The sequence below is a fragment of the Triturus cristatus genome, chromosome 7 (genome assembly GCF_964204655.1).
Source record: "Triturus cristatus chromosome 7, aTriCri1.1, whole genome shotgun sequence".
In the NCBI taxonomy this organism is placed as follows: domain Eukaryota; kingdom Metazoa; phylum Chordata; class Amphibia; order Caudata; family Salamandridae; genus Triturus; species Triturus cristatus.
In genome coordinates, this window is record NC_140590.1 from 90,292,190 (window position 1) to 90,580,547 (window position 288,358).

Here is a 288,358-nt window from a genome sequence, read left to right on the forward strand (position 1 = left end):
TCTATAGTGTATGTTATTCCAATGCACAGAGCCTATCAGGGATATAGGAACTACACTACACTAGTATGCATGTCATGTGACTCCTACACCTTGTAGTCCTTTGTCTTATGAAACATTTCCTATACAGAGATTTATACACATATGATTGGTTGTCTCTGTATAATGAGTGTGATGTAAAGTGCTCTGACATCCTACACTGGTATCAGTGGTGTTGTAAATCAAGTTAAATTTATCTGAGCGAGAGTATGGTTTTGGAGACTTGAGGGGCACTGTTAAAGTCTGTCTATGGTTGCATGGTCATATAATCAGAATATAATGCCCTTTATGGGTTGTTTTTATGATTGCACTTGACTGGTTTAAAAGTCTATAACAAGCATTGCACATGCAATCCGTCTCGCAATTGGTTGAGTTAAAGCTATTGGCGCTGTAAATGACAATGTGTTTTACCCATGTGTTATGGAGTGTATGTATGTATGTAGTGTGTAGTAGGATTATGTGGGTTGGATTGGAATTGATAGTTGTGGAATTGTGTGCCGTGCAATTGTGGGGTGTAGAGTGGGCTTGTGTAGTGGAATTATGTGGCTAGTAATTATGTGGCATTAAGTGTACTGAAATTATGTGGAGTGGGATTGTGTGTTACGGAGTGTATATATATAGATTGTTTTTAGTGTTGTGGAGCGGCATGTAATGGAGTTTAATTATGTGGTGTGCTGCGGAATTTTGTGGCATGATGTGGAATTTTGTGGTGGGGATTTGATGTATGTGCTGTGTTGTGTAATTGTGTTGTTGAGTTGAATTGTGATTTGGTGTTTTTGTCCATTGGTAAATGTATTGTTTTGCCAGTGATTAATACTTGTTTTTGGTTGTAAATTTTAGTTTGGTGAGCAGTTGTTCCATATAAGTTACTGACACTTTGTGTGCCAATAACCAAAGTAAATGAACATAAAATGCAGTCTAGAGCTGGTGCATGGCGATCTATAGTTTTGACATCAATCAATCAAATGCTCTCTACCTCTAAGTATGTTGCCCACACAAGAGGCAATCGGAATGCGTCCATCAGTCATTTCATTCCAATAGCTCATTTGCTGTTTCACCGGATGCCAACAGCATCCATTGATAATGTGTGACATGGCCCTTGTTATTGTCATTGCCTTCCCACATACTAGTAGTAACCAAATAAATAGCTTTAGGTACAAAGTCCCGAAAATACAAAGGCATGTAGATTTTAATGCCATAAGCATTAAAATCTCAAATTGATCTCTACTACAGCGGAAAAAAATGTCAGTGGTGCTTTCCCAGGGTATCATTTTTAATCACTTGAAATAACCAGGGCCCCAGTACTGAGACACGTAAAATTGAGGCCTCGGTGGATGCTGGAGTTCACTTTAAAATTTCGGCAAATACTTCTTGTGGAAAATGAGTTGCCATATAAACATTGATCATGTTAAAGTTACAGCACAGATGTGGAACAGCTGCTTGAAGATGCAGAGTGTGCTACTTTGGCAGCATTTTTTAATTTTTGAGAAATTAAATTACATGTTTGTAGTAGACGCCTATCCAGATTATGACTCAGGATATGGTAAATGTCTCTGGGAATTCAATTGCAGATTAAGTTTTCTAGCTGTTAAAAGTATGCTTTAATTTTTTTTTGAAAGGGACAATGACATGAACGCAGTTGCATCGTGTAAAGACATAATTTGGAACATATATCTTCTACAAAGCTTTATTTTAGTTTGACATCACCCCTAACGAACCCATCCCTTTTAAACACGATTAGATAGGTCAAGAGTGAGCTGCTGCGTTAGACCTGATTAATAGTCGTCGGCCCCAATCCAACTTTTATAAATGTTTAATCTGAGACGCACAGAATAAGCGAATAACAACTTTTATTTTAAAGCAAAGGCATCTTTCGATTTGTGGTCTGTGCAACAGACGCCAAGTAGAAGGCTTAGTGGGTCGAGCACCCACTGGGCAAATAGGTGTAGAACCTGAAGCTAACAGGTTCAACCCCAAGCAGGGCCTGCTCAGCCTTTCATCGTTGTGAGGTATAAATACAACACGAATATCATCATTAATTGCGTAAGAACCCTAATTATACTCGGAGCAGTAAACAATTTAGTTTGTGGTGTGTACTTTATAAACGGTTAATTAGAACTATCTCTATTAATTTTGAAAATTCTATCCTCCTCCCCCCTCCTTCCCCCAGACGGGCAGTTTGATTTTTAGGGTGATATTCGATGCATGCATTTTCCCGTTGCTCTTTCAAGATATATGTAAGAGAAAGAGAAAAGGGGAGAAGAAAAGTGCAGCGTAGTGAGGGTTTTGTCTGCGCCTGTGTGACAAGTTGCAATTTAGCCCTCAGAGTGGGGTCTTACTTGCATCATTTTCTGCTCTTCTACGTCATTTGAAATGTTCTCTGCAATTCTGGAAATCTGCCAAAATGTGAAATCGCTTGAGACTTAATGTTGCCCCCAAACACACACAGGCATACACTGGAAAAGATAAGGAAAAACCGGTGGGAACATGTCAGAGGTGTAGCGGCATACAGCCTATATGTGCTGAGACAGGGGCGGATGACATCAGAGGCTCCAAAACGAAACAAGGATGGATTATCGATACCCCAAGTCTGCTCTGTTTCCCTCTCGATTGCTGGCAGTATTGGTGTTGGTATCGCAGATGCACAGGAAGTCCCTTCCTTACTTTGACTCTCATGGAGTGACATCGGGCTGGTAGCTCAGTAGCTCATTGATCCATCCTCACCGCCCTATGCCCTCCTTGAGAAGAAGCCAATACTCCTTCAGAGTCGACGGCCTTGATAACTCCTGGAAACACGACCTGCTGCAGAATCCGCGCTTCAATCTGTCCGAGGCTGGCCTGCAGGGAGAGGCGGTTGTCTCTCAGCATGTGGGGCGTGGGAGGAGGCATTCTTAAACGTAGGCACTGTACCGGGCCTGCTAAATATATACCACTTTGCACTGATGGAGCTAACTCTGTCTGAACAGGACAGCACAAAAACACTGGAATAAATTTGTGCGAGCAGCTGAGGCCGCGACAACAGCTTACAAAACAAGATAAACGCACACCCTAAAGGCACGCTTCATATGCCGCGTTTGTAGGCTTGCTGCATTTCTTCTCTTAATAGAGCGCAGCTGCAGGGTGATTGTGTGCCTTTGTTAACGTTTTCATGTTAATGGCAGCGCCCTCATGACCTGCAATTAACATGAAAATTTAAAAAAAGGCACACAATCACCCGGCAGCCCAGCTCTATTAAGAGAAGAAATGCAGCAAGTCTAGAAACACAGATTGTGCTTTAAGGTGATTCTAAAAGCACACTCTGTGTTTGGTGCTGTATTTCTTTAGTTTTCTAGAGTGTGTCTGCAGACAGATTGTGTGCTTTTGTTTAAAGCATTCATGTTAATTGCAGCTCCTGACGGGCTCTGCAATTAACACGAATACTTAAACAAAAGCAAACAAGGAGCCCCACAGTCACACTCTAGAAAACAAAAGAAATTTCGCAAGTGCTCCCTCCTTCGGAGGGAGCACTTGCTAAATTCCTCTTCCTCTGCAAGTTTGAAATGCCCATTTTTCGCACTGCAGCGGCGGCGCCAATGCTCTCGGGGATGTGTGTGCTTGGCACACACACAGCACTGCGCGCTTGGGGGCACCGAGGTGCGCGCACCTTCGAGGGAACACTGCCCCCAATTCAACTGTGAAATTAGGAGGAGGTGGGACGGAGGAAAACTATATTTAAATCTAATCAGCTATGGTGTTGAAACTACACACAGGCAAGGGGAAATAGAGTAGGAAACAAAGAAATAAAGTGGTCCCCCAGAGAACAGACAAAGAACTGTAGTGTGATGAGACAGTACTTAGTCCCTGCTGCAAGGGAGGAACGGAAGAGAGAAAGGAGGGTCAAAGAGGCAGGACTGACCACTGGCAAGCAAGGATTTATGAAGGACACTGAAACAAACAAATCAAAAGCTGGGGGATGACTTTAACCCAACATAAGAAATTACAATAGGTCTCGAATGCTCGACCTAATAACCACGAAGAGGGAGGCATTGCAAAAGAAGTACCCCAATACAACTGTGGAATTAGGAGGAGGTGGGAGGGATGAACACTATATTTAAATGTAATCAGCTATGGTGCTGAAACTACACACAGGCAAACAGAATTAGAGCAGGAAACAAAGAAATAAAGTAGTCTTCCAGAGAACAGACAAATAACTATAGTGTGATGAAACAGTACTGAGTCCCAGCTGCATGAGAGGGACGGAACAGAGAAAGGAGGGACAAAGAGGCAGGACTGACCACTGGCAAGCAAGGATTTTGAAGGACACTGAAATAAACAAATCAAAAGCTGGGGGATGGCTTTAACCCAACATAAGAAATTACAATAGGTCTCAAATGCGCGACCTAAAAATGCATGCATAATGCGAGAAAAAAGATTTCAAACAAAGACAAAGCCACTTTCTCCATGCTATTTTTTGTGGATACCCAGTGAATGTGTCTATAGTGACACACTTTATTTTTAGGTCGAGCATGTAGACAGCATGCAAGCACTGTCATTATGATAACGATCTATTGTGTTTAAAAAAATAAAAGTCAGAAGGGGCTTTTAGCCCGCCTACACTCACCGTTGCTCAATAGTATAATCACTCTCATTTGCTGCATTCTAATTTGGCAAAAGTCACAATACGACAATTCCTGTGGCTTGTGTGGAGCACCACTCAACTACAGATTGATTAAACTTAATTAGAGTCCCTCCACTGCAAGTGCTGTGATTGAGGTACTATTTTTACTTTGTTTGTGTTCTGCAGCCCATCCTTCAATGTGTCAGGAACACACTTTTAATAACATACAGGTTGTTTCTTGGGCCACACATCTCATGTAAGATTTAAAATATATCAGCAATAATCGTAACTTCTTGAGTGTATGTTTTTAATGTCACACTGGTTACACACCAGTGATTGGTGACTAAAAGAATCGTTTAAAGTTGTTACAATAATGAATTAGCTACACTTTTCAACAAACGAGTCGTGTCCTTTTTTATTCTTCAGCAGCTTTTTTTTATTTTAACATTTCAACAGATGCAGGCATAAAACATGCTTTTATTAATCACTTGCCGGGGCGTAGTTAGCAACAGCTCATCAAGTGCAATGCAAATGGCCCAAAGATGTAAGGGGCCCCTCCATCTCACCTATGGCTGCCTTCTAAAATGCAGCATGATATTTTGAGTGTTGGAGGACAGAGACATTTTTCTTTCTTGTATTAGGGTCCATGGTCATTTTTATGAGTCTCGGGATGGTTTTGTTTTCTGTGAGCTATAATATTGAATCCGAGTAGTGTCATTAACTTCCATGTTGCTTGGTGTTTTTTTGTACTTTGCGACTTGAGTTACCATATCACTCAATGTCATGAAAACCATATGTTCCAGTCCTTGACTTGCCTTTTGCATCCCATTTTTCTCATGTGTGGCCTGTCAATGTGTTTAATTGAACAACTAAACCACAACTACAAGACCCACAATGCACTTGTGCGGTAAACAAAAACCTAAAATTGGAAAAGAATTGTTCTTGTGGCATGTACAGTAGCCCCTTTTTTCCGACTCAGAAACCCCTTTTACAGGTCTTGGTTTTGTACTGTTAAGTTTTGAGCGCCAAGATCATCTACTTTACTACGAAAAGCGAAGACACTGCAAGTCTAAACGCATTTTATTGGAGCCCCCAAAATTTCTATGTCCGTAAATGAGTAGGTCATTTAGTCAAGGTTATTGCTTTGCATTCTGAAAATTGTAGTTATGATTATATAATAGGCAAAACTGGACTACAAGCCCCATAAAGCAAAGCTAAAACCTAGACTAATCATGCACTGCCTCAAAAAACGTAAGAGCTCTGTTTGACACGTAGGCTTTTAACATTCTCTGATCTGCCCTGCATTTTTTCTTGTGGACTCTACAATCTGTTAGTATGCTGGAGGAACCAAATGGCTTTTCTGGGAAGCCTATCTGTTTCTAGGGGGTGTACCCAAGGCTTACAAAAGGGTTAGCATCCACTGATGGTTGTTGCCAGCTAGTCCTAGGCCTTTTTAGATTGAGCCTGGGCAGCGCATGTGCTGCTTGGTGAGGCATGCTATATTCAAGTATTGACTTGATGCTCCGCCCACTCTCTGCATCCACTTTTCACTGGTTTTTGTTTCATTGTCCTTTGTAAATGCTGGCTTCTGAGCCGCTAATCTGCTTGTTATTTCCACCTAAGTACCGCCTTTTCTTCATTTGTAACCTCCCATGAGGTACTGGCCCTTTTACTTCTGTTGTTACACGGTATGTCTCATTTAGTTTGTAAGTACTATTTTCTTTAATGAGTTTTTCCAACTGCAGGCACAACATACTTTCCTGCAATATTCAGTGCTCCATGTGCTCTTTCACTTTCCAAGCAGACCAGGACAATAGCGGCCTCTTCTTTCAAATTAAATAGGTCTCGCATTTACAAGAGTTTGAGCTGTTGGCATTGTAAATGACAATGCCTTTTATTTATGTATTAATTATCAAAACAAAGAAATAATTGGCATTGTCATTTACACAGCCAACAGCTTAAACTCTTTCAAATACGAGACCTAGTGCATTGTAAATGCTTGTTTTTACTGTTTATGAACTATCAGCTCATTTAACGAAGCTCTATAGAGATTTACATATAGACATAATCAGAGGCTACCTTGCGAGCTTGGAGAGTTTTTGGTATTTGTTTCGGTTTTGAGCATTTCTGTTGTTTGTCTCTGTACCCAGGTTAGTTAGATGCGGTTACGTGTCGGGGGTTGGCCCAATATATACTAACCGTTATCATTCCTTTTGCCAGTTGCTGTGTGCCTGACCTGCTGCCAGTCATTCGATCGGTCTGAGGGGACCACAATCTTTGCCCGTTGTTATGCCTGCCTGCTCCATCTGTCCTCACGGCACAAAGGGACTACACTTCCCAGCATTTCTCTGTGAGGTGCACTGCTACGTGCGTCACAAGGAAGCGCCTTGAGGCGCCACAAAAGCGGTCGCGGGATCCCGCTCCTCGGGTCCCGTTATATTTCCTTTTGCCAGTCGCTGTGTGCCTGACCTGCTGCCAGTCATTCGATCGGTCCGAGGGGACCACAATGTTTGCCCGTTGTTGAGCCTGCCTGCTCCATCTGTCCTTGCGGCACAAAGGGACTACACTTCCCAGCATTCCCCAGTGAGGCGCACTGCTACGTGCGTCACGAGGAAGCGCCAGGAGGCGCCACAAAAGCCGTCGCGGACTCCCGCACCTCAGGTCCCGTTATCTTTCCTTTTGCCAGTTGCTGTGTGCCTGATCTGCTGCCAGTCATTCGATTGGTCCGAGGGGACCGCAACGTTTGCCTGTTGTTGTGCCTGCCTGCTCCATCTGTCCTCGCGGCACAAAGGGACTACACTTCCCAGCATTTCCCCGTGAGGCGCACTGCTACGTGCATCACAAGGAAGCACCAGGAGGCACCACAAAAGCCGTCACGGGCTCCCTGGTGTAATGGCTATACGGAGTATAATCCAGCCTACTTCCAGACGTCACTTCCGCTGCAAGGCAGGCACCATCAACCAACTACAGTGTTGTTACCCTTCAAGGCTGCATCTGTTTTGTTTTGGGATTACTTCACTTATCGTCATGGCACCTGGTACATCCTTGCCCCTGAACCAGTTTGAGCTGGACTATGCACAGGGACACCAAATGTACCCCCAGTGCAGGACTTTAAGTCACTCTCAGAGTGCACCCACCCAGCCCCAATACACTAAAGCCTGTCTGGGAGGTGGTGACACCTCCCTGTGACAGGAAACCTATTGTCCAAGCCTCCCCTGCCAGTGTTTTGGTCAGAGGCAGGAGGCCAGACTCGTGTCTGTGGTTGCAGCATCCATTTTGTGATGCCAGGGCTCTTTTAAGTTGGTACCGGGTATACCGGTGCTGTCATGTCTCTCCCTCTAGAAGGGTGGGATCATACTCCCACACCAGTTACTGGTGTGGGGGTATGATGCCAAGGTGTTTGACACCAAACACGACATGTTTCTGTGCAGCCAGTCCAAAGTTAGCATTTACCGCTTGGTTATAATGCACTTAAGAGTATATGGTCAGGCTGCATCACAGACAACCCCGGAGAAGAGATTCCGAAGGCTGCAGAGGGGCTCAGCTCATGCCTGGGCACCCTCTCACGCAAAACCAAGCACCCTACCTTCAGGATTGATAAGGCCTGCCATAGGGGTGACTGATAGGTTTCTATGTGCAGTGATAGGTGAGATATAGTGAACCTATATCTCAGTAAGGGGTGCATGCACCACCTTACCCAGGCTGCAGTAGCAGACCTGTGGTGTCATTTTGGAGGGCTTTCCAGGGGTGGCATAATACATGCTTCAGCCCTTGGTAGGCCTCTGGGGTACCTATGCCTTAGGTACATAGTATACCATATACTAGGGACTTATAAGGGCACCTCAGAATACAATCTGTTATGTACCTAGGGTACATGGAATCAATTTAGAGAGGAAGCAGCTAGGCTGGGGTCCTGAATAGCAGGGCCCCAGCCAGACTAAGTCAAAAACCATCAAAACACCAGGAAAGAAGTGGGGGCAACCATGTAGTCAGATTCCACCTTCCTACACTGCACCCTTTCCTTAAGACATAATATAGGAATTCCGCTACTATGTGGCTCAAGGAACCAGCTCAGGCCTTTTTACCTTCATTGATGGAATTTATTTTTTATCATCACAAAGGCTACAAAATCTTCAAACGCTCGAGCTTGTTTCTTAAGCCTCATAGTAATGGCATTCCTATGTTATGTCTTAAGGAAAGGGTGCAGTACCACAGGCTGTTACTAAGTGTCCCAGGGGCACCTAGTAACAGCCTGTGGTACTGCAACCTTTCCTTAAGACCTTATATAGGAATTTCATTACCACAAGCCTTAAGGAACAAGCGTGAGCATTTCTGTGCATTTTTTTTAGGCTTTTGTTGCCTTTGTAGTAAGAACAGAAATTCCACTTCAAAAAGGAAAAAAAAACTTGTACCAGTTCCTTAAGCCTCATGGTCATAGAATACCTATATTAGGTCTTAAGGAAAGGTTGTAGCACCACACGTTGTTACTAGGTGTCCCTAGTAACAGCCTGTGGGACTGCACCCTTTCCTTACGCGCTCGTTTCTTAAGGCTCATGGTAATGGAATTCCTATATTATGTCTTTAGAAAATGGTGCAGTTCCAAAGGCTGTTACTAGGAGTCCCAGACACCTAGTAACAGCCAGTGGTACTGCACCCTTTCCTTCATGTCGAATTTCTTACTTTTGTTTTATTTTTTATCTTCTTTATTAAGTTTCGTAAACCAGTTCACATAAATGCACGGTATAAGATAAACAATGCACATGAGTCAGTCGGCTAGTCGGCCACAACTATTAGCATATTGCACAGTAGTGATGGTTCTTCACTTCAAGTACAGGCAAATCATTAAAGACACAAAAACAAAGGGGGACGTCTTGATGCAGCAGCCTGTGGAACCTGTCAACCTCGTTACAACCAGAAGTCACATTTGGTAAACAACTGATGTGTTCAAAGTTGATGCAATGAATATATTGAGTATGTTATCTAGGGGACCAGAGTCACAGCATTCTACTATTCATTATCTGTGTTTTTGGCTTGTTTAGATGCTAGGTAGTGCGTGTATAGACCCCAGAAACATTTTTGTCAACTTTGGGGAGGGGAGGGCAACAGCTCGTTATAGACCTCTGACTGAGTATTGCAGTAGAGCATATCCTGCTCCCATTTTGTTACCGTGGGTATGGGACCTCTCATCCAACGCATCGCTATCCTGCGCTTACCCAATAATAATCCCATGGAGACTAGTTCCCTGATACCCTTATTGAGAGGCTTTGGGTATCCCAGGAGTGCTAGTAGAGGGTCTGGGGACAGTGATTGTTTGGTGATAGCAGCTAGGGTGTGGAAGATCTGTTTCCAAAAGTCAGCTACTGTGGGGCACAACCATGCCACATGCAAGAAGCCTGCCTCCATCTCCCCACATCGTTCACAACAGTTGGCGTCCCTATGCCCATAGTGAAATAGTCTCTTCAGGGTGTAGTAATTTATTACTGATTATATACGCTGCTGCTGGCATAATTTTAAATAAATAAAAAAAATTACATTTGCAACACCAATAGCTCACATTTTCACGAATGCGAGACCTATTGCATTGCAAATGCTTGTTTTTTTATTTAACCAGCGAGGCACAGCTCAATGGCGGACGCGATTTTCTTTTATTTATTGTGCACTGCGATCCCCAAAATGGCCACATGTGCTTGGTTTCGGTCAGTTTCCCCTAGTATATTGCACTTGTTCTCCAAGTCGCCTATGGCAACACAGGTTTCTGAATTATGATGCTTCATAACAGAGTGGCTCTTGGATGTTGTCGTGTCTGATGCATCTCGCCTGTAAGTCGCGTCCTTGCAGCCTCGTTTTACAGCAGTGTGGCTGCCTGTGGGTGAAACTGAATTCCCGCAGTATTCGTGCAAAAGTGTACAGGATACTGAAAGGATAGCACCCCCCAGCTGACCGACTGCAAATCCTGGCAGCTTGTACTAACAGATGTCTCTGTACAGAAACACGATGTGGTTTGTTAAAAGTCCCCATGAATTCACCAATAAGCAGGACCTAAATATTTTTATGTTTAAAACGTTTTATTGAGACAAAAACAAACCATGGGGGAGGGGGATAGGAGGTCAGGATACATAGAATACAATCAAAGAAAAAGGGGTGCAACTCCAGAGGGTTGGCAATAGGTAGCGCAGTAAGTCAGGGGGAAAAACACGATAAATGAAGGCTAGAAATGCAAGCTATGGAATCCCCGCCCGCGTATCCAACACCCCAAATCTAAGCAATGAAAGCCATCAGCAACTCAACAGGACACAGTCCCCCCCCCCATCCCCCATCCTCCCAGTAACGAAACCCCCCCCCCCACCCCCCCCCCCGTCCTATGGTCCCGCACCAGAGAAATCCGCACCAGGAAGCCCCGCACCCCCCCCCCCGGAGGTCCCCGCCTCACATGTAAACTAGTCCGCCGGGGTCACCGGCGGCGTCAGCCTGAGAAGCCTAAGATACCTCGGGCAGGTGAGCTCCCGGAATTCAGTGGACAGCAGCGCTAGAAAGGGTTGCCACAGCTCTTCAAATTGGTCTATCTCCCCCGCAACCGTAAGCGACAGCTTCTCCATCCCCAGCACATGCCAAAGCCTATGCAACCAACCGGTGATGGAGGGGACGGTGGCTGTGCGCCAGTGAATTAGAATGTTCTGAACCGCAGACCCCAGCGTAATTGCGATCTGCCTACCCCTACGGGACTTCAGTGGGTACATTAGGTCATTGGGGAGGCCCAACAGGACATACGCCGGGAGTCGCGGCAGCTCTATCCCAAAGTGCTTATCCACCTCGTCCAGAACTTCCTTCCAGTAGGCGGTCAGCACTGGGCAATCCCAAAGAATGTGTGAAAGGGTACCTTCCTGCCCGCAGCTCCGCCAGCACCCCCTGTCAGTGTGTTTATGCATTTCATACAGTCTCTCCGGGGTGTAGTACCAGTATGTGGACACCTTAGTAAAGGTCTCCGTAAGGCCCGTGTGATATGCAGAGTGCCGCGCCCGATACGCAATTTTGTCCCATTCCTTGTGGCTGAGTGTCCTACCCAATTCCCTGTGCCAGCGCTCCCTCCCCGGGTTGTAATAGTGAGACGGCGGGGGTTGTAGGTATTTGTACAGATCGGTAATTAGCTTGGCGTCGGAGGTCCGAGTAGCCAGCCACCTCTCATACAGTGTAATGGGGCGGGCGGCGGTGGCACGCACCTGGGGCTGGAGGGCCCAATGCCGAACCTGCATGTAGCGCAATCTGTCCAGCTCCGTCAGGCCGAACTCCTGGCGGAGTTGCTGAAAAGAAACCACTCCTTCCGGGCCATAGATCTGGAAGAGTGCCCTGCAGCCCGCCTGCACCCAGTGAGAGAAAACCCCCGGCTCCATCCCTGGGGAGAAGTCCGGGTTGCCCACAATGGGCGTGAGCGGCGAAGGGAAGGTGGTAAGGCCCCGGGCCTCACAGACCGCGTCCCACACACGCAAGGGGACCCGCGTAACAAAGGAAGCGTAAAGATTAGGGGGACGATGCGCGCGGCGCAGGAATGGAACCTCTTGTAAGGTGCGGCCCGCCACTGCCTGGTCTTGAAAGAGCCAATGTTTGTCGGACTCCCACCTGCTCCACTCCACCAGATAGCGTAGCTGAGCCGCCTGAAAGTACTTACGGAGGTCCGGAATGCCGAGACCCCCCGCCTCCGGAGCCAGCGTGGAGAGGACCCTCTTCATGCGTGGCCTGCGGCCCTGCCAGACAAAGCGGGAGATGTCAGCCTGCATTTGTCGTATCCAGCCCACTGGGGGTTGGAGCGGGAGGGCCCGGAAAAGATATAGTATCTGGGGCAACACCGTCATCTTGACCGCCGCGATTCGCCCCAGCCAGGACAGCAGGCCTTTGTTCCAGCGGCCAAGCTCATCCTTGATCTTCCTGCTGAGGGAGGCATAATTGGCCGTAACCATCTCCGGTAATGTAGGCGCCAGTAGGATCCCCAGGTACGGCACCGTGGACGAGGACCACTGCATGGGGAAGAGCCGCTGAAGATCCCTCCTGGTATCCACAGCCAGGGACACGTCTAACGCCATCGACTTGCTCATATTCATTTTGAAGCCAGCCACCCCCGCAAAGGCGTCCAGCTCCCGGAGGCAAGCAGGCAGCGACCTCCTAGGGTCATCCAAGGTCAACAGGACATCATCCGCGTAGAGACTGATGGTGTGGACGTACTGGCCCATCCGGACCCCGACAGCATCCGGATTGTTACGAATCCTCTGAGCAAACGGCTCCATGTAGAGGGCAAACAAGAGTGGCGAAAGAGGGCAGCCCTGCCGCGTGCCGCGCTCGATGGCAAAGCCACCGGAGCTACACCCGTTGACCCGCACCGACGCTGAAGGATGCTTATAGCAGTTGAATACCATGGTGCGGAACTTATCGCCGATTCCCAATTTCTTGAGGACCAGCTCAAGATACGGCCAGTGGACTCTGTCGAAGGCCTTCTCCGCATCGACGGACAGCAACATCCGCTCCCCCGAGATCCTTGAGGCCTTCTCCAGAACATGCGTCACCCTCTTGGTGTTGTCAACCGTCTGTCTGCCGGGCACAAAACCAGCCTGGTCCGCCTCCACCAAACCGGGGAGGTGTGGACTCAGCCTGGACGCGAGAATCCCCGTGTACAACTTGAGGTCGACATTTAAAAGCGAGATGGGTCGGTACGAGCCGCAGAGGGCCCGGTCCTTCCCAGGTTTCGGGATTACCGCGACCGTCGCCCTCAGGAGATCCGGAGGGATGGCTCCCGGTTCGGAGAAAGAATTAAATAGCCGAGTAAGGACAGGGGCTACAGCCGTGCAAAAAGTCTTGTAAAATAGCGACGTGTACCCGTCCGGGCCCGGGGCCTTGCCATGTTTCAGCCGCGCGATAGCGGAAATCACTTCCTCAACATGGATGTCCCGCTCCAGGTGGTCCGCCTGAGCCGGATCCAGTACCGGGAGGGTCACCGACTCCAAATAGCCGTCGGCATCCCGTGGCGAGGAGGGCTCCTCAGCATACAGCGCCTCGTAGAAGCCGCGGAAAGATTCCGCTACCTCCGCGTCCCCGGAGACAACCCCCCCGTCCGTGCCCACCAATTCTTTCACAACGCTACGCTGTTGCGCGACCCGGAGCCGGTGTGCTAGGAGCTTGCCACATCTGTCCCCCCCCAGTGTAGTAGGCATGTTTCAAGCGCAGGGCGGCATACTCCGCCCTGTCAAGATCCAGCGCCGACAGGAGCTTCCTCGCTGCCTTCAACTGCCTCCACACCCTCGGCGCCCCCGTGCGGCGGTGGACCTGCTCAAGCTCCCGGACCTGAGCTGTCAGCTCATCCCTCTTCAATTGCCGCTCCTTATTTTCAGCTGCAGAGATAGAGATAAATTCCCCCCGGAGGACTGCCTTCAATGCCGCCCACTGTGTCGCTTGCGAGGTGTCAGTGTTGCTATTGTGGGTGAGATAGTCCCGTATGACCTCCCCGATGCGTTGCACCACCGACTTCTTGTGTAGAAGGGTATCCCGGAGGCGCCACACCCCCCGAGAGGGGGAAGCCGCCGGCCACTGGAAAACGCCGGTGACTGGGGAGTGGTCAGACAAGGTCAAGACCCCGATGTCCGCCGCCGAGGCAGCGGCACGCATCGGTCCACTCACCAGGAGGTAGTCCAGCCGTGAGTAGGTTCGGTGTGCGTGCGAGAAATAAGAGTAGTCCCTATCCGTGGGGTGCATGGAGCGCCAGAGGTCGTGCAAATCCATTTCCGCAATCCGGGCCCTCCCAGCTTGGGACAGCTCCCCCGTCTGCGGGAAGCGCTGCGCCGATCTGTCCACCACAGAATCGAAGACTATGTTAAGGTCCCCCCCCAAGATAATGTGGCGGTCGGGGGAAGCAGTGACATCCACCAACGCGGAGTCTAGGAAGCGCTCTTGGTGATCATTTGGGCTATAAACGGAGCCGACCGTAAATGCTATGCCTCCCAGGCGCATGCGATACGCAAGGAGCCTCCCCTTCTGTTCAGCACACTTATGCAAAACCTCCCCCCGAAAGGAGCTCGCTAGGAGAATGGCCACCCCCGCCGTCTTGTTCGCTGCCGAGGAAAAGAACTGGGTGGGGAACTTGGCAGAACGCATCCTATGGCAATCTCGGGGCAATAAGTGTGTCTCCTGCAAAAGGCAAATGTCCGCCTGCGTCCCCTCCAGCAACGATAGGATCGCTCTGCGCTTCACCGGGTTATTCAGACCCTGAACATTAAGGGTCACTACCTTTAGGCCCGGCATTCCTCGCGGGGATCGGGAGCGCCATGCAATGGGCAGGGAGTCAGCGGGTGGGGCGCGCGGGGCCGCCGCGCAGGACAAGCTAAAACAAAGCGGGCATAGACAACATCGGACGGGACCTTCCCAACCCCAAAACAACCCCCTCCCCCACCCCAAACACAACCCTGGCAACTAGCCACCCACAAACTCAAACACCCCATTGTCTCAGTCAAGCCCTAAGACGGGCAAGTCCGTAGAAAGAAACGAAATGGACGTCCAGCCACTCACCTCCGTCCGCCCCCCCCCCAACCCCCCCCGCCCCGTACCAAGCATGTAGAGAAGCTAAAGACATCTCCCCCCGGAGTGTGTGTTAGGCCGTCAAGGCCATGCCAGAGGAGCCGGTCGAGTCCCCGGCCGCCGCCCTCAGAGCGTCGGCCATGTCCGCCCTGATGGTAGGGGAGTCCGGACGCCCCACGCTGGCCGTTGAGCGCCGCCTCGTTGACCTCCGCCGGTTCCGTCTCTCCGAGGACCTCCACGACGGCGTAGCTCCTTCTTCCTCCGCCGCCGTGAGCCCCAGGACACCACAAATGTCTTGCAAGGAGCGTAGCTGGTGTAACACCCCATTCCACCGAAAAATCAGGCGGAAGGGGTGACCCCAAGAGTACGGTGTCTCGTGCTCGCGCAAAAAGTCAGTGGCAATCCTAAAGGACCTGCGTTTCTGCAGCGTGATGGCGGAGAGGTCCTGGTAAAGCGCCACCGGCCGATCCCGGAAAGTCAGGGGCTGTTTCCTGCGGGCCTCAGCCATGATGCGTTCCTTCAGTGGAAAGTCGGGCAGGAAGGCCAGAATGTCCGGTGGGGGTGCCGATGACTGGCGCTGCCGGCCGACCCTATGCGCCCTATCAATGCTGATGGGAAAGTCCGCAGCTTCCCCCAGGATCTCTCGGAACAGGGCCTGCAGGTAGCCCCTCAGATCGGACCCCTCATCCGCAGTCGGCACACCACGCACTCGGATGTTGTTTCTCCGAGATCTGTTCTCAAGGTCCTCAGAGTGGGCCTGGAGCTCCACACACTGCTCACGGAGGCGGAGAACGTCCTGCTGTAGGTGGACTATCTCCTCCGCTCGATGTTGGCCCTCCGTCTCCACCGCTTCAACACGTTCGCCTAGGCCCTCCACCTCCCTGCGCACTTCTCGGACCTCGCTGGCCACCTCCCGCTTCAGTGTCTGGAAGTCCTCCCTGAGGGAGCTAAACAGTTCCTCCATAAAGGCCCTCGTGACGGGTGGTTCCCCCCCAGTCACATCTGCCGGAGCCCGGGAGGACCCCGGCGAGGGCTGCGTCCTGTCCCGCAATTGCTGGGCCCTGCCAAGCATGTCCGGCAGGGTACGGTCCCCTTTCTTCGGGCCGCCTCTTCCAGACATCGTTAGCTCCGCAGTCGAGCACAGATCCAGGCGCCCCAGGGGTGCTCAGCCGCCGGCAGGCCCTCGACGTGGGTATCCCCCACGAGCGAAGTCGCTGCGTCACAGGTGACAAGATGGCGGCCCAGTCCGGTCACCGTCAGCCGCGGGAGCCCGTGCGTGACAACCAAGGGGGCCGCAGCGGGGGGGTCCCATCAGCACATCCCTCCGAGAGTCAGCCCAGCAGCAGCGGGGGCACCTGCATCCAGCTGCCAGGACTCCGGCGAAGGCTGCCACCACTGCTCCTTCGGGGACAAAATGGCGGCAGGGCGGAGCAGGCCAAAATGACCAGGCCCGACGACACCGCCGGGGCCCCTGAAGCACCCCACAGTCAAACAAGTTCCACCACCGGCCCCAGTCCGTCACGCACAGGGCCCAAATGGTCCAACCCCGTCAGGGAGTCCGCTGTACCTCGGCTAGGAGTTAGGGCCCCCCGCAGTACGAGGTATCGCCGTCCCAAGTCTGAGTGCCGGGGCGCCCGTCTCAAGCCTTCCGCACCATCGGGTCCTCTCCCGCAAGGCTCCTTCAATCTCCGTCGAGCGGCGGGCCAGATCCCCTCCAAATCGCAACTTTCAGCACCAGGCCCAACCGCGGTGTCCGGACAGCACTCCAATGCGCTCCGCCCCTCGGGCTCGCTGTCGTCCCTTGAACTCGATCGAACTTTTGGGGGGGTTCCCCCGAGGCGATCTGAACCAAAACAACACCAATATGCACCCCTGGTGCTCCGCCACTCTCCTCTCCCGCGCTGAGCCTCAGCAGGGGGAGAAAAGCGTAAGAAAAGGGCTCAAGCTTGGCCGGGCCGGAGGAGCCACGGGAGGAAGCGTCCGCTCACCCCGCCATCTTGGCCACGCCCCCCACCTAAATATTTTTAAATTGACAATTTTACCATGCCTTGGGGATGTCTCTCGTGCTGCAGTTGATTGAATTTGGGGAGCAGACAATCAATAGCATAAACAATACTACATTGCTTTTCACCTTTTTTTTTATTAGGTCTCGCCTGACCCAGCGCTTGCGCTGGTCTGGCGAGACTTAAAGTAAGGGCTTAAAAAAATGCTACCGCCGGCCACAGCTTGCAGTGCATGTGCGCGGGCGCGCTGGAGCAGAGGCGCCATATGGTGTGATTACTGCTGCGCGCACACCACTCGCGCACATGCACTGCAATCTGTGGCCGGCGGTAGCGCTTGCTTTTTTTTTCTCTGTTTATTACTTCTATGTAGTAATTGCGCGACCCGTGCTTTAGCTTAAACATCTTAGGCTAAAGTCGGGTGCTGAGATTGCTTCAAAATTAAAGAAATAGACAATTCTTTACTTTTGAAGCAATCTCGGCACCCAACTTTAGCTTAAGGTGTTTAAGCTAAAGCATGGGTGTCGCCATTACTACAGAGCAGTAATAAACAGAAACAAGCATTGGCATAGCCAATAGGTCTCGCTTTTGAGACCTTACAAGTATTTAGTTATGCAATTGTTGCATGGCTAAACACTTATAAGGTCCCAAAGGCGAGACCTATTGGCTATGCCAATGCTTTTTTTTATTAAGTTGCCTGTTTTCTATTATCGAGCTGTTGCCACAGGCTGCATGCACTCCAGGGAGCAGCACCAGCCCTACGCATCATGTTTTGCAATGTGACAAGGCTGCGCCTCTCTGACTCTTCGCACACACGGCCACTGTAAGTTAGAAGCATCAATGAATGTTATGGTGCAGAGCGTAGTTTTTTTACACTGTTTTTAAAAAATGTGTTTCCCATTGCTGCTTTTAAAAGTAATGCTTACAATTGTGATTTCCTCTTCGTGCAATCCAGCCTTTTTGGAGGAAGTGCCAACGTTGTAAACAAGCATTGCTGCAGCTAATAAATCTGATTATTTTACACAGGTTTCTTCAATGGTAACTTTGCTGCATCTGAGAGAAGGCACAGACTCTTTCAGGGGCATAATAATATATCCTTCAGTGTATAGACGGACTTATTGTGCCTCACACTTCACCTAATGATTAACTTCCTGGTGCACATTACCTAACGCCTGAACACTTTCTCAATCTCTTTTTGGAACACACCGGCACCAACCCCATCATGACATTTAGTTGCCCTTTTTAGGTCTCGCCTAACCCAGCGCATGCGCTTGTCTGGCGAGACTTATTGAGAGGGCTCCAAAAAGTGCTACCAGGCCAGCCTAGAGCTACAGTGCATGTGTGCGGGCGCGCGCCGCGCTTTACCGCGATTACTTTTACTTTTGCGGCCGTATGGCCGCTTTGATGTTTGATTGTGGCTGCTTGGCATAGCCAATAGGTCTCGCTTTTGGGACCTTATAAGTATTTAGTTATGCAACTGTTACATTGCTAAACACTTATAAGGTCCCAAAGGCGAGACCTATTGGCTATGCCAATGCTTGTTCCTTCTTATGTGCATTATTGCCAATCTTTTGTGGTTCACCCTTCCTTCGCGCTCTTCCCTTTTTTCTGCCAGGCACACCTAGCCTCCTCTTCTTCCAGTTTACGTTCACACCATCCCTCTATTCCACACTCCTGGGTTTACCTTCCTTACTCTTGCACACCCTTCTTTCCTAATGCATCGAGGCCCCCAAACCCTCATGGTAGATGCCTTTTTAGGTCTCGCCTACGCAGCGCGCAAGCGCTACTTAGGAAAAAGACCCAAGCTATTGCTTTGGTTTTTGACCCAAAAACGTGCACGTGTTCCATTGCCTTCAATGGCAACGCGTGCACGTTTGGCGATTCCCTTGCGGGTAATTAACTTACAAACACATGGTGCCCCTGGCTTCCTTCCGCAAGGGAAACGCGTTGTGTGCTGTTGGCCGCACTCCCCTCAACCCCTCCCACTTTTAGCGTGAGGCGCGCGCACTTGTTTCTTCTGCTACTGAAACCGTTTTTTTGTTGCCTAAAGGACTCGTGTTAACAAGGGTTAACATTTTTGAATCTCAAACAAGTAGAGGAAAAAGGGGGGCTTAACAATAATAAAATATCTTATTATTATTGCAGGTCCAGCATACATGCCCATCAATCAGTGAAAACAAAGAGGTATGCAGTTCCTAAAGTTAATGCAATGTGTGTTAGAATCACTAAAGGTACCAGGGTGATACTGTGAAATTGATGAAATGGGAAGGAGTGGAGGTTACTCCTTCTGGAAAAGAAGACCCTCACACACCCAACAAGCGGGTGTCTTGCTTCATCATCGGGTCTTTGCTCCTTATCGGGCCGGTGGTGCAATGCCCGATCAGGCACCCAATGGGGCCTTCCTATCGGAGATCTTTATTTCCAACGCCGATGAGTGAGGTGTGTGGGGGGGGAAAGTAAGTTATAAGAATTGGTGTAGGTGCATGTGAGGTGGAAGATAAGTGTACTAAAACAGGGATAGGTGATCCACTTCAAACAATTTTAATAAAGCATGGTCACCATCCTGATTAAAATCAAAATAATCCGCACATATCTCACCTTTAGGTGTGTGAGTAAACGTGCTAAAAGGATCAAAGGGTCGACATGTTTCTTGCCTTGTATTATATTAAATGGCAATTCTTCAGGACCAATAAACAAAAATATACGGCTACCTGCACCTTTTTGGTGGTGGCCACAACCTCTAAGAGGTATCAATGGTGGACACACGTACAGCACCCTAAAAATGTGTGGTACCGTGAGTAAAGAGAACACACAACCCTCATAGGCTGTGTAGAATATGAGGCCAGGGTAGGAGAGCACTAAATTTGAGTGTTGATTCCGTATTAGAGGAACTGCCGTGTACCTTGAACCTCGCCAGCCACTGCAGTCTAGTCTGGTTCTTATAACTAACTTTCCCCCCCCCACACACCTCACTCATTGGCGTTGGAAAAGATCTCCGATAGGAAGGCCCCATTGGGTGCCTGATCGGGCATTGCACCGCCGGCCCATTTCATCAATTTCATCAATTTCACAGTATCACCCTGGTACCTTTAGTGATTCTAACACACATTGCGTTAATTTTAGGAACTGCATACCTCTTTGTTTTCACTAACATTTTTGAATGACTATCCTCACCAGTTACTTAATAGGCACTTTTAATTGTAAACCAAACCTTTTGCCATTGACAATGCTTATTCTTTATTAACATCCTAAAATGTGAGTCCTAGCAAATGACTACAAATGTTCCTAATCAGTGCAAAATTGGGGTATGGGGACAGGGTGTGGTGAATGGGTGTGGAGGGAAGGGCTCTTGAGGCATGCTGCTCCCAGCCTTCATGTCTGCAAAACCTCGGGCTTGCTGATGTTGTTTCTGTTCTCATCTATGATATCATAATGCTACTTGAAATGTCATCATTGATATTATTTGAGATGACATAAATCATAACATATGGGGAGATCACAGTAGTACATGGTAGATGCAGGACTTATCAATGCCAGGTTCATAATATTATCCGTTTTCATGCATTTGAATACTTGTTAATTGTATTTATACAGCGCTTTCTCGCATAATTTCATTATAAATACAATCCTGCATGTCCCCGAAATAAATGGAAAAAACCCAGTCTCAGCAACATGGTTTTGCTTGTGAGAAACTGTCTCTAGAATTCACACGTGAGTTTCCAGGCGTCACATGCAGGCAGACTGCACACTGAGACCTGTCACACACATGCCAACAGCAGACTTGGCCGCTGCTGCTGCTGACGTCCCCCGGGGCCCCCACCCTCAGTACTACCCTCACTCTCGGCGACCTGGCCCCCCGGACCCCTGCCCCGCACCTGAAGTCCTTGTCACTGGAGCCCATCTTCCCCAGGAGGCCACAGAACTGGTAGGACGTGCCCCTCATATTGAGGCCATAGCGGGGAGCCGAGGCGCGGGGCTGGGACCGAGAGGCCGCTTTGGAGCCTCGCACTGTCCGGGTTACATGTAGGGCAGGCGCCCATCAGCAGCGACCCCGTCCTGCAGGAAGATCTGCGCATGCGCGCCGCAGACACCGGCACCACCACTCGGCTGCTCCGACCGCACGCATCCAGGAGGCCTGCCAAGCACCGTTAATTTACATTTTTAGATGATTAGTTAGTGAGAGTTTATATCCTTGTATAGGGCAAGCTAGCTACAGCTGTCACGAGCGCACATCTGGTTCTGCCCTGATGTGCGTTACAATATATACGTCTTCATTGGCATGACTAATAAGGTAGTGTTCCGCTATGTTATTTAATAATCCATAGAGGCATTCACTTGGAAAAAAACACGACGCTATAGCCTATACAAAATAATCTAATCAGTGGCGGCTGGTGTTAAGGGGTGTAGGGGGCGTTGCCTCACCTAGCAGCATCGTAGCATCGTAGAAAACTAATGGGAGAGAAATTGAATGAACACCAGTGGAGCAGTTTAAAGCAGTGCTCACTGCTTGGTGCTCCCCCGTAAAACTTTAAGTTAAACTATGTAAAATAATAATAATATATTTTTACTTACTTTAACTTTGTCCCGGAGTCTTCCTGCGCAATGTGCGCATGTGCAAAAGCTGGGCGAGAACTATTCCTCGCCCTCGAGGCACAAGTGAGGAGCGAGGAGGCGGGTGACATCAGCCTTGTGGGAGTGACTGAAAAAAGCAGCAGTAAATAGGTTTCAAATGGGGCGATAATGAATTGGCCCAGGGCGCGGTCAGTGGAGCGCCATTCAGAGTAATGGGAAGGTGCAGGGCTGGCTCACAGTGCACTGAGTGGAGGGGGTGGTAACAATTACAGCACTCCTTTTGCCTCCGTAAATGAGGCTTTCTCATTGGGTAAGGCCGAGGCGACCGGGAGTGGCTATCCATTTAGTTTCAGTTTGGCAGGCAGGCAGCTTCTATTTCCGGGAGGGGTGTATTTGTTGCTGGAAAAAGGCGCCTGCAGCCGTGGTTTCAAACGACACGACACGACACATGTGCAGCCAGGTAAGCTTTTTTCCTGAACTCCCTAGTAGTTATACGTCTTGTCACCGTCCTCTACCATGTTACCTGTAATGTCTGAGCTAATGTACTTCGCTCTAAAGCGCTCCGACACCTCTGGGTAAAGTACGCGTGAACGAAAAGCAGCCCTGACAAACAAAACCAGCCACACTCCCTTCGCGTTTACTCCTCTTTTCTCCCACTCTGAACGTGTTATTTCTATCCTCTCTTGAAGCCTTCCAATCAGTGTCTGCTTCAGTTTATGTTTGGGGGCTGGATGAACAGAGGCTCCAGGTGCGGCTCTGGGCTTTTAAAACCGGCCCCCGGCACACTGGGAAATACGGGGTTGAATAAAGGGGCCCGCCTTCCCTTAAAATATCGAATCTTGTTTTTTCACCATCTTTGAATGCACCTGCGCACATTGGTTCTGGTTCACTTACTTATTGCTCGATTTGTGTCGGAGGACCTACCTGCCATTCTTTCACACGCAACGTAGAGAAGTACATCCGGTGCAGATTTTTTGTTTTGGCTTGGCTTTCTGGGGCGCGCAGTCCTATTTGTTCCAATGTTTAATGTGGACTTCAAGTCCCAGAATGCAAAGCACCATTACAATATGAGTTACTCACGCCTGGACTATGTAGTTAACTGCTGCTATGAATTCCCCATGCTATTCATTTATTCCACAATGGAATATCTGTATCATATGTTTATTGTGTTTACCCGCGTGGTTCTCCAGCGCCTCATGGCGCAGCAGCGCTATAAAAGCGTTAAACTGAGATGAATTTTACACGTGCGCTTTGAAGAAACAAACACTTCTTGAACGTCCTTCCAGTGAGACACAATAAGGAGGAGGGGTGAGTGTCGGGACTCAGATTCAAGCTAGGGCCGCACACAGACATGAAGGCTCACTGCTGAGGAGGCAGGAAAGAGCAGACCCGGACAGGCAGACGGTAAAGCACCTTTCTCTCAGGAAAAGGTGGAAACACAGACCCTCTTCAGAAAGACGAGCGCGTCAGAGAAAGCACCCTTCGGAACCAGCAGAATACAACCCCTTAGAGCTCAGTCAGCAGAAGAAGTCCACACAGTAAGTATTGAGCAGGACTTGAATGTGTGCGTTTTTACAATACTATCGACTACTGAGGGAGTCCTGTTCTGTGACGACGGGGAGGGTAGGGATCTGCTCAGGCACGCCGAGGGCCCACTCCTATCCCAATTTTTCAAACCCCTGCTCCCAGCATTTAGAGAGGGGGTAACAAACAACTGGATTAACTGAGACCTCAATGTTTCTGGAGTGCTCGCCTTAGACCACTTGGTTTCATTTTTTTAGAAGATGAGCTTCGATCCTTTTGAAGGGTGGACTGCGTGTTTGAGGTCACCCGCGCTCCTAATGTGCACCACAGTACTCTTTTTAAGAGTGGTGCGGTGAGCAGTTTAAGGACGCCAAATTACTCGACTCCTTCACTTTTACAGACTGCAAAAAGTGACCCCGGGTTCTGAATGTATAAAGTGTGATACATAGCACATATTATGAGTTTTTAACAGTGAAATTAGGACACATGTTAGTGTCTTGCTTATTAAAAATCTGCATGTGCTGGTATGTTCCAAACCGCTTCATGAGGGAAAACATATTTATCAACGCAAAACTCAGAAATACATATTCTTTTTCCCTATTTAAAAGCAGGTCATTCAATGCCGTGCCCGCCATGTTTATGCCAGCTGGGGCGAGGGGAGTCAAAGAGGGTTGGAAAAAGTTTCCCAGGTGCTGGGAGAAAACTATTTTTCTTCAAAAAGAGAGCCGCGCTTTGGTAGTTTGCCTTTGGGAAATAAGTAATGTCACAGGCCTGTCAAGCAACTCTGAGCCATGGGCAACATTGCATCATTTTCCCAAGCGCACTCAAGCCATGTGGGCTGAAGCACTGTAAATGGGACAGGTCCCACAGGAAACTGATCATATGCATTTTTATGTTCAAACTACTTCCCGACCATATACTCAAAGCTGTTCCTAACCGGATTGGAGGCCCCCTAAATATGTTTGGCCCAGGGCCCCCAAAATCCTTAAGATGTTCCAGTTTGCTCACTATTTTTTTTTTAAATGTCTGGGGGGGGGGGGGGGAGGGAGAACCACCCCGAACCCCCCCTTAGGTTGTTCAGACTCGCTCGCTGCTGTGCACTCCCACACAAATTTTACGCCCTACCACTTTCAAATGCCACCAGCCGCCTCTGAATCTAATTACACCGTGCTTGTAAGCAGAAAGGGTCGACACATGCTAGATGGTCGAAAAACATGAATTCATACATTTGTCTTGATAATAAAGTATCATTAACACTTTTATATTTAGACTTTTTTTAAAAAGTACCTACTACATAGAACATTTCAATAGGCTGGCCTCGCACCAGAAGTTACAAGGCTTTCTTACAACTCCGAATGCTATAAGGTTGTAATGTTTTAAAATCTTCCTCGGTACTAAAGTGCAGGGCACAAGTCTTAAACAAGCATTGGCATAGCCAATAGGTCTCGCCTTTGGGACCTTATAAGTATTTAATTATGCAACACAACAGGCCCTGTTCTAGAGGGTGGGCCGGGTGGGCCAGGCCCACCCAAACATGAGACTGGCCCACCCAAGCATGAGCCTTGGCCCTTGCAGTGAATCTGCCACCGATGTATAACAACAATACAAAAATCAGATAACTAGTTATTTATTATCCTGCTGCAGAGCAACCATTTGTCTGTTGGTAGTTTTTAAATGCTGATAAACTGAATTTTATGGGAATAGCTCAGTGGGTTACCTCCTTTGTCACAGATATCCTTGTGTTACTTGCAGTTCAGAAGTTACTGTCCTAACATAGGACAGTGGCCTATGAACTGCCATCAAAGAGCTGCATACAAACTTCGCTTTTTTGTGTTGTGATATAGTTAGAACATCTCCAGTCTTTCATTATTCTAATGTTGCTAAAAAGAGTTTGTTTGGCAGTTATACATTTTTATCAGTACAGACAACCTCCAACCACCTGAGTACTCTTTATTTCCTGAGTTTGTGCTTCTCCAGACCAAACCCTCGTAAAATATATTGCCCACTAGTATGGATGACATTTTATTACTACACCTTGTCATCCTCATTGGCTTATGTGACATTCCCCGTAGACTGATTTATTGTCTCTGTATAACGTGTGCTGTTATGTAAAGTACTGTGACACCCTACACTGATTTGAGTAGCGCTATACAACAAATGAAATGGATATGAGAGAGAGGCAACAGAGAGATTGATGAGTACAGGCCCCAGCTAGGCCCCCAGAATACAAGGGTTCGCTCTCCTGTAACAAAAGCTAGAAGGAAGTTGGCACGGAAACTGCAAATACAAAGACAGAGTTTATTAACCCTTAAGGGTGGTCCTACAACCTACACAACACTCTTCAGTATTGCATAGAGTAGCACAAAGAACTTGCGTACACGGTCCCCTTTTATACACAACAGAGGGGCTCATAAGTGGGTGGATACAACATAGAGCAAAATTCATTACCATTTATGGACATTTTCGATACAGGATCAATATGTGGGCGGAGTTAACAATTTCCTGAGCCCGCGAAAACATGGTCAAACAAGGACTAACTGATAACAGATGTGATCAAGTCTGGGCATGCGCCAGACGGACAAAGGAGCTATTTATAGACTGTTACTAGGCAGATATAAAGAGCAACTAGCGAAAAGGTAGGACTCTTCTCGTGCAAAGCACGTGGAGACATGACAATACAAAATGGAGTCCAGACATTAGTCAACATAAGACAAGAAACACACTTTAACTGGAGAGAATTCATGTCTTTAGTGAATGCTTAATCATATCGCTGCTTTAGTTTTCAACAGACGACCCTTTCAGCATTTACTGAAGACATTCGGCTTGGTGGGATAATCATCATATATGTCAATTTTCATCATCTCTTCCACCTCTTTGTTTAAATGTCTCTGATAGGTGATATTGGCAATAGCTTTCTTATCAGGAATACAAAATGACACACATAAAGAACAGAGTAAAGGACCACACTGAACACAGATGCAACAGGAAAACAGTGCTGCTACAATAATACAGAAACCAGTTAAAACTTTCCATCCCCATGTAGTAATCAATGCCCAAAACCATCCAGAAAAGGTCCAAGTGCCATTTTCTGTATGGATCTCAGCTGCGATTTTATGCAATTTATTAATAGCGTTATAGACTGATGGCGTGTGGTCAGGAATGAATACACAACAGCTACTTCCAATAATCCTACATGCTCCACCTCTGTCTGCTAACATAACATCTAATACCATACGATTCTGTAACGCAACAATTCTAGTGATTTGTAATTCTTCCGTAAGATTCCCAAGAGCAGCAGCAGCAGCTTGATTCGTTACAGCCTCTACAACTCTCGTTAATCGTCGAACCTTCCTACTATTTAGGGCAGCTCCAACAAAGAAAAACAATCCTAAGTTAAAATCAACATACTGCTGTAAGCTCGTGTCAGTTTGGTCAACATCATCAATAGATAGAGTACGTTTATACCTATTTACAGTTACATTGTTCAATAACTTCAAATCTTTATGATAGGATGCAGGTGCTAAGAATACAGGGGGTAATAAGAACGCTACATAACATACTCCGGACCAGCCGGCTGGTAAGCGATAATAACCCTTATTCCCACATACGATGTACGTATTATGAGAAGCTAAGAAAGTACTATTATTTAATCCATCTATATTCAAAACAATAATACAGTCACTAACACCAACAGGAATATGACCCACACTCTGAACACACAGGTCCGCTTGAGATTGTGCCACTTGAATCACAAATTGTTCATTTCCAGCAGTGTCTCTGGTATTCGTGAAGATGTTAGGGATCGATTCATTATCTGGTCGATATTCTTCCCACTCCCATATTGTCCCATTCGCTTGTGGATAGCCTTCTTTATCTTGATGACATTCCCTATTAAGTCTAAAAAGTAGTCGTCCCACTGTAGGTTTCCGTGTGGCAAAAAGCAAAGTGTACCGTGCTCTACAAGAGCCATTGTGAGAGAAAGGAAGAGGTATGAACGGCGTTCCTCCTTTCTTCTGATAAGCTGGCATCATACCACATATCCAACAATTCGTAGCATTTGTAGCAACATGGGTATGATGCAACATCTGGATGAAAGTATTATTCAAATAAGACTGACGATGCTTTAATTCTTGATACGGAAGGGTGTAAAAGTAGTGCTCCTCAGGCACTGGAGTAGTCAAAACAAGTAACTCACGGGCAGGAGTCACATCCTCAACAAACCACGTGGTTATACCAACAATAGCTACAATGATAATAAAGCTTGTCGCACAAAAAATCTTCTTCTTCTCCATCTTGTAGTAAAAGTCAATATCTTCCTGAAACTAAAAGGTTGTCAGAACTCTTCCCCTTCGGCAGCCGTTGATTTCTTCACCAGCGGGCCAAGACGGGTGTCACTACACTAATGCAGGGCTGATCCCCCCCCCTTGCCTCATTGGCTCTCCGTTTCACTAACCTAAGGGCCTTTCTGACAACGTATCTGGATACAGAAAAAATCACTTCCTCGGTCTGAGATGATATCTTCCTCCTCCAGGAATCGCTTGGTCCGGGAAGAGCTCCTCAGTGTTGTTCGGTTCCACAGCACGGCCTTTCTCTGCGGTCAGGACTTCTCGATGGTCAGTCAATACAGCAGGCTCCACTAATCCAGGCGGCACTTTACGACAGTGCAAGGAGTGGATCCAGTTCTTCCGATTGGAAACTCGCACAGCTGTCCTCGTTGCGAGCAAGACTTGCTCAGGACCAACCCATCTCGGCTCCAGACTGTTCGTCCTTTCAAACACCTTGACCATAACATGGTCTCCAGGCCGGAGGTTATGTCCTTCACCTGTGGACCGATCAGGGAGCGCTTCTCGAACCTGTTGATGAATAGAAACCAAATTATCCGTTAACTGTGCCAGATAATCATTCATCATTACACAAGGTACATCATACACTGACTTCGGTTTCGGTGGACCCCAAATATTCATTGGGCGTCCAAACACGATCTCATAGGGTGTGAGACCGGTCCGAGAATGCGGTATCGATCTAATTGACAATAATGCCAGCGGTAAAGCGTCTGGCCAAGTCAAAGAAGTCGAAGCTTGGATCTTAGCGATCTTAAGCTTCAAAGTACCGTTATATTTCTCAACCAATCCCGCAGACTGAGGGTGAAACACTGCATGAAACTTCTGGGTAATTCCTAGTCCTTTCAGGACATACTTGATAACGTCTGCTATAAAATGAGGTCCGTTATCACTCCACAACAATCTACAAACACCATATCGAGGGAAGAACTCCTTCAATAGCATCTTGGCTGTAGTCATTGCAGTATTGTCTTTCGTAGGGTATGCCTCAACCCATTTACTGAAGGCACAAACCACTACTAGGACATACTTCAGATTGTTACAGCGCTCAAGCTGAATGTAATCCATCTGCAAAACCTCAAAGGGTGCAGTGGGTGTTGCAAATCCTCCTGCTGGAGTTCGTGTACCCTTTCCTGGGTTATACCTCAGGCAAATCATGCAGGTCTGCACTACCCTCTTTTCCGTACTAGCGATCTCCGGATGCTCCCAAACTCATGTGAGTAATTTGACAATTGCGGAAGCTCCGACATGCGCTAGTCCATGTGCCATCTGAACCATAGGTTGTACGAAAGCTGTGGGTAACTTCCATTTATCCATCTGCTTACTTCTCCAACACCCTTCGTCATCTAATTCTCCATCATTGGATCACTGCTCCCGTTCCTTATCGGAAGCGGTCCTCTGTATCTCCAGCACTTCTCTCCTAGCATCGTGCCATATTTCTGCCTGTGATTTCACAACATACATTGCAGTAGAGCCAGGCTGCATCGCCGTCTCTCGTGCTACCCGGTCTGCCAAAGCATTCCCTTCTCCAACTTTATCAACCACCTTTTTATGGGCACTACATTTAACTATAGCAATCTTCTTTGGATATGTTAATGCAGTCAAAAGGTTGTGAACTAACTCTCCATACATTATCTGTGCTCCATGTGACGTTAGAAACCCTCTCTCCTTCCAGAGTAGGCCGAAATCGTGCGCTACTCCGAAAGCATAGCGGCTATCTGTATAAACATTCACACACAATCCTGTACTGAGCTCACATGCTCGTGTTAATGCTATCAGTTCCGCTGCTTGAGCTGATTTCTGCGGTATGCGTGCTGTCTCCACTACTGTTCGTATCGTGGTGATTGCATACGCTGCTGAAGTCGTACCATCTGGTAGCTTCAGGCATGATCCGTCCACCCACAGTTCTCCATCTACATCTGTAAAGGGCGTATCCTGGAGATCAATACGACCCTTTGTCTGTTCCTCAGTCACAAGAATGCAGTCATGTTCTTTTCGCGCTTCGGACTGAGTTTCCGGGAATGGCAACAATGTGGCTGGATTTAACGTTGCACACCTCTTTAACGTAATATGAGGAGCCAAAAGCGTCAACTCACATCCCGTTAAACGAGCACTGGTCAAATGCTGCGTCTTTGTCTGATTAAGCAGGGCATCAACAGCATGGGGGACTAATACCAACAACGTATGAGATAACACAATTCCTTCGCTTTGGCGTATTGACACAGCTGTCGCCGCAACCGAGCGAAAACAACCAGGCAATGCTCGGGCAACAGGATCAAGTACAGCCGAAAAATATGCACAAGGGCGCTGCTTGTCGCCGTGCATCTGCACTAAAACTGATAGTGCACATCCATCTTTCTCATGCACATACAGTGAAAAAGGCTTCGTATAATCAGGGGTACCTAACACTGGTGCTGAACAAAGGGCTTGTCATAATTGCTGAAAAGCAATTTCACACTCATTTGACCAAGGAAGAGGGATTGGGGTGTCTTTTGTCAAAAGTGCTAACAATGGCTGAGCTATGTATGAAAACCCCAATATCCATTGCCTACAGAAAGAAGCAAGACCCAAAAATGCACGCACATCCTTCTGTGTGGAAGGTACTGGCGTGTCCAAAATTGCTTGAATACGATCTGGTGTGAGTGCACGCCCCTCCTTAGACAAAAGGTGACCCAAATAATTCACCTTTGGTCTACAGAATTGCAATTTCTTCCTCGACACTTTGTGATTCTGAGATGCCAAAAAGGAAAGCAAGGATAACGTACACTTCTCACACAGCTCAGGAGTGACGGCCGCCAACAAGATGTCATCGACATATTGTATAAGTGCGACACCATCAGGCAGATCAAAGGAATCCAATTGTCTTTTCAATGCTTGACTGTAAATACTAGGACTCTCTGTATAACCCTGAGGGACTCTACAAAATCTATAAGACCTATTATTCAAAGTAAAGCCGAAGAGGTACCGGCTATCAGGATGAATAGGAATCGAAAAGAAAGCATTTTTCAAATCGATAACTGAAAATGTGGTCGCCGTTGGTGGGACCAGAGTAAGTAACGTCGTGATATCAGAAACCACTGGATACTGAGGGATCACTATCTTATTCACTTCCCTTAAGTCAATGATAAAACGATAAACCCTAGTATCGGTATCTTTCTTCAAAATGGGTAAAATAGGACTGTTGCAGACGTTGTAGGGAACTTCCTCCACTACTCCCACCTTAATCAAATCCTGCACAATCTGTATGAGTGCCTCCTCCCCCTCCTGGGAAATACGATACTGAGGGAGGCGTGGTAATACCACACCCTCCTGGACGCTAATGTGGACAGGCGGGATCACCATCTGTCCCACATCAGTATCCGAAGTGGCCCACAAAGTATGCGGGAGAGAAGCTAATACAGTATCCTCCGCAACCACACACATCCGTTCTGCCATAGGGTGATTATCGTTTAATATCACACGTACTCCAGTAGGGGAGCAGCGAATCGTACCTCTGAAGTGCTTAAGCATATCAAGACCCATAATGTTGTCAGGCGTGTTCGGGGCAAGCAAAAACAGACAAGGTGCAGAAAGGTGTTCAACACGAAATACAAGGGGTCGGGATAGAGGGCTTCGAGAGAGTGTACCATCAAACCCTACCGATGTAACCATTAAGCCAGATGGGGGAGCCCTCGGAACCAATTGTTTGGACAGCGCACTGCGAGTAGCTCCTGTATCAACTAGGAACCGATCAGTAGAACCCAGAACATTTGCTGAAACATAAGGACCCTTCTGATCAACCGGCACTTCAACTGATTCAAACCCCCACCCAACGCAATCCTATGCATGCTGCGAATCATGGTACCCAGGGCGATCGTTCCCAGACAGTTGATACTGATTTTGCCGATCGAATACATTAGGTCTATCTTGTTGCTGCACGTTAGGCTCAAAACGAGCACGATCATTGAAATTCCCTCTAAAATTCGAAAAGCCCCCTCTACCTCTCGACGGTCCCTGACCACGTCCCTGACGGGGTGCATAAAGTACCGGACAATCCCTGGCCCAATGACCCAGCTGTTTACAATACGCACATTGATTTCTATTAACATCTGACCGACCCGAAGGGGGACCATAGAATCCTCCTCTACCTCTTTCGACACCCCGACGAGGCGGACCATACCCTTGTGCTAGCATCACCTTAGTTTTCAAATCTTTCGATTTCTTCTCCTCATTCCCCTTCGCTTCTTGTTCCTGACGCTCATAATACTGAGCCATAGTCAGGAGGGATGCCGGAGACGAGGTGGACCAAGAACTTTCACTCGCCTTCAATCGAGCTGCTATTCCCGGTAATAAATTCGCCACATATTTATCAACAAAAAGGTGTCGACCCGTATCATCCGTAAGCGACTGACCACTAAAATCATGAAATGTTTCCTCAAAGCGCGTAAAGAAGTCTGAAACTGATTCATCCTTCTGTTTACATGAGGCTAACATGTTCCAGTCAATCTTTTTAGGGGGGATAATTGTTTTCAACTTAGTCAAGATAGCGGCAGGAAGATCTAAAATAAGCTGGGGCGGTTTTTTGCACGGGTTTCCTCTCCCTATCCTCATCCTCAATCTCAGACCACCTAGCCTTAAAAGCGGCTGGATCATCCACCTTCCGCACAGATCGCCACATATCCGGTGGTAAAATGAGCCCAAAGAACAGATCTATATCTGCTAAAGTCATAGTACAAGAATTCAAGGCCCCTTCGACCTCTTCGTAAAAGGCCGCTGGATTCTTGCGGGGGTCAGGCAATGCATTCTTTAATGCCATAACATCAGTCCTATGCCAGGGAGTATAAACCCAATTATACACGAAATATCCCCTAGCATCGGCAGAAGACTTGTCTGAACTAGTTCCTGTTCCTTTAGGAGGAACATACAAAGGTGCCGCCTCTCGCATCGGTTTAGCATGCACTAGTTCGCTCTTATCTGAATGGGAGATAGATGATTGTTTGCCGCCGATGTGTGGATCCGATTGCTCCTTCTCCCCTGTCTTTAGGCGCGCTCTCTCTTTAAGTTCAAATGCCGCGTCCCGCAATGCAAACAGCCGTCGGACCGCATCGGGTACCTTAGAGGGAGAAAAAACACCATTACGTAATGCTTTAGCATCTGATACTACAGCATCAAGCTCGAAAACATCAGAATATTTCCGAAAGGCAGTAATCACTTCATCAGAAAAAGTTTCAACAAAATACAGCTTCTCTCTATCCTGCCAATTTTCCAAAAATTCCAATAATTCAGTAAGAGATAGCTTGCCTTTAAGCGCACGAAGAGAAATTTTCCGAAGCTCACCCATACGCTCAGTTGATAACATGGACCGCGTGTCTACCTTATCCGAAACCGATCCAGAATCCTGTGACCTCGGGGCAGACGCGCCAACATAAGGGGGCGGAGAGCGATCTAATAAATGAAAATCATCTTCAAAATTAGTAAGGACAGGATAAAGTGGCTGGCGGACAGCATATTGACCCGATACTTGCAACCTACGCTCTTTCTCTTGTCTCTCCGCCAGTTCTCTTTCCTCCCGACGCTTCGCTTCCTGCGCTCTCACATGATCATTTTTCCGTTGCTCCTTATCAATCAACGCTTTCTCACGTTTCTCTCGCTCACGCACTTCCTTCACCCATAACCGAACACATTCAAACATGTCTTGCCGAGCACGCCGTTTAGACATACACTGTTCCACATACTCAATCTTACGCATATCAAACGATCCATACAAAGGCCATCGTAACTCAGGATCCTTTTTGGTGTATTTCCTCCACACTGTGCTGTACATTATAGAGGAAAGACCATGCTTCACATACATATCCCTATTAGGAGTCCCCTCTGGGGGGGCTGGAGCAGATTCCTCGAGATTTAACCGGTTTCCAAAGCAGCAGCACCACTTACGGAGTGCGCTAAAAGCAGGCATGCTCAAAAATAATGCGAAATATGCAGTATTATCAAAAAAATGGCACTTAAACTGTGCGCCGTTCAGATTGAAACAACTCCAGAGAAATATCTCCACATTACCTGCCTATATGTGTTGCAACGCATATATTCTCACAGTAATCAATACAAAATATGACCGGTCATCACAAATCAAACTCAAATAGCCAACCCAGGCTTCAAAACTCGGAGCAAGTACCGTACAACGGTTCTTACCAATCAAGAGTGTCCAGATTCCAACTGCCAAGTTCCAAAATTTGCCCAAACGGCTGTCACGGCAGACCGACAGAAGAGGTCTCAGTCGAGGACCGGCGCCACCCAGATGGTCAGCTCGGAAGGGAAGGAAGAAAACCTCGGAATGCCAGGACTAAAAGACGCCGCTGGCAGTGATCACATCCCCGGCCAAATTCCTCACCTTCGTCACGACCAGTCCTTCGAGCATCCGAGTCGCCGATGAGCCCCACGTGACGGGCGCCAATTGATGAGTACAGGCCCCAGCTAGGCCCGCAGAATACAAGGGTTCGCTCTCCTGTAACAAAAGCTAGAAGGAAGTTGGCACGGAAACTGCAAATACAAAGACAGAGTTTATTAACCCTTAAGGGTGGTCCTACAACCTACACAACACTCTTCAGTATTGCATAGAGTAGCACAAAGAACTTGCGTACACGGTCCCCTTTTATACACAACAGAGGGGCTCATAAGTGGGTGGATACAACATAGAGCAAAATTCATTACCATTTATGGACATTTTCAATACAGGATCAATATGTGGGCGGAGTGAACAATTTCCTGAGCCCGCGAAAACATGGTCAAACAAGGACTAACTGATAACAGATGTGGTCAAGTCTGGGCATGCGCCAGACGGACAAAGGAGCTATTTATAGACTGTTACTAGGCAGATATAAAGAGCAACTAGCGAAAAGGTAGGACTCTTCTCGTGCAAAGCACGTGGAGACATGACAATACAAAATGGAGTCCAGACATTAGTCAACATAAGACAAGAAACACACTTTAACTGGAGAGAATTCATGTCTTTAGTGAATGCTTAATCATATCGCTGCTTTAGTTTTCAACAAGATGAGCACTGGTGGAGGGTGGCAGTGAGGAAATCCGAGGAGGCGGTCAAGGGGATGGGGGGAGCTACGGAGAGATGAGGGGTGCTGTTGGAGGGTGGCAGTGAGGGAATCCGAGGAGGAGGTCACGGGGTGGGGGTGTAGCTACGGAGAGATGAGGGGCACTAGTGGAGGGTGGCAGTGAGGGAGTAGGAGGAGGAGGTCACAGGGTGGGGGGGAACTACAGAGAGATGAGGAGCCCTGGTGGAGGGTGGCAGTGAGGGAGTCGGAGGAGGAGGTCATGGGGTGGGGGTACTACAGAGGGATGAGGGGCACTGGTGGAGGGTGGCAGTGAGGGAGTCGGAGGAGGAGGTCATGGGGTGGGGGTACTACAGAGGGATGAGGGGCACTGGTGGAGGGTGGCAGTGAGGGAATCTGAGGAGGAGGTCATGGGGTGGGGGGAGGCTATGGAGAGATGAGGGGCGCTGGTGGTGGGTGGCAGTGAGGGAATCTGAGGGGGAGGGGGTGGTGGGACTACAGAGAGATGAGGGGCACTGGTGGAGAATGACAGTGAGGGAAGCCAAGGAGATGGTCATGGCATGGGGGGAACTACAGAGAGATGAGGGGCACTAGTGGAGGGTGGTAGTGAGGGAATCTGATGAGAGGGTCATGGGGTGGGGGGGAACTACAGAGAGATGAGGGGCACTGGTGGAGGGTGGCAGTGAGGGAATCTGAGGAGGAGGCCATGAGGGGGAGGGGCTACGGAGAGATGAAGGGCAATGTTGGAGGGTGGTAGTTAAGTTATCTACAGAGAAAGAGGACATTGGTGGGGCGCCAAAAAAGATGATTAGATGATTAGGACAACTGTGGAGCATACTTTAAAGTGCGTGCTAATTACATTTACTGCTATATTCAATGATTTAAGTTTGAAGGTGATTTTACTATTGTTTTCTACTGGGAATAATGAAAGTGGAACTGAATGGTGGCTGATATTGGGCTGGGGCCCAAGGTCAGCTGTGAGATAAGGTGCAATGGAGAGGGGTGGTAGAAAAGTGGATAATCAAGCCTGTAAAGGAGCGCGCTGCAGAATCAGGGGTCAGGTTGAGGTAGTAATGAAGAGGATTTCTGCCTGAAGACTCACACAGAGGGAACCCGAGTAGTGTCACTTGCCTGATACGCCACCCAGTCCTGGTAGAACGGGGTAGGTGTACACGAGACACGGACTCGGCGTGTCAAACGCGAGGAACTCCTTGCGTTATCTACCAGGAACTGCAGTGGACTATCCTTTGGATTTCTTAGGGTAGACCGAGCTGCAGGTAACACTATAACTATGACTAAGAATGCTCACTGTCAATTAAGATATTACGATGAATTTTAGATGTAGATAGAGAACATCTTTTGGTCCTGAGGAATCGCCAGAGTATTTCTCTAACGGAGCGAGAAACATGTCGACCTGATTGAGGCAGTGTACATAACCTAGTCTATAATCCTAAGTTAGTAACACTCAACCTCATAGTTTTTTAATTAGGGGAGAAGGCTTCCTAATAAATTGGTTGAGTAAGCACTTCGACCCCTATTTTTAACAATCAACACCCTTCATCTACATCACCCTAGAGCCCCACACACCCATGCAACCACCGGCTTCATTGGATAAAAAGATCTCCATAAAAGTGCTCCTTAAACAAGAGCCCGTCGGGTATTGCACCAGCCCGATGATGACGCGATACATCCGAAGGGGTACGTGAATCACGACACCCTATAGGTTGTGTGAGGGCCTCAATATCCAATATTTCAACTGTCCGTGAACACAACTTTTTTCCCCCTCCCCCTCCCTTATCTTTCCACTTACAGGAACAGCTCTGTCATTCTTTTTGTACACTCCCACCTTAGAAGCCTCCTCTTCCCATCAAAGGGACATTACATGGAATAAAACACTTTTTGAGAGTGATAACATTTAGAAAGAGACTTGGAAAAGTCTGCGTTTTACTGGGCCTTGCAAGACTAAGGAGAGATAAAAGAAGGCCCAGAAGCAGGCCTGGCTAGATATATAAGCGATAAATCGGGCCAGCAGTGGCCCACCCGAATGCGCCCTTGGCCCACCCAAATAAAATTCCTGGAGCCGGGCCTGCAACACAATATCCTTGGTGCAATGTTAACCGTTGCATGGCTAAACACTTATAATGTCCCAAAGGCGAGACCTATTGGCTATGCCAATGCTTGTTTACATTATGCAATGAGCGAGCATATAATCAGTCTACATGGAACTGCCATCGGTGACCGAATGACAAATGGTGCACTGTGCAGTGGACCCAGCGTTGGGCACATGTCTCTCTTTTGGAAGTCTGTCTGCTTGTGCAAAATCCTGGCACTTCATCAGCTCTCCATTAATATGGTCAAATACCGAAGCACTTTGTATATTTCAACAGTCTCCTTGCTCTCAGCAGGTGAGTCCTTTTAGTAGCAGCTGATTGTTCCCTCAGAGATGTTATGTTATTCTTGCAGTCCATTCTCCGTAATAACAAGCATTTGCAATGCAACACCTCTCGCATTTGCAAGAGTTTTAGCTATTAGCATTGTAAATATAATGCCTTTTATGTATATGTTTTGTAAACCTGCAAGCGGTGCGTAAACACGCACTTTGTACTTATAGCACTAACATATTTATTTATTTTATAGTCCTTGCTTGCGGAAGGCTGTCAGTAAAAGAGGCGCAGTTACTACCACCCTTGCTTCTCGTAAGCAACGACTATCAGTACAACGTGCATGTTTACGCACCCTCTGCAGATTTTCAAAACACATAAATAAAAGGCATTGCCATTTACAATGCCAATTGCTCTTGCAAATGCGAGCCCTATACTTTGCAAATGCTTGTTTACTGAGGCATCACTCAGTGTGGTATATATCATAAATGAATTTTCATTTGGCCATGTTTGAGCATGTGATATGTATACACGTTCCTACAACGTTTCAAACTCCGAATCTCGTATACACAATTCCTGTGACAGAGACTGAGACTGTGCCGCTATGCATCCCATCGCACATTTCATCCCTCTACTGTACATCTATGATGAATATTACAACCCCAACCGATGCGGTCGTGGCCGACGGTAAGTTCGACACCGCGAAAGACAATACAGTAGAAATCAGGGGCGCAACTAGAGTCAAATTTTGGGGGCGGTGTCTAATACTTTCAGCAATATCTCCTTGTATAATTTAACTGATGCTCATGCAAAGTGCCTCAATACCTTTGTGTGGAGTTCAAACTGTATAAAACTGCAAAAAAACAAAGCCTAAGGTTACTTATCAGGAAATGCATTCTCACACTGTGGCATCAAAAGTAATTTGCAGCTTTAACGAATAGGCAGAGTAGAGATTCAGGGGCTCCAGGAACCGGTGAAAAAAACAACAAAGCCCGTCATCAAGTAAATGGTCTTTTAAAGACCTGTGAAATACCAGAGGGCGACTGTGATAAGACGCCAGACCATCAAGCCCACAACAGCTCAAGAACTGTGTGTGTGCCCGGGAAGCTGTCACAGTCCAGCCTGACACACACGGCAGTGGGGGGGCTGAAGCCATTTGAGCGTTATTGGAGTTGCGTGCATGGTAGGGGGGTACATAGGGAGGGCAAGAAGCAGCCCTGAAAGCTTGTCAGGTCCATGCGTGATGTGCTTCTCCAGTCCAGGGTTTTTCCTTTGATCTCTGGGACTTGGAAACTTGTTTATTGCATTATAGAACTGGAGTACAAGTCCTAGAACTCAAAACCCAAACTGTGAACTGGAGCAACACATTATGCATGCATCTGGGAAACTTGGCAGCTGTGAAGAAGGTATAAGCAGGAGTGGCTGCATTGCTCAGAGTCTGGGGCCATGCTGTTAGTACAGTGCGGAGCTTGGAGGCCTAGGGCACCATGAAATCATATGGGGTTCACACTAGTTGTACAGCCTGAGTCCCTGAGAGCCCAGAGCTACCCTCCAGAGGTGTAGGGCAGCCCTGGTAGTATTGTGAGGGCCTCTGAAAGGTAGGGTATCATGACGGTATGTGGGTGTCACACTGATATAGATTAGGCCTTTGAGAGACAGGGTATCATGAAGACATGTGGGGTCGCACAGGCGTACCATAGGTCTCTGAGAGACAGGGTACCATGTAGATATGTGGGGGGTCCAACTAGTATAGTTTAGGCCTGTGGTGGTTCACCGTGGTGAAGCTTTGGTGGAGTACCATGAAGACGTTTGGGGGTTCACACTGGTGTAGCTTAGGTCTCGGAGAGACAGGGTACTATGAAGACATGTGGGGCTCACTTGTATAGCTTTGGCCTCTGAGACCAGGTACCATGAAGACGTGTGGGGATTCACAATGGTATAGCTTTGGCCTATGAGAGATGGGGTACCATGAAGAAGGTCGGGACACATTTGTATAGTTTAGACCTCTGAAAGACAGGGTACCATGAAGATGTGTGGGGTTCAAACTGATATAGCTTCGGCCTCTGAGAAGTGGGGTACCATTAAGATCTGTGGGGTTCACACTGGTATCGCTCTGGCCTCTGAGAGAAGGAGTACCATGTAGACTGCTATAGACACACTGGTATAGCATAGCTTAGGCCTTTGAGACACGGGGTACCATGAAGACGGTCAGGGACACACTTGATTCGTTTAGACCTCTGAGAGACAGGGTGCTATGAAGACGTGTGGACGTTCACACTGGTATAGCTCTGGCCTCAGAGATGCAGGGTACCATGAAGACGTGGGGGGCACACTAATATAGCTTAGGCCTGTGGTGATTCACCCTGGTGAAGCTTTGGCCTCTGTGAGGCGGGGTACCATGAAGACGTTTGGGGGTTCACACTGGTATAGCTCTGGCCTCTCAGAAAAGGGGTACCCTGAAGACATGTAGGTGTTCACACTGGTATAGCTTAGGGCTGTGGGGGTTTACACTGGTATAGCTTAAGCCTCTGAGAGGCGGGGTACCATGCTGAGCTCTATGAGCGTTGCATGCCTGGTAGAAAGTGTTACCTAAAGGCTCGGGTTGGGAAGACAGGCAAATGGGCTTGGGCCGATGGGCTGGTGCTTCAAGGTCACCTGTGGGCCCGTTATGTTGGGCCTCTTGTGAACAGGCCCAAGAGACGGACTTTCTTCACCAGTCCCTGTCAGGCCACTTAAATGTGATGCCAGTATCTTGGTTGCTCCCCTGACGCACTGCAAATTGAGTCTGGGAGCCAGCCTTTGGGGCATACTCACCTTGGCGCCCTGCCTCGTGTGCCCTGTCAGAAGCAGTGTCATCTCCCCCGCTGGGCCATCACTTTTAGGTCATGGCATCACTTTTAGGTCATGGCAGGTGGGTATATGCATGTGCCTCACAGGACGGTAAGTTTTACTGGGCCATTCAAACCTACCCCTCAACCCTTGATCAGCAGCAGTGTGTTGTTTCGACACCTCCCTTGCCAGGTAAATGCACAGAGGCTATAATGCAGGGATGATCAGGTAATGTGGCCCGCTTTCTTTTAGAGTGCTCAAACCTAATAGTGATCCCCATCCGACCCTGGTTCTGTAGCATGTTGTGTATTTCAAATGAGGGAATGTCATCATTAGGTAGGTCACTCAGCCTGCAAAATACCGAGAAACACACATTTTACTTTGGAACAGGAATGCCCATAGCCACATAGATGTATGTTTTATTAAATGAATGGATGAGTAGACCACAGCACACAACGAAACATTACAGGGCAACATAACTTCAATGTACACACAAATGTATGTCTACAGACCCATATGCCCTGGCACCAGCCAACAGCAGCATGCATTAGTTCCCCAGGAAAAACACAAACCTTTGAAACACAGACATAGACAACACCTCATGTTCTAGGAAGTCACATTGCAGGAAGTGACACCATTTGTCCTAATTACCTTGCCATTTTCAAAACACCATAGCAAGAAGCACATTATTTACTCTGGATAGCTTCTAAATAAATTACAACATGCATAAATCACACAGGAGAGTGAAGTCAATACATCTACCCAATCAGATGGGAAACCTAGGCCTAGCTTGTTCACTCTCTCACACATCACTTTACCTGATGCAACAATTGTTGCCTGATCAATAAATGTCTCTAACAAATTGACTCCTACTGTCCAACCTGGCCTGCCACTCCCTCGTCAGCCCAATCAAACAGCCCCACATCCTGTGTCCTCATGAGTACAACAGTGTCTGAGCAGGTATCCAACAAAGCCTATATGCACCATTATCTCAGTCTCCCTGCATGGCACATAGCCAGGTCATCATAGGAAGACACAACCAGAATGGTATGTTGGAAGTGGCAGGAATAATAACATGGAAGGATCCTACACAGACACAGAGCAGGGCTCAGGCAAATGAATCACTTACATATCATCCCTACCATGTACACAGGTCTGATAGCATGCACATCACACTCAAATACATTGGAACACAACAATCTTGGGGCCCCATATGCTTTGCCAGGCCACGTTCCCACCCCCTGGTGGACCTGTGCCATTCACCCACCGCGTTTCACTCAGGCCAGCCAGCAGGGCGTGGGATAGGATACATACTTGTACAGTCAGGACAGCGCATCAAAATGTCCCACTTGGAGTCGCAGCACTCCAAAAAGGGACAAAGTAATAACAGTCCACAAGGAGCAGGAATGAAATCTGCAGGTAGACAAAGGATGGTTCATCATCCAAAACCTTGGAAGAGGGAAGACACATCTCCCAAAAAGACAATTTCTCACATACAAAAGACAGACACAGGGAAATGCGTTTGCCCGCATATGGCACAGTGAATGTCCCTGCACACAGGTCACAAGACATTTACACATCCAAACCAAAACCTCACTATCAGCTCACTAGCATGTCCTGGTCACAAATTGGGATGGATAGTAAATCATCTCTCGTTATTTAAGAAATGCAGATCTGGTCAGATGGGCAGAACAAACATTCAGTAATGAGTCGAGCATTCCACAACAGGAACATATGGAACAAAATTGAACAACAAGATAAACATAAGATAGAACAGCACAGAGGGATCATGTGCATTTAAAAGGTCAACAACACACATGCATCACAGGCCACGCATGGTGGGTTAGACTGGGGCCTCTAATACAATAGCCATTGTCAACAGTTGACATTGTAGCATATGTGTACCCTAAAAGACTCCCTATATGTGAACTAATGAGGAAATGTCATGCAGACAGTCTGCCTCAAATGACAGAGCAGCTGCCTCATCTAGCCATGTCCGGAACACCTCTCATAAGTCCATGACCACGTGTCTCTGACCCTCCCCCCTACAAAGTCCTACACCCATCCAGTGGCTCTTCATGTAAGAAATTGTCCCACAGCTTAGCTATTGCAATCCTCTGGTGGGGCACAACTCACTCCCTGCGCTATGCAGTAGCCTCAGCTTTACACCTTTGGCAAATTGTTGTGCACAAGTGTCGCAGTGTTGTGAATGCAGAGGCCTAACAATGCAAGCAAATGGCCTGGAGAATGATGAGCATTTACAAATCCATGCTTTCATTGGATAACTTCAAAAACATCATCCCCAGGAATATCCCTCTCCGCATCCACTCCAATGGAAGGAGGTTGAACCAACCCTTCACTGAGCCAAGTACATATGTAACTGAGCAACACAGGTTAGCCATCCCAGAACATATGTATCAATGATAAAATAACTACATTATGCCATGTGCACAGATGGAAGGACACACACCTTTGTGGTCGGACAGATGAGGTGCGACATGTCCTGTGGCAAATTTCAACTTGAATGCAACGGAGTATTCCATCATGACATACTGTACATCGGTAGTGTCTAGTCCATTCTCACTCCTCACCCATGGGGGACTCACAAAATATCAGTGTCCCATAGTTAGCGAGCAGGTGACAGTGGGCCATTCTTAATGTGTCCAACCACATGAAGAAATAAGATCACCAGTCTCAAAACTCCACCCATGACGTGCAGGCTGTGGGTTAGTGGCCAATGTGCAGAATCAGTTTGTCACTCTACACATGTGTCCCATCTCAGCCATGAGTGTGTCATGTGGCAAGAAATGGACACATGCAATGCCAGGATCTCCTTGCAACTAGACAAAGGTAATGTGCTCCTGGAACCTCCATCCTGCGTCTCTCCATGCTGTCAGTACTTCCCAATAATGCCTCCATGGAAAACTGCTTGGAAGTGCACAATAACAGATGGAGAGTACAGACCATGCCCCTCAGTAGCCAGAGGCCCCCTGTTCCCAAAAACACACTTCATCAGGTTGTCAGCTCCGCAATCCCGTGTGCTCTGCATTATGAGAACATGCTCACTTTGTACGACTGCCTACCAAACAAAGTTAAGACTGGCCATTGCAGTCGTACAGCCACATAACATTCCTTCTAAAATGCACAGCCTGGACAGCATTTGCTTTGCCAGATGCAGCCCACACAGAGCCACACTTATCATGCCACTATTGCAGATTAACCCTCACAGCATGGTGTCAAACTCCCTGGAGGTGGAACCAGGCACAGCCACTGTATGGTGATGCCAAAAACATAAGATGCACGGGAGCAGTCTCTCCTCAGGAAGTGAAATACAGCCTTGGCCTGTAACAGGAAGAGTGGTTCCCTATGCCACTGGGCCATCTGGGTGCATTGTCTGTACTGACTATTAGTAATGTACATCTTAAGAGTTTAGTCAACACTGTGTACTATTCTGTCTAGACTGCAGAAGTCTACATTTGTAGAATCCATGTCTGAATGTCACTCACATTTTTCCTATTGTTCCCACATTGTACAGCTTTTGTTTTACAACTCATTTTGTTTAATGACTTCAAAATGATGCCCCTGTGACATCAATGAATCGAACAGTGATGCATCTAACGTATGTTCTCAAAGCCATCAAGAATGAATAGTCTAGAGCATTTATACACATAGGAAGCGTGAATGTGAATCTAATATCATACCTTACACTTCCAGCCCTTTTTTCCACCAGCGAACAACTTTGTCTGCCACAGATTAGCATGTGTCGCCACCATTACAGAATCCAACGCATGGACTCATTCTTTGGAATACAGTGTTGTGTAGTTCCTTTATGACCTATGCAGGATCTGCACGTTTGAATAACATGAACTGTGGGATTGGTGGCAGACTGATTCTGTGCACCCCCACTGGGTATGTTAGCCTTGTCTGTATCAGAAAGCTCACAGTAGCACTATAATCTACTCTTATCAAGGAGAAAATAGATTCTGGCAACCTCAGAACATGACAACCCTGATCCCTCAGAATTGTGGAAACAATATACTACCTTTCGCTCAGTTACTCGTGCTCACTTAGTTTGTCTCAGAGAGATACACAGAATAAACAGGCTGGGCGTTTTCAATAAACATTAATTGAACAGTTGTTATTCTAGTGTAGAATAGATGAGCTGCAACAACCATTAGACAGTAACAGAGATATATGATTAGAAGTACTACGAAAGTAAAGGGATGGTATAGCTCTACCATCTTGCAATAATTATGAATACATACAAGTAAATAAAACACAATATAGAAAGTGCGTACTCCTATGATGTCTCCCTAACTAGATGTACCTAAATGCACCTAGTGTCTGTGTAGGTGTTATGCCAAGAATCCCTCTAGGATCTAGTCAACCCCATTACCTGAGAATGAGAGAATATGGGACCCCGTCCTGGTCTCAAGTTGGACACCTCGCGAGAGATGTTAGACCACTGCGAGCTGGAGCATCTGCATGCAGGAACCTCAGCCTCTCTTGTCAGTGTGTCAGCTGGGAAGTGTCAGTCTCCTCTGTCCTTCTAAGCAAGATGTGATGTATATATACCCATAGGTCTCCCCAGGGGTCCTACCTTGCTGTGTTACTGTGTCAGCCTAAAGGATGACGTCGGGCCTGACATATAGGAGATGTTAGTCTTGCTGTTAGTCCTGCTGTGCTTCCAAGAAGCCTCATGCATAATGTATGAGATTCGAACTAGGGAAAAACCTGTGTTCTGAATGCAGTGTCGTATCTGGGTAAACAGTCAGTCCCTAAGAACCATCATGTATGTAATGTAGGGAAGAATATAGCTGAAAGGTTGCAATGTTACCTGCGCCTATCTAGGGTACCAATATGGAATATAACAACAGAAAATTGAATTTTACCCCCAATCATGTGAAAGTTGAGTGTGACAGGTGACCTGAGTTACCAAACCTGTAACTATCCCATGGGATACATTGATTTCCACTTTGCACCATGGTTGAGACCCAACATTGGCACACTGACCAATCAGAACACACCAAGCCCTCAACATAGACATCACCTGCTACAGGGATGTATAGCATGGGCTTTTTACACTTTAGTGCTCTAACAACAACATACTGACGATTTTGTGTGATCACACAGAGAACAGTTCACACATTAGTCAATGTGATGACACATGTTGAGCAATCACATTATTTCAGAAGGTTATCTCTATGTATATGTAATTTTTTCAGATCGCATGAGGATGGCACTATTGTCACTACCATGAACACATTTTACTTACATGTCCAGTATTAAAGGGGCATAACCAGGCCTCTACTTATCCTTGTGCATATGCATCTTTTGACACTGAACAGTGGTTTGAGGTGTCCCACAACCTGTCAAACGTCCAGCAGGCAAAGACACCTCAAAATGCATGGTTTAAAAAGTTGTGCAAAAAACCACATACTCTCCTCTTCCTTGCTGCTGTGTGGCTTTCAACTTCCCATGCAAGTCAGGGAAGGTCACCGCTAGGATGCGTTGGAAGTGGGGGGTCAGGGTTTGGCATGCACCCCTCTTGCCTGGTAGTGATGGGCCCAGCTGGACTTCAGCAATCTTCTTTGTACATCCTCTCAGGTCCTGCCTTCATTTGCGGCAATGATGGGTGCACCAATTGGTGACCTCCACGGAGCGCACCTTCTGGGCGATGGTCTTCTACCACTTGTCCTTCTGACGGGAGTTGACCTGTAAGGATGACATAGTGATGAGCCTTAGTTAACATGCAACATGTTAGTGAGTTAAAACACTAGTACACATGGGTCATGGTCAGAATGGCAACAATGTCGGAGGGGTAGACAAGTGGCATGATGTGCAGATCTCCTGTGCTCAATTTTGACTCCATCCAATGAGAACAGTGGTAAGATGTTTACACCAGTACATACACTTCTTCAGCAGTGTACTTGCCCAGAACAGTCATCTACACACTTTAAAACTTTCAAAGAAACAGTTTACATGCTTGTATTTGAGATTCCTAATACCAGTAGTGCATGGTTATTGCCCATGTTAAATAAGAATGCAGTGTGATCATCACTCACCTGCTCCTCTAGTTTGCCATACAACTGCCTGTACAGAGGCAGGAGGGTGACCAGCAGCACCTGGTTTTGTTACTGGGTGAAGGCTCAGGCTCTGCCCTCTGTCCGTGCCATAGTAGCTCCCAGAGAATGTGGACACAGCAGCAGAGATGAATAATGCAGGTAGTGCAGGCAAATGAAGTCTCTATGGCTTCTATCTAAACAGTAGAGACAGTCTTCACTGCCTGCGGGCAAAGAGATAGGTTCATTCCTTCGCATTTTCTGAATTTGTCCAATAGATGACATTGCTTGCAGACATCACACCTACCGCGCGGTTCAAAATAATATTATCGAACCGCGAGTGACTTTGATATATTGGCAGTGGGAGGTAACAGAGTCAGTTTCCATGAGATGCAAACAGAATCCTAAACCTGCGTCTGTCACCATGACAACTAACAGCCAATGGCTGTGTCTGAATTGGTTATATTGCGCCTACCACGTCCTTTGAATATACACACGCGTTGGTCATCATAACATCTGCCATCCTATGGCTGTGTCCGAATCAGGTATGTTGCGCCTACCACGTCCTGTGAGTAATCGATCTGCAGGGCAGACACTTCATCAATTGTTGTATTTTTGTGCTAATTCATGGCTGGTGGCCGCATTTTTCCTGGAGAAATGGACAGCTAACTGAATCGCTCACACTTCCATGAAGACTAAGGGTGGGCGGAATTTGCGAAAGTCACTTTCGCAAATTGCGCAAAATCTCCCCGAGCATGCAAAACTTTCACGAAAATGCGGAGACTGTTTTTTCTGCCCGTTCGCGATGTGTTTTTGCGTGCTCGCGGGGAAATATATCTCCAACTTGCACATGCGGTTGCTAATGGACGTGGCAATCTTGCTCGCGATGCTTATTTCCTGTTCGTGATCGCAATGACGTGTTTGCGATCGCAAACTCTCACGGGATAGCGCGACTGGCTACCAACAATCCAACATCTTGTGGCGAGCGCAAAGGGACAGGAAAACTCATCGGCTAACGCAGGGGCCCGGTAAGTCGCGATCGCGCTCGCGAGAATGCATTTTTAAAGCGCGAACAAGAAAAATACTTCTGTTTCGCGGCAGGTTGCGAACGTTTTGACATTTTCACTCTCTCTGCGGAATGCAAAAATGTCAAAATATCGCAAATTCCGCGAGCGGAACGAAATTTGCCGCCCAGGTCTAATGAAGACCTCACCTTGAGGGGCACATGACACACCGATTGGGAGGCTAATAACTGGGAAACCAACAACTCCATTTAGCCTCTTAGGCTTGGTCACAGTCACAATGCGTTTTTAGGGCAATACAAGTACAGTCTTTATCTAGTCACTGGATTACGGACAGCGTGACCCTGTGTGCAATCTGTGTGATGTGAGACTGGGAATGTGGTGTGTTTTCCAAGTCATGGATACTGCATTTACCAAGGAATGACTACATCATGACATTAAGCAGACACATAAGCTTAGGTTTGATATGTGATTTACTAGTACATCTTTGTGTACCACACTTAAGTGGACAACCACGTTATGTGCAACTCTTACATAGTTAATGGTTAGTGTATGTGATTGTATGTGTAATGCAGACAAGACAACATTACATTGTTCACCCTGTGACATTAGTGTGCATAATTTACATTGTGAGACGCTGTGTGTATGTGGTGTCCCACATATCTAGAATTACATGATCCTTTTGTGGGTACATTTGAACCATGTGATTGTTCTCATAAACCTATATTTTGGCTTATTTGGTGGTGAGTTTTTGAGTATGTCATGTTAGCTTTACATGAACTGTGACAGACACTAGTGGATCTTACACTACTGCACTCTAATTGCTGTGTCACCATACCTTGGCAACATATTGAGCAAGGGTCATAATACTGTGATATGTATCTAAGGTCGACCTCATTCAGTGAAATATTTATTTCCATTATCAACTAGTTTTAGGTGTGCTCCAATTTTATGGTGGGTTTGTCGTAATGCATGTTGGTTTGTACATTGTGAACTAACAGCAACTGTGTTTACCCTCTACACAAAGGTATTGCTGTTGACCTCCAGTGTACAGGCCCTTTCCAGACATACAAACCATGGAAAAAGGGGACCACATCTGGAAAATACAGTTTCACAAGTGCAATGATAGAAGAGTTGTACCAGCAGTTGTCACCTAATTTTCAGCCGAGTCGCACATATCCAAAAGCACTGACCCCCAAGGTGAAGGTGATGACAGCATTGCATTTCTTTGCCACTGGATCATTCCAAAATAGAGTGGCAACATCGGGTGGAATGTCCCAGGCCATGTTCAGCAATTTCCTTCAGGATGTGTTGCAGGCATTGCTCCATTACCTGGACCACTACATCCAGTTTCTGAAACAGGGAGAGTTGTCTGAAATCAATGGTGTATTCTATGCCTTGGGATGGATACCCCATGTCATTGGCTCTATTGATGGCACACATGTTGCATTGGTCAATGAACAGGTATATTGCAACCGTAAACTTTAGCACTCTATCAATGTACAGATGGTGTGTTTGGTATGTATGTCCATCTCATATATCTGCGCCGTTTTCCTGGTTCGGTACATGACGCATACATCATGCGAAACAGTGTCATCCCTCATTTGACGTCTCATCTGCAACCGGACCGGGCCTGGAATGTTGGTAGGTGATGTTGTATGTTGCAGTTTGTGTTGGTTGTATCTCAGATAGTGATCTGTTGTCAGACAACTCACGTATTTTCTGTGTTCAATGCAGGTGACTCTGGATATCCCAACCAGCTATGGTTACTGACACCACTGCGCAACCCAGGCACCCCAGCAAAAGTGCGCTTTAATGAAGCCCATGGTAGGACCAGGCGAGTTGTGGAGCGGACTTTTGGTCTACTGAAAACAAGGTTTTGCTGTCTGGATCAGATGGGTGGAGCCCTCCAATGTGCACCATTGAAGGTGTGCCAGATCATCGCAGCTTGCTGCATGTTACACAACATGGCAATACGGAAGGGTATACCTCTCATACTGGACGACAGAGACCAGCAAGTGCCAGCGAGGGAGGATCCAGGACTGGGCCATGATGACAGTGGTGACGATGATGATGGCTTGGATTTGAGACGCCAGCTTATCCACAGCTTTTTCACATGACTGTAAGTATGCAATGAGAGGAGGTGACTAACCCCAATATTTTGTGGTTTTGTTGCTGTTGTAAATGTGTATGTATGCTTTTGTCTGATATTTGGCTTGAGTTTTGAATTTTTCTGGTTAACATGTACAGTGCTACCCGTAAGCCTAGCTAGTGTTCACACTGACAATTGTTTTGCTTTAGAGTACATAGTTTGCTGAATTGTGCTACCTTATTCCTGATTTCCTGACTCTGTTCTGTTTCTCCTTACCAAGGTACTTTGCCATGTTATCGACATAGTAGACTTCAAAGTTGTGACCTAACCAGACACATGATGCTGTGGCACACTCCGACATTGAACTGTTGCTGTAGCCCCTGGCATGCACTTCCTTCAGACTTTATAGTCAATGTAATTATTTTTTTGTGCCTTTTGTTACTCTGTGGTGTGATTTTACTTTGTGTTCAGGCACCAGGTTGTATCTGGAGAATAAACCTGTGTTCCCTTCCGAGGTGTGCCTTCTCTGTTATCACACATCCAAAGAGATTTCTAATCAAAGCTTTACCATGCAGAACTAGTTTGCTCACACAATTGTTGATTATACAGGTAAATAGTGATAGTTTTTTAGACAATTGACTTCCAGTGAATATGCACCCTGTACTATGGGTTTGTGATGACCTGGTTGTTACTCACGAGCCCTTAGTTTACTTTTTGGTATTGATTTGTTCCCAATGTTGTTGACACTTTCTTCTTTGTGTTTTGCAGGTCATAACAATATGTACTTTTGGAATTCAAAGTCACGACATGAACATGTATTTTCGTGTTAAGTGTTTTATTTTTTGTGCATGAAGTGATGAAATAAAGCCGCACATTGGTGGTGTGCTTAGAAAGAAAAAACACAGAGCGTTGAGATACGAGTTGACGGTGTTTGTAGATGAAATTCTTCAAGCTTAAGCCACAGTTATTTAAGTATAAAGTCCAACTTTGACCCTCTATCCAATGTGGGACAGTTCTTGACGACAGTCAACAAAGTGAATGCCTGGCACACAATGGAGGATATCGGTGGCACATTGTCACTTCCTGGGGGTGGTGCATTGCCATCTGACTCTCAGGGATTATTCCTCGGATGACCCTTCCCACGTTTTGCTTGGGACCCTCAGCTGCAGGCTCCTGGGGTACTGGGGACTCTTTGCCAGACTCCATGACCCTCCCTGTGGATTGGGGAAATGTTGACGCACCAGATTTTGTGGGCAGACAGGGAGATGTGGTCAGGTGAGTTGCTATTTGGTGGAGGCTGGTACCAATGTCCAGCAGCACCCCAGTCATATTGTCCATTTGCTTCTGCCCTGCCTGTGGCTGTTCCAGGTTGTATAGGATCCCTATAACCTGGCCCATGTCTCCCTGGTAAGCTTTGATCATCCAGGAGAAGTTTGGGTGATCTTTCTTGGCAGCACCAGCTGCATGACGGCATAGATCCCCACAGCGCCTCCCACCACCCCTACCCACCCAAGCAGGCCCAGTTGCTCTGTGCTGAGGGTGGTGTCCTGGCCTGCTGTATCGGTCAGGGTAGGGGTCAGCTGGGTGTTGTCAATTGAGGCGGAAGTGGTCGCAGTGGATCCTGCTGTAGCTGCTACTGGTGCTGTGGGCCGAACCAAACCTGATGGGCCAGGTTGGTCCTCGTCGTCCAAGGATGGTTCAGATTCGTCAATGTCAGAGAGCTCCTGGTCGGCCAGAGCCTGGGACTGGCTGTCCTCCTTTGCTCCGGTGGTGCTTCCAGCTCACCCTGTGGGAACAGAAATGACACAATTATTGATGTGAATGTCCACTGCACCTCAAATCATACCCATTACATAGATGACTGAACCTAAGAATAAGTTAATGAAGCTAGATTGGCCTCTTTCATCCAATGATGCTTGCCTATATTTTTGGAGAACAATGCAATTCTGACAAGATGGGGGATTAGTGAACATGTCCTCCTATGTGCAAAAATAGGCATGTTGTGTTTAGTTCTTATTACATGTCCACATACATTGACTGGTAACTGTCACTCTGTGGATGACACAGGTGGGTTGGTGTTGTCCACATCTGTACTTTCACGTTGACATACGTGCTCTTTAGTTCCCATTGTTGGCATTTGTCAGGCCTGTGTACTGGTCTTAGTCTGTATTTCAGCAGTCACATAGGTGTGTCTGCCTACACACTCAGTCTAATTCTTGACCCTGAATTTTGTGGTGATGGTGTGAGTGCGGTCCTTATTGTATATATTTTATGACACACACGTGAATGCATGTAAGGAGCCAAATGTGTGACTGCTTAGCTTTGTGCCTACACAGATCATGTATTTTATAAAATAATTCCATAGTCAAATGAGATGTCAAACTCCGCTTTCTGCTATTTTTATCTAACTAATTTCATGAGGTTTGAGCGCTGATGGTCTATTTGTGAAACGTAGACTCCTTTCACCCCACCCAGCCCATCTAGGCCACCAGGAAGAGTATTGTCCAGACAATGATGGGGAGTGTTAGAATCCGGGTTCTCTGGTTGGCACAGGTAGGTACTTGTGACAAGCAGGGAACCTTTCCTCTAGTCAGGGAAAGGGGTTACACTACTAAAACAACCCCTGCTCACCCTCTGCGAGCAGACAAGGCTTATCTCAGAGCGTTATAGGTTAAGCATTTGTTAGCACATACAGTAACCAAGTGACAACACTACAAATGGACACCACACAGGTATTTATATTAAAAATAAGAATTCTTTATATAGGATTATCACAAGACCATTAAACGATTAAAAATACACAATACGGTTGCTTAGTTGGTAGAAGATTGCTTAGTTTCTCTTAAGTTCTCAAATGCGACACTTTAAGTCAATGTACCTTAGATGCGACACGCAGGGCAACGAAAGTGTTGCAGCGATGCAGATGCGTTGAAGTTCTTGGTGCAAAAGAAATAAAGACGGGATCTTCTAGATGCGTTACGCTTCTCCAATGTTGCGAGAAGACTCGACTCGATGCGTCAGCTACAGCGGCGTCACCCTTGACGAGATGCGACGACAGCGGCCTTGGCAGCGGCACTCTTCTCCGACGTTGCGAGACGCTTCCGCTCGATGCGATGCTGCAGCGGCGACACCCCTTTCTGCGAGAAGCGACGACAGCGGCTCCGACGGCGGCACGCTTCTCCGTGGATGCAAGGCGCTTTTCTGGATGCGGTGCAATGCGACAACTACGATGGCTGAGATGGCGACACGCTTCCTCCTCGATGCGAGACTCTTCTCTCGATGCGGTGCAATGCGACAGCTACAATGGCTGCGATGGCGACACGCTTCTTCGAGGTTGCGAGACACTTCCAGAATGATGCGAGACGCTTCCGCTCGATGCGATGCTGCAGGGGCAAAACTCTCTGCGAGATGCGACGGCAACAGCTCCGACGGCGGCACGCTTCTCTTCCTTGCGTCGCGCTTCCAGCTCCTTGCGACACGCAGTCCCTCAGAAGGCCCAACAACAGCAGCAGGCACTTCCAAAAGACTATGGGGAGCTGGGGGTGAAGTCCACTGGTCCTGGGACTTCGTTCAGGGGGCAAGCTCAGTTCAAGCCCTTGGAGATCTTTTTAAAGCACAAGTTGAAGCAAAGTCTTTAGTAGTCTTTCTCCTCTCCTTCAGCAGCAAGGCAACCACTGCAGGCCAATCCCCCAGGTCAGGGACAGTACTCCTCCTACAGCTTTCCCAGTTCCTTTTCCTCTGGCAGAGGTTCTTCTTGTTTCAGCAGGATCTAATTTCTTAGGAGCAGGGTCCCAATACTTATACCCCTAATTCCTTTGTTCCTCTGGGGTAGAGGGGCCTTTGCCCAGTCCAAACCATTTCTTGTGCTCTCTGACTTTCTATTCAGGGTGCAGGGCAGAGACATCAGCCGCTCCGCAGGAGGTGGAGCCAGCATTGTGGTAGCAGAGCACAACCCTATTCAGAGCCCAGGTGTACTCCTCCCACCCATCTGACTGCCAATCTTCCTATTCACCACCAGGCTATCTAGCCCTGCCCCTCTGGGATTCCCCAGCCCTGTCACTCACACAACCAGACAGGCAGATACACATCATAGCAGAGGCGGGCTGAAATGGTCAGGCAAGCAAATACCAACTTTCTAAAAGTGGTATTTGCAAACACGGAATATTAAAATAAACTTTACTAAAAGATGTATTTTATTATTCTGAGTTCAGGCATACTAAACTCGAATTTTTACCATGTTCCCTGGGTCTGTTAGGATCATAGACTGTAACAATTCTAGCAGCCCATTGTGGCCTATGGAGAACAGGTAGCCTTACAATAGTGAAAAACGAAAATGGCTGTAATTCACTATTAGGACATGCCACACACATCAGGGCTTGTCCTACCTTATGCTTACAATGCACCCAGCCCTTGGGCCTACCATAAGGGTGACTGATATGAAGTTAAGGGAAGGTTTAGGGACTGGCAAGTGGGTGCACTTGCCCAGTCAGCATGACAGTACCAGACTGCATGCAGGTTCTGCAATGGCAGACCTAAGACACATTTTACTAGGCCGCTTCTGTGGGTGGCACAACCAGTACTGCAAGCCCACCAGCAGCATTTGTATTTACAAGCCCTGGCACTTCTGGTGCACTTTACTGGGGTCTGACAGTAAACCAAATAAGCCAATCATGGAATCCAACCAACATATACATTTTAAATAGGGAGCACTTGCACTGTGGCACTGGTTGGCAGTGGCACAGTGCTCTGAGCAGCCAACACCAGCAAAACACATGAGGCACAGCGACAAAAAGTGGAAGGGAGACTCATGGCAAGGTGCCAGGTCTAACAGGAAGTGTACTTGCAACATGGTTGTCACTGGTGGCTGGATCACAAAAGCAAATTTGATAGTTGTGATAGGGTCAGACTGCAGTCCTCACTGTCAGACATTTTGATAGTACACCTCCTCTCACTGTTAGGTAGCCATAGGCCCAGATTAAGTGGTTGTGCTGTATGTGTGGAGGAGAGCTTGCTGTTACTCCAACTCCCATTAGGCTCGGTCCTCCATACACCTTCCCAACCAGCCTACCTGGAACTATGCTTTACTGACAGTGAGTGGAAATGTAGTAGCAAAATGGCTGACACTGGGGGATGGTGTTTGGCTTGCAAGGTCATGATGGGAGCTGTGAACAAAACACACCAATCATTAGTATCAGACATCTTGCTTGTACATTCCCACTCACTGTCAGGAAAGCAGAGTTACAGGTAGGCTTTTGGTGCTGAGTGGAAAGGTGTGTGTAGGACAGGGCCTGATGGGAGTTACAGCCATTGCAAATACTCCTTTTCCCACCCAGATTACTTCTCGGTTCTGTGCCTACGTCACAATAGGTGGCAATATACTGGCAAGATGTCTGACACGGGTGCCTGGTGTCTCACTTGACACCAACTCCCATCAGGGCATTGTCCTCCTCACAACAGTCCCCAGTGTCAGCCATCTTGCCAGTACATTTCCACTCACTCTCAGGAAAGTGGAGTTACAGGGTGGTGCTACTTGTGCTAGGTGGGAGGAGGAGTGTTTGCACTGACTCGATCTCCCATAAGGCTCTGTGCTACACACACCTTCCCACCCATCCCAACTAGCCTACCTGGGACTCTGCTTTCCTGGTAGTGAGTGGCAATGTACTGGCAAGATGGCTGATACTGGGGTCTGTTTTGACTACAACTCCCAACAGGCCCTTGTGCTCCAGACACCGGTCCCCAGTGTCAGTCATCTTGCTAGTCCATTTCCACTCACTGTCAGGTAAGCATAGTTCCATGCGTGCTGGTGGTGTTGTTTGAGAGGAGGAGTGTTTGCACTGACTCCATCTCCCATCAGGCCCTGGCCTAAACACACCTTCCCACGCAGACCAGCCACCCCCCCTGAAAGTCTGCTTTCCTGACCGTGAGTGGGATTGTTATATCAAGATGGCTGACACTGGGAACTGGTGTTTTGCGCACAAGTCCTTGATGTGAGTTGGGGACAGGTGAAACACCATTCACCATTGTCAGCCATCCTGCTAGTGGATTTGGAACCATTGTGAGGAAAGCATAGTTCCTGATGGGCTGTTTGGGCTGGGTGAGAAGAGTGTGTGGGTCAGGCTCTGCAGAAAGTTGTGGCCACACTACACACCATTCCCAGGGTGTCAGCCATCTTACAAGCACATTTCAACTCACTGTCAGGTAAGCATAGTTCCAGGCTGACCTATTGGTCTGTTTTGCGTAAGTAGTGCTTGCAGTGACTACATATCCCTTCAGGCCCTATACTACACACACCTTCCCACCCGGCCCAAACAGACCACCTGGAAGTATGCATACCTGACAGTGAATGGAAATGTACCAGCAAGATGTCTGACACTTGTACATGGTGTGAGGAGCACAAAGCCATGATGGGAGTTGTGGTCAAGTCAGACAGCAGGCACCACTGACAGACATCTTGACAGCATATTTTCACTCACTCTCTGGAAAGTTGAGTCCCAGGTGGGCTGGTTGAGATGGGTGGGAAGGTGTGTGAGTGCCCAGGCATGAATGGAGTTGTAGTGACAGCAAATAATCCTTCTCTAACCAGCACTGCTAACTCCTCAGGACCTACGCCTACCTCGCAGTGAGGGGAAGTGGATTAGCAATTTACATGACACTGCTACATGGTGTTGAAGCTGAAGCCAACTCCTATTAAGGCCATGTGCTCCACACAACATGCACCAGTGTCAGACATATTGCTGGTACATTTCCACTCACTTTCATGAAAACAGAATCACAAGGGTGCTGTTTGGGATGGGTGGGATGAGATTACGTATGGCATTGCCTGATGGGATTTGAAGTAATGACAACCACTTCCCCCCCAGCACAACCACTTCATCTGGGCCTATGGCTAATTGACAGTGAGTGGAGAATGTACACGCAAGATGGCAGACACTGGGGATAGTAGTTGTGGTCAATTCAGACACCAGGAATCACTGTGAGCCATCTTGATGGTACACATCACCTTCCTGTCGGGTACCCATAGGCCCAGATGATATGTTTGAGTTGGATGGGAGAAGGAGTGTTTGCACTGACTACATGTCCCATTAGGCCCTGTCCTAAACCCACCTTCACACCGAGCCCAAACAGCACACCTGGAACTATGCTGTTCCTGATAGTGAGTGGAAGTGTACTTCCAAGATATCTGACAGTGGTACCTGTGGTCGGAGTCAACCACAACTCCCATCAGGACCTTGTGCGCCAAAGACCAGTCCCCAGTGTCAGTCATCTTGCCAGTACATTTCCACTGACCATCAGGAAAGCATAGTTCCAGGAGGGCTGGGTGAGGGGAGGGGTGTTTGCAATGACTATATCTCCCATTAGTCCCTGTCCTACATACACCTTCCCATCCAGCCCAGCCATGCCACCAGGAAGAGGGTTGTTCAGGAAAGGAGGGAAAGTGTACTTCCAAGATGGCTGAAAGTGGTGCCTAGTGTCTGAGTCGACCATAACTCCCATACAGGCCTTGTACTATGACCACCAGTCCCTAGTGTCAGACATTTTGGCAGTACAACTCCACTCACTATCAGGTAGGCATAGGCCCAGATGAACCGGTTGTGCTGAATGTGAGGAGGAGTGCTGAACTGACTCCATCTGCCATCAGGCCCTGTCCTACACACACCTTCCCACCAAGCCCAAACAGGCCACCTGGGACTCTGCTTTCCTGACAGGCAGGGTAAATATGCTGGCAAGATGGCTGACACTGGGGCCTGGTGTGAGGAACACAAGGCCATGATGTGAGTTGTGGTCAACTCAGACATCAGGCACCAGTATCAGACGGCCTTGATAATACACTTCCCCTCATTGTCAAGACACCACTCTTCATGGTTGGCTGGTTGAGTGTATGTGGGCCAAGTCCTGATGGGAGTCATAGTCACAAGCAGAGAGCCCTCCTCCCTCTCAGCACAAGCAGTTCATCAGGGCCTATGGCTAGCTGACAGTGAGTGGAAATGTACAGGTAAGATGGCTGACACTTTGGACTTGTTTAGGGCACAGAGCCCTGTTGGGAGTTGTGGCAAAGTCAAACACCATTCACCAGTGTCAGACACTGTAAGGTAAGCATAGTTCCTGTTGGACTGTTCCAGCTGGGTGGGAAGGTGTATGTAGGACAGGGCTTGATGGGAGTGGTAGCCATTGTAAATATGTCTCCTCCCACCCAGCCCAGATAACTCCTCTGGGCCTATACCTACCTGTCAGTGAGGGGAAGTGGACTAGCAAGAAGGCTGACATAGCTGCATGGCATTGAACTTGAATCCAAATCCCAACAATCCCTTGAGCACCAAACACCATGCAACAGTGTTAGACATCTTGCTAGTACACTTCCATTCACTACTAGGTACACATAGGCCCAGATGAAGTGGTTGTGCTGAGTGACAGGAGGAGTGACTGCCATCACTCCAACTTCCATCAGTACCTGTCCTACACACACACTTCCTACCCGACCACTTCCTACCTGACCACATGGCAGAATGGTTTCCTGACTGTAATTGGAAATGGATTGGCAAGATGGGTCACACTGGTGCCTGGTGTCTGAGTTGGCCACAAATTTCATTCAGGCTTTGTGCTCGGAACACCAGTCTAAATTGTCAGCCATTTGGCAGTATATATCCACTCACTTACTGGAAAGCAGAGTTCAAGGGGAGCTGGCTGTGATGGGTGGTAAGAGTATGTGTATAGCAGAGCCTGACGGGAGTTGTTGTAATGGCAACCACTCCTCCCTCCTCCCAGCACAACCAGTCCATATGGGTCTATGGCTACATGACAGTGAGTGGAAATCTACTAGCAAGATGGCTGACACCTGTGCATGGTGTTTGGAGCACAAGGCCACAATGGGAGTTGTGGTCAACTCAGACACCTGTTCACAGTGTCTGCCATCTTGATAGTGCACTTCCATTCACTGTCAGGTAGCCATAGGCCCATATAAGCTGTTTGGGCTGTGAGTGAAGATGTTTGTAGGACAGGACCTGATGGGAGATGTAGTCAGTGCAAACACTCCTCCTTCCACCTAGCCCAACCAGGCCACCAGGAATAGTGATGTCCTGACAATGAGGGGACGTGTACTACCAAGATGTCTGACAGTGGTGCCTGTTGTCTGAGGTGACCACAACTCCCATCAAGGCCTTCTGCTCCAAACACCAATACCCAGTGTAAGCCATGGTGCCGCCACATTTCCACTCACTATAAGGGACAGCTTAGTTCCTGGTGGCCTATTTGGGCTGGGTGGGAAGGTGTGTGTAGGACAGGGCCTGATAGGAGATGTAGTCAGTGCAAACACTCCTCCTCCAACCCAGCCTAACCAGGCAACCAGGAAGAGTGGTGTTCAGCCAATGAGGGAAAGTGTACCATCAGGATGTCTGACACTGGTGCCTGTTGCTTGACTTGACTACAACTGCCATCAAGGCCTTCTGCTCCAGACACTATGCAGCAGTGTCAGCCTTCTTGCTAGTACATTTCCACTCACTGTCAGAAAAGCATAGTTCCAGATGGGCATGTTGTGCTGTGTGGGAGGAGTGTTTGCTGTCACTACAACTCCCATCAGGTGTAGGCCAACACCCACCTTCCCACCCATCCCAACCAGCCTACCTAGGACTCTGCTTTCCTAAGAGTGAGTGGAAATGTACCAGCAAGATGGCTGACACTGGGGACTGGTGTTTGGAGAACAAAGCCTTGCTGTGAGTTTGTAAGGAGTGTGTACGTGGTAATAGTTTTATGAATTTTCACTACAGGTATGTTGTTTATCTATATGACATGCACATCACATGCTCATTAACTATAATTTGTTATGCATATAAAACAGTCATTTAGTTAACTCTGTCCTTTAAAGTGATGCCTATAGGAATGTAATTGCTAACTTTAGTGGAATGTGGAGTAGGTACTTACCAGACTCTGGTCCTTCTGTGAGTCCATAGATGCTCTCCGGCGGAAGGATGGCACACACCTTCTCCTCCCAGGAAGTTAAGTGCAGAGGTGGTGAACGAGGGCCATCATCAGTCGTCTGGGCATCTGCATGTTGTTTTGCTAGCAGTTTTTTTAGACTCCTGCTAACTACATTATACCTTCTCCTGACATCCTACATTGAGCACGGGACAGATGCTTCAGCATTCACCTTGTTGACTATCCTGTCCCACATCCTATTTTTCTGGGTGATCGGGGTCTGTTGGACTAGGTTCCTAAATAAATGTGGCTATACTTTGACTATTTCATCTACAAGCTATTTCATCTATCAACTCCTCTGTAAAACATGGCTGATTCCTCAGGGGCATAGTTAGGGTGCGGGTAAAGGTGAGGGTGAGTGTGGGTGTGAATATAGAATACAGGGTGTGTTTGTAAGAAGGTTTTGAAACAAAAAAATAGGCATCTGTGCAGGTTGTGTGGTGGGTGAAGTGTGTGTGTGTGTGTAAGTCAGAGAGAAGGGAATGCGGTCAGACTCCTATGGGAGCAATATTGTTTGAGCAAAGGATCATGGTAATTTTTTGGCCCTTTATATAGGTGGATTGGTGGGCGTGCATAGTATTTGATTTTTTTATTTGGCGGGGCCCATGCTTGTTGTTGTGACTGATTTTATCATTTTACACTTGCCATTTATAACACAAACCGACACGGGTCCCAAATTGCGTCAGATGTATCGACATCTGTTCATCGGCTCAACCGAGTTTTGTTAGTAAGTGGAATGCCTATGCGACTGCTTTACTGACTGAATCGGTGGGTTTGCACATGTTTCCGACCAACATGGTCGGGGGGAATGGTTTTCATTGTAATACATCGGTCGAAGAGCTCGCGGTCAAGTCGGTTGGAATGTGTCCAAGGACGAGTCGGTCGGACGGTCTTTCCGACTAACATCGTAATGAGGCCTTAAATATTTTTTACCAGATCCCTTTTATTTCCACAAATTTAAATTTTATAACATAGTAAAAATATATATTAATTACTACCATTGGTAATTATATAATATCTATAAAATATTTTTGTTCTTCATTTTATTTAATTCATTTGGCACCCTTTTTTAGGTCTGGCCTAGCGTTGCAGCGCAACTGCGCTGCCATTGCTTTACAAGATATGCTTAGGTTATAAATGCTGCCTTCTGATTGGTTTTAAGCTTGTTATTCCCTCCCCATGACAGCCATGTCAGTCATTTGTATCCTTCCATGGCTACTGGCCCCTTCACTGCACTGACTACTTTCTTCCCGTCCCTCCCTACTCCCATCCCGCAGTCCGTGACTTCTTGGGGCCCCCCCTCCCACGCACTCCCGGTCGTGCTCCTGCCGTCTCGGGCCTGCCCGCACTCCCGTTTTCAATGCAGTAGGTCTCTCGTAAATGCGAGTCCTATTACATTGCCAATGCTTGTTTTACCTTGTTTTGCCCTGCTGCTTCGGCCGCCCTTCACTTCCTCCCGGCCCTCCCCTCACTTCTGTTCCGCCCTCTCCGGTTTCCTCTTGACCTTCCTCCGTTTGTTATCACTCTGCCGACTTGTGAAGCACTTCAGCGCACTTCTTCCAATAATGATACCTGATGCCTTGATCCTGTTTTTGACCTTCCTCGTAGTTCCTTGGAGGTGATGAGTATGGGCGTGAAATCGGAGAGGTCATGAGGGCACCACCACCACTGTTCCCCCATGTAAGGTTACCTACCCCCGGGTGTGGTAGATGATTAACTGATTAAGGAGCAGCACAGTTCCGTATTAATCAGTTTTTGAAAAGCCAGCGGGGCTGAGGAAGAATCACACAAACATGATGGGCACGCATCAGCTAGCCTCATGTGTTGATGGTGATGACTTTCAGGCAATCCTAGGTGACAGTCGACAGCACTAACAGAGCAAAGATGTGAAGGAAAAGTGACACTGCACCTTCCAGAAAGCAAAGTAGAAAAAAAAACAGGACTTGACGAAAATCACCCTTTTCTTGACCACTAGATAGGGGACAACTTTGCCTCACTCACCTATGCACGTGCAGTGCTTTATCCAGTCCATAGGCGTTGTAAGGCATCTATCGCTCACACCGGATACTTGCATTTGTGAACTCTCTCACACACAGGTGCCACGACATGCAGACTCGACCAGCGCTGGTGACAGCCTGACACTAGCCTAGGTAAGGTGCACAATGAGTGGAGAAGTGTGGCTCAATGATTAGAGCGGCAGACCCTGATGCAGAGGTCTAGCCCGGGACCAGGGTTCAATTCCCCGCCTCGGCGGGTCTTGGGCTCAAAAAGTCCACGGACCTGATAATTCTCGCCTCGGTGCCTATTCCAATCATGGAGTCCCACTCTGCAACTCTGGGCAATAGCTTGCTTAATCTCCACAACGGCCCCCACAATGCTAAGGATGCCTGGCCTCCACCTTGGAGGTGCCCAGGAGTGGACACCTCACAGGGAAAACCAGGATGGGTTCCACAGTGGTATTCGTACAAGCGCCTTGAGACCTTTGCGGGTGAGTAGTGCGCTATACAAGTATCAAATTTACATTTACATTTAATGACAGAGTACCTCAAATTTAAAAACAAAGTCTGTTTATGCGACGCCTAATAGAAATCATATGCACTCGGGCTCCGTGCATTCCCATGGATCTCGGCCAAACCATAATGAAAACAAGCACCCCATTCCCAAACATTACGGAAAATTCTGAGCTCGAGCTCAGTGCGGGGACCCCCCCCCCGTCCCCTCTCCACAGTCTCCGCCAAGGTGTGGCAGGGTGTTTGAGGGGAAAGAGAGTGTTCCTTTCAGGGCCTGGTCTGGGCCGCACCCTCCCCCCGAGAGCAGGGGCCTCCTTAGTGACTGGAGACACAAAGTGCACCTGTTCTTTTTACTCACATATTACCCACCTCAATCAATGGCACTGGACTGGGAAGCTGTGGTCCACAGATAACACACATTGGCTTAGATTTACCAGATGTTGTGACTGTACTGCTTGAACATTCCTAGCGCCGCGTTGTGGTGCAGTTAAAACAATTATGCAGTGCCTTGTTTACAATGAGCCACTCGCCGATGATGTCATTAACAGCGGCCATTTTTGCGTGGCTCTAACCATGACTCCATTGAACAAAGCGAGCAATTCATGTCTTGCTTTTGCCTGAGATTTGTACTTGAGGGACACCCTCCAGGAGAAATTTGATACAATCATGAATAAATATGGAATTTTATGGAATTTACATGAATAATGTGTAGCAAAATAAACTTATTTTCCTTTTGCCATTCTTTGGACCTCATATTTGGTGATAGGATTTCATACACAACAAAGTTACGCTATTGGTTGTAGGTCAGGCTGTTGCTGCCCAGTTATGTCCCTGTGCATACATTAATAGGGATTTGATTGTACAAGATACGCAGCAGTTTTGTAGCAAATTTGTGTTTACTGTGCAGCACTTTTTAGTCGAAGATGCGCTGGCGCAAAAGAATAGTCAATCTGGGCGAAGGAGCTGAACAGGCTCAGCTAATGCTGAATTCTCATGCCTTAAGTGCAATATGATAATGATGCCACTTCTTGGTCAACGACGCCACTTCATGCTTGAAGGTTTTTTTCCTTTACAGGCCATCGCTTCATATTTATCTAATTTAGTACTAACACAAAGTGCCTCATTTAGAGAGACCGGTAAGGAACCCAAATGTGTCCTCCCTAGTGCGAGAAAACTTACAACCCATCAGGGACAATAGGTTTTTTCCATCAAAAATGATCTTTGCTTTGGTGGTCTGTCTTTGTCGGAAAAAAGCACAGACATGTCTGCCAACCCGCTGTAGGTGGGGCAAGTATGCACAGACATGGATCCTGCGCATACTGGGCAACTGGAACCAACCGGAACCAACCTATACCCAGCTGATGAGCTTTAATAAAAGCGAAACAGGTCCTGGGATGCTTATGTTCTGGTTTAAGGAGGACCTGGCCTGACAGTTTGGGATAGATTGTTTCCATGGAAGCAGGGTCAAAACTGATTTGCATATAGTTGGGTCAAAACTGAGGTGGCATAGGGAGCAAAATAATGATGGACTGGGAGTAAGTGCCAGTGGCTGAGACTAATTCAAGCATTACATCCATCATGTTTTTGTATACTTCAGTGTTGCCCCACTGCATGGCAAACTTATTTTATTTTCCAAAAGGGCACCAGCACAAAAATGACCAGTATAGGTCAGTAAAATACCAGATTCACTTTAGCATTCTCTAGATTCCAGTCCATAGAAATTGTCTTCCACAAGCCGGGTAGACAATAATATTTTTTTCAAATATTGTAATTTCAGTGATATGACCACTCAAGACCCTGATTTTATATTACAAACAGAGCTTTGGACTATACCATCTCCCACTAAAAGGCAATATTTCTGTCCATGTGTTCCCATACCTGGCGTATCACGCAGTTTGGTGCTTACTTTGCCTCCATGTTAAACAACAGTAAATGTTTCAGCACCCAGGCTAATGTCCTGCATAGCTCAATACATATAGGGTCCCAAAGGCGAGACCGATTGCATTGCAAATGCTTGTTATTTTTACCACCAACTATATTTTTTAGTCTGTTAATGTCATTGTAGACAAACTTTTGTTCATGTCGGTTGCAGTTCCCAGTTTCTAGTCTCTGGGTAAGGTAAGGCTACTTTTAAGTAATGATTTGGAGTTTTTGAGATAGCGGGCATGTGGGTAGGGGTAGATATAGTAAAATGGTGTAGTGTTTTGTTGTGGTAACGTAGTTTTGTGTTAGGTTGTGTTTTGTGGTTGCACATTAAAGTGAAGAAAGCCATACTACAGCATGTGTAATGTATTTAGATTTATTGGGGTGTTTGTTATGGGAGGGTGGGTATGTAGTATTTTTAGGGCCCGATTCACAGAACTAACTTAAGACAAAATCCTAAACTTACTACCATTTTGGTATTCACAGAAGGCACTTACTCATTTTGGTATTCACAGAAGGCACTTACTCATTTCGGTATTCACAGAAGTTAGGAGTCCTAACTTTAGGACTCCTAAATGCCTTCTGTGAATACCGAAAGTCTTAAAATTAGGATTTTTCGCAGTTTAGTAGTAGTATAGTTAGGACTCCTAACTTTACGACTCCTAAATGCCTTCTGTGAAAACCGAAAGTCTTAAAATTAGGATTTTTCTCAGTTTAGTAGTAGTAAAGTTAGGAGTCCTAACTTTAGGACTCCTAAATGCCTTCTGTGAATAACGAAAGCCTTAAAATTAGGATTTTTCTCAGTTTAATAGTAGTAAAGTTAGGAGTCCTAACTTTAGGACTCCTAAATTGAGAAAAATTCTAATTTTAAGACTTTCGGTATTCACAGAAGGCATTTAGGAGTCCTAAAGTTAGGACTACTAACTTCTGTGAATACCGAAGTGAGTAAGTGTCTTCTGTGAATACCAAAATGAGTAAGTGCCTGCTGTGAATACGAAAATGGTAGTAAGTTTAGGATTTTGTCTTAAGTTAGTTCTGTGAATCGGGCCCTTAGAGTTTTTCTTGTCAGAGTGGAAGACTTTTTTACTGTTGGCATCCATTTTGTTTATAAAGAAAATTATTTTGCCTATTTATTAACCAATATTACTTTCTGTCTATTCACTTTTCCAGGAACATTTCTTTTAACAAATGTATTTTTTGTAATCGTTTCCTGAGACTGTGGAATGAATTTAGGGATTTTATTTTTGGGTTATTTCATTTTTACATTTTTTTGGGTTACATTTTCCCTATTTTTGTGGATTCGCTTTTTTGGAGGAATGGAGAACTATCATCGACAGCAGCTGCCGAACTGTAAGTCCTTTTTACTTTTCATTTCATTTTGAGTGAGTAATGTTTTCTATGTGTAGGAAAGTAGTATCCGCTTCTTATGGTTACCCCCACTTTTTGCTTAATGTAATACTGTTTTTGACTAGTTTGACTCGGATCCTGCTAATTAGGACCCCAGTCTATCTGCTTTCTCCCTAAACTGTTATGTTATGTACTTAGGTACACTCCAGATTGGATACTGGGGTACCCTTGTCAGTCCCTAGTATATGGTACAGATATACCCAGGACATAGGTACACCAGAGGCCTCCCATGGGCTGAAGCATGTATTATGCTACTCATGAGAGGCCCTGCAAAATGGAACTACAGGCATGCCGTTGCAGCCTGGGTAGGTTGGTGCATGCACCACTTACTTAAGATATAGATTTACTAAATCTAAGGGTCACTACACTTAAAACCTATAAGTCACCCCTATAGCAGGCCTTTACAATCCTAAAGGCAGGATGCTTGGTTCTAAGGGAGAGGGTGCGTCTGTATGAGCAGTACACCCCTGCAACCTATCGAGTCCATTCTCCCGGGTTGTCAGTGAAGCAGCCATATACAATATACAGAGGGGCATTACGCGACCAAGTGATGACCAACTCTGAAATGGCTGAAACAAACCCTATCGGGTTTGGTGTCAAAGATGTTGGAATCATACCCTACACCCCTACCCGGTGTGGGAGGTATGATTTCACCCCTCAGAAACGAGCATCGTGGGGTCCCTGGTGTTTCCGGTACCAGCATTCTAACTGACGACAGGACAAAATGATTGCTGCTGACCAGAGAAATATTCTGCCCTTCTGCTGCTGAGCCAAACTCGAGCCGGGGAAGGTAGAACAATAGGCATGCTGTCACAGGGAGGTGTGACCACCTCCCAGACAGAATTTAGTGTATTAGGGCTGGGTGGGTGGCGCTTGCCAACAACTGAAAGTCTGCATGAGGTGCACATTTGGTGTCCCTGTGCATAGTCAGTTCAAACCAGTCATGGGAGCCATTAGCTCCTGCTCTGGCACAAAACTGGACAAAGGACATGGGAGTAACCTGCCCCCTGAATCCTCTCCCGTGGGTACTTAAGGGCTTACCTGGCTGTAGGACCTTAGATTCGTTGTGGACAAGATTCTAACCTGAAACCACTGCACTTCGACTGTATGGGGACTCTGGACTTCCCTGGATTTTGTTTGGACCTCTCAGTCTGCTGCATCATCTTTGCCTGTGCACTATACAGGATCCGTGCAGGACCTGTGGAGCATCAAAGACAACTAAAGATAATCTCTCTTGCAGTGAAGGGCTCACTCCCCTGCATTTGCAGGCACCACAACACTGCTGACCGGTCTGCTGATCCCAAGCTCCTACAGGCTCAGAAGGGTCCAGCAACACAGGAGGTGTGTTTCTAAGTCCCTCAAGGCCCGAGCTGCCCTCTCACCAAGTTTGAGGTCAGAATCCCTTGTGCGGGCTGCAATATCCGAACCGCTGGGCACCGCGTGCTTTTGCAAGTGCGTGTGCTTGTTGGCAATTCCTTAACAAGTGCATTAGGCTCCAAGTAGCCTTTGAAAAGGGTGGAGAGGTGCACTCCCAGATTTGGCAGTTTCAATAATAATGAAAGTACAGGTCCTTCGTGAGAAGTTAATTCTTTATTTCATATTCCAATAAATGGTGAAACAAGCCTCAGCCAACGCGTTTCGTTCAAACAATTGAACTTTGTCAAGGCTGAGCAATAGAAGGGCGAATTGTGGTCTATGGATCAAAGGTGTGGAAATGGTCGAGTCACCAAGTCTGGTACAGGATCGTTGAAGTCACGTCACAGTCAGTGACTCCACGTGCAACTAGAGCTTCCTTGATAAGGGCAGAATAGGTAACCTGGAGCAGTTAAAGTAGAGTGCTCCTTCCCGATGTCCTGTGTGGTTGCAATTCGTGCAGATGTTCGGAGGAGCCTCCAAATGCTTTGGTTGAAATTACATGGTTTGTATGGGTCTATGGGGCTGAATTTTTAAAATTGTTTGTATTATTGCTTGTTTGAAGTTTTGTTTTTATTTTTGGGGGGAAGTAGTTATTAGCTTTTATTTTAATTAAGTTAAGTAGTTAATAGTAAGCAGCACTTTGCTTGTTGCCAAGAAACACGTTAATATGGTATATGTTCCTGTTATGATAGAACGGTGATGGATTAAACCCAGATCAGTTGACTGGGGGTGAGTGCTTGCAATGTTCAACACTCCGTCCATCATTTCCATTGGTTTTTGCTTTGTTCGCCATAAGTTGGCAGGGTATGCTCAGACGTGAGTCCCTTGCTCACTCTGCCACTGGATTCAAGCAAGCCTGGCTGAAGATGGCTGAAATGCCAGAAACCGGTCCTAGGAAGCTTGTTTCCGGTCCAGGGAAGACATGGCTTGGCAGTTCGGGCTGGACTGTTCCCATGAGGCACAGGGTCAGACTGATTTGCATATGGCCATGTCTGAACTGGGGTGGCAGAGTGGGCTAAAGAACGGTGATGGATTAAACCCAGATCAGTTGACTGGGGGTGAGTGCTTGCAATGTTCAACACTCCGTCCATCATTTCCTTTGGTTTTTGCTTTGTTCGCCATAAGTTGGCAGGGTATGCTCAGACGTGAGTGCCTTGCTCACTCTGCCACTGGATTCAAGCGAGCCTGGCTGAAGACGGCTGAAATGCCAGAAACCGGTCCTAGGAAGCTTGTTTCCGGTCCAGGGAAGACATGGCTTGGCAGTTCGGGCTGGACAGTTCCCATGAGGCACAGGGTCAGACTGATTTTCCTATGGCCATGTCTGAACTGGGGTGGCAGAGTGGGCTAAAGAACGGTGATGGATTAAACCCAGATCAGTTGACTGGGGGTGAGTGCTTGCAATGTTCAACACTCCGTCCATCATTTCCTTTGGTTTTTGCTTTGTTCGCCATAAGTTGGCAGGGTATGCTCAGACGTGAGTCCCTTGCTCACTCTGACACTGGATTCAAGCAAGCCTGGCTGAAGACAGCTGAAATGCTAGAAAGCGGTCCTAGGAAGCTTGTTTCCGATCCAGGGAAGACATGGCTTGGCAGTTCGGGCTGGACTGTTCCCATGAGGCACAGGGTCAGACTGATTTGCATATGGCAATGTCTGAACTAGGGTGGCAGAGTGGGCTAAAGAACGGTGATGGATTAAACCCAGATCAGTTGACTGGGGGTGAGTGCTTGCAATGTTCAACACTCCGTCCATCATTTCCTTTGGTTTTTGCCCTGTTATGATATTCACCATTTATGGTGCATATCTGTTGTGTGAATGGGAGAGGGCACAATTTAAATGTGCCAATCCCTGTCCACGTTTGGGTTTGACTTAGTTTGCATTAATGTTTTTTGTCGTACAGAAAAAGGGTCCTTCAGCACGTGTGTTAGTTAAATTTTCAGGAATATCTGTTTTGGTATCTTCTACGAGCCACAGGGGTTTTCCTTGTGGCCTTTTAGGTGTGTGCTATTAATCTTTTTAAATTGGGGATTACTGACATTTTCTCCTGTTGGGTGTTCAAGAACATTTGGAAGTATATTTTTAAGAGTGTTCCTCTGGATTTCTGGGAACTAGTGTTCCCTTCTCTCAGGCCTTTTAACACATGACAATCTTCCATAGCTGGTTTATTTTGGAGGGGGTAGTTGTGCACTCTAACATTAATTATGGCATTATTTCTAGTTGTAGCCCTTCTATAACAAGCCCAGTATAGTATTTTGTACATTTCCAATGCTAACTTTCTGTGCATGTGGTCTCCCGGCTGTATGTATACTTAACATATGTTAATTTTATGCCTTTCTGGGAGATGATGTACATGGCTATTATTGATAATATAACTGCAAATGTTAGAGGGATATATTTATTAATTTACTTTTAATTTGTATTTAATGTACAATCAACATTTTTAGGTACGTTTTCAAGGTTCACATCTTATACGTACATAGTTGCTGTCCTTTTAATGTACTTCTTTTTTTTATCCATTTTTATTGATATGTGGGGCAAATTCTATTTCATTTTCTGTTAGATAGAGGTTTGCTTTAATTTTGTGTGTAGATACATTTTTTTATTAGTTGTCGAGGCGTTTGGTTATTAGTTTTATTTTCAACATTTAGAGGTTTACAGGTGTTCAACATTTAGTTATATTGATGTACTTTTTCACAGTGTTTGTCAAGATTTGCAATTTGGAAATTTTCTTTTTGATGAGCAGAATGGCATTTTTTTGTACATTTTTTTAAAGGCAGCAACAGTTTGAAGGCATCAAGTGAAAGATGAATTTAGTGGTTTATTTTAAGACTAGCGTTAGGCAATTAGTTAAAGCACATTTTTAGTTAATAGTTTATTTTACTTAGTTTCTGTAGCTTGTTTCTTATTTGATGGATTCCAGTTAAAGATTATGTTCAACTATTATATGTATTTATATTACTTATTGTAATTGTGAATACTTTTATATTATATGCGTTGGAAAGTGGATCATCATTAGTGGTAAATTTATGCATCTAACACTTGCAATAATGCCACTTACACACCAACGGGCTCAGACTAGGTCTTAGAAAATTATTCCCATGCTCCACCCTTAGTAGTTTGGCTGGGCGCAAGCAGGCTTAACTTCAAAGACAGGCATGTAAAGCATTTAAAAACACCAATTCTGTAAATAATTAAGACACAACTCACAACAAAAATCCAACATCAATTTATACAAATAGGAACTCGTGTTATCTTCAAAATGACACCAATATGAAAAAGATCCAATGTAGAGAACTGGAGATATGAAGTTTTAAAGATTTAGCACTATATATCACATAGAAACTTATAGCGCCTCTTGGGACATCTGGTCGCGATAGACCTGGACAAAGTCAAAGTTTCGGGCCAACCGCGATGCAGCTATGCCTGGCTACCCCTCATGGTAGGTCTTAGTAAAAGTTTTTACCTTCTGACTTAAAAACCTTTCTGGAGCTTTTCTTCCAGTGTCCCTCAAAGCTCTCAGCCAGTCCAGATTTGGTCAGAGTTCGCGGGCTTGCCTTACGACGACTCCGGTCAAACTTTGGAAGTTGGACCTCCAGAGCTTTTCTGCAAAACAAACGTGGAGGGCAGGTCGGCTTGTGGTTGAGGGGCACCGGCTAATTTTATATTAATTTTAATTGTGTAGTGAGTAAATATGGTTTCATTTTTAGGTCTCGGCTCGAAGGCTGCACTTGCGCAGTCTCGATCCGAGATTTAATGACTTGGAGAAGAGGGGCTTGAACCTGCCCCTCTTCTTCCCTGTTCTCCATTGGCTGGCCTCTTGAATGCTGGCCAGCCATTGGAGAAGAGGTCCGTCACTCCGATCAGGCCCCGTCCTTTTCGGATTCGGGGGCGTGTTTTTTCAACAAATCTAATTATCTCCTCCAGCCAATGGCAAGAGGAGAGAAGAGAAAAACACGCCCCCGAATCCGAATCCGACGCTGCCTTTCTCCGAGGCATTTCTGACTGACCTCGGAGAAAGGCGGTGGTGTCGGGATTAGCGGAGCCCATAGAGCCACTGCTGACACATTGCCGATCTGTGTTACTTCGCTTCACCTGCAAGAAAATACCAATCACCCGGTTTAAAAAACATATCATTAATAAAACACTCTGTGGCGTTTCAATTTCTAAAGCAGTCGAGTTGGTAGATTGTTACTCCATAAAAGCATATTTTTACAGCTTTTTATTCGACCTCCAACTGGATGTTTCCTGAAGCAAAATCGGTGTCTATTTAAAGTGTTAGCCCGTCAGAATCTTTGGGTAAACATGCAACGGATGGGTTTTGTAAGACGAGATATCAAAAAATGTTCTTCTCAAATTCTTCGTCTTTTATTTTTAACTTGAAGGAAAGGATAGTCAGTCAGGGAATTGAGCGTCACTTGGCAGATGTATATAAATTACGGATGTGTTTGTTAGAGGCTGCTTGACACAGCGCCAAAAGAAACCGTATCCCTCCCGGGTGTTGGATGGTTACTGACCTTACACCGATGAATGTATGTAGCGTAAATTGTGCCAACGTAGGCTGAAGATTCCATACATTTTCGAGGGCTAAAAGACAAACAGTCTGCGTAGGGTCCAATCCGTTTTCAAACGATAAATGCCACATCAAATCAAAGCGAACAAGGCATGAAAGTCGCCACTTTCCTTCCCTGCTAGAATTGATGTGTGGCGCTTGATAAAAGCGAGGTCCGCGGAGCTGCTGCTGTGCTTGTGCTTCAGGGAATGAATGGCGGCAGGCGGCCTCCTCTGGGCTACCATCCGGGCTTCACACGAAGAAGCAACAGCACTCTTCCCTCCTGTGGCTATCAAGGCCGAGCCCCAACCAGGCCGCCATTTCTGGGGTTCATACGTTGCTGCTCCTGTGGCTTCCATTGCATGACGCTCATAGCTCCTAATGCCAGACTCCTGCAGTCCCGCTCAACCCGTCGGCGGTGGCCCCTAAGGGACAAGGGCGATGTATACCTGGCAGATATGGGAGAGTCAGGGGCCCTCATCACGTTCTGCGGAGGGGCCCCGTCATACGCCACTGCGCAATGCTGCCGGTCAATTCATGACGTCATTTATTGCTGTGAAAAAGCTCTAACCCACTCACAGGTGAGGGCGAGCGGGAAACGACCGAGCGGCCTTCACACAGGGTGGATACAGCAGCACGATTAATTTGGAAATCTGAGAGAACCGTTCTTGAAATGCTGTCGCTCCTGTCGGCGAGTTATGCTAAAATATAAGTGCTTTTCAGTCAGAATAAAGTTTATATTTGAAGGCTATGGTCTTTCATTAAATTAACGGTTTGCAGCCCTAAATTGAGCATTTTATAATCAAGGCCGGGCTGAGGAACAATAGCAACTCTGTCAAACATTTTAAAAACCCTGCTTCCGCCCTATTCTCGTTATATCTTTCTGTTTCCAACCATCTATCCTCTCTCTCTCCTTCTTCTCCTTCTCCTTCTCCGTCTTTGTTCTCTTTCTCCACACCTCCCCCCTGTTTCTCTCCATTGAAGCCGTCCCCTGCCTGCTGCAGTTAACCTCGGAGAGATGGGAAAAGGGCCAGATGCGCCTTCACTGACCCCGGGCTATGAGAACTGGTCTCCAGGCCATGGAATAATAACAAGCATTTACAATGCAACGGTCTCGGCATTGTTAAAGTTAGAGCTATTGGCATTGCTCATGACAATGCCGTTTCTTTAAATGTTTTAAAAACAAAAACATAAACAAAAATAATGTCATGAGCAATGCCAATAGCTCTAACTTTACCAATGCCGAGACCATTGCATTGTAAATTCTTGTTAATTTATAAAATGTGTTTTATTTGTTAATTGTTATGTTTTATGTTTTCTTTGTGTATGGGTTATTTTGGGTTTGTAATGTTCATAATGAATTGTTCTAATACTTTTTACATTTATTTAAGCAATTGTTTCGTTGATGTAGTTTTAAAAAATATATGTCATTTTATGTTAACAATATTTTTCTTTTCAATATTATGTTATTTAGATTTTTTTTAATGGCACATTTTTTGTAGTGATATTTTTGTATTTCTTGTTTGTGTATAGGGTGATGATATGTTGATGAACAATAATTATTTGCAATATTGAGGTAAACCGAGATTTTGGTGGCCGATATTGTGTCAAGCAACCCTAGCTAAGACCTTATGACAGCATAACACTCATGCCATATACAGCTGTATGTTTAAATGAAATGTTTAAAATTATGTAAATGTCAGTAAATCGGCATTGTTGCAGGCATAAAGTTATGTTTAAACCTAAACAGATAAAAGTTGCTTTTTTTCTTGCATCCCAAACAATCATTCATAGTATCTGAAATAGACTCAACAGTTTTGCAGTATGAAAAAAGCAAAATAAAATGTTTGTAAATCTCATATTTATTGCTTTATTAGAGACATTCACATATAGCTCACTCAAGTGAGAAAAAAGTTTAGAGCTACATCTTTACTTTCAGAAGTCACTTTAATGTCCCCTTCACTAATAAAAGAAATATAACTTGAAGTGACAATTTGTCCAGGACATACAAATATGGATGGTTCATGAGGCTCGGTATTCCCAGAATACAGTGGTCGACTGCAGCTGAACTCTAGTCTTTGCATGAATGGATGTTCCTAGTGCCATCTTGGGAAGGAAGCAAAGTCTTCTGAGAACTAATGCATCTGTATCAGGGCTGCTATTGAGGACTTGCATCATTAAGCGTTTTTGTTACTTACCTGGAAACCACCAGCCCCATCCCTAGTGCAGTGAGATGTTACTGATTACCTCATGCACCTCATGGTCAGATAAAGACATTAGTAATGTCCACTTTGCCTAAGATGACATGCTGGAACAACTGCATAACAAAGCGACTGCTTTGAAGTCACCCGCTGCTTCAGCCACATAAATCCTGTTACAAAATCATATTAAATGCACGAGTATTGATAGTGCCTCAGGCGGCCTTTCACTGAAACTAGAAATGCAGTCTGTTAAAGGTACAAAATGCATTTGGCATGAGGACGGATGGATTTTCACCAGAGCATCCTTCAATGAAACACGTCATAAGCAATGGGGCGCCAACTTGTTCAGCTGTCTCAATTGATTCACTGCTTGGCTGGTGGCTCAGACATTCATGTTGTATTTACTAGTGTAATAGATTTTACTAACAACATTTTGTGTGCTAAACCATTAAAAGGTACATGAGTTTCCACAAGTACTATCTTGACCCTCCTCTCGGTGGGGGTGGGGTGCTGATCCATTTCACCCGGTGAACAGAGTAGTGAAGATTTTGTTAAAAATCTTCAGTGCTTCAAGAATGCTTGGGCAAGGATATAAACAGCTCTGAACATCCCCATGCTACCTGAGGTTAGGTAAAGAGTGTAAGCAGAAGCTGCACAGTCAGGGCAGGTAAGAGCAGATGATGCCCCTGGTTGATGCCGTTGGTGCCACTCTTGGCAGTTCCGATGTCTTGGGTTGATCCGCTACTCATGCTGTTGGTGAGGGTACTTGTGATCATATGACTGGTGCTGGGGCTACTGCTGGTGCTGATGTGCATGCTGGAGTTTGTGCTTGTGTTGTGATCCATCATGGAACTGGTTCTCGTGGTGAAACCTGTGCTGTGATGCATGTTTGGGTTGCTGGTCACACCGTTGTCCACACTAGTGCTGTTGCCAGTGCTGTCACTGTCATCAGTGCTGGTGCTGTCAGTCCCAATGCCGTCATCGGTGCTGTCTTCAAGAGTAGTGCTGGGCCTTGAGGTGGGGCTGGTGTCACCACTTGTGCAGTTAATGTCAATTTTGACTGTTAGTCTCTCTGACTTCAGGACCGGTGAATTCCTGCAGTAACTTTCACTTGCACATCCAGAGAAGGCTGCTTTGTAGCCCACCAGACCTGTAGAGAGAAATGCAGATATGCTATTACAACAATGTAATAAACAACCCCTTCGCCCACCATCAGCCAGGTGGGGATGTCAAAATATGGCGGCTGGTCCTCCATCACATCAGTAGAGGCCACAGCCTACCCACTCCGGCTTTTTTGGTTTGAGCATCCGGCTTTTTTGGTTTGAGCAAGGGATGCAACAATTCTCTGCTAGAGCCCACAACTAGCTGACAACACTCAACCCTCATACTCTTCAACCATTCTGTTTCTCATTAGATGCGACAGAGTGCCACTTTGTGTTGGGTGCATAGAGGCTGTTTACGAACGGGCATCCTTGAAGCCAGTGTATGGATTTGCTCAGCCTGGCTGAGATCTCTTCCCGTAGTTGCAACCCACGTATGTGCCATAACAAAAGCGTGGCAACTGTGGCTCAAGGTATGGGACAAACCTATGACATGCTCTTGTGCTGGTACCCAATGAGGGACAGGACAAGATGGACAGGATAATGCAGTCAATGTGAAAATGTGCAACTATATGTGATGGAAATATCTAAGGGCTAACGCACATTCTGCTACCTACCATCATCCCAATTACATTTCCTGCAACTGAACCCTGCACCACAACTGCTTCACGTACGGTTATATGTTGCATACAGAAATTTCGTCTGACATAAATAGTGTGTTTTAAAGATTGTTTACAATATTATCGTCCCATTGCGTGTACATTTGTAATATTATTTCAAATTAGACAATATTTCTGTCAGACAATATTTTTACAATGATATTGTGGCACCATGCTTCTCCACAGAACCACCTGTTATGATAAACATGTAAAAACGATCCGCTGTGCCCAGAAGCGAACTCTACAATATATTAAGAGGTAACATAAAGATGCAGTTCTTGGTCTGAGGGCACCAGTGCCTTTTGGCCTGAGGTTGGATCTGACCCACCATCCAATTCTCACCATTACCTGTGGTCACAGTTATGACAAACTGCAAGCACTTGTCCTCCATCCCAGAACACTCCATCGTCCCCGGGTTCGGGCAGGATCCAGACTTTTCTGAGAAGCAGGAATCACACATCAGTCCATTTGGCTCAGCGGTTGTTGATGGAACTGGAGATAAAACGGAGAAGAAAAGAAAGTGAACTCCATTCTGTCTGTAAGTGGAAAGGACTAAGAGACAACATGGCGGAGCTGAAACCTGTACCTGGAAGAAAGCCCTCGCCTTGCATTGAGCCATTCTGCCCATAATCAGCGAATCCTATGTATTTTTACTGGTGGCATGGACCTTTTCCAGCCCATAGTGGTTCTCCACATTGTTCATGGCTTTCTGGTCCTTAAAGCAGCCCCAAGGCCCTGCACATCACAGGACCTTGTGATGTGCAGGCCCTGGCTGAGCATCACCAATGGCTGGGTTCCTGTCCTGCAACTTGAGCCTAACTTTCATTCAGCAAAACTTTAAACCCATGTACAATGTCTTACTGTGATTTCATTGTGCACATCCTTTCTCCATGTGTATTACTCCCTCGCGTGTTGGCAGAGCCCTTCTTCTAGGAGGGTCTCCAGGCACTAGACAGACAGAACAAATATTTGTATGGAGAAGGTGGCAAAAACTTCCAGAGATTTTGAGATCGGGGCTTGAAACGAAACTGGCTGTCCTCAAATACTGCATATAAGAGACAAATGTTGGAAGTGGCATGGCTGCCCGCTATCTTCCCTGTGTTCAGCGGGATTGTCGGGCAGCTGAGTGGCTCGAACTGAGAGCAGCTTCGTTGATCTGTGGTCAACAAGTCTTCTTGCAAGCTCCTCGCATGGAGCGGACACAGGAGCGTGCTGTTCTGCATGCACACTGCACAAAGTGAAAGTGAAACCTGGTTTGTAAACTGGGCACCGAGTTCACGCCGGGCGATGCGAGCAAATATCTTGGATGCTGCAGGTGGGTTTTGCATTTTCATAGGTGACTGTCTCAACTTCTGAACTCCAATAGTCACACCTTATTGTAAATCTTCTCTCTGCGGCTCTTGCCTGCTCCCAGTTCTGCTGCCTAACAAACAGCCTGTTCGATGTCATTACTGCCTGTTTTTCAGAGGTACGAATCTAAATAATAACTAACTGTGCCAGAACATGTGCTTGCCACCCCTCTTAATTTACCGGAGAGACTCATACTACATAATACAGATTTATTTGTCTAAAACAAAAATGGTTACGTTTGGACAGTCTACACAATAAAAAACGTGGACTTTAGGAGAAAATCCAATCAAGGTAGTGGATCAATATAACTACCTCGGCGTAACATTTGACAAAAAGTTATCATGGTTAAACCATATGTCCAGTAAAAGTGTAAAATCTACAACTATTACAAAATCAATCACTAGATTTATGAAAATGTGCGGAGGGAATGCAATTATTCCATCACTTAAAGCTTTACAAATGAAAATGATTTCATTTTTATGGTATGCTTCTCCTGCCATGAACAAGACAGTCATCCTTGATCTCGTTAATGTTTTATGAAATGTGTACGCACCATACCCCATCTACAACAGGATACTCCACATTGTATGATACGGCTGGAATTTGGCCTATAATCCCTGGAAATGCCGCACAAGAACAGCTGTGTTAACTATATTATTGACTGTGCTAAGGCCGATCCACGCACATTGACACTTCTAATAATGGGGGAACTTCGGAGTAGAAAAGTAAGAGATCTGCAACTATCTAGCATAATGATGGAAATAGACTCTTATGATCTGCCTGATATACAGGAGATGGGGCGAATGACCAGGGATGTGCAGAAAAATTTAATACGCAAAACATTAAAGTTAACTGTCAAGAATTCCTGTCATACAAGGGAAACACGCCCTTATGTAAACAGGAGAGCTGTTACATAACTCAAGGGAAACACGCCCTTATGTAAACAGGAGAGCTGTTACATAACTCAAGGGAAACACGCCCTTATGTAAACAGGAGAGCTGTTACATAACTCAAGGGAAACACGCCCTTATGTAAACAGGAGAGCTGTTACATAACTCAAGGAAAACACGCCCTATAAAGGGAGGAACCGGGAGGTACAAGGCTGTCGGATATTGTGTTTACACCGACGTACCTGCTTCGTGAAGAGCAGTGTTCCGGAGTGGTGCTCCAGTAAGGCAAGAACAGAGGTAGGTCGAGTCGTTACTCCCTGGGCCGTGTCTTGCCCCATCGTCACCTGTGAAGGACCCGGAAGCTCTACCGGTCAACCATTGAGCTTCGCTTTTTGACTCGGCTGAGTCCAAGCGCAGTGGCGCTTTTGCTGGTTGGAGTCGTAACTCCCAGCCCGACCAGAGACACAGGGACTGCCAGCTGTAACGCACACCAGGAGGTGTTTGCCGCGTTACAGACTCGGAAGTCCACAGGATCGATCGAGCGGCTGCTCTCGGTTCAGTCTTCTTGCTTGTGATTGGGGTATCGGTGACGCATCACCAGGAGGTGACTCCGCGTCCCGGTGCAGTCTGAGGAAGAGGTTGAGCGGCTGCTCCCTTCAGGTAGAGACCCCGGCTGGGTGTTTCCCTGACTCCTCGATTCTCCCCAACACTCTTCGTGCCCCTCACAGCCTACCGATTGGCATTGTCGGCCATTTCATTTCTGCCCTCTGTTGGCATACGCCGGGATCGGCGTATATGCAGAGGACGGTTAGGACCATCCGTGCTGTGGGCTGGTAACGTACTTAGCCTGGAGGATTCCAGTGACTATAACTTTTGTTTGTTCTTTGTATTTTATTTGCCTTCATTAAAAGAACTAACCCTTCACAAGTGGTTGCGTCCTCATTGTCGTGTCTGTTAAACGATCCTGAGACGTTCAGGGCGTTACAAAATATCCGACCTTAATAACACTAACTGTCTCCCGGTCGATAACAGACATGGCAACACTTGATGATGTGCTGGCTGCTTTATTGGCCATGCAAGTTGAAGTGGCTGCCTCTAGGCAAGAAACAGCCGATGTAAAAGCCAGACTGGATGCTATCCAATTGGACCTGCTCACGCCCAGCACCTCCCTCACGAACCAGACCCCTGCGGTAGTAGTGGAAATGCCGGTAGCCATCCCCTTGGCAACACCAGAGAGGTACAGTGGGGATCCTAACACAGTGCAGGTATTCCTCACACAAGTGGCGCTACATTTATCGTGCAAACCAAAGGCGTTCCCCACGAGTCAGGCTCGTGTGGCTTTCCTTATATCCTATTTGGCTGGAAACGCGGCACAATGGGCCGTACCTCTGGTGAGCAGGGACGACCCCCTCTTATGTGATTGGGGTGCTTTTCGCGAGGAATTCCTGAAGGTATTCGACAGAAGGGCTGACTCGTACACGGCGGACCGTGAAATGCTTGAGTTGAGACAGGGATCCAACGACCTGGTGCAGTATCTCAACGCGTTCCGAAGGCTGGTTGCGGAAACCAAGTGGCCTGTTGCTAAACAGACGGCGCTCTTCCATCAAGGGCTGTGCGATGAGCTCAAGGACGCCGTGGCTCATATTGACCCTCAACCCAAGACATGTGAGGGCCTTATCAACCTGGTATTACGGCTGGAACATAGGCTAAGTGAAAGAAAGGGGGATCATGGGAGAAAAGGAAAATCCCTTCCATCCTATGTGACGGTGGGAAGTCCTGAAACTTCCACCGCATCCAAGGGAGAACCCATGGACATCAGCGCAATACGAGCGAGCCTCACAGCCACGGAGAAAGAGTCACGCCGTAAACAAGGATTGTGCCTATATTGTGGCAAAAAAGGCCACTACGTACGTGAATGCCCTGCCAAACCGAAGACGTCACGTTATCGGGCCAACCGGTCGGTAACAGCCGTGGTGGACATACCGGCGGAAAACTAAAGGACTCCAAGACCAGAGAAGGGGCATCTCGGAGTCACTCATCCATCCCTTCACTTTCCAACTCGGTCACTAAGGGACAACGACACCTGTTTATCACGGTGCACGTGGGAGTGCATGACCAGTGGATACCCGTTGTGGCCATGGTGGATTCAGGGGCCACTGGCATGTTTATGGACCACAACGAGGCATGCAGGCTAGGGCTAGTGCTTCTTCCCAAAGCAGTACCCGAAGACGTCTATGCGGTAGACGGAAGGCGATTGGTGACGGGGCCCATCGGACAGCACACGGGGGTCCTTCCGATGAGATATGGGAGGAACCATTTGGAACAAATCGATTTTAACATCATCCGAGCGCCCCAATATGGCGTCATATTGGGATTGCCGTGGCTACAGAAACACAACCCCTTTGTGGATTGGCCAACACATCGCATCGAAATGACGTCACCGTATTGCATCCTGCATTGTGGAATAAGAACGGAATCCCTTGACGCAGATGAGAGCGGGAGTCAGACGGTGGCTACAGCGGCAGAAAAAGATGTGGCTCTCCCCCAGGCTTATCACAGTTTTGAGGATGTATTTGATGAGGTGAAGGCGGAAGTGCTACCACCACATAGACAGTTTGACTGCCAGATCGACCTGGTGCCAGGGGCCAGCGTTCCCAGCGGCAGGCTGTATGCCCTGACGGAGCCTGAAAACGTGCATCTCCGGGAGTACCTGGATAAACTCCTCAAGCTAGGATTCATCCGCCCGTCCAAGTCTCCGGCCGCCTCGCCACTCTTCTTCATCCCGAAGGCTAATGGGGAGCTGAGAGCCTGTGTGGACTTTAGGGCATTGAATGCGATAACCATAAAAAATCGGTACCCCTTGCCTCTCATCAGTGTACTTCTGGAACAGGTCAAGAAAGCTCGTATCTACACCAAGTTGGATTTGAAAGGGGCATACCATCTGGTGCGCATGAGGGACGGAGACGAGTGGAAGACCGCCTTTAAGACCAGGTTCGGCCTTTTTGAGTACCTCGTCATGCCGTTCGGTCTGTGCAACGCCCCGGCAGCCTTTCAGTACTTTTTGAATGAGGTATTCAGAGAGGAGTTGGATATCTACGTGGTCGTATATATCGACGACATCCTCATCTATTCGTCCAGTGTGGAGGAGCACGTACACCACGTCAAAGCTGTGCTCCAAAAGCTGAGGGAAAACATGCTGTTTTGTAAACTCAGCAAGTGTGACTTCCACGTCACATCCGTGGAATTCCTCGGAGTGATGCTGAGTCCAGAGGGACAGGAGATGGCAGAACGAAAGATCAAGGCGGTGAAAGAATGGCCGGTGCCCCAAAGCGTGAAGGACGTCCAAAGTTTCATTGGCTTCGCCAACTTTTACAGGCGGTTTATAGATGGATTTTCAGGAGTGGTGGCCCCAATCACACAGCTACTGAGGAAGTCCAAGGAGTTTGTCTGGTCCCCTGAAGCGAACAAAGCCTTTGAGGCCCTGAAAAGCGCCTTTGGTAAGGCGCCGGTGTTGGCTCACCCCGATCCGGATCTCCCCTACGTGGTGGAAGCGGACGCGTCGGATGTGGCGCTGGGGGCTATCTTGTCCCAACGCAACCACGACACAGGGGTGCTTCATCCCGTTGCGTACATGTCCCGCAAACTCAACGACGCCGAACGCAACTACCATATTGCGGAGAAGGAGCTTCTCGCAATCAAGGACGCCTTCACCGAATGGAGGCATTGGTTGATGGGGGCAAGACATGTGGTATCGGTGTACACGGACCATCGGAACCTACAGTTCATGACGGCCACTAGACACCTTTCTCCCAGGCAGCTGCGGTGGATGATCTTCTTTGCGGGGTTCAACTTCCGCATCACATATCGGCCGGGCGCGGAAAACCGGAAGGCGGACGCCCTGTCCCGTCAATCTGCAGTTAAGGAACCATTGCCTGCAACCGAGCGTTCCATCATTTCCCCGAGGATGGTATTGGGGGTTATCCAACCGGATACTTTCCTGAGGGGAATAAAGAGAGGGATCAGGTCATTCGCATGGCGGAGGTGGCTCCTCAGTCACAGAGAATGGCAGCTGAAGGACGGGATACCCCTGAAGGGCAGGTGCCTATTGATACCCACGCCTAGGCTAAGGAAACAAGCATTCATCTGGTGCCATGACTCTCCATGCGCAGGTCATTTGGGCTTTGAAAAAACGGTGGCTAGCATGGGACGGCATTTCTGGTGGCCAACCATGAGAGTGGATGTCAGGAGGTGGGGACAGGAGTGTCCTACGTGTGCTACCATGAAGGCCGACCATGGCCGAACCCAAGGGCTCTTACATCCACTTCCGACCCCGGATAGACCATGGGATAGCATATCACTGGACTTCGTGGTGGGCCTACCGGTAGACCAGGGGATGACGGCAATACTGGTGGTGGTGGATTACTTGACGAAAATGGGGCACTTCATCCCCTGCAAGAGAGTCCCTACGGCCGGGGAATTGGCGTCACTACTCCTAAAGAATGTGGTACGACTGCATGGATTACCTGGGGTGATCGTGTCGGACCGGGGGTCGCAGTTTACTGCGCAATTCTGGAAGACTTGGTGCACTGCGCTGCATGTTAAGACCGCCCTGTCCACCAGCTACCACCCTCAAACGGACGGCCAAACCGAGCGCCTGAACCAAACGCTCAAACAGTATCTGCGATGTTTTGTGGACCAGGGCAGGGAAGAATGGGTCGACTTGCTATGGGTTGCAGAGATAGCCTATAACAACGCCACTCACAGCTCCACACAGTCATCTCCGTTCTATAGCAACTATGGCCAACATCCCAGGTTCTTGCCATTTCTACATCCGTTCAGAGAGGACAGGATTCCCGCCACAGCGGACAGGGTGGCACACATAAAAGACACGTTGATGCGCTCAAGGGCTGTCCTAATAGAGGCCAAGAGAAGATACAAGGCTGCGGCAGATAGGAAGAGAAGGCCCGGGCCACTGTACCGCACTGGAGACTACGTCTGGATATCCACAAGAAACATGAGGTTTCGAAAGAACAGTGTGTTCCATCCCAAGTACATGGGCCCCTATCGAATTACCAAGTGTATGGGTCCCGTGAACGTGAAGGTGTGCTTGCCCCAGTCATTGCGGATACACCCTGTCTTTCATGTATCATTGCTCAAACCAGCACCCTCCAAGCCGTCTGGGACACCTAGGCCGGTATGCGTGGAGTCGGAGGTGGAGTATGAAGTGTCGGGCATACGGGCGTCCAAATGGCGCAGGGGGAAGCTGTGGTACCTGGTTGCGTGGAAAGGCTATGGCCCGGAGGAGCATTCATGGGAACCGGCTGAAGGGGTTCATGCTCCGCGCTTGGTCTCCTTGTTCCATCGGCGTTTTCCTGCCAGCGCTGGACCCGTGGGGAGCCGCTGAGAGGGAGGATGTACTGTCAAGAATTCCTGTCATACAAGGGAAACACGCCCTTATGTAAACAGGAGAGCTGTTACATAACTCAAGGGAAACACGCCCTTATGTAAACAGGAGAGCTGTTACATAACTCAAGGGAAACACGCCCTTATGTAAACAGGAGAGCTGTTACATAACTCAAGGGAAACACGCCCTTATGTAAACAGGAGAGCTGTTACATAACTCAAGGAAAACACGCCCTATAAAGGGAGGAACCGGGAGGTACAAGGCTGTCGGATATTGTGTTTACACCGACGTACCTGCTTCGTGAAGAGCAGTGTTCCGGAGTGGTGCTCCAGTAAGGCAAGAACGGAGGTAGGTCGAGTCGTTACTCCCTGGGCCGTGTCTTGCCCCATCGTCACCTGTGAAGGACCCGGAAGCTCTACCGGTCAACCATTGAGCTTCGCTTTTTGACTCGGCTGAGTCCAAGCGCAGTGGCGCTTTTGCTGGTTGGAGTCGTAACTCCCAGCCCGACCAGAGACACAGGGACTGCCAGCTGTAACGCACACCAGGAGGTGTTTGCCGCGTTACAGACTCGGAAGTCCACAGGATCGATCGAGCGGCTGCTCTCGGTTCAGTCTTCTTGCTTGTGATTGGGGTATCGGTGACGCATCACCAGGAGGTGACTCCGCGTCCCGGTGCAGTCTGAGGAAGAGGTTGAGCGGCTGCTCCCTTCAGGTAGAGACCCCGGCTGGGTGTTTCCCTGACTCCTCGATTCTCCCCAACACTCTTCGTGCCCCTCACAGCCTACCGATTGGCATTGTCGGCCATTTCATTTCTGCCCTCTGTTGGCATACGCCGGGATCGGCGTATATGCAGAGGACGGTTAGGACCATCCGTGCTGTGGGCTGGTAACGTACTTAGCCTGGAGGATTCCAGTGACTATAACTTTTGTTTGTTCTTTGTATTTTATTTGCCTTCATTAAAAGAACTAACCCTTCACAAGTGGTTGCGTCCTCATTGTCGTGTCTGTTAAACGATCCTGAGACGTTCAGGGCGTTACATTAACACAGTGGAATTTAGATCTTATACAAGCCAGGAAATATAAACATACAGGCTTAATATTTGACACATATACCTTGCAGGCTCAAGAATACTTGGGATGGAATCTGTCCAGTTATATTAAATGGAAATACGTAAGGTTCAGACAACTCTACATTCCGATAGGGGAGTTCAAAGGGACTTGGAATCAGGCTCTCAAAGATACGCAGGTATGTCGGCTTTGTGGAATCGGCAAGGAAACTCCGGAACATTTAATCTGCATATGCCCGAGGCTGTTGCCTATACAGAGGACTTAATGTTTAGTAATGCTAAAATAAGATCAACTACGGAGGCCATACATTATTGTTTTAGGCTCACAGGGGAAAGTGCAATTAGAAGGATGGTTCAGTTTTTAGAACATGCCTATAAAACATTAAACATATAGATGGCTATTATTATTGGATATGTTTATAGATACAAAAACAAGTATCACGATCTATGTATATTTTCTTTTACAGGATACCATGCCTGGGAATTATGTGAATGTTTTATTCTATTTTTATGCTTGCTTATTCTCTTTATTTATTGTAATCAAATGATTAATGCAATAAAGTATTTTTACTACTACTACAGATTTATTGGAGCCATCTGACTGCTTTTGAGCCAGATTGAACCAGTTAAGAGATGATTTGTAGCTTTCTGAGCAGGAACAAAATAATTAGGTCTAGCAATCTTGGGGGCATATCTACAAGGAAATATCGGAGTGCAGAGCTGCTCCAATTTTGGCAGCGCCACGCTCCGACAGTCTCAAAATACAAGGATGCAACGTATTTACAATAATACGGTGGCGCACCCTTGCGTTTCCTCCAGTGCTGGCGTTTACAATTAGCTGCCTTGCTCCAATGCAGGCCCCCTTGCACTATAGTGCAAGGGTGCCTGAGTTGCAGCGAATGATATACAATAAATAATAATGATTTGTTAATTCTATTTTCTGCCTTTTAGTTTGAGAATAGATGACAACTTTTTCAGTTTCAGTAAGCAACTGAACACTTGTCTTTTGCCTAAACATCTTGAATTGTCCTCACAAATGCTAGAGCTGATAGCGCTGGGAAGCCTGTTTCGGGCAGCACAGTGCTTTATTAAAACAAATAATAATAATAATAGGCTTTGATCCTATGTGGGCAGTGTTACCATGACATTCTTGATGACCACTGAGATGCGGTGATCGTGTTATTGGACGCAGCTCTTACTGGTGATGGATAAGGATGTGATAGATACACACTTCTAATATGTGGCATGCTGACAGCTCTGATTAGCCATGCAGGACTTTATTGTATTGGTGGTTTATCTTTTATGTTCTCAATCTGACTTCTTACGCTGGCTCTGGTAGGTGGTCTTGAATCCTAATCTTCTTGATCCGCAAGAGGTAACAAGCATTGATGAAGAGTGAGGAGCAACAGAGATATTCCTGGAGGGGGCAAATGCTGATGTGCATTACACATACTGCCAGTACAGCAGCCCTGCAACCACCATTAGCCACGTCCCGCAAATCTACAGCACGTTCTCTCAAGTCAGTGATGGGAGCATGAATGACGCAACTAAAGATGTCACCCTGACCCAAGGGAGATGCAAATATGAACCCATGCAGGAGAATATCCTGCATCGTACTCAACATTGGACATGCCCAGACAACAGCAAACATGAATGTTAGAGAATGCCCCGATTACTTACCGGTAATCTTCATTATTCAGAGTATTGTCTTTCTCGCCATATGAGTTGCATAGTGAGCTTTAGCTCCACACCAGAACCCTCCAATGCAAATTAGCATCCCAGGCCTCCCATCCCTCCCCATAATGGCTGACCACCGTCACCCTTGGCCCAGTGTAAGGGGAGGGTCGTCCCATCCCCCTTCCTGTAGAACTACCTTGCCCCAAGAACCACATGCAGCCGATAGCCAAAAAGGGATGGAGGGATGGGAACTTATTTAGCGAGGAAGATAATACTCGGAGTAATGAAGATTACTGGTAAGTAACCGGGGCATTACCTCCTCTTAAGTCTTCCTCATCACAACCAGAGTTACATAGTGAGCACATACCAAAGCCAACCGGCTTCATGGAAACTTACAAGAAACCGCAGACAACGAGTTAGGGCAAAACAGGAGGCTGAAGCCGTAAAATAACAACAGTATAACAACAACCAAGAAGAAACACAGAAGGCGCAATAAACAAGAGCCAGAAGAACCAGCCCCAAGAACCGCCACAGCAAATTCCCTCGCAGAAGGACCACCCAACAACACCTGGTAGCAAAGAAGGAACATGAGCAGGGAGGACCAGGAAGTGGCCCCCAGAGATCCGCAGTGGAGATCCCCTGAACGAGGCCCAGGAGACAGACAGACCCCTGGTAGACCGACCCTGCATCCGGGCAGACACTGCAGAACCCCTGCAACCTAGGCCAGCAAGATAGACAGCTGAGTCCAACCACCCGGGGTGGAGAGAGAGGCTGATGACCAGATCGGACAGGACCAACAGTGACAAACAAGACGTCACAGCAGCAATAAGTCACAGTCCTTGCCAAATACAGCAACATCGCACGATGGACAACCAACAGCGAGAGAGCAGAATCCACCCCAGACCGAACGACCTGGGGGAAAGTAGGAAACACAACCTTCCGGGACTGGAGGACAACCGAGGACAGAAGCCGAGGATCCGGATGCAACACAATACGGTCCGGCAGAACTTACAAGAATGGAGGAGAGTGCTGAGAGGACCCCAGCTCCCCAAACTGACCTGCATAAATGAAGGCCACCAGAAATACCACCTTCATGGTGAGGAACCAGAAGGCCACAGACCCAATGGGCTCAAACAAACCCCCCGAAGGAACCGCAACACCAATGGAATAACCCAGGATGGTGCAAGGCAAACAGCCCTAGGACATTACCGGAAACTACTCCGACGCAACCCGACCACCAAGGATCCAAACCGTCCAACAGAGGGATGCAGAACGCCCGCAAGGGTTCTTACTGAGCCTGAAGAGTAGAAGGGGCAAGGCCCAAGGCAAAGCCAACAGAAAGGAAAACTAACACCCCCCTCGGGCCACAGAAACAGAGATGAACTCCTACAGAAACACACCAATGAGAAAAAAAAGCATTGGTGCGAACAAGACAGAAGAGGAGACGGGTGACAAAAACCAGAAGCAACACCATCACCTCTAGGGAGCAACCTCGAGACAGCAGACGCAACAAAACCAAAGCTAGGCCCGAAGATGAAGTAGACACAGAATTCCCACGTGAAGCTCAGGGTTTCACAAAGGGCAAGGAACAGCCGATAATGCCCAGCACTCCAGGACTGCCAATTCCCTCTGCTAAGAACCAAAAGGAGCGACTCCAGCAACCCTCTCAGGGGAATGAGGCATCCCATCACAACCTGAGTGACCGCCTGGACAGAAACAGAATGCCACCAGAGGGATGGGGCACAGGCCAGACAAGCCAAAGGAACGGCCCACATATCCCGGAAGTTGGACCAGCAACCCGCCTGCAGGTGATCCAAATGACCCTGCACAGACTGGGAAGCCAATGTTGCCCCCCAGCACTCAGGCTGACAATAGACGTAACCACCCGGGAACGGGACACCAGAAAAGGAAGACCTCAGTAGGGATTGGATACCACCAACCCAGATCGGACTGAGCCTTCGGAGACACAACCACTGGCAGAACGGAATCCGTTGAACAAGGAGACCACTGGGACCAGACAAGGTTTACCAATGGAAACAGATGAGGACGTTCCTAGGAAGCACACTGACAGCCGCAGCCATCAGCCCCTGCAACCACAACCCCTGATGGACAGGGGTGTAAACCGAGGCCAAGAGACAACCCAGGACCCCCCTCAAGGGCGCCCTCCGCCCTGCAGGAATGAACACATCCCCTTGACAAAGTCCAGGCGATCCCCGATGAACACCAAGTCCTGGGTTAGAATCCAGATGGGACTACATGTGGATGAACCGGAACCCATGACAGCCCAGGACCTTGTAGACCCTCCGGTTGGAAAGCGGCCCCATAGAGAAAGACGAGGCAGAGAACAGCCAGTTAACAAGGTACGAGAATACCCAAAACCCTTTCCCCGTAGAGGATCCTGACCAAGGGGGGCAACCCATCGTGCAGGCACCAGCTGGAAGCCATGAGGCATGGGGGAAGGGAGGGGAACCCAGAAAATGAGCCCCCTTGCAGAGGGACACACTAGAGAAGGACCTCGCCCTGACTTACCTAAAACGTGCTCTGGAAGAATCTGCAGCGCAGAACAAAAGAAACAGGAAGTGGGATGGGTCGACCCTCCCCTTATACCGAGTCAAGGACGATGGTGGTCATCCATGTTGTGGAGGAACGGGAGGCATGGAATGCTAATTTGCTTTCGAGGGTTCTGGTGTGGAGCTAAAGCTCACTATGTAACTCTGGTGGCGCGAAAGACTTACAAGGAGGTAATATAAAGATAAAATGAACATATATGTAAAGCAACCCAGAAAGATTAAACCACTGCACACAAATCGCTAAACGTAGGGAGGAGCCCCAGCAGACTCACATTTCTGACAGTGGCAAAGGTCTTACTTCTCAAGTCAGACCTTTCCTCAACTGAAGTCACTCCTTGATTTTTGCACGATTAGTCTTCAGCATAACTTGGAACCTGAGCATCCGAGAAGTTCCCAGAACATAAAAGTGGTTGTGAAACCACTTACAATTGAGGCTGAGGCTGCCACCCTTAAGGTGATTGGAACAACACCTGAATCCGAGGCTAAGTATCCCCCCGCTGTTTGTTTGGCATAAACTTGGGAACTGGAAGCAGAAAGTATTTACAACGTGTTTCATAAAATGCACAGAGGCTCAGCTGCTTGTTTCAATGCCTACTGCAACAGAAGCAGGGGTTTTCCTTCTACCACTGACAACTTATAAGACAAGAGTATGGCCATGCAGGAAGGCCTGTCTGAGGCTGTGTTTTAGGCAGGAAGTGATTTTTTGGGTTGATAATCATCATTGAACAGCACCATAGTGACATTTTTAAGTCTCCCCTAAGACAGATATTGTATACCACAAGGAGCTTGGAGTGTACCAATTGTTCACCATTCATTGGCTTCATTGTTGCTCGTACTTGCTGCCTCCTAATTGGCCAGCGAGTGCCGGCTTCTCTTTGTCTTCTTTTCCTGTGGAGCATGGACCAAGTACTGACTGATTCATCTTGATTAGTGTTGTTTCACTGATCATACTGTGATTGAGTTTCTTCTTCTTCTTCCTCATTGTCTGTGTTGCTTTTTCTTCCTCATTAGCCCTGTGGCTTTTTCTTCTACGTTTTCTGTGTTATTTCTTCTTCTTCTCACGCCCTGTTGTTCCTATTGCTTCAACTCTCTCACCCACTTTCCACACTCCTGTTGTCCCTGTTGATAATGCCCTTCCACCTCTCACCCTCCCATTGTCTGTGTTGCTTCTTTGCTTCAACCTCCCGTACTCCTGTTGTCTATGTTGCCCCTCCCCATCATCAGAAAAAGAAAGCGCTATCACTCAGCTGGCACTGGGCATGCCATAGTGTTTTTTTACCCTCCCATTATCCGTGTTGCTTGTTCCCTTTTTTCACTTTCTTGTTTGTGAAGGAGACCACTCCTTTTCACCCTCTCTTCAGGGGCGGCTGGTGTTCATGGGCGAGATGGGCGCCGCCCTACCACTTGGGGGATTAAAAAAATATGAGCTGAAACACTGAGCAGCTAGCAATAAATTGTGCTGGCTGCTCGGTGAACAAACATGGGCAAATCCGGGTTTTCCTTTGAGGGGGTGGAGGATGATGGCATTGGCTCTTGGCTCTCTCTCTGCTGTGCATGCTTTTGGCTGGGCGAAGATTTCTTCGATCTGAAGCCAGAAAGCAGAGCAGTGACGACACACAGGTGGGCAGGATCTGTGTATCACTGCCAGAATACAGCTTTTCATTTGGGCAAATTTTGTTTAGCCCAGGGAGGAGTCAGAAGCTCCCCATTAATTCCAATGGCCAGTGCAGCTTTAATAAAGTTGTGGGGTGTGGCTGTGGCCTCTGCCTCTTCTGCGAGAGAGACTCAGTAACAGTTGTTTAGAACAGTGATTGGTGTGCTGGGGTCTGGGGGAGGGGTCAATCCAGAATTTTCCAGTTCGTTTGGGATGTTCCTTATTGCCAGGCTGTTTTCCTGTAGTCACGAGTCGGAGGCCAGCGCAAGAGAGCATATCGAGCTCCAGGTGTCTGGGATTGAGGTGGTAGAGGCGAGCACTGTGCCACTGACTGAATAAGTAAGTATATTGTATTAATTTAAATAATGAACACAGCCGAGCCGATTGTCGCGACTTGATGACAAATTTAGAAGGAACACGGGCCGGGCCTTTCACAGGCAGACTGCCAGCAGCCAGTGAAAGGCCCGGCTGTAGTGGCAGAGTGAAGGAGGCGAGACGTAGATGTGGCTAAGACAACTTTATTGCTTTTATGCACAAATGTAACGGCCCACGAGGAGCAGGCGGGGAGACAACCGCTCCGTAGGGATTCCGCGCTCCGTCTCCCGATCCGCCGCGCCCCCCTGACGTCACGGCCGACCTCGAAGTGCGATTGGCCATGACGTCAGGAGGCCAGGCAAACAGGGAGGAAAGACTGCGTGTATCCCCGCGGCGCTAGTCCGCTAACATCACGTACGACATCTCCCTTATTAACAGAAAGAAATAAGTAAAACACATTTTCATCTCATAACAAAGTCATCAAATCTCTTGGGTGCTCTGACATGCCGTGTCGGCCTGCTAGGGGTAACATACGGGGTTTGTGCCACCCCACCAGCACCAGTACCGCTTTGGCCCGGGCTCCCCATGCTGCGACTGTCACACCTCACTGGTCTGGAGCCTGTGCCCATCTGCCTCTCAACACCTCCCGTGCTATGCCATGTGCTCCCACTCGTGTGTGCACTTCCGCATCCGGCCCAACCTTGTGCGGGAGAATTACCCCCAACATCATCATCGCACACACTTCCGCCAGTGACCTCATTGTCTTGCCATTCAAGCACATTATCATCGCTCTCGGACTCACGCATGTGACTACTTTTCATGATGATTTCCTCTTGCCCAGCTTTGATCTTGACTATGTCGTCTTTGCTCCGCCATCCCCCACCTTCCAGACACACTGCCCCTCTGGTCGCTCCGTGTACCCGCAATGGGGTTTGAAATACAGATTCCCCCTTCATTACTTTGTAGGGCTTCTTCACCAGTACCCAATCTCCCTGCGCAATTTCCTTCGGTTTGGCTCTGTTAACCATGTCAGCATACAGTTTATTGCTCTCTTGCTTAGCCACTATTCGCTCCTTGACTCTCAACCCCTCTTCCTGTATATCCTCAGTTCCGTCCCTCATGTCATACCAATTGTTGAATTTGGGGGTAAGCCCGCTCATGCACCTTCTCCCTCTCATCAAATAGAACGGCGTGTGTCCTGTGACTTCATTCGGCGTGTTATGGATAGTGTGCACCTAATCAGCCAAAAACGCCTTCACGTTCATTTGAGACGCAACAGCCTGTTGGACACCTTCTTTGAGGAACCTGTTCATCCGCTCGACCTGCCCATTGCTCTTCGGACTGTACAATGGAGTCTTCTCCTGATTGATTCCTAGCTTGGCCAGGAATTCCGTCATCTGCCGGGACACCAACTGGGTACCATTGTCGGAAACCATGATCTTCGGCTGCCCCTCCTTCGCGAAGATTTTCTTCAGCGCCTTGATCACCCGGTCAGTAGTAACCTCCCTAACGAACTTGTAGTGGATCCACTTGGAGAAGTAGTCCGTAAGAACAATGAGATGCCTGCAGTCGTCCGGCAGTATGGTAAACGGGCCTGCGAAATCTATGGCAATCTTGCACCATGGGCCGACCGGAATGTCCACCATCTGCAGTTCCCCCTTGGCCGTCTTCCAATGTTTGTCGGCTCTCAAACACGGCCCGCATCTATCAATGAAGCCGCAGATGTCGCTGCACATCCCCGGCCACCAGTAGTATTGCTTGAGGAGATTTTTGGTGGCGGTACTCCCCGGGTGACCCCTGTGAGCAATCCTGATTAGCTTGTCCCTCAGACCTTCCGGGGGCACAAACAGTTCATGCCTTTTCAGGAAACCATCTTCAATCGTAAGTTCAGTGCTTATCTGCTGGAAACATCTGAGTGCCCCGTGCAAGTTCCGGACCGGAGGCCACTGAGTCGTCATGTGGTCCACTACCCTTCGGATGGTCACGTCCTTTTCCTGGGCAGCCAGCCATTCTTCCTCAGAGATAGATCCCTCGCAAATGGCCGTCGCGTCTACCATCGCCACCACACACTCTGTGTCGTCCAGGGAACCCTCTTCTTCGCCAGCGATTGGCAAGCGTGATAGGCAATCCGCCCTGCTGTTGAGGCCACCCTTGATGTGTCTGATGGTGAAGTGGTATTCTTGCAATTTGGACAGCAAGCGCAGGAGTCTCGAGCTGGCTTTTCCATTACCGCGGCCTTCGCCGTCCATCATATAAATCAACGGTTTGTGATCCGTGACTAGCTCGAACTCCTTGCCACACAGATAGTTCTTCAGTTTCTCCACTGCCCAGACGCACGCAAGCGTTTCCCGCTCGATGGTGCTATAATGTTTCTCGGAGTCGCTCAGCGACCGGGATATGAACGCGATGGTGCTTTCCTTCTTCCCTTGGAATTGGCAAAACACTGCGCCGATACCCTTGGCGCTGGCATCGACAGTGATGACATTCCGGTGATCCTTGTTGTATGGCTGTAACACTGGAGCCGCAACAATGGCCAGCTTAACAGATTCGAAGGCCGCGCGTTGTTCCTGCGCCCATACGTACTTTTCGTTCTTTCGCAGCAGTTTCCTAAGAGGCTCCACCGTGAGCGCGTAACCCTGCATGAACTTCGAGTAATACTCGCTGAGCCCCAGGAATGACCGTAAGGCGTCCTTATCTCCGGGACATGGGGCATCTCGAATGGCCTTCACCAGGTCCTCCTTGGGCGCAATACCATCCGGAGTCAGAACGTGCCCCAGATAGTCTATCCTGCCCTCCATGAACTTGCACTTGTCTTTGGAGACCGTCATCCCTTTCTCCCGCAGAATCTCCAGCACAGTGCCCAGCAGCTCCAGGTGCACCTTCTCATCCTCCGTGTGGATCAGGATGTCATCCTGGAATGCTTCGACGCCCTTCATGTCGCAGAAGAGCAAGTCCATCAACTTCTGGAAGACACCCGACGCCGATGCAAGGCCGAAGGGGAGACGGACGTACCTGTACGCTCCGAACGGGGTGATGAAGGTGGTCAGTTTTTTGGACTCCTCCGTGAGGCACACCTGGTTGTATGCTGATTTCAGATCTATCATGGTGAAGAACTTGGACCCTGACGTGGACGACAGAATTTCTTGGATGTTGGGCAGCGGATGGCAGTTCACTAGGATATTTTTGTTCAAGGACCGCAGGTCTACACATAGACGAATGTCCCCTGTCCTCTTCTTCTTGGACACCACTATCGCGGACACCCATTCTGATGCGCCTGCCTCCTCTATCACACCTTCCTGCTTCAACTTATCGAGGACCACCTTCAGTTCCCCTCTGACGGAGAGAGGGACTGTTCTGACCTTATGCTTTAACGGTATTGCCCCTTCTTTCAACTGTATGGCGTGTACAAAACCCTCTCACACGCCCCACCTCATTTTTAAAAACGGACTCAAAGTTGCCAATGACCTCAGCCAATCCCCCATGCACTTCGCCTGGTTGTATGTAGGCAACCCAGTCATCACGCAGAACTATGGGATCGTCAGCCCCCGGGACTAGCATCACACCTAGCTTCGCCAGGTCCTTCCATCCCACAAGGCTTCTCCCCTTCTCAGCCACATAGACCTTCGTCATCACAGTGCGCCCTCGAAAGGTGAGTGTATCGCAGAAAAACCCTTTCATCACTATATCCTGCTCCCCAAAGGCCTTGGGATTCACATCAGTCTCACGCAACCGCACACCCTGCCATTTCGCATCAAACGTGGTGTCAGATATCAGGGTTATCGGTGAACCAGAATCAGCCGTAAATTGCAGCTCTACATCACCAATCATAACGGAGCCAATAGGCCCCTTCACTCTGCCGTCCTCGGCATCAATGGACAACACTATGTCCGCACTCGCCTCCGCATCGCTGTCACTCACCGAGCTCACTTTCATACTCCCCCCCCCCGGTTTCCTCGTCTTGCACACAGCTGCAAAGTGGCCCACCTTCCTGCATTTCGTGCAGCTCTTGGTCAGAGCCGGGCAAGACCTGCTATCTGCCAAGTGGTCCCGCGCCCCACATCTAAAGCAGGCGAACGGCTTCCTGCCACCCCCTCTATCACTTGCTGCTTTGTCAGGAGTCCTAGACACACTTTTACTTTTGTCCTGCACGTAGCACACTGTCGAAGTCTGACTTGGATCGTTCAATGGCCTTCGCAATGGCCACCACATCCTTCAGGGAAGGGTTCCTACAGGACAGCAATCTCTCCTGCACCTTCTTAGAGTGGCAATAGAACACCAACTGATCTCTGATGTAAGTATCGGTCATCTCCGCAAATTCACAGTCTTGAGCCAGAACGCGCAAGCAGGCAATGTACTCCTCGATAGTCTCTCCTTCCTCCTGTCTCCGCAAAGCAAACTTATGGCGCCCCACCATGATGTTACCTTCCTCGGAATACTGCAGTTCAAGCCGTTTAACCGCCTCCTGATATGCATTCAGAGGAGCGGGAGCCCCAGGGGGGTCCACGAACACTGGCAGACTGTCAAAAACTTCCTGGCCGGCCTTCCCCAGCAGTCCGAACAAGAGTGCCTTCTTGCGCTCGGGGCTATACCCCTCACCGTCTATGGAAACGATATAGTTCTCAAACGCGCGTAGCCACCCCTTCCATTTCATGCGCGGCTTACCAGGAGAATCGAGGAACAGGGGAGGCACGCAGATGTTGACAGGCTGCGCCATCGTTGGAGATCAGGGACCACAGCAGGAGGACGACGACCGCAAGGACAGCCACCGAACAGGCATGGCTGACAGCACGACCTGGAACCTCAGCACGCAGAACTGGACCACGCCAGCAGATGCACCAGCATGTAGGGCCCCACACCCACCGGAGCACACTGTGTGGGACAGGGAAGGACGATCCTCATGGCACACCACCTGGGCACATGAGACAGCAAGGTCCAACACTCCAGCCCCCTCAGCAAGCAGCAGACTGTAACACCGGGGCCCAGAGGGGACATACAGCACCCAGCCAGCAGCAGGACGGACTAACACGTCGTCAGGAGTCCCACGGGGTTGCAAGAAGACCAGCAGGGGGCAGCACCGCAGCAATGGAGGAGCGCGAGGGGCTCACTGCACCAGATTCCACTCGTGGGCCGTACAGCGTTAATTAACCCTCGTCGCCATTTGTAGTGGCAGAGTGAGGGAGGCGAGACGTAGATGTTGCTAAGACAACTTTATTGCTTTTATGCACAAATGTAACGGCCCACGAGGAGCAGGCGGGGAGACAACCGCTCCGTAGGGATTCCGCGCTTCGTCTCCCGATCCGCCGCGCACCCTGACGTCACGGCCGACCTTGAAGTGCGATTGGCCATGACGTCAGGAGGCCAGGCAAACAGGGAGGAAAGACTGCGTGTATCCCCGCGGCGCTAGTCCGCTAACATCACGTACGACACCGGCCCGTGTTCCTTCTAAATTAGTCACACACTGTGCACGCTTTCATTGACGCAGCCAGCAGGCAGACGCGATGCCTGGTACAGTTTGCTTTGATCTTCCAACCAGCTCCTCCCACCCTGTGCTGTGCAATACCTGCCGGTGCTCGTGTGCTCCCAAGGGCCCATGGTGGGTCTACATCACAATCCAGTTTTATTGTACGTCGATTATTTAAAATCATTACAATGTTTTAAGGTAGCGCCGACCATTCACAATAAACATCGGTCTGTTGTCACTGGCTGGCGTTTAAAAATAAGGACGCCCTGGACATGATAATAAAACACACACCAGTAACATCTGCGAAGAGTTGTGATTATAGATTTCTGCTGTATTGATGAACTCCCACGGTGACATATGTGGACCCGCAGACTGGATGCAGTTAAATGGTCTCCCAATTAAATTGAACTGTATAAGAAATTAAAATGCTCCAAGTCACAGTTTTAAAATGCATTATGCAACAGGGGTGAAATAATGTAATAGTGCTCAAATGTAGAACTTTGAACAGTGTCAATACTGGTAATAAAAGTCACTGCAGCGATTGCGAATGTGACTTAATCTGCTTCCTTCGACCTGGCCCGGGGCAGGGGTGGGGGTGGGGGGTTAGGAAGGGTGGAGGTGGGTGTGTACAATCCGTGAGTGCAGGAGCATTTGCATTTACAGGCCTATGGTGTTATTGTGCTGCCTGTATGTGAGTGTCAAGCTGAGGGGTGTTTATTTGTGCACTGCCGCGTGTGTTTGAGAGGCTGCTCTTAGACGTGCATACATACAAGTCAGTTCTTGCAGTCAGTGTGCTTGCTGAGAATGTGCTGTTGTTTTTCGGGAGCCTGTTGGGTTTGACTCTCTTTCTATGTGAGTAAAATGTGCCGCATAATGCTTTATAATTTGTCTTTTATTGCCGCATAAAATACTCAACTGTTACCTTGCCACATAACTCGACCCTTCCCTGTCGCATAATTACAGTGGCCCTGACTATTTTTAGGTCTCGCCTGACCCAGCGCATGCGCTGGTCTGGCGAGACTTATTGAGAGGGCTCCAAAAAGTGCTACCAGGCCAGCCTAGAGCTACAGTGCATGTGCGCGGGCGCGCGCGCCACGCTTGCCCACGATTACTTTCACTTTTGCGGCCGCTTTGATGTTTGATCGCAATCGCAATCACTTTCGGGGCCGCACGGCCGCTTATTTTTCCTATTTGTGTTTTTTTTAGCCTGGAGAGAGGGGAAATTGGTGTTTTTCTACTCTAGCTCTAGCACTCCCTGCCATTCAAATAGAAAATGGTGATGTTTTACTTTCCCCCAGGAAAGGTCAGGATTTACTTGACTTCCCTAACTATGCACACCCACTGCTCAAAACTTTGAGGCACTCGACATACAAACACCCCCCAATCCGCACTGCACACACAACTGGATTATAGACATAAACAGCTCAGCTTCTGTCTCTCTGAAGCGATCGGTGGGCGAGTACAGAGTCCTAGACCCTGTCTCCTCTGTCAGATGTGCCTGTCCGACCGATTTTAACTTTATTAAAAACTAAGCTTGCCAAACAACGCATGGCTCACTTCTCCCTCCGTACACATCCAGGCATTGTGTTATGCTCCTCGGTGGGGTTTGTGGGATTGGCACATGCGCTATGAAAACACTCCCAAGGCACTTCCAAAACACCCCTTCATGAAAGTGGCATGGGGGACATAGGCCAGTAATTTCACATTTGTAGGACTTCTCCAGTCCCCCTGTTAAACAAAAAAAATCCCGTTAGGCATGTTTGCCAAGGCAGTGGGCACTGCCCATCGTCCTGCCTCCTACTCACGGGGTTCAGAAACCAAAACGTGGAGCCGGCCCAAAAAGTACACCCCAGAGTGACTACTCGCCCTGTTTATTCAGGAGACTTCCGTTTTTTTGTTTGTTTATTTTTACGAACGAACAACGTTTTGATATGTGAACCCGTCTCCCTCCTAAAGTGTCCCTAAAGCCAAGGCAAGGGGATGGCTAAAGGCAGTGTTCTCTCGATTCTCCCCAAAAACAAGAACCCCTGGTGTTAGCTAATAGAGTTACCTAGTTATCGGCACGTTTCAGAAATATTTTGTTGCAGAAATAATATTAACCTGTTTTCTGAGGAGGATGTTTTAGCTTGAGAAAGTAAAAAAATAAGTATCAACATTTTGCCTAACACGGGATTTCTATGTCCAATGTGGCAAGAGTTAACATATTTGAGAAACGTGAATACACACAGATAAATACATACTTAACACACAGAAAGCACAAACACTCACACATATTAAAACACGCATAGAAGCAAGTATAGAAGACACACAAAAAACATTCACGCCTGCGAACAGAAGCTACACAATTATATACAATATATTTATATATACAATAAACACAGTCATGCAAACACGGAACGTACAAGAAATCACACAAGCACGTATACGGACTCACGAGCATGCACAGGAGAACGCAGGCACACAAACACCCGCAGAGCGGCAGTAGAACACATGTAAGCACACACACATGCTATCTGATTTACAGTATGGGCATATCAATTTTCCCTGTGTCTCTTCAGCACCAGGGCTCACGCCACCCAGGCCAGTACACTGCCTCTCCCTGCCCAGTGCTCTCTGTGTGCACCAGGGCTCGCACCACCCATGCACTTGCATTGTCTCTGTCCGGCGCTCTGGATGCACACCATCCGTAGTGCAGTGTCTCTCCTTGCCCAGCACTCTGGGTGCACCAGGAAGCACCACCCAAGCAGTATCAGTAGTAAATTCCTGTACTTACTCACTACCATTCTTATGTGAGTTTAGAATGTATCTGTCTGTATCTTTTATGTTATTCGTGCACTCTGAAGTCCTTATGTAATGTAACTGGTATTGTTGCATAGCACTCTGACACCTTCAGGTAAAGTTTGCGCTATAAAAAAACACATAATAAATAAAATCCCTGGGAGGCTCCACCCCGCCCTCTTCCTCTCTGCTGTACACTGTATATTTACTGTTACCTATGTCCGCCACTCGGCTGCCTCCTTCTCATACCAAGCATCTACAATAAAATAGGTCTCACATTTGCACAAGATTGAGCTATTGGCATCGAAATTGACAATGCCTTTTATTTACGTGTTGGTTTTCAAAACAGAAATAAAAGTCATCGTCATTTAAAATGCCAATAGCTTAAACTCTTGCAAATGCGAGACCTATTGCATTGCAAATGCTTGTTTATCATTAGTGTGGCTGTGGCATGAGTGTGTGTGCGAATGTGTGTCCTGTCTGTTCTATGTGAATGCAGTGAAGGTTTTTGCATGTGAGGTCGAGCTATTGTGCACATGTGCATGCATTATGGAAACACTTGTGTGTGTTGGAGGTGTTATTTGTGACACATAATGTGTATGTGGGTGCCAGGTTTTTATAGCGCCATCTAAAGCTCACACCGCGAACCGAATAGTCTCTCGTGGTCCTTTAGATGGCACGAGTCATCAATAACAAACTCAGTAGCAGTGGCACCATTTTTACTGACCCAGTAGGGATAACAGGCTGAGCCTGCCCCGTCAGGTTTGAGCCAGTGGTTTGATGGTCAATCTGGAGCTGGCCTCTAGGACACCCGCCATGTTGGCAGTTGCCTCACATGGGTTATAGGACAGTGGAGTACCTGAAGAGAGGGAGACAGAGAGAGAGGGAGACAGAGAGAGGGAGACAGAGGGAGGGAGACAGAGGGAGAGGGGGACAGACAGAGGGAGACAGACAAGAGAGAGAGAGGGGGACAGAGGGAGGGAGACAGACAGAAGGAGACAGATAGAGGGAGGGAGACCGAGACAGACAGAGGGAGACAGAGAGAGAGGAAGACAGAGAGAGAGGGAGACAGAGGGAGACAGACAGAGGGAGGAGGGCGACAAACAGAGCGAGGGAGACAGATAGAGAGAGAGAGACAGGGAGACAGAGAGAGAGGGAGACGGAGGGAGACAGGGAGGGAGTCAGGGGGAGAAGGAGACAGACAGAGGGAGACAGATAGAGGGAGGGAGACAGGGAGGGAGACACAGACAGACAGAGGGAGGGAGACAGGGAGACAGACAGAGGGAGGGAGACAGAGGGTGACAGACAGAGGGTGACAGACAGAGGGAGACAAAGGGAGACAGATAGGGAGACAGACAGAGGGAGGTAGAGGCAGGGACACAGAGGGAGGGAGACAGGGAGGGAGACAGAGGGTGGGAGACAGAGGAAGGGAGACAGGGAGGGAGAGAGAGACAGACAGTGGGAGGGAGACAGAGAGGGAGACAGAGGGAGGGAGACAGACAGAGGGAGAGACAGAGGGACGGAGACAGCGAGAGGGAGACAAAGGTAGGGAGATAGAGGGCGACAGAGGAAGGGAGACAGACAGAGGGAGACAGACAGAGGGAGGAGGGTGACAGACAGAGGGAGACTGACAGAGGGAGGAGGGTGAGAGACAGGTGGGGAGACAGAGGGAGACAGAGAGAGAGGGAGACAGAGGGAGGGAAACAGCAGGAGGGAGACAGACAGACAGAGGGAGAGAGGGAGACAGAGGGGCAGACAGAGGAGACAGAGGGAGGGAGACAGACAGCGGGAGACAGGCAGAGGGAGGAGGGTGAGAGACAGGTGGGGAGACAGAGGGAGACAGAGAGAGAGGGAGACAGAGGGAGGGAAACAGAGGGAGGGAGACAGACAGACAGAGGGAGAGAGCGAGGAAGACAGAGGGGCAGACAGAGGGAGACAGAGGGAGGGAGACAGATATAGGGAGACAGAGACAGGGAGACAGAGACAGGGAGACAGAGAGAGAAGGAGACGGAGGGAGGAGGGTGACAGACAGAGGGAGACAGAGGGAGGGAGACAGAGGGAGCTATACAGAGGGAGGGAGACAGGGAGACAGACAAGAGGGAGACACAGGGAGACAGACAGACAGAGGGAGGGAGACAGACAGAGGGAGACAGAGGGAGGGAGACAGAGAGGGAGACAGAGCGAGAGAGGGAGACAGAGCGAGAGAGGGAGACAGAGAGAGGGAGGGAGACAGAGGGAGGGAGGGAGACAGAGAGAGGGAGGGAGAGGGAGGGAGACAGAGAGAGGGAGAGACAGAGGGAGGGAGACAGAGGGAGGTAGACAGAGGGAGATAGACAGAGGGAGGGAGACAGGGAGACAGACAAGAGGGAGATACAAGGAGACCGACAGAGGGAGGGAGACAGACTGAGGGAGGTAGAGGGAGGGACACACAGGGAGGGAGACAGACAGAGACAGAGGGAGGGAGACAGAGAGGGAGACAGACAGAGACAGAGGGAGGGAGACAGAGAGGGAGACAGAGAGAGAGAGGGAGGGAGACAGAGGGAGGGGGACAGAGGGAGGGCGACAGGGGGAGGGAGACAGAGGGAGGGAGACAGAGGGAGGGAGACAGAGGGAGGGAGAGACAGAGGGAGGGAGACAGAGAGAGTGAGACAGGGAGCTAGATAGAGGGCGACAGACAGAGGGCGACAGAGGAAGGGAGACAGACAGGGAGGAGGGCGACAGACAGAGGGAGGAGGGTGAGAGACAGAGGTGGGGAGACATAGAGAGAGGGAGACAGAGGGAGAGGGAGACAGAGGGAGGGACTCAGGGGGAGAGGGAGAGAGACAGATGGAGGGAGACAGAGACAGACAGAGTGAGACGGACAGAGGAAGGGAGACAGAGGAAGGGAGACAGAAGGAGGGAGACAGAGAGAGCGGGAGACAGAGAGAGCGGGAGACAGACAGAGGGAGAGGGAGACAGAAAGAGGGAGGGATACAGAGAGAGAGGGAGACAGAGAGAGAGAGGGAGTTTGCAACAACTTGCAGTAAATATGTGGTGTAAAAGCCGCCATTTGAAAACATTTCTTGCGGGGGGGGGAAACCCACCCACACCCTCCTTTTGCAGTTCAGGCTTGCTCACTTCGCTCGCTCGCTCCACTACAATTTTTCGCCCACCACTTTCAAAATCCACCAGCCGCCCCTGCCTCTCTTATTACAGTATGAAGCACAATACTGCCACCTCAAAATCTTATCTGGCGCATTGCTTGCCCCACTTGCTTCACATATATAGTTGTTGAAACATATGGACTCTTTCCTGGCGGTTCTAAAAAGAAAGGCTATTCTGCATTTGGTTTCATTCAGTGTGCTCAGAAACCCCCTGATGCAGATAGCCACAGAGAAGACAGACCCTTGTGCCTTCCATGAGCGGGCAATCTTTTGGTTCTAATGAAACATATCTTCATCCTTTGCAGGATCAGCCTCTGTCAAACACGAGCTTCAGGGTCCAAAGAAACAGCGGGATAATCAGGATCCCTTTGGCACACAGTTATGATGACCCAGATACCTAATTTGCTTTGCAGAAAGTTTTTAAATATGGATATTCTATCCAGTAACAGTGGTGGGAATGTAGTTTTTCTGTTGTCAACATTCATGTGTTCCCATCTGAACTCTGCTCTGTGCCATAAGGTCCTACAATCATAAACATTTGCTAACCATCTAACCCCATTGGCGGGGTCCCTAAGAATATAAAACTTAACTTAAAAAAAATTGTATATTAACTGATCCACAATCACTGAGAAAAATAATTAAAGTGAAGTTATGTTTCTTTTCTCAGAATTTAAAATGTTTTTATTAAAAAAAGGAATTCCACTAAAACTACTTTATTTTAAGTAGTGTTTTGATTAAGTCACAGAAGTTAATGAGCATTGTCAAAGTCAATAGGGCTCGCCTATGTGAGATGTGTTAATGTTTTTTATCCATCTTGTACAGTTGCACTGCTGCTATTCAGCATGGGTAAAAGTAAAGAAAATAAAAAGTGCTATCACACGGTCAGCATTTCCCACCTTATAGCGCCTGTTTTTAGGTCAAGCCCGGGCAGCACATGTGCTGGTCTGCTAGGCCTGCTTTCTCAGAGAATGGACTTAAAGCTCCACCCACTCTCTGCCCATGTTTAGGTCTCGCCTGACCCAGCGCATGCGCTGGTCTTGCGAGACTTATTGAGAGGGCTCCAAAAAGTGCTGCCAGGCCAGCCTAGAGCTACAGTGCATGTGCGCGGGCGCGCGCGCCGCGCTTTACCGCGATTACTTTCATTTTCGCGCTTTACCGCGATTACTTTCATTTTCGGATCGTGATCGCGATCACTTTCGCGGCCGCATGGCCGCTTCGCATAGCCAATAGGTCTCGATTTTGGGACCTTATAAGTATTTAGTTATGCAACTGTTGCATAGCTAAACACTTATAAGGTCCCAAAGGCGAGACCTATTGGCTATGCCAATGCTTGTTTTCATTGGCTTGTGTCATTGCCATTTGTAAATGCTTCTGATTTGTTAATAGGATTGTTAGTCCCTCCACAGTACAGCCTTGTCTTGATTTGTAATGTCGTACTTTAGAATTTGGGACCGCGTAGGAGATAGGGCCCTACCCCTGTCTATCTCGGTAATAGTGAACCGCGAATGGTTAATGCGGTATGTACGAGTGCTTTCTGTAACGTTTCAGCTATGAATGCACTGTGTATACGCTATTTTACATCACTGCGTGGGTTCCATTTTGTATCGGTGGCCATCTTATGGTTGCCCTCACATAGGCTATGTAGTGTGAAGCGAATACGAGCCTTTTAAGGCACATGTAGCTTTCTTTGACTTTTCTGTGACCTGGGCAGCTTGGCTCCGCTGCCCCAGGTCAAACTGGTCTCACGAGTTCCCCGTCCTCTGGCCACCTGTGATTAGCATCAGGGCTTGACACACCATAAAGTCTTTTCATCCTACACAAGCCTCCGGCTAATCTCTTTCACATATTGCTGTTCCTGCTTTATGGCTTGTTTCCCAAAACAGGAGATGCTCATGTTTATTGGGGCCTATCAATATCTGATGTGGGATCTGAGCTTTACTGTGTAAATAATTGCGGGCTGGTTTCACTGGAATGTGGGATGGTCATCATGACTCTGCCTTTTTGTTTTGTAATGTATACGTGTAATGGCCATGTCATAAACTAAAGAATGTATGCCTGAGGCAGGAAAATCTGTATTTAAGGAGAAGCCCGTTTCTGTGATTTTTAGCTGTCTCCTGAGAACATACACGCAGTTGTACTTCTAGGACGCCTGCAATTGGTCTGCAGCCAATAAACTGATCTTTGACTTCACCCAGAAGACTCTGTGTTTCTGTAGGTCTGAAACAGGAAGAACCCCGAAGTCATAGGGTGTGTTCCCCTGCACCGCTGGGCTTAAAATACCCAGTACTTCAGTTGGCGCCCAACGTTGGGCCATTTCAACGGTACCGGTCCAAGCCAGAGGTTCGTGAGGAGCTTCGTGTGGAAATTCTGGAGGAAGGCCGCCACTTCATCGACCCCTGCATGTCGACGTGGTCCGAAGGTCTATTCTGCGAGGTTCTCCGCGTCCCGACGGCTACGAAGGACTGCTGCCCTGATTAATCGCCCTGTTTTGGACCCTTGACGAGTTTGGTAGAGCGAAACAATCGAGAGAGTCTTCTGGTGACGCCATCGATCATCAATATTCAGTTAAGTATAAGTGGAGCGTCTCCCAGTTTGAATTTGGTATCCTTCGGGATCATTTTGATTTGGTGCTTGCAAGTCCCAAAGCCAGAGGACTCGTGTATTCACAAGACTATCGTATTCGATAATCCTTTGACGTTTTGAAACTAGACTAGTGAGCGAAGATGCCTGGTTCTAGTGTATTTTGTAGATTGTTTTGTTTGGGTTGTGGAAGGGATTTCCAGTTAGAGGATTCATGTCCGGTTCCTCCAATTGGAACTCCAACTTATGAGCTTTATGTAAAACATGGCGTGGGCCCCATTGCATATAATGAAATATGGATCCGATACACCAGAAAGGACGGTGTTTTAAAATGGCCCCAAAATGGTAGTTTCGATACAGATATCTTAGATAATTTGGAAGTTAAATTGTTTAAAAAGAAAGCCCGGCCGGCGATGTTTGATTCTTTCCGCCTATGGCGAAAGGAAGCCAAACAGAGGGAAATTAAGCTAGCGAAAAGAGATAAGAGAGAGAGAGGTATGTCATTGATGCAAGCAGCTGTGCAATTTAAAGATAATGAGGAAGAACAAAGGAATGAACAGTTGCACAGACAGCGCAAATTAGGGATCGATAAATGTTACCCTGTTTTGTCACCCCTTGTGCAAGATGAGACAAAGGAGAAAGAGAAAGATTCCCTAATGTCCCACTTGTTAAGTTCGCCACCCCCATATGCGCAAAATGCCACCGCACCTCCACAGCTTGTAAATGCGCAACCTCCAGTAAATATGCCGCAAGCCTTCCCGCAGCCGCCAGCTCCTCTTCAGCTGGCTCCTATCCCTGCAGTGCAGCCCTCTCAAGGGCCGCCAGTTTTGCTACCTGTTACCCCCGCGCTTTCTACGACTTTGCCTAGCATGCCAGCGGCTTCCCCTGGCGCTCCTTCTTACACTACCCCGGTACCTGTATCTGAGTCTGTTTTTCTTCCCTCTGTCTATCCCCCTGTTTTCGCCTCAACTTCTCCTTCAGCACGACAACGACTAGCTAATGTAGTTACTAGTTTAATGTCGCTTCTCTTTGGGTCATCTAGTGCGACTCCTGGTTTACAGCGTAAGCAATTGCGTAGTTAGCTACCTGGTCCCGAAGAGAAAGAGGTGTTAGATCATCTGGCGCGTAGGTGGATTGGTTTCCCTTCATGCTATGATGTGGAATCGGTTGTTAATGTTTTTCACCAATGGGATGCCCCAAAACAGAGGTATGTTTTTGATAAAATGTGTGAATTCCTCTGTGAGGAATTGGAGGATAAGGGTGCAAACCCAAACCCACAGGAATTGTGTCGAGTGCGATTTGATTTCGGAACAGGTGTAATTGTGGGCCCCAATGTAGATAAAGCAGTTGCGACTTTACTGTCCCTCAGAAATGGCGATTGTCAGCAGTCATTGTTTGACCAGGATTTCCCTGTGGGGAAGGAGGTAAAAGCGCGCCAATATCCGATGCGTGAGGTTCCCCCAGTTTGGAGACCTGCTGATCCAAATGCTAATCCACCTGTCTTAGCACATTTTCAGCGTGTTTGGGTACATGTCCCATGGAAGAGATGTGAGGTGTTAGCACTTAAACAGACATTGCCTGACCCCCGTAAAAACCCTACCGGTTATTATAAGGAGTTATCCCAAACTGCAGAGTCGTGTGTCATGAATTTGGCCGACATAGATATGCTGTTTGGGAATGTGGTTCCACAGCCTTTATGGGGATCCATTCGTAATGTAGATCACGCTGCAGAACTAGGTGACATATGGGCTAATATTGTTTCTGCAGACGCTAGACAAGTTGGTGGTGCGAAACCTGAGCCCCTCATAGCAGCGCTCCCTGGTAGAATTATTACCTATATGAAAACTATAATGCCTGCGATGCGCGTAAATTGGGACAAACTATCTGCATGCAAGCAAAAGAAAGATGAGACAGTGTCTGATTTCTTTACCAGGTTTGAAGAAACGTTTATCGACCACAGTGGTCAAGACATGAGCACTGAAGGTGGCCAACGGTTATTTGTTGATAAATTTGTGCAGAATCTACTCCCCGAGTTGTGTAAAAAATTAAAAGATTCAGAAAGTTCTTGGGCTGTTTCCTCTTCAGCGCAAATACTGGCTACTGCACAGTATTATGAGAATAGAGACAAAGATGAGAAGGATAGAACAGATAAGAAAACGAAGGAACTAAAGACAAAGGTCCTTTTGCAGCAGGCCTATCCGCCACGTGGAGGACAGAATAATTATAGGCAAACACAAGGTATCTATCAGCAGCCCCAACAGTTTCAGAATAATCAGCAAATGAATGGGTATTATCAACCACGGATCCCTGTAGGTCCCAACCAATGTTCATATTGCAAAGAGGAAGGTCATTTCAAATATAGTTGCCCTAAATTAATGCAGCGTAACAGTAATGCGTATGGCGCAAGAGGTAGAGGTGGTCAGCAAGCTCCTAGAGGCAGAGGGCGTGGAAATATTACCCAGAACGCGCGTCCTCTTCCGCCTCAAAATACCATAAATAGCTTTGATCAGCAAGCCAACGCGACTGGTAATACAGCTCCGTACTACAATAATGATTATTATGCGGAAGATGACAATGTAGAAGATGATGATTACTAGGACAGCCGTAGACAGAGAGAGGGAGTTGTTTCAGTGCCAGTGGATCAGAGCGGACCTTATGTTAAAGTAACTACAGCAAATGTAACGGAGCCCTTTCTGCTGGATACTGGTGCTGCAAAGAGTTCAATCATGCATTCAAAACTCCCTGGCGCGCCTTTGTCTGGCGAAATGAATGTCTCAGTAGGTTTTTCTGGCGCCCCAGTTAGGAACCCGATTTCTAGTCCTATGTCACTTTCTGTTGGACCTTGCGAGCTGAAAGCACCCCTCATTCTAACAACAGGTTGTGGTGAAAATTTGCTAGGATTAGATTTGCTAAAAAGATTGCATGCCACGCTGTATTGTTCTCCTTCGGGAGTACAACTTACATTAGGCAAGAAAGTGATTTCCCCAATGTATTTGTCTAAAAATGCAATGCCACCTGAATTGTCATCCCTTCCGGATGTCCTTTGGGCTACTGGTCCCAATGATGTGGGTCTTTTGGAAATACCGCCATATGTGGTCACTTTAAAAGCCAATGTCAGATTGCCACGCATTCCCCAGTATAAGATCTCCAATGAAGGTCAGAAAGCGTTGTTAGAAATTGTCAGCGATTTGATTAAAAAGGGTGTGATTGAAGAGACAAGAGGCAACGTTTGCAATAGTCCTGTTTTACCTGTCTTAAAACGAACGGACCCTTCACAGCCACCTGTTTACAGATTTGTGATTGATCTTAGAGAGGTTAATAAGATTGTTGTACCACAGTTTCCAGTTGTCCCTGATATAACTGCCTTGTTAACCATGATTCCAGCCTCCGCCGCATGGTTCTCAGTGATCGATCTAAAGAATGCTTTCTTTAGCATCCCAATTGCAGAGGAGAGCAGAGACATTTTTGGCTTTAGTTTAGGAGGTCGAAGCTTCCGCTTTAAACGCGCTCCCCAGGGCTACTGTGAAAGTCCATCAATATACAGTCAGGCTTTGAAAGCGCAGCTTGATGCACTGGTTTTACCCAATGGCGCTATCCTCATTCAGTACGTCGACGATTTACTGATCGCCGTGGATACTGAAAAGATTTGCAAAAACGCTACCTTGTCATTGTTGCGTCATTTGTCTGCCTTCCATCACAAAGTGTCTCTCTCAAAGCTGCAATATTGTCGACAAGAGGTGACCTACTTAGGTCATCTCTTATCGAAGGAGGGAAGGAAACTGACCCCAGAAAGAATTCAAGCCATTGCACAGTTGAGTGTGCCAAGAACACAGAGAGAAGTGCGTGCTTTCTTGGGCATTACTTCATACTGTAGGCATTGGATTCCTAATTTTTCTTTGTTGGCAAAACCTTTGTTAGCATTGACTTGCAAAGACACACCGAATCCTATCCCATGGTCTGAAGAGTGTCAGAAGAGTTTTTTGGAATTGCGTAATGCATTGTGTTCAGCTCCTGTGTTGGGTACCCCTGACTACAGCAAGCCTTTTACATTGTATGTTCACGAGAAAGATGGTTGTGCATTATCAGTGTTAACACAGCCTTTTGGCGACAGACCGCGTCCATGCGCGTATTTTTCGTCAACCTTGGACCCTGTAGCGAGGGCATTGCCAAGTTGTCTGAGAGCCACAGCCGCTGCAGCTATGTCTATTCGACAGTCTGCTGGACTAGTAATGGATAATACATTGATTGTTATGGTTCCACATGCTGTGGACACATTGTGAAACAGGACCAAGACACAACACTTAACTAGTGCGCGATTATCTGGCTATGAGCTGACACTGTTAGCAAATCACATACACATAAAGAGATGCAACACATTGAATCCAGTTACATTATTACCAATTCCAGCAGACCTAGATGAGATTGAGCAACATGATTGTCTGTTCAGAACAGAAGAAGAGACGAAAGGGAGAGTAGATCTCAAAGATACTCCCCTGAGTGTGATGGTACCTTATGGGTGGATGGTTCGTGTTTCAAGCTTCCGAATGGTGATACGACTGCTGCATATGCTATCACGACTTTGCACACGATTGTGGAAACTGCGCGTGTGCCACAAAATTTGGCTCAAGCAGCAGTATTGATTGCCCTTATGAGAGCATGCATGTTGTCTGAAGGAATGAGAGTGAATATATATACAGACAGCCAGTACGCCTGTGGCGTGGCTCATAGTTTTGGGCGATTGTGGAAGGAACGTGGGTTCCTGACTTCGCATGGAGCTAAGATTCAGAATGGCAAGTTGGTGAATGATCTCCTTGAGTCGCTGACCCTACTGTTACAAGTTGCGATTATGAAATGCAGTGTGCACAAGAAAATCACTGATGATGTTGGTCGTGGTAATGCGTTTGCTGATGAAGTCGCGAAAGAAACAGCAAGAGATGTGAAGACTCGAATGTATGTTGCAGGCCCTGCCAGATGGGTTGGTGATGTTGGAATGTGTGAAAACACAATAGAGAGTGTAAAGTCCCTTCAAGCTGAAGCCACAGAGAAAGAGTTGAGCAAGTGGAGAGAAAGTATGGGTAAGTTGGATGAGAATGGTTGTTGGATTGATTTGTCAGAACATAGGCGATGGTTGTTACCTGATGCATATGTGCTTCCAGTAGTTACTATGGCACATGGAATGGCACACATCAGTACGAAAGGAATCTGTAAGTTGTTGGCTCCAGTATGGCAGAATGCTGGAATTCCTAAGTGTGCAGAGAATGTGGTCAAGAATTGTATGGTATGCTTGAAGTACAACCCTGGTAGGGGAACCCCAACTCCAGCTGGTCATTTTGCGCCTCCATCATATCCATTTGAAGTTTTGCAGCTGGATTTTATCCACATGGAAAGATGCAACAACCTGAAATATGTATTGGTGGTTGTTTGCGCTTTCTCAAAATGGATAGAGGCCTACCCTCTAAAAGTTAACACTGCTCTATCCACAGCCAAAGCCCTTGTGAAGGAATTTTTCCCTAGGTTTGGAATTCCAAGAATGGTGTGGAGTGATAATGGAAGTGAGTTTGTGGGTCAAGTGATGAAGAATGTGTGTGAGGGACTAGGTATAAGGCAGAAGTTTCATGCTGCAAATCACCCCCAATCAGCTGGATTAGTAGAGCGCTACAACGGCGCTCTAAAACTTAAACTGGCCAAAATCCAAGCGAGCTCAGGTCTTAAATGGCCTGACGCTCTGCCTCTAGCACTCCTGTCCACCAGAATGACCGTACACTCACGAGTGGGACTTAGTCCTTACGAGGTCGTTTTTGGCCGCCCGGCCAATGTATGGGGTGTGCCAAGACCGATGAAATTCAGTGAGATCGAGCATTCAGTGTTACTTGATTACTTGCACGAATTGACAGTTAAACTGCGTGTTTTACACCAACAGGTGCATGATACTCTCCCCCCGGTTTCTGAAGCTCCTGGACACCCTATCGAACCAGACACGTGGATCCTCGTGAAGAATTGTCAGAGGAAAACCAATGAGGAGCCCCGCTGGATTGGCCCTCACCTCGTGCTGCTGTCGACAAGATCAGCGGTTCGAGTAAAGGGGAAGAAAAACTGGATCCACGGCGCCCACGTGAAAAGGATTCCTTTGCCTCTGCCGTATGACCAGTGGGTCCAGGAGGGTATCGCTGACTCTGAAACAGACACTGTACCACGTTTTGTGCCGTTCAGTGATGCACGCATAAAAGGCACAGCTTCAGTGCAGGAAAGTGACGATCTTTTGCAAGAAGCTGTACCACCGTCAATTCGATTGGACACTGCAGAGCCTGAACTCTTGTTTCAAGATCAAACAGTGCCTGGCCGTTTTCGTTACAGTCTGAGGCCAAGGCCCACGGACAAATAAATATTCTTTTTCTTTTACCTTTTTATTTTTTGATAACCAGAGCTCTCCCATCTGAAGGACTTTCTTGATTTTTGTTTTTCGAACCACCATCCGGGTTCAGCCGCAGGGTCGGGGTGCCAAGACTTTGGGGTACAGGCCGAAGACGTTAGGTCGACGGTTCTGGTTGGTCTAGGGCGTTCCCTGGACTGACAGGCGTACTCCTTAGCAGAAGAAACTCACCCGCCGCGAGCGGCACGATTAGAGGATGGAGTTTTGTAAGATGGAGAGACTCACTGAGGAAATGAACTTTTAAACAAGAATGTGTAAAATCATGACACGCAAACGTTTTGTATTATTATGCCTGTTTGTATTGTGTAGTATGATAATGTTTACTGTAGGATTTGTATTCTTCTCCTCTCAAGAGCCTATCGCACCCACTGTACAGCCTATGCCTCCTCTTACTATCTCCTCACACTCTTTTCACCCTCTGCCTGAACATGAACAAGCCAGACGGTCAGAATTTGTGAACAACTCGTTTATACAGCTACTGCACCAGCAATAACTAGTTATGAATACAACCAATTGTTGGGTGTGTGGTTTAATGCCACATACCATTAATAAGGGTATTCCCTATCTAGTGCTGCCGTATAGTTACAATGGATCGTCATGGGCATTCCAGACCATGTTTCTCTATGCACTAGAAGTATACTCCCCGCGACAACCGCGTTCCATCAGACCTAGCACCAATAACAAAGCTTTAGTGAAAGGAATTGCCGATATGAGTAGAGATATCGATGCATACTCATCCATTCCCAAAGAAGAGCTGAGAGCTTATGTAGGGTGGAACGCGACGGGGTATAGTATTAGTCTGGGTGAAAGACAGCGGAAAATCTCATCCCCAATCTGGGTCGTACCCCACATAGGTCGGTTCTGTTTGCAAGGTAATGGTCAGAATCCTAGAGCTCAACTGGGAAGAAGTGACTGTACTGAAACGTACACTTTTCCGTCACAGTTTTCCCCTGCGTTTTTGGCTGCCAAGGGTACATATTTTATCTGCGATGACCGAGCAGATACATGGTTGCCCCCTGATTTCTCGGGCACATGTTATATTGCAAATCTGCTACCGCCAACATTTACTGTAGGCCTGGGCGGTAAATTCCGTTCCGTTCGCGGAATTTGCGGAATTTGGGTAATTTCGCGTTCCGCGGAGAACGCGAAATTGCCCAAAAATCTACGTTCCGCGACTTCGCGAAATTTTTTGCTTGTTCGCGTTCTCAATATGCGTGTTCGCGAGATATTTCACCGCGAGCACGCAAACAGCGATCGCGAACAGGAAAAAAGTATCGCGAACAAGCAATTCTGCGTGTTCGCGGAATTTCTGCGTGTTCGCGGAGATTTTTTACCGTTTCGCGGAGATTTGCGTAACGCGATTACGCGAATTCCGCCCACCCCTAATTTACTGCCGCCTCCGACTATCACAAGGCCAGAGTTGTGAGAGGCGTGATTAGTAAGGAGGATACTGCCGGTCAGGAAGCGGGAGATTTCTTTTTGGGTTTCCTGCCGTTTTGGGGACCTATGGTTAATAGTAGGAACCTGAGACATCTGACTCGTGTGGTTGAATCCACTGTTAATGTTACGGCTGGTGCCCTTGGTAATTTGACAGCTGAGCTCCAAGCGGATCGCCTCATGACTTTGCAGAACCGCATGGTTCTAGACGTCATACTTGCAGACCGTGGTGGGGTATGTAAGGTTATTCAATCCAGTTGTTGCATTTTCATACCAGATAACGCTCCAACAGTCTATCAAGCCATCTCCAAACTGCATAAAATATCTGAGTCCATACACGTGGATAAAGGAGATTGGTCACTGGTGGGGTGGTTCTGGGAACTGATATCTGCCTAGGGTTGGAAAGTTCTGATGGTCATTGGAATGATCTTAGCCATCCTTTTCCTGTTCTGTTTGTGCATACAGTGTGCTCCTGCGATATGTGGCCTCTGTGCTACATTATGTGTAAGGAAACCTGTATCGAGGGACGAGCTAAGTAATAGGATGATGCTACAGCAACATCTCCATGACTTCGTGAATATTGACCTAGACTCGGATTGAAATGAGTATAGTTATTGACTATGTAAGGGCAAAAGGAGGGTCTGTCGTACTTTAGAATTTGGGACCGCGTAGGAGATAGGGCCCTACCCCTGTCTATCTCGGTAATAGTGAACCGCGAATGGTTAATGCGGTATGTACGAGTGCTTTCTGTAACGTTTCAGCTATGAATGCACTGTGTATACGCTATTTTACATCACTGCGTGGGTTCCATTTTGTATCGGTGGCCATCTTATGTAGTGTGAAGCGAATACGAGTCTTTTAAGGCACATGTGGCTTTCTTTGACTTTTCTGTGACCTGGGCAGCTTGGCTCCGCTGCCCCAGGTCAAACTGGTCTCACGAGTTCCCCGTCCTCTGGCCACCTGTGATTAGCATCAGGGCTTGACACACCATAAAGTCTTTTCATCCTACACAAGCCTCCGGCTAATCTCTTTCACATATTGCTGTTCCTGCTTTATGGCTTGTTTCCCAAAACAGTAGATGCTCATGTTTATTGGGGCCTATCGATATCTGATGTGGGATCTGAGCTTTACTGTGTAAATAATTGCGGGCTGGTTTCACTGGAATGTGGGATGGTCATCATGACTCTGCCTTTTCGTTTTGTAATGTATACGTGTAATGGCCATATCATAAACTAAAGAATGTATGCCTGAGGCAGGAAAATCTGTATTTAAGGAGAAGCCCGTTTCTGTGATTTTTAGCAGTCTCCTGAGAACATACACGCTGTTGTACTTCTAGGACGCCTGTAATTGGTCTGCAGCCAATAAACTGATCTTTGACTTCATCCAGAAGACTCTGTGTTTCTGTAGGTCTGAAACAGGAAGAACCCCGAAGTCATAGGGTGTGTTCCCCTGCACCGCTGGGCTTAAAATACCCAGTACTTCAGTAACCTCCCATGAGGACTGACCCTTTTACTTCTGTTACTACACGGTATGTCTTATTTTGTCTGTAAGCATTATTTTCTTTAATGACTTTCTCCTACTGCAGGCACTACATGCTTTCCTGCTAACATTTAGCTTGCGATGCGTGCTTTCACTTTCCAAGCAGCCCGGGACAATGGTGAGCGCTTCTTTGAAATGAAATAGGTCTCGCATTTACAAGAGTTTAAGCTATTGACATTGTAAATGACAATGCCTTTCATTCATGTGTTAATTATCAAAACAGATAAATAAAAGGGATTGTCATTTACAATGACAATAGCTTAAACTCTTGTAAATGCGAGACCTATTGCGTTGGAAATGCTTGTTCTTTTCACCCATGCGGCACAGCAGTCACATTGTTGTACAGCATGGCTAAACAAAACATGGACAAATCCAAAAGCCGTAGCATAGGCAAGACTTATTGCTTTGCCAGTGCTTGTTTAAGTACAGGCTGTGTTCTCCTTACAAGGACGTACCTGCAGGTATGTCTGGGACGCAGTTGTCCGTCATGCAGCAGGTAGAGTTCAGCTCCTCCCTCATGGTGGGGACCGTCATGCTATAGGTGAAGTTGCAGTAGCTCGACATTCCACAGCCCACGGTGTAGACTGAACTTTCAGATCCAGCTGAAGAAAAAGGCAAAACAGAAAGGTTAGAGAAGCCAGTGGAAGGCCAGAACGAGCACAGTGACTCACATGAGGCGGTGTAGAATGGAAGCACTGGGCATGGCTGTAGAAAATAGACGCTCTGGCGACGAGGCCGCCAGAAGCAGCAGCCAGTGTCCTATGCTATATGGCGAAAGGCGATAGTCAGGGCCGGACTGGCCGTAGCGGACACCGGGCAATCCCCCGGTGCGCCGCACGGGTGGTGGCCGGTTTTGGGCCCCTGGGGGCCGTTTTTGTTACAGGGCCGTCTTTGCAGCATAGCTGCAAAATCGGCCCTGTAACAAAATCGGCCGAAAACCGGCCCTGGCAAAGAGCTCGGCGACACCTCTGCCCCCCCCAGGGGGGGGAGGGGGCCGGCCGAGCACTTTGCCAGGGCCGGTTGTGGTTCCCAGTCCGGCCAACCTCATTTGTATTACCAAGGCGCTTGATAAAATTAAAATCTTTTCAAGTCCCATTGTTCGCGTTGATTAGATTGATGCGATAGGTTTTTAAGCATGTGTGGGAAAAATACCATGCCTTTGAATAACCTATTATACCTAAAGATGTATAATCCAGTGATGACTATGAAGGATCCTTCAAACAAAAGTGTGTTTCAATCATGAAATGACATTTTGTATGTGTGATACTTTCAGAAAAGTCTATATTAAAATCGTTTGCAATTTGTTGTAAATTGAAATCAACTAATCTTCAAAACTAACAACTGTTGGCAAAGCCAATCAGTCTGGCCCTTCACGGGGCTACAGTACCTCAAGTAATTACAAGATGTGCTTCTGGAGTTAGACATAACAGCTTGAAGTCTGTAACAAGACTGCAGCTATTCAAAGGTTTACTAGAAGCTGCTTAACAAATCTGTTACAAAGCTACAATAGCTCAGGTGTTACTAAATGCCCCTCTCAAATCAGATGTGACTGCTTCAGATGTTCTTCCCAAAACTGAGAGGGTGTGCTGTAGGATCCTCTTAATACCAGAAGAATCACGAGGAAGGCAAATGGTGATGAAGATCATGTTAAGATTAATATCCAAGGAATGAAGAACCGATCCAAACCGCATCCAGTTCAGGCATCAGGTACAGAGCAATCTAAAAGTATACATTCCAAAACCAAGGCAACCATGTACATGACATCACTACTTAGTTGCTATGCTACATTAACATCAGAGGATGCCACATGTACCTTCAACATAAAAATTTACATACACACATTTGCTACTGTAAAGAAATGTGCTAGTTTGGTAAAGTCTTTTGCCAGAGGTGGAATATGCTATTAATCAATAACACATTGTTAGAAATTGGGTTGTAGGTTGACAGGGGTAGGAGCTCTGGTCAAGCAACAACCACAGACCTAGTTAGGTTAAGAGACGACAAAGCCTAAATTAACCTGTAATGACCCTCTGGTAGCTTGGCATAGAGCGGACAGACTGAACTTTAGGGGCTGTGTGCACAGTATTTCTGAAACATTTCAAATAAAACAGTGAAAACACCACACAAAATGATTCCACACGCAGTAAAAACTAAAAAAAACAGATTTTAATAAAAAAAACAATATTAAATGGCCAAAATCTAATTAGTAGAACTGGAGATATTGGATTTCAAAGTTTTTAAGTGAAATAGTGCCAATAAGCAACAAGCATTGGCAAAGGCCATAGGTTTCACCTATGCAAGCGCTATTGGCATAGTCAATATTTTTTAGCCATGTTGTTCACCAGAGTGGAGTGGAGTGTCGTAAAGCAGAGTAGGTTTGGGCAGAGCGGAGTGTTATGGAATGTGTTGTAGAGTAGCGTAGAGTGGAGTGGAGTAGATTGTCGTAGAGTGGAGCGGAGTAGTGTAGTAGAGTGGAATGACAGAATGGAGTAGAGTGTCGTAGAGTGATGTGGCGTAGATTCTCATAGAGTGGCATGGAGTGGCGTAGAGTGGAGTAGTGTGTTGTAGAATAGAGTGGAGTAGAGTGGTATGGAATGGCACAGAGGGAGTTGCATACAGAGTCATAGAGTGGAGCAGTGGGATGTAGAGTGGAGTGTTGTAGAGTAACATAGAGTACAGTAGACTTTAATGGATTAGAGCTTCAGCATTGAGTGTTGTAGAGTGGAGTACAGTGACATAGAGTGAAGTGGCATGAAGAACAATGGTGCAGAGTAGATTGGAATAGAGTGCTGTAGCGTGGGGTTCAGTGGTTTTGAGTAACGGGGTGTGGAGTGCTTTGGCGTAGAGTAAAGTGGTGCAGGGTAGAGTAGCGTGGCGCACCGGAGATTGCAGTGGCGTAGAGTGTAATGGCATAGAGTGAAGTGTCGCAGGTAGAAGTGGCTCAGAGTGGAGTCATAGAGTGGAAGGGCTGAGAATGGAGTATAGTGTTGTGGAGTGGTATAGAGTATTGTGGAGTGGTGTAGAGCAGAGTGGAGTAGTGGGGAGGGTGTTGCATAAACTGGAGTGTTGTACAGTGGAGTAGCGTAGAGTGGAGTGGAGGAGATTGTCGTAGAGTGGAGTGGAGTAGTGGAGTAGAGTGGAATGACAGAGTGGAGTAGAGTGTCGTAGAGTGATGTGGCGTAGATTCTCATAGAGTGGCATGGAGTGGCGTAGAGTGGAGTAGTGTGTTGTAGAATAGAGTGGAGTACAGTGGTATGAAATGGTACAGAGGGAGTTACATACAGAGTCATAGAGTGGAGTAGCCTCATAGAGTGGAGTAGAGGGATGTAGAGTGGAGTGTTGTAGAGTAACATAGAGTTAAGTAGACTTTAATGGATTAGAGTATCAGCATGGAGTGTTGTAGAGTGGAGTACAGGGACATAGAGTGAAGTGGCATGAAGAACAATGGTGCAGAGTAGATTGGAATAGAGTGCTGTAGCGTGGGGTTCAGTGGTTTTGAGTAACGGGGTATGGAGTGCTTTGGCGTAGAGTGTAGTGGTGCAGGGTAGAGTAGCGTGGCGCACCGGAGATTGCAGTGGCGTAGAGTGCAATGGCATAGAGTGAAGTGGCGTAGGTAGGAGTGACTCAGAGTGGAGTAATATGGGGCAGAGTGCAGTGGAGTAGAGTAGATAGTTTCATAGTAGAATGAAGTGATGGAAGGTAAAGTGAAGTGGTATAGGATAGAGAACAGAAGTAAAAAGCTGAGACGGCATATAGTGCAGTGGATGGAGTGCAGTGATGAAGAGTGTAGAGGCATAGATTGTAGCAGTGTAGAGAGCAGTGGGGTAGAGTTGAGTGGTGCAGCTGCATAGAGTGCAGTGGTGCAAAGTAGCATAGAGTTCAGCAGCGGCGATTGCAATCTTGCATAGTAAAGAGTCTTTGAGCGCAGTGCTGTAGAGTACATTGGTGTAGAGTACATTGGCTTAAAGTGCAGTGGCGTAGAGTAGAATGTTGCAGAGTACAGTGCTGTAGAGAGCAGTTGAGTACAGTGGTGGAGAGTAGAATAGAGGGGCGTAGAGTGCAGTGACATAGAGCACAATTATGTAGAGTGGCATAGCATGCTGTGGCATAGAGTGGAGTGGCGTAAAGTAAGGCAGAGTAGTTGGTGTAGAGTGCATTGGTTTTGAGGAAAGTGGTGTATAGTACATTGGGCAGAGGTTAGTGGTTCAGCATAGAGTGGAGTAGGGCGTAGTGGTGTAGAGTACAGTGGTGTATAGTAGATTGTTTCAGAGTAGAGTGAAGTGGTGTAGAGGTAAGTGGAGCAGGCTAGAGTGGAGTCGCATTAAGTAGTGTTACACAGTGCACTGGCGTAGAATGGAGTGGTGCAGAGGGGAGTGGCCTAGACTGGAGTGGTGTAAAGTGCAGCGGTGCGTGGTTAAGTAGAGTGCATTGGCATGGAGTGGTGCAAAGTATCCTCAAGAAATGCGGCCCTAAATATCTTCATCCTTTACTAACCGAATACACCCCTGGTCGGAGTCTGCGGTCCTTAGGGAAAGCCCTGGTGAAGGTACCAAGGATATACAAAGCCAGACTGGGAGCTCGCTCCTTCAGGTACCTGGCAGCTAAAACGTGGAACACTCTGCCTATAGCCCTAAGAACAGAGACATGTGAGAATAATTTCCGCAAACAACTAAAAACCTGGCTGTTCAGCAGTATGGAAAACTCATAGATGTCTAGCAAGTACTTTTTCTAGATTGTAGCAGCTTTTCACTCTCCTTTGTCTGGTGTAACCAAGTGCTCTATAAATGGAATAAACTAAACTAAACCAAACTAAGCAAGGCCACTGGAAATATGCAATTGTGCAGGTGCTGCGTTTTTAGCAGAATTATGGATTTGCCGCATGTGCCTCCTAATCCATCATCTGCTAAATAATCTGCAGATTTTAACAAAAGAAAAACTTCTTCCAAGGTCTAATGGTTCAAAAGTTACTAAAAACACAGCGAGAATTGTTGCCGCACAATGAAGGTACTTTGCAAAGGTTGAATGATCGTGTTTCTGTTGCTTCTTGCTATATTTAGGCATTAAACTGGTACCAATGAGGTGCACCCCATGTCCAGACTGTGAATAAGTGTAAAAATGGCAAAATAATTAAATACTATCATAAAATGTGCGGCATAATTTGCCTTTTCTTGCAGAATAACTTAGTCAACCCTGACTCTGTTGCTGCATAATTTTGGTGGCGCAGGTTATAAGTAGTATTGGGGGTAGATTGAGGGGCACACTATGATGGCGTTTGGACATCGCCACAAGAGTGGGACCTGCTGACCAGGAGCCGGTGGTCCCACCTGCCACATTTTGATTAGACTGCCGTGTAGGTGGTCGGAATATGAATTTTTCTACTGCGGCTTGTGCTGCAGCCAGGAAAAGGGCTGCAGCACAAGCTGCAATAGAAAAAGGCATTTTCCAAACATCCATGTAACGTGTGCCAGGCACCATGTGGTGCCAAGCACACAGTGCATGAATGTGTGTGGGAGCACCACATGTGCCCTCCTGACCACTTGCCAGTGGTCCACTGGGGACGGGGACCCTGCTTGGGGCCCCTAAAGTCAATTTCCATATGCCTATTCGGTGGGACCGCCATGAAAAGACATTCAGAAAGGGACACCGTGATCCTAACGGTGGTGCTGGAGCAGGCACCGCCTCCATTCTAGATCACGATTCCGACCACCGCCCCAACAGGATCAGTAGATCCTCTCGGAGGTTGCAGTCCATCCCCCAAGATTTTAGGGTCCGACTGCCTGCATTATAATGCATCAATTGGCCCAAAGGGCTGCATGTTGGTGGGACCACCAGCGATGGCCTGTCTATGGCGGTCCCACTGGCATTGTAATGTTCCCCTAAATATAAAGGTAGGGGCGAGAAGACAGGGTGCTAAAATGAAATGGAGAAGAGGAACTGTGGCAATCAGCTGACAGAGGAAAAGGTGTTGGCATGCAGAGAGTCCTGAGAGAGAGAGAGGGGTGATTACTTTGAGAGTACTATTGACAGAGTACTCGCAGGAGGGGCAATGAAAAGGCAGGCAACTGGCCGAAATAGCTGCCAGATATTTGACTTCTTGGCACCGATGTGGCCGTGAAATGCACTTACACGCACGCCTACTCTCCTGAATGTCCATTTCCGTGAATGTCTGCTCTGCCTAAGCTGTGCAGCTGAAGTCACCGTCTGAAAGGTGCTAAAAAGGAACTTGGGCATGAAGTGTGCCTTATTTACTACAGAATGGCTCTTGGAATTATGCCCACGATTTCTTGCACACTTTCAAAGAGCAGCCCGGAGGGCTCCCTGGAATCTCAGAGTGGTATGCAGTTTACCAGTCTCCCGCTGAGTCAACTGCTGAGGTATATTACTCCAGTGACAGTATCATATGTTTTCCATCACTACCTAAACCTTTTTTCTAATCTTTTATATTTTCCATTGTTTGTGGTTCAATGAACATTTAATTTTACAACAGTTTCTATTCTTCATACGAAAAGTTCCACTAAACTGTCACACACGAAATAAAACATACTACTCACTAGTTGCTCCCTTGTCGCATGCTCTCCTGAAATCACTCATTACGCAAAGCCCCAGTGAAGTTAGTTTCAGTGCTAAAAAAATATCACTTCACATGTAAAAAGTACTAACGTGTTGGCATGCTTGTGGCCTTTGCCCGGGGGGACCGTGTAGTGCACCAGTGAAAACGCACTCAAGTGGGTCCCTGCTTGTGTCCTGGGGGCACTAGATAGTACATGCTTCATCAAAGTATGGGGAAGGAATAAAAGGGGCATATCATCAAGGCGGCGCTATGAAATTATCGCCGCTTTTGAGTCCGTTTTCGGGCGAAAAACGGCAATAATTTCATTTTCATCTCCTTATCAGCAAAGAGTGACACGCTATCGCGTGTTTTGCTGACTTAGAGCCCATCACAACAACGCCTCTAATGCGATGCAAAGTGGGCGTTCCTTCCCAAAATAACTGGAGAAATGTCACTAACTGACATTTCTCCAATTATCAATGAGCACGCTAACAAGCATAGCGATAAGAAAAGTAGCGCTAACCGCGGTTATCGCTACTTTCTTTACGCCTGCTTTTAGTTTGACTTAGCCATGATCTCCAATGGAAGGTGGATATCATGGCTGAGTCTGCCCTGCCCTATCAGCAAGCTAACACCAAATGTTGTGCGATTCTCGCTGGTTTTCTACCGATATTTGCACATTTGGCAGCTTGCGCCTGGAATTTTATCGCTTTTGAGATAAGCATTGCTGATAGCACGCTATCTCAGCGATAAAAATCAGCGTTAGCTGGCTATAATTATCCTCGCGCTGAGCGCGCTGAGCGATAATTATCGCCGGCCCTTGCTGATATGCCCCTAAAAGGCTCGTCAAGAATCTCCAGGGAGATAATAACAGTGCGCTGAGCCCACAGCACTTGGGCAGCGCTGTAACTTTAACGCAAGAGTGTAGTTTACCGATCGTTGCTTGAGAAAAGAAGTTCCACCAAGGCAGATTAACACAGTAGTTTGCAGATGGGAAACCGAAAAAAGAAACACTGAAGAACAGAAAATAGAATGTCTACAACCAATAGAAATGAGGAAAAGTACAGTGACAAGCACAAGGACCAATAAGAAGTGAATGTAAGTCCCTTTTAAAATACAATAGATTTCACAAGCAAAGCGTAAGCACTGTGCAGGTGAAACCAAAAAAGCGCTATTGGGGATATCTGGTCCTGCCTTATTGGGTCAAGGATAACCACAATGGAGCACGGGCATGTGTTACCCATGTATTGTGATGTAATCCCAGATTTACTATAGGTAATAAGATTAGGTATGTTCTAAATTGGTGCACCTACCTGAGCGGTCTCCTCATTATTTCCTCTTTTCTTCTGAGCTCCATTTGGCAGCACACATAAAAAGAGGAATAAGGCCCTAAGAATTGTTTTTGCGCAGGAAGGTATCATTTCCTTCGCATGAAATTCTGCCCATAACACAGGCCCCATTGCACCATAGCACAAGGATGCCTGCACTGAGGCTTGTCTGCCTCCACTGTGTCAGCAAAAGGAAAGAACAGAAATGCACCATATCTTAGTAGATGTATCACATTTCTGCTCTCTCCCTTTTATACAACGCTGCAAAGCATGTTGCATTGCTGTGTTGCGCTTGTGAGAAACGATAGCACATCTGAGTGTGGAATTGTTTCATTAACCTGCCGTTCCATAGCTCAGTACTAGAGGTCTGCGTTGAGTCAGATGAAACCACTTTAAATGACCTTTACTGAGCTGGTGGAGGGGTGGCTTTAACATATCCCATTTCATACAAACTTTTGCAACTTTACACATAAAACAGCATTTTATTAAGTTGTTCCTTGAGGCCCCTTTTGAGTCAGAAGCAAAAACATTGAAATTATTGAATGAAGCTGCACTTCCTCAAGTAGTTCCTTTTGTTCACTCTGAATTAGATGAAAAAGCACTGAAATTCTATCATGAAGCTTAAGTTACTCAAGTCGCTACTAGACTAGAGGTCTACTTGGAGAAAGATGCAAAAAATTCATTCACAGAGCTGCAGTTCCTCAAAGAATGACTAGCTGTCCCTCGCTCATCAGGTACAAAATACTCAAAATTATTTCTTGAAGCTGCAGTTCCACAAGTCGTTACTATAAGTCCATCTCAACTTCTCGAGTCAAATGCAAACGCATTGAATTTCTTTCATGAACCTTCAGTTCCACAAGTTGACTAGAGGTCCCTCTGGAGTCAAATGCAAAAGCATTGAATTTCTTTTAGGAAGCTGCAGGTCTTCAAGTTTACTGGAGATCCCTGTTAAGGCAGAAGCAACTACTTCAAATGACCTTCACCAAGCTGAGGGGTGTGGCTTTAGCTTATACATTTGCATACACATTTTTACATTTAAATGATGTGCTTGTTTTCACTAGGATAAATTAATTTGCTAAAGCCGGTTAAGTCAAAATTACAGACGTCAATAAACCTCTTTATTTTTTGTGAAGTGATTACACCATACTATAAATGGGAATCAGCATTCACTGGTAAAACCAAGTGCCTTGAAAGAACTAATTTTGACTGTTTATGTTTAGGTGGGTGTGAAAGGATGTGTAATCAAGCATTCTAAAGTGAATTCATTCTATGGTAGAATGGGAAATGGGTATTATTTAAGAAGCAGCTGAGCAACTTATAAGATACAGGCCAATGACTAAATCTTCTTACATATTTTAATTATTGTTTAAAAATATTTCAAGCTGCTAGAAATCAAGTATAAAGTTCTAGAAGTCAACAGTACTTTGAAGTGCCTTCAAACTTACTCTTTACAAAATGGCTTTTGAGTCCTGCAGTCACTTATATTAAACCCTACTGTACTATGCTGTAGTATGAAGAAACTCAATGCCAATGTCAGGGGAGCAACACAATAGATAACAATATTACATCTAAACTTATTTTCCTCATATATATACTCTCAGTTTCTTTCATGAAGCTCCAGCTCTACAGGTCGGTCTTAGAAGTCTCTCTCCAGTCAAATGAAAAAGCTTTGAGAGCTTTCATGATGCTGCAGTACCACTATTCTTTACTAGGTGGCCCTCTCATGCCAAGTGCAAAAGCACTGAAGTTCTTTCATGAAGCTGCAATTCCACAAGTCATTAATAATGATCCCTCTCAAGTCAGATGCAACTCATTCAAATGACCTTCACCAAGGTGAGGGTGTGTGGGTTTAACATATACAACTGTTTGCTCACCTTTGGTATATTGATGATTTGTGCTTGCTTTCCATAGGATAAAATAATTTGCCAAAGCTGGTTTGTAATAATGGGTTGAATGGCACCCTTCCATAGGCCGGAGCTACCATTCACTGGTAAGGACAAGTGTCTTTAAGTAAGTGGCTTTTCCTGATCACTGACTTTCACTGCTCTAGACGCTGTCTGTGCATACAGACAATCAAGTTAATCAGAGGAAGAGACAACGGGAGAGCTGAATCAGATCACAGCTCAAGTTAGTGGGAGGAGGAGACAGGAGACAAGCGCGGTGTACATCACGGTGCGAGGGCCCCAGTGTGCTAAATATGCTCTAATGGGAGGAGGCGGAGGGGATGAGCAGTGTACTAGTTAAAGGGAGCAGCTAGAGACAAGCTCTGGTGTGAATAACAAATATAAAGCAGAAATAAATCTTTCCTGAAGCTTCAGTCCCACAATTAGTTCCTCCCAAGTCAGATAAAAGTGCTAGAAATGTTACACGCAACCCTGAGGAGGTGTGGCTTCAATCTAAAAATGTACATATGCACTCTAGCTACTCTAATGATGTGTGTTCATGTTATGTTTGATAAATAAATAAACCAAAGCTGGTTTATAATGAAGAATCAACATTGCAAACAACAATAAATCAATAAATGTTTTTTAGAATTATGGAAATAGGTGATAAAACTCTACCATACATTGGGTCTAGCAGTCACTAGGAAGTACTAATGGCTAAAACATTCAATTATCAGAGCACCTTTTCTTTTTTTATTTTATTTGGGTATGGATGTGCAAGGGCAAAATGCAGTTATTCAAGGTGATAGCTTCCAATGGCTGGAGTGGGCTAGTTGTTGATCTTTATTTTGTACTGTGGAAGTGATAGGGGCATATCTTTTGTGACATTTGAACAGACCATTTGTGGAAGAGTGTTGATTGAGAGCCACTATATATGGTCTATTTTTATACTATATGTTTTGGAAAACACACAGCTGTCTTTAGTCCAGATCTTAGAAGGAAATAGGGTGTTGGCAATGGTTGGATCAGAGATTGAGGGTCGGTCGTGTTTTGAGTTTGGGACTCAGCTGATGTGACTATCCATGCCACCTTGTGCATTTACTGCTGCACCTATCACAATTCCTCAATCTTTCCGTTCCAGAAAATAAATCACCCTCCTTAAGAGGCACAACTGCCTGAAATAACTTTTGATGACATTAGCTCTGTGGTTTAGTGACTTCTTAGATTCCCAAACAACACCTACCCTTTTTATCTTAGGTTGTGCGGTAATGGCCAAAACAAAACAGAAACAATTGATGGACAGAAAGCTGGGCAATGCAAACATTCACCCCCAGTCACAAGGACCCGGGTTTAATCCATCATTCTTCTGCTCACCACACCACCCCAGTTTGGACCCAACCATATGCAAATCAGTCTTGACCCTATTCCTTATGGGAACAGTCCAGCCCGAACTGCCAAGCCAGGTCGTCCCTGGACCGGAAACAAGCATCCTGGGACCGGTTTCAGGGCATCACCCTTCATCAGCCAGGCTAGCTGGAATCCAGTAGTGTAGTGTAGTGAGCACGGGACTCACGCCTGGGCATCTACACTTCCTACTTAGGGCAACATATGCAAAAGAAACAATTGATGGACGGAATGCTGGACAATGCAAACAGTCACCCCCAGTCACAAGGATCTGGGTTGAATCCATCATTCTTTTGCTCACCACACCCCCCCAGTTTGGACCCAGCCATATGCAAATCAGTCTTGGCCCTGTTTCTTATGGGAACAGTCCTGCCGGAACTGCCATGCTGGTATGAAAGAGTGAAGGCAGGAAATTTGGTGATCCTAATTTGGAAGGGTTTAGTGACTGAGATGGAGAAGCTAATGACTCCAAGGCAGAAGCGCTTTGGGACGGGGATGGCGAAAAGGTTGATTAGTTCTGAGATGGGAGGGCTTAGAGATCCCGTGGTAGGGGGGTTGCTAACTACTACTGAAGGGTTTTAATGACGCTCAAATAGAGAAGGTTGAGAATTTAATGAAGGAAGGTTTGGCCTCTCTGAGATGGAGGAGTAAGGACATCCTGAAGTAGAGAGGTTTGGTAATCGTGCAACAGATGGTTTCATGATTCTGATATGGAGATGCTTAGAGACTTGGTGGAAGAGACAACATTTTGTGATTCTGAGATGAAAGAGTTGGTGATCCTGAGGTGAGGGTGACTCATATATTGAGCATTTTAGTAACAGGGCTGTAGGGCGTAGGTGGAATTGATTTTTTGTAATGATTTTAAAGGTTTAATAACTCCAATATTGAAAGTGACTTCAACATTGATGGGTTGAATAACTGGGATTGGAGATGTTTGTTCTCATGCAGATCAGTTTGAGTCAGTGTGAGATAAAGGGTTAGTTGGCCGATATTTAGCAGCACTGCAACTCTGGTATGGAGTTTTCTAGTGGTCAAGGGGCTTAATGACACACAGTTTAGTGGGCAGATGTGACTGATATTGAGGAGTTGGGTGCCCTAGATATTAACAAGTCTAAAGGCCCAGAGATTTAGCAGTTCTGAGATGGTAATTTTCCTGGACACTGGGATTTGGTAATTCAGGGAAGGCAGTAAGAGATTCTGGCATAGGAGGGATAGGTTTGGAGGATGTTGCACTATTTTTCAATTTTTTTAGAAACTAGAATTAGTCAACTAAACATTCCGCCATTGCCCCACAATTATTTAATGGTTTTAGAATTCTATATATGATGCATACTTACATTTTGTTAGTGTGTAGTACTTTGCTATGCAGGCATCTTGCCAGTTGGTGCAGTTCTCCACACTCCCTGTGCAGTTGCTTGGAGAGTCACCAGAGCACGTTAGACATTGCAGTGCACATCCTAGAATAAAGGACACAAAAGTCACCTTCGTATTTGCTTTCAGTCCCATAATCCTTTGAGGACTGGTATAATAAACAATCAGAGCACCCTTCAGATCCAAGCACGTCCTTTTCATTGGGTGACTGTCAGGGGTAGGGTAGTCGAACAGACATGGCTTACTCATGGGAGCAGGGGGAAGCTGCTTTGATGCCGCTTTCAAGCAGAATAGCTACCTGGTAAACTAAATGCAATGTCAAACCAGTGTTATCCTCTGAAAATACTTTTAGCATTATCATGTCTGGGGGGAATTGGGTTGTTGCTTGATTGGGGTGAAGCCCTACTCAAGTAACAGCCACAGTCCTTGTCAGAGTGAACCACAAACTTGGTGACAAGAACATCTTTCATGGGATTATACTTCATCTGGTCATCTACATCTAGTGTCAGCAGGGTATCCCTCCCCACTGTGGGCATGTGTTTCCAGATCTCACCACCCAATCCTCTTGTGTGACCCTGGGCCTCCTTAGAGCTATCTCGTAAGTGATAAACCTTTGTTAAGAATTTGGACTCTCTTGCTCCCATTGTGCACTGTGATTTAGCAAACCTATTATTGCTAGGCCCTGTACTTTGTTTGGCCTTCAGGTCCAGCTCCCTAAGACTCACTTCATGAGCCTGGTCCTCTCTTGAGGCCAATATATGGCAGGCTTCTACCAAGGCCCTAAGGGCCATTTGGATCTCTAGTTTCACTGTGCTCCTCTTTGCTGGCAGTCTCCTCTTCTTGCAGAATTCCCTGACCTCCGTTGCAGTGTAGCTCTCCAACTGCCTAAGCTCAAACTTCATTCTCACAGGTAGGATAACAGACAGTCAGGTAGAACAGGAGTGCATTTGGAAAAAACAAAAGAGCCAATCATGGAGAAATTGAAAAGAACATTCTCTAATCAAAGTCTACCAAGACCTCAGGCCTTCCTATGTGTCAAGTATTGCTGCTGTCCTTTGGAAACACAGTAGTACGGTTCTACTGGAAGGTCAGTGAATTACAGTCACACTTGTCTCTAACCTAAAATTAGCAAAGCACCACATTTGTCTAGGGCGCAGGTGTCAGTCTGAAGAGCTTTCTATTAGAAGTCTTGTGATCATTCAGGGTCTCTTACAAATGTGTGTGCCTCTTATCAGTATGAAGGGTCTCTGCAATGGTGCAACCAGGGCTTGTTGAGGCAGAGACTTGTCCTGTCAGGTAGGCTTCAGATGGTACAATGTCCTTCTTAAAGGAGGGACCACTGACAGATTGCGGTCACCGAGGTTCCACTTGGTTCTTACAGATGATTGTGGATATGCTGGGCAGATAAAATATATTCTCTGCCACCTCGGTGGGTGGGACACTGGGTCTCAGTCAGTGGCTCTGGAATTACTGCATAGGCTTGCAATGTTGAAAATCCATCACTTGAGGTGCCACTACAGAGGGTCATTCACAATTGTCTTACAGCCGCGGGAGATACAAACTGGTGGGGGGCCTTCACACTTTTCAAATTGCTCAAGCTCACACTGGTGACTGACCACCACTGAGGGTGTTGTTTCTCAGTTAAATATGAACCTCAATCTGGATCCCCCATCACTAATATGCACAGGAAGTGACATCTCTTGTTTCTAGACAAAACTGTCTTTAAAAGAATAAGCCGAGCAAGAGGATTTCATATCCTATAATTATCTGAACAGGAAGTGACATCATTTTATTTCCCATCCTCCATCTGCACAGGAATTGAGCAAAAGGACATAATTTCCCTTTACTAATCTGCAGAGAAAGTGACATCACTAGATTCCCCATCATCTATCTGCATGGGAACTAAGATCATTGCTTTCCTGCCCATGGCACCCTGTCCTCCCCTGTCCTCCCCTGTCCTCCCCTCCCAGAACCTCCCTAATGGTGGCTGCAGCAAAGATGTGCAGGTGATGTGTTGGAGGTGTGGTCAGGGCAAGCCTGTCTGCGCTCAGTGCCAGGAAGGCTGGTACTCACCCTACCCACATACAACACAGAAGGAGCATTCACATGCATCTCCTGCAAGTTCTCATAGACTCTCCCATGCCCTACACCAACCACTCCCGCACCAATATTACCCAGTCCCGCACTACTTCACACTCATACATACCAGCTACCCATTCATGCTCTCACATAAACTAAATACAACCCACACAACACATCATACTTGCATGCATGCTCTCCAACATCTGCTTGTTCCTCAAACATGCCACAGAGATATAGGACCTACTGCACAATCACACTCTGGACCTGCTCACGGAAACTTGGCTAAACCCAACCTCTGCACAGGATATCGCTACAGCCATACTCTCCAGTTATACGATCAAAAGACAAGACCGTCAGCTAGCACAAACCTGGAGGTGGAGTCACCATCATATTAAAAAATACCAGCAGCTGCACCTTCTACACGGTCACCCCCACCAGCTACATGGAACACCTTACATTCAAGATATGCATCACAGTCAACTCCTTGCTGAATGGGACGCTCGTTAACAGACCACCAGGACCCACATCAGTTTTGCGAGTAACATCCCAGACTTTGTCGCACCACTCATCATCAACACCAGCACCATCATTATCCTAGGAGACATTAACTTTCACCTAGAAGACCACACTGACCCAAACTCTATGGCCCTTCAAGAAAATCTCATTGCCTCACCCCACATATTACCTGACCCTCCCACAATGCTGGATACCTATTGGACCCAATCAGCCATGCAGCCCCCTCCCCTTATTAAATACCGATACTGGGTGGGCTTCCTGGGGCTTATAATGATTGAATGCGGCCTGGCTGCCATTTTTTGATCCCGTGGTAGTCCAGGGGGATCACAGCAATTTTCTTTTTTTTTTGGCCTCGAGCAGTTCCTTTGGGTCCCCCCCTTGGGGCCTGAGGAGTCAGGATATCCCTACCTTACCCCTTTATGCTACTTTTTCTTTTTTACTGCAGGGCAGGGGACTAAGGGCCTGATATATATCTTACTTTGGATATAATGGGATCAAATGGGATTTGGATATATTGGGATTTATATTTCAGCGGACGGGAGATCCAAATCTGTTGTGATGGAATAAACTGTCCGCCAAGATCTAAATCAGGCCCGAAGTCTCAGAGTCCTATAATGGCTACCAGTAACATTTTCCTGATGTTGCTAGCAGCTAATCAGAGTGCTCACTCCTGTGGATGTGAGATGGCCCAAGGGAAATAAAGCTCCCTGGGTCAATCAGAGCGATCTTTTGTTGAACTTGATCTCCTGCGAAAGACTCTCGAGCCTCTGGCAGACCCAACTGTCTAGATATTAAGTTATTTTAAATTACCTTAATTTTGCAAAAAATACTGAATGGAATTCACAGAAAGCACAATCTGCGGACCAAGTTCTAGCTTCTTGCCAAATTGTGTGTAAATCCGTTCAGCAGATTTTGCTGTAGCCCTTCTAAAAGAAGTCTTTGGAAAATGCAAAGGGATTAAGGGGCTTATTTACATGCCACTTGCGCCGCTTGTATGTCACTTTTTCCCATATTAAAAGTGATGCACCAGCGGCGCAAGGGACTTGGAAATAAGCCCCTTAGCTTTTTGGGACTCCGCTTTTGTCAAGGGGTCCGCTTGACGGATCACCTCCAAGCTTTCTATGCACAGTCATTAGCACCTTTTTGGAAAGTTTCGTGGAGATCCATCAAACAGGAACAAAGTAATTAGCAACATAAAAAACACTTTTACTATGGCACAGCTGACCTAAGTATAACTACCCAGTGGCGAGCGCCATTGTTTTTTTATATATATATATATATATATATATATATATATATATATATATATCCCCAATTTCACTCGCGTTGCTCTGCCTCTTAATGGCGGCGGGCTCCGGTGAGGTAGCGAACCTCAATATTACTCCAACTCATGCGATTTGTTTCTTATCACAGAAACCGAGCCCAGATCCGTGTGCGTGGTTGAAAAGGTTTATTTTCGGACCCGTGACAAAGGAGCGGCTGCTCCGAAACGCGTCGGGCTTTTGTTTGCCATGTAACGAAAATAAACCTTTTCAACCACGCACACGGATCTGGGCTCGGTTTCTGTGATAAGAAACAAATCGCATGAGTTGGAGTAATATATATATATATATATATATATATATATATATATATATATATATATTATCTACTGGCGGTCGCCAGTAGATAGTTATAGTTACAACCTAGTTTCCATAGGAAATCTCAAAATTCTATTTTGAATAACTTTGGCGCCGGTTGACGAATCCTCGCAAAATTTTCAAAACTAATGGGGCGCTCCGCTCAGCTCCTACCCTGAAAGTCTCGGGGTGATTCGTCAAGTGGGGGCCGAGAAAAAGGGGGGTCCCAAAACGCGTTTTCCCCATGCATTTTTCCGTAGGACCTTTAGACGCAGCTACAGCCCGAACGGCTGAACAGAATTACGTGACATTTGGCAGAGAGGTAGCCATAAGGTCAAGGAAGTGCGTTTTGCAGGTCTGGTGTAAATCTGTTCAGTATTTCCTGAGAAAATAGCATTTAAAAGCATATCAATATCTCTACGCGCGCACCATGCGCGCACTGTGCGCGCACCCTGCCGTGCGCGAGCGCAATTCTGATTGGTTGTTAGATGTCGGTAAACATTCGAATCGGTCGAAACCAGGAAGTGTCGGCCGCCATTTTGTCTCTCGCAGTCTGAGGGGGTGAAAAAAAAAGGAGGAGAACGTGAAAAGGGGGCAGAGTGGACAGTTTTTGAAAAATCGCGAGGTGCGTGCACCGCGCGTTTACGGCACGCACTGCGAACCGTGGGTGCTCGGTGCGCGAAGCGCACCGTTCGCCCACAGTGCGCGCACGGTGCGCGCACGGTGCGCGCACCTTGCGATTTAAAAAAAAAAACCTTAATACATAACAGCATTTAAAAAACCGTACAAATTCACTGAAAGAACCATAGGTTTCACACACGTTATAGTTACGAATTAGCATTTAAAAAACCTTGCAGATTCACTTAAAAAACCATAGGTTTCACATATGTTATAGTTAGCTGGACATTTGACTCGTAAAAAACCTATGAAATTCCCCCGTTATAGTTATTGTAGGCAACTATAACTCACACGACCGCAATCCTCTGCTGATGACGTCAGATATTACATCACTGATTACATATGTGTCTTTCTGAAAAATAAATATTTGTAATATATGTATAGCTAAAGATTAATGGAAGAAGACATGGGTAAATAGGTGTCTAAATACAGTGATGTAATATCTGACGTCATCAGCAGAGGATTGCGGTCGCGTGAGTTATAGTTACCTACAACTAGTGAAATGTCCAGCTAACTATAACATGTGTGAAACCTATGGTTTTTTAAGTGAATATATATATATATATATATATTTTTGAATTTTTCAAAATAGGTGGGGCGCTCCACTTCGCTCCTACCCTGAAACTCTCGGGTTGATTAGTCAAGCGGGGGCCGAGAAAAAAGGGGGGTCCCAAAACACGTTTTCCCCATGCATTTTTCCATAGGACCTTTAGTCGAAGGTACAGCCCGAACGGCTGAACAGAATTACGTGAAATTTGGCAGAGAGGTAGCCATAAGGTCAAGGAAGTGCCTTTTGAAGGTCTCGTGTAAATCTGTTCAGTATTTCCTCAGAAAATAGCATTTAAAACCATATCAATATCTATACGCGCGCACCGTGCGCGCACGGTGCGCGCACCCTGCCGTGCACGAGCGCAATTCTAATTGGTTGTTAGATGTCAGTAAACATTCGAATCGGTCGAAATCAGGAAGTGGCGGCCGCCATTTTGTCTCTCGCAGTCTGAGGCAGTGAAAAACAAAGGTGGAGAACGTGAAAAGGGGGCAGGGTGGACAGTTCCTGACCCCCTAGCCTTTGTCAGGGGGTCACTGAAGGACCCCAAAACATTTATTTTTTTGTCGAAAATGTGCCAGGTGCGCGCACGGAGCGCGCACGGTCTTCGCACGGCATGCACAACGCTTCGTGGGCGCTCAGTGCGCGAAGCGCACCGAGTGCCCACAGTGCGCGCACAGTGCGCGAAGCACGCCGTGCGCGCACGGTGCGCATGCGGTGAAAAACCTGAAAAAAAAAAATATTAATAAATACATAACTTAGCATTTAAAAAACCGTACAAATTCACTTAAAAAACCATAGGTTTCACACACGTTATAGTTAGGAATTAGCATTTAAAAAACCTTGCAAATTCACTTAAAAAACCATAGGTTTCACACATGTTATAGTTAGCTGGACATTTCCCTCGTAAAAAACCAATGAAATTTCCCCGTTATAGTTAGTGCAGGCAACTATAACTCACGCGACCGCAATCCTCTGCTGATGACGTCAGATATTACATCACTGATTACATATGTGTCTTTCTGAAAAATAAATATTTGTAATATATGTATAGCTAAAGATTAATGGAAGAAGACATGGGTAAATAGGTGTCTAAATACAGTGATGTAATATCTGACATCATCAGCAGAGGATTGCGGTCGCGTGAGTTATAGTTGCATGCACTAACTATAACAGGGGAATTTCATTGGTTTTTTACGAGGGAAATGTCCAGCTAACTATAACATGTGTGAAACCTATGGCTTTTTAAGTGAATATATATATATATATACACATATATATATTCACTGAAAAAAAATACAGGTTTCGGGGACTTTATAGTAAGTCTGACACTTCACTTGTACAAAAGCAGAGAAATTGGGACATTAAAGTTAGTTGAGCTAACTATAACTTGCGCCCTCGCAATGCACTGCTGCTGACGTCACATATTACATCACTCATGACGTGGTCAGTGACATCACTGATGGCATCACTGATGACATCTCAAATTACACCACTCATGACATCACCCAGTGACTGAGTGTTTCTGAAAAGTTTAAATATGTTTCATATAAATATATATACGCCAAGGTGTATTGAAGAATGAGTGGGTGTATGAGTGTCTGAATTGATGATTTAGTAGGTGTGTGACTGACTGTATAAGTGAGAGATTAAACATGTAGTGGTGAATGCATGGGTGAGTGACTAATCTGTGTAAATATCTGTATCAGTCTGTCAGTTGGTATGTAAGTGGCTACGTGGGTTAGTGAGTAGCTACATGAGTGTCTATATGGGTTAATGATTGGTTGTCTGAGTACCTGTATGGGTGCCTGAGTGTCTATGTGGGTTGGTGGGGGGTATAACTCCCTGCACGGATAGATGTGGGAGTGGGTGATTCACTGGGTGTATGGGTTTCATGAGTGGGGCTGTATGGGCGAGAGAGTGTGCGTATGGCTGTGTTGGTGAGTGAATGGATGTCTCATTGGTATATGTGTAAGTAACTACATATCTGAAGGGCAGTATATGTGAGTGTTGGAGTATATAACTGACTATATGTAAGAGTGAGTGATTGTGAGAGAGGCTGTATGGATGAGTGTGTGTCAGTGATTTTATAAGAGAGTGAGTATTTGTTAGTATCTATATGAATAAGTGAGGTGTTGTGCGTATAACTGTATTGGTGAGTAAATGGCACTGTGATTTAGTCTTTGGGTGACTTTAGGTGTGTGAGTAACTCTATGGGTGAGTGGCATTGTGTGAGTGTATGAGTGCAAATATCAGTGCCTGTATTGATGAGTGACAGCATGTATGAGCGACTGTTGGGTTAGTGAGTGGATGTTTGTGTAGACCTATGAATTAGTGCGTGGGTATTTACTAACTGGTATTGGTGTGTCTATGATTTTGAGAATGGTAGTCTATATTTTAAAGTGGGGGTATGAAAGGTTATATTTGAACGAGTGAAATGTCAGACTACCTATAACATCCCTGAAACCTGTGGTATTTTCAGTGAATGTCTAAAGTTTTTTTAATACTAATTTCTAACTATAACGTCACTGATACCTATGGTTTTTCAGTGAATTTCTACGTTTTTTTAAATGCTAATTACTAACTATAACGTCCCTGAAACCTATGTTTTTTTCAGTGAATTACAACGGTTTTTAAAATACTAATTCCTAACTATAACGTACTTGAAACCTATGTTTTTTTCAATGAATTTCTAAGCTTTTTTAAATGCTAATTACTAACTATAATGTAGTAGTCGCGATTGCAAAGTGGTGCAGAAAGGGGGCTGGGCCTCCGACCAGAGCTCAGGAATTCCGTTGTGTAGAACTTACAGGAGGTACCAGGCGTCTTCTTGGCCCCCAAAGTCCCTCAGAAGTAAAGTGGACTTCATCTCCCAACCTTAAGTGTGCCAGGAGGCGAGTTTGCAGAGTTGTGGAGAAAGAGGGGCATGGCCTCCGAAGAGCTCCTAGCAATACCACTGTGTGGGACTTACTGGAGGTAAAAGGTGGGGTAGTTGGTCCCCAAGGATGACCTTGGGGGCCAACTACCCCTCCTTTTATCTCCAGTAAGTCCCACACAGCAGCATTGGTAAGTCCTCATAGCAGGCCATGCCCCCTTTGCCCACCATTCTTCAAACGTGCCCCCTGGCACGCTCTTGGATGGGAATTAAAGTCCGCTTCGATGCTGAGAGTCCTTAGGGGCCAACTAGCCTACCTGACACCTCCAGTAATCCCCAGATAGTGGGACTGCTGAGAGGTGGACACAGGCCACACCCCCTTTCTGCATCACTGTGCAAACACACCTTCTGGTGTGCTCTTGGCTGGGGGGTGAAGTCCCCTTACCTCCTGAGTGTCCCTGGAGGTCAACTGGCCCTCCTGTTATCTCTAGTAAGCCGAACACAGCTGGATTGCTGAGAGTGGTTCAAGACCACACCCCCTTTTTGCACCACTCTGCAAACGAGCCTCCAGGCGCACTGCTGCTCAGAGGATGAAGTCAACTTTAATCCTGAGGTCCTCAGGACACAAGAGGACATTATCGCCCTACCAGCAGTGCGCCAAGAGGTTCGTTTGCAGAGTGGTGTAAAAAGGGTAGTGGCCTCGGACCACCTCTCAGCAATCCCACTGTGTGGGGCTTACTGGAGGTATCTGGTGGGCTAGTTGGACCCTTAGGACCCTTAGGATTCAAGGGGACTTAATCCCCCAATCCAGAATGCGCCAGGAGGCGCCTTTGCACAGTGGTTCAACAAGGGGGCGGGCCTTCAGCAAGATGCCGGCTTCTGCTTTTTAAAAAAAATTATTGTTAGCACAGGGGCTGTGTGGGCCCCCTTCTCTTAATATTTTGTGGTCCCTGGGGATCCCTTCCCCCAGGGCTGACCAATTTTAAAAAAAAAAGGGAAAGGAAGGGGGCTGTGCACCCCTCCTCCCGAGGCCGATTTCAGCCCCGGGTACCTCCGTCCCATGGGGCATGGCCACATTTTTTATAAATCCTATTAAAGGAGGGGGGGTCAAGTGGCCCAGCTCCTCAAGCCTGATTTCTTTTTTGTTTATTATATTCAAAAGGGAGGGGGGCCGAGTGGCCACCATCCCGGGCCATTTTCGTCCCAGAGGACCCCATCCCCCGGGGCATGGCCTCACTGTTGGGGACCGTGGGGGAGCATTACCATTACCCAAAAGTAATTCTGCTCAGCTCTGTGGAAGCGAGAGCAGGTTACCTGCTCTCACTTCCACAAAGCAAAGATGTGTTTGCTATGACAGGGTGGGAGCTGTGCTCACTCTCATTAATAACAAAACCCAGGGGAGTCCCCGGGGCTTGGGGGGGCCCACAAGGCCCCAAGCACATAATAAGCAAAGCCCCGGGGAGGTGGTGGTTCTAGGGCTGCAGGGATGCTGCATGCCCCGCGCATTAATAAGAAAGACCTGGGGAGGTGGTGGTCTCGGGGCTGCAGGGGCCCCAGCGGGCCCCCGCATAACAATGGCACATTGCCCCCGGGAGCTGACCCACCTGGGAGATTAAAAGCAATGAAGCGCGGGAGACCGCGCTTCGTTTTAAAAAAAACTATTGTAGGCATCTGTGCACCGTACGCGAATCCCGCTGAAAATATTTAAAAAAAATGCTTTTTGGGCACTGAGGATCCACCGCGGTCACCAGATATCGCTATTTTTTTAATTTCTCAGGAACTACTGAATGTATTTACACCATTTAACAAAAAGATAGCTTTCTGAACCAAGAGCTACCTTTTTGCCAAGTTTGGGCTGTAGCTTTGTCTAAAGTTTCCTACGGAAATTGACATGGAGAAAATGCGTTTTGGGACTCCCTTTTTTCTCAGCCACCGCTTAACGAATCACCTCGAAACTTTCAAAACAGGAGCTGACCGGAGCGCCCCTTTAGTTTTTAAAATCTTGCAAAGATTCATCAAACGGAGTCAAAGATATTGGCAAAATAATAAAAGGTTTTCCTATGGAAACTAGGTCCTAACTATAACTACCTACTTGACTGCCACTAGGTTATATATATATATATCCCCAGATTTACATAGAAAAGCATAAAAAAGTGATGGATGCTATGCTTGAATATATATATATATATATATATATATATATATATATATATATATATATATATATATATATATATATATATATATATATGTTAAACCAAAAATGCCCACAGCAACGGAAGCGCACTCAACTTCAAGAGCACCTGCTGGTTTATTTAACAGGAAAACAAGCTGCAGCATTTCTGTAACATTTTGCTCCGACGCGTTTCGAGGCTTCTGCCTCTTAATCATGGAGTGTCAGCATGCTCTCCGCAGATGACTCTCACAGCCTGCTCATTTAAATATCCTCAGTGGGACTAAGTAATGACGTAGGTCCGTAAATGCAATCTGGGACTTGTAGTCAGGATAAGAGTCCTTTTGCACCCTCCAGTGGGCTCTGCTTCGTGCATGAAATTAAATACCTTATTATCCTCTAGTAGGCCATAGTGCTGAGCAAGTTTGATTTCTCCGCTTCTGAAATGCTGTAACACGAGTTCTGGCAAAGTTCCAACTCGCAGCCTCCCTGTAGTTTAAGGATGGTGCAGCTTCCCACGGCAGGGCTGCTGTGTAAATATGTTAAACCAAAGATGCCCACAGCAACGGAAGCGCACTCAACTTCAAAAGCACCTGCTGGTTTATTTAAGAGGAAAACAAGCTGCAGCATTTCTGTAACATTTTGCTCCGACGCGCTTCGAGGCTTCTGCCTCTTAATCATGGAGTTTCAGCATGCTCTCCGCAGATGACTCTCACAGCCTGCTCATTTAAATATCCTCAGTGGGACTAATTAATGACGTAGGTCCGTAAATGCAATCTGGGACTTGTAGTCAGGATAAGAGTCCTTTTGCACCCTCCAGTGGGCTCTGCTTCGTGCATGAAATTAAATACCTTATTATCCTCTAGTAGGCCATAGTGCTGAGCAAGTTTGATTTCTCTGCTTCTGAAGTGCTGTAACACGAGTTCTGGCAAAGTTCCAACTCGCAGCCTCCCTGTAGTTTAAGGATGGTGCAGCTTCCCACGGCAGGGCTGCCGTGTAAATATGCTAAACCAAAGATGCCCACAGCAAGGAAGCGCACTCAACTTCAAAAGCACCTGCTGGTTTATTTAAGAGGAAAACAAGCTGCAGCATTTCTGTAACATTTTACTCCGACGCGTTTCGAGGCTTCTGCCTCTTAATCATGGAGTTTCAGCATGCTCTCCGCAGATGACTCTCACAGCCTGCTCATTTAAATATCCTCAGTGGGACTAATTAATGACGTAGGTCCGTAAATGCAATCTGGGACTTGTAGTCAGGATAAGAGTCCTTTTGCACCCTCCAGTGGGCTCTGCTTCGTGCATGAAATTAAATACCTTATTATCCTTTAGTAGGCCATAGTGCTGAGCAAGTTTGATTTCTCCGCTTCTGAAGTGCTGTAACACGAGTTTGAATTTGATGCTCTGTATAGTGATATGTGAATGAGTAACTCACTGGAGCATCTGAGACTTTCTTGGTTATTATTAATCCATGAATTATCTTTTGCAATTCTGTTCTGTTGGTATTTAGCTACGGCAATATCGCTAGATACTTATTCAACATGCCAAGATGGCGCTGATATTTGTACCAGCAAGCAACAGTTTTCTACTGCAGTCCTTCCTCTTTGTCAATGAATTGTGTAGTATGTAAATACAGGAAGTGTAACTCTGTGAATTACATCGTGAAAAAGCTGCAAAGCGAAACGCGTTGATGTGGCGTGACCTTGCCCATTAAAACCTGCAACTTACACTCCTGCGTGTCCTGGATTTCTTTTGGATCACAAAAGTTGGTAACGAATTTTTGGTTTTACGGAGCCCGTCCAGGACCGCCGCGTTCGAAGCACCGGACTCCCGTAACCTTTGTCTGTTGATATATATATATATATATATATATATATATATATATATATATATATATATATATATATATATATATATATCATTCCAAAGATGCGGCACTCGGAAAGGAGGTATTTTCAAACAACGTGTTTATTAGTCACACAGCTCAACCAACGCGTTTCAGCCTACACGGCCTTGCTCACGGTTAGTGAGTCCTTCTTCTATGGCACTATATATACGCCCAACTAGCCTGAATGTGGCATTGTGGGGGATGTAGTGCAATTAATACAAAGTTGTGCTATTTTAACCAAAAGAAAATAGATCTTAAACTGTCATTGACAGGAAAAATGAATTAGCATCAGCACATCATGGTATAGTACCCAAGATTTACATAATAGCATACATTAACTTAGTCATTGTCTAGTACAAGAATAATTTTCACAAAATAATGTCATTGATTCGCAAAGGTTTTCAAAAAACTTTTTCAAAAAACAGATCAAGGAGCTTAATCAGCCTAGTGTCTCTGTATAGTACAAAGTTGGACAAACGGCGGAATATCTGAGGTCAAAAGATGAAAATAGATAAAAGAAAGTACTATATAGTGTCAAAAAGAATTCAGTACTTAAGGTATGTAGGAAGGGAAAAGAGGGGAAGAAGGAAAGATGAAAAAGGAAAGGGGGATAAAAGAGATGGGAAAGATACTAGTATTTCAAATTGTCATTGGTGGCCAAAGAAATCTCAGTTATTAATTTGTTATTCCAAGTGCACGTAAAGTTCTTCATCGTTGTTCATCCCTTTCGGTGTCTTAGTTTGTAATCTGATAATGTAGCGGGATTCCAACTGCCGTAGCTTTTTAGTTCTGTCGCCACCGCGTTCATTTGGCATGATGGTATCGATTCCATAGTAGCACATTGCTCGCCAATCTCCCTTTTGGCATGATACCATGTGTTTGGCAGTTGCGTATGCAGTGTCCTTTTTTTTGACTGCTCGGATGTGCTCTAGAATGCGCTTTTTGAGTGGGCAGATGGTACTGCCTACGTATTTGTGACCGCAAGTGCACTCGATGATATAAATAGCGAATTTGGTGTTACAGGTTATTCTTTTTCTTATATTGATAGTATTTCCATTTGGCTCAGCAATGTGTTTCACATTTTTTCCAATTTTGCAAGCCTTGCAAGAGTTGCATTTGGTGAACCCATTCCGTTGTTCAGTTAGCCAGCTAGTTTTTTCTTCCTGAACGAAGTGGCTCCTGACAAGCATGTCTTTCAAAGATGTCGTTTTTTTGTACGTTACTGTAGGTCTTATCCCAACTAGTTTTCCAATATCAGGATCTTTTGTGATCAAGTGCCAATGTTTCTTAATTTTGCTCATGATGAGCGCACTCTCTTTGCTGTAGGTGGTAATAAACCTTGGGACTTGTTTCTCATCCTCAAAAGTCGGTTTGGTTTTAGGCATGAGGGTATCTGCTCGAGTTTTGGCATCAATTCTCTTTTTGTTCCGCATTAAGATGGACTCAGTATAGCCTCTTTGTTTGAGCCTTTCCATGGATTCATGTATTTGCTCCTCTGCATCTTCTGGATTAGAGCAGTTACGTTTGAGTCGTATGAATTCACCAAAGGGGATACTGTCCAACAATGGTTTGGGGTGAAAACTGGTTCCGTGCAGGATGCTATTAGTAGCCGTTTTCTTCCTGTAGAGTGTTGAGTAGATCTGGTCATTTTCAATGTAGATCAGAGTATCAAGAAATGGAATTTTCGATCTGCTCATCTCATATGTAAAAGATAGACCGATCTCGTTATTATTCAATTTGTTAAAGTAGTTTCGAAAGTCCTCATCTGTACCATTCCAGATGAGGAACAGGTCGTCGATGTAACGGACCCATAAAATGATCTTGTCCATCTCTTCTTGATTGTCTGTGTTCCAGGCTACAGTCTTTTCCCACCATCCCATTGTGATGTTGGCGTAGTTTACGGAAAAGGAAATGCCCATTGCCGTTCCACACATTTGTTTAAAGAGTTCTTTGTTGAAACAGAAAATTTTATTAGTAAGGCAGATCTCGATCATGCTGAGTAACATTTGTGTGTGAATTGCAGATTTAAGTGTTTAGATGTTAGGGGGATCTAAAAAGAGCCGTTGTGTTTATGAAGTGATTTTTTATTGGTACCTACAAGTAAGTACCGATGCAGAGTCTAAGGTTCAAGAGGAAGACTCTGTTCCCTTCATCATTGAAGTGCACACCATCTCCTCTATAAATGTCTTGCATGTCGTAACGCAAGTTGTTGTGGTAAATGGAACCCATACCATAGTCTCGGAGGAAAGCAGAAACAGATTTGTTGACGTGCTTTCTTGCTTTGTCAATCTGTGGACAGAAATGATTGGACCAGTTCCATTTTTGCCTTTGGCATATGTTAGAAAACTGTTGCAATCAAACGAAGTTATCAACGTGGTAGATTCAAGTAGTTGTTTATTGGTTGATGATAAGATGGTAGTTACATAGTAGATGAGTTAGATCAGCTAGATATATGGTGATGTACAGTCCATATATGGTCCCACCAGGAACTGCATCTCTGCTGCTCAGCCCACTCTCTCCAACTGTCATACCTCCCAGTCAGGCAGGCACACCAACATTCCAATGGTCATCAGGCATTCCACTCACACACCCAAGCAGACTGGCTAAGCAGCAACACACGTAGATACAACACATCCCCCTTCTTTACAAAATCAAAACACCAGTAGAAACAAGCCTAATGAGATAAACACAACTATGCAGAAGACTTGTAGAAAGATTGCATTCAGAAAATATATCTCAAATGAAGCAATGATGTATCATCTCAAAAGATAATGAGAATGTGGAATGAAAGAAGGTAAAATAGAAAAGAATTAATGCAAAGACAAGAGATAGTAAGAATACGAAACGAATGAAGATAGATAGAACATAAATAAGTGCAAAAGAGAATATAAAAATACTACACAGCACCCATCCCCTTTCCTTGGAAAAAATAATCTAAAAAAAAACATGCAAATACAGAGAATTGGAAAAAACAAGAATGGAAAAATACGATATCAAGAATTCAGGAAAAGAAAGAGATTCACATAGAAAGAAGATTTCATCTTGAAAATGAGAATAGGACAAAAACTATCCTCCAAATTAGCATATTAAATTTAATTGAATTGTGTATTCAATTCTTGACAATTTCAACTCCGCACATTGTGCATTCAATATTTTGACAACTTCAACTCCGCACATTGTGCATTCAATATTTTGACAATTTCAACTCCGCACATTGTGCATTCAATATTTTGACAATTTCAACTCCGCACATTGTGCATTCAAACTTTTGACAACTTCAACTCTGTGCATTCAATATTTTGACAACTTCAACTCCGCACATTGTGCATTCAATATTTTGACAACTTCAACTCCGCACATTGTGCATTCAATATTTTGACAACTTCAACTCTGTGCATTCAATATTTTGACAACTTCAACTCCGCACATTGTGCATTCAATATTTTGACAACTTCAACTCCGCACATTGTGCATTCAATATTTTGACAATTTCAATTCAACTTAAATATCAGGATCACTGCCCATGAAGAATAAGGAACACTGCCCTTCTAAGTGGCACGTTGTCCTTTAAAAACTTGGCTAAATACCAGATGACAATTTATCTAATAAAAAAAATAGTACAAATGCCGGTGAGCGAACTCTCTCACCCGAAGAGTGTTGAACACATCCCATGCCAATTTGTAACCCTTTAAATACTTAAAAGAGGAGAGAGGAAAACTTGCCCCCTCTGGCAATTGACAGCAACGATGTCAATGGTTTTAAATAATGGAAAGGTTGCTCAAAGACTTGTAGCGCCAAATCAGCTGCTCCGTAGGTTTTCGGTGAGCTGGAAAACTCAGTATTCAAACTGCCAACAACTGTCACATACCAGGGTGCAGGGTTGATCGAAGATACCATCAAAAGAGTACAGCAAAGGAGCATTCACATAAAATGAGCACGAAGGGTTACTGTGATCGGGAAACTTGACATCAATAAAATGATTCCGGTCACCAGTCAATTTAACTTTATTGACTCTCTCAGAAGAGCAAACGTGGTTGGCATACAGCACGTTTTGCTGGAGATTGCTGGACAGGATACAGTACAAATCAAGATGGCGGCACGTATGAAATCAAGGCGTCGAGTGGCTCACAGCGAGGACGTGCTCCTCTGCCTCCCGTGAGCAGGGTAAAGTGCAAGACAGAGCGTGATCCATTATGTTCCCTCGCGACACCACGATACACAGGTAAGTGGCGCATGGCAACCTCACGATGGATTTGAAAGTCGCAGGGACACGCTGAGACGTTAAGCACTAATTGAATGGTTTGCGTTGCGCGCGGTTTAAAGTAAAATTTAAAACCAGTCAATGTCAAAATATACCTCGATAAAAACTCACCGATGATGAGAGCTTGTGGTGGCTGCGCATAGTTAAGAAATCATGAATAAAACTTCTCACAGCACATCTGAACTCCGTGAGAATGAGTGTAGGCTCTCCGCTTTCAGCATATGTCACATTTGAAAAACTTTAAATGTTCAATGAAAGATTACTTAAATTTTCATTCGTTCATGGCAGCAGCATACATCTCTTCTTAAAGGCATTAGCTGACAGGCTTCTTCTGTCTTGAATTCATTACCGCGTTACCTTGGAAGCAGTTCTCTTTACTCTGGGCAAATCTTCGGCTGTCTTTCTTGTATGTTACCAGTTTCTAGAAGGTACAAAATTAACAATGGTTTGCTCAGGATGCTCGTAGTTAATGCTGTGTCTCTCCAGCATGTCCATTAATAATTCAACTTTTGGAATGAATTTCATTAAGGAGAGTGAAACACCCAAAGTAGGCTGTCCGGTTGATGGAGGACACTGGTGGGACGAAATGGGCGTTCTTCTCCTATCTTCAAATTTAACTTTAATTTCATCTTGTTGTAAATTCAAAATCTTCACTTCAGGTAAACAGGAAACAGTACACGCAGGGTTTTTTATCCAGATCGTCGCCAATGTTGCAATCAAACGAAGTTATCAACGTGGTAGATTCAAGTAGTTGTTTATTGGTTGATGATAAGATGGTAGTTACATAGTAGATGAGTTAGATCAGCTAGATATATGGTGATGTACAGTCCATATATGGTCCCACCAGGAACTGCATCTCTGCTGCTCAGCCCACTCTCTCCAACTGTCATACCTCCCAGTCAGGCAGGCACACCAACATTCCAATGGTCATCAGGCATTCCACTCACACACCCAAGCAGACTGGCTAAGCAGCAACACACGTAGATACAACAAAAACACAAAGGCAGTTTTAGGGAAAAGTGAAAACAGTTGTGCAAAGGTCTCCTTCATAAGCATTTCCGTACCTACCCCAGTCAAAGTGCCTAGGTCATTGCCACCACAGTGCACTATTATGAGGTCAGGGTGTTGGATTTGCATGAAGGATTTCACCAATGGCATCAATTGGTGCCACTTTAACCCTCTCTGACCAATCCATTTAATGTCTACATTTGGCAAAGCAAGGTCTCTCACCATACCTGTTTTCTCTGCATACTTTTCACTCCAGAAGACATAGCTGTGCCCTACAATCCACACTGTGAACATCTTCAAAGGAGAACTGGATGCACTCAGGAGGTGTAATTCAGTAGAATGGTAAAAAGAAATGAAAGACAGTTTGGAAATGGAGGCATACATATTTTTTTTTTTTTAAACTGATTGGCTGTTTCATACCATTCTAGAATAAAAACTAGGCTGTGTGTGTAAATTTATAGAAGCATGTTTTGTATTGGTACAGAAAAATGTGTTACCAAAGAACAGTACTATGGATTTGCTGTTAGGTTTGATAAGTCAAGCACTCCTGCTCTTTGGAAATGAAACATTGTTTGGTGAACTTCTGACCTAACTCTGCACAGCAGTGTTTCAAGAGCTGTTGCTATGGTAGCAGGCAGAAGTCAAGTTGGGGGAAGGGTACTAGGCAGAAGTCAAGTTGGGGGAAGGGTACTTTTGGAAAAGGGTTGGTTTTCAACCAATAGAAATGTGTGATTACATTTGAAAAAAAGGGGGAAGCACTGAGATTTGAAACTTACATGTATATGTGTGGAAAAAGAGAGGGAAAGTTTGCCATTATCTGGTTCTGCTGAGAGGAGAGAGGTGTACAGAACAGAGATCCTGGCTCTGATAATCTGCTGTTTGAGTGCCACATTTCTTACACAACTAATTTTAAAGGTGAGTTTAGAGTTTGAGAGGGGATGTATATGGTAAATTAAGAAATTAATAATAGAAATGGAATTCGTTTTGTTGAAGTTGTGTTTATCATTTTCTGTTTTGGGAGAAATTTAAATGTGAGGAACATGTAATAAAATAATATGGACTATGTTTTCACGATAAATTAAGATGTACTGGTATAAATAAGGAATACTTTAAGGGTTTGAGGTTGCACTTAGTAATGCAAATACATTCAGCATCAGTAAGGCTGGTTGCCCTTGCTCGAGTGTAGTCAGTCACCCAGGCTACACATGTTGTTGGTCTCAGAAAGCTGTTTGGTATTGCTCTGGTGATTTTACATTTGCATTAGATGGAAAGGGGGAGGTATTTTTTTCTGCAGAAGCAGACTCTTAGCACACAGCCAGCTGCATATCCTGTGGAATCATGCATAGTATTCACAACCGAGTGGGGTTTGAGGTTTCAGTCAGTAATGCAAATACATTCAGCATCACTAAGGCTGGTTGCCCTTGCTGGAGTGGTCAGTCACCCAGGTTACACATGGTGCTGGTCTGAAAAAGCTGTTTGGACATGTGCTTTTTTAAGAATCTGAAAAGTGGATTCAAAATGTGTCAGACTGTAAAAGTACTTATCACTTGCAAAAAAAAAGAGTAGTAAGTGTGCTTTCAAATTGGCAAAGAAATTTCGTTTTCTGACTAATATGAAAACATGACTCTGTGTGCAAATAGGAATTACAGGCAGAGATTTATTGCGTATTGCTCTGGTGATTTTACATTTGCATTAGTAGGAAAGGGGGAGCTATTTTTTTATGCAGAAGCAGACTCTTAGCACACAGCCAGCTGCTTATGCTGTGGAATCATGCACAGTATTCACAACCGAGTGGGGTTTGAGGTTGCAGTCAGTAATGCAAATACATTCAGCATCACTAAGGCTGGTTGCTCTTGCTGGAGTGTACTCAGTCACCCAGGTTACACATGTTGCTGGTCTGAAAATGTTGTTTGGACATGTGCTTTTTAAAGAATCTGAAAAGTGGATTTAAAATGTGTCAGACTGTAAAAGTATTTATCACTTGCCTAAAAAAAGAGTAGTAAGTGTGGTTTCAAATTGGCAAAGAAATTACGTTTTCAGACTAATATGAAAACATGACTCTGTGTGCAAATAGGAATTATAGGCAGAGATTTATTGCGTATTGCTCTGGTGATTTTACATTTGCATTAGATGTAAAGGGGGAGCATTTTTTTTATGCAGAAGCAGACTCTTAGCACACACCCAGCTGCTTATCCTGTGGAATCATGCACAGTATTCACAACCGAGTGGGGTTTGAGGTTGCACTTAGTAATGCAAATACATTCAGCATCACTAAGGCTGGTTGCCCTTGCTGGAGTGTACTCAGTCACCCAGGTTACACATGTTGCTGGTCTGAAAAAGCAGTTTGGACATGTGCTTTTTTAAGAATCTGAAAAGTGGATTTAAAATGTGTCAGACTGTAAAAGTATTTATCACTTGCCAAAAAAAAGAGTAGTAAGTGTGGTTTCAAATTGGTAAAGAAAGTAAGTTTTCAGACGAATATGAAAACATGACTCTGTGTGGAAAGAGGAATTACAGGCAGAGATTTATTGCGTTATGCTCTGGTGATTTAACATTTGCATTAGATGTTAAGGGGGAGCTATTTTTTTGTGCAGAAGCAGACTCTTAGCACACAGCCAGCTGCTTATCCTGTGGAATCATGCCAGTATTCACAACCGAGTGGGGTTTGAGGTTGCAGTCAGTAATGCAAATACATTCAGCATCACTAAGGCTGGTTGCCCTTGCTGGGGTGTACTCAGTCACCCAGGTTACACATGTTGCTGGTCTCAGAAAGCTGTTTGGTATTGCTCTGGTGATTTTACATTTGCATTAGATGGAAAGGGGGTGTTATTTTTTTATGCAGAAGCAGACTCTTAGCACACAACCAGCTGCTTATCCTATGGAATCATGCACAGTATTCACAACCAAGTGGGGTTTGAGGTTGCAGTCAGTAATGCAAATACATTCAGCTTCACTAAGGCTGGTTGCCCTTGCTGGAGTGTACTCAGTCACCCAGGTTACACATGTTGCTGGTCTGAAAATGTTGTTTGGACATGTGCTTTTTTAAGAATCTGAAAAGTGGATTCAAAATGTGTCAGACTGTAAAAGTACTTATCACTTGCAAAAAAAAAGAGTAGTAAGTGTGCTTTCAAATTGGCAAAGAAATTTCGTTTTCTGACTAATATGAAAACATGACTCTGTGTGCAAATAGGAATTACAGGCAGAGATATATTGCGTATTGCTCTGGTGATTTTACATTTGCATTAGTAGGAAAGGGGGAGCTATTTTTTTATGCAGAAGCAGACTCTTAGCACACAGCCAGCTGCTTATGCTGTGGAATCATGCACAGTATTCACAACCGAGTGGGGTTTGAGGTTGCAGTCAGTAATGCAAATACATTTAGCATCACTAAGGCTGGTTGCTCTTGCTGGAGTGTACTCAGTCACCCAGGTTACACATGTTGCTGGTCTGAAAATGTTGTTTGGACATGTGCTTTTTTAAGAATCTGAAAAGTGGATTTAAAATGTGTCAGACTGTAAAAGTATTTATCACTTGCCTAAAAAAAGAGTAGTAAGTGTGGTTTCAAATTGGCAAAGAAATTACGTTTTCAGACTAATATGAAAACATGACTCTGTGTGCAAATAGGAATTATAGGCAGAGATTTATTGCGTATTGCTCTGGTGATTTTACATTTGCATTAGATGTAAAGGGGGAGCATTTTTTTTATGCAGAAGCAGACTCTTAGCACACACCCAGCTGCCTATCCTGTGGAATCATGCACAGTATTCACAACCGAGTGGGGTTTGAGGTTGCACTTAGTAATGCAAATACATTCAGCATCACTAAGGCTGGTTGCCCTTGCTGGAGTGTACTCAGTCACCCAGGTTACACATGTTGCTGGTCTGAAAAAGCAGTTTGGACATGTGCTTTTTTAAGAATCTGAAAAGTGGATTTAAAATGTGTCAGACTGTAAAAGTATTTATCACTTGCCAAAAAAAAGAGTAGTAAGTGTGCTTTCAAATTGGTAAAGAAATTACGTTTTCAGACTAATATGAAAACATGACTCTGTGTGGAAAGAGGAATTACAGGCAGAGATTTATTGTGTTATGCTCTGGTGATTTAACATGTGCATTAGATGTTAAGGGGGAGCTATTTTTTTGTGCAGAAGCAGACTCTTAGCACACAGCCAGCTGCTTATCCTGTGGAATCATGCCAGTATTCACAACCGAGTGGGGTTTGAGGTTGCAGTCAGTAATGCAAATACATTCAGCATCACTAAGGCTGGTTGCCCTTGCTGGGGTGTACTCAGTCACCCAGGTTACACATGTTGCTGGTCTCAGAAAGCTGTTTGGTATTGCTCTGGTGATTTTACATTTGCATTAGATGGAAAGGGGGTGTTATTTTTTTATGCAGAAGCAGACTCTTAGCACACAACCAGCTGCTTATCCTATGGAATCATGCACAGTATTCACAACCGAGTGGGGTTTGAGGTTGCAGTCAGTAATGCAAATACATTCAGCTTCACTAAGGCTGGTTGCCCTTGCTGGAGTGTACTCAGTCACCCAGGTTACACATGTTGCTGGTCTGAAAATGTTGTTTGGACATGTGCTTTTTTAAAAATCTAAAAAGTGGATTCATAATGTGTCAGACTGTAAAAGTACTTATCATTTGCCAAAAAAAAGAGTAGTAAGTATGCTTTCAAATTGGCAAAGAAATTTTGTTTTTTGACTAATATGAAAACATGACTCTGTGTGCAAAGAGGAATTACAGGCAGAGATTTATTGCGTATTGCTCTGGTGATTTTACATTTGCATTAGATGTAAAGGGGGAGCTATTTTTTTGTGCAGAAGCAGACTCTTAGCACACAGCCAGCTGCTTATCCTGTGGAATCATGCACAGTATTCACAACCGAGTGGGGTTTGAGATTGCAGTCAGTAATGCAAATACATTCAGCATCACTAAGGCTGGTTGCCCTTGCTGGAGTGTAGTCAGTTACCCAGGTTACACATGTTGCTGGTCTGAAAAAGCAGTTTGGACATGTGCTTTTTTAAGAATCTGAAAAGTGGATTTAAAATGTGTCAGACTGTAGAACAAACTTTTGTAAAGTGTTTTTAGGAAAATGGATGCATAGTTCAAGTAGTGAACCTTTTTTTAATGAAGAGAGTTATTTTCAAAGTAATAGTTTGCTGCATGCAGTTGACACCAGAGGTCGTGCTTATGAAGTGAAAAATGGTTGCATAATGGAGAAGGAGATAATGGTTCCAAGAGATGAGGTACAAGTGATGGCGGATGAGGCTATGGGGAGACGTCCTAAAGCCCCAGTGTACACTTGGAATTGTAGTAGTATTTGCACTGTGCGTCAGGAATCTATTGATAAATTTCGTGAGTTTCTAAGAGAATATAGTAAAAAAAGTGTAAAACAGAAGATTAAGGTGCTTCAAAGTCTAGATCCATGCAGAGTGAGAGAGAATACTGGTTTGCAGGGACATTCTCTGGCTTGTCTATCTAGAAAAGTGTGTAATAGTGTTTTCCATCATTTTAGGATGCTGGCTGTTCATCATACTGAAATGAGAAAGTTTGTGAGACGGTTGTGTTTTGCTAAAAGTCCAGCAATAAAGTTAGATGAATTGAATAGGGCTCTGTGCCGTGGATCGGTATCAGATGTAGAGAAGGTTGTTGATGAAATTCAGTTTTGTTACTTTGGTCCTGAACAAGACAGTGCAGAAAAGGACACAGTAAATGAGGAAGAAGTGGAAGAGAATGTAGAACCCTCTGTAAGTAAAACATTTAGGTGCCGATTACGATCCGGTAAAAACCGGGTACGAACCGTCGGTCGGAGCGTTTTCCCCGTCCGACTCGTACCCGGTCGTAAAACTTTACAAACATGGAATTACGATTCGCACGGAAACACCATTTCCGTACGAATCGTAAAAAACACCGACCGACGAAAATATACATACGAATGTGATCCGGGAATGCTGCGACGTGACGTCGGGACGCTTTCAGGCAGCGTTTCACGACCCAGGAATTACGAATCGAACCGACAGCAGTCCGGACGGCAATATTTTCACGGCACCCAAAAAGTGCTGCAAAAGCGAAGTACGGCGCGAATCGACCAGAGTAGGTGGCCCGGTACGCACCGTACCCCCCCCGCCCCCGTATGTACGCGCCGACCCCCCCCCAGCCCCCGTAGGTACGCGCCGACCCCCCCCCAGCCCCCGTAGGTACGCGCAGACCCCCCCCCAGCCCCCGTAGGTACGCGCCGAACCCCCCTGTATGTACATCCGTGTACGTGTCGAACCCCCCCGTGAACGTTCGAGTCGTACCCCCACCCGTGTATGTACGGTGCGTACCCCCCCGTGTACGTTCGAGTCGTACCCCCACCCGTGTACGTTCGAGTCGTACCCCCCCGTGTACGTTCGAGTCGAACCCCCCCGTGTACGTTCGAGTCGAACCCCCCCGTGTACGTTCGAGTCGTATCCCCACCCGTGTACGTTCGAGTCGTACCCCCCATGTACGTTCGAGTCGTACCCCCACCCGTGTATGTACGGTGCGTACCCCCAGCGCGACTCGAACGTACACGGGGGGTACGACTCGAACGTACACGGGGGGGTTCGACTCGAACGTACACGGGGGGGTTCGACTCGAACGTACACGGGGGGGTTCGACACGTACACGGGTGTACATACAGGGGGGTTCGGCGCGTACCTACGGGGGCTGGGGGGGGTCGGCGCGTACCTACGGGGGCTGGGGGGGGGTCTGCGCGTACCTACGGGGGCTGGGGGGGGTCGGCGCGTACCTACGGGGGCTGGGGGGGGGTCGGCCCGTACCTACGGGGGCGGGGGGGGGTCTGCGCGTACCTACGGGGGCGGGGGGGGGGTCTGCGCGTACCTACGGGGGCTGGGGGGGGGTCGGCGCGTACCTACGGGGGCTGGGGGGGGGTCGGCGCGTACCTACGGGGGCGGGGGGGGGGTCTGCGCGTACCTACGGGGGCGGGGGGGGGTCTGCGCGTACCTACGGGGGCTGGGGGGGGGGGTCGGCGCGTACCTACGGGGGCTGGGGGCGCGTATGCGGGCACGTCTCCATGGTTGCTATGGGAGTTCGGTGCGGACGGTGATTTTTCCATCCGGTTGTAACCTCGGACGCACGGGATGGATCGTGATTCCTCGGTCGGACTTCACCTTTCACGTTTGTACGGTAAATCGTCCGAGGACGTGTCGGACACATTTTCCGACCCGAGGACGTGTGGGGAATGATTCCCCATGCGGTTCGTATGGACTTTTTACCATGCGAATCGTGATTGCCAGTTCGTATGGCACTTGTACGATTCGTACGGTAAAAAGACCGGATACGAGTCGCACGGGGATATTTTTTACCGGATCGTGATCGGCACCATTATGATCACATAACAAAATTTGCAATAATCTCTAATGAAAGACCAAATATAACTTGTATTTGTTGCCGCAGAACTCATTATAGAAAACAAACCAGGAATGTTGATCTCTACAGAAAGAGTGAAAATGAAGATAATTATAAGTGGAAGGATTTTGCCACATATATATTTCTTGAAAATTGTTTTGAATTGGGTGAAGATCAGCGTATTTGTAAATACTGTTACAACAAGTTAGAGGAAAATAGAATGCCAACCAGAGCTGTACATAATAATTTAGAATTGGATGCTATTCCTGCCAAACTTTCTGATTTAAATACATATGAGTCTATACTCATTCAATGTGTTCATCCGTTCCAGACCATAGTACGTATGGAGCCCAAAACTGGTCAATTACCTCCTTCAGATTTACTGAGAGGTTTAAAAGGTAGAGTGGTGTATTTGCCCTTGGATTTGAAAAAAAATATGGAAACTATTGATGCAGATACTTTGGAAACTGAACCATTAGTTATTCTGGTTAATGGTGTACCTACAAAGAATAAGAAGATTTGGCAGGAGCTGGTAGATGTACGGAAAGTACAAAGAGCAAATTTGTATTTGAAAAGGAATAACAAATGGTATGAATCAATTTATATAGAAGAAGAAGAAGAAGAAGATTTACAAGAAGACACAGAAACATCAACTGGACAAATTGAAAAAGTGGACAAGTCAAAGGAAGAAGAAATTTATGAACATTTTAGCATACATCCTCTACATTCAAAAGAAGTTTTGGGAGACAATATTGATCTGTTTCAGATGAAGAAAGCAAAAGGAACTCCCGTGAGTGTATGGGAGGAGAGCTTGGAAGCTCGATGTTTTCCCCAGCTGTTTCCTAAAGGAAAAGGAGGACGATACGATGAACGTCCAGAACAGATTCCAGCTTCTGAGTATCGGACTACAAGACTATATGCAGAAGATCCCAGATTTCGACAAAGTATTCCTTATTTGTTCCATCTTTTATTTGAAAGCGACTTGTCTGCACTATCTTATGCAGTAAATCACATTTTAAAAAGTGGAGTGCATTTACAAAATGTGTCTGCTAAGGATTTTATGGAGAAAGTGCAGCACCGAGATGATCATTTGGAAACACAACTGATCAATCTGATGGCTTGTCAGCGTGGGACAAATGAATATTGGTACCGACGCCATGGTGAATTAAAATGCATGTTACGGAATTTAGGAACACCAACATGGTTCCTTACCCTAAGCTGTGCTGAGTACGCTTGGGATGATTTACTGGATTTTCTACGAGAGGCAAATTCAAACATTAAAAACATTGAATACAAGACAGCAGGAGAACTGTGCTCATTGGATCCGGTTAATGTTTGACGATATTTCAATCATAGATTTGAGGCTATGATGTCCTTCATCTGCAATAAAAAAAATCCACCCCTTGGAGAAGTAGTGGATTTCTTTTGGAGAAAAGAGTACCAGGCAAGAGGTGCTCCTCATATTCATATGCTGTTGTGGATCAAGGATGCCCCAAAGTTTGGAACAGATGCTGATGAAGAAGTGTTATCTTACATTGAAGAATATGCAACATGTGCTATACCAAAAAGCACAGAAGAGAAAAAGTTAAAGGAGCAAGTTTTACGTTTCCAAAGTCATCGGTGTGGAAAATACTGTCGACGGAAATACAAGAGCAAAGATAAATACTACACTAAATGTCGATTTGGATTTCCTAGACCTGTTCTTTCAAATGGAAGAGTAAACAGTTTTATGTCATCTGTGAGACATACTATCACAAGAAAATCACCTAAGAATACCTACAACCTTAAAAGAAAAGAAGAATCAAAAAATATAAATGACTACAACCCAGTCATTTTATCCATGTGGAATGCTAACATGGATATACAGTATGTAGCTGACAATTCCATTGCTGTTGCTCGATATGTAACGTCTTACATTACTAAATCTGAAAAAACTGAATTGAAAGAAATGTGGGAAGAGATTTCTCACGAGAAGACTGTCAGTAAGAAGCTGTACAGTTTCAGTTTAAAGATGTTATCGCATCGAGAAATTGGATCCTACGAATGTTCAGATAGGTTATCTTCTGCAAGTCTCTACTCGAAATCAAGAAGAATAATTTGGGCAAGTTTAGGCCTTGCAGCAATGAGAAATCGAGTACTGAAATCTGTTGGAGAAATTGAATATTTGGCCGAGAATGACCCAGAAAGTACAGATATTTTGAAATCAAACATGTTGGACACATATTATCCAAAAAGAAGTCATCATCTGGAGAACATGTGTCTCTATGAAGTGCTGCAGAACTACATTTATTCACGGAAAGCCGCAGAAGACATCAACAATGGAAAATATAAAGTCATTGGTGAGGAAGGATGTTTGGTGAAGCAAACAAAAGGAAGTTTGATAAATCACAGGAAGCTGAGTTGCGACACTACTGACAAAAAGGAATTTTACTACTTGGCTCTTTTACAGCTGTTTAAACCATGGCGTACAGAGGATGAACTACTGGGAGAATTTCAAAGCTATGAAGAATCTTTTAATGCTTGCAAAGACAGCATACAATGCAGTACATTCTCAACTTATCTGCAAATGTTAAATGAAGAAATTGAACAGGAAACTACAATTGCAGCTGAAGTAGCTAGAGACAGTTCTCAAGACAGCCAAAGTTCAGGAACACTCAGTCAAGATCCCCTAGGACAACCAATCGTTGAAAATGAAGCATCAATAGCCATGAATGAAGTGGAAACGGCTATGAATCAAGCTCAAGAAGAATTTATAGACTTACAAAATTTGGAAAGACAACTGAATGAAGAGCAGCAACAAATTTATGAAGAGATCAGAAGCAAAATTGATCACAGATTTCTACATGAAAAAAAAGAGTGCTCATGCACATCATTTCATCCAATCAGGATGTATGTAAGCGGACAAGCTGGAACTGGAAAAAGTTTCTTAATAAAAGTCATCAGAAGCTACCTACAGCAAAAAACGGATTCTACTTTGTCTTGTGTGGTTACTGCTCCAACTGGGTTAGCAGCATATAACATAAAAGGAATCACCTTACATCGTTTGCTAATGTTACCAGTGGAGCATGAGAACAAAATACAATACAACAAGCTAACTGGAGAAGCATGCTTGGAAGTTTCAAGAGTATTGAAGAAGATGCAAGTTCTCATTATTGATGAGGTGAGCATGGTATCAAACTTAATGCTTGCCTTTGTGCATTTAAGAATGCAGCAAATTCTAAGGACAGACTATGACGTGTTATTTGGTGGAAAACATGTCATAGTTTTTGGGGATCTTCTACAACTTACTCCAGTTAAAGGACAACCAGTGTTTAATACTGTGACACATGAAGACACAAAGAAGTCATTGGGAAGCATCGGTATTGCAAATATTTGGTCCTTCTTTGAGTACAAGGAACTTACTACTAATATGAGGCAAGCAAACGATGAAGAATATGGAAGTATTCTGAAAGATATCAGAATTGGACTACTCACAGAAGTTGGCAAAAAAGCATTACAGAGTCGGCTGCTACATAATTTATTTCCAAAGGAAGAAATAGTTGCAGAGAAGATATACAAGAACATTGCAGAAAAGAAAAGTGTCATCTGCTTAATGCCAACTCTACGTGAATGCTCAATATTCAATGAGGAGCTTTTAAAATTGGAAAAGGAAGAAATTAGGAAATTGGAAGCAGTGGACAAAATTGAGGATGGAAGAATTACTATCACATTAACAGGCACACTGAAAAATAAATTGGATTCACTAGAGAAGAACATTTCCAAAACAGCTGGATTAGAAAAAAATCTATATGTTTGCATGAACTGTAGAGTATTTTTAAGGAGAAATTTGGATGTTGAAAAAGGTTTAGTTAATGGAGCTATGGGAAGAGTTGTGGGTTTTATTAATTATCAGAAAAAAGATGGAATTGAATGTTTAAAAATAAAATTTGATCAGATAGAAGAAGTTAAAGACATTTGTCGTTGTTCAGTTCGTTTCATGCTTGTGAAAGACTTATATGTACGTAGGAAGCAGTTTCCGTTTTCTCTAGCATATGCTGTAACTATTCACAAGTCTCAAGGATTGACTGTAGATTGTGCTTTTGTGAACATTGGTTCAACTGTGTTCAAAGAAGGTATGGCTTATGTAGCTTTGTCACGAGTGAAAACATTATCTGGTTTATTCATGATAGACTTTGATGACTCAAAAGTTAGTGCTGATACAAATTGTGTAAAGGAGTATAATAGATTAAGAAGAACCTATGCTCCTCATTTAGGTCAGTATCCTGTGTTGGAGAAACGTGTAGTTTCTCGTAAAAGGAGAAATGAGAATATCTGTAATGAAGATGTAGAGAGGAGGAAAAAAAAGAGGAGTGATGTAATTGCAAGCAAAAAGAAAAAGGAAAATGTTCAAGAGGTTGTAGGTTGTCATTTTGAAAATAGCTCTGGTGTCAACTGCTACGCTAATGTAGTGCTGAATGTTGTATTTTATCTGGAAAGTGTGCATGAGCAGATAATAGTAAATCAGAGAAAAAGATTCTGTTCTGAGTTGAGTCTCCTTTTTCAAAAGCTGAGTAATGATAAAACTCAAATAGAAAGTGCTAATGAAATTAGAAAACTTTTAGATGTATGTTCAGGACGAACACAGTTTTCTCAAAATGTACAGCAAGACGCACAGGAATTCTTGATGTTTTTTCTTCAGGTACTGGAAGAAGAAGGGGTTCCCATTGAAAATATGTTTGGTGTCTCTTATAAATGGGAACATAGTTGTGAAAACTGTTACAATATATGTGGCTCTAATGTTGATTCTGAAAGGTTTATTTATTTAACATTGCCAGAAAGTAAAACAGTCACTTTTGCTAAATTAATTAAAGATGCTAATCATAGCATGGAATGCGGTGAGTGTCAATCTGAAATGTTTTCAACGTTAATTCTAAAGGAATACGGACAGTATGTAATTTTAATGATGCAACGATGTAAAGCTGATGGTTCAAAATTGGATACTTTAATAAAGAAGTTTACAGGACAGCAATTATCAATTTCAGGAAAAACTTTTGTAACAGTTGCAATAATTTTCCATGAAGGACCTACTGTTACTTCTGGACATTACACAGTTTATCTTAAATGTGAAAAAGGCTGGACACTGTGTAATGATTCAAAATTGATTTTCAAGCAACGTTTGCCTTTTGATTTAGCAAATTCCTATCTAATCTTCCTGAAACCAAAATTTTAGAGAGACTTGGCAAGATCTGTACAAAACAATTTTACCATTTTTTTGGATTAGCATTGGAATTTTTTTAAAAAAAAGATTTTTCAAATTATCATTTGGCCTAAGGGAAAGGTAACCAATTGTAATGTGGACTTTTTTAATTTTTAATGAAACTTTCGAAAACCAAAAATTTAGAGAAAATCGGTAACATCTGCACAATTTAAATTTTGGAATGTTATTGGATTACCATTGGAAATTTTTTCAAAATGTTTTTTTTTAAATTACTATTTGGCCATGAGGAAAGGTAAACAATTGTATTGTGGACTTATTTAATTATTAATTAATCTTTCGGAAACCAAAATGTTACAGAGAATCGGTGAGATCTGTACAATTTAAATTTTGGAATTTTATTGGAATAACATTGGAAAATTAAAAAAAAAAGAATTTTAAAATTACTATTTGGCCTAAAGGAAATGGAACCAGATGTATTGTGGAGTTATTTGAGATATATTTTTGTGATTATACTTCTGAAACAAAAATGTCAGACGGTATTTTAAAGAAATAAGTATTGATATTAGATGATATTTTTTTAGAATATTATGGATTTCTATAATGTTATGTTTAAGTGAGAAGAGATTCTGGGCTTTTTTAAAACAATCTTTGAGATTGTTATTTTTTTTTTGCCCGCTGTTAAATGATGAATGCAATTGCTTTCACAATTTATAGTGAAATGCAATATATTCTGAAAACAGCAAAAAAAAGGCAAACATTTTTTTATGGAAAATATGTAAATATGTGTACTGTATTATAAAATGTTTTATTAAATATTAATACTTTTTTCTTTTTTTTCAGATTGAGATAGAAAATTTTCGAAAACTTGAACCATTTTTAAAACAATAAAAATTAAATTTTAATTAATAAATAATTTTTTGAGTGGGTATGGTAAGTCAAAAATTTCATGGTCCCTTTTTTCCACTTCTCCACAATCACATTTTCAGTTTATCATTGTAGTCTCTCAAGGACCTTGTAATGTGATAATTGATTTTTAGTGTTTTTTTAAAAAAAAAAAAAAATTACGCGTACCGTACGCGTACGGTAAAAAAAAAAAAAAAAAAGTTTTAAAAAATATATTAAAAAAAGTTAAAAGGTAAGGTTGGCTCTTAAAAGAGCCGTTGTGTTCATGCAGGGACAGAGGAAAGAAAGAAAGGGAATATTAGTCGGTACGACAAATGTGCTGATCTATTAAATTGTTCACTAGGGCAACACTGGTCTCCCTATGACAAATTAGATCATGACAAGTGGCGCACCGAATTAAAACCCTCGCAAACCGATTGTTGGTTTCCAGAGGACGAGAAAAAGGAGATGCTCCCCCCACAGATGAAGGGCTCAGCTGACCTACCGAAGATGGACTCGGCCCTGCAGATGATGGACCAGGCTGAGCTGCTGTGGATGTGCTTGGTTGACTTACTGAAGGGTTACCTTCAGTATGTCGAGCATGTGTCCTACCGTGTACATCTTGAAGGTGTCTCAACATGGTGTGATTCCCGAAGGAATACTTCTTGTTGGGATTCCCTCTTGAAAGTACACGGCCACAAAGCTTACAAGTCACTAAGGGTGCATTTACCTTTTTCTTGTCCTCTGGAAAAGAAAAATACTCCCATATGAAAAAGCTCTTTTGTTTCCTCCTTCTCTGCCTCAAGGTAGTGCTGCTAGCCTCACTCTCAGAAGAGTTCTGCTGTTCTGCCATCGTATCACAAAGACAACTCAGCTCCTTCTCCTAAGGGATCGCAAGCAGAAATGAGGGGAATGGGTGTGGTGTAGGAGAGTTCTAGAACTGAAAGTAGTTTCAACCAATCAAAAGTTGTGTTTCTTGATCACATGACCCACCGTGCGCGTACGTTACGCTTACGGTGCGCTTACGGCAAAAGTACGCATGCGCGTAAAAAAGACACGCGCACGCGCAAAACAGGCACGCCCCTTCACTTCCGCGTAACATGCGCGTGCAGCGTACGCGTTACGCGCTGCGCGCGCGTGACGTACGTCTACGCAAATTGCGTAAATGAACGCAAACAGCGTAGAAATCTAACGTTATAAAAGCAAGACGTGCGCTTACCGTACGCGCACGTTAAAAAATAATAAAAAAAAAAAAGGGGAAAAAAAACCCACTATGTTATACTAATAAATCTTACCTGTTTAGTTTAAAAAATGGAAAAAATAAAAAATATATTGTAGAATTTTTAAAATGTAACTATAGTCTTTAAAAAAGGATAGAAAATTAAAATAAAAATATGTTAAAAAAATTGAAAAAAAAAAAAAAAAAAGAATTAGCATTTAAAAAACCTTGCAAATTCACTGAAAAAACCATGGGTTTCACACACGTTATAGTTAGGAATTAGCATTTAAAAAACCTTAGAAATTCAATGAAAAAACCAAAGGTTTCACACAGGCCCTATTTAAAATGGTTAATGAGTTATCTCGACCGGCTAGTGCGTCCACCGCCATTCCTGCCTCTCAGTCACTTTGTGATTCGTTGGCTGCGGCCTTCGAAGACAAGATTGTGACCATCTTGAGTAAAATGAATCCTAACATCTCGGTGGTTACTCCCTTGTCTACACTGGAGGCGGAGGATGGAAGAGCAAGGCTGGATAGTTTTCCCGCCCCTTCCTTTACGGAATTTGTGGCTTTAGCTAATAGTGTGTCTTCAGGCTCGCCTCTAGACGTTCTTCCGCACAAGTTCTGGAAGGTGTTTGGGCGGGAGTTGTTTCCTCCTCTCCATGCAATTTGCTGTCAATCTTTAGGCTCTGCCCAGGTCCCGGACAGCTGGAAGCTTGCGGTAGTTTCTCCGCTCTTGAAGAAGGAATCACTGGACCCCTTATCTCCTGCTAATTATAGACCGATCTCATTGCTCCCGTTCCCGATTAAGATCCTGGAGAAATTGGTCACAAGACATCTATCCAATTTCCTGGAAGCTAATGATTATCTAGATGCAGCGCAGTTTGGGTTCAGACCAGCCCATGGAACCGAATCAGCTTTGGTATCCGTTTTGAGCGACCTTCGTTCGCGTGCCGATCATGGTCAGGCAGCCTTTTTAGTGCTGCTTGACATGTCGGCAGCGTTCGACACGGTCAATCATGCCATCTTGACCAGGAGGTTAGAGGAGGCTGGGGTGTTGGGCCTGGCCCGAGACTGGCTTGTTTCATACTTGACCAATAGACATCAGGTGATTGCCCTCCCTCCCTTCAAGTCTTCCATCAGAAGGGTAGGGCAGGGCGTACCCCAGGGTTCAGCCATCAGCCCTATTCTTTTTAATCTTTACCTCCGTCCCCTGGTCCAATTAATTAAATCTTTTGGCATAACGGTTACCAATTATGCTGATGACACCCAACTCGTCTTCTCCTTTGAGGGGGAGAAAGCGGTGTCATTGGAGGCCTTCCATCACTGTATGGTCTCCACGGCAACATGGCTAAGTAGCAACTCGCTGCAATTTAACAGCTCCAAGACGGAGGTGTTGCATTGCTCAGTGGATCGGGTTTCACGTCCTCTACCGCAAGACTTCTGGCCCCCTTCTGTTCAAGGCACAGTAGCAGCAGCAAGCTCGGTTCGCAATCTGGGTGTGACCATGGAACCCAATCTTCAACTTGAGGGTTTCATTGACAAAACAGTGTCTTCCTGTATGGGGCTTCTACGTACCCTACGGAAGATTCTTCCTCTGCTCCCTGCCCATGCCAGACCAGAAGTAGTGCGTAGTATCATTCTTAGTAGACTTGATTACTGCAACGCACTACTTCTGGGGGCTCCCATCACGGCACTGGGCAAACTGCAACGGGTCCAGAATTTTGCTGCCAAGCTAGCACTCTCTCGCCGACGGTTTGACTCATCATCTGCAGCCCTCAAAGATTTGCATTGGTTGCCCATTGCTCAGCGGGTCGAATATAAAGCTCTGTGTTTGGTCTTTCGGGCCTTACATGGTTTGGGACCACTCCCTTTACAGGAGTTGTTCACTTGGTACAGCCCTGCCAGACTTCTCCGCTCTGCGTCAGCCAGCTTGGTAACGGTCCCCAAAATCCGGAGGAAGCGGATGGGGGGACGCTCGTTTGTCTACATGGCATCTAAGCTGTGGAACAATCTCCCATTGTCGCTTAGATGTGCTGGAGACTTTCTACCTTTCAAAAAACAATTAAAAACTCATCTGTTTCCTAGGATAGAGTAGCCTGTCGCTGTTTTTACAGGTTTAGTTGGATTATAGCGCCAGGATGCCCGTTGGGTGATTGGAGCGCTTTACAAATATGTTATACATACATACATACATGTTATAGTTAGCTGGACATTTCACTCGTAAAAAACCAATGAAATTCCCCCGTTATAGTTAGTTCAGCTAACTATAACTCGCGCGCCCGCAATGCACTACTGATGACGTCACATATTACATCACTCATGACATGGTCACTGACATCACTCATGACATCACTGATGACATCTCAAATGACATCACTGATGACATCACTGATGACATCATCCTTGTGACAGAGTGGCAGACCTCCTCTTCCCCTAATATAACCTTTGATACACACATTCAAAAATAGAGACTAAAAATTTCAAAACAATGGACATACCAATACCAGTTACAACAACCTCTTCAGTAATTCTAAGATCCACATACACATCCACTCATTCACCAACAGTCCTATACAGTCACTCATACATGTACTCACTCATCATATGTACTCATACACCTATACATCCTGTTACACAATGCCACTCATCCATAGAGTTACTCACACACATTGTCACTTATGCTAATAAAGAATCAAACATACATTTACTTGCATATACAGTTATACACACACCACCACACTTACTTCTACAGAAACTTACACATACTTAGTCTTTAAAACAATCACTTATAGAAACACATACTTATTCATACAGGAACTCTTTCAATCTCTCGCTCTCACATATACTCACTTATATACACCAATAGTCACATATACTAGTTTAATAGATATGTAGTTACTCATAAAGACACTATTGAGACAGTCATTCACTCACTAACACACCCATACACACACTCATCCACCCATACAGTCCTGCACACATGCTGTCTTCAACACATACAAAGAGTGAATCACTCATTCATGCACCTATGCACTACGTAATACCCCCCACCGAACCATACAGACACTCAGACTGATACTCAAAAAAACAACTAATAACCTATATAGACACCCATGAAGCTAATCACCAACCCATGCAGCCACTTATACACAAAGTGAGAGACTGATACAGATATTTTCATATTTAAACATTACTCAGTAAGCCATGTATTCACTATGATACACTTAATCAGTCAGTTACACAATAAATTTTTCAAAAACAAAGCATCCATTTAGACACTTATATACCCATTTATTCTTCCATTGACCTTGAGATATATATATATTAAACTTTTTTAATTTTCAGAAAAACACACATTCACTGGATGATGTCATCAGTGATGTCATTTGAGATGTCATCAGTGATGTCATGAGTGATGTCAGTGACCATGTCATGAGTGATGTAATATGTGACGTCATCAGTAGTGCATTGCGGGTGCGCGAGTTATAGTTAGCTGAACTAACTATAACGGGGGAATTTCATTGGTTTTTTACGAGTGAAATGTCCAGCTAACTATAACATGTGTGAAACCTTTGGTTTTTTCATTGAATTTCTAAGGTTTTTTAAATGCTAATTCCTAACTATAACGTGTGTGAAACCCATGGTTTTTTCAGTGAATATAAATATATATATATATATATATTACCTACTGGCATTCGCCAGTAGGTATTTATAGTTAGGACCTATTTTCCATAGGAAATCCGCAACATTCCATTTGGAATAACGTTGGCGCCGATTGACGAATCTTCACGCAATTTTCCAAACTTTTGGCCAGCTCCGATCCGCTCCTATCCTGAAAACTTCACGGTGATTCGTCAAGCGGGGGCCGAGAAAAAAGGGGTGTCCCAAAACATGTTTTCCCCATGCATTTTCCTATAGGACCTGTTGACGCAGCTACAGCACGAACTGCTGAACGGAATTACACCAAATTTGGCAAAGAGGTAGTCCTCAGTTCAGACTCGTGCCTTTTGCTTAAATGGTGTAAATCCATTCAGTAGTTCCTGAGAAAATCAAAATCAAATTCACATATATATCTGGGTGGAGCCTAACCACACATCTCATCGTGAGATCTGATTGCCTGTCAGTACTTCATCCAATTAGTGTTGGCAGCCATCTTGGGACCAATATACATGATAGCACCTCATTAAAAAGCATTGCAGTTAATAGAAGGTTTTAAGACTTTATTTACATTATAAATCATTTGTTGATGGTACCATACTCATTTTAGGAATTGTGGTGTGTTCTAAGGTGATTTTACCATGTAAAAAAGCCTTCTGCTGTGATATCATGAATCATGTTTGACAGAAAACTATTTTCTCATGATTTTCCCACAGAGGTTTGGAAGGTGATCTATAAGCTAAACTGAGAGCATATTTTCTGTAAATTCACATTATCTTTCTCAGTCATGTGAGAATTAAGTCTGTCATTCTCAGTAAAACATGTACATCCAACAAGGGCAGAGACTGTCAGTTGATTCCTTTGTGTTCTACTGCAGCTTCCCAGAGTGTTCTAAAGAACAACTAGAGTGCTAACAGTCTTACTTATGACAAACGTATTGCACACTTGAAGCCATCTTGATTGGAATAAAGTGGTAACTCTTAAAACATTTAATTTAAAAAGGAACAAAATGAGGGGATTCATTTTGCCATAGAAAGCATGATTAGGCCTGCAGAAAGAAGAATTAGGGCACATTTTGAGTGACTTCTCAAATCCTCTTCTATTTCATTAAAAACTTCTGACATGCAGACTGAATCATGCACTTTCAATACCAGCAGCAGACTTCCCTGGTGAGCAGTAGCTTTACTACAGTGATCTAATAAGCAACTAGAGTGCTAACATTCTGAATTTATGGCGAATGTGTGACATCTGCATGCCTTCTTGATGGAACCAAAGTAAAAAACTGAAAGTATTTCCTACTGAGGAGACTGCAGTAATTGAGGAAATTAGGAAACTTCATAACAAATAAATCTCCCAAGATGGCCACCAGAGACAAAAGAGCCCAAATGTAGCCCAACTATCACCCAGATGTAGCCCAAGTATAGCCCAATAACAGAATGTCCCAGAGTGTTCTAACGAACAACTAGAGCGCTAACTGTCTTACTTATGACAAAAGTATGGCACACCTGAAGCCATCTTGATTGGAATAAAGTGGTAACACTTAAAACATTTAATTTACAAAGGAACAAAATGAGGGGGTTCATTTTGCCATAGAAATTATGATTAGTGCTGCAGAAAGAAAAATTAGGGCACATTTTGACTTCTCAAATCCTCTTCTATTTCATAAAAAAATTCTGACATGCAGACTGAAACATGCACTTTGAATACCAGCAGCAGACTTCCCTGGTGAGCAGCAGCTTTACTACAGTGATCTAATGAGCAACTAGAGTGCTAACATTCAGATTTTATGGCAATTGTGTGACACATCTGAATGCCTTCTTGATGGGCCCAAAGTAAAAAACTGAAAGTATTTCCTACTGAGGAGACTGCAGTAAATGAGGAAATTAGGAAACTTCATAACAAATAAATCTCCCAAGATGGCCACCAGAGACAAAAGAGCCCAATTGTAGCCCAAATATCACCCAGATGTAGCCCAAGTATAGCCCAATGAGAGAATGTTCCAGAGTGTTCTTAAGAACAACTAGAGCGCTTACTGTCTTACTTATGACAAAAGTATGGCACACCTGAAGCCATCTTGATTGGAATAAACTGGTAACACTTAAAACATTTAATTTAAAAAGGAACACAATGAGTGGGTCCATTTTGCCATAGAAATTATGATTAGTGCTGAAGAAAGAAAAATTAGGGCAAATTTTGAGTGACTTCTCAAATCCTCTTCTATTTCATTAAAAAATTCTGATATGCAGACTGAAACATGCACTTTTAATACCAGCAGCAGACTTCCGTGGTGAGCAGTCGCAGCGCGAACGTCTCTCATGCAGCGCTTGTTTTGTGGCAGCGTTTGTTTTTAACCACTCGTTTTTAGCATTTTCTTAGGAATACCTTCTTAGTATTATTTTGGGTCCTACCTGCTTGGCAACGCATACCCCCACCTCTGCCATCATACCTGCACGATAATTGGGCTATTTCACCGCGTTTTGCGGATCCTTCGCCCCTGACTCGTGGCGGCCATCTTGGGTGAGTGGGTCCCAGCGCGTCAGCAAGTCCTCTCTCCACTTTGGTTGGAGACTATTTAGGCAGACCTGATTGGGCAGCGCGCACTAATCCAGCGCGAACGTCTCTCATGCAGCGCTTGTTTTGTGGCAGCGTTTGTTTTTAACCACTCGTTTTTAGCATTTTCTTAGGAATACCTTCTTAGTATTATTTTGGGTCCTACCTGCTTGGCCACGCATACCCCCACCTCTGCCATCATACCTGCACGATAATTGGGCTATTTCACCGCGTTTTGCGGATCCTTCGCCCCTGACTCGTGGCGGCCATCTTGGGTGAGTGGGTCCCAGCGCGTCAGCAAGTCCTCTCTCCACTTTGGTTGGAGACTATTTAGGCAGCCATGCTTACGCGTAGCGGTCACGCGCAGCGGTCACGCCGGACTGACGCCGGAGTTACGCCAGAGTTCAGCCCGTCTGTGCCCGTCCGGGCACGGACGGGCTCAGGGCAGGCCGCTATGCCCGACCCTGGGGAACTGGGCCACACCCGTATTGGGTACAGGAGGGAAGAACTTCTGTCCTGGCGGTCCAAGAATCCCGTACCTTGTAGGTATGTCAATGAGGGTGATTTACCGTTCCTGCCTTGCGGGACATGTAGTGGGGGTCGGTGTACGTCCGATGATAAGTCTATGCTTTCTATAGCTTTGCTGAATTGCCGGTCTGTACCTAGTCATGCCACAGAAATTAATTCCTTGATTTTGGACCATAAGTTAGATGTGTTATTTTTAACCGAGACCTGGATCTCTTCTTGCTCGGGCCCTGACATAGTCACAGCTCTCCCTTTTGGTTTCTTAATGGCACATTTGGATAGGCCTGTGGGGAGGGGAGGAGGGATTGCTATCCTTTATAGGGACTCATTAGTTTGTAAGGTGCAGGATGGAGGGACGAGTGACTGTGAGAGCTGCCAGTTCTCCCTTCGACTTTCACCCACGGCGTCTCTGACAGGCTTTTTGATCTATCGTCCCCCTGGGCCCATGGGAAATTTTCTTAATTCCTTTTTGGAATCAGCTGCCCTTCTTGCCTCTTCCACTGGCAATTTCATCGCCTTGGGCGATTTTAACATCCACCTTGATGATCCTTACAACCCCTTGGGAGTAGATTTACTAAGTGATCTTCAAGTGTTGGGGATTAACTTGCTTAATGCCGGTGCCACTCACAGGAAAGGCCATTTGTTGGATCCGATATTTTCGAACTCGGCCTGCCTTAAAGCTTTTCCTGCGCTGGCCCTGCCTTGGACTGACCATTTTATGGTGTCTGCCCAGTGGCAGTTTGACATCCCAGTTACATCGGCTCCCAGGGTATACACGGTGGAAAGAGCCTGGTCGAGACTCTCAGTTGATACCTGGGCGGTCCATCTGGAGGCGTCCCGGCCTCCCTTTGGGTCCAATCCATTAGTGGCCGATGAGAGGCTAAACATCTGGCTGACCAACTCGCTTGATGCTCTCCTCCCCAAGAAGAAACAACTTTCTATGGGTAAGAGAGTGGGATCGGCGCCCTGGTACACATCAGAGTTGAGAACTTTGAGAAGGGGTTGCAAGAGATTGGAACGGTCTTGGAGGAAAGACTGGAGTGAAGCAACCCGGAGAGAATATAGAGCGGCTCTTAGCATTTACAAATCTGCTATTCGGGCAGCTAAATCTGTTTTCTTTGAAGAGAGAATAGGCTCGGCGGCCAACTCTTCGAAAGAGTCGTTCAGGGTCATCAAAGAACTTCTAAAAGCTCCGGAACCTCAAGTCTTCCACGCTGACCCTCTTGGGAAATGTTCCGAACTTGCCTCCTTCTTTAAAACCAAAATAGATAACATCCTATTATCACTCCCTCGGTTGAACGTGGAGATTTCCTCTGATAGTAAGTTTGAGTCTCTGTCCAGGGTGCGGACAGCGGAGTTGGCCTCTTTCGGGCCTGTCACTGTGGAAGAAGTTCTCACAGTCTTGACGACCATGAAAAGTGGCTCGCCTAAAGACCCTGCACCAATGAAATATCTTAAGCAGGTAGCCTCTACCATCGGTGGTCCAGTGACGGATCTGATAAATTTATCTTTTTCCCATGGAGTGGTGCCCCCGAGTTGGAAGGGAGCTGTTGTTAAGGCTCTCTTGAAGAAGCCTAACTTGGATCCCGCTGACCTTGCCAGCTTTAGGCCTATCTCGCTGCTCCCTGGCATTAGCAAGGTGGCGGAGAAACTGGTGAATCGACGCCTCTCGGGCTTCCTGGAGTCCAATTCCCTTCTGGGTGATTCTCAAACGGGTTTTCGCCCTGGTCAGGGGACCGACACTGCCCTGTTGGCAGTCGTGGAGAATGCCAGGAGCATTCTGGATACAGGGGGATCAGTGGCAGTGATCCTCCTCGACCTCAGTGCGGCATTTGACACTGTGGACCATCAAGTGCTTCTCCAACGACTGTCGGGGGTGGGGGTCTCCGGGCTGGCCCTGAAGTGGTTCTCTTCCTTTTTGGCTGGCCGAACGTTTGAGGTGTGGGAAGGCCATATGAAATCTTCATCGGTTCCTCTCCAGTGTGGTGTGCCACAGGGCTCCTCGTTGAGCCCTACTTTATTTAACATTTATATGGCCCCCCTGGAGAATGAGATACTGCCCCTGGGTGTCAAGATTATCAGCTATGCTGATGATACCCAGCTGGTGGTAGGCCTCCCCCAGTCATCTTACCATCCCGATCAGCTGCATACGTGTCTGGATAAGATCTACACGTGGATGTGTAGCTCAGCACTCAAGCTTAACGGCTCCAAAACGGAATTGATGATATTGGGGAACTCCCCTCCTACCCTGTCTCCGGGTAGCTGGCCTAGTTGCCTGGGAGCGGCTCCCACCCCCAAACAGGAGATCAAGAGTTTGGGGGTGTGGCTGGAGCAGGACCTTACCTTTAAGACTCACGCTAAAAAGACCGCAGGCGTGTGTTTTGGTCTGCTCCGTTCAGCCAGGAAGATTTTACCTCTCCTCCCAGTGGTCTCTAGGAGGCTCCTTATTCAGGGGCTTATCATCTCCCGGCTGGACTTTAGTAATGTGTTGTTTCTGGGGGCCCCAGAGTCCACCTTAAACAAATTACAGCAAGTGCAGAATGCGGCCGCCAGGCTCCTGATGGACCTCCCCAGGCGTCAGTCTGCTCGACCTGCGTTGAAGGCGTTGCACTGGCTTCCCGTTAGGGAGAGGGTGAAATTTAAGGCACTCTGCATGGCCCATAAAATCTTGCAGGGGAAAGGCCCTCCCATCCTACGGGATTTGGTGCAACCTTACAAAGCCTCTCGTTCCCTTCGATCGGACCATCAACATCTGCTGCAGGTTACCAGAGTAAGGAAGGCAAGATCTGGGGGTAGAAGATTCTCCATCAATGTGGCCACTTTGTGGAACTCCCTTCCACTTTACCTACGTCTTGAATCAAGTTTCTTGCGTTTCCGCAAGCTGTTAAAAACTCACCTGTTTCCTGCCTAACTTCCGGTGCCTCAGGTTATGACGTTTCTTTCTGGATGAGCGCGGGGATGCCCAAGGGTAACCAGGCGCGTTATAAAACTCATTAATAATAATAATAATAATAATAATAATAATAAGCAGTAGCTTTACTACAGTGATCTAATGAGCAACTAGAGTGCTAACATTCAGAATTTATGGCAAATGTGTGACATATCTGAATACCTTCTTGATGGAATCAAAGTAAAAAACTGAAAGCATTTCCTACTGAGGAGACTGCAGTAAATGAGGAAATTAGGAAACTTCATAACAAATAAATCTCCCAAGATGGCCACCAGAGACAAAAGAGCCCAAATCACCACAAATATCACCCAGATGTAGCCCACATATAGCCCAATGACAAAAGTGTTCAAAACACATATTGTTTGTGTATTTGCAGTTTTATATAGTGCAGACTTGTCAGGTATTGGAGTGCTTTACATGAGCATTGGTTACATCACACAAGATCAAATTCATTTTGGTTGTAGACATGGGGAGATTAAGTGATTTGACCAGAATCACAGAATGTTGAGCTGAAGCAGAAACTCCAACCTGGTTCCCCAGTTGCAAAGTCTGCAGCTCTGGAAGTAACACCACATCCTCTCCCCTAAGTGCAACATTTACTCAAGTGGTCAACTGGATAAAAAACAATAAAGATTACAAATAATTTAAAAGTTCTTTGTCGCTATTTGAAAACTCAGAAAATATGTCCTCATTTTAGTTTTTTAGAGCACTAACCATAATTTTGATGCAAATAAGACCCTCTCATATATGTAATTTCTAAAGGCAATGCTCTAGGTATTACAGTTTTGATTACATCAAGATGACGTCAGGCGTTCCACACTTTTGTAATAAATATAGAATGTTAGCAATCTAGTTGCTCATTGGGATACTGTTGAGAGGCAGAGGCCAGGGGCACAGACTCTGAAAATTGAAGGCAGGTAGGAGAGTGCAGAGCCAACAATTTGACCACACTGGGCAGGCAGGAAGGGCAGTGGCAGCACAACAGACTATGGAGGGCAGTGGAAAGGGGGGCAGGGGCAACAAACCAACAATACAGGACTGGCAAGAGAGGCTGTGGCAATATAATAGAGCATTGTGGGCAGAAGGGAGAGGCAGTGGTAGTACAACCATACATGCCAACAGACCCGTTTCAGCCAGGAAACGTCCAATGTTTTTAAGCTCAAATGGGCTTTATTTGATCTGTCTCCTGTCTACAATCTCCTCTTTTTCAATGTAACTCAAAGGGGAAAATCGATACCCCAGATTTTTTTTAAAATCTCCCTCTTATCAAGTTCAAAATGTTTGCAAGTATGGTACATTGGATCATGGTAGGCAGGAGGAATTGGGGTAGGGACATGGACTCGGATAACAGAGGACATGAGGGACATGGAGAGGTGCACCAAACTGACCCTAGAGGGCAGGCATCAGGGTTTGCAGCAGCACAATACACCACACAGGGCATGCGGGACGGGAGTGCAGCACAGCCATCCATAGAAAGCAATAGGGAGGGGACAGGACCATGCACATGGACAACAGAGAACTGAGGGGAACGAGGCAATGGTAGCTAGCTGACCATAATGGACAGACAGGAGAGAAAGCTGCAGCATAACAGACCATAAAGGGCGGGAGGGACGGATCAGGGGCATTACAATGGAACAGACAAGCCAGGAGGGAGGGAATAGGGGTCTGCACATGGAAACAGAGGGCTGGGGGCAAGGGGACAGGGCAGGAGCAGCAAGATGACCATGGAGGTCAGGCAGGATGTCCACTAGAAACAAGACACACCATGGAGAGCAATAATGAGACTATGATGGCATACACACAGACCATGGAGGGAAGGTGGGAGGGGGTCAGGGGCAGCTAGCTGACCACACAGGGAAGGTGGGAGGGGCCATGGCAGCACAGAAGACCATGCATGGCAAGCGGGAGGATTAGTGGCAGCACAATGGCTATGATGGGCAAGAAGGAGGGTGCAGGGGCATGCACAAAGGACCATGGAGGATAGAAGGGAGGGTCAGGACCTGGGCACAGACAAGAGAGTTCAGGGGAAGGGGCCTCACAACAGACTGCACGGGGCAGGCAGGAGGAGAAGTTGCAGCACAACAGACCAGGGAGGGCAGAAGGGTGTGGCAGTAAAATGGACCATGTAGGACAGGAGGAAGAGGATAGGGCCATGGCATGTGGACAGGCAGGGTGGAGATGGCAGGGACAGGTTACAGTCATCTGACAATGCTAGGCAGGTGGGAGGGGAGTGGCAGCTCAACAGATCACTCAGAGTAGATAGGAGTGGCAGGTCCATGGAACTTGGTGGGCAAAAAGGATGGAGCAGGGGCATGCACAAAGACATCGGAGGGCAGGGGGAAGGAGAATAGGGGCAGCACGCTAAGCACAGAGGCTAAGCAGGAGGTCAATGATGGGCCATAGAATTGGGCAATGGAGGGCAGGAGGAGTGGACTGGTACATCATGCTAAATGGAGGGCAGTGGCAGCACATCAGACCATGCATGGCAGGAGGGAGAAGGCTAGTCCATGAATTCAGACAACAGAGGATAGGGAGGAGGTGGATGGGGCAGCAAGCTAACTGTTCAGAGAAGGTGGGTATTAGGAACTTTATTGTTTTTAAAATGTGTGTCTGTGCGAACTACTTAAAATATGAACAAGTATGCAGCATAATCTCACTTTTATTCAGGAAGAAGAGGACGTTTGTGACTGACTCCGGGCTCACTTGGCAGAAACACCCCCTGACCCTCCACCCCCATCGCAAAATGTAATGCCCGTGAAATGGGTAGGTGGACGCAGTATTATATAGAACATAGTCCTGAGAGCACGATTGAAAACTAGATATAGTCTATGGTATAAACTATGCACCAAAAAGTGTGATATAAGATGAACCGGGGCGTGAAATATAATATGCAATACATTGTGCGCAATGACAGATTCATTGGAGAGCGCGAGATAGCATAGGCACTAGCGTGCGCTATGCGATATGCGCCTTGGAGTGTAATATGCACAGGGCAGTGTTGTGTAACCTAACTAGTCTCTAAAGTTGTAATATAAAATATGTGCTGGGGAGTGTAACGTTGCATATGCACTGTGACAAAGATATGGATCCCAGATTGTAATATGTATGGCATAGCGCTGTGCGTTATAACATAGGCATCGAGGAAGGAACGTTAGATGGGGCAATATAACCCGTGCGAAGGCAAGTGTGGCATGACATATTCACGGGGTGGTGTTACAGTGCACATGGGATAGAGAGTGTCATAGCATACGCACTAGCTGGTGGAATACAACACAGAGGTGTGTGGCACTCGGCAGGCACTGGTGCGTGTAACACAGCATTGGGCTCAGCCAGGAGCACGCTGTGACTCAAGTGAGGTTCGTCTCCTTTCCAGAGAGTAAAGTAGTATTACACATCTGGCGGTGGATGTGTGTTTTATTAACCATGAGGGGGGTTTCTTGAATAGTTTGGTCGAATTTTTGTCGAATCCCCTTTGAATGGCTTGGTGTGCGTGTGTATTAATTGTGCCCGTCAATAGCTACCCATTTTTGTATAAATAAACGACAAGGGTGTCTACTTGGAGAGTACCCACCGGCAGAGGTGCCGGGATTAGGCACGATAGGGCGTCAGACACGTCAGAGCTTCACTAGTGGTGTAAATACATTCCACGTGGATTCATTGTATGCATAATCGCCTTTTAATTAATATCACGCAAATCGTCATGGTGATAGGTACATACGGTTTGTCCAGCATGTCCTAGGTGTTTCTATAAATATATATTTTTTTTAAATAATAAAAAACAAAGGCCGGCCCTGGGGGATGGGGTCCCCGGGGCCATAAGTGGCCTGAGGAGGGGGGCAACACAGCCCCCCTCCTAAAGAATAAAAAAAAAGGCCATGACCCGGAGGTTGGGGTCCCCGGGGCCGATTAAGGCCTTGGGAGGGCCAAATTAGTTTTTTTCAACAAAAAAATAAGGGTGCAGGCCCTGGGGGATGGGGTCCCCAGGGCCAATAAATTAGAAAAAGGGGGGCCGCACAGCCCTCCTTCTTAAAAAAATAAAATAAATAAAAGACCGGCATCGTGCCGGAGGCCACGCCCCCTCCTTGCAGCACTCTGCAAACGCGCCCCCTGGCCAGTTGTAAGTTCGGGAATTAATTCCCCTTCAATACTGAGGGTCCCTGAGGGCCAACTCGCCCAACAGGTATCTCCAGTATGCGCCAGGGAGCTGCGTTGCAGACAGGTGTTCTGAGGACACGCCCCTTTTTACACCTCTATGCAACGCAGCTGTGTGGCGCTTACTGGAGGTACCTAGTGGGCTAGTTTGACCCTAGGGACCCTTAGGATTCAAGGGGACTTAATCTCTCAACTTAGAATGGCCACAGGGCGCGTTTACACAGTGGTGAAGGGAGGGGACGGGGCCTGAGGTGACGTGTGCAAACACGCCCTGTGGCGTGTTTTGTTTTAAGTTGGGGAAATAATTCCCTTTCAATCCTGAGGGACCCAATTAGCCCAGCAGGTGTTTCCAGTAAGTGCCACTGCTCTGCGTTGCAGAGAGGTGGTGCAGGCCGTGCCCCTTTTTACACCAGGGGACGGGGCCTGAGGTGACGTGTGCCAACACGCCCTGTGGCGCGTTTTAAGAGGTAGTTTTAATCCCCTGCCCTATTATATACTAGGGGGTTACAGAGGAGGTCATGCTAATCACAGGGGGACCCCAACGCATAGTGTTCCCTAGTGTATGTAGGTGTTTTCACTGTATTCTGAGTGTCTTTTAACATAGCACTGGCTCTAGGACTGGTTAGTCAGACTCAGTTACCACCAGTATCCATCTGAAAAAGTTGAGGGTCCAGGATGATTTTGCAACAAGGCTTCTTTCTGCTCTTCTGTTTGTTCTTTCTGCACGTTATCCTACTTCCTGCACTTTTCTTCGTCTTTGAGGACTTCTGTTGCTTCTTTCTGCATTTCTTTTTTTTCTTTCTGTGCGTTTTTTCTTCTTTCTTCACATGTTCTATCTCTGTAGGCATAGTTAGAAATTAGCATTTAAAAAACCTTTGAAATTCACTGAAAAAACCATAGGTTTCAGGCACGTTATAGTTCGGAATTAGCATTTAAAAAACCTTAGATATTCACTGAAAAAAAACATAGGTTTCAGGGGCGTTATAGTTAGCTGAACTTTTCACTCGTACAAAACCATTGAAATTCCCCTGTTATAGTTAGGTCAGCTAACTATAACTCGCGCGCCCGCAATGCACTGCTGATGACGTCACCTATTACATCACTCATGACATGGTCAGTGACATCACTCATGACATCACAGATGACATCTCAAATGACATCACTGATGACATCACTGATGATATCACTGATGACATCATCCTTGTGATAGAGTGGCAGACCTCCTCTCACCCTAATATAACCTTTGATACACATATTCAAAAATAGAAACTAAACTTTTCAAAACAATGGACATACCAATACCAGTTACAACAACCTATTCAGTAATTCTAAGATCCACATACACATCCACTCATTCAACAACAGTCCTATACAGTCACTCATACATGTACTCACTCGTCATATGTACTCATACACCCATACATCCTGTTACACAACGCCACTCATCCATAGAGTTACTCACACACATAGTCACTCATGCTAATAAAGAATCAAACATCCATTTACTTGCATATACAGTTATACACACACCACCACACTAACTTCTACAGAAACTTACACATACTTAGTCTTTTAAACAATCACTTATGTAAACACATACTTCTTCATACAGGAACTCTTGCAATCTCTCACTCTCACATATACTCACTTATATACACCAATAGTCACATATACTAGATTAAAACATATGTAGTTACTCATAAAGACACTATTGAGACAGTCATTCACTCATTAACACACCCATGCACACACTCATCCACCCATACAGTCCTGCACACATGCTGTCTTCAACACATACAAACTGTGAGTCACTCATTCATGCACCTATGCACTACGTAATACCCCCACCGAACTATACAGACACTCATACTGATACTCAAAAAACCAACTAACAATCTATATAGACACTCATGTTGCTACTCACCAACCCATGCAGCCACTTATACACAAACTGAGAGACTGATACAGATATTTACATATTTAAACATTGCTCACTAAGTGCCATATGTAGGTAGCCCAATACCGGTCGGTAACGGCCGATTTTCGGTAATTATACCGTTACCGACCGGTATTTAGGCTTTTGATATGTAGGGGGATCATTTCTGTATTCGGTAATTTACCGAATCGGTAAAATTACCGAATCGGTAATTTTACCGATTCGGTAAATACCGAATACAGAAATGAGATGTAGGGGGAGTGTGTGGTGGGTGTGGGGATTCGTTATTTACCACCAACTGAAAGTTGGTGGTATATGACGAATGACTCAGTAAATGCATTTTTTGGCCCTTAGATGTGTGCAATGTGGCAGACACACATGCCCTCAGGGCATGTATGTGTGCCACATGTGCACACATGCAGGAATCAGGGGTGCAACAGGGTGTCAATGTGACACCCTGCCACCCTTGATTGAGCTCCCCCCATTACCGATTCGGTATTTACCGATTCGGTAATGGTAACTGGCTTCCCATTGATTCCTATGGGCCTCCTGGCCCATAGGAATCAATGAGATACAGGTTACCATTACCGAATCGGTAAATACCGATTCTAAAATACCGACACTTACCGAATCAGTATTTTTTTACCTACATTACATTTACCGATTCATAAATACCGAATCGGTAAAATTCGGTATTTAAGAATCGGTAAATGTAATTTACCTACATAAGGCCCTAAGCCATGTATTCACTAAGATACACTTAATCAGTCAGTTATACAATCAATTTTTCAAAAACAAATCATCCATTTAGACACTTATATACCCATTTATTCTTCCATCGACCTTGAGATATACATATATAAAACATATGTAATTTTCAGAAAAACACACATTCACTGGATGAAGTCATCAGTGATGTCATTTGAGATGTCATCAGTGATGTCATGAGTGATGTCACTGACCATGTCATGAGTGATGTAATATGTGACGTCATCAGCAGTGCATTGCGGGCGCGCGAGTTATAGTTAGCTGAACTAACTATAACAGGGGAATTTCAATGGTTTTGTACGAGTGAAAAGTCCTGCTAACTATAACGCCCCTGAAACCTATGTTTTTTTTCAGTGAATATATCTATATATATATATATTCCTTGTCACTTAGTACCCCAGTACTATTGCACTCTTGTCCAGAACCAATAACCGCTCTGAGTCCACACGTCACAGAAAGATCGTTTGTATTCCATCATAAGGAGCATCAGCCAGTTTATACCCAACGCGTTTCGGCGAACTCGCCTTGGTCACGGGTAATCTACATCTACAAAACCACAAATTAAAGTTTTTAAGACTTCTTGTTGCATGTGACGTCAAATACATAAACATAAACAACAGACTACTACTTCAGTCCGTGAGACAAACGTGGCGGCCATCTTTGAACAGTCTCATTTATACTGTAAACCAAATGTTTGTTGTTAAAGTTGTAATACAAATAAGAGTCATATATAGCCATTTATACCATCCTCGTGTTATAACCGTATTGTCAGGGTGTCAATATATAATACTCTCCCATTGTGACTCTTATTGTTCTCATATTATCGCATTTACTGCCTACAATACCCAGTGGTGTTACACAGTGATTTCATTGAGCACAGTGATTAAATTATAAGACAAACTCATTGATAAGTATCTTCAAATGTCTGTCACTGGCATATAGACACTTCCATTCAATGTCTGTACGAGCATATCGGTCAGTACGCTCCCCTTCACATATTACATTGTGAATCTAACATGCAATTTATCACCGTTACATCTAAGCATACAACTAAACATGCCCTCCCAAGTGGGATTAAATTCATATGCATTGCGTGATGAAAATTAATAAATTACAGAGTACATCCCAATAGCTCACAAAGTCCCAATCCAAATAAGCAGATTCCCTGGCTATTTGTCAAAATACTACACTAACGGGAACAGGCAACTAACTGATATTATGGAATTAATGTCAAGTGACAGATTCTCTCATTACATGACAGTCATGCTGCAACGTAGAGGGCAAACCCATTCATTCCAAGTATATATATATATGCAAACAACAAAGAAAGTCTCCGCACTACCCCAAACTGACAGGCGAACAGAGACAACAGGTATAGGCACTGATGTAATTTGTGTAAAGAGCTGCAATCTGACGCGTTTCGGACGGGAATGTCCTTGCTCACAGATAGCCAGATACGGCCCACCTTTTTTTAAAATTTGCTGTGTACACACCATGTGATAAACTGACATATACAAAATATTGTACCTATGTCAGTTGTGAAAGACACTGGTGAGTCTGTTTTCTAAACATCGATAACACATGAAATCGTGTTTAAATGTAATATTATAGATATAATGAGCAAACCATATTAGTAATAATCTCATTATGATCCCAAAGATAAAGATCCTTGAATATCTGCTTAAATGCCTTAGTGGGTCAAGTGTAAGTATTGCAAATATAATATGAAAAGCATGAGCTTGAATATAAATACCAGATCATCACGTCACAACATTGTTTGAATCTATAATGAAGTCATGTTGAAGAATGCGATTGCTGAAATCATTTACTGCATAAATGCTAGTAATAAATATGTGCAAACAATGCAAATCTCTGTAAACATAGACCTCTGTGCAAGTATAGCAATCAATATGTGCAAATACTGCATTATTATGTAAACATTGACTCAAGTGCAAACTTTGCAATCAGTGTAAAGAGATCATAAGTCAAATTCATTCACTACATGAATACTGGAAGATGCTTGGGTGCAAATACCGCAACTGGTTTGTAAACTAGGACCCATGTGCAAACATAATAATTTTTGTTTGGCTAATATCCTATATTACCAAATATATCCTTCTAATATCATCGTGTAATTCCCAAATATAATATTGGATATAAAATATGACATGACCGGAGTCAAATATTCCACATAATATATATATATTCAAGCATTCCATCCATCACTTTTTATATATATATTCAAGCACTCTGTCCATCACTTTGTGCATGCTTTTCTATGTACATCTTGGCCTTAATATTGTGTTGATTTACTTCCCATTATGATCTGAATCATGCTCAGAGCGCAGCTGAGCACCTGCTTTTATGTATCTACGGTGTGTTAAGCATGTAAATCGAGGACTTTTTCCTTTCATGGCTATTAAATGTTGAGACCTTCTGTCACCCATTACAATTTTGGAATAGAGTGAGGTTTTTCTATTTACCACATGTAGTAAATACTGGTATCCCAGGGTGAGGTATTTACCACCTGTGGTAAATACTTCCTACTGTGAGGTTTCACGAGCCATAGGATGTAGACTCGGTTTTTACCACACCAAATTCTGCATGTTATGCCGTTCCCTCTATTGTGGCAAGTTTGACCGGACGGTATTTGCTAGGGTAAAACTGTGGTAGCTGTAACACAAGTCGTAACTCTGATCATGTTTTTACACACATGCTTGGACGTAGCCGGAGGAAGGGCGGATCTGCCTGCATACCTGAAATCGATGAATAATTGAAGCGTAAATAAATGTAGAGAGTGAGGCCTGGGGGGCCACGTGCTGCTCCCTGAGGCGGTATACGGCGCCTTTCATAACAACACGCTGCAATCAGCCTGATGTCATTAGCAAGTCCATAAAATAGGAAGGAGCAAAGGGCAAAGAAGCACTGACTGATAAAAGACTTCAGTCACTTCACACAGTCATGCGTTAAGAAAATAAAACACTTCACCATTATCCTGTTTGCCTCACTTTCATGCAGCATTGCTAGGGTTGCTTCTGTAACACCACTCTCTGTCACTTTGGGAATCTGATTTCAACTAAACCGATGCCCCATTTAGCAGCATATTGCATGATATAGAGATGTAAGGTTTGAGTGCTTTAAGATGTAACGTTTGAGTGCTTTAAGATGTGAGGTTTAAGTACTTTAAGATGTGAGGTTTAAGTGCTTTAAGATGTGAGGTTTGGGTGCTTCAAGATATGAAGTGTGAGTGCTTTAGGATGTGAGCTTTGAGTGCTTTAAGATGTACGGTTTGAGTGCTTTGAGATGTAAGGTTTGAGTACTTTAAGATGTGAAGTTTGAGTGCTTTAAGATGTGAGGTTTGAGTACTTTAAGATGTGAGGTTTGTGTGCTTTAAGATGTAAGGTGTGTGTGCTTTAAGATGTGAGGTGTGTCTGCTTTAAGATGTGAGGTTTGATTACTTTATGATGTGAAGTTTGAGTGTTTTAAGATGTGAGGTTTGAGTACTTTAAGATGTGAAGTTCGTGTGCTTTAAGATGTGAGGTGTGTGTGCTTTAGGATGTGAAGTGTAAGTAATTTAAGATGTGAGGTTTGAGTGCTTTAAGATGTGAAGTTTGTGTGCTTTGTGAGGTGTGTGTGCTTTAAGATGTGAGGTTTGAGTGCTTTAAGATATGAGGTTTGTGTGCTTTAAGATTTGAGATCTGTGTGCTTTAAGATGTGATGTCTGTGTGCTTTAAGATGTGAGGTTTGAGTGCTTTAAGATGTGAGGTTTGAGTGCTTTAAGATTCAAGGTTTGTGTGCTGTAAGATGTGAGGTTTATGTGCTTTAAGATGTGAGATTTGAGTGCTCTAAGATGTGAGCTTTGTGTGCTTTCAATATTGTTTGCAGTGGTCAGTGCTGGTTTCAGGTACCAAATTTGTTTGCAATGTGTAAAATCACCTTGGAAGAGACAGATTTGAAAACGTTGTTCACAAATGTAGCAAGAGGGAGACAAGTCCCAGCCTCTGAGTACTCTTTGAAATGATTTCATTACAGCCTTCCTCCTGGAATCCAGCCCTGACCTGCCAGCACGACACTAGGGTGGCAAAATGGTTGTGAAAATATTCATAACTATCAGATTTCACGGTAAAATAGCTTGCATGTTGCATCTACAGTTATCTAAAATTTAGAAAGGCAATAATACTCACTTGACCTTACCCCAAAACATGACACAATACTTAACAGACCATAGGTTAACACTTATCCAATGAACCAAGAGGCTGCTGGCTAATGTGGATAATCAAACTGGCAAGAAAGGTATTTGCAAATGGCCCAGCTAGATGGATCAGGAAATTACTGGAGGGCCTCTGGCTCCACCCACAGCTGTGACGGAAGGCCCGTGGCTCCACCCACAACTGTGACCATATTCATAGGATGACCTACTATGGAGTATATTACTAGGAACAAATGCAACTCATATATAGCAAACCTACATATATATATATATATATATATATATATATATATATATATATATATATATATATATATATATAAACAGGTTTTACAGACGTTATAGTTAGAAATTTGCATTTAAAAAACCATTGAAACTCACTGAAAAACCATAGGTTTCAGGGGCGTTATAGTTAGCTGGACATTTCACACATACAAAACCAGAGAAATTCTACTGTTATAGTTAGTTCAGCTAACTACAACTCGCGCCCCTGCAATGCACTGCTCATGACGTCACATATTACATCATTCATGGCATGGCTGAACTAACTATACCGGTGGAATTTCTATGGTTTTGTACATGTGAAATGTCCAGCTAACTATAACGCCCCTGAAACCTATTGTTTTTTCAGTGAATTTCAAAGGTTTTTTAAATGCTAATTTCTAACTATAATGTCTGTAAAACCTATGGTTTTTTCAGTGAATATATATCGGCTCGGAGAGGGAGAGCTACGGGCTGTCGGCTTGCAAATGCACAGCAGCGTACTAGCTCGCAGAGGGACAGCTGTGGTCTGACTCGCAGAGGGAGAGCAACGGTCCGACAGGCCCGCTAGCAGAGACACAGCTATGAGCTAACGGGCTGGCTTATAGAGGTAGAGCTGCGTGCCCGAGCTGCGAGCCGACGGCCTGACTCACAGAGGAAGAGCAATGGCCCGACGAGCCTGCTAGCAGTGACACAGCTACGAGTTAACTGGCTGGCTCACAGAGGTAGAGCTGCGGGCCCGACGGCTCGCTGGTGCAGAGCTGCGAGCCGATGGACTGGTTTCTAAAGGCATAGGCGTGAGCCACTTTTGGTTCTGACCATGATATAACATAGATACATCATCCTGTACAATATCAACTACAGACGAAACAATGTTATGTAATGGCAGTTATTTTTTCTTGAATATTGAAAAATGCTGCGGCATCTTAAAAGGTATTCCGTACATTGTGACTGTGTCACAACATGTAGTTTGCTGTAAAAACGTGCTGTTTCCTCCTTCACAGGGGAGTTTCGATACCTCGATTTGGCCTTCCATTCCGACCTTGAAGGCAGAGTTCGACAAGGTGAGCCAAATAAGAGCCTTATAGTCCCAGAAAGGAGTTTCTCTCACTTCACAGAAGTTCATAATCTTTTAAACACTGATCTCCCACAACATTTTGGTGAGCTAATTCATTCTGTTTTCCATGCTTCGCATACAACAGGGCTGGCGCATTTTTTTAAGCTTGTGGGATCTGGCCTTGTAACGTCTTTTCAAACTATTTTTGCTGTGATCCCTGCTTTCATTCATTCTATTTTCTCTAGTGTTTTCGTCGGGTTGCCACTTCGACTAGCTTTGGCTGCCGGGCTTTTCCTCTTGATCTGCATGCTCAGAAACGGCTGCTCCACCTGTGCTCGTCCACTACCCAGCCCTACTACAGCTACTTTGCAACCGCATGCTTGACTGTTATGGTACCTTGCTGCTGGCCACTCTCAAGACACGCTTGGGTTTTGACTCGTAGGCAGCAGGGCCAAGTCAAAATAATCAAATAGAACAAAAGAGGATGCCGGTGCTGCACTGAACTTTCAAAGAAATTTTAACAAATGAACTGATTAAAACAAATCCATTTTATCCATTTTTTTGGTTGATTTTAATCAAAGATATTTTTATGCAATTTTTCTTATTATTTTGCACGGTTATATTTAGAATGATTCAACCATATATACAAAAATATTCATAATCAAAAAGGGACAAACACAAAGATGCATTTCAAATATTTACATAACATTACATAAACACTTACGAATAACCACACAGCTAGCGTACCTCAGACATTCAGACAATGGACAACAATTAATTATCAATTTACACTTATATGTACAAAGAACAGACCGTAAGTGAATAACACTTGCACTATTTCAAAAACGTCTATTTTTTAGATTTGTTTGGCAGTTATTTGGCTGAAGGCGAAGACAGGTCAAGGTAGGTCAACGCGTTTCGAATCCCTTCACCGGGGATTCTCATCAGGACCAAAACTCTCTGGGAAACAAAGAAACAAACAGCGCTGAGTTGGACCATTTAACCCCTCCAACAAAGTTTTAGAGGCCGCTACACTCCAATTAAGAGCCTTACCTAGAATTTGAAGTGACACACCCAAAGCTCTAATTGGATGGTAGGAGAACGTCCAATAAAAGGATCTGTGAACAGCAGAGTAGAAAAAACAGTTTTTTAGAACAGAGATTAGAGACAGGAATCCTGCGTCTACCCTGGTGTCAAGTGGCTGAAGAGTCAAATAAACTTACTGGCAGGTGTATGTGGTGTCTTATGTAAACGTCTGTGGCCCCTTATTTTTCCTGGGCGGTGTCGGAAAGCTCTAGTCAGGAGCAGCGAGTCAAAATAATTCACCAGCCGAAATCTGCACACCAATTGGAAACATAGACATTAGACCATGGTTGTCTGTATCGTTTGATATTATTATCACACGCGCACTCGCAATCACCTGCACAGTCTCTAAAGCAAGATTACCTGATAAATCTCATTAGGCGAGCGCCCTTGGAGCCGACGTGAACCGTGCACAATGACGGGTGCTTGTGTACGACGGTGGTGGCCATTTTGTAGTCGTATCATAGCAACCAATTGCAGGGCGGTTCTCGAGGGATTTCTGGGACATGTAGTTTGGCCACGTTTTTTGTCGTTGTGGCGGTGGGAAACACCATTCCAGAAATAATTTGGAGAATTGTAACAGTCTTTTAAACCTGATACTGGCAATTAGGAGCTCCATGTTTTTGTTTTCAAGTAGCATTTAGTTTTTTTTGACGAAAAAAATGCTTGATTGAGCGCCATTGATGGACGGTCCGTACAGCTTTGCGATGCTACAACCTTGGTGTGAACCAGCCAAAAAAGGTTAGTTCATCAATTACTTATTCAAACCGTATGTTGAAATTATTCTTTAAATGGGCTCTTGATATATTTGTAGTGGTCCATAGAACCGAGCCAGAGGTGAGCCTTACTCGGCTTGCAAGGGGGCCCGTTTTCCAAAGACGGGCAAGGATGTGTTCATCAACACTGACTGGACCCCATATGTAGCATGGTATGTTTAAGACAGCAACAATTTGGATGTCTACAGGACTAAAGGTATTTTTACAGGTTAAAAATCTCGGATAGCTCGTTTAGTCCAACCACTGATGTGTTAAACTTGATGATAAGCATCGCCTCTCTCTTCACCAATTTGGCGTCAAGATCACCACCTCGGTCATCCTGTGTGACTTTTGAGATCACAGTCCATCTCACATCTCTTTCTGTATGGTTATTGAGATGCCAATGGTTAACCAGTGGAGCATTAGGCACGTTCTTACGTATCCTCGATTTGTGTTGTTGTATTCTTGTCCTTACTTCCTGATTTGTTTTCCCAATGTACAGTTTGTCGCAAGGACAAAGTATCCCGTAAACTACAAACTTCGTTTTACAGTTTGAGAAAGAATCATGTTTCCAATGCACACCCTTATGGGTGAAATGGTTCCCTTCGATTGTGGAGTCGCAACAAACACATGTCCCACATTTGTGATGTCCTTGTATTGGAGGTAAATTCAGGAGACTTCTTATGTCCGGACTTTTGGTTTTTGGTAGTGCAGCTCGGACTAGCTGGTTGGCAATGCTCTTATCTTTTTTAAAAGCAAATAGCGGAGTCTCTTTGAGTGAAACATCAAGATTTTTAATCAGATGCCAACTTTGAGATATGGTCTTCTTGAGCCAATTTGACGTGGGGCTATAGGTCGATACACACACAATCCTGTTGGTTTTAGATTTGTCCTTTCTTTCCAGCAGTACATCTCGTGGGGTCCACCACGCTCGTTTGATGGCTTTCTTTAGTAGTTTTTTAGGGTAACCTCTGGAGAGTAAGTTGTTTTTCAAATTGTCGGCATGATGTAGGTATTCATCTTTGAATGTACAATTTCGGCGGATTCGCAAAAATTGGCCGTACGGCAGGTTATCTCTTAGGCTGCGTGGATGATTACTTGAATAGTGTAATGCTTTATTCCTGTCCGTTTTTTTCTTATAAAGTGTAGTGACTAGACTACCATTGCTGGGGTAGATCTCATTCTCCACGTCTAGAAAAGGGATCTTGCATTTGGAAAAGTTCAGACTGAATTGTATATCTGGTGTTCTATTATTTAACCAGTTGACAAACTCTTGAAGTTGGCTTTCATCCCCAGTCCACGTTAAAAAGACATCATCGATGTATCGGACCCAATTCGTGAAGTAGATTGTGAAAGGGTTGTTGTTATAGACGAATTGATCCTCATATTTAGACATGAACAGGACTGCCAGCTCTGGGGCAAAAGGACACCCCATCGCAACACCTTTAGTTTGCAGAAAAAAATCATCCTTAAAACAAAAATAATTGTTCTTAAGGGCAAATGTGGCTAGTTCCATAATGAAATTCGTCGGGACCTTTTCAGGTTTAGGTCTACTATTCAGGAATGACTCCAAGACTGCCAAACCCTCATCTTGTGGGATCTCCGTATAGAGTGAAGTGACATCCAAAGTAGCAAGGAAGTGGACATTTTCTTCGAATACCATTGCATTCAGTTTGGCCAAAAAATCTGTGGTATCTTGTATGTATGATGTTACGTCCTTCATAAAAGGTTTGAGAAAGAAGTCAACGAATTTGGATATTGACTCATTCAGTGACTCACAGCCCGAGACTATCGGGCGTCCTGGGGGGCTCCTTTGATCTTTATGAACTTTTGGGAGGACATAAAAGATTGGTATCCGAGGATTCTTAATCCTTAGAAAATCGTACTCCTTTTTACCAAGGAAACCTTGGTCAAAACCCTTTTGTAGAATGTTAAAGAGTTTTACCGCCTTTATCGGCCTGTTTAATTACTATAGACGGATCATTCTTAAGCGAGACCAGCGCTTCTTTTTAACGAAAGCCCAAAAAGAAGCGCTGGTCTCGCTTAAGAATGATCCGTCTATAGTAATTAAACAGGCCGATAAAGGCGGTTCAATTGTCATATGGGCCACCAAACGGTATACAACGGAAGTAATGAGACAACTCTCCAATGTGCACTGCTATCGGAAACTGACTAAAGATCCCACTGCTGAACTGCAAGGAAAACTCTTTAACATTCTACAAAAGGGTTTTGACCAAGGTTTCCTTGGTAAAAAGGAGTACGATTTTCTAAGGAATAAGAATCCTCGGATACCAATCTTTTATGTCCTCCCAAAAGTTCATAAAGATCAAAGGAGCCCCCCAGGACGCCCGATAGTCTCGGGCTGTGAGTCACTGAATGAGTCAATATCCAAATTCGTTGACTTCTTTCTCAAACCTTTTATGAAGGACGTAAAATCGTACATACAAGATACCACAGATTTTTTGGCCAAACTGAATGCAATGGTATTCGAAGAAAATGTCCACTTCCTTGCTACTTTGGATGTCACTTCACTCTATACGGAGATCCCACAAGATGAGGGTTTGGCAGTCTTGGAGTCATTCCTGAATAGTAGACCTAAACCTGAAAAGGTCCCGACGAATTTCATTATGGAACTAGCCACATTTGCCCTTAAGAACAATTATTTTTGTTTTAAGGATGATTTTTTTCTGCAAACTAAAGGTGTTGCGATGGGGTGTCCTTTTGCCCCAGAGCTGGCAGTCCTGTTCATGTCTAAATATGAGGATCAATTCGTCTATAACAACAACCCTTTCACAATCTACTTCACGAATTGGGTCCGATACATCGATGATGTCTTTTTAACGTGGACTGGGGATGAAAGCCAACTTCAAGAGTTTGTCAACTGGTTAAATAATAGAACACCAGATATACAATTCAGTCTGAACTTTTCCAAATGCAAGATCCCTTTTCTAGACGTGGAGATCTACCCCAGCAATGGTAGTCTAGTCACTACACTTTATAAGAAAAAAACGGACAGGAATAAAGCATTACACTATTCAAGTAATCATCCACGCAGCCTAAGAGATAACCTGCCGTACGGCCAATTTTTGCGAATCCGCCGAAATTGTACATTCAAAGATGAATACCTACATCATGCCGACAATTTGAAAAACAACTTACTCTCCAGAGGTTACCCTAAAAAACTACTAAAGAAAGCCATCAAACGAGCGTGGTGGACCCCACGAGATGTACTGCTGGAAAGAAAGGACAAATCTAAAACCAACAGGATTGTGTGTGTATCGACCTATAGCCCCACGTCAAATTGGCTCAAGAAGACCATATCTCAAAGTTGGCATCTGATTAAAAATCTTGATGTTTCACTCAAAGAGACTCCGCTATTTGCTTTTAAAAAAGATAAGAGCATTGCCAACCAGCTAGTCCAAGCTGCACTACCAAAAACCAAAAGTCCGGACATAAGAAGTCTCCTGAATTTACCTCCAATACAAGGACATCACAAATGTGGGACATGTGTTTGTTGCGACTCCACAATCGAAGGGAACCATTTCACCCATAAGGGTGTGCATTGGAAACATGATTCTTTCTCAAACTGTAAAACGAAGTTTGTAGTTTACGGGATACTTTGTCCTTGCGACAAACTGTACATTGGGAAAACAAATCAGGAAGTAAGGACAAGAATACAACAACACAAATCGAGGATACGTAAGAACGTGCCTAATGCTCCACTGGTTAACCATTGGCATCTCAATAACCATACAGAAAGAGATGTGAGATGGACTGTGATCTCAAAAGTCACACAGGATGACCGAGGTGGTGATCTTGACGCCAAATTGGTGAAGAGAGAGGCGATGCTTATCATCAAGTTTAACACATCAGTGGTTGGACTAAACGAGCTATCCGAGATTTTTAACCTGTAAAAATACCTTTAGTCCTGTAGACATCCAAATTGTTGCTGTCTTAAACATACCATGCTACATATGGGGTCCAGTGTTGATGAACACATCCTTGCCCGTCTTTGGAAAACGGGCCCCCTTGCGAGCCGAGTAAGGCTCACCTCTGGCTCGGTTCTATGGACCACTACAAATATATCAAGAGCCCATTTAAAGAATAATTTCAACATACGGTTTGAATAAGTAATTGATGAACTAACCTTTTTTGGCTGGTTCACACCAAGGTTGTAGCATCGCAAAGCTGTACGGACCGTCCATCAATGGCGCTCAATCAAGCATTTTTTTCGTCAAAAAAAACTAAATGCTACTTGAAAACAAAAAAATGGAGCTCCTAATTGCCTGTATCAGGTTTAAAAGACTGTTACAATTCTCCAAATTATTTCTGGAATGGTGTTTCCCACCGCCACAACGACAAAAAACGTGGCCAAACTACATGTCCCAGAAATCCCTCGAGAACCGCCCTGCAATTGGTTGCTATGATACGACTACAAAATGGCCACCACCGTCGTACACAAGCACCCGTCATTGTGCACGGTTCACGTCGGCTCCAAGGGCGCTCGCCTAATGAGATTTATCAGGTAATCTTGCTTTAGAGACTGTGCAGGTGATTGCGAGTGCGCGTGTGATAATAATATCAAACGATACAGACAACCATGGTCTAATGTCTATGTTTCCAATTGGTGTGCAGATTTCGGCTGGTGAATTATTTTGACTCGCTGCTCCTGACTAGAGCTTTCCGACACCGCCTAGGAAAAATAAGGGGCCACAGACGTTTACATAAGACACCACATACACCTGCCAGTAAGTTTATTTGACTCTTCAGCCACTTGACACCAGGGTAGACGCAGGATTCCTGTCTCTAATCTCTGTTCTAAAAAACTGTTTTTTCTACTCTGCTGTTCACAGATCCTTTTATTGGACGTTCTCCTACCATCCAATTAGAGCTTTGGGTGTGTCACTTCAAATTCTAGGTAAGGCTCTTAATTGGAGTGTAGCGGCCTCTAAAACTTTGTTGGAGGGGTTAAATGGTCCAACTCAGCGCTGTTTGTTTCTTTGTTTCCCAGAGAGTTTTGGTCCTGATGAGAATCCCCGGTGAAGGGATTCGAAACGCGTTGACCTACCTTGACCTGTCTTCGCCTTCAGCCAAATAACTGCCAAACAAATCTAAAAAATAGACGTTTTTGAAATAGTGCAAGTGTTATTCACTTACGGTCTGTTCTTTGTACATATAAGTGTAAATTGATAATTAATTGTTGTCCATTGTCTGAATGTCTGAGGTACGCTAGCTGTGTGGTTATTCGTAAGTGTTTATGTAATGTTATGTAAATATTTGAAATGCATCTTTGTGTTTGTCCCTTTTTGATTATGAATATTTTTGTATATATGGTTGAATCATTCTAAATATAACCGTGCAAAATAATAAGAAAAATTGCATAAAAATATCTTTGATTAAAATCAACCAAAAAAATGGATAAAATGGATTTGTTTTAATCAGTTCATTTGTTAAAATTTCTTTGAAAGTTCAGTGCAGCACCGGCATCCTCTTTTGTTCTATTTAGCTGGCCACTCTCAGCGTGGCTTACAATTTGTCTTTCCGCTATCCGTGGTATACTTGCGTCCAACCAGTGTTCTCATGCATGTCCTGTCCCTTCCAAGGGGCGTTGGATCTATGCCTCACAAACACAGCGTCGCCTGACCAGGATTTTGGTGAATCGTGAATGTTCCGGTATTGGATTCATGGCATGTGCTGCTGCACTTGGTGTGCTAGCTCAGTGGGATGTATGTACGGCTGCCCATGATGTCCTGCAACTGAGATAGATCGAGTACCACGCATGTTGCCCTGCTTTGGAAGCACCGATAATCAATGAGCACGTTTGCTCCTTCGAATTGCTGAATTGGATGGCGTCTACTTTTCCAGACGAAAATAATGATTTCCTATTGGAAGCTGTTGCAACTTACTGCTCTTACACACTGATGGATTAATTTGGCAGTGCCACATGTTTTTTTTTTTATCTCTCCCACCATGGTATTATTAAATGTTTCTCTTTTCAACCCTGTTGACATTCGTCGCCTACTTATCTGCCCTTCTTGGCTCAGACATTTTGGACTCTGTGTTCTACTTTGCTCACTGTGCGTAGGACTGTCGAAAGGGGGGGTGTCGTAGGGGTTAGGAGGTGCCAACGAACGTTGCTAAGTTAGCATGAGTTCGTACCTTGCATCACAGCCATTTTATCCACTTTTTCCACACGACTCTAAATGCATTTGTTCTCGTAAACACTTCTGTTTTCTCTGCTTCGCATGGGAACTGTCTGCCTTTCACTATTTCTGCTGTGCACTGATTTCTCTACTGTACGCCGTGTTCAAGAGCAGAAAACAACAATGCTGGTTATTCTGCTTTGGCCCATCCCACGCACATATAGACATAACATGGAATAGACCTCCGCTTCTGAAATTTTGAGTGCTTTTAATATTGCACTGGATGCAAATTACACACACTTGGAGAACAATCTTTCGCAAGGAAGAGCTGTGCTTGTCCGGAGATGTAAATGCTATCATATAAGACTTGAGGTAGGGTGTTCCACTGTTCAAGCCCAGAGGTCTTCCCCTGATATAATAAACATGGCTTGTGGCATGGGGAGGGTGGTAAACGCTATATGGCTTAATCCACAGACATGATAATATACTTTCCCCATTCATACTGTATGCAATTGAAACTATGCTGATTGTATTGTTTACATGCATTTCTTTCCTCACCTTAGCACGTGTACTACATTACTGAGCTCGTTAGTTGAAATAAACATTTTAAACTATACAAAGTCTCTGGTTACTCACATTGTGAACAGATATGAGTGTCTAAGCGAAAGAGTGTCTTGTTCCCATGAATTCTGAGAGGACCTGAGTCGCATTGTTCTAGGATATCTAATCATTGTTAGCTCCGCTGTAGTACGGACTGTGAAAGGGGTATCTCGCACAGACTGAGCTGCGGTATATTTTCAATGCTGCCTCGCAGAGGTAGAACTACGGACCCGATGGCTTATAGACGGAGAGATGCGAGCTGATCGACTGAATCACAAAATAGCTGCCAACACTTCCTAGTTTCAACCGTTCACAGCCAATCAGCCGCAAGCTCGTGCTCGTAACCCCTCAGCCAATCAGATGTCAGAATTCCCAAATATCGATATCTGCAAAATTTGATATTTCTAAAAAACTACTCAACGGATTTACACCATTTATACAAAAGCGTGCTTTCTGGACCAAGACCTTTCTCCCTGCCAAATTTGGCGTAATTACGTTCAGCAGTTTGACCTGTGGCCTTGTCTAAAGTTTCCTATGGAAAATGCATTGAGAAAACACGTTTTGGGAACCCCCTTTTTTCTCAGCCCCCCCCTTGACCAATCACCGTTACACTTTCAAGATAGGAGCTGATCTAAAAAGAGAAACTTATTAGAAAATTTTGTAAAGATTCGTCAAACAACGCCAAAGTTATAAGCACATGAAGAAATGCTTTTCTATGGAAATGTGGTCCTAACTATAACTATCTACTGGCGACCGCCAGTAGGTAAGATAATATATATTTATATATTCACTGAAAAAACCATAGGTTTCACACATGTTATAGTTAGCTGGACATTTCACTCGTAAAAAAACAATGAAATTCCCCCGTTATAGTTAGTGCAGCTAACTATAACTCGCGCGCCCGCAATCCTCTGCTGATGACGTCACATATTACATCACTCATTACATGGTCAGTGACATCACTCATGACATCACTGGCACCAGAGGGATTCCCTTTCTGCAAAAATAGCCTCGGGAGCTGGGGAAGAGCTTCCCCAGCACCCGAGGCCCCCCCCCCCTTTCACTGTAATGACGATCGGCGCGCACGTCGCGCCGTCATTACAGTGAAAGTGAAACTGAAATGAGCCAAGAGGCTCATTTCAGGTTTCACTTTGTACGTGCTCAGGGGGCTATCTCAGCCCCCTGAGCACGTAGAAAGACGAGAGAGGTATCGTTGGAAAGGGGAGAATCTCCCCTTTCCAATGGTACCCCTCCCCAGTGGATCCGTGCTTGGGGATCGCCACAGGAGGGCGATCCCCAAGCAGGGATCCACCCACTAGACACCAGGGAGGGGGGAGCGGCCCCTTGGGCAAGGGCCTTTGCTCCCCCTGTTTATTTTTGGCAATTTTAGTCTTTGCCCTACAAACCTCAAATTTAGCTGAAAAAAATCACCTTTTTCACACATTTTTGTGTGGGAAAGTTGAGGCATCACCGGGCTTTCGTTTTGAGGTAGGCAATTTTCATGTCGCCTCAATACGTTTTGGGGCCTTGCCTGTCGTGGGTACTTGGGCCTCCCACACGAGTGAGGCACCGTTTTTATCGGGAGACCCGAGGGAACGCTGGGTGGTAGGAAATTTGTGTCAGCCCGGTGATGCCTCAACTTTCCCACACAAAAATGTGTGAAAAAGGTGATTTTTTTTTCAGCTAAATTTGAGGTTTGCAGGGCATTCTGGGTAAGGAACCGTTGGGGGATACACGCAAGCCATACATCACTGGAATCCCCCGGGTGTCTAGTTTTCAGAAATGTGTGGGTTTGGTAGGTTCCCCTAGGTGGCCGCCGAGCACGGGGCCAAAAACCCAGGTGACCCCCCTTGCAAAACCAGGTCGTTTTTAGGTAGGCAATTTTCATGTCGCCTCAATACGTTTTGGGGCCTTGCCTGTCGCGGGTACTTGGGCCTCCCACACCAGTGAGGCATTGTTTTTATCGGGACTCCGGGGGAACGCTGGGTGATAGGAAATTTGTGTCAGCCCGGTGATGCCACAACTTTCCCACACAAAAATGTGTGAAACAGGTGATTTTTTCAGCTAAATTTGAGGTTTGCAGGGCATTCTGGGTAAGGAAACGTTGGGGGATCCACGCAAGCCATACCTCCCTGGAATCCCCCAAATGTGTGGGTTTGGTACGTTCCCCTAGGTGGCTGCCGTGCACGGGGCCAAAAACCCAGGTGACCCCCCTTGCAAAACCAGGTCGTTTTGAGGTAGGCAATTTTCATGTCGCCTCAATACGTTTTGGGGCCTTGCCTGTCGCGGGTACTTGGGCCTCCCACACGAGTGAGGCACCGTTTTTATCGGGAGACCCGGGGGAACGCTGGGTGGTAGGAAATTTGTGTCAGCCCGGTGATGCCTCAACTTTCCCACACAAAAATGTGTGAAAAAGGTGATTTTTTCAGCTAAAATTGAGGTTTGCAGGGCATTCTGGGTAAGGAAACGTTGGGGGATCTACACAAGCCATGCCTCCCTGGAAGCACACGGGTGTCTAGTTTTCAAAAATGTATAGGTTTGCTAGGTTTCCCAAGGTGCCCGCAGAGCTAGGGTTCAAAAACTACAGCTAGACAGTTTGCCAAAAAAGGGTCATTTGAGGTGTGACCATGTTGCGTTTTGCGCCGTTTCCTGTCACGGGCACTAGGCCGACCCACACAAGTGAGGTACTGTTTTTCTCGTAAGACGTTGGGGATCGCGGGGTGGGTGGAAATTTGTGGATCCACGCAGATTCCGGAACTTTCCACCACAGAAATGTGGGGAAAATGTGTTTTTTTTGACAATTTTTTAGGTTTGCAAGGGATTCTGGGTAACAGACCCTGGTGGGAGGCAGTCAAATCACCCCATCCTGGATTCCCCTGGGTGTCTAGTTTTCAAAAATGTATAGGTTTGCTAGGTTGCAGAGCTAGGGTTCAAAAACTAGAGCTAGGCACTTTGCCAAAAAAGGGTAAATTTTCACTGCGATATTGAGTTGTGACCACGTTGTGTTTTGCGCCGTTTTCTGTCGCGGGCACTATGAGGTACCATTTTTATCGGGAGACTTAGGGTAATTCAGTTTTGTAAAGAAACTGTTATTATCTATTGACTTTCGATGCATTTCTGCCTTCCAAATGAAAGATATTGTGTAAAAAAGAAGTCATTCTAAAAAATGACTGATAATTCTCATGCTAGTATGAGTATTCCCAATTTCAGAAATGTGCAAATATCTACTGTTTCTAAACTCTATATTTTGTTCCCATTTCAGAAATACATAGATGTCTTTCATACCGATTTTTCCATGTACACATTTTTACAGAATAATTACTATATACCCGGTACATAATAAAAAACCATTGCAAGTTGCTGCTCAGTTTTTGGCCCTGGGTTCGTCGGGTTCTTGGTGAACCTAAAGTCCTATATATCCCCACAACCAGTAATGTCCAGCGGATGTAACGGTATATTGATTTAAAAGAGCTGTCATAATTAGAAGAAGTTACAGGTGAAAACGTTGACACAAAAGGCTCTTTTTTTCAACTAATTTTCAATTTATCCTATATTCAACTGTTAGTTTCTATAAAAAATCCTTGATGGATCTACACAAATGACCCCTTGCTGAATTCAGTATTTTGTCTTCTTCTCGAAAATGTATAGCTTTCCAGGATCCATTATTGCTTTTGTACCCATTTCTGCCATTAACTGGAAGGAGGTCAAAAGCACAAAAGATAGCAAAATTAGGCTATGTCCCAGAAAAATGCCAAAACTGTGTAAAAAGTTTTGGATTTCTGACAAAAGTCTGGTATCCCCGAAAAGCTGGGAAAATGGTGATTTCAACCCCACAAACCCTTTTTTGATAACATTTGCAGGGAAAAACCCAGATGCTTTCATTTGCAACCCGTTTTTCCAATTTTTCCGAAAAAAAACAAAAGTTTGCTGTATTTTGGCTCATTTCTGTGACCCCTCTAGGAGAATCCACAAACCCTGAGTACCTTTAGAATCCCCATGATGTTGGAAGAAAAGGATGCAAATTTGGCGTGGATACCTCATGTGGTCAAAAAGTTACAGGGGGCTCAGCGTGCACTACCCCAAATAGCCAAAAAAGGGCGTGGCACAGGAGGGGAAAAGGCCTGGCAGCGAAGGGGTTAAATCCAGAAATCGATGTTGACAGGAATCTGAGCTCGTTTGCCATATTAACCATCCGTTCGGATTTAATTTGGAAATATTGAAGGATGTGTTAGAAATGTATAACTGCAACGTAGCAAGGGACAGATCCGTATGATTATCCCAATTTGGATAAGCACCCAGATCCGGTGTAGAGGGAGAATCCAATTTTTTAGAAGTAGCCAATCCAAAACAGGTGGTCTGAAAAATTGACGAATTCAAAAACAACATGTGGTTCGGGATGAGGCAGGCACGATGCAAAGCTTCTGTTCCCTGTACCTGCCACGGTTTAGAACCCCAAACCGATTTAAGATCAATAGTAGCTTTCCACAGATCGTAACCTCCGATTGCCAACTCATCCATAAAGGATTTGGAATATAACAATTTAGTGTGTGTCAGCCTAACTTTCGAGGTAGACTCAGCCACCACTTTAAAGTAAAAGGAGGCTGGATTCGACACACTGAAATCAGAAAAATATGTGAATTTGTCCACTAACGTGGTGGAGCTGCCCAGCCTAGGCGCTGGACAGTGTTCCCATTGCATATAATTTACAAAATTTCTAAACGTATTTGTTTTGTGTAGGAAATGATTGCCATAATGTTGATAGCAAAACTACTCATCATAATTAGCAGTATCTAAATACAAATCCTCAGCATCAAAAGCAGCATAATATTTCAAATCAGAAAACAGTGCTTCTATGGCTTGAACATCCCAATCATCCGAGCGGATGCTTTGCTTAACTACATCACCCATAGAAACATGAAATACATTTGGCACATTGATTACTTCAGTGGGACCATGAATTAGAAATTTAACAGCATCCCACGCAATCCCATCCAGTACAGGCCATGCAGTAATGTTCACAAAAGTCTGGTCCCTTTTCATGATATGTGATGAGGAGTGGGGGGTCAAAGTTCCATCAATTAGTCTAATTGTAGATCTTTCATTCAGGTAGTGTCCATTTATAAGTCGAAAAAACACTACCGCAAATCCAATGGACATAAATAAAAAAATACATATGAGCACTAGCCAAATGTAAGTCCAAGGGGGAATTAAAAAATGTCTTTTAAACCAAACAACAAAAATTTTAACTTTTGATGGGGCAATGGAAGTCATTGAATTAGTGTCAAAGGAGATGCGCGTTGGATAAGCATACTCAGTATCTTCAGGTAGATCACCAGCTGTCGGTGGCAACAAAGGTCCAGTAACTGTATGCATCTCGACGGCAACATCAGGCAAGGCGGTAGAAGCTGGAGCCAAAACAGAATTTCTCAGCATCGCAGGGCAAGAAACCGCTGGAGCCATACTAAGAAGAATCGGCCACTCGCTGTAGCTTGACATTGTCAATAGAGATGTACCTGTTATCCTTGCGACCAGGAAGTGGAGGTAAAATGACTGTTCGTGTACCCTGCACGCCAAGCACTGTAACCGGTGCACGATAAGAGGGGCCAAACTCCTTCTTGTTCTCCACCTTCTCACGGACCAGATCACCAACTCGAGGTAGCCAGCCGACTACCGGAATCTGAAGCGCAGCATCAGATGTGGAGGGCACGTGTTCTTTCGCTAGATTGTCTCTGGCTTCTTGTAGATTCTGCAATACAGCACAGTGATCATCTACGTCAAAGGGTGCGGCTGACGCCGCCATGTCTAGACCATCAAGGTCTGGGACAAACATTTGTATGCCAAAGAGCATCATGTATGGGGTCCGCCCACCCAGAGACCTCCTAGGAAGATTATTAAGTGCACGTTGGACGTTATACAAATGGGCTAGCCAGTTCCGGCCAGTGCCTAAAACTCGAGCTGTCAAAGATTGCTTTAAGTCATGGTTCATTCGCTCCACCACACTATTACCCTCAGGTCGGTAGGGAGACGAAAATTTGACATGGACCCCCAAATTTCTCATGGCTTCTTTTTGTACGCCTTAGAGGCGAACGCAGGGCCCTGATCAGAATGAAAGGTGCCACATGCAAAACTTCCCACAAAGACACGCAAATCCCTGATGACAGTATGGGCATCAGCACTCCTTTGTGGCCATACCCACAGAAAACTTGTGCACGAATCCACTGCAACCAAGATGTACTTGTACGCAGTATCAGAGGTGAATGGACCGCAGTGATCTAAATAAACACACCCTAGTGGTTTATTAGATATGTACCACTGAGTTTGTGGTGGGCGCGCCGCCATTGAAGGTTTAATCTGCTGGCAAATGTCACAGTTAAGAACATAAGCGCGAGCTTGTTTATGTAAACCGCACCACCAGTAACGTTGTTGTAACAGAGATACAGTAGCTGCAAGGCCGGCATGGGCAGACGCCATGCCCTCGTGAGCCGCTAATATCAAAGATGGTCTGCAGTCCACGTTGGGCATCAATCTGTCACCAACATCGTAAATCATCACTAACGGGACGTTATCAGGACTTAAGTAATAATGGTAATGAGAAGGGAAACCTCTCGGGCAATTATTTCCCTTCTCTGTAGCAGCAATAGCTGCCAAGATGTCATCATCGATCTTACTTTTGGATCTTGTAACTGCTGCCACTTAGTATGTCGCCACTGCTGTTTTTCCTGCCTCGTCAGCCAAGCTGTTGCAGACAGCATGGACACCAACTCGTTGGTGACCAAGAGTGTGAATAACATTCACAAGAGGCAGATGTTCTTTAAGTTCTGCCACTCGAACCCAAAGCATTTTATGCTTAATTGTGCTACCTTTGGAATCACTGTAGTCATTTTGAGACCAAAAATGTAGATTGTCGTTGTAAGCTTGAACACAATAATACGAGTCACTCACTATAAGAGTGGTGACCCGAGAATCAGCAAACTCCAGTGTGAGAAGCAGAGCACGGAGCTCTGCCAACTGTGCGGTACAATCACCCAATGACTGCGTATGCACGACATCAGATTGGAATTCACCATTCACGAAAGTACCCACCACAATTGCGCAGGCCGCTGAATAGGCATGCTTTCATCCAGTCGCCGGTTGCGCAGAACCGTCAGTGTAAATGACACAATGGTAATCCTCGAGCGGGCGCAAAGACAGAGGAGCTGGATGAACGAATTCATACTGTAAGAACTCCTGAGTCTGTAGTGCTGCGTCAAAGATATAGGTGACGTCGGGTGATGTCAAGGAAGTGGCCCATTGTATCCACCATGGATGCAAAGCTTTAGAATTTGGTACATTCGCCTTGGTCACTGCCTCAAGGGCAGGATATGGTGTGACCACCAACATGCGTTTCTCTTGCGATAGCGCTCGTTCTTTAAGAATTGCCATCTGCACTGCCGTCAAAACTTTCTCGACAGCGGAAAATCGCAGTTCAGCCGACGTGTACAGATGCGATTTGTAGGCAATGGGGACGGTATCGCCCTCATTGAACGTTAGGTACGTTAAACCCACTGCGCCTGGCACAATTCTTATTACCAGGTTAGTGTGGTTATCACGCGTCAGTAAGTATTTTGAAGCAAGAAGGTCAGCTGGCAAAGATTGCAATATAGCTGAATGCTCCGGCAGCCAGCATGATTTGGAAAAATTAGATTGTACCAAGGCATAAAGCGGCTTGATACGCTGGGCATAATCAGGAATGTACGTGTGACCAAAATTCAGAAAGCCCAGCAAACATTGTAATTGTTTCAGTGTTGTAGGAGCACGCAGGCATGCGCACTTCTCTAGGAAGTGCGGAGCCAATCCGCGACCTTCATTGTTGAGTTCGTATCCCAAAAACAACACTGTATATTCTGCAATGTGAGACTTCGCAAAGTTGAATTTGTAACCGAAGTCTGCAAACAAAACAATTATGCGATCAACGCGACACAGATGCGGCCATAACTCGTCATCTGTGAGATAAATATCATCCACATACGAGTACGCATCAGGGTCTATGCTCTCTAACAGAGAGACTACACGAGCGGCAAAGACTCCAGGGCTGTTTTTATAGCCCATCGGTAGTCTCTTAAAATGTTTTTGTTTGCCGCCCGAGGTAAATGCCGTCCATTGACTACCAAGAGAGGACAGGTTATGGCTGTAAAAGCCATTGGAAATGTCAAGTGTGGTTTTAAACCGTTTTCTCACGAGACTATCGACGAGAGCAGAACTGTGGGTATTCTGTACTGCGCATGTCCGGCAATGAGAGTTTAAATGCCGGTAATCGAAAACCAGGCTTCGTCACAGTGAATAAAGGATTATTCATTGGTGACACACATGTTTCAATAACACCTTTATATTCCAATTGTTCAAGGATTGCCGCGACGTGAGGTCTTGCTTCGCGACGCATGGGATATTGGGGTTGCGGCTGGGGCATGGACCGCAACGGAATCTCATGGCTGGGGGACAATTTATCCCAGCCTACCTGATTACGATACAAAGCCGGTGCTAGCACCAGAGCCCACTCCTCGGCAAACTTCTTAGCTTGGTCCTTCGGCACTGTGTGTGCAAAGAACGGGAGGATCACCTCCTCCCCTCTAGAAGCATCTAAAACGAAAGCCAGCGGCCAGTCTGCCTCTGCCAATAGAATATCGTACGAAGAGGTCAGATTATCTCAAAAATCCCCTCAATTGTACGTTGTATGTCTCCTTCAATTAAAAGGACTATATTATATAGTCTGTCAGGGGGAGCCACTCTAGTGTCAGCAGTTTCTACAGTAATGAACGTGTCAGTTGCTGTCGCCACCAGATATGGACGCAGTGCTTGTCGCACTACTGTAACTTCCGCCGCGCTGTCGAGCAGCGTTAGTGCCCATGTCAGGTTCTGAAGCTGCGTCCGCACTATCTGTGGCATACCTCGCTGTTAGCGCAGCAACCTTCTTCTTTTGAAATGGGGGTCGTTGACGTGCAGACTCGTCTTGCTTGCCTTTACCATCAGTCTGACGGGGTTGCTCACGTCCTTGGGCACCCCGGTCCTTTCCCACGGTCTCCGCCACCGGACTGTGAAGCCGATGTTTCCTGTGAAGAACGAGGAGAACATTGTTCAGAAACCTGAAACCGATCAGGTGACTTAATACTAGATCGATCGCGCAGATCATATGTGCGTTCACTAGTCGACTGTACAGGTGAGGCAGGACGAGACCCCTGTTTCTGTTGCTGCTTCCCCTGTTTCTTTGCCCGCCAACTTTGTTTAGGAAAATTTGGACGTTCGTCTTTACCAGACGAGCTCACCTTAGTTTGCTGTACCAAATCAGGAATTATTACAGTTGGTTTTACACCTAAGGCACTGCGGCCTATGGTGCGATAGGCTTCCGCACTTATCTTAGCAAACTCCTTAGGCCTGCCGAGTTCGTCCACGTGGTCCAGCTTATTAGCCACTTGGAACTGCATGCCATCGCCTTTGAGGTTGCCCATAACCATCGAAGCAACCACATTGAACACCCCGACAAGCCGGATTCCTAATTCTACAGCAGCCTCCGCACCGTGATTCTCTTGAACACGTTTAATGACAGAGGGAAGTACAGACATAGACGGAGTGCCGAAGCACTTCGAGTAGGTCGCGGCAAAGACCTTGCCCCAGTTGTCACAATCGGCCATATCTGGGACTAAGTCTTTCGGCAAACTAATGGTGAGAATCCTGTGTTTCTCCACAGGAGTAGTGTGCGGAAAAACCGCCTCCAGTTGGTCAAATTTCTCAGCAAGCCAATAAGGTAAATCATCCTTATTTTGGGGGCGCTTGCTCATCACCGAATTGACCATAAAAGGACTAATAACCACCGGTGGTCCATTGGTTGTCCCGCAACAGCAGGTGCCCCCACCTGCACGCTGCATGACACGTACTGCACCAAAGCCCTATGCACTGTAATCAGGGCTGTGTGTAGTACCCGCAACTCAGCCACAGCCACCGTGAGATAGCAGGGATGAGGCGTAAATCCGGCCAGCACCGGCCATGTGGCCCCTGCAATTGACAACGGGCCCATTCTAGCCGGTGCAACCGCATGGGGAAGGGCGCCATTAAACCAAATGGTATGCTGCCAGGCAGAAATAGGAATTTCTTGTGTCCTATACGGCGTTTAGTTTGCAGGCAGCTGCGTGGGAGTATAGGAATGAAACGTATCATCGTCTGCATCCACCGCCGGAAAAGTCACCCAAGAGTAAAACAACTCATAAGGGTAAGACGCATCAGCGCTCACCACAAAAATAACAGCCATCCCATCATCCGGCACCCCATACGTCGTCAAATGATGGCGCAGAGGTGCACGGCTATGTGCAGCAATGTCAACCGCCTTAAGGACACACTAAAGATTAACAACGATTTTAACAGTAGCACTAGGGTTCAGAAGAAACCTTTTTAATGATCAAGCTTGAAAGAACCTATTAGTCGAGTAACAGGTAGGTTTAAATCCGTCTCTCCCGTTATCCGGAAACAAGAGTGAGGGAGTCGTGGACTGATATAAGCACTACTAAGGCGTTTCAAATAAATCGACCAAACGTTAGGTGCGCCATGTTGCAGGGATTCTGCTAATGCACAGAACTATGCACAGGAAACCAGGACCTCAGTGAATTGTGGTGTACCAAAAACTCACCTCAGAACCCAGAACCCCTTATCCGACCAGCATCAGTGTCCCATTCGTTATCCGATTTTATATCGGCGGTCCCAATGTATAGACAACCCAGAACAAGCGACTTAGTGTATTCTCAGGAATGGTGGGAATCAGAAATACCTGTTCGTAATTATTCTCATACCAGTCCACAACAAGAGCAAACAGAGACACGGTAAAGTTTAAAGAGTTTATTTTATAAACCTTGTGTCCTAAGATGTAGTACTTTGGCTAACATAAGCAGACAAATGATTAAGATCAAAACCATCAGCATAGTTACAATACCATAGAAAATGAAAGGAGAAATCATAATAAAATGACAAAGGATTACAGCCACCTTCCTTTCGCTAGTAAACTAATATTATTATTATTAGACTAATAGAAGGTCTCTAGGCTTGAATGGGGAACCCCATACCGTAAAGATCAGCTTAGTGGAATCACATCACAGGATCAGGTATACTCTGCTCCTGGGAAAGCTCTTCTTCCGAATGTGTATAAAGCATGCAGCCTGCAATATTAAGCACTCGACTTTCAGGTATTTGCAGCTGCGTGCGTGTTATGGCTAAATAGTGGGCCGATCAACCTGAACCCAACAACATGCACCGTCTAGCGACCCAGACTGTTTCTTTACACAATGTTCAGATCAAGGTCGCAGCTCACTGTTAGGGATGTGAACAACAGACAGTACTCATGTGAAGCAAAGGCGAGCAAGCATTTCTCAAATAATAACATGTAACGGCAGTGTCGTGTGCAAAAGCAGCAAAAGTGTCAAGATGGCTTTCTAACATCTAACGCGGTTGTGCCAACTTAGCAATGTACGTATATAAATAGCAGTCTTCACTACAGTGCCACGTGCCAGGGTGAGGGCTGCCGTTCTCACAGACTCGTTGGTCTTCCCACAAGTGAACCACGCCTAGGGCCTGGTCTATTTATTCATACTCCTACGCTGGAGTGGCATACGTTGGAGCAGCCCACTCCGCTTCCACTTCCAGGGGGGAACAACACAGCTACATGTCCGAGATCTTCCCCACTGCCTGAGGTAACATGGTTGCGTCCACTGTGCACTACACTACAAGTATCAATAGTATATCTCCACATGGAGAAGTTTGTGTTTTGCATAGTGAGGTCTGTGCAGCACATGAGCGTTACACTTGGCATTGTGTGCTTTATCAGTGATGGGTGACTTGCCTCCTACATATATAGTTGGTTGCTTATCTCCCAACATTCAGCTATTGTGTGGCTGAGGGGCATGACGTTTTGGGAAGGTCTGTTGTTCTGTTTTGTGCTGCCTCGGTGGTAGTAGGGAGGGTGATCCGGGGGGAGGATCTGGTGGTGATGGGGCTGGGTGTTGTGGCATTGTTGGGTGTCGGAGCTGCATGATCAGTAGCTGTATCACGTGTTGGTCTTCAGATGTGGCTGTGAGTTGGGTCGAAATAACGGAGTAGATAGTCGACCTCCTTACACCAGTTAAAGGTTGATGTTAATTTGTTACTGCTAACTCTGCTTATCGCCTGCCTTTTGGATCGCATTGCAGATTTGGCTGGTCGTTGAAAATATGGGGAAGTGGTGTTTTCGTGGTTTTTTTGCACGGGAACGCCTACTGTGCATTTCATTAGCGTTAGATGTGGCTCTTGTTTGTGGCGATTTTGTTGGTGTAAGGTATTGATGGAAGAGTGGTGAGATTTGCAGTATTCACCAAGTTGAGAATGGGATCATAATTAAAAAACACAGAAAAAGAGATAGGTTTAATGAACGTTATAAATAGAAATTAGCATTTAAAAAACCTTTGAAATTCACTGAAAAAACCCTAGGTTTCAGGCACGTTATAGTTAGAAATTAGCCTTTAAAAAACCTTTGAAATTCACTGTAAAAACCATAGGTTTCAGGCACGTTATAGTTTGAAATTAACATTTAAAAAACCATTGAAATTCACTGAAAAAACCATAGGTTTTAGGCACGTAATAGTTAGAAATTAGCATTTAAAAAAACCTTAGAAATTCACTGAAAAAAACACAGGTTTCAGGGACATTGTAGTTAGTTGAACATTTGACTCATATAAATCCAGAGAAATTTGCCTGTTATAGTTAGTTGAGCTAACTATAACTCGCGCCCCCGCAAAGCACTGCTGATGACGTGACATATTACATCACTTTTGACATGGTCAGTGACATCACTGATGACATCTCAAATGACATCACTGATGACATCACTGGTGACATCATCCACGTGAAAATCAGATGCACCTGATCAGACCCTAATATAATACTTGATACACCCAGTCTAAAATACAGACTATAATTTTCGAAACCGTGAACACACCAATACCAGTTAGTGCATATCCACTCTCTAATTTGTAGGTCTACACACATCCATTCATTCACCTATACACTCACTCATACATACAGTCAGCCATCAATACAGTATTATCGTATCCAGTCACATATCTATACAGACAATCACACACTGCCTCTCATTCTTAGAGTTATTCACACACCTAGTCAGTAATGGAAATAATCAATAACACTTTCATTTACTCACCTGTACAGTTATACACATACCACGTCACTTATTTAAACATATACTAACACATACTTACACTCTAATACAATAACTAATACAAGGACACACTGATCCATACAGGCACTCTCACAATCACTCACTCTCACATATAGTCATTTATACAGTCCAACACTCATATATACTGCCTTTCACAGATGGAGTTACTCACATGTACCACTGAGGCATCCATTCACTCACCGAGACACTCATACACACACTCACTCAGCCATACAGACCTTCACAGATAGACTTGAACACATATACCTTGTGAATCTATGCAGAGAGTCACCCCCCCACCCATGCAGACACTCAGGTACTCATACAGGTACTCAGACAAGCAATGAATAGCTCATAGATCCTCATTTAGTTGTTAACCAAACCATGGAACTGCTTACACACCAACTAACAACCTAAACTGTGTGAATGTCTATATTAATCGCTAACACATGCATTAAGCAAGACACAATTAATTAGTCAATTATACAGTTAGTCACACACCTACTTGATCATCCATCCTGAGTCTTATACACTCATTCATTCTTCAATACACCTTGGCATATATATATATATATTTATAAAACATATTTAAACTTTACAGAAACACACATTCACTGGGTGATGTCATCAGTGATGTCATCAGTGATGTCATTTGAGATACCATCAGTGATGTCATCAGTGATATCACTGACCATGTCATGAGTGATGTAATATGTGACATCATCAGCAGTGCATTGCGGGGGCGCGAGTTATAGTTAGCTCAACTAACTATAACAGGTGAATTTCTCTGATTTTATATGAGTCAAATGTCCAACTAACTATAACGTCCCTGAAAACTATGGTTTTTTTCAGTGAATTTCTAATGGTTGTTTAAAATGCTAATTCCTAACTATAACGTCCCTGAAACCTATGGTTTTTTGAGTGAATTTCTAAGGTTTTTTAAATGCTCATTTCTAACTATAACGTGCCTGAAACCTTCGGTTTTTTGAGTGAATTTCAAAGGTTTTTTAAATGCTAATGTCTAACTATAACGTGCCAGAAACCTATGTTTTTTTCAGTGAATATATATATATATGTATATATACATACATACATCCATACATATATATATATATATATATATATATAGACACATATATATATATATATATAGAGAGAGAGAGAGAGAGAGAGAAAGTGAGAGAGAGCGAGAGAGAGCAAGCATACACTGCAGTGCATATATGTTCCAATTTGCTAAGACAGCAACACACTTTAAATCATCAATCAATTAATCAATCAATCAGGGATTTCTAAAGCACAGCTACTCACCCGCGAGGCGCTATGGGGATGTGCGGGTAGGTTTGCAGAGTGCTGGGGTCACTTGAACAGTGTAGGGTCTTGCCGGATGTAGATAGGGAGGTTGTTCCCGGCCATGGCTATGAGGTAGGAGAAGGACTTTCCTCCCATTCTGGTCTTGTAGATGCGTGGGATGGTGGCCAGTACGAAATCAGCTGATCGGAGGTGTCTCTTGGATACGTGGAAGGCGAGGCGGTTGTTTAGGTATGCTGGTATGATGTTGTGGCGGACCTTGTATGCCTAAGTGAGGAGCTTAAAGGTTATTCTTCTTTCGATTGGAAGCTAGTGGAGATCGCGGAGGTGTTGGGTGATGTGGTTGTGACGGGAGATGTCTAGGATCAATCTGGCTGCGGCTTTCTGGACAGTCTGGAGTTTGTGGAGTAGTTTCTTGTTAATTCCAGCATAGAGGGTGCTGCCGTTGTCCAGTCTGATACTAATGAGGGCATGCATGACCGTTTTAATGGATTCGGATCTGCATAAGAATGGCGCATCTGAAAACAGTGAGCGCTTCAGCAGAATGCCCGGGGTATGTAGCACTACATTAATACTACTGAACACTTAAAAGACGCTATATGTCTCAAAATGGGTTTGGAAAGCAATGTATAATACATGGAAGCCTGCAATCCCAACGTAAAATCCTATCTCTAATTTCTTTATTATGGTCCAGTTGTGACATCTATAGTAATATGCAACAGGATAGCTGCTCAACTGTAATTACTTATTACAGTTTAGTTGTGGGGTCACAAAGCCTACCGCCACAGCTAGTAGCTAAGGTGAAATGTTGGTCAATGAGCATCTTTACAGCTGTACTTTAAACAGAGAAAAGAACTACCTTTTCTTCGTGATAATCTGCTATTCTAAGATTACCAGTGATCTGGAGACAGGAGATATTTATGCCAACATCCTTTTTTTGCACAAAGTTCATTATAAGAAAGAAGGAATCTCTCTGACGGGTGCTACTCATTCTGAGCTGTAGCATTTTTTAGCCTTACTTTTATAAAATGTATTCTAATGCTTGTTGTAGCAAATTACTAACTGTTATTAGTGTGTTTAATTTTACATCACATATTCAACTTTTATTTTTCACGTCTGTAAACATTCTGGGGCTCATTATAGTGTCGGTCAGAAAGCCTCCGACCGACACCGTCTCGGACTCTGGATCGACCGACAGGCAGTTGGCGTTTCCGACCGCCGGATTACTATGACACCGAACACTGTTCGGTCGGATTCTCATTGTTCCCTATGGGAGCTTGTGTTACAGCCGAAAAGATTCCATGGGGAAATGGGTGTGTGCATGTAAATTTCTGCACCCTGTCTCAGGCACCGCATGGTGCCTGCCATACAGTGCAGGGTGTTACAGGGCGATGCCTTAGGTACCCCCTCAGCCACCAACCATGGGCTGCAGAAAGACCGGCATGGAAAGGCTGTCAGAATCTGACATCATAATACCGATGGCAGAAACGCCTTCCATACTGGGTAACTGTGCGGTTCCGACTGACAGGAATACTCTGAGAGCCGGTCGGAACCGAGTCGGAATGACCAGCCAGTGTACATTCCGAGCATGAACATCGTAATCGGACGGTTGGACCATAAACCGACTGAGTTGGTCAGAAGGGCTCCGACGGGGATGCAAAGCTTCCGACTCTCGGTCGGAGGCTTTACGACCGACATCGTAATGACCCCCTCTGCCTCTTTCACATGAAGGAGCAAAAGATTAAGGGGTATATTTATCAAGGTTTTGCGTCGCTCTTATACCACATAAGGGTGACACAAACCTAAATGATATTTATCAAGCAACGCAAGGCCACCTTGCATGGCACTGGGCGGCTTGATACATCTAAAGTAACACAAAGCAGCGCAAATTGTTGCCTTGCGCAACTCTGCGGCAGGGAGGCTTGCCATGGGTGGAGTGTGGGTGTTCCCACGCATCCACCCATGGATTCAGACACATTCCAAGACTCACCAACATTGGTAGACCTGGGAATGCATCAGAATTGTACGCCTCCCCATCAGAGGACCAAGAAGAAGAAATATCTTTATTTCTCCTCGTTGTTTCCTTTTTCTAAGAGTGCTGCATTCTGTGTTCTGCATTCTGCAGCAAACTTTGGAAGAGGGAAATGCCTCTGAGGATTGTTATTGTGCAGGAATGTGTTAGTTGCTGCACAAAACAATCCTGCCTGCCAGGCAGGCACCCTTGCAACATGATGCTAGACAGCTAAAAGTGCACCAGCACTAGGAAAGGTCAGGAATTTGCAGTATAATGGTAAATATGGCATATTCCTGCCCTTTTCCTTTCACACAGCGCAGCACGATGACTTGCTACATTTCAAGATTTTTTAATAAATATGGGTAAATGCGTGACCATGTTTTTAAAGGAATATTAAAACCTTGAAATGTTGAGAGCTCCATTGAAGACAGTGGGGCAGTAGTGGCCTATATAAACTGGTATAGACCGCTGCTCTAAATGTTACAGTGTCCTAATACAAAACCTCTGCCTCTCTCTTTTCCCTGCTCCTCCAAAATATATGGATTGGGCAGAGGAAAGCAAAAAGCAGGGCCTGTGCAGCAGGACACACAGCAGCTTTCCCCCTTCCTCTGCTCGTAGCTATCAGTATCACTGGAGCCTCGAAAGGAGTGAGTTGGGAATGCTGCTCAGCTCCTGGGTCTCTCTAGCTCGGCTGAATGATGGAAAGCAGTTCAGCGAAGCTAATGGAGAAAAGGGGGCTGACTTCAGCTTCCTTTCACTGCTATTGCTGTAAATATTCAGCAGCCAGAAGCCATGGCCCTGTGCACAGCTATTATCTGTGGAACAATTAAAGCAGCAGCTGTGAAACAAAGGCATTGCAGCCATAGGGGGCATCAGTTCAACTCCCTTGGGCTCCGACATGCCTTCGGGGCATATCATCAAGGCCCCGCGATAAAATTATCGCCGCTTTAGCATCCGTTTTCGGGCGAAAAGCGGCGATAATTTTATCGCACTATCAGCATGGACACGCTTACGCGTGTTCCTATGCCTCAGCACCAGTTTCCCTAACGCCCACCTTTCAATCGCCAATGAGATGCAAAATGGTCGTACCCTGCCAAACTAACGTGGAGAATGTCGCTAACCGACATATCAAGGTAATCGCTAACCTGCTTAGCGATTATAAAAGTAGCGCTAACCGTGCTTAACGCAGGTTTCTTTACGCCTGCTTACAATCTTGCCAGTATATGCAATGGGAGGTGGATTATATGGCTAAGTCTACCCTGCCCTATAAGCAATGTATCGCCTGTCGCTGTGCGATTATCGCTGGATTCCAGCGATAATCGCACATTTTGCAGCTATCGCTTGGATTCTTATAGCTCTGGAGATAAGCTTTGCTGATAGCGTGCTATCTCCGCAATAAAATCCAGCGATAGCCGGCGACAATTATCCTCGCGCTATGCGCGCTTGGCGATAATTATCGCCGGCTGTTGCTAATATGCCCCTTCGTTTTTTTAATTAGCACAAATGTTCTAATAGCTTTATTACCCACCATAGTGGACTATACGGCCATTAAAAGCCTGATTCCTTGTTAAAGGCTCCCGCCTTGGTCTCAGGCCTTTACCGTTGGCAATGGCCTTTAATGGCCAGTATAGCATGCAACAGCAGGCTATAAACTACCTTCTCTGGAACATTAAAAAGATATTGTAGGTCAACTCAGAGTTTCATGATCTTATAAAGGCCTCTATATAGTCATCAATCTCCTTGGTGACTTGCAGTATCCTTATGATGTATGGACAGGTGTACTTTATCGCATATATTACAATCAGCTCTTAATGACGAACACTAATCATTGGACAGTATTACGTTTTTAATTCCGTTCCTGGAATCTATTTGTTTGGCGATGGCGTCCTAATTTCGGAGCGAGCTGCAGGCGTGTGGAGTATTTACAATTAAATGGAAGTGTCACAATCCCAAGTGGACTGGTGCTAGGTATGTTTAGTGATTGAACTGCTGTGGAGTGCTGAGTCTTGAGACTGGGAATGCAGGGAAGTGGTCATGATTGTGGAACAGATGATATCTGCACCAGCTGCGAAAAGGTCTGGTTATTTGGAAGGCGGAGAAGACTTTCTGCACTGGGCTCCGATGAAGGAACGCTCAATAACTTTATTTAAGAGGAATAAATCTGCTGCTACATGATCTCAAGATTTCTAAAGAGAAAGCAAATAGAATTACCTTCCATATCACCAGACTTAAACTGAGTTTCTCCTGAAAGGTGACTTTACACAAGCCCTTGAGGTCTCTAATTACCATTGAGCAGATGTTCACAGGTGGATATTCTTGGTCCCTAATTCTTTTGGTAGCAACTTTTGTTAAGATGGTCTTTTTTGGCAGTGTATGTTTCCATCGTTTACCTTCTAAGTAAAAAACGTCTTCCAACAGAATACTCCTCTGATCATAGCTCTCCAACACTTTCTCTTTATATTTATTCCATTTGTAGCCAAAAGGATTAAGAGATTCATATTCTTCCTTTATCTCTTTTCCAGTAAACCGCTTGTTTTATTTTTCTTCAATTTTAGTTATTTTTATAATTAAATCTAAACCTGTTGAGAATGATGAAGTTATTTATTTTGTATACAGCTTTATTTCTTTATGTATCACTACATTATTAATTTGTTAGACAACACATACACTCACTTTCGTTTAGATTTTTTGTTTGCTATTCAGTGTAAGGTACCAATGGAAATTCATACTTATTATCATTGAAATCTGTTTATCTGAGTTTACTGGACTATGGAATATAACTGAAAAGGGCATGTACTGATACGGATAAACTGTGTTATATTAGATATTCCCTTTTGTGGGGCAGCTGGTGATATCAAAATAGTTTCCAGGCTGCAAACTGACCATGCCCCTTAGTAATAGGGACATCACATGCTGTGATGCTGAAACTTGTAACTAGCATTCTAGGAATTCTTGAGCTTCCATCAAGCACATATGATAATGACTTTGTATCAGGATCACACACTTTTTAAAACGAGGGAACCATATTATACTACAACTGACAATGGAACACAATGATAATTTGTGATACATCAAGTGGCTGTGTGTGACTCTAGAGGGATAGGAAATTACCATCTTTTGTGTTATCAGAGGCATTAAAAAACGTGGTTTCAGGCCTACTCAGTGTAGTTTGACTGCTGCTGTGCAAAAACTAATGTTTGACCTGTTAAAAACGTTTTTGACAGGTTAAAACCTCCCTTTTAAATATTAGTAAGTCCCCACCATGTAAATGTTATAGCGCACAAGATAGGGTGCATTGTATTTAAAAGCGGACATATAGAAAATGAATGCTATCATGTCCCTAAAAGTAGGGGTGAGGGTAACTTGTGGAGTTTCACTACGCGCAATTCTGTGGAGTAACCTACAAACTCTGCGAGATTCCAGGGAGTTCCGTGAGTGGCAGAATTTGGAATGTCACACTGCTCAAGCTGATTTTTTGTGCCGGGATCTTGTCCCATGCAGTATAATCAGCACCACACGACACACCAGAGGGTACTTACTCTTTCTGATGCGACCGCCTGCATTCAGAAATCTCAGCAGGAGATGGTCTAGCACTCGATTTTCTCATATGCACCTGTCCACTTTACGTTGGCGAATCGTGCACGAGAAAAATCTCCACGACGCAATAGTTGGCAGAATTTTTCCAGAACTCTGCGCTCCATGCGGATCAAAGAGTGGGCAATACTCTGCGAAATCCGCCAGAGGAACGGAATTTACCACCTACCCCATCTAAAAACTATTTTCACTGTAGGGAGGCTCTGGATGGCCCGTAGAGAAACACTGGAAAGCAAGATTAAATAATAATCCTGCAATATCCGGGCTGGGACTAGCTGGAAGGAAACATAATTGAACCACTCCTTTTAAAGCCTAACTCTATTGTGAAGTCAGATTTGTAATAAATATTAAGGACAAGTAGATCATAGAAAGTTATCTTTTCCATGCCTGAAGTTCCTAGACACTAACTTCCATTAGCTCTCCAGCAGTTGCCCACCCATGATTATCCCTGATGAGGCATGAAAACTGCTGAGAAAGTATTGACAAAGGCTTTGGTGTGGGGAGGTATTTTTGATCCACTAGCAGGAAGTTGAGGTGAGCCCATGAACTTAATTTCCTCTGACACAAGAAAATGTTAGATGACATATGGAAAGGCCCCAGCTTTTGTTTTCCCAGTCAGGCTCTTAGATTTTGAGAGTCAGGGGCACTGTGGGATTGTCTGCAGTAGGGCAAATAGTAACTACTGCAAAAGTGGGTAGGGTAACCTCTGAGAACTTTACCACATTGGCAGGGGGAAGCCAGAAGTCACCCACCCCACTAGCTGGTGCCAGGCATAAATATGGCAAGCCCAGGCTCCCTCCTCAGGAAATTTTCTGGATCTGTGGAAGGACAGAAAGACTACATCTGCTGTTTGAGACCTGTGAGTAGACCTGAAGGGTTGGACCTGCTTCCACTTGCACCCAGGACAAAGAAGTGGACTCCAAGGGTTAGTTCACTCACCTCCTGTGTGGCTAAAGGACCACAACAAGCTGCAAGAGGCATTTTTAGGTCTCTCCTACGCAGCGCGCATGCACTGCTTAGGCAAAAAGACCTTTTGCGACCGCTTTGGCTTTTCAGCTAAAAACGTGCACGCGTTCCATTGCCTTCAATGGCAATGCGTGCACGTGTGGAGATTCACTTGCGGGAGCCCGCGGCGCTATATGGTAGCAATTATCGCTGCTCGCTCTCGCAAGTGAAACGCTTTCACTCGCCCCCTCCTCTCGCCCCTCCCCCTGCTGGCTCTTTTTAGCGCGAGGAACACGCTTGTTTTTAAATGTCCATCATAACCTGATTACTCTCACTACACCGTGCCCTCTGTGCGCTCCCCCGACGTCTGCCTCCTCCCTCTCTTGCTCTGTCCCTCCCCCTCCCACTCTGAACCCTGAAGCCAGCTACTAACACCTGCGCCATGGGCCCTCCTTTAAACAGCCCCTGGGGAAATTAACAGCAGAGCTTGGATCGCAAGAGTAGTGTCTATAGATGTGGAGCAGAAGTGACCCCCCTCCTCCTTCCCCCACCCCCCTGACACAGAGACAGGAGGAGGCACGAAGGTCAGTCCTCCGGGGTAAAGAAAAGTGGCCTCTTGTTGATTTATTGACTGGAGAGACAGCTAAACTGATTTATAATCCTGGCGTTACCACTTCCCGAGCAAATAGTGTGACCCCGGACAAATTACTTTATCTCTGTGATTAAGTTTCCATCTTTTCTAAAATATGAAGGTGCATGAAACAGGTCACATGTCACTGTTAAGTGCTAAATTAGGGAGACAGATAATTACTTTTCTCAACCTTTTCTTCGTGCTCACTTTAGGGTTGAGAGTCAGAAAATGGCAGACGTAGGACAGGTATCCACACAAAAGGCTCTGCCCACGCAAACCTCTCCACTCTGATAAATGCACTACCTGAGACCCCAGACAGCAGAGAGTGTATTTTAATTTTAGGACCCCAGAGGGCCTGGTGCACCGCTGCTTCTTTGGAGAGGCCCCCTAGAGACCTAAAAACAAGCCCAAGAACCAGTAATGGGTCTGTGGGGAGGGGGGAATCCTAGGAGGTCACCAGCCATAACGCGCACTAGTCGAGCCTTTCCCACCATTGTTGCACTACTGCACGCCTAGTGCACGCTCACGAGCCTACACATGTGCGTGACTCTAGCTGGCGTAGGAGATTTCATTGTATAGGGTCTTTGTCTGTAATGTGCACACGAAGGAGTCTTCACTGCGGTCAGTTACTGCACGCTTAGTGCATGCGGTGGAGCGTGCACCATCACTGACAGCCTGGGTGGGAGCTTACACTCTGGTCACTCACTGCCCGTCTTGTGCATTCATTGGTCCTTGCACCATGGTCACTCAGTGCACACTAGTCATTCATTAAATACCACCAGCACACGCGAGAATGTACAATATGTTCCTTTTTGCACGGCACATGTACACACAAGTGTAATATGGCTGCTCAGTGCAAGCCTCGGGCACATGTAGAAATGTGTGCACAATGCATGGCTTGAGCACACAGGGAATCTGGTGTAATGTCATAGGTAAATCATGAGCTTGGACTGTTCACGTTCCTTGCTCTCAACAGTAGCCACCTGAGAGGTTGTGTTGTGTATTTTCCTTGCATGCAGTAACACATTAAGAGTGTATTTTCTGTGCTCTCCACATGCAGCGGCACACTTGGAGCTTGTATTGTGTATTTTCATTGTACACACTGGCACACGTTGAGCTTGTATTGTGTATTTTCATTATACACACTGGCACACGTGGAGCTTGTATTGCGTATTTTCATTGCACACATCTGCTCACTTGGAGCTTGTAAGTTATGTACTCTTTCAGGCACTAGCACCCTGGTGAGCTTGTATTTTGCATTTTCTTGTGCTAGCACACCAGAGAGCTTGTATTATATGCTCTTTTGCATGTACCAGCACACTGGTGCGCTTGATTTGTTTATTCTCTTGCATACATAAACACACTGGTGAGCTTTTATTGTGTATTCTTTTGCACGCAGGAACACACTGGTGAGCTTGTATTGTGTATTCTTTTGCACGCAGGAACACACTGGTGAGCTTGTATTGTGTGCTCTCTAGAATGCACTAGCACACAGGGAGCTTGCATTGTGTGCTCTCATGCATGCCCTAGCACACTGGTGAGATTCTATTGTTTGTTCCCTTGCATGCACGAACACATTGGTGAGCTTGTATTGTGTACTCTCCTGCATGCACTAGCACACCGGGAGCTTGCATTGTGTGCTCTCTTGCATGCCCTAGCACACCAGGAGCTTGCATTGTGTGCTCTCTTGCATGCCCTAGCACACTGGGAGCTTGCAATGTGTGCTCTCCAGCATGCACTAGCACACTGGGAGCTGGCAATATGTGCTCTCTTGCATGCCCTTGCACACCGGGAGCTTGCATTGTGTGCTCTCTTGCATGCCCTAGCACACTGGGAGCTTGTATTGTGTACTCTCTTGCATGCACTAGCACACTGGGAGCTTGCAATGTGTGCTCTCCTGCATGCACTAGCACACCAGGAGCTTGCATTGTGTGCTCTCCTGCATGCACTAGCACACTAGGAGCTTGCAAAATGTGCTCTCTTGCATGCCTTTGCACATCCGGAGCTTCTATTGTGTGCTCTCTTGCATGCCCTAGCACATGGGAAGCTTCTATTGTGTGCTATCTTGCATGCCCTAGCACAATGGGAGCTTGTATTGTGTGCTGTCTTGCATGAACTAGCACACAGGGAGCTTGCATTGTGTGCTCTCTTGCATAACCGATCACACTGGTGAGATTCTATTATGTGTTCTTCTGCATGCACTAGCATGGCGAGAGGTTGCATTGTGCATTCTATTACATGCACTACACACCATAGAATCCATATTATGTGTCGTCTCTGTGCACAAGTGTGTTGGGAGCTTATGTTGTGTGTTCTCCTGCATGCCCTAGTAGGACTGTGTGCTCTCCAGTATCCACTCGCACCCTGATGATGTTGGACAGTATGATGTGTCGCCTGCACTAGCACACTGGGGAGTGTGTTTTGTGTGTTCCCGGGCATGTGCACTCGGGAGCTCACATTGTGTGTTCATTTGCGTGCACTGGCGCACTTATGCACATGCATTGTGTGTTTACGTGCATACACTTGCACCCTGGGAGCCTGGTGCATCGACTCAGAGCCCGGAATCAATACTTTCGCAAGCTGATGACGTCTGCTGGTCTCCAATTAATGCTCTGATCTGCACCACGGCCTTCTCTCCAGCACACGAGCTCCAGCGCCCTCCAAGGAGCTGTGGAATCAACCTGTCAATGTGATGTTCCAAACATCTTCTTTCAAGAGTCAAAGGCCTGCGCATCGCAGCTCTGGGCACCACGGAGCAGTCGGCAGCTCACACTCGGAGCACCGCACTGCGAGCGTCCATGGCAGGAACAGGAGAACTCGGCGAAGCCCCTCAACCGACGACGGGCTGCACAGCCTCTTCAAGGCACTGAGATAACATCTGGGGAGGAGGGGCTTGTGTCCAGCGGGAAGTGTACCCCAGAGGGCTGTGCAGTGGCGTAGGAAGGGGGGTGCGGTGGGTGCGGGCTGCCCCGGGTGTCATCACTGAGGGGGGGTGAAAAAATGGCAAAAATATGTTTTTAAAATTTTTAAAAAAGGTTTTTGGGTTCACAACACTTTTTGGGGAAAAAATAATATTATTTAAAACGAGTTTCATAACTTCGCCTGACAATTAATTAACCTCATATGACATCAACATAGAATCCGCGGGTCCCTAAGAGGGATATATATACAGATGAGTAAACAGTACAACCCCACAGGAAAGCACAAACAAGCATTGGCATAGCCAATAGGTCTCGCCTTTGGGACCTTATAAGTGTTTAACCATGCAACAGTTAATGTTGGTGCACCAAGGATATTGTGCTGCATAACTTAATACTTATAAGGTCCCACAAGCGAGACCTATTGGCTATGCCAATGTTTGTTCCTGATGTGTCAAGTTGATAAGTACCGACTGGACCTGACATGGACTCTGCTGGTGCCCTCTTCTGAAATTAGTCTTGGTCCCCAAGTGCTGTACCTGAGCTCCTGGAACACTTGGTTGTGTCTACCTGCACTTCTCCTATCACCTTTTAAAAGCTGCAAACCTTTTGAACTACCAGATCTTTGGTGGACCGGGACGGACCTACCCATTCGATTAGGCCAACGCTTGGCTTTGCTGTGCTAAAGAAACAGGGTTCTCCCATTCTGAGCTTATTCGAAGCAGCAAATCCAATTCTGTGGACTCTTGCCCAGCTGCATGATTCTGAGCTCCGAAAAAAAAAGAGACCAAGTCTGGAGGTAAAATCTTGACAGGCCAAAGGCACCAAAGTATCCGACAAGTAAAAGGACTTCTCTGGGCGTGACATTTGAACTTTTCCTGCTCAGAGATCTTCGCACCAAAATGGCAGACGTAGGACAGGTATCCACACAAAAGGCTCTGCCCACGCAAACCTCTCCACTCTGATAAATGCACTACCTGAGACCCCAGACAGCAGAGAGTGTATTTTAATTTTAGGACCCCAGAGGGCCTGGTGCACCGCTGCTTCTTTGGAGAGGCCCCCTAGAGACCTAAAAACAAGCCCAAGAACCAGTAATGGGTCTGTGGGGAGGGGGGAATCCTAGGAGGTCACCAGCCATAACGCGCACTAGTCGAGCCTTTCCCACCATTGTTGCACTACTGCACGCCTAGTGCACGCTCACGAGCCTACACATGCGCGTGACTCTAGCTGGCGTAGGAGATTTCATTGTATAGGGTCTTTGTCTGTAATGTGCACACGAAGGAGTCTTCACTGCGGTCAGTTACTGCACGCTTAGTGCATGCGGTGGAGCGTGCACCATCACTGACAGCCTGGGTGGGAGCTTACACTCTGGTCACTCACTGCCCGTCTTGTGCATTCATTGGTCCTTGCACCATGGTCACTCAGTGCACACTAGTCATTCATTAAATACCACCAGCACACGCGAGAATGTACAATATGTTCCTTTTTGCACGGCACATGTACACACAAGTGTAATATGGCTGCTCAGTGCAAGCCTCGGGCACATGTAGAAATGTGTGCACAATGCATGGCTTGAGCACACAGGGAATCTGGTGTAATGTCATAGGTAAATCATGAGCTTGGACTGTTCACGTTCCTTGCTCTCAACAGTAGCCACCTGAGAGGTTGTGTTGTGTATTTTCCTTGCATGCAGTAACACATTAAGAGTGTATTTTCTGTGCTCTCCACATGCAGCGGCACACTTGGAGCTTGTATTGTGTATTTTCATTGTACACACTGGCACACGTTGAGCTTGTATTGTGTATTTTCATTATACACACTGGCACACGTGAAGCTTGTATTGCGTATTTTCATTGCACACATCTGCTCACTTGGAGCTTGTAAGTTATGTACTCTTTCAGGCACTAGCACCCTGGTGAGCTTGTATTTTGCATTTTCTTGTGCTAGCACACCAGAGAGCTTGTATTATATGCTCTTTTGCATGTACCAGCACACTGGTGCGCTTGATTTGTTTATTCTCTTGCATACATAAACACACTGGTGAGCTTTTATTGTGTATTCTTTTGCACGCAGGAACACACTGGTGAGCTTGTATTGTGTATTCTTTTGCACGCAGGAACACACTGGTGAGCTTGTATTGTGTGCTCTCTAGAATGCACTAGCACACAGGGAGCTTGCATTGTGTGCTCTCATGCATGCCCTAGCACACTGGTGAGATTCTATTGTTTGTTCCCTTGCATGCACAAACACATTGGTGAGCTTGTATTGTGTACTCTCCTGCATGCACTAGCACACCGGGAGCTTGCATTGTGTGCTCTCTTGCATGCCCTAGCACACCAGGAGCTTGCATTGTGTGCTCTCTTGCATGCCCTAGCACACTGGGAGCTTGCAATGTGTGCTCTCCAGCATGCACTAGCACACTGGGAGTTGGCAATATGTGCTCTCTTGCATGCCCTTGCACACCGGGAGCTTGCATTGTGTGCTCTCTTGCATGCCCTAGCACACTGGGAGCTTGTATTGTGTACTCTCTTGCATGCACTAGCACACTGGGAGCTTGCAATGTGTGCTCTCCTGCATGCACTAGCACACCAGGAGCTTGCATTGTGTGCTCTCCTGCATGCACTAGCACACTAGGAGCTTGCAAAATGTGCTCTCTTGCATGCCTTTGCACATCCGGAGCTTCTATTGTGTGCTCTCTTGCATGCCCTAGCACATGGGAAGCTTCTATTGTGTGCTATCTTGCATGCCCTAGCACAATGGGAGCTTGTATTGTGTGCTGTCTTGCATGAACTAGCACACAGGGAGCTTGCATTGTGTGCTCTCTTGCATAACCGATCACACTGGTGAGATTCTATTATGTGTTCTTCTGCATGCACTAGCATGGCGAGAGGTTGCATTGTGCATTCTATTACATGCACTACACACCATAGAATCCATATTATGTGTCGTCTCTGTGCACAAGTGTGTTGGGAGCTTATGTTGTGTGTTCTCCTGCATGCCCTAGTAGGACTGTGTGCTCTCCAGTATCCACTCGCACCCTGATGATGTTGGACAGTATGATGTGTCGCCTGCACTAGCACACTGGGGAGTGTGTTTTGTGTGTTCCCGGGCATGTGCACTCGGGAGCTCACATTGTGTGTTCATTTGCGTGCACTGGCGCACTTATGCACATGCATTGTGTGTTTACGTGCATACACTTGCACCCTGGGAGCCTGGTGCATCGACTCAGAGCCCGGAATCAATACTTTCGCAAGCTGATGACGTCTGCTGGTCTCCAATTAATGCTCTGATCTGCACCACGGCCTTCTCTCCAGCACACGAGCTCCAGCGCCCTCCAAGGAGCTGTGGAATCAACCTGTCAATGTGATGTTCCAAACATCTTCTTTCAAGAGTCAAAGGCCTGCGCATCGCAGCTCTGGGCACCACGGAGCAGTCGGCAGCTCACACTCGGAGCACCGCACTGCGAGCGTCCATGGCAGGAACAGGAGAACTCGGCGAAGCCCCTCAACCGACGACGGGCTGCACAGCCTCTTCAAGGCACTGAGATAACATCTGGGGAGGAGGGGCTTGTGTCCAGCGGGAAGTGTACCCCAGAGGGCTGTGCAGTGGCGTAGGAAGGGGGGTGCGGTGGGTGCGGGCTGCCCCGGGTGTCATCACTGAGGGGGGGTGAAAAAATGGCAAAAATATGTTTTTAAAATTTTTAAAAAAGGTTTTTGGGTTCACAACACTTTTTGGGGAAAAAATAATATTATTTAAAACGAGTTTAATAACTTCGCCTGACAATTAATTAACCTCATATGACATCAACATAGAATCCGCGGGTCCCTAAGAGGGATATATATACAGATGAGTAAACAGTACAACCCCACAGGAAAGCACAAACAAGCATTGGCATAGCCAATAGGTCTCGCCTTTGGGACCTTATAAGTGTTTAACCATGCAACAGTTAATGTTGGTGCACCAAGGATATTGTGCTGCATAACTTAATACTTATAAGGTCCCACAAGCGAGACCTATTGGCTATGCCAATGTTTGTTCCTGATGTGTCAAGTTGATAAGTACCGACTGGACCTGACATGGACTCTGCTGGTGCCCTCTTCTGAAATTAGTCTTGGTCCCCAAGTGCTGTACCTGAGCTCCTGGAACACTTGGTTGTGTCTACCTGCACTTCTCCTATCACCTTTTAAAAGCTGCAAACCTTTTGAACTACCAGATCTTTGGTGGACCGGGACGGACCTACCCATTCGATTAGGCCAACGCTTGGCTTTGCTGTGCTAAAGAAACAGGGTTCTCCCATTCTGAGCTTATTCGAAGCAGCAAATCCAATTCTGTGGACTCTTGCCCAGCTGCATGATTCTGAGCTCCGAAAAAAAAAGAGACCAAGTCTGGAGGTAAAATCTTGACAGGCCAAAGGCACCAAAGTATCCGACAAGTAAAAGGACTTCTCTGGGCGTGACATTTGAACTTTTCCTGCTCAGAGATCTTCGCACCAAAACAGTGACTTCAGCTAGACGAATCCGACTTTGTGAGAACGTCTTCGTATATATCATCCGGTGAACGATTTGACTCCCATTCCATGAGGCCAAGTCCCAAGGTCAAACCTGCAAGTAGGTCAAACCTAGTTGGTGTATCTAACCTGCGTTTTATCGTGATTGGCCTGGAATCACGCCCAGGTCCATAAGTGCAACTGGTATGTACAGAAGTGTGTCCCGTGCTCAATGTAACTATACCTTAGCGATGTGGTCTACATAGATTGAAACCGGTCAGGGGTTGCTTGTGGCCCCTTCTGGATGGGATCTTGCCTGGTAGTTCAGGACGGCCTGCCGCCATGAGGAGCAGGGTCAGTACTGATTTGCATAATACATGGTTTTGTCTTGAGTGGCATGGTGGGGAAAACAATGTAGTGACCATGAGCAATCGCAAGTCACTGAGATTAATTCAAACATTCGCCCTATCACTTAGTTGTTGTTCCAGCTGATGCCCTAAGTGCGACAGGGAATGCCCAGACACCAGTCCTGGGTTCACTGTGCCATAGGACTCGAGCGATTCAAGCTATACCCCACTCTACATCAAACAGACCTTTTAAGACCTGATGCACAAGCATATCACAAACCAATCACGGGCCAAAACACCCTCAACATATGGCTTGTATTGAATGTCAGAATATCGACCACCAAATATATCACAACAAGAATTTGGACAAACAAAACTATCGAACATGTAAGTATCTTATCCATAGGCAAGTACAGATTTTAGAACGGATCCATGACATTGCCAGTGATATGCAAAGAGAGGGTCACTGCTGTTACTGCTAGCTGGTGGAAAGCAGGATTTAAGGTGTTTTATTGACATTAATCCGCTATATTTATTTGACGTTCATTTTTAACAACAAAGGATACATGGGAGACATAAAATAAAAACTACTCTACGTAATTACATTTTTTTTCGTTACGGATAAATATTCGAATCGGGAGATTTGCTTTTTTTTACTCCTAAAGAAGTCATTTCTCTCCCAGAGTCCAAGAGGAGAGGGTAGACTGGAGGCATCATCTTCGCAGCGGTGAGGCTGGTGTCTCACCTCGGGGTGGCTCGGATGAGGGAGACAAATATGGCCGATGTGGATTGCAGCTGAACCGGGAACAAGTTCAAGATTTGCAAATTCAGTCCCAAAGTCTAGTCATTCCTCAGCTTCTGCGATCCGAGGTGGGAAAGTGAAGCAAAGAATTTGTCCCGCCGCCGTGAAGTTGGCGCATCCCTCCTCCTAATTTTGACCTGGACGCGGTTCCGGGTGAGTCTGGAGCCTGCACTGCACAGTGCAGTCAGTCACAGTTTCTGGGCATCTCGCCCCAGACGGGACGCAAAGGTGTCAATATTGGCTGTGGCCAGAATAAACCTCACTTGGAGAGCCACTTCGAGGGTCCGTAGCTGCCGTCCGCGGAGCGTTATATTTTTTAGTTTAATCTCGCAATAGCGTCTGGGACCTAAAATCAATAGCGCGTTTCTTGCAAGAACTCCAGCGGTGCTAAAGGGCGGGCTCGGAAAAACGCCCGACTCAGCACAAGTGTTTCCATGACGGTTCTTCATCACCATGGCCTTGATCACAGTGGAAAGTGAAATCTGATCTCAGGTTCGGAACTCTGAGTAATGCGGAGGTCACTGCGTTTGATTATCGGGTGTGATAAAACGCTCCAGTGTTGTTATATTCCGTGAAACGTGCCCAAACATACTACGGGAAAAAAGCCTGGTGATTGCTGGGCTACGAGACATTCGGTGCGCAGGCCTCGAGCTTTCCATGCAGTTACGCACTATTTCTATTTACCGGAGCCAGCAAACGCCTCGAGCCACGGAGTCAGGTCACCTCACAGAGGCACGTCTGACACAGAGGCGCAACGAGATAGAGCCAAATGTCGGGTGGGGCTGATAAAAATGTCTGGAGGGGGGCTAATTCTTCCAGTCATAGGCAGAGTGGAGATGCAGGTGCTCAAAGAAGGGGTAAAAAAAGACAACAAAGCCTCCTTAACAAGTGAATGGTCTTTTAAAGACCTGTGAAGTACTCGGGTGCGTCTGGCTGCTCAAAAACTGTCTGTGTGTCAGCCCAGGAATCTGTCTCACAGTCTCAGCCCAGGCTGTCACACACGACGGGGTGGGGGCTGAAGCCCGTTGAGCCCAATGGGCGTTGCGTGCCTGGTCGGATGTCACCTCTGGGTACCCCGCAACCTCAGAGTCAGGTGACACAGGGACAAGTGTACAGCATCTCTCCCTGAAGGCAGGGTCGGGCTGGGCTAGACAGTGCACGATGGGCTGGTGTGACAGATGGGTGTGTGGGCCTGTTTTATGGCCATGTGGACCGCTTTTTACTGTTGATTTCCCTGATATGGCCTCAAACATTGCCGTCAGTAGGCACAAATGCATGCTGTCTCACAAACCTTGCAAAATACTCATGCAGTGTGCCTGTACAAGTTCAAGAATGAGACTGCCCGCGGCACACGCAGTGTGCCCACTAAAGAGGGCAGCCACCCTAGTGCCACATCAGGCACAACAAGATGGCTAGTGGTTGGGACCCTCCGGGAGACCCCAAAGTCTGGTGCAGGCCACGCATCACGTCTGGTGGAGGCAAGGTACCTGGCCCCGCCCATCTGGGTTTCCGTTTGACCCTTCTTGGCATGCCGTCTCCCTCCCTACCGTATGCCCGGGGTCTTGGCTGGGGTGCGTAGCTAGGGTATGAGCATGTTAACTTGTTAATTTGTGTTGCAAGCGGAGTTACAGGGCGATCCAGAGGCTGAATGGTACATAGGGCTACCCTCTTCGGGAGCACAATAGGGGTGCAGAAGCCAAACAACACCAGGAGTCTTTACAGCAGGACCCTGGAGGAAAGCGACGCTGCCCCGCCAGTCCTTCGGGCAGTTGTAAGCCTGAGCAACAGGGGGCTTGCCTGGACACGCTCTGCTCCTAAAAAGGCGTGAGCGAAGGGATGGACTGGTGGTCCACTGTATTTAAGGGGGATAGTACCCACAAAATGGTACCGATTGGGTTGGCCACCATATCATTTTCTCATCAGGCAGGCAGGGCAGCTTAAGTTAGTCACCGCTGCCTGCCCTTGGATCGCCCGTAAGTTAACCCACCACGTTGGCATATTTCTGGTATGAAATAAAACATGCAGAAAAATGTTTCCCAACAAACATGTCTTGTGTGTTTATTTATTGATGTGCATGCTATGTTCTTCATGTTGGGTGAGTTACCTATATTGGCATTATGGTCTGATTTCCATAACTGGGGCACATTTTTAGCGTGGGGCACGTTTCTTTTGGTGCCTGGGCCTATTTTTTGTTCTGGTCCAACCCTCCCGAAGGTAAATACCTCATACCCCTCTGCCCCACTTGCAATTGGGGCCTATGTGTGCACTTTCAGCAATGCTCAGGAGTGACATGGCAGAGTTCATAACTCTTAATCCAAGAAGAAATACAGGGGCTAAGTACCAACAGCCATGTTCTTTCTAATATTCCTTTCTCAATTACTGACAACCGTCAGGCGCTACACAGTTTATTAAATTGTTAGATACTTTGCAACCATCTTAGAAATCTCCACTTTTATGCTGACCATGCCAAGATAGGCCCTTGAGTGAGTGAGTATTTGTGGTCGCTAGAGAGAGATCGCCACTTGGCCTATTGTGAGTTTATGGTGACCAGGCAGAGATCTGTTTTTTGGGTGTGTGAAAGTTTATGGTGTCCAGACAGGGATATGTACTTGGGTGAGGAGAGCGTTTGGTGACTGGTACAGAGGTCTGCACTTAGTTGATTGAGAGTTTATTGTAGTGTCCAGGCTCGGATATGTATTTGGGTGTGCCAGAGTCTTTAATGACCAGGCAGAGATCTGATTCTTGGGTTAGTGAGAGTTTATGGTGACCAGGCAGAAAAATGTACTTGGCTGAGTGAGATTTTATGAGAACCAGGCAGAGATATGTACTGGGGCGAGTGAGAGTTTATGGTGTCCAGGCAGTGATATGTACTGGGGCCAGTGAGAGTTTATGGTGTCCAGGCAGGGATATGTACTTGGGTGAGTGAGAGTTTATGATGTCCAGGCAGGGATATGTACTTGGGCGAGTGAGAGTTTATGGTGTCCAGGCAGAGATATGTACCTGGGCGAGTGAGAGTTTATGGTGTCCAGGCAGAGATATGTACCTGGGCGAGTGAGAGTTTATGGTGTCCAGGCAGAGATATGTACCTGGGCGAGTGAGGGTTTATTGTGTCCAGGCAGAAATAGGTACCTGGGTGAGTGAGAGTTTATGGTGTCCAGGCAGAGAAATATACTTGGGCGAGTGAGAGTTTATGGTGTCCAGGCAGAGATATGTACTTGGGCGAGTGAGAGTTTATGGTGTCCAGGCAGAGAATTGTACTTGGGTGAGTGGGAGTTTATGGTGTCCAGGGAGAGATATGTACTTGGGCGAGTGAGAGTTTAGGGTGTCCAGGCAGAGATATGTACTTGGGTGATCAAGAGTTTATGGTGTCCAGGAAGGGATATGTACTTGGGTAAGGGAGAGTTTATGAGGACCAAGCAGAGATATGTACTGGGGCGAGTGAGAGTTATGGTGTCCAGGCAGGGATATGTACTTGGGTGAGTGAGAGTTTATGGTGTCCAGGCAGGGATATGTACTTGGGTAAGGGAGAGTTTATGAGGACCAAGCAGAGATATGTACTGGGGCGAGTGAGAGTTTATGGTGTCCCGGCAGGGATATGTACTGGGGCGAGTGAGAGTTATGGTGTCCAGGCAGGGATATGTACTTGGGTGAGTGAGAGTTTATGGTGTCCAGGCAGGGATATGTACTTGGGTGAGTGAGAGTTTATGGTGTCCAGGCAGGGATATGTACTTGGGTAAGGGAGAGTTTATGAGGACCAAGCAGAGATATGTACTGGGGCGAGTGAGAGTTTATGGTGTCCAGGCAGGGATATGTACTGGGGCGAGTGAGAGTTATGGTGTCCAGGCAGGGATATGTACTTGGGTGAGTGAGAGTTTATGGTGTCCAGGCAGGGATATGTACTTGGGCGAGTGAGAGTTTATGGTGTCCATGCAGTGATATGCACTGGGGCGAGTGAGAGTTATGGTGTCCAGGCAGGGATATGTACTTGGGTGAGTGAGAGTTTATGGTGTCCAGGCAGAGATATGTACTAGGGTAAGTGAGAGTTTATGGTGTCCGGGAAGAGATATGTGCTAGATACAATTTTAGTTTTCCATCTGTTTAGTGGGACGACGCTCCGCCATTGCTTTGAGGTACTTGGTCATGTAACCATGGCAGGAGCTGCACTTTAGTGTATTTGGAATATGGAGCTAAGGGCCAGATCAGTACTTTCTTATGTGAAAGTGTGCACTGCATAACCATTTTACATGGTTCTCTGTAGATGTAGGGTGCCCAGGCTTACGCTAGAATGTAATTGTGTGAGGGTTGATGGTGCCAAGGCTCAGATGTGCACATTTATATGTGTGGGGTCGTGGTACCAAGCTCGGGAGCATACTTGATTCTGTGAAGGTGAGACCAAGATTCAGTCTTAATTTGGTCCTAAGTAATTGTAGTTACCAGGCTCGTGCCAGTGCTTAGTCGTGTATAGGTTATTGTATTGCAGTGCAGAATTTATATTGTGCTTACTAACCATATGTGGGGTGCTGAAGTGCCTGCATGAGTAGTAAGCTACACTGTGTAGGCTGTGTGATTAAAAGGATGCTGCTTTTGTTTAGACCCCATGTCAGAAGTGTTTTCATGTTGTGCATAATGACCACTGAGGTGTGGTTATGGTGTTATTGAACAGATCGCAGTGTGGTGGATGATGAAATATGAGAGACAGGCACGCTGTTTTGTGATTTTCAGTATGCGTGTAGCTTTGAACAGCAGTGCAAGTATCTTTATGCTCTTTCATATGATATAATCTGCTTAGCTGGTTACTGCACTGGGTTGTGCAGTCTGAGATTTTGAGTACAGTTGTAATCCTGAACTGGCATGGTTGGAGGGAGAGAAGTGCAGAGATCTGTTGGGATGGGCATTTTTTTAATCAGCCCATATCTAAGTGTTTTTCTGAGATATAAAGAAGCAGTCCGATTGTGTAGATATTTGGGACCTACAGTGCTTGATGTCATTGAAGTTCTATGACTTTTCCAGCAATGTGCGACATATCTCTACAGATGTTCTATGTTTATTCAGTTGGTGATGGCTATTTCTTTGGCTGTCCACTGCTGGTGATGGACAACCCTCTAAGCAGATATGACGTTTGTAAATTTAAGAGGAATAAGTTATTGTTTATTGCTGACCACTGCATGATATGATTTTAGTATTATTGTAGGCCATAACTGTTATATATGCAAGTACCTAACTATATGATGCCACAACAAACATCCATAGATCAGTCCTTCTTAGTTTACTAGACTATTGAAAGCAGTTTGATGATTGAGCTGTTTGCAATATGTGGGTTGTAAGCTGACTATTGCACTTGAAGGTGCAATTTGTTTCTGAGCTCGGTTGTCAGGATGTTGAAGGTGAAGTTGTGTGTAATATATCCATGTTTTCAAATGTCTTCAGAAGTGTATTAGCTCATGAGTGCTTTTAAAGTTGGCTGGTAGTGAGTTCCAGTGCTTGGAAGCTTGTACTGAGAAAGCAGGGCCTCATACTGATTGTTTATGGTAAGGTGGTAGGATGATAAGTGGTGCAAGCCTGAGGCGCAGTGTTCTTTTTGATTGGTACTGCTTGAATTTAACTTGTAGTTATTGTTGTTGTTGGACCCGGCCTCGTAGTATGGCCCTACGTGCCCCCGCACCACCAAAAGCTGGTACCTGCAGCCCCAAGCACACGGCCCAGCCGACCCTCCCCACCAGGACACACGCACCCGACCCGGACATCCCCGTCCATGGCCTCTCTCCTTTCGGCCACCCCGGGCCCGCGTGCCCACTTCATGCACCAAGATGGCCGCCTGGCCCCCAGCGCGACCCGGGCCTAGAGGCGCCACTCCGGCTGGAGGACATCACGCTTCCAGGGGATGAGAGAGGGAGGAGCAGTTTCTATCGCACCTCTGAACTCCCCTGGGACGATGGGTTTCGATCGGCCCTCCGGCCTCCCTGAGGGCTGGCTCCATGCCTGCTGGGTGTCTGGGGCTCCTCCCGACCCGGCCCTGAAAGGATCAAAAGACAATGACGGGAAATCCCGACAAGCGACCCCCAGGTGACAAGACCCCTGCCTGCACAGACTCCGGACATCAAAGAGGGGTCGACCTATAACAAGGGGTGCTCTGGGTCTGTCCGGCAGATTCGACGCTGGAACAACGAGAGCCTGCCGACGTGGTCGCGGCTCCTGGAACTTGGACCCTCCTGAGCCCTGCTGAGTGACTCGCGGCTCCCTGAAGATCGTAAGACCTCCGAACTTGTACCTGAGCCTGATGAGTGACTCGCGGCTCCTTGAAGATCGTAAGACCTCCGAACTTGTACCTGAGCCTGCTGAGTGACTCGCGGCTCCTTGAAGATCGTAAGACCTCCGAACTTGTACCTGAGCCTGCTGAGTGACTCGCGGCTCCTTGAAGATCGTAAGACCTCCGAACTCGTACCTGAGCCCGCTGAGTGACTCGCGGCTCCGACAGACTCTCACGGTCCCGCCGGACCCCGACTACAACAACGTATCCCCCAGCTCGAGGATTGTGAGCTGTGCGCCGGATACGTCCCTGCCTTGAACCTTTGCCAGAGACTGTCCCGCTACCCCCTACCCCTTCCGAGACTCATTGAGCCCGTGCTCTCCTTGTACATAGTTGCAGTGATAACCTACTTGATAAAGATTGATTTCTAAAGACACACGGCGTGGTCACTTTGTGTAGTGTGGTGCCAGAAGTACGATCCTAGGGACGAGATTCCTCCCCCTGGGGAGTCTCCCGCCAGTGCCCGGATACAATACTTCGAGGGTGGGTCTCAGGGTAGTCAGGACCCCTTTCTGGGCTCCTCTGAGGTCGCCGTCTAACATTGGTGGCAGCGACGGGATTCGGGCCCATCACCTAGAGATCGTATCGTGAACGACGGACGCACTACCGACAAAGATGGCAGAAGGAAGCGCCATGAGCCCCGCAGAAACCAACGCCAACAGGGTGTTCCAGGTGGAGCATCTAGAAGAATACACACACAAAGAGCTAAAGCAATTTTGCAAAGAACTTAAAATCGCTACCACCGGTCTCAACACTAAAGAAGATTTGCAGAAAGCACTGAAAACTTGGGTGGATACCGGGGCCTCCCGCCCGGAAGGCACGGGGGAGCGCCCCGACGAAGCCGAACCCCCCCAAAGTGAAAGCAGCAGCAATCAGGTGCGAGGCATCGTACCAGACGGGGGCCTATCCCCGGAAGAACTCGCGGACAGAGAGAGAAGTCGCAATCATGAACTCGAGTTAGCCAAACTCAAAATCGAAGGCGAATTGAAGTTAGCGGAAAAAAAGCTAGCAGTAGAGCAAATGCGTGTACAAGGCGAACTGGAAGAAAAGAAGCTCCAACGGGAGCACGAAGGAAGGAAACTCCAACTGGAGCACGAACGTAGCTTGAAGGAACTCGAGCTCAAGGCCAGAAACGAGGAAGGGAGGCCCCCGGGAAACCGAGAGACGGCCTCCCCAGCGGAACAGAAGGTCCACATCCCCAAGGACGTGGTCAAAGAATATTATAAAAACGATGACATTCAACAATGGTTCAGGGCCTACGAGGTCGCCATGACCTCCCATCGGGTCCCGCAGAAGGACTGGGGGGCGGGGTTGTGGGGGCGGTTTCTGAGCGAAGGAAGGGACACCCTGCTCGACCTACCCCTCTCCCTGCAGACCTCCTACAGCCACATGAAAGAGGCTCTACTCACAAGATACGGCCTCACCCCAGAAATGTACCGTCAGCGATTCCGGGACTGCAGGAAGATCCCGGGCACCACCTGGGTGGAGTATGTAAACTTTTTCAGTCGGGCCTTCGATGGGTGGATCAAGGGCAGCAAAGTCACCACCCTGGCCGAACTCACCGACCTCATGTTGTGGGAACACCTGGCTGCGAACTGCTTCATAGAACTACGTCAGCATCTGCTTGACAGCAAGCTCACAGATCCCAGGAAGCTGGCTGTGGAGGCCGACCGCTGGACCAACACCCGGGTCTCCCGGGGCATGGTAGGAGAGTACCCCCGAGCCAGTCAGGGACCACCCCGCCAGAGAGGGGGAGGGAACCAGGGAGGGCCGAGAGAGTCCCAGCCTAGCCCCCCGAAAACACAACCTCCACCTTTCCCGGCGCCCCCCCCCACCAGTGACAGGGCCCCCTGGGAGACGGGGACACCGGGTGACCGTCACCTGTTTCCGTTGCCAGAAACCCGGGCACTACGCCAATGACCCAGAGTGCCCCATGGCCACCCAAGTCTCCCCTACCACCCCTGCGAGACAGATAGCCAACGTAGCCCTGGGGGAGGAGGTTGAGGAAACCGAGGAGTGGGAACCCGCAGCGATGGCCCTAGTATCCCCGGGGGATAGGGAGATGATCCCTGGTAGCCTCCTACCCTCCAACACAAAGAAATACGGGCAGCTAGTCAAGATCAATGGCCACCAAGTAGAGGCTCTGCGGGACACCGGGGCCAGTATCACCGGTGTCCTCAGGCACCTAGTCCCCGAGGAGCAGATCCTCCCCAACGTCTTTTGCCCCGTAATTTCCGCAGACAATAGAGAAAGTATGTGTCAGGTAGCCCTGGTGCCGTTTGAGTGGGGAGGGGTGATAGGTAAACTCAAGGTTGCCGTAAGAACCTCCCAGCCGGTCGACTGCCTCTTGGGGAACGACCTGGAGAGTTCTCCCTGGAAGCACGTCGAGCGCAAGGCCCACCTAGGAATGATGGGACTCCCCGAGTGGGTGTGCGCCACCACCCGATCTATGTCAGCCCGACTCACTCCCCGGAGAGAAGTCGAAAGCACCCCGATCGAAGAGACCAGAACAGTCCCCGCCGAGGGTCCTCCCGTCCCCCCATCAGAAGGGTCCGTCGCCAGCGACGAACCCGCACCATCCGACCCCGCCCCGGTCCCCGAGTTGGGAGACCTACCCGAATTGGCCCAGTGGCGCCACGAGGGCGGGCCCACCCGGGAAGAATTTTGCCGGGAGCAAGCCACTTGTCCTTCCCTGGTCGGGCTGCGGCGCCAGGCCGAGGGCCAAGCCGCAGGTGACCAGACCGGGACGCACCGAATCTATTGGGAAAATAACATCTTGTACAGTGAGCAGAAGTCGGTGGAGCTGGGATCCGGACGGGTACTGGTGGTACCCCTCTGCTTCCGAGACTTCCTCCTGGGCTTAGCCCACGACGTCCCCCTCGCTGGCCACCTGGGTCAGGACAAGACCTACAGCCGTCTCGTGACCCATTTTTACTGGCCTAAAATGAGAGCAGCGGTAGAAGCCCACTGCAAGTCCTGCCCCACGTGCCAGGCTAGTGGGAAGAGTGGGGGGAAGCGCAAGGCTCCCCTCCAACCCTTCCCGGTCGTCAGTACCCCTTTCGAACGAGTCGGAATCGACATCGTGGGACCACTGGACCCCCCCACCTCCCAAGGTCACCGTTTCATCTTGGTCCTAGTGGATCACGCCACCCGCTATCCTGAGGCTATTCCCCTACGCACCATCACGGCCCCCGTGGTGGGCCGGGCCCTGATGGGGATCTTTTCCAGGGTGGGTTTTCCCCGCGAGGTCGTGAGCGATCGCGGCACTAATTTTATCTCGAAATATATGACGTCCCTGTGGCAACAAGGTGGGGTGTCCTATAAGTTCACCACCCCGTACCATCCCCAAGGGAACGGCCTAGTAGAAAGGTTTAATAGGACTTTGAAAGGGATGATCGCTGGCCTAGAAGAGCCCCTCCGGCGTAAGTGGGACGTCCTGCTCCCCTGCCTCTTGTTTGCTTACCGGGAGGTCACCCAGAAGTCCTTAGGGTTCAGCCCGTTTGAATTACTCTATGGACACCCCGTCCGAGGTCCCCTCAGTTTGGTTAAGGAAGGGTGGGAGCAGCACCCCAGACCACCCCCCGAGATGTGTTCCAGTACGTCCTGGCCCTCCGGAACCAGACCAGGAAGTTCCGAGAACTGGCCGAGGCCAACCTGGAGGCAAGCCAGGAAGAGATGAAGCGCTGGTACGACCAGAATGCCACTCTGGTCGAGTTCCAGCCGGGCCAGCAGGTGTGGGTCATGGCCCCCGTGAAGCCTGGCACCCTCCAGGACAGGTGGACTGGGCCCTACAAAGTGGTTGAGCGGAAGAGTCAAGTCACATACTTGGTGGACGTCCAGTCGCCTCGGGATCCCCTCCGGGTCCTTCACGTGAACCGCCTCAAGCCTCACTTCGTGCGGACAGAACTGAGCCTCCTGCTGGCCACCGATGATGGGGCCGAAGATGCATCTGATCCCCTCCCGGACCTCCTGTGTGTCAAGGAGCAGGATGGCTCCGTGGAAGGAGTGAACCTCTCCCCAGCCCTCACTGCCCCGCAACAAGCGGACTGCCGCCAGCTCCTAAGACAATTTTCCGACCTCTTCTCCCTGACCCCCCGGGTCACCGACTGGTGTGTTCATGATGTGGACACCGGGGACAGCCCGCCGGTGAGACACCGAGCCTACCGAGTTCCTGATCGGGTCCGGTCCTGCATTCAAGCGGAAGTCTCGAAGATGTTGATCCTGGGGGTGATCGAGCCATCTGACAGTCCCTGGGCCAGCCCCGTGGTCCTGGTCCCGAAGGCAGCGGCCCCCAGTGTCGCCCCCGAGCTCCGATTCTGCGTGGACTACCGGGGGCTCAATGACGTCACCCGAGCCGATGCCCACCCCATTCCACGAGCCGACGAACTCATTGACCGACTAGGGGCAGCCCGGTTCCTCAGCACATTCGACCTCACCTGCGGATACTGGCAGATTACGCTCACCGAGGGGGCCAAGGAGCGGTCCGCTTCCTCCACCCCGATGGGCACTACCGCTTCCGCGTAATGCCCTTCGGAATGAAAAATGCCCCGGCCACTTTCCAGCGACTGGTGAATAGAGTCCTGGCCGGGCTAGAGCAGTTCAGCGCGGCATATCTGGACGACATCGCTGTTTTCAGTTCAGAATGGAGTGAGCACCTCCAGCACCTCCGGAGGGTGCTAACCGCCCTGCGCCAGGCAGGCCTCACAGTAAAAGCCAGCAAGTGCCAGATCGGACAAGGCTCCGTAGTCTACCTGGGGCACCAGGTCGGGAGCGGCCAGGTCGCCCCTCTACAGCCAAAGATCGACGCCATCCTGGCCTGGGAACCACCCATCACCCAAACGGAGGTCCGAGCCTTTCTGGGACTCACTGGCTACTACCGCAGATTCATTCAGGGGTATGGCAGCCTTGTCGGCCCCCTCACAGAACTCACGTCTAAAAAACAGCCAAAGAAAGTGCAGTGGACGGCTGCCTGCCAGGAAGCTTTCGATGCCCTAAAGAAAGCCATGTGTACTGCCCCCGTCCTCCAGGCTCCCGACTACTCCAAGGAGTTTATAGTCCAGACTGATGCCTCCGAGCATGGCATTGGGGCCGTCCTGTCCCAAGTGAATGACCAAGGCCTAGACCAGCCCGTCGCCTTCCTCAGTCGGCGGCTGTTGCCCCGAGAACAGAGATGGAGCACCATAGAGCGCGAAGCCTTTGCCGTGGTCTGGGCACTCCAAAAACTACGACCCTACCTGTTCGGCACCCATTTCAGAGTCCAAACTGACCATCGGCCCTTGCGATGGCTCATGCAGATGCGAGGAGAAAACCCCAAGCTACTGCGGTGGTCAATCTCCCTCCAGGGGATGGATTTCACCGTAGAACATCGCCCTGGTACGGACCACGCCAACGCTGACGGCCTCTCCCGGTTCTTCCGCCTCAGCGAAGAGAACCCCCCAAGATGATGGGCAGTTCTCTCCGGCTTTCAGCTGGGGGGGACGCGTGTTGGACCCGGCCTCGTAGTATGGCCCTACGTGCCCCCGCACCACCAAAACCTGATACCTGCAGCCCCAAGCACACGGCCCAGCCGACCCTCCCCACCAGGACACATGCACCCGACCCGGACATCCCCGTCCATGGCCTCTCTCCTTTCGGCCACCCCGGGCCCGCGTGCCCACTTCATGCACCAAGATGGCCGCCCGGCCCCCAGCGCGACCCGGGCCTAGAGGCGCCACTCCGGCTGGAGGACATCACGCTTCCAGGGGATGAGAGAGGGAGGAGCAGTTTCTATCGCACCTCTGAACTCCCCTGGGACGATGGGTTTCGATCGGCCCTCCGGCCTCCCTGAGGGCTGGCTCCATGCCTGCTGGGTGTCTGGGGCTCCTCCCGACCCGGCCCTGAAAGGATCAAAAGACAATGACGGGAAATCCCGACAAGCGACCCCCAGGTGACAAGACCCCTGCCTGCACAGACTCCGGACATCAAAGAGGGGTCGACCTATAACAAGGGGTGCTCTGGGTCTGTCCGGCAGATTCGACGCTGGAACAACGAGAGCCTGCCGACGTGGTCGCGGCTCCTGGAACTTGGACCCTCCTGAGCCCTGCTGAGTGACTCGCGGCTCCCTGAAGATCGTAAGACCTCCGAACTTGTACCTGAGCCTGCTGAGTGACTCGCGGCTCCTTGAAGATCGTAAGACCTCCGAACTTGTACCTGAGCCTGCTAAGTGACTCGCGGCTCCTTGAAGATCGTAAGACCTCCGAACTTGTACCTGAGCCTGCTGAGTGACTCGCGGCTCCTTGAAGATCGTAAGACCTCCGAACTCATACCTGAGCCCGCTGAGTGACTCGCGGCTCCGACAGACTCTCACGGTCCCGCCGGACCCCGACTACAACAACGTATCCCCCAGCTCGAGGATTGTGAGCTGTGCGCCGGATACGTCCCTGCCTTGAACCTTTGCCAGAGACTGTCCCGCTACCCCCTACCCCTTCCGAGACTCATTGAGCCCGTGCTCTCCTTGTACATATTTGCAGTGATAACCTACTTGATAAAGATTGATTTCTAAAGACACACGGTGTGGTCACTTTGTGTAGTGTGGTGCCAGAAGTACGATCCTAGGGACGAGATTCCTCCCCCTGGGGAGTCTCCCGCCAGTGCCCGGCTACAATACTTCGAGGGTGGGTCTCAGGGTAGTCAGGACCCCTTTCCGGGCTCCTCTGAGGTCGCCGTCTAACAGTTGTCCTTTTCCTTGGGAAGCTCTGTGGAAAATGCAGAGTGCCTTCAACCTTGCACTTCTACCGATACATAGCCACTGGAGCGATTGAAGGGCTGAAAATATGCGTTCTCTTGGGAGAAGTTGGAGAAGAAGTTTGCTGCAGCATTTTAGATGAGTTGTATTTTGCTGCAGATATATGCATGTGCACCAAGGTATAGGCTTTTGGTATAGTCAAGCTTGGACATTACGAGTGTGAGGATAGCTTGTAGTTTATGTTGGTGTGCATGGTATGGGAAGATTCGACGTAGTGTTTTCATTGTATAGAAAACACTCTTTGTGACATTGCTAGCACGCAGTACTTCTCTAGAGGTTGTTGACGGGGCTTGATGTTCCTTGGGCCATATGCCGGTAGTCTGGCACTTTTGCCATTGTCTGCAGGTCATAAGTTCTGTGTTTGTGGTCTTGAGCTTTAGATGGTTGTTCATCATCCATGTGTTTATGGCACAAATGTAGTCATCGAGTTGTGAATTGTAGAGGTCATTGTAGCTATCCATTTTTTAAAAATGATTTCTGTCATCTGTGTAATTGTAATAGGAGAGGTTGTATGATTCCATAAGATTTATTGCAGCGCCATCATGAATGCAACACATACTTACATCAGGCTCTTTATAGAAGTGTTGATGACCATAAGATGCTAGAGAATCCATTTTATGGCCCTCAACTCTACTTTAAAGGTCTGAGGTAGGTATTCATATTCTAGGTGTTCCGTCTACTTTTCCTAAAAATCATGTACATAGTGGACATAAAGTTGGACAGGACTGCACGCCGTATCTGAGATGATCTCCTGGTTGCTGATGCCTGCCTCAATATCTGACTCTAACAGAGTAGGCAGGCGTGTAGTCACTTTCAGTGGAGGAACTGTCACTGGTAATTGAACTTCTGTAGACGCAGAGGGGTATCCACGGACGTATTCCTCACTGACAGTGGGATGATAGACATACTTGGAGTGATCACCCATGATGGCGTTGTAGGTGACCGTGCCTGCGTTGGGATGCACTTGGTTGCTGTCAACAAGACTTATATCAAACTCTACAATGGAAGAGTGGCCTGTAGGCAGACTTTAAGCTACGTTTTTAATGCAGACAGACATTTCACGTCCTGCACTGCAGCGCCCAATAAAATAGTGCTGCAGATGTAGGTGGTGAAATTCGCATGGCAGGGTGGGCAGGTCAGTGGGGGCACCCCTATTAGAAAACAGAATTCACCGCTGGACAAACACCAGTGTCAAGAGCGTGTCGGTGTTTGTCCTGCGGTGAAATATCCACAAATTGGAGTTGTCATTGACGAGAGGGCAGACAATTACATATCTTTCAAAGGGGTGGCTTTGTTGTGGACAGTGAGGATGGCTGGCCAGACATAGCTTCAATTCTGTTGGATTTTAGTTACATTTTTCACAGGTTGATATTCACCCTTTTGGAGTATTTTTCTAAGAGGACTCAGGGGAATATTCTCAACATTCGGCGAAAACTAATGCTAACCTCATTTAGCGCACTTTTTTTATTGCTGTGTACCGCGGGAAATTATCGGCGTGTTAGCGGCGTATTCACAACACGCCGCTAACAGGCGACAGTTTCAAGGAACGGCGGTGAAAACTGCCGCTAACATCAGGGCGAAGGCGATAGGAAATCTGGCGTTAGCGGGCAAAGCCTACCGATAGGCCCATTAGCGGCAAAAAAACTCACTTTAGCCAGCCCAACGTGAGTTTATTTTGTCTCTAAAGCAAAAAATAGCCTATCAGTCAACATCCAATAGAAAATAGGTATAAAAACCAAGAAAATGCAGAATGGAGCAGCCTGGGCCAAGTGCAGCACACATTAACAACTCCTGCAAGCCACCCAATATCCAGGATGACCAGGATGAGAGCCAGGTTGCCTAGCTGAATCTGCGTCTGGAGCCTGGATTCCTCGCTGGACCTGCGTCTGGAGCCTGTATGCCTCGCTGGACCTACGTCTGGAGCCTGGATGCCTCGCTGGACCTGCTTCTGTAGCCTGGAGTGGGATGCGGAGGAGCTGTGGAGTCGATGAGCCGTGGCGGCAGACATTGAGGTGCGACGAACGCCCGAACCTGGTGGTGAAGTCTGGAAGGTCGCATGGAGACACGTTTCTGACCTGTGTGAGAAGACCGCCTTGCGCACCTTGCAGCTGTTAATCGTAGAGGCGCTCCTGCGCCCCAACGTAGGGAAGTCTGCATTGCATACTACGATCCACCACTACACTGGGGTGCACGGAGGGGATTACCAGTGGTGGGTGCCTCCTCTCCGCATCACAGGCGGGATGATGTTGGGCTGGCCGGATGCTGTGGAGGGCGAGGCCCCTGAGCTGCGCCAAACTTGTGTGGCAGGAGCGCTGCAACTTCACGCCTAAGGGGGCCCTGCTGCATCAACTGCATCGGGAGGGTCACCAGCGGACTTGGCAGCGACTGGCTGAGTCACAGATTTGGAGAGAGTGCAGCAGATTGCACCACGGTGTCAGTGTCCAGGTAAGGAGAAGGTGTGATGCGTAGCGCAGGACGCCAGGGGGTCGAGTCGCCCAGGCCTAGCACACGTAGATGACGCACCACCACTGGTGGCTCATTTGCAAATGGCAGAAGAGCATCGCCCCACTGCTTTCCAACAGTACAGAGGAGGAACAATCATCACATGATGATAACTTACTGATGTAACCGTGCTATGTTTCCTTTGCAGGTGGGAGGGTTGGTAGGACTGCTCCAAGCACGGGACAAAGCATGGGCGGATTGGCATGCCCACTCAAGTGCGCAATGACTGTTTGGTCAGCCACTCGGGCCACCCAAAGCACTCATGAGCACTTCCCTGTCCGTAATGCTGGCTGCATTACAGCCTGCATGGAGAACATGCCCATCCCTCCAGCCCCTGGCTGCATGCTTTGTCCCATTGCCAATTACCAATCCCACTGCCACATCGCAGCCTTGTGATTGGCTTAGGGGAGGGAGCCTGGCTGCCTACTTCCTGTTCCTGGAAGCAGATGCAGGAGAGCAGGAGCAATGAAGACACGGGACCCGGCTTCGAGGTAAGACTCCCCGTATTAAAATATTTAGAACACCCGCTCACACACATATCCCCGCATCCATGCCACAGCCAGTGTTCTTTCCAGCGTTTACCACCTGACAGCGGTCCAGCCCCCCCAGCACTTCTCTATGGTGGCCGCTGTGCGCCCATGCATAGCACCTTCCTTGCCATCAACCCTGGACGCCCGCTCGCCTGCCAGGACTAACCTCTGCTCCGGACAGGACATCGCTTTTGCCATCACTGACGGCTGCAGTACCACCCGCAAGGAGCACCCTAACCATGAAGGAGGAGGCATTGCCATCAACTACAGCAGCACCCTCCGACTGACCACGCGCTATAATGACCCACGGGTGACCATGGACCACCTCAACTCCCAGAGCTGGACCAAGCCCAAACCTATCCGCTACGGCACCTTCATGTGCAGGCCCCCTGGCCATGGCCCCCCATTCTCCAATACCATTGTAGACCTCGTTTCACCCCAGGGTCTCCCATCCACCAACAACATCCTAATCGGTGAACTCAAGTTGGGGGACAACCCTTGTGACCAGGACACCATCCCCTTCTGGGGAAGGTACCCTACATCAGATAGCAGGACACACGGTCAAGCACGTCACCTCCGCCAGCAGGAACGTGAACTACAGCCACAACAGTGGACTCTCCTGGACGGACCATCATTGGTAACATCACGTCTTCACCTTGGCCACTGGATGCCACCACCATCATCGCACCCCCTCGCAGCTGGATCAAGGCCACTGAAGAACGTCTCGTCAACTTCCACCATTGCTTCCAAACAATGACACCGCAGCACGCAACCACCACAGATGGATCTCAAACAGGGCTGACATTCAGGCACCCCTGATGAACGGCACTGCGTCACTACCTTCCACCTGCCTGATGGCAGGCGTGAGGGTGACGCGGTGCCACAGCGAAAGGCTGACCCCATGCATTGCTGGAGTTGCATCATGGTGTGACACGACTGCAGCAATGTGTGACTTTAGCACAGCCAGATACATCAGGATTCCTGACGTATCTGTCATTACTTGCGTCATGGAGTGCTGTCCAGTGAATACAGCGCATCCATGCTGTCGCAAGAAGGGCGTAGTGCGAAGTGTTGCAACTCTGTCTTATCGCAGCGCTGCAACACTTTTCATTACTGGGGACCCCGAAACCGGTCCTAGGATGCTTGGTTCCAGTCCAGGGAGGACCTGGCTTGGCATTTCGGGCTGGACTGTTCCCATGAGGCACAGGGTCAAGACTGATTTGCATATGGCTGGGTTCAAACTGGAATGGCATGGTGAGCAAAAAAACGATGGATTTAGGCCCAGATCTTTGTACTGGGGTGAATGTATGACATTGTTCTGCATTCTGTCCATCAACTGTTGTTTTTGCATATGTCACCCCAAGTGGGACGGGTATGCTCAGACGTGAGTCCTGTGCTCTCCATGCCACTGGAATCAAGCTATCCTGGCTGAAGAGGGGTGAAACCCCGAAACCGGTCCTAGGATGCTTGGTTCCAGTCCAGGGAGGACCTGGCTTGGCAGTTCGGGCTGGGCTGTTCCCATGAGGCACAGGGTCAAGACTGATTTGCATATGGCTGGGTTCAAACTGGAATGGCATGGTGAGCAAAAAAACGATGGATTTAGGCCCAGATCTTCGTACTGGGGTGAATGTATGACATTGTTCTGCATTCTGTCCATCAACTGTTTTTGCATTTGTCACCCCGAGTGGGACGGGTATGCTCAGACGTGAGTCCTGTGCTCTCCATGCCACTGGAATCAAGCTATCCTGGCTGAAGAGGGGTGAAACCCTGAAACCGGTCCTAGGATGCTTGGTTCCAGTCCAGGGAGGACCTGGCTTGGCAGTTCGGGCTGGACTGTTCCCATGAGGCACAGGATCAAGACTGATTTGCATATGGCTGGCCTCAAATTGGAATGGCATGGTGAGCAAAAAAACGATGAATTTAGGTCCAGATCTTTGTACTGGGGTGAATGTATGACATTGTTCTGCATTCTTTCCATCAACTGTTGTTTTTGGACCAGATATGCGCACCATCTTATTGATGGTGCGCATTTCTGGACTGTAGTTTTGTCTCAGGGCAGCGCTGCAACATTGCTTGCAGCTCTGTCCTGCACCAAAACCTGCTGAGATGTGGCCCCAAGTGTTATCCCCATTTTTAAGACCAATTTGTTTCCTGGTCTTAAGTTACTGGCCCTAACTCCAGTTAGAGCCAGTTTTTTTGGTCTTCAGAAGTTCAAGGATACCCTTGTGAATATGGAGTAGTGGTGTTTGCGTGCGTTTTTGCACAGGAACGCCTCTCCTGCATATAATTAGCGCTAACAGAAGTGTCGATCTTTAAAACTGATGCTTTCGCCTAAAAGTTGTTGCTAGCGTCTGTTAGCGTCAGCTTGAGAATAAGGAAATAAAAATATCACCGCTTTAGCGGCACAAAAGTGCAGCTAACATGGCAATATCACCTTGAGAATATGCCCCTCAATTTTTTCTTTTAAGGAGGTGGCTACAGTCCATCTCTGGAAAATCCATGTTTCATTTTTCTGTATCACTTTCGTAGAGGTACTTGGTGAAGCAGTTCACACAGAATTCTTCTCAGACAAGGCAGAATCACCTTTGCAAAGGGGAATTTATTTTTTCTGCATCACGTAAAGTGTGAACCTCCTTCATGGTTTTGGATGGAAAGAGTTTACAAATATCACAGCATGATGCTTCATGCACTGAATAAAGGCATAACTTCAATAAATATAAGGGTCATAATTGGAGATTTTCTTCTGCCCACAGTCAGAGCAAGATGGAAAGAGATCTCTCTCTTTGATGTCAGTCATGATGACAGCTGGTGACAGGGTTGAATCCCCCTGGCCCAGAAAGGGGCGATTTTCAGTCTGTTGAAAGCTGAAGTTAGGGCTGTTGAAGGCCAGGTAAGTATCAGTATTAGGTCGACACGTGTTAGAGCAGACGGCCTCTGGGGGACCCACCTACACACAGCGTGCACACCGATTCAAATGGTTCTTGCAATACCAAGGCTCCGAGAAGGGGTGGTCTGAAAAGTAACAAAACCTGATTTGTCCATGATTTGTATACAGATGTAGGTGTGGGGCGGCTGGACTCAGGTCTTTCCTTGGCTGAGTTGGTGCCAGGATAGCTTTGCTGCCCTAGGTGAAGAGACATGTTGCTGCTTCCTTTGTTTTCACAACCCAATGACAAAAAATCTTTTCAGTGAAACTAAATCCAGTTCATGTAATGGTTCTGTCTGTTAAGTGGTAGGTTACTTTACCTAACACATTAAAGGTTTGTTCCTGTTCGAATTCAGTGGTCAGCACTTGACTCACAATCTCAAAGCATGAACTAATGGCCTTAATTCTTCTTGCAATCAGACCGTTCTTATGGGGGCGACACAGGTCTGTATGACAGTACTCAATGAGCCGAGCCTGGGCCCCAAAGCAAACGGTGCCTCTTTAAGACGAGCAGTAAACAGACCTGTACTATCCAGGCCAGCTTTCTCCAAGTCTTACTTGACACCGCCGCCCTCAGCATTGGGGGAACAGGAACACATTGACTTCTAGTACCACAAGTAAAGACACATCCAACATCTGCCGCACTCTCATGGTCCCGCTCATGGTCACCATCGAGCCAGGACCACCACCCACCCCTCTCGTTGCACTCCAATGACCTACTACCTCAGGAAGCGTGTTGTGTCATGTGGCATCATTTTACTCCAAGGACATCATGGTGGTACCCAGCACCCCCTCTTCTCTGAACCGCGGTACCCAATCAAGACATCATCATGGATCGGCAAATAGTCCTTTAAGTGCTCCTTGGCAACCTTGGACCCATTGTTAGCCAGCTAGGTTTACAACACGTGCATATCACATTTCCTCTAGGTGAGTTCTGAACCCTCCCCACCATCAAGCCAGGTCCACACCCACCATCAAGCCAGGTCCCTCCCCACCATCAAGCCAGGTCCACACCCACCATCAAGCCAGGTCCACACCCACCATCAAGCCAGGTCCACTCCCACCATCAAGCCAGGTCCCTCCCCACAATCAAGCTAGGACCCCCCCCCCCATCATCACGTTTGAGGTTTGAGGGTGTAAAAATGCATATTAAATCCAAAATCTCTCCACAAACCCACATTAAGTGTGCAAACTCTTTTGTGAGGCAGTACTTCTGAGTCCACAAAAAAATCCGTAATTTAGGTCACTAGACATGTTTTCCATTTCACACCATTTAAAGCATCTGCAGTAAATACCAGTCGTTGCCATGGTAATACGAGCGAGTAAACTAATAATACTGCACACCTTCCTGTAATCACCGAAGATGTCTCCATCACTTCTGCCTCCGTTACAAGACAACGCAATAATCAGAGCTTGGATGTCCAAGAAATGTAAACACATGCATATATTAACGCAAGCATTTATCGACATTTACCTAGGTACATGACAAACCACTATTGACTTTTGTTTTACTTATTTGGGACGCCATAAATACATCAAGGGGTGCAGAGCCTGCTCTGCACTGTACTTGTGCAATCCTTTACATCTGTGACTCAGTGTGGTGCCTTTGAGGCCATGACAAAGCCAGTCGTTTGGCATGCATCCAAGTGCGACAAGAGTGAAGCTTTGAACTTACCATTCACAAGCTTGTGATTTTGTGTATTTATCATGGCAACAAGAAGGGTGAAACTAATAATTTGTGAATCACTTCCAGTCTATATATTCTTGATACAAAAAGAATTGTTGAACTAACTGAAAATAAAATCATGAAAAGCAAACGCCAGATCTTGAGTTGTTAAAATAAGATTATGTCATTTTTAAGGAGATAATATCTGTTTATGCAGGATGTGAAAGAGTGGCCTCTGGCTGTGCCCCGGTACTGTGATGAAAATAGACTGCACAGTAACACAGAGGCTGGAAACATAGCTCAGTGGGCTGATGCACGTGCTGTAGAGATCTCAGTGTAACTTGATGGTAACAGGCTTGGATCGTGGCCATCCACCCTGGCGCGGCCCATGACGTAAGCTCCATTAGGACTGTCCCCATTAACACCTGGGATGGCCCTGTGATGCCTCGGTCCTGATGCAGAATGGAGTGATGAGCATTATTATTATGTGATCTGCAGATAGTGTCAGAATTCACCTTTTCTACAGCATGCTGCAATGGCTGCTTTTTACTCGTCCAATCACTGAGGTGTGTAAGTACCCCTCTGGATGAAACCGCATAAGGGGTGAAGGGGGCAATTCTAGGTGATTTAGAAAATGTATGTACAGCAGATTCCCAAAGAGGTAGGGGGACCCCCAGACGGGCGCAGGGAGGAACCTCACCTTCAGCGATCAGCACTGTGATGAGGAAGCTGATGATGGCCAGGCTGGAACTCATGGTGACCACTGGACGGCTTCAGACTGCAGCCAAGCACTGAGCCGCGCCTGCTCCTTGAGCCTGCACTTATATGACTTTGGTACCACAAAATCAATAGCATATTCCTTGTGAGATTAACCTCAGTGGCGATAAAGAGCTAATAACGCCACCTGATTAAAGTCTGACTCAGCACAAGCTTTTCCATGACAGCTCTGTGTGCGGATTCTTGCAGACTGTGAGCCTCATTTATGGGGTTTTGGTTTAGGGCACCACAGAAAGTCACCTCGTAGCACTGCCCTATGTCAGAGTGAAAGGGAATAAATGCACCCTATTTATACAATATAGTGCATTCCTGTCCTTTTCCCCTGCGCTGGCGCCATTTTGGTAGCCAAGCACCAGAACAAACACCCTAACAGCAGGGTACAAGGGTGCCAGGGTTGTCGGCAGAATTGGTTTTGTGCAGGAAGGGGCATTTTCCTGCACAGAAACCATTCTGGGAGGCTTTTTGCCGCACACATGGAAAGAGGAAAAAACAAAAAAAGAAATAAAGTTATTTCTCCTTGATCCACATCGCTTGGATGCGTAAGTGTTAGCGCATCCTCAGGTGTACATGTTTTTTTGTAAATCTGGGGAAGTGTCAAAAAGTTATGGGTGTTGCATGGGAACACCCACCGCAACGCCCATTGAATGCCTCCCTAGAAAAGAGTAAGGCAAGGTTTTGGCACTTCACCAGGTTTATATGCTGTTGTAAATCTGGAAAAGTGTCAAAATCCATGAGTGTTGCATGGGAGAACCCCCTTGCAATGCCCATGAAATGCCACCCAGGAGCAGAGTAAGGCAACGCAGTGATTTGTGATGCCTTGCCTTATTCCATATCTATGTGGCCATTCAAAGCCACCATAGTGGCTTTGCGTGGCCTCATAGTTATGATTTTGTGATTTGTGCTGCTGTAGCATCACAAAAAGTGATGCTCCGGCGACCCAAGGGACTCGCAAATATGTCCCCAACTCTATGTTAAAGTCTGCCCACTGATAAATTGTGCACCCCTTGACATCAACCTTCTCATATAATATAAGGTTCCAGGCATTGGAAATATTAGATTATCAAAAAGGTCATCTGTGGGTTCACAGAGACATCACTGATATTGACTCTTGGTCTTTTGTGTGTTTACAGGGACAGTGCTGAGATCCGCACTTGTCATCTGTGGGGTTACAGAGACAGCACTGAGATTAGCATTGGTCCTCTGTGGGTTTACAGAGACAGCGCTGATATTGGCGTTGATCTTCTGTGGGTTTACAGAGACAGCGCTGATATCAGCGTTGGTACTCTGTGGGTTTACAGAGACATTGCTGGGATGGACTCTTGGTCCTCTATGGGTTTACAGACTCAGCATTGAGATCCGTGCTTGGTCCTCTGTGGGTTTACAGAGACATCGCTGAGATCCGCACTTGGTCCTCTGAGGAATTACAGAAAACAATGCTGCCTACAACACAGGCACCCTTGCACCAATATGCAAGTGTCCCTGTTTTGTATGCAGGATTGTTTTTTTGCAGGACGAAAATGCCATAAATGAGGCCCAGAGTTTGTTTATTCCGCAGATTCAGTCCTGGGTCCAGTTTCCTGCACAAAAACAACAATTAATGGTGTTTTGCTTCTCTATGTGTGCTGCAGAATGCAAAAAAACGAGGAGAAAAAAAGTATTTCTCTTCGTTGCACCAGGGAGGCGTAGGATTCTGACGCATTACCAGGTTTATGACAATTTGTCACTCTAGGAACGTGTCAGGTTCCCTGGAAGTTGCATGGGACCACCCACAGCAAAACCCATGGAACGCCCCTTTCACGTAGGGTAATGCGTGAAAGGGGCCATGAAAAGTCACACACCTGTTTGACTCACCTACACTCACTCCTGGAAGTCTAATTGTACAGGCAGCGCTGAGTCAATGATGGCTTGGCTTTGAACAGCAGCTGATGTTTTACACTTCAAGAAGCCTTTGAGTACAGACTCTTAAACTTGGACTGGAAAAACAGTGCATCATTGAAGAGGCGGGACAACAAGCTGCAGTCCAAAAACGAGGATCTTCATTTGTTCAGTAAGGAGAACTAACTCTTTACCAAAACAAGTACTGATTTAAAAAAAAAAGTTTTTTTCATGCAGATGAGCGAAATACAACACAGCAAACCAACAGTCATCGGAGATCCAAAGGCTACATAGATGACTTTGTTAGATTCACATTAAATATGGCAACATGCAATCAAGGATTTACAGATGATACAGGACTCTCATGCAATTAAGGCAATGCAGTAGGTATTGAGTCTGCCTAATCCCGGGCCAGGGAGAAAGGCCCTTGATTCTCCCGGAGAGCCAAGTATGTACTGAAGGGGCCTCAGATTTCCTTGGGGCAAGTTCTCACAGGCATTAGCGCCCAGAAATCCTCAAGGCTTTCTTGACATTAGAGCGCATCTGTAACCTAATCTAACTGTTTGGGCTGGACCAGGCAAGATGTCTTAAGTCTGTGTAGGCAGCCCCACAGCGCAAGCAGCTCACTTCCGGCACCAGGCGCATCCTTCGTAAGGCTGCCAGGGTACGATATATACGGTGTAGAAATTTTACATGTATGAGTCTCAACCCATAGTTTGGCAACAGCACGCTGAATTGCAATCAACAAAATCATCCTCCAGGTTTGCCTGCCATAGGGCTGTGGGCTTATACACAGAGTCCTTTTGTTGCAATGTAGTGTGCAATTAGCCTCCTGGGGAGAGGGTGGCAAGCACACAGTCTAGAGCAGAAGTCATCAATCTGTGGGGCGCGCCCCCCAGGGGGGGTGCAGCATCCCCTCGGGGGGAGGGGGGGTGCGCACTCCACCCCACCACTTCACTTCCATTGTTGCTTTCAGCGCGAAGAGCCAAGTTAGGCTGAAAGTGGTTCACCCCCGCCGTCGTGTGTCTCAGCTCGAGCTGCTGGGGGCTCGGCTGGGCAGTGTCTGGAGTCTTATCTCCAGCACGCCTAGACTATGCCTGCCTGGCTGGATTTCCACATCCCCCCAATAAAGAGAGTGTGTAAATACACATTTTCCAGGGAGGAAACATTCCTACCAGGAAACTGTACCAGGAAGGCGATCAAAGGCAGGACTTAGACCAGTGGGGCTGGAATCTTGCAAACTATTCAAGAACTGTTAGTACAGCTATCTGTCTTTTCTTCTTGGCAAGTTATTATCTGCACCATTTGATTCTCTAAAAGGGAGAATCTTATAAGGAGACATCAATAATTTCACCAGGTTCCCCTCGATCTGGGAGCTAGCACAATCCTGTACTCTCGAGGAAACACTGTCAGTTTGTAGGGAATTATAATAGGCGTGCAGCTGCATGTGGCACTTAGCACACAACACACGTTTACTTGAGTTCAGGCGTTTATTTACCTACATAAACTATAATTTGGAGCTCACGCTCTATGACCTCTATCATTTTATCTCGGGCTTCTACGCACACCTGTCTGGCAGAGCTTTTTTCACCACTGTTATAAAAACATTTAATTACAGTTCCCCAGCGGAGTAAACATGTCAATCCTCATTCTAGTGACAGTTTATTGTATTGTTTAGCTTACAAGACAGCGCAACCATAGTAGTGCACTAGATGCATTGTTTTCCGCATATGGTAAGGACTCTTTGGTGTAGCGAGGTGCTGATCCAGCGCGGAGTGCAAAATCCCTCCCTACCGTCACGGACCATAAGATCTCACACACGCACACTATCCATACATTCGCTGGTGGGGCCCATAACACCAACACACACTCACCATCAGTCCGTGCGAGAGGCGATTAACCTTCCAAGCGCTGAATAATGAGGGAGGAAAGATTCCACTTTACCCTAATGAGCAACAAATCTACACAACCTTCTTATACTCATTAGGCCTTTCACATTTGGTATTCCCCTCATAAACGGGACAGATCTGTTAGTTGTAGATTTAAGTGAATTTCTAATACTCTAATTAACCTTTTCATTAACACATTTCAATGAATAAACAACCCAAATCAGTTTTTTTAGATGTTCAAATCCAAATTTATATTAATATTGCAGATTAAATCATTCATTTGATCAAGTTGCCATTCAGTTCAGTTCAGTTCAATAACTTTATTCGGGTAACTTAATACCCATAAAAGCACAACAATTAATAAAAAGCAAAAACGAATAATTAGCAATATACAGTAAGCAAGCCTTTACAATAATATCTCTATAACAATTAATACATGTCATAACATGTTAAAAGGAACTTCATTGGTAATAAATAGTTGCTATTGGTAAAAACACTGTGCCAACTAACAGTAGTGCAAGACTAGTCAATCAAATAGGGGCTCAAGGGTCGAGCATGGTATTACGTACTCTAATAGCAATTCTTAGGAAAGTGCCTATGCGAAGAATCAGCTCCCCATCTGCCAGGGAAACTAAACATGTATAGGCATTGTCCAGACTAATTGGCCTTCTCTTTTTAAAAAATGGGTTTAATAGCCACTTAGTATATTTAATATAATACTTACAAAAAAAAAGTGTAAAATTGATCGACCACTCACCCCATCACAAGGACATGGTACATGGTGGAGATTGTGGTGATGACCAAGAGGGAAACATAATGCATATCTAATAATTCCTGCTCTAAGGCGAAATAGTAAGCTCCTTTCCCAGTGGCTCATGTGTAGGGTGAGATATATGGGTGGAGAGTGACAGTCCTGTGCGATAGACATATATCTAAGAACAGAGGATTTCTTAGATTCCAGGCAAATTCTTTTTTCGTTGTATAAAGAATACAACGCATCTCTGAGCACCTTTTTTGGCACAATGTCTACTGTGGTTGGTTTTAGGAAAATATTTCCTTTGTTGACACTGCACAGGCTTTGATATACTCCACTTAACCAGGGGATTTCCATCCCTTTGTCGCACAAGAGACAATCACTGATGATCTCTCTGGTGAGGGAGGCAGCCTGATTCTTCCATATCGATAGCCAAAAGAGGGCAGGACGGGCGCGGATGAAATCCGATATAAAATTAAGATTGAGTTCTCTATGACAAATATCTTGTGGGGTGGAGATTGGGGTGCCCAATAGTTTCCTGCAGAACCTGTTTTCTTCCTGTTGGATGCCAGGACAGTTAGCAGTACCCCAAATCTCAGCCCCGTAGGTCGCAACAGGAATGCACTGTAGTTTAAAAACATTTAAAATGGCAGATATAGCACCATTTGCCTTTGGGCGGGGAAGACTAAGAATTGAATTGGTGGCCTTTGAGAACTTGCTCCTGGAGTGAGCAAAATGCTCAGTCCAGGAGCCGTTCGCAGCAAAGACCAAACCAAGATATGGGAATGCGCATGTGCTTGTCAGTTTCTGATTACCCACTGCAATAGAACTTAGCTGTCGCTTCCCAGGGCCACAAGACATTAAAAATGATTTGTTAAAATTGACACGTAGGTCCAGACTGTCCATATGCTCGACAAAAGTCCGTACTAGTCTGCGGAGAGAATTCGGGGTGCGGGCTATAAGGACCGCATCATCTGCGTATAATAGTACGGGAAGGCTTCTGCCATTAATCAAAGGGACATCATGGGTCGCGGTTGTAAGTGAATTATTCAGCCCATTGATATAAATAATAAAAAGGAGGGGGGCCAAGACACAACCCTGCCTGACCCCCCTTCCTACCTTAATCGTCTCTGAGACCGCGCCGCTCATGCCAATCCGCACCTGCGCCTGAAGATCTTTGTGGAGGTGGGCTAAAAAATATACTAGGGGTTCGTCCAGGCCATAAGCCAATAAAATTGCCCAGAGTTTGGACCTATTAACAAGGTTGAACGCTGAAGACAGGTCCATAAAGGCCATAAGGACCGGGGATTTCCGTGCTATAGTGTATTTCCCGATAACCAAGTTAATATTGAGACATTGCTCAATGGTACCCACCTTGCCACGGAAGCCTAACTGACAGTGCTCTAAAATATTATTTTCCTCTGCCCAAATTAAAATGTTGTTATACAGAACTCTCCCTAGTATTTTTAAGGTATTGTCAATTAATGAGATCGGCCTATAGTTGCTGGGCAGTGACCGATCTCCCTTTTTAGGTCTCGTCTGAGACAGCGCTTTAGCGCTGCTCTGGCGAGACTTATAGTAAGCGAGTTTTGGAAGTGCAAACAGTGGCTTTTCAGGCCTCCAAATACAGTGCATGTGCGCCAGGCGCGCGCACCATTTGGCAGCCTGAAAAGCACTGCCTGATCACTTTCAAGGCCGCTCTGATGTCCTCAGTGAGCCGCGCGGCCACTGAGAACATCAAAGTGCACACCATTTGCCACCCCCTTCCTGCTTGTTATTGTCTAGCTAGGTGTTAAAGCGCTGCCTCCTGTGGTTTCTATCTATGTTGTTTCTCCTTCGATCCCTATCTTTCCCTTTCTCAATCTCACCCTCTCCCGGCACCACTGTGCCCGCCCCCACTCCCCCCTCCCACTCCCTCCTCGTCAGCTTCAGTGCGCGCTTCTTTCAATATTATATACTTTTAGTAACGAGCGCTGCATGCCGCCTGTGCTGGTTACTAAAAGCATAGGTCTCGTTTAATTTCTCCACTTCTCTCTACCCGGGACTGCCGCTTCCAAAGCATTTTTTCCTTCCTCCACTGTAAACAAGGTTGTTAATCTTGGCTGGGTGGGAGGGGGTAGACAGTCTTTTGCTTGAAATCAACTGCGGTGACAGAGACTGCTTCCCAGCCCGCTGCAGCCTCTTACAGGCCCCAACTTCTTGCCCCTCCCCTCTTAGCTCGGACTCCTGTCGGGGACTTTATCTACACTCTCACTTACCTTTTGTTTTTACGTACCTGGCCTTCTCTCCCTCCCCCGCCGTTTGAATCAGGTAAGCTGCATGATTTCTTGCCCCGACCCCCAAAGCCAGATGAACTGGTTATTCCCGTTTTATCAATATTTAGTGATCAACAGAAGTTCAATGTTTCAAAATATTGTCTGAAACGCGGAGCACGTCTGCATTAACTACTCATTATTTGAATTCAAATACTCCACAGGTAAGGACTACACATTGGCTTTGTGCGCGCGTTCTTGCATCTTTGCTTGCAAGTCTACGCTTTTCTTTGCAGCTAGTGGGGTGCTTTTGGTAGGTAAACAATAAAATATTACCTAAGAAACATCTTTGTTAGAAAGAAAAGGGAGAAGAGAGGAATTATAAACCGCCTAATGTTTGTTGTGCAGTTTGTTACATTTTGACTTGCGTTTTATCGTAGCAGACAGAACGAGAGATGACAAGTTGTAGCTGCGTGTCATTTAGCCTCACGCGTTCTGACCGTGTATGATTGATCACTTATTTTTCGCCCATTTAAAATATGTTTTCGCAAATGGCCCAATCTCACGAGGGGAACTTTCAGTCATCCCTTGTAAATGGCAGCTTCCCATCAGAGAACGCCATGTACAATTCTCTGTGCCAATGAGGGTGAACACATTCTGGCATACCTGGAATCAGGCGCGCTACACCCATTGGACTCACAGGGCTTCAGCCCCCCCCCCGCCCCGTCGTGTGTGGCAGCCCGGGATGAGACCGCTTCCCGGGCAGACACAAAGCCGCGCCCGAGCACTTCACAGGTCTTTAAAAAGACCATTTGCATGTTAATGAGGCTTCGCTGTTGTTTCACCCCTTCTAAGAGCCCCTGCAGCCGCCTAGATTCAGCCCCCCACCCCCGAAATCAGCGCCACTCTGCCTACTGTTTAAAGATTCAGCCCCCCCCCCCCCGAAATTTTTGCTTAGCCCCCCCCGAAATTTGGCTCTAGTTGCGCCTCTGCCTGGAATTTAATTCGGATTAAAAAGGAGAAATGAAACTTAATGCACGTACTCAGTACATACATGCACTCTTCACCGCACAGCTATCTCACAAACATAATAACAGTACAAAGTGGCTCCGAGAGTTAAACATCGCGGCTGACTTGGGATGTTATAGGTGGACCATACTTCTAAGGTGGGTAAATGTTACAGCTTTACAATGTGTAATGGCAACAGTTGCCGTTTCTATTTAAAGCACCTAGAGGTGACAGGAGCGGCGCTTTAAAAAAATGTTTTTCTTCTTAACCTTTGTCTGTTTGGGTGAGCTCCTTTCAGGCATTGGTTTGTCCGGTTGTCCGTTATGTTTCAGGGCCAGCCTAGAGGATTTTGCAGATGATTAGATTGCCCAATTTACACTTTGATTTGGTGATGCACTGGAAAAAGGTTCATGTTCGCATGCCCTTTGCCAAAGCCAGCTTTTACCTGCTTTCTGAACTAATTCTGACAAATCGACATCCCCTACCCATCTTGCACATCAGCCACACTCTCATACTTGCCAAAACACATATTCAGGCGGGAGAACCCGATTTTTAAAGCCAAAAGTTACTTTATTTTTGCTTTCTCCTAACTGAAATTACCTCCTCTTCAATGCACGTTAATGGGGAAATAAATACTCCCATTTATTTATTCTTTTAATTTTAAATTTACATCTTTCGTGTCTACACATGTTGGCATGCATGCACTGTGTCCTGAGTATTATATTTTCTCTGCATGGCATTGAGAATGAGATGAAACATGTCCTTGTAATGTCCACATATTTAGTTCAATACCTTAAGACATGATGACATACTTGCCCCCACATATATACTGTTTTTAGTTGCAATGTTGATGCACAGGCTCCAAAATGGCTGCATATATTTGTGCCTTTGTACATGAAAACTCTCAAGGTAATGGATACGGTTATTCGTATGAAAGCACATTTTTTTAAATTAGGTATTATTTATGTATGTCGCACACTGCTGCACGCCGCACACTGCTACACGCCACACACTGCTGCACGCCACACACTGCTGCACGCCACACACTGCTGCATGCCGCTGCACGCCACACACTGCTGCACGCAGCACACTGCTGCACGCCGCACACTGCTACACGCCTCACACTGCTGCACGCCACACACTGCCGCACACTGCTGCATGCCGCACACTGCTGCACTCCACACACTGCTTTTATGCGAGTTTATACTACTGACATTGTAAATGACAATGCCTTTTATTTGTTTTAAAACCAAAACATAAATAAAAGCCATTGTAATTTTACAATGCCAATAGCTCAAACTCTTATAAATGCGAGACCTATTGCATTGCAAATGCTTGTTAAAAATTGGGACTATAATACTCTTAGCCCATGTGTCCGGTAAGGTTGCATATGTTATGCTGTTAAAAACATTTAAAAGTAATGGGGCCCAACAGTCTGGTTTCCATTTTATTAAGTCAATTGGCAGCCCGTCAGGGCCAGGTGCTTTATTCCCAATGCACTGTTGGAAGGCCTCTTCTATGTCCGAGATGGTCAACTCAATGGCAGTGAAAGGGCCATGGTCCTGTTGCTCAGGCTCTGATTCTGGGGCAGCATAAATTTTTGAAAAATGATTTACCCAGGTCTCGCTTGATATGTTACACCTAATAGGAGTTAGTAGCTGGTCCATTGATCGAAGCTCCCTAACTGCGGACCAGAAAATGTTGCCCTTTTTGAGCTTGCAGCCTGAGATAGGGTTTCCCAACGTTCATTTAGGAGGGTTCCCTTCCTTTTCCGGGTTACGATATTATATTCCCTCCTGGCCGATTGCACATCTACGGCACACCTTGGGTTAGATGACAGTGCCCTTCGCAGATTTTTGTTAGCCCGTGTGCACTCAAGATCAAACCATTTAGGGTTATTTGCTGCCGATGTAGTAGGTTTCGACAGGAGTGTTTTAGTGGCAAGGCACAGTTTTGAAAAATCTTGGACTACCTCGGAGTGTACAGCATGTGGTAATAAGCAGGAGTTAATGAGGTGCATATTGCCTCTAACTAACATTTTGAAAAGTTCCCCGCTGTCGACACCCTTCCAAACTAGTCTCAAATTATCAGTCGAGGGTACAAGATTTTTCGCTCCGCATTCGATAGAAAACACAGGCCGGGGTGCAAAGTTCAACATTATTCTGATGGGGTTGTGATCCCCAAAGTCCGTTTCAATTACTTCGGCGGTCATTAATTGACCTTCTAAGCAGGGAGAAATGAAAATAAAATCAATGGTTGACGAGCAGCCCCTACCCCTAAAAGATGGCAATTGTTTGTTAGTGGTATTCGGGCTGCTCACCAAGTCCATTACATTGGTCAAATTATTTGATTTTAGAAGCAAATTCAACTCTGCTCCCCTGCGAGACGAGGGCCCATAATTACTTGTACCCTTGGCATACACTGCACCATTGATCGTAGCATTAAAATCACCTCCCAAGAGAATCCCAGTAGATCCCCCCATGTTTAGTTGGCTATCTAGATTGGAAATAAAATCAAACAGCCCAATGAAGTTCCTATTGGGGATCGAATAAAAGTCGTTATTATAAAAGTTTACCAAGTATAAGCAGATCTTCCTTTTAAAAAGGATGACTTGAAAGTTTCTACTGTTGGTCGAAAGGACCTTGAAACTACCCCCTGCAGCCACATTGATCCCGATTAATAGTCCCCCAGATGGTCTTCCCAATTTAGGGATGGGGGTTACTATACTAAAACAATCGAACCCTTCAATATGGATGTCTTTGGTGGCCCAAGTGTCCTGGAACATAACTACATCTTGGTCCTTTGCTAGGCGCATCCAGTCTTGTACTCCAAGCCTAGAATGAAGTCCCGCCACGTTCCAACTTAGAATACTTAAATTAGCTCCCATATTTGCCATAGTTGATGCCAGTTTAATATTAAAAGGGGGGGGGTACAGTGTCTAAATCGACCCCCTCGTGGGCCTGCAAGTTGATTGGCAACGGTTGTTGTCAATCCTGGGCGTCCAAGTTAGAAAGTGCATGGAACCTATTTGCTGCCAGAGATGTTGCATACATGTCCCTTGGTGGCGAAACTGGTGGTTTGTAAAAATAACCCAAGGGAAGTGCGCAAATATCAGTGTGTGGTAAGAAGGATTGCTCTTGAGTTCTGAGTAGATGACGGACCATATGTGGTCTGCGAAAGTTGAGAACAATACAGTCGCCACTGGTGTTCTTACCGAGGGACCAACCCACCCTACTCTCCTTGCCATGATGATTTCATCCATTAAGGAAGGGTGGAAACTTTTATATTTACGCAACCAGTCTACAGATTTATTACGGAGATCTGACCAGGATTCCCTCTGTCCCTTGGCAAGGCTAGGAACACCGGCCAATACTAACGCATAGGGACTAGAGGCTGGTGGCAAGCTGAACACATCTATGTTAGGACTTAGGTATGTGTCTCTAGAGTGGGCCGTAACCGCATTATTTTGAACAGACCCGATAATTCCCTGCTGGGGCAAATTACAGTTCGCACTGCCTAGTGTTGCGTCAGCATCATTAGTATTGCGCACATGGGGTATGCCCAAACTTCCCCTCAGTATAACATTTGAATTTGGCCCAGGTAAATTATTTAGGTTGCAACAAGAAACATTAGGATTAATAACAGGGGGTATAACTTGGGGGGCAAGAACAACATCCATAAATTGCTTGGCAGGCCCATGTTTGTTGGCCGCTGATGTTGTATTGTTCCCTCGTCCAGCTTTGTCGTAACCTTTAGACAGACTCCCCCCTCTTAGGTTATCCACAGTGCAGTCCAACTGATTAAATTTCCCCCACAATAGTTCAACATTTTTGTCGATCGCATCCTTGAGGGAAACCAGCATGAGCTCTATGGCTGCCAAGTCGAACCCTGTTTGTGTGACTCCCCCCGCGGTACCTGTACTAATCCTATTGCACATAAATTCAAAAATGCCATCCATCTGGGTTGCTACTGAGTTTGTGACGGTGGCTGCCACGAAGTTTGTATTCCCAGCTGTTTGGCAGCCTTTGGTATTTTTGGTGTTAGGCTTAGCCGAGGCAGCGTGCTTTTTCTTGTTAGGCTGACCTTTTGGTTTGGTGTTCCTTTGTGCCTTAACGGCATTGCCCCTAGTGTTAACACATGGCATATCTAAAACAGGCGCAGCGGACGTATTGGGCGAGTCTTCAGATAATAAGGATGTGTTGGGGTGGACAAGGGCGGGTCTTGTTGTAGATATGTTGGGTGGTGTATTAGAACATGTCGTATTATCATTAGCAAGACCGCCCAGAGACAATCGAGATTGTAGCGTGGCAGGGTCCATGGACAACCTTCTTTCAGTCAGGTGGATTTCATGGGATAGAAGTGACTCAGCCCTTACAATGAATGCATCAAAGGTCCCTGCTACACCTTTCAATTTGCTCATTGTGTAACAAAATATAGTTTGCCCGACTGTGCAATTATATGGCCACCAATGGACTACGTGGCAATAAACAGCAAGCGTCTACACAGTACCTTAATACCGGATGTCCATAGATGGAACAATAGAGCACATATGGCAGCCTCTGTTAGAGCCAAATGACACGGCCCAGCCCAGCCTCCTCCAGCCTCGGACGGCCGCAGACGGCCCCGCCCTTGTCCCGGGCTTCTCCTGGCGCATCCCGTGCGCGTCCTCGCGGGGCGAGGGACTGGGCTGACCTTTAAGTGCCTCCTGGCGTGTGGTGTACTGGCGTCCTGGCCCAGGGGATCCTGGGTGTCGTAGTCCTCCGGCGGAGCCAAGCCCGGACGGTCCTTTGATGCAGACAGGGGGGGCGGAGCAAAGCCCGGCCACAGGAACGACAGGAATGTGGGCAGCAAGCAGGTGGACAACGTCTTCGCAAGGCGAGTTCAGGAGAGAGTCCAAGGGAAGCGAAGGGCTCCACACTGGGCCGACCTTTAAGCGCCTCCTGTCGTGTGGTGTACTGGCGTCCTGGCCCAGGGGATCCTGGGTGTCGGAGTCCTCCGGCGGAGCCAAGCCCGGCCGGTCCTTTGATGCAGACAGGGGGTGCGGAGCAAAGCCCGGCCACAGGAATGGCAGGAATGCGGGGAGCAAGCAGGTGGGAAACGTCTTCGCAAGGCGAGTTCAGGAGAGAGTCCAAGGGAAGCGAAGGGCTCCGCACTGGGCCGACCTTTAAGCGCCTCCTGGCGCGTGGTGTACTGGCGTCCTGGCCCAGGGGATCCTGGGTGTCGTAGTCCTCCGGCGGAGCCAAGCCCGGCCGGGCCTTTGATGCAGACAGGGGGGGCGGAGCAAAGCCCGGCCACAGGAACGGCAGGAATGCGGGGAGCAAGCAGGTGGGCAACGTCTTCGCAAGGCGAGTTCAGGAGAGAGTCCAAGGGAAGCGAAGGGCTCCGCACTGAGCCGACCTTTAAGCGCCTCCTGGTGTGTGGTGTACTGGCGTCCTGGCCCAGGGGATCCTGGGTGTCGTAGTCCTCCGGCGGAGCCAAGCCCAGCCGGTCCTTTGATGCAGACAGGGGGGGCAGAGCAAAGCCCGGCCACAGGAACGGCAGGAATGCGGGGAGCAAGCAGGTGGCCAACGTCTTCGCAAGGCGAGTTCAGGAGAGAGTCCAAGGGAAGCCATTCATATTTACCTATTCTGGCTAAAGTCATCCTCTATGTCAAATTTTGCAGTCTCGCAAATCTATGCACATCAGTTTTAGCAGGTTCAGTTTATCAGGAGTTTGGGCATTAATTCAGTCCATCAAAGATTCAGGCTAACAGCTGTCCTGCAGTGTCACCGTCCTCTCCGTCAGCATATCATCAGGAAATCGAAGGAGCGACTCCCTACCTCTCTATTCTATGGGTTTTTATAATAATTTCAATATCAAAATGTAACAAAATTGAGTTTTAAACTGTTCTGATTGTTTGATCAGGAGTCAACCTCTCCGCTCCCATAAGGTTTGGTCCATGGTGTCAGAATACTTGCTGGTTCCGGTTCTTTAATAAAGTCTTTTGTCTGTAGCGTTGGCACCATTCCCAGTGGCCTTGATAAGTACATCTTGCCTGGGGTCAGAACGGGGCCATTGTTGCTCATCTTAGCGCAGGCGCACTTCACCCAAGCCTGGTTCAGCTTTGGCAGTCGGGTTAGGCACCGAAAATAGCCATCATTCGATAGGACAGAATAGTCAACTTAAGCAAAGAAACACAAAAACGTAATTAATACATAGAAATGACTAATTAAATGTTGTTCCCTCGCTAATACCCATATGTGTGTGTATTTATCTAGCCAAAAGCAACACTCAATGTGGTTTATACTTACTAAATAAAGCACAAATCACAATTACACCACCAAAGCGACATATCTCATGCAATGTTCTATTTATCTATCATTAGTATGCGTACGAAGTTTAGTTCACGTAATTAATTAGGCCATGCAGATGCAAATCCCACGTGTATTTCGGTCATTAATAAGGTTGATTAGTTATTTACACATCACTCCAAACCATTAGTATGATTATAATTAATTAATTAATCTAATTAATAAAACGAAGTGCAAATTGGGGTGGGTATAAAAAATGTTGCATAACCCGCTCCAGCAATCCCCCCTTTGGTGATTTTATCACCACACCACCCAAAATGTTGTTCTGTCTTACGGAATCTTTAAAATGTCTTCTTGTTCTTAATCATAATTCAGTTTCACCTATTTCTTCTCTTTTTGCTGTTTTATACATACTCCATACTTCCATTCTTCTAATGTTATCTCTTCCAAATCCCTATCTTGATCCTTGTCCTTTCTTTTTAATTTTTCTCTTTTTATTCTTTTCTTATTTTTCTTGTTTCTACAGCACATACAACATAATCTTATTACTAAAACTATGCAATTTACACATGTTAATGGAAACAATATTTTACCTATAAAAGTACTACCTATTTTTACTAAGAAATTCTTAATAGCAGCTATTTTCTTTCCAATTCTATCCCAAACACTTTCAACCTCCAGTGGTGCAAGTTCATCATGCAATTCAGTAATATTCTTAATATAAGTTTTCAGATCTTTGCTTTCGTCAGGAATGTAAGTACAACAATGTTGAACTTTCAGCATTCCCCAGACTCCACCCTCTTTTGCCAATAAAATATCAAGGGCAAGTCGATTTTGCATTACCATAGCACGCATGGCAACCATTTCAGTGTTAACCAATAAAAATCCTTCAGCGGTGCTTGTTGACAAGCGATCCACTACTGTTGATAATTTTCTAATTTTGTTTGCATTCAGAGTTATTCCCACTGCTGGTATCAATGCCTGAAAAATGTCGCCTACAATTTCTGCCCAAGATTCTCTCTTGGTTCTAGCTAAATGATTACTTAAGCTATGTACACCATCTTCTCCTCTATCCATATGAAAGATTTTTGGAAAGACCAGGCCTACGTAACATGTGCCATACCAATGGTCTGGCAAACGATAATATGCCCTGTTCCCACAAATAAAATATAATCCAGGAAAGACTGGATCTCTTCCACCTTTGAATCCCGATCCACCCATGATTCGATATGTATCATGGCACTCACTATTACCTAGAAAATAATTATCATACACAGTTTGATTCCTTCGAATGCAAAATTTCCCTTTCTGAGGCCAATCTAAAGCTATAGTTGGACTAGCTTCTCCTTTCAAATATTTTTCTATCTCTATATCCCAGATTGTTTTCTCCACTTTCCCTTCTGCTGCTTTTCTTTGCATTTTCAATCTCCTTTCCTCAACCATGTCTAGAAATGTCTTCAAACTGCATCTTAAATTGTTTCTAAAAATGTACTCTAGTGTTAGTTCCTTAATTTCTAAAAAGAATTCACCTAATACCTTAGCAGGTTTTACTTTATTCAATTTATTATAAGAAGGCACCTGCGCAAAAATGTTATCTACATCTGAAAAATAATACTTTAATTTCCCTGTCTCATAAAACAAACTAGCTATTACACTACATGTTATTCCATACGTTGCCGGAAGGTGATGATAAATCACTCCCTCAGAAACAGATGCAGGTAACTGCATACATACGTAGCAGTCCCGTACGTCCATTGTCTTTACATGTTCATACAATAATTTTGCAAACACTTTATGCAAATAATTTTTATATATTCTAGTTGGAACTACCTTTGGAGTCTTTCCTATATTAGTTTTATTCTCACTATGTCCTTCTAATGTATCTATGGTAGCCTTAAAGGAAATGACAAGAGCAAGGATGCTCCATAAAAGCATTAATAATCCTGTTCAACAACAACACATTTTACACCATCTTTTCATGAATGTACATCTACCTTTACTACTTTCTATGTTAGCCATCTTGTTAAAATGGACCGTGTCTTTTGACTTAGCCTCTTTTACTTCACAACTAGTTTTTCTAACCTAAGGTTCTAACACCTATTTGGTTCTACCAGTCACTATCTTTAATTCAATATCTTGTTTTCTTCATCAATAATTTTCTTAAATTATTCAGTTTGGCATCTCATCGTTCTTCACTCTCCTCTCGTCTTCCTAATATGGATTTTCTTGAACTTCCGTTTCTTCTTCTCCAATGTCGGACAAGAGAACTCTCAGGATTTCCGATTCTATTTCATCCTCAACCACTTTCAGTACAGCCTCCTCTGGATTTCCTTGACTATCTGCCTCTTCTCCCTGTTCAGGCAGAGCCACGTACGTCCATTCTGGTGACTTATACTTCTGGTTAGGTTTCCTTGTTCTTCTACTCTCTTTGTCTTCAGTTAATTTGTCTTCTTTTGATTTCTCTTGATTTGTCACTTCATTCACCTGTTCAGCTCTCGGTGAATTCACTCTTGTCAAACGATATCTCAGTTTCCCTATTTTATTGGGCCAAACATCATCTCTTGCAACTCTTTTTACTTTACTTCCTTTGTCATTCTTTTCATTCCTCCAAGCCCTCTTTCTTAAAACTCGACCTTCAGGTATTTCATTTTCACTCTCTTCAGACTCTGTCTCAACTTGCTTTGTCTTTTCAGCAACTTCTTCTTCCACCACTTGTTTTGTTTTCCCTACTTCTGTCCCTCCTCGGGTCTCCGGCACGCAATCTTCCTGCTGGCTACTTGTCCCTTCACCTAACTGGATGTTGCAGTTCCCTACACCTCCTCGGGGGTCTTCCGCAGAAATCTGTCCATCTCTCTCTGTACCTGTCCCTTGTTCACTTAGATTTGTTACTTCAGGTGGAATTTCTCTCAGTCTCTCATCTGGTACTTCCTTTTCACGAATTTGGGGGTGTGGTTCTAATGCTCCAATATTAAACAAGATGGCCGAACGGTCTGACCAAACAAATGGCAGGATATCCTTTACTAGGATATATGGATTGTTAGAAAAGACCCCGTCAAGTGTGTGCCCAGACCTATGGGAATACCCCTTCACCAATTGTGTGAGCCCGAAACTCTCAATGAGATCAAGAAGGCTAGCTGTATCCGCCTCTGTGATGGCTTCCAGATGGAAGTTACAATCTCCCAACACTGTTAGGTTGGAGCCAGCTAACCGATCTTCTAAAAGATTGTGGAGATTGTCTGTAAAAGTTCCTCTTGTGCCTGGCAGCCGGTATACTAAGATGCCCATAAATGTTTGTTGGATGTTTAGCTGAAAACTAAAAGATAGGGACCCCAATGGTCCATTGGCTCCTACCCTACACTCTGCTAACACCACTAAATCCAGTATTTAGGGGAGCCCCTGGCACCAGAGAAACAGATCCTGGTGACCTACAAAGAAGAAGGACATGATCGACCCACAAAAGCAGAAGACTGAAGAGATTAACTGACTTGGCCCCGGCCCTGCCAGCCTGTCTGCAGTTTCCCATCAAAACTGCACCAAATATGTCTCATCCTGCAGCTTTTGTGTCTCCAAAACCTGGGAGGTCTGCCTGCTTCAATAAAGAGCCAAGACCTCTTGTGAAATAGCTGAACTGTTCTTTGCATCCTGCGGAAACTCCAAAAAAAAGAGAACTCTGAGGAATCAGAAAGCTCCAAAACCCAGCACTTGAGGCCAACACTGCACCCATCGCTCCAATCCCTAGTTGAAGTGGGCCAATGGTGCTGTTGAGATCTCACAGCCCTACAGAGCCTGAGTCCATCATGGTTTCACCCCTCATGGACCCCCAACATCATCTGTAGCCTCTACATGCAGGCCCCCTCAACCGGGACTGCTCCCGGTAAGAAAACCTGACGCCTAAGAACACCTTTGCACCTAGGCCATAGAGAAAGGACCAAGGGTGTCCCTACATCCCCAACCATCATGAGGCCTGAACCTTCCTGCTGGTTCAGCCCGACTGGTCCCCCAGTCAAAGCCTGCATCCTCTTTTCACCGCAACCCTTCTCCATAGAATAACACTGGGTACCAGATGCTGTTTTGTACCTCTGCACTCGGCCATCCTAGTACCGTTGATGGTGTTCTGCTGGTGCCACCTTGGAACTTGCCCACCACTCACCTTAGATCCTGGAGAAGGGTCCTGTAAGTCGCTGTACTATAACTGAATGCCACATTTACTTTTCCTACCTTAGGGTAACATTACTGCTTCCAGAAATTGCACTGACGACCTTTTTTAACTAAAAAGAATGAATATTTAAAAACGTACTTACCTGAATGATTTACTTCTGACGCCTAAACATATATAACAATTCCTGATATTTGTTTAAATTGGTGTGGATCTCCTTTTTGACTCATGTGTCCCATTTTTTGAATATTGTTTGTATTTGCAAAGGTCTTGCACTCCTCTGTGATAAGCCTAAGGCTGCTCCGCCACACTACCCCTTGAAGAGCACCTTGGGGTTACCATAGCAAACCCCCTGTCCACTTATAAGGGAACCCCTGGACTCTTTCCACAGTATATCTCATGTTGGTATATCATATAAAGAGCAAGCTTCCTACACCTTGATTATTGGAGCAGCAGAAGCAGCCAGGTGTGCGTGTGTGGTCGCATGCCAGTGAGGCTTGCTGTTCCAGAGCTGATGCGGACAACCAGCTCAATGTGGGAGCAGGATGCCAGAGGGCCACAGATTGGGATCTGTCTACATTGTGAGCTGGTGCACAGGTTTGGGGGTCTCGAGGGCCGGGCACTGAGGTACACATGAATAATTATTTCAACAGAGATATGACAAATCATTTTTTCCAGGGTGCTTGTTCTTCAGTAATGATCCTGGTCCTGTCCCATATGGAGATGCCGGCCTTGGTGAGCCCTCTGTACATGATCTTTGTTTACAGTGGATGTTGAGTTCTTGCTTTGGAGTTTGTAGTCCCTTATCATCCTTCTTCAGGTGTGTGGCTTGACTTTGTATCTGTGCAGCGTATGCTTGCAGGGGTAGAGGATGGTGACTAGCATGGAGCTTAGGTACAACGCGTGTTTCTCCTGCCCTGCGGCATTGGCAGACGTACATACAGATAGAAAGCCACATTTGAACAGGGGCGTGGAGGGCAAAGGCTCCTAGAAGTGCATATAAATGTTACCTCAGTTTCTAATGGCGGACCTTGCTTTCCTGAGAGTGCAGGGAGTCCTCGGCTCAATCTCTCATGCCCACAGGTTTGTGACAAGAAAGGTACCACACCTTTGCCAGTTGGCTATTAGGCTCCCCAAAAGCCCCAGTAACGGCAGAAGCAGTTGGTCAACCATCAGTGTTCAAATGGGTGATCTAATCCACATGACCCTTCATTTAATCAAGGGTAAAGCCTTAGTTTTAGCCTAGGATTGGGTAGCTTGGTTAACACGTCAACCCCGCGGAGTTGGATCAGACCTCAGCCCGTCTCCCAGATAAACAACTCTCATTAAACTGGGCTTTTCTTTATCTTGCCCTCCCTTCCTCCACCCACCATTCTTTGGCCCTCGTCAGCATCAGTGCTGGAAACCAGCCCCCCAAGGATGCAGAAAGTGAGGAAGGACAGCGGGGCCGGCTCTAGGGCGGTGCGATCGGTGCGACCGCACCAGGCGTTGACTTGGGGTGGGGGCGTCCTTTATGAATATGTGTATTAACGTTTTAAAAGCACATGCTGCCTTGTTCCTGGCCTCCAGCAACTTCCAGACATCAATTAAAATTAGAAGAGAAGTCCTGTGATTAATCGGCTTCCTGGAAAGAGACATGAGGTTTCTCTAGTGGAAATTTTGACTCATTCTAAGGCAGCGCTGAGGGCTAAACTGCCTGCTGCTTAGAAAGTGCATCATTTACTTGTTGTTTATAAGTCAAAATCCTAATATAGAACATTGAGCTATTAACTGTCACCCCAGAGCTGCTGCAAACTGCAAGGTATGTGTTAGAGCTATATGTTTTTTTGCCAAGTCTGCTTATCCTAATCTTGTGAAAAGGGTTCATTTGGGTAGAAAACAATTCTTATTATGAAGGAGAACTCTTAACAATAATGTTGCGTTTTAAATTATCAATATGTGCCTTTCCTAAATAAGAACTTTTACTATATTGCCTACCAGTATTGATGACATGTCACTCCTACACTACACCTTGGAGTACTGTCTGATGTAACATTTCCTATACACTGATTTACCCACTTATGATTGTCTCTGTGCGTGGTGTAAAGTGCCCGGACACCTTACACTGGTATGTGTGGTGCTATAAAACTAAATGAATCTGAGAGACAGTGTTATGGAGACTTGGGAGGCACTGTGAAAGAGTGCTAGTGAGGGAATCCGTGGCAGAGGTGCTCATTGGGGGTGGGGGGCGCCAACAGACCCTGTTGCACAGGGCGCCGTCAGCGCTAAAGAGGGCCCTGAAGGACATAATCTGTCATCCGCTCTGCAACAGACCAGAGACATTTAAACAGCGTTGAACCTAAAGGTCTTTTTTATGCGTAGAAAAAAGTTATCTTAAGTTTGAAGGGAAGATTCACTCTGCTCTGAGGGGTCTCCGCCTGTCTACGACATCACCTGGGCAGGGCCTAGTTCCCCGTCAGAGCAACATGCCTGGTCCCTCAGAGGAAGTTCACTGCCAGCGCCTGTTGCAGAACCAGCCGTCCTCGCGACGCCTCCCCTCGAAGAGCTGTCCGTACCGCTGCGGGGTCGACAGCCAGGGAAAGAACAGCGTCCAGGAGCACAACTTCTACCGTCCCAGCCTTCAAAGACCACCCGGGGGGGTCGGTGCTCATGATGAGCCCTCCGTCGAAGGTTTTCAGCGGAATGAATGCCCTCGGAGAGGGCGTCGGCATGAAAGCTTAACATTAATGCTGACAATAGTTCCTGGGAGCGCCTTATGTAAGGCATGGGCAAAGTGGGCTCAGCCCAGGGCCCCCGCGTTCCAGGGGCCCCTGAGAGAGCCAGCTCTGCTCTACAGAGCCGTGTCCTGGTTGCCTTGAATCTATTACAGACATGTTGTCGCGTAGATTATTTGCAGTAATGTTAGTGAGAAGCTGCTGTGTTACAATACTGAAAACACAAGTCACGATCCCTGAAACTAGATGCAACCACATGTGGCCCCGCGTGATTGTGCGCCGTCAATGGCCTGGCCAAAGAGGCCAGGAAAGAGCTGAAAGTGGATCACAAATCCAAAGCTGTCCCGAGCAGGGGGCTCCTAAATACGTTTAGCCCAGGGCCCCCAAAATCCTTCAGATGCCCCTGGGATGTGCCTAGAAGCAGAGGCGTAACGCAAAATGACGCCCCTCCCCCTGCAGAATGTGATTACCAGGCCCCTTAAGTCTCCCGTATCTTCCATTTCATCATTTACCTTGGGCTGAATGGGGGCCCCCCTGGAGGATAAGGGGCCCCTGAGGAGCTGCGGACCCCGCATGCGCAGCAGGGGCTTGTGTGACACCCATGCCTAGACAGTCCTTGCCACTTTCACCGCAGTGGCATGGTTCCCTTGTTCCGTTTGACACGGCAGAGCAGTTAAAGTGCTTTTATCTCCCCGATCCTGGCACTTCACAAATGTCAAACCCTCCACTGCACCCGGGAGGGTGAGTTCGCGCCTCCTTATCTCTCTAATGACTGCGTGGAAGAGTGTTTTGTATTAATAAGTCTTCACGGGTCGGCGTGACCTTTGTGTTCGCTGATTGCCGTCAGTTTATGGCCTGTTTGATAGACTCGCACTTCGGAGATGTTGGCAGCCTGGGCGACCTTGGCGGAGGCGGAGAGGGCGGCGACACTGCACCGCGCGCTCTGGCGCAGCCTAACTTGTAATCTGCACCAATCATCTGCCTTTATGACTGACGTGTTTGTCTCTTAAAGCCGTGATTAAAGGTCTTTCTCTGAGATCCAAGGCACACACTTTCCGAGCTCTCCTGTAATAAACCGCACTCCAAACCATATGAGCGTAAAAGGCCATTTATTAGGACAAGGTTGCACATATAAAATCAACTCAATACTGTTAACCTGAATTCAAATCAACATTTTAACAACAACCTTACATCTCAGTCTCCCCGCGCCATTCACAAATCACCATCTCATCCTCAACCTCCTCCATTTCTCACTCTGACCTTATTCCATATAACCCCAAACTCTCCTTCAACCGTCCCCCAATCATCCAATCATCCATCCTTGAAGCTCCTTCTATTGCTCATTGCATCCCGCACCCCGCCATCATACACCTGTGCACTCCCCCGCCAAGGGGTGGATCTGCCCGTTTGTGACTCACCACCCCTCCAAAGTACCGCCTAACCCGCAACCTGTCCTAAACTGGCACGCTATAACTGTCCTTACCCATGTCTCACTACTGCTACTTGTAGGGTGTGTTAAAGCTGGATTGTTATCCATCTTACCATCTTACCATCACCAAGAATCCTCTCAGGTCGCCAGGGTCTTTTTATCTGCTAAATAGTGTAAAGGGGAGTAAATCCAGTTTTAGCACATAATCAAGCGAATAAAATTTGGAACTCTAAAAGATTACTGACTCCGAATTTCAAATTTTAGGGGTTTATTACAAAGCCAAAAATAATTGCACATACCAGCACCTCATCACAAGGTTAAGGAAATAAATGGGCACTAATACAAAAAAGATCCTACGCAGGAGTCTCTTTCGACTCAGGAGAAGTAGAATAGTTAGCTCCAGAAGCATTAGGCAACCAATAACTGCTCCAATCTCTATATTAGAAGTCATCAACCTAAAAGAAAATCAATTAGTCTATCCCTACTCTATCTCTAAGGGGACATCCCTACTTAGCATTTTCCCCAGGCAAGAGAGTGAAAGGTGTCAGAAGTGAAGACTTCCTTCGAAGTGCACTCACTTTGCTCAATCAGTAGCCAAGCTACAGAGCTCGTTCTAAGATGCTCCTTCTAGCTTCCCATCTAATCCTCAACTGCTCAACCCATGGGGCACTGTCCCTAATTCAAAATCCCCAAATCGTAGAACACGCCCTCCGTCACACCTCTTCAGGCAGGTCTTCCTCCTGTACTTTTCCACTGAAACTCGTACTTCATCCAAAGACGGTTAACTTGACCTTTAGTCCCAGGCACCTACTCTGCTGAAAGTATCATCCCTGCGTCCCAGTATACTCCCATGTTGGCTTCTCCTACCATCCTAAGTCCTAAAACACAGGATTAGTCTTCCTAACAAGCTAGGTGTCCTTGCACCTGGAACAGAAACATGGGAACGAGAATCTTTCCACTCTCTGAGATCTGCTGACTCTCACAAAACCCAGAGCCTTTTCAAGGGAAACAATTTTCGGCCTACGATATTCAGCTAACATAAGAACAAATAGGCCGTTCTCTAAAACGTATATGCGATCAGGCCTTTACACCTTTTAAACACACATTTCAAAAATCATACAATAAACATTGATATTCATTAATTTGCTTACATGAATAAGCAAATCTACGTGTGCAGAATTTAATATGGTGCACGTTTAAATCCTAACACATCACATTATATGTGGACTAATCCGCTATGCATTATCTAACGTACGTTTTTGACTAAACATTATATTGGACTTCATAAATGACTTGATTACATTTCTACTCACACCAATATAAGCTGCTTTTAGTACTACATTTCTAAACCACACGTTAATAAGTTCCCACTAAATATATGGGTGCGGACTACCAGTGATTATAATGCACCCCTGCAAATTCGGAATATCATGGCGCTCTATCAGTTCCCCCCTTTGATGACTAGTGTCATCACACCATTTCACTGGAGAAAGAACCGACCTAAACAGAACTTGCTGCCATTTTCCCCCATCGGATTCTCTCCATATTCTTAAGATTCTGATAGTGACTGTCCTGCAGTCTGGCCAATCTCGTATTATTCTCCCTAAGAGCTCTCTCAACTCTGTTTCCTTTATAACACTTATAGTCTCTGACAAATCCCCACAAGCAAACCACACAAACCACAACGATGATGAGAGGTCTCAATACAAAGCCAAGGAACCCTTTCCCCAGAACGGCAAACCAACTTCCCACCTGACTAAATCCTTTACCAACCTTTTCCCACACACCCTCTTCAGTCAAATCCTTAATCTCATGATGGATTGTAGTGATATTACTTGTATATTGCTCCAGATCTTTGCTATTATCTGGAATATATGTGCAGCATTCCTGAACTTTCAATAACTTACAGACTTCGTCCTCTTTTGCCAATAAAACATCTAAAGGAAGGCGGTTCTGCAAAACCATTGTCCTTATCTACAACATCTCTCCATCCACAAGTAACAGTGACTTTGCTGTATTCATCGACAACTTATCAACCACAGTAGCCAATCGTCTGATCTTCACATCTTTCAGAATTACTCCCTAGATTGGTATTATCGCTCCAAAAACATCTCCAATCACCGCTCCTGCATTCTCAGCTCTTTTCACTCTTGAATGCTGTCCACCTTCTAAAAGCTCCAAATCCTCTGCATGGTAAATCTTTGGGAAAATAATCCCCAAGTAAAACATACCACACCAATTTGCAGGCAACCTGACATGAGCATTCTTTCCACACACATAATAAACAGTTGGAATTACTTGTACAGAGCCTTGCAGAAAGTTCTTAGCAGAATCTTTCATAGTGAAAACATCATCACACGTACTCTATCCCAATGGGACCTTTTCATAATAGGTCTGATAACGTCTCACACATAACTTTCCCCTCTGCTCCTTGTCCAATGCTATAGGACCATAGCTCCCTTTAGCTCTGTGAGATCTTTCCTCTTCGGTCCAATTTACTGGACCGTCTCCTGTGTCTCGTGTCTGTGTTACTTTTCTATATCTATCTTCTTCTTGATCTACTAACTTTTTCTCTACATCTGACAATGAGCATGTTAGATTGTGCCGATGAGCATATGCTGTATCCAATTCCAAATACGGTATGAAATACTTCCTAAGCCTTTCCTCTGATTTGTAACAATCGTACTTGTTCAAATGCTCATAAGCTGGAACCTCAATAAGCACTGCATTGTAATTGGAAAATAAATACTCAAACTGACCTCTTTCATAAAATATGCTAAGCAACAGACTACATGAAATCCCATATGTCAGTGGAAGGTGGTGATATCTAATACCCTCATCCACTGAAGCTGGTAGCTGCATACACACAGAGCAGTCTTTCACATCCATCGCATCAACATATTCCTATAGCAGCCTGGCATACGCATTACGCCTAAAATCACCTCTAGAAAAATCTATGTGAAATCTAAGACTCTCTTCGATTAGTAAAGCTCTTTCAGCTCCTATGGTGACCTCCTTTTGGCTAGGAGTGGTAGGTGTAGGTGTTCCCTGTACCTCCGCTGCCTGCTCATGTGGGACAATATACGAAATCACAACTACTTTGATTATAGAAACTATCACTCCACCTACAAGTGTACCTACTACTAATTTGGATCTACGATGGGTATCTCCAGCATCCATGATCTCGTAAAGTTCTCAAAAGTTCTTGGTTTCAGCAGCAACCACTTAAGAGTCTCTTTTCTCTTTCACACGTCGCTTGCTAACCAGTTCAAACAATACTCCGAGAAGCTGGAAATCCCCTTTGCAATTTCAGTTCCTTATTTACACAGTCCAAGAAAAGACTTCCGTAGCCCTCTTTCGTCTTCTATTTGGAAAGTCCCTAAATGTATTCTTCTTCTACTCGGGCCTAGGTTATCTTCTTTATAGACTTTTATTTGCAACAAAGTTCACTTTCAGTCCAAAATAAGATCAGCTCCAAGAACCTCTAAAACATGTTGCAAAAGTTCAAGACGAAGAATTATCGTTTCATGAGTCGGTGGCTCAAACCCAAATAATGGGAAGGTCAATCTTTGTAATATCAGTTCACGGACTTTACTCAGAAGTGGGGGAGTCAGAACTGTTAGAGTCAGTACTCCTTCGATTTCAAGTCCTGGTACCACCAATCCCACATTGATTTTCACGTTAGGGGTCTTGCTGACCACAGTCACGAACCTCAACCTCCCTGAACTCACCACTCCTGGCATCAGACACAATGTACGTCCACTCCAGTGTGGCCTATCTCTGACACAGCACTCTTACTCTCCTGGACCTTCTCAGGCCTCCTTGAGCCTGTTCTCCGCTGCTTGGTTCTGATTCAGGCGTTTCAAAAACCGGAGCAAGGTCTCTTTCAGGTGCCAATTTCAAGTTCAGTCGCCTCTGACTCGCGGGCCAAACCTCTTCTGCTCTGGTCGCACTTCTGCTCTCTCCCTGGATACCCTGTGCACTACTTCCTTCTTCGGCTGAATTTGACTCTACTACACCCACAGCAACACGTTCTCCATCTGAGTCCTCGTCGGGGTTCTGATTGACGCAACCACCTTCATCTTGCCCTAGTGCACAACCAGCTGCATCAGCAACCCTCACAGCTTGACTTGCCCTCTCATGTGGCCCTGCCACATCAGCTGGATTATCATTCACGAGTGGGGCTGTTTCTTCAAAGGGTGCTGAAACTCTTCGTGTATGAGAGGCATGCACCCAGTTTGGTAATGCTCCGCACTTCACTGCTGTGTTCGATACCAGTATCACCTGGTATGGGCCGCACCACCGAACATCCATGCAACTCTTTCTCACGTGCTTACGAACAAGCACCCAGTCCTCTGGACACAGGTCGTGGCACAGGTCACTCGAGGCTGGAACAGTTGCGGCTTGCACCTGCTGAGACACAGAACGAACCACATCAGCCAGTCCTTTGCAGTAATCGAGAATGAAGTCATCAGTGATGTTAATTAAAACGGTAGCTGGTACTGCTGGCAATCGCATCGCCCTCCCCATCAGGATCTCATGCGGGGACAACCCAGTTCTCCTGTCTGTCACACTGCGAGAACTCATGAGAACTAGAGGCAATGCATCAGGCCACTTCAGGGACGTCGATGTGCAGACTTTTGCCATCTGTGCTTTCAAAGTTCCATTAACCTGCTCCACAATCCCAGAAGTCTCTGGTCGGTAGCTGCAATGTAACCTCTGGTCCACATTCAATGCAGCACAAAGCAACTTTATGATTTCGCTGTGGAAATGCGTCCCCCAATCTGATTCCAAAGAGGTCGGGAATCCGAACCCCGGGATGAGCTCCCTCAACAACAGTTTAGCTCCAGTGAGAGTGTCACACCTACGTGTTGGATAAGCCTCCACCCATCGTGAGAAAACACACACCACAACTAGAATATACCTCAACCCATTACACTTTGGCATCTCGAAGAAATCCAACTGCATCCAATTGAAAGGTCCTCCTGACCTCCCAATGTGACTCAAAGTAACCACAGTCTTCTTTCCAGCATTCATCTGTTGACAAGTTACACACCTCTGACACACTGTTTCAGCAACCACACGAAACTTAGGATTGAACCATGTCTGTCTAAACACTCGCACCATTGCATCTCTGCCAAGATGTACTGTACCATGTATCAGCCTTGCCATTGGGCTCAACAAGTTTTCTGGTAACACAGCTCTACCATCACTTGAGACCCAAACGTCCACATCTCCTTTCTCACATCCTGACCTTATCCAGCCATCCTGTTCCTGCTCTGTAACTTCATCCTGCAATCATTTTAGTTCCTCCCAAGTATCTGCCATGGCAAACATCATGCTGAGCTCAGTTCTTTCTTGGCTCTTTCCTGTGTAATCTCCTGTAAATATACATCCTTGTTCTGCACAGAAGTGGGCAACTTTGTCCGAATAATTATTGCCCAAAGATACAAAATCAGTCCCCCTCCCATGAGCTGCACACATGACGACAGCAATTTCCTTGGGACATTGTAATGCATCTAACAGCTGTCTCACATATTCCCCATTCCTGATGGGTAAACCCGACGATGTCATGAATCCCCTCTGTGATCATAACTGTCCGAAGTCATGAACCACACCGAACCCATACTGGCTGTCAGTGTAGATCGTTATCCAAATCTGGTCAGCAGCCAAATAGGCACGAGTCAAGGCAATGATCTCGGCTACCTGTGCAGAGTGTACTCCTTGTAGGCAAGCAGCTTCAACAACTCCTGTGATGGTACATACAACAAAGGCTGCTCTCAACCAACCAACACTGTCTCTTAAACATGAACCATCCACAAAGAAAATTTCATCAGGGTCAGGAAGTGGTTCATCGACAATGTCAGTTCTCGGCTTGGTGCATAGTTCAGTTTCATCGAGACAATTATGGTCCTCACAATCTTCCTCATCTGTATTTGGGATAGGCATCAAGGTAGCAGGATTCAAAATAGAACATCTCTTCAAAGTCACATTCTCTGTGACAAGTATAACTTGCTCATAGCGTGTTAATCTGTTGTTCGTTAGGTGTTGTATTTTGGTCCTTGTCATTAACAACTCAACAAAATGTGGTACATACACAGTCAACGGGTGCCCCATCACAATGCTGACACCTGTTGCAGCAACGGATTTGAGACATCCGGGCAACGCGGAAGCTACTAGATCTAAAGTAACTGAGAAGTAGGCAACTGGTCTACAGACACCTCCATGACTCTGAGTCAGGACTGACAATGCGCAACCTTCTCTCTCACATTAGAACAACGAAAAATCCTTATTATAATCAGGCATTCCCAAAGCCTGGGAATGACACATGGCCTCCCTCAGCCTTAAGAACAACATCAAACAGTCGTTGTCCCATGGTACAGGATCACTGACATCCTTGTGCGTCAGCCTCTGTAAGGGCTTCGCCTCAAAAGAGAAGTTGGGAATCCATTGACGATAGTAGCCAACCGTCCCCAAGAACATTCTGACCTCCCGCTGAGTGGTAGGCACAGGCATGTTCATTATTGCCTCAATTCGATCTGGTGACACCTTTGTCTTGCCCTTTTCAATTCTGTGACCCAAATACTGTACTTTGCTCAAACAGTACTGTAATTTATTTGGAGACACCTTGTATCTGTTCTCTGCCAAATGATTCAGTAGAGCAATAGTATCAATCCTGCAAGCGTCTTCTGTTTCTGAGGCAATGAGCAAATCATCAATGTATTGCATGAGAACTGAGTTCTGCGGCAACACAAGACTCTCAAGATTCTTCTTCAAGATCTGATTAAAGATCGATGGACTCTCTCTATACCCTTGAGGGATACGACACCAAGTTAACACGCGATTTTCCAGCCGGAAAGCAAAGAGAAATTGGCTTTCCTCATGGAGTGGTATCGAGAAGAATGCTTGACATAGGTCAATCACTGTAAACCACTTGGCTTCACATGGAATCTGAAACAATATCACAGATGGATTCGGTACCACCGGGCAACTTGGAACAACTATTGTGTTGACCTTTCGCAGGTCTTGCACAATCCTGAATTTCCCTCTCGGTTTCTGTAGTCCCATGATAGGTGAATTACATGGGCTACCCATGATCTCCTTCAGAATTCCCAGCTTGATCATAGACTCGATTACAGGTTTGATCCCTGCAACAGTCTTGGGTGACAAATGTTTTTTTTATATTTTTTTTTTTAGTCCTCATATGAAGATAACATGCTCCAAGAAAAAGAAACAAGAAAAGAGAGTCTCTAACCCAAGTTGAAGTCTGAAGAAATACTCCTGTAATTACTGGTTTAAGGACACCCTTCAGAAGCGAGGAGAATGCAATGTAGCTACCAAAAACCGAGCCTTCAACTCCTTATAAGGGTTTTCATCTTTGTCTTGAGTCTACATTGGCCCACGATGCACGTTGCCCATATAGAAAGGCCTTCTCAGCCCATACGCCTGGGCTTAACCTTGGGCATGCTAGATAATCATCGGACCCAAAAAAGAGAAAAGAGAAAAAAAAAAAAAGGGAGACCAACAAGATAAACATTTGGGTATTTGGTTGTCTTTCATATCGCCTCTCCCCCTTCCCTTTTCCCCTAAATAGAACTAGTACCTAACTCTACCCAATTATCCCATATTTCCCATAATCTAGCTTTTTTCGTGTGAGTCCCTATTTGGTCTAGCATAGCTATCCTTTTAGTGGAATGTACCCATTCTACTTCTGTGGGGGAAGATGGCAATATCCACTTAATGCATATCTCCCTCCGGGCTAACAAAATCAAGACAAAGAATAGCGCTTTATGGTTTCTAGTTAATCTTCGATCATTAATTTCACTAGGGAGTAGCCCGAAAAGAACCGAAACTGTTGTGAGCTTTATTTCTAGACCCGAAATATTAGAAAGAGTCTTACCAATTTTATCCCAGAAGGAAGTTAGGACCGGGCAACTCCAGAACATATGTACCTCGTTAGCCAATTCATCTTCACATTTGGGGCACTTCTTAATGGCTCAACTTCCCATCTTTGAAATTTTCTGGGGAGTCCAGTATGCCTTGTGCGCTGTAAAGATGTGATTCTTTTTTAAAGAAGCAGCATTTACATAGGACCAAAGATAGAACATAGATACTTGCCGGATATTTTCAAGGTCTTCGTCCGGAAGGTCTTTTTTCCAAATTTCCATAAACGCAGGCTGGTCCTCCTCACCACCTTGGGCAAGTTACCAGTACCAGGCAGCCACTTCTTTTTCTTTGCCACTACGAGTGCATATCTTGTACGTCAGGTTTGAGTTCCCTTTCATGTCACTCCCGGCAGATCTAATCCAGCTTGTCAGCTGATAATATTTAAACTTAGAGATCGAACTTCCGGTTAAGGATGATAAATGAGGCCAGGAGATTATTTCGCCTTCCTGTAGAATTTGCCCCCGAATGTTAATCCCAGCTCTTCTTAACGGGGCTGCCAAGCTGTCCAGTAAGCATTCCGGAGTGCCCGGAGAGTCCCAAATTGGCGCAGCTACATCGTAATATGGGATTCGGGTGACAAATTGTACTGAGGCGTTCTAGGGAATTCTACATTCTGTTTGACCTGAATCTTCACTGGTTCTACACCTTTGATCAGCCCAATCTCTTCTCCGGTGAAGTCCCACACATCCTGCGATACAGAATCTCTCAGATCAAGTCAGCGCTGGGTACATTTCTATACACAAGTGTTGATTGGCAACCTTAAAGGTCGCATCGTCATCTTTCGTCTGTACTTCAACTCCCTTAGGTGTACAATAATGGTACAATTTAACTTGCACAGTAGTTCTCTTCCTAACAGGCAAACTGGACTCGAGTTACACATCACAAACTGATGTCGGTCTCGGAAAGTTCCTATTCTCACAGGAATTGGCTCTGTCAAACGGCTAGTCATTTTCTTGTTCGCTACTCCAAAAACTTGGGTCGATTTTCTTGAGAGGGGTAGGTTAAGAACCACTGCTGATCTTACAGTAGAACGGGTAGCACCAGTGTCAACCAAAAAGGTGGTGGGGTGACCGTCAACATCTGCTTCCACAAATGGTCACCTCTGGTCTACCTTCAAGACTGCTCCAAATGTGCAGTCTTCCTCCCCCTCAGGCACCGTCATGCTAACGGGTCTGGGCTGTACTCATCATACCCTTCAAAAAGAGGCATCTGTTGGTAAGTCCGAGTTCCCTGCGGAATCCTCGGTGGCTGGGGAACTCGTATCTGCGGACTGAATGTCCCCCTTTCATCGACCTTGGCCTTGTCACCGTATTAACCACTTGAGGTACAGGTGCCTGAACTATCTCTACCTCCTGCTGCACCTGATTTACTGGGTTCAAGGGACACTCACGTTTCCAATGTCCAATCTGGTGACAAAGATGACACGCAATGGTCTTCTTCAATGTCGCCACATCCATTCCTGTCTTGGTATCAACAGATTTCACCCTTCATTGACCTTGCACGTTCTGATTTCCTCCTTGGTTATTTCCCTGTCTCCTTCCTAATGTCCCTCCACTAGGCTGAGCTCGACCCATTTGCATTTGGACAAGCATCAGTTTGTCTTTCAACTTCCTGTGTTTCGAATCTACCTCATCACTGCTGTATCTGGCATACTGCAAGATTTCACCGGCTTGTTATGCCAACAAATCAAATGTTGCTGTATCATGAGACTAACCTCTGGCCTCAACCCCAAAACAAACTTTGAAACAAACTGTCCCATATCCTTAGAATCTAAGGTGTCTAACCCACTGTACTGTTTGAAGGCTTGCAAAAGACGTTTGTTATACTCATGCACCGTCTCTTTTGGTTCTTGAACAGTTTGGTCTATCTTAACACAATCAATATCCTGACGTGAGATCTTCAACTTTAACCATGTAATCACTTGTTCAAACTTTTTCATAACTATGGGTGATGGACCGTTCGTGACAGAATCTCTTTCTGGCTCAGAAGTCGGCCATTCAACAGCAACTTTACATGCGGACCACAAATCCCCTGGAACTACGATGTCAAACAATGTGTTCAAATCAATCCACAACACTTTCGAGATTTTGACAAAGCGGTCAACCTGCTTGTACCATTCTACAGGCTTTTCCCTCAGCCGAGGAAAATCATTTGCAAATGCAGCCAAATCACCTCTACTCCAAGTCACATGCACATATCCTCCATTTTGTACCTCTCGTAAAGGGTAATTCTCTACCGCTAGCATCCCTCCACCTGGAGGCGGCGTCTCTCCTACAATCTTTTTGGCGCTCTTCTTCTTAGACCACCTTTCCTCCCATTTGTTAAGAATGATCTACGCACGCATCCCTACAATCAAATCTGTGTGTCCTCAGTCCTGTGACCATCTTTTCTTCCAGTTCTTGATCACTATACTGCAACCTATGGCTCCCTTGCAATGACTTCGTTTTAGACAGATCTACCTCGTACTTCTTGGCCAAATCTGTCAGTTTCTCATGTGCAGTCCTTGCCTTGCGAGTCACATCCTTTGATACAAAAAGCAACTTGTCTTGTTCATAAATTTCTATCCTGTCCAAATGCAAATTTCCATTAATTATTTCATCAACCTCTGCTTTCAACCTCACTACATCTAACATCCTTGCCCTCACAGCACCTCTCAATGGTTCTCGACAAGCTGCCCCATTGCGTTCATCATTCTCGCAGCTCTGATCTCGAGACCTACTCTCTTCTGTCATGTTCCTAGAAACTGGTCTGTTTCCTGACTCATCTTGCTCACCCTGTCATTCTACTATTCTGAGTCCTCGCAGGTGGTACCCACATTCTCAGATCTGATCTTGACTCGGCCAAAGACTTTGGTCTCGCCGGTCTCCCATCCACCTGTCCTCTAGAGGAGTATGCGGTGGCTGGCAATGGCGTACTCCATTCTCTAGGGGCCTCATGTAGGTAAATACATTTTACCGGTTCTAAAATACCGAGCCGTACCGAATCGGTAAATAAGAATCGGTAAGTTACATGTAGGTAAAAATTCGGTAACAGTTACCGAATCGGTATCATTCGGTAATTAAGAATCGGAAATGACCGAATCGGTAAATACCGAGGTGGTATATACCGAATCGGAAAATACCGAGGTGGTATATACCGACTCGGAAAATACCGAGGTGGTATATACCGAATCGGAAAATACCGAATCGGCATGTACGGATTCGGTAAAGAAAATCACATGACTTGACGAAACAGCTAATCAAGTGCAACGACAGCCCACCCAACAAGGAACAGGCCACACCCAGGCAGGTGTACAAAATTAGCCGAAGTGGCCACACCCAGGCAGGTGTACATAATCAGCCGACCCTGGAGAGGCTTGGAGTGCAGAGGAGAGGCAAGGAGCCGTTGCATGTGCGAGCGGGTAAACGAACAGCATGTCCAGCCAGAGAACACAGAAAGACGGAGGGGAAAGGAGGAGGAAGCTGAAATTTAGCCCCAAGGAACTCCAGGTGCTGGTGGAGGAGGTGGTGAAGCAGCACCACAAGCTGTTCGGAAGGCAATCCCTGCAAGTGCCTGAGGTGGAAAAGCGCAACATATGGCTGGCCATCCAGGCGCAGGTCAATGCTGTGGGAGTGACCCACAGGGACATTGAGGTACTCAAAAAGCGCTGGTATGACCTCCGGATTGTAACCAAGAGGAAGATGGGCGACATCCAGAAGGAGGCCAGCCAGACCGGAGGTGGAACCAACAGGGCACCTGCCCTCACCGAACTGGAGGAGCTGGTGGCGGCCACAATCGAGCAAGAGAGCGTCGTGGGACTTGGGGACGCCGACAGCTCTGCCAGAGCCGCAACACACCAAGGTAAGACGAAAGCACAGCAATGTAGCCCCCCCAACCCCTATCCCACATCCCCCAATTGTGAATCGAGAATCACACTGCAGTCCACACGTGTCAGTGCAGACAGGCAATGCATTCCGGGAGATGTAGTCAGGGCAACACCAACCATGACGTAAATGTTACAGGGCAACAAGGCATGTCACGCACTCGAGGCACAAGGAGACAGGGGACATATTGGAATGTGAAATGATTTATTGTGACGCATGCAATGCAGCCCTTCGGGGACACTGAGCCAATGTTGTATTTCTGTCCACAGATGTGACACCATGCAGGACAGGGCATGCTGCAGGAGAGACGGCACACCGGCCACATATATCGCCGCAAGCCAGCACATGTTCAGACCAGGGAGCAGGCCCACTGGCAGCCGCACCACCTACACAGCCAGCCTCGCCGCACACAGAGCCAGCATCACCTCACCCAGAGCCAGCATCACCACCACCAGAGCCAGCATCGCCACTCATGTTCGAATCACCAGCCACATCCCCGCTTGCAGGCGTGAGAATGAGGAGGCGTCCAGCAGCCAGGCTACGAGCCTTAGACACCTCGTCAGACGACAGCATGGGACCAGAAGACCGCACCGGGCCCCAGGAAGGGAGCCATGCCACTGTGCCCCACACCTCACAGGCAGCACAGACGGAAGCAAGAGGGCGCCGCAGGTCGCGTGTCCAGAGTCCACCAGCACCCACTGACGGCCATGGTGTCTTCTTGGGGCTCGAGGGCCAAATGTTAAAGCAACAGCGCCTGCAATCAAAGGCAGTCATGTCAGTCCAGAGGCACATGCGGGTGATGACGACAACATTAGTCAACATGGACACTAACATTAGCGGCATGGCTGCGGGCATTCGGGACATGTCCCAGTCTATCCAGCAGTTGTGCAGCAAACTAGATGCTGACATCGAAGCACGGCGCCGGGAACGCCAGAGAAGGGACACCACCAGCAGGGCACTCAACCGTCTGGCAACTGCGACTTCTCTACTGTGCCGGCGCTCTGTGACGATGCAGGAGGGCCTCACACAGTGCTGCAGCGACCTGTCTCGGGGGATGGTGCAGGTGACAAGTGCACTAGGGGTGCTATTGCCTAGTCAGGCGTCGACAACTGCTGCAGGGGATGCTGCGGAGAGCATCGACACCAGCAGCAGCATCACACCCCCCGTCCCAGAAGCACGCAGGAGCAGCAGGCGGCTTGGGGTTGGCTCTAGTGAGGATGCACAGGCCGTGCAACCCACCACTGCAGCGCGTATGCGCAAACATTGATGTTGCCCTGCTTTGCCACTTCCCATTGGGTGACGTAACCCTGGACATACTACTTGTATAGATGGTATATTGCCAGATTGGCCTGTTCATGTGTTCATGGCGTGGTGCCACATTAAAACTACGTCATGACTTCTCACAACTCGCTGTGTCCCCTTACTTACTCAGAAATAGTTGGCTGTGATCTCTGCCCGTCTCTCTCTCCCATCGATTGCAGTTGGCACTCTAGCTGCGTTGCCCTCTGGCTGGCCTGACTCATCCTCGTTGTCCTCATGATATGTTAGTTCCACATCTGTCCCTTTTTTCGTGGCAAGGTTGTGCAGCATTGCACAAGTGGCAATAATCTTGCAGCAGGTGATGGGTTTGTACTGGCGTGCGCCTCCGCTCTTGTGCAGGCAGCGGAACCTGCTCTTCAGTAGTCCAAACGTGCGCTCCACCACATTGCGTGTTGTTTTGTGTGCCACGTTGTATCGTCTCTCACTCTGGGTTGCTGGGTGTAGGTAGGGAGTGAGGATGAATGACCGGCATGCATATGCACTGTCGCCTGGATGAGTGAAAGGGAACCATCAGTAACATGCCTCATGACACTATGATTTGCAGGTTTCAAGGGGCGTCACTGTTACTTACCTAGCAGGTATCCCTCTCCAAATTCTCCGGCACTCAGTCGTGTGTATATCCCACTATTCTGGAAGATGTAAGAGTCGTGGGTGCTCCCAGGAAACTTTGCAACAATATCTGTGATGATGTTCCCTGCATCACAGATCACCTGCACATTGATGGAGTGGGTGGACTTCCTGTTCCTGTAGATGTGCTCTGTATCAGCTGGTGGACAGATTGGGATGTGTGTACCATCAATACAGCCGATGACATGGGGGAACTGTGCCATGTGATAAAAGTCTGTTTTTGTTTTCTGCAGTGCAGCCTGTGTGTTGGGGAAGCTGATGTAGTGGTGCATTCTCTGCATCATGGCATCCAGAAACTTCCTGAAGAAACGTGACAGGCAACTCTGGGATACCCCACCCACCGCAGCTATCACCACCTGATAACTGCCGGATGCCAGCAGATGTAGGCTGCAGAGCACCTGCACATGTGGGGGTATGGCGTGCGCCCTTCTTATTGGCTGGTCCAGGCGTGGGTGTAGGTCCCTGATTAAGTCCATGATGGTTTCGGGGTCTAGCCTGTACCTCTCATGTATCTCTGCATCAGTCAGCTGGAATAGTGTGATGCGCTGTCTGTAGATTTGTTCCTCCCGTCGCCACACCCTCAGTCCTGCTGCCTGTAGACGTAGGCGCCTTGCAATGACGTACATAGCGGCCATGTTGTCCACGCTGTAGCATTTTGGGTTTGCATTTATCCATTGTTGATGGTTACCACCTGCTTTTCATCCGTGTTAATTACCGACTCTTATTTAACGAATTTACAGGATTTCTTAATTACCGAGTGCTCCTACATGTCATTTTAAAATTTTACCACTTCATATTTACCACTTCATGTTTACCGATTCGTTAATTTTGTATTCGGTAAATTTGAATCGGTATTTTAGAATTCGGAATATATGAATCGGTATTTACCGCCTCATATTTACCGAAAAGTGGTTTTTGGACTCCTACATCTCACTTGTCTGAATACCGGTCGGTAACGGCATATTTACCGAAAATCGGCCGTTACCGACCGGTATTTGGCTACCTACATGAGGCCCTAGGTCTCGGAGCATGTTCCATTTCGCTCACTGTGCCATTCCCTTTGTTAGTGATTCTTTCTCCTGTAGTTGACTGTGCTAGACTGCCAATTTTCACTGGTCTGGGTCATAGACCGATACTATGGGTTCAATGGTAATCGGTACTGTTAAAGCATCTGGTAACCTCACACCTCCCGCTGCTTCTGTACCTGCTGAAGGCTGCATTCTCATGCCCTCTGTTCCTGTTGAGATTTTCCCTACTACTCTCACATTCGACTGAGTCTGTAATCTACTAGTCCCTTCTGCTGGGGTCGATTTTCCTTCGTAAGAGTCTGGCTTAAACAGAGGTGGTCTTTCTGACAACAACCTCTCTACCAAGCCGTCATCCGTATCACTATCATCCTCTTCTACACTCTTTGCCTGCGCACCTTCTGTTTTTTCTAGTAGCGTGTACAATCTATCCCCCTCGATCGTTTTCACTCTCCACCTTTTCTCTAGTTCATCCCACCTCGCATCTTGGAATGCCCTGATCAACTTCTTCACCCTTTCCTGAGTTCTATCCCATTTCCTGTCATACACTCCTCAAATCCATGCGTGTAGTGCCTCAAACTGTGTCGGTCTAGGCAGAGGTCATAAAGAAGACATCACAGATTTCAACTGGTACAACACATCTAACCTGAAAGTACCATCCCATGGGAAAGTCAATTCTCCCTCTCCTTGAGTCATTTTATGCCAGTTTTCAAGCCAAATTATAGTATGCAATCCCACATTCTTTGCCATATAATGTGCTGAGGTATCCTCGGGAGGGGCTTCTTCTCCTCCCTGAGTAACCACATGTCTGTCACCTCTACACAATTCCCGTAAAACTTTAAAACATTTCATGATGAACTGATATTTGTTCGCGCACAGTATTTTCGTTCACTTCCTGAAGTCAATCCACCAATACCAGTGCGACTCACACCAACTGACCTATTGCAGCGCGGCACCTTCTGACGTCACCCTTCCTCCACTCGCAGCAGTTCCCCTCCTTCACAATTCGCTTCTCACTCTTGCATTCATCTCATTCACACTCTGAAGCAATTATCTGTCCATGAAACGACCGGACAATCACTTCTCTGCCTGTCTGTCCACGAAACGACCGGACAGTCTCTCAGAATTTTTTACCTCAAATCTGGCAACTGTCTGTCTGCAAAACGACCGGACAATTGCCTCAACTGATAGGTTTCAAACGCTTGATGCTCCACATACAGCATCCCTCGATCAACGTCGGTCACTCACGCACTCACACATTTGCTCCCCCTATCTCGGTCTGGGTAATCGATGACGCCTCACGACTCCCCTCTCAATGGCCAACAAATTCAACTCTGGGTGTCTTCTACACCACAACTTCTCAGACTACTCGTCAAGCCTAAAAATTCCCGGGCTGTGTGCGCTCACAGCCTGATATCACAATCACTCAACTCTCACTCCAACTCCGCAAGACATCACACAATCAAATCAACACCGCAATCTGCAAACACATTGCCCTGTTCATACTCACTCTACCACGAAATGCCGCTTTCGCCGCACCGCTACTCTCCGTCGGTTTCCACCAGCTGCCATCGTCTGCTGCTTACAATCCGATAGATCACCATCGCTCGAATTCTATGGGCCTCGGTAATCTCTTATCTTGATCTATAACTCCCCTTACTATCATAGATAACCATCCTACTCTGCTACCAACTGTTAAAGCTGGATTCTTATCTATCTTACCATCACCAAGAATCCTCTCAGGTCACCAGGATCTTTCTATCTATTTTAGCATATAATCAAGCAAATCAAATTTGGAACTCCAAAAGATTACTGACTCCGAATTTCAAATTTTAGGGGTTTATTACAAAGCCAAAAATAATTGCACATACAAGCACCTCATCACAAGGTTAAGGAAATAAATGGGCACTAATACAAAAAATATCCTACGTAGGAGTCTCTTCCTACTTAGAATAAGAAGAATAGTTAGCTCCAGAAGCATTAGGCAACCAATAACTGCTCCAATCTCTATATTAGAAGTCATCAACCTAAAAGAAAATCAATTAGTCTATCCCTACTCTATCTCTAAGGGGACATCCCTACTTAGCATTTTCCCCTGGCAAGAGAGTAAAAGGTGTCAGAAGTGAAGACTTCCTTAGAAGTGCACTCACTTTGCTCAATCAGTAGCCAAGCTATAGAGCTCGTTCTAAGATGCTCTTGCTAGCTTCCCATCTAATCCTCAACTGCTCAACCCACGGGGCACTGTCCCTAATTCAAAATCTCAAAATCGTAGAACACGCCCTCCGTCACACCTCTTCAGGCAAGTCTTCCTCCTGTACTTTTCCACTGAAATTCGTACTTCATCCAAAGACAGTTAACTTGTCCTTGGGTCCCAGGCTCCTTCTCCACTGAAAGTATCATCCCTGCATTCCAGTATACTTCCATGTTGGCTTCTCCTACCATCCTAACTCCTAAAACAAAGGGTTAGTCTTCCTAACAAGCTAGGTGTCCTTGCATCTGCAACAGAAACATGGGAACGAGAAACTTTCCACTCTCTGAGATCTGCTGACTCTCACAAAATCCAGAGCCTTTTCAAGGGAAACAATTTTCGGCCTACGATATTCAACTAACATAAGAACAGATAGGCTTTTCTCTAAAACGTATATGCGATCAGGCCTTTACACCTTTTAAACACACATTTCTAAAATCATACTATAAACATTGATATTCATTAATTTGCATACATGAATAAGCAAATCTACGCGTGCAGACTTTAATATGGTGCACGTTCAAATCCTAACACATCACATTATACGTGGACTAATCCGCTATGCATTATCTAACATACGTTTTCAACTAAACATTATATTGGACTTCATAAATGACTTGATTACATTTCTAGTCACACCAATTTATGCTGCTTTTAGTGCTACATTTCTAAACCACACGTTAATATGTTCCCACTAAATATATGGGTGCGGACTAACCCGATACCTCGAAGAAAACATCAACCTGGACCCTTCCCAGTCAGGGTTCCTCAGCAATCACAGCACCGAGACCGCCCTCATCACCTCCACGACGACATCAGGATACTGCTGGACAACGGTGAGACCGCAGCCCTCATTCTCCTGGCCCTCTCCACCGCCTTTGACACTGTCTGCCACTGCACATTATGCACACGCCTCCACGCTGTAGGGATCCAAGACAAAGCCCTGGAATGGACCATCTCCTTCCTCTCCAGCAGAACCCAGAGCATCTGCCTCCCCCCATTCCAATCCGAAGCCTCTGAGATCATCTGTGGCGTACCCCAGGGTTCCCCCCTCAGCCTGACACTGTTCAACATTTACATGGCCCCGCTCGAACGCATCGCCCGACAGCACAACCTCAACATAATCTCCTATGCCGACGACACTCAACTGATCCTCATAACCGCCAAAGCCAACCTCCACGAAGGATTGAAGGCCATCGCCAACTGGATGAAGACCAGCCGACTGAAGCTGAACATGGACAAACCGGAGGTCCTCCTCCTCGGCTCTAACCCTTCAGCCTGGGACGACTCCTGGGGCCCGACGGCACTGGGGACAGCCCCGACACCCACTGACCACGCAAGCAACCTGGGAATCATCCTCGACTCAACGTTCTATCTGACCAAGCAAGTCAACGCCATCTCCTCCTCCTGCTTCAACACCCTCCACATGCTCCGCAAGATCTACAGGTGGATCCCGACAGATACAAGAAGAACAGTCACCCAGGCCCTCGTCAGCAGCAGACTCGACTACGGAAACACCCTCTACGCGGGAGCCCCAGCCAAGCTCATCAAACGACTGCAACACCTCCAAAACGCCTCGGCACGACTGATCCTCAACGTACCACGCCACGGCCACATCACCCCCCCACCTGAGAAACCTGTACTGGCTGCCCATCAACAGGAGGATCACCTTCAAGCTCCTCACCCACGCACACAAGGTACTCCACAAGACCGGCCCAGCCTACCTCAACAAACGACTTTCATTCTACACCCCCAACCACCAGCTCCGCTCCACCAACCTCGCACTTGCCACCGTCCCACGCATCCGAAAAACTATCACCGGCGGGAGGTCCTTCTCCCACTTCGCCGCCAAGACCTGGAACACCTTCCCACTGAACCTACTACAGACCCAAGACCTGCTGACCTTCAGGAGGCTACTCAAGACCTGGCTGTTCGATCAGTAGCGGCCCCTCCCCCCCAGTGCCTCATGGGTATGTAGTGCGCTCTACAAATGTTGTTTGATTGATTGATTAATTGATTGATTGTTTGAGTGATTATAATGCACCCCTACAAATTCGAAATAACATGGTGCTCAATCAGGTGGGTGGGCGGACTAAATTTTCCCACCCTGAACACAAACCCTTCCCAGTGCTGCTCATTGTCAGGAAACGGCAGGACTCGCCTCTCCTGACACCTATATAGCCTAACCTAACCCCTCCCCTTCCCCTGGCTAGACCTATCCCTGCCTTGTCCTTAGGCCCTTGCACAAAGCATCCAGGTGGAAGGCTGGTCTCCGACCTTCACTTTCGCCGGGGGCCAACATCGGGTGATAAACCATACTCCAAACCATGTAAGCTTAAAAGGTAATTTATTAAGACAAGGTTGCACATATAAAATCAACTCAATACTGTTAATTCAAATCAACCTTTTAACAACAACCGTTACATTCCAGTCTCCCCGCGCCCTTTGCAATTCACCATCTCATCCTCACCCTTCTCCATTTCTCACTCTGACCTTGTTCCATATAACCCCAAACTCTCCTTCAACAGTCCCCCAATCATCCATTTATCCATCCTTGAAGCTCCTTCCATTGCTTATTGCATCCCGCATGCCGCCATCAGTCACCTATGCACTCCCCCCCCAGGGGTGGATCTGCCCATTTGTGACTCACAACCCCTCCAAAGTACTGCCAAAAAGGCTACCCCCGTAGGGTGGTTGCCTGCCACACCCCCTAGGGTTGTGCACCTTTCACCCCTTCAGTCAGCCCTCCAGAACCAAATGGATTCATTTCATAACATGTTTATTGCGTCCTGCATTTCCATCATATAGTATGCGTTTCCCATTGGGGAAAGGTGCACACCATCATCCCTGAACAAGCATGCCTCCTCCTCTTTCAGCCCCACGTAACCGATCACCTTAATATCCTGCGACAGGCAGAAAACCCTCATTGCCCTGTTCAATTTGTGCCGGGCCTTCACAATTGCCGCGTGCTTAACTGCCCCCCTCCATACTCTAAGCGGTACCAGCTCAGTCTACATTACAAATCAGAATGAGAAATTCTTCCATATGGCTGCTAAGTCCCTCTGCATATCCTGCAGCAATGAAAGTCCAGATAGGCGTACCAGGTAATTTTCCCCAAGATGTATTAACAGCATGTACGGAAAGCCTCGCTGCGGCACCAACTTTGTCAACCAGGTAAGAAGAGCTCCCCATCGCATTCTCCCTTTTCCCCACCAAGTAACCTCGTGGTGGCTGCTTCTCAATCCCAGGTCGAGAAAGCAAAAGACACACAATTGATGGACGGAATGCAGAACAAATCAAAACATTCACCCCCAGTCAAGAGTTCTGGGTTAAATCCATCATTCTTTTGCTCACCATGCCACCCCAGTTTATACCTGGCCATATGCAAATCAGTCTTGACCCTGTGCCAAGCATCCTAGGACCGGTTTCGGGGTTTCACCCCTCTTCAGCCAGGATAGCTTGATTCCAGTAGCACAGTGAGCCCAAGACCCACGTCTGGGCATACCTGGCGCACTTAGGTCGAGAAAGCAAAAGACACACAATTGATGGACGGAATGCAGAACAAAAAAAAACGATGGATTTAGGCCCAGATCTCTGTACTGGGGTGAATGTAAGACATTGTTCTGCATTCTGTCCATCATCTGTTGTTTTTGCACTTGTCACCCCGAGTGGGAAGGGTACGCCCGTGCTCTCCATGCCACTGGAATCAAGCTATCCTGGCTGAAGAGGAGTGAAACCCCGAAACCGGTCCTAGGATGCTTGTTTCCAGTCCAGGGAGGACCTGGCTTGGCAGTTCGGGCTGGACTGTACCCATGAGGCACATGGTCAAGACTGATTTGCATATGGCTGGGTTCAAACAGGAATGGCATGGTGAGCAAAAAAACGATGGATTTAGGCCCAGATCTCTGTACTGGGGTGAATGTATGACATTGTTCTGCATTCTGTCCATCAACTGTTTTTGCATTTGTCACCCCGAGTGGGAAGAGTATGCCCAGACGTGGGTCCCGTGCTCTCCATGCCACTGGAATCAAGCTATCCTGGCTGAAGAGGGGTAAAACCCCGAAACCGGTCTTAGGATGCTTGTTTCCAGTCCAGGGAGGACCTGGCTTGGCAGTTCGGTCTGGACTGTACCTATGAGGCACATGGTCAAGACTGATTTGCATATGGTTGGGTTCAAACTGGAACGGAATGGTGAACAAAAAAACGATGGATTTAGGCCCAGATCTCTGTACTGGGGTGAATGTATGACATTGTTCTGCATTCTGTCCATCAACTGTTGTTTTTGCATTTGTCACCCCGAGTGGGAAGGGTAAGCCCAGACCTGGGTCCTGTGCTCTCCATGCCACTGGAATCAAGCTATCCTGGCTGAAGAGGGCGGAAGCACCAAACCGGTCCTAGGATGCTTGTTTCCAGTCCAGGGAGGACCTGGCCTGACAGTTCGGGCTGGACTGTACCCATGAGGCACAGGGTCAAGACTGATTTGCATATGGCTGGGTTCAAACTGGAACGGCATGGTGAGCAAAAAAACGATGGATTTAGGCCCAGATCTCTGTACTGGGGTGAATGTATGACATTGTTCTGCATTCTGTCCATCAACTGTTGTTTTTGCATTTATCACCCCGAGTGGGAAGGGTATACCCAGGCGTGGGTCCCGTGCTCTCCATGCCACTGGAATCAAGCTATCCTGGCTGAAGAGGGGTGAAACCCCAAAACCGGTCCTAGGATGCTTGTTTCCAGTCCAGGGAGATCCCCGCAACAGTCTCGGGTGACGAATTGTACTGAGGCGTTCTAGGGAATTCTACATTCTGTTTGACCTGAATCTTCACTGGTTCTACACCTTTGATCAGCCCAATCTCTTCTCCGGTAAAGTCCCACACATCCTGCGATACAGAATCTCTTAGATCAAGTCAGCGCTGGGTACATTTCTATACACAAGTGTTGATTTGCAACCTTAAAGGTCGCATCGTCATCTTTCGTCTGTACTTCAACTCCCTTAGGTGTACAATAATGGTACAATTTAACTTGCACAGTAGATCTCTTCCTAACAGGCAAACTGGACTCGAGTTACACATCACAAACTGATGTCGGTCTCGGAAAGTTCCTATTCTCACAGGAATTGGCTCTGTCAAATGGCTAGTCATTTTCTTGTTCACTACTCCAAAAACTTGGGTCGATTTTCCAGAGAGGGGTAGGTTAAGAACCACTGCTGATCTTACAGTAGAACGGGTAGCACCAGTGTCAACCAAAAAGGTGGTGGGGTGACCGTCAACATCTGCTTCCACAAATGGTCACCTCTGGTCTACCTCCAAGACTGCTCCAAATGTGCAGTCTTCCTCCCCCTCAGGCACCGTCATGCTAATGGGTCTGGGCTGTACTCATCATACCCTTCAAAAAGAGGCATCTGTTGGTAAGTCCGAGTTCCCTCAGGAATCCTCGGTGGATGGGGAACTCGTATCTGCGGACTGAATGTCCCCCTTTCATCGACCTTGGCTTTGTCACCGTATTAACCACTTGAGGTACAGGTGCCTGAACTATCTCTACCTCCTGCTGCACCTGATTTACTGGGTTCAAGGGACACTCACGTTTCCAATGTCCAATCTGGTGACAAAGATGACACGCAATGGTCTTCTTCAATGTCGCCACATCCATTCCTGTCTTGGGATCAACAGATTTCACCCTTCATTGACCTTGCACGTTCTGATTTCCTCCTTGGTTATTTCCCTGTCTCCTTCCTAATGTCCCTCCACTAGGCTGAGCTCGACCCATTTGCATTTGGACAAGCATCAGTTTGTCTTTCAACTTCCTGTGTTTCGAATCTACCTCATCACTGCTGTATCTGGCATACTGCAAGATTTCATCCACCGGCTTGTTATGCCAACAAATCAAATGTTGCTGTATCATGAGACTAACCTCTGGCCTCAACCCCAAACAAACTTTGAAACAAACTGTCCCATATCCTTAGAATCTAAGGTGTCTAACCCACTGTACTGTTTGAAGGCTTGCAAAAGACGTGTGTTATACTCATGCACCGTCTCTTTTGGTTCTTGAACAGTTTGGTCTATCTTAACACAATCAATATCCTGAGGTGAGATCTTCAACTTTAACCATGTAATCACTTGTTCAAACTTTTTCATAACTATGGGTGATGGACCGTTCGTGACAGAATCTCTTTCTGGCTCAGAAGTCGGCCATTCAACAGCAACTTTACATGCGGACCACAAATCCCCTGGAACTACGATGTCAAACAATGTGTTCAAATCAATCCACAACACTTTCGAGATTTTGACAAAGCGGTCAACCTGCTTGTACCATTCTACAGGCTTTTCCCTCAGCCGAGGAAAATCATTTGCAAATGCAGCCAAATCACCTCTACTCCAAGTCACATGCACATATCCTCCATTTTGTACCTCTCGTAAAGGGTAATTCTCTACCGCTAGCATCCCTCCACCTGGAGGCGGCGTCTCTCCTACAATCTTTTTGGCGCTCTTCTTCTTAGACCACCTTTCCTCCCATTTGTTAAGCATGATCCATGCATGCATCCCTACAATCAAATCTGTGTGTCCTCAGTCCTGTGACTATCTTTTCTTTCAGTTCTTGATCACTATACTGCAACCTATGGCTCCCTTGCAATGACTTCGTTTTAGACAGATCTACCTCGTACTTCTTGGCCAAATCTGTCAGTTTCTCATGTGCAGTCCTTGCCTTGCGAGTCACATCCTTTGATACAAAAAGCAACTCGTCTTGTTCATAAATTTCTATCCTGTCCAAATGCAAATTTCCATTAAATATTTCATCAACCTCTGCTTTCAAACTCACTACATCTAACATCCTTGCCCTCACAGCACCTCTCAATGGTTCTCGACAAGCTGCCCCATTGCGTTCATCATTCTCGCAGCTCTGATCTCGAGACCTACTCTCTTCTGTCATGTTCCTAGAAACTGGTCTGTTTCCTGACTCATCTTGCTCACCATTCCCTGTCATTCTACTATTCTGATTCCTCGCAGGTGGTACCCACATTCTCAGATCTGATCTTGACTCGGCCAAAGACTTTGGTCTCGCCGGTCTCCCATCCACCTGTCCTCTAGAGGAGTATGTGGTGGCTGGCAATGGCGTACTCCATTCTCTAGGTCTCGGAGCATGTTCCATTTCGCTCACTGTGCCATTCCCTTCGTTAGTGATTCTTTCTCCTGCAGTTGACTGTGCTAGAGTGCCAATTTTCACTGGTCTGGGTCATAGACCGATACTATGGGTTCAATGGTAACCGGTACTGTTAAAGCATCTGGTAACCTCACACCTCCCGCTGCTTCTGTACCTGCTGAAGGCTGCATTCTCATGCCCTCTGTTCCTGTTGAGATTTTCCCTACTACTCTCACATTCGACTGAGTCTGTAATCTACTAGTCCCTTCTGCGGGGGTCGATTTTCCTTCGTAAGAGTCTGGCTTAAACAGAGGTGGTCTTTCTGACAACAACCTCTCTACCAAGCTGTCATCCGTATCACTATCGTCCTCTTCTACACTCTTTGCCTGCGCACCTTCTGTTTTTTCTAGTAGCGTGTACAATCTATCCCCCTCGATCGTTTTCAATCTCCACCTTTTCTCTAGTTCATCCCACCTCGCATTTTGGAATGCCCTGATCAACTTCTTCACCCTTTCCTGAGTTTTATCCCATTTCCTGTCATACACTCCTCAAATCCATGCGTGTAGTGCCTCAAACTGTGTCGGTCTAGGCAGAGGTCATAAAGAAGACATCACAGATTTCAACTGGTACAACACATCTAACCTGAAACTACCATCCCGTGGGAAAGTCAATTCTCCCTCTCCTTGAGTCATTTTATGCCAGTTTTCAAGCCAAATTATAGTATGCAATCCCACATTCTTTGCCATATTATGTGCTGAGGTATCCTCGGGAGGGGCTTCTTCTCCTCCCTGAGTAACCACATGTCTGTCACCTCTACACAATTCCCGTAAAACTTTAAAACATTTCATGATGAACTGATATTTGTTCGCGCACAGTATTTTCGTTCACTTCCTGATTTCAATCCACCAATACCAGCGCGACTCACACCAACTGACCTATTGCAGCGCGGCACCTTCTGACGTCACCCTTCCTCCGCTCACAGCAGTTCCCCTCCTTCACAATTCGCTTCTCACTCTTGCATTCATCTCATTCACACTCTGAAGCAATTATCTGTCCACGAAACGACCGGACAATCACTTCTCTGACTGTCTGTCCACGAAATGACCGGACAGTTTCTCAGAATTTTTTACCTCAAATCTGGCAACTGTCTGTCCGCAAAACGACCGGACAATTGCCTCAACTGATAGGTTTCAAACGCTTGATGCTCCACATACAGCAACCCTCGATCAACGTCGGTCACTCACGCACTCACGCATTTGCTCCCCCTATCTCGGTCTGGGTAATCGATGACGCCTCGCGACTCCCCTCTCAATGGCCAACAAATTCAACTCTCGGTGTCTTCTACACCACAACTTCTCAGACTACTCGTCAAGCCTAAGAATTCCCAGGCTGTGTGCGCTCACAGCCTGATCTCACAATCACTCAACTCTCACTCCAACTCCGCAAGACATCACACAAT

General features: G+C 46.3%; 1 protein-coding gene across 1 annotated transcript; it reads right to left on the reverse strand.

Moving 5' to 3' along the window:
* Window positions 1–72,670: 72,670 nt before the first annotated feature.
* Window positions 72,671–240,386, reverse strand: LOC146808894 (phospholipase A2 inhibitor and Ly6/PLAUR domain-containing protein-like). Its single transcript, XM_085614248.1, has 5 exons — window positions 240,289–240,386; window positions 125,582–125,701; window positions 113,535–113,681; window positions 75,135–75,278; window positions 72,671–74,177 (listed from the first exon to the last, which is right to left on the reverse strand). The coding sequence occupies exons 1-5, from the start codon at window positions 240,341–240,343 to the stop codon at window positions 73,654–73,656; spliced, it is 990 nt and encodes a 329-aa protein (XP_085470374.1). The 5' UTR covers window positions 240,344–240,386; the 3' UTR covers window positions 72,671–73,653.
* Window positions 240,387–288,358: the final 47,972 nt, after the last annotated feature.

Excerpts from the sequence above, each read along its gene's own strand:
- LOC146808894 (XM_085614248.1), bottom strand. The coding sequence starts at position 240,343 with ATGAGTTCCAGCCTGGCCATCATCAGCTTCCTCATCACAGTGCTGATC. Across the intron at positions 125,702-240,288 it reads CACAGTGCTGATCGCTGAAG|GATGTGCACTGCAATGTCTA; the intron begins GTGAGGTTCCTC and ends CCTTTATTCTAG. Across the intron at positions 75,279-113,534 it reads CGTCCCAGACATACCTGCAG|TTCCATCAACAACCGCTGAG; the intron begins GTACGTCCTTGT and ends TTTTATCTCCAG.